Genomic DNA, 288,358 nt, shown 5'->3' on the forward strand with positions numbered 1-288,358 from the left:
GGTTTCTGAATTGAGAATTACAGCTTGAGAGTGCTCATCTTCTACTCATGAATGAATTGAACATAAAAAGTTCATACTTGATTAGAACATGAGCACGCACAAGCCAAATATCGAATTCAGAATCTAGGCTTTATACGTAGCTTGCAAGTCTCACGGTGTCAATTTTTGTGGGCTTAATAACTGTGTTTCCTGTAAAGTCTCTAGCAGACAGAGACTATATATTTTGATGCTTTGAATTTTTACATCACTATGTTACTTTTAATTTTAATATTTTATCCTTATTATAATAATTACATAGCTAATAAGTTTTCTACAAGGATTTTGTATTTATAAAATTAAAAACAAAACTTCATTAATTCATTAAATTTTGAACTTTATACGGCTAGCTATAGAATCCCAACTTAATATTATAAATGCGAAAGTAACTCTGTCTGTCTGTCTGTCTGTCTGTCTGTCTGTCTGTCTGTCTGTCTGTTACGCTTTCCCGCTTAAACCTCGCAACCGATTTTGATGAAATTTGGCATAGAGATAGTTTGAGTCCCGGGAAAGAACATAGGATAGTTTTTATCCCGGTTTTTGAAACAGGGACGCGCGCGATAAAGTTTTTCTGTGACAGACAAAATTCCACGCGGGCGAAGCCGCGGGCGGAAAGCTAGTAAGTTATAAATAAAATCTTGCTATACAAATACATTGCTTGTAGCACTGCGGGGACTCGACAGAAATAAATAAAGCCTTCAACTAAAAATAAAATGTTACAAACCTCACTATGTTTCCAACTGAGCCGGGGCACAAAAGAGAGCGAGACGGAGAGAGGTATTAGCTGGTGTGCGAGTGAGAAAAAAGACGTCGGACCACGTGACACCTGCCGGCCGCCAAATGAAGATATCGCAGCTGGATGTGAGAGGATCAAGCGCAGGTGTCGTCAACCTTAAGGTAAGGCTGATTTATTTCATTTAAGATATTTATTTTTACTTTATGAAAATTACTTCTAGGTAGGTGCTATTACCATGACACCATATAAATAAATAATATTTGTGGATACAAAAGTAACTCTATTCTATCATTGGTCACTATTTATTTATGTCTAACGAAACGGTTGATGATGCAGGTTTCATATTTTCTCCTTATTTAAAAACATCTACTAAAAGATTTGGATTTTGTTGTAAGTTATTCAAACAGTAGTGGTATATGTACTTTTTAAACTAAGTTTTTTTATTATAGAAATATACATTAGTCACTTTCAAAAACCTTGCCATGTTTTTTAAATGTGTAACATAACAGGCATAGTGTAGAAATAAGGACGTAAGTTGCCAAAGGTTGGCGATCTATAGATACGCATCAAAACGTCTGCAGATGCTACTAAAGCCTTTACAGCTCTGTAGAGAGGGTAGACCGAACACAATACGTCTTTCTCCACCAGGATATAGCTCCGTATAATGTCTACGGCCATTGTTAAGCTCGGAACTATAATTATACGAATTAGACGGGAAGTTGGTACTTTGGATTTGGTTTTTATAAGTGTCAGTTATTATGGGTCGAACTTAGGGGTTGCAAGTCCCGGTACTAAGGAGTGTTACTGAATTACCGGTACCAGGTCTAAGCCAGTACCGGGAAAACCGGGAAATTCGGGAATTTCGGTACCCACGTGAATGGTTATTAAAACAAATTACCTAATTTATATAAAAAGCAACAATCGTTTAATCAACCTATTTTAGTTAAAATAATATGTTTTCTCACTTTCTATCAATGTCAAATACTGGCAGCGACAAGAGTTAGGGACAAAACATAAATTAACTAAATTAGGTTTATAAAAAACACGCTATTATAAGAAATAATTTGTAGTACCCAAGTACAATCAGATAAAACAATCAGTCTTAAAAGGATAGTAATAAATTAGGAACAATATTAATATTTTTAGGGTTCCGTAGCCAAATGGCAAAAAACGGAACCCTTATAGATTCGTCATGTCTGTCTGTCTGTCCGTCCGTATGTCACAGCCATTTTTTTCCGAAACTATTAGAGCTATACTGTTGAACTTGGTAAGTAGATGTATTCTGTGAACCGCATTAAGATTTTGATGCAAAAATAAAAAAATAATAATAAATATTGGGGGCTCCCCATACTTAGAACTGAAACTCAAAAATTTTTTTTTCGTCAAACACATACGTGTGGGGTATCTATGGATAGGTCTTCAAAAATGATATCGAGGTTTCTAAAATACTTTTTTTCTAAACCGAATAGTTTGCGTGACAGAAGCGAAAAAAGTTGCCCCCCCCCCCCCTCTAACTTCTAAAATAAGAAAATTAAAAATCTAAAAAAACATATGATGTACATTACTATAAAAACTACCAACGAAAATTTTTTGAACGAGATCTAGTAAGTAGTTTTTTTTAATACCTCGTAAATCGTAAACCACTTATTACCGCGTAATCTTTCATACAAATAACTTAAATTAAAAAAAAAAAAAAATTCATAAATCAATGGCACGGAACCCTTTGTGCGTGAGTCCGACACGCACTTGGCCGGTTTTTCATTTGTTGATAGTGTGTACGTAAAAAGAGGATGGCATCTAGTCAAAAAATTGTCATTCAAAAATAAATTATTGAAGTCCCGAAAGTACCGAAAGTCCCGGGAATTGCATCGTCAGTACCGGAACTAGATAAAGGATTAGATTATCGGGAATTCCCGGGAAAAATGAGTACCGGGATTTCCCGGGAGCAAACCCTAGTCGAACTATGTTTAAACTAACACCAATCAAGGACAATGTAGAGTCAAAAAGCTGGTGAGGTTAATTAAAATCATAAGAACGATTATGTACTCGTCTTTCAAAAACAAAATATTTTTTTGAAATAAATATGTATAGGTAAATAAACAAAAGACCTAACACTATAATGACAGATTTGCAACTCTCTCAATAAAAAGAAAACTATCTAAACGGGAGCTAGCAATCACAGGTGGACAAACACTTCTACAAAATTATCTACACTCTTGAAGTTATCCTAGTATCAACCCTATTCCTTTAGAATTAGAGACGATAGAATGGAATATGTAAGTTGTTCAATCCTTAGTTTGCTGAGAGTATAGTTTACACAGAGGTACGTAAATATTTACTTAGTGTACACTCAACAGAAGGACCTGGCTAGCGGATTATCTTATTCACAAACGGGAAGGACTTTAGGCTATTTGCTTTTGTTACACACAATAAAATTTAGTAGTGTTACTTTGTTATTATACTCGCAAACTGAAACATTAAGAACCTAAAAACCATCAATTGTAACTAACTAGGTAGGTACCTACTAACTATTGAAAATCTTATTAACTGCTATTTACTAACCTGAGTTTTATTATGTAAGAGCTTTTTGTGTTAATTTTACATGCATAAAGAAGTGTAGAGTTCATCTCTATCATGATCATTTCTTAAAAATAAGAGACAACAGTCCGACAAATTATCGAAATCTGTCTTTGGTCCTTTTCTTAAACCAAGTAACAAATTGCTCTTTCGACAGTTGAGAGAGTCGACGGTCTTCAGCCTACGTACCAAATTTGGCCGCATTGGACAAAGTTCTTTTATAAATTATGCCATTATACTAGTTTTGTATAATCCACCCGAATAGAAGACGTGGCTGAGTTCAATGATTTATAGTGAAGATTTTTCAAGTGGTGATTAATCATGCCTTGACTGATCATCATTGTATCGGGAGAGGGGAACTTGTTTTTATTTCTTTTTGTTTTTTACCAGATGCGTTCGTCTATTCGGCCTACGCTTAGTAATTTGATTTATTTTAATTAAAACTTACATAATTGATGGCTCATATAAAGACGCGTCGTTCTCTACTGACGATACATACAGTTTTTTATACACATGCACAGATTTCTTAGTCCAATTAAATAATCAATAAAAATGAATAAAGATTGAATAGACCTACTCGAACAAGTGCATGTCATCGTGAAAAATGATGCCATGCACAAACCATGAATAGCGTTTTTTTGTCATGAATCCATTCCATATAAAGTTTAAGGCAAATGCATGGCCTAATCCTATAAAACAGGTAATAACAACAGATACAATCTTATACATGTAACTAGCTTAGAAAAATCTAGATCCTACCTAAGAGCAATTGTGAACTATTGCTGCGTGTATTGGTTTTTGGAAGAGTCGGCTCTATTATGGTAGGTAATATTTTTATTATCGGAAGAAAGTACCTACTTTCCTTCGAGTACCTACTAGTATATTGTTTTTTTCAACGATCATGACCACATAGACTAAGTACATCACTGAAAGTAATTAACTAATTCAGTTTCAGCTTTATCAAATTGAATAATCATCAAATGAATTTATTTACATATATTGTTACGATATTTTGCAGCAAAAACCTTGCCTGTATAACATGTGGCTATACATCATTTTCATACATTAATATTCCATTGATGTAAGAAACGTTTAGAAAATGTGTTTAAAATCTAAACTGGCAAAACATAAAAATAAGATTTATAGAACTGGCTTTGGTTACCATGATTTACATTCTAATACAAGTATGTTTATGTTAATTCTATTTTATTATTGACATCCCCGACAGTTCTGACTACCTACTGATATTTATTTGGGCTTGGATTCGCAGAAACGGGCTTAGTCAGAAACGTTTATGCTGTCAACGGATAGACAGGATGATTTATTTTATTGTACCTAATACGCGAAACTGATTACTGTGGCTACGGCATACTGTGGTTATACTTTAACACATTATTAATTTGGATCCAAAGTGCATACGAAATTCGTAACATAACATACAACGTGATAATACACAGTTTACTTACATCACAAAGTGTCGCCTCTTTTAAAACAGGCTTACTTTACTTACTAGATAGGTATCTATTTTTTATTTATAACTTGAACAGTACGCCTTGCCTTAACAATAATACCCTCAATCTGTAAGAAACAGTCAGGAACTTAAAGAGGAATACCTACGACTCTAAATTTCCAAGTAATAAACTAACTGCATCCTCACTGCTCGCCAAAAATGTTGTCCTACAAAATAATTTAAATAAAACGTTTCGATATTACACCATTAAGATTTCCTTTACACAGAGAACACGAAACATACAGGAAATAAAAACGTGAGAACAATATAAATCAAGAGAGGTAGGTACACGCTCGTCCCATGCCGATAATTGAGACGTCAATTTTTTTCGAAGTCGACTGCCCGACCGGCTTTTTGAATATTTATAACTTGAGCGCACCGTAATTTAACTTTACTCGCTTTATCTCGGGGACTTAATCTAACTCTGGCTCGGATGGAATGGCCTTTGCGTTCTAATAAAAAAAGAAGCTAGAACAAGGCTCCGGCAGGTATGCGAGGTGTGATCTTAGCAGTTAAAGTAAGGGTTAGTTATGGCCAGTAAAAAGCCAAAAGGGAACAACTCAATCTTAAAAATTAATTTGCAATAGTGAATTAAATGTTATAATTAGCAAATTAAATAACGCCATTTGATTTAACTATGTTTAACGATGTGGTTCAGAAAAAAGAGACATTTATCTATTCCATCTCTACATTCTGTGATTATTGTAATGGAAAAACGACTTACTAAAAAAGATTTGTTAGGCATTTCCAGAGCAATATTCATAAGTAAGACATTTCATTGATAAGGAAAGGGTTGGGCATTTAACATCGATAAAAGGATTGTATAATAAATAAAATATCATACATGAATAAAATCCTGCTGCCCGTAACGATCCACAATGGCACGTGCAACTTAAAGCGCAGGTATAGAACCTGCACGTCTCAATAGTATTTTTTTTTCTCATCTACATTATCCATCAGAGAATGATCGCATTGAAATCTTTGAAAAAATCTTTACAAGGCAGTACAATTTAGAACGTCAATCAGACTGTCTGCATGGCTTTGTGTGCAGTTGGGCATTGTTCAGTGCGCAGGCGACGCTTTCTTTACACTCCGGGCCGTTAAAATCCTCACATTGTGTCGCAAATGACGCGTAAAATTATGGCTTCTGACTTATGGAGCACAATTCGGACAATATATATAACTAAAACAATAACAAAACTTACAAGAATATTACTCGTAGGTACTTATCTACCTACCTAAATACGAGTACCTAGGCGAGTCCCGGTACTCCCGGTAGATATATTTTCTTACTTAATGGGACATGGTGGGATTTCATTAACATTGATTGAGATTATAAAAAAAATGTGTGTTGGACTTGAAGTCATTTTTGGAAACTAGGGGCATATTTATTTATCTTAGTACCACTGAATAGCCCTCATTTGATCTTGTGAAGTAAAGACAATAATATGTATCTATCTCTGATCAATAATACGCCCCTATTCACAAACATTACTATGAGGTCTCACAGTGCGCGTGGACGCACAGGGTGACACACGAACCGATCACAGAGCTCTATTCAACGCTGTGCGTTCGATTTGCTGCTTCACTTAAGCAAGTATCGTTTGTGAATACGGCCCATATTGTCTTAAGTATTTTGGTACAGTCGACAGCATATCAGACTAGGTATACATTTTTATAGCAAAATAGCCTGTATTACAACGGGATAAGACTCCTGAGAGTACTGAGTGCTTAGCTTGATTGAGGTGCTGTCATCCGTACAAGAAAGTATCTAACTACCATGTTTAAAGTAGAGATCTTGTTGCTACCTTCCATCCACTCGCTTCACGTTCTTCATGAACTCTAAATTAAATAAATTTAAGTTACGAGGGTCGCGTAAGAGATACCTTAGACTGACTGATCTAACTAAGATCAAAGATCACAATCATGTAAGTTTTGTAATCCATATTAAAAAGCTTTTGTACTTATAATGTAGTAGTGAGCAATAAACTTAGTAATAAAGGTAGATAGTCCGATGCGCGAATCACTTACACCAAACGCCCGTCAATAATTTTTACTATCATCGCCTGAAATTATGAGTAGATACATGCTGGACCTACTAATCTCAAAAGCTCTCAAAATCTGGTAAAGTCGGCAACTATTCTACAAATAACGATTCACAAATAACGTTAAGTTATGGTGTAATATTAGATTGCCAGCGCTGTGATAAAAGTCAAAAAAAAAAGTAAAAAGTCAAACTATTTTTTGACGTCGATGCGTGACGTTTCGGTTTGACAGTTTCAGTTTTATTATTATCTCTCGATTTTATTAATTGCTAGAAAGTAAATTAAAATCTTAGCTTAGTATTGATGTAATATTTAGGTTGTAGTTAGACGAATTATATTTTTGTGAATCAGCACCTTTGATTAAAGGTGTTCTGATTAAAATATTTTTGACATTTGGGTAAGATTTTTGCTTTCATGTCGACGATTGCGTTTAGCACTTTTACTCTTTGACCTAAGAAAAATATGATTTGCTTATTATCCCCTATCCTTGTACACTAATTAATAAACATAATCTTAATTTAAAGTAGCCATATTAATGTCTGTGATACGTGTATGTTTATTGTTTTATTTGCACGTAAGTAAACTTGTATTGTCAGTTTTAATTATTGGAGGTCGACGTCTATTTAGAAGGTTTCAGTGATCTTGAAAGTTAACCAAATACAATTAGTAGGCCTGCTAATTTGCGAACACTTATTTCGTAACTTTGCACTCGCGTCCTTTGGCTCTGTGACAGTTCTCAGAGGTTAAAGAGAAGAGGGTATGGATTTAATTTTTTATACTTTCTCTTTCAGATGTCGTGAGATGCTCATATGATATTAAAATCTATAATATTTAGATTAGTTCTATAGCGAAGTAAAGATGAGCGCAGGCGGAGGACAGGCTGTAAATAATGCACCACCCGGAGTAAACAATGAGAATAACGTTAATCATGTGCATGTTGGACCAATGCTCCAACCTCCACCAAATAATCGTAGGTTTCAGAATCAGAATCCATTATTCAGCGTGAGAGAGAGGTTGTTCCATGCACTGTTTTTCAAGTTTGCTGTAGCTTATGCTCGAACATTTCCGAGGCCTGTGCGGAGGTTCTTTGAATTCCTTGTGCTGTTAAAAGCGCTAGTCGCTTTCTTTGTTCTTGCATACATCCACATAGCATTCTCTAGAACGCCTACAACATGCTTGAATCATGTGAAAGACTCGTGGCCTAGAGATGGTATATTACGAGTGGAAATCTTGAGAAACCCCTCCGAGGACTATACCATTGAACAGAGCTATGCAAAGGAACGAAGGTTGAAAAAAGACAAAGAAGAAATTACTACTATGCTTGGAATGTTAACAACTGAAGGGTATGTTATTCTTGTTAAACCATTAATTTAATGTAACTGGTGAAAGATTTTTTAAAACTGATTCAGAAGTTCTAGAGATTACTTTCAACAGACTCAAAATATACAAAGTTTGTAAAAACTTTTGTAAATATTTTTTGCTCTTTACTACACATTTATTCATATTATTCATTTTATTTACAAAAGTAACCAGAAGTAGTTTATAAGTTACAAATGGTATGTTTAACTAACTATGTGTGTAAAACTAAAAGTAAAATTAAGCAATATAATGAATTTATATGTTTTGAAATAATTTACCTTTAATTTACTTATTTTTTAAAATATTATATCTCCAGATTCATCACGATTGAGTCGTCTGCTGATGAAGACACCAATGAAGATGAATACATAAGAGATGGCACAGATTACGGCAATATTACACGTGTTCACGATGAAGGTCAAGACGACACAGAAAGCAGACAAGTGATCGAAACTTCTTACATAAACACAGGCCCGGATCTCATATCGACTGATGATACTGTTGATTTGAACGCCACAATTGTTGCAACGGAAGACTTGGAGCAGCCATCTTCCTCCATATGGGAAGGCTTTATGAGCTTTGTTGATGAAATAGAAGGGAAAAAATATATGAAGGTGAGCATTAAATTAATAAAAATTTATTACAAAACACTTGAGTTCACAACCTATCAGATTTTAATGACAAGTGACTTGATGACTGAATTAAGGTGTGAGCTTGGAGGATAATTTAAAATTAATAATAATCACTGATCTGTTTACATTTTTATTTACAGACAAGTCTTGAAGTTGCTGCTGCAAATGAATCTTCAAAAGGTGAGTGTGATGATTTTTTGTACACTTTATTTAAGACAAGGTTACTATTGTTTGTAAGTTGTATTATGTCAGTCAGTTTTAAATAACTTGGCATTGTAAAAAACCTTCAAGCGTTGTCCTAGGTCCCTGACCCTCAGCAATATTCTTATGACGCTGTACCAGAGCATACGATTATGAACCTATTAACATCATGTTATCACACTTTTATGCAAACAATAGATAAGCATTGCCCATTTATTTAACATATTTATTGTTATAATGATAATGTTGCATACAGGGTGACATTGAATAATGGTGCCAAATTTTTATAAAGATCTATAGAATATTACGAATTTGCGTATTTTTCGAAATTAATGTCGCCTTAATGTCTAGGCTATCGCGTATTAAACTTTGCAGATAACCGTTACGAAAATATCGTGACGTGCGTGCGTATTTTCATGAAGTAAATTATTCACGCGTGCTTTAAATAGTGAATAGGAATAATTAAAATAATATACAAAAAAAACTTGTTCTTTACGTAAATCGATTATGTTACTGATTCTGAGTAGCTTCTAAAAATTTGGCATACCTACGTTGCAAAATCACTCTGTATATGATTTTGATAGATTGTATACTTAAGTCACGTTTTTAAGCCATATAGGTAAATGCAATAATGCAGATTTGATATTAGTTTGCTTGAAATTGAGAGGAAAATCACTAAAAATGATTTATTTTTTGTGACTAAAAGGTAAATAGTATTTAACAGTGCAATGCACGCTTCAGCAGTATCCTATGCCTACGTCATTATTTTGAGTCATATTGCTACAAAGTTGATAGACATAAGTTTAACAATATTTACACTATATTAGAAGCTAAATACATTGAAGATGACACTGAGATGGACAGGGTGTTTGACCTTTTGCTTCATGTATAGTATAAAGCATGAAAATCCTTTTGCACATTCCAACAAAATATATCAATATACAAACAAAATACCTGTTCTAAGAGCCTTTTATTATGTTTCAGATGAAGATTACATTCTGGAATATTCCCTGGAATACGGGTTCCTACGTCTATCGCCTAGTGCCAGACTAAGACTGAAGATCCCAGTGAAAATCGTTACGTTAGATCCTCAAGAGGACAAATGCTTCGGCGATACATTCTCGCGCTTCGTGCTTGATGAGTTTCTGGGATACGACGACTTGCTGATGGCTTCTATAAAGACTTTGGCTGAGAATGAGGATAACAAAGGGTATTTGAGGTAAGAGCAGGCCTGTTCATCTCCGCGAGTTTACATCGAAAACAAAACACGCACGATTGCCCCCTACAAGAGTACTATTCGACAAGGCCTCACATACGAGCGAACATTGACTCACGCACGCGTATTCTTGTGTATGATGGAAAAAAATAAAGAAAATGGTGTACTAAACACTGTGCAGTATTTAACTGCCTAAATAATAATAAAAACACAGAATGTACTTTTTTAAGTTGCCTGAAGACACTGAGAGGTAAATAAGTAGTTAATATTATTCATGATAATTCATGCTAAATCATGTATTTCCTCCGCCATTTTCTGCAGATTGGCACCTCACGTCACATCATTTTACCGAAGTCAGCCCTATAGCTTCGGCGCAGTACCGAACACTGACGTTTGTCAACAAAACTTCTGACAAACTTGCTTGACTCTTGAGACAAGCTAAATTACACCATATTGTTAATGACATTGAGCATACATTTTTTTAAATACCTTCGCGAAGTAAAACTTCTGTACGTAGTACTTATTATTATTCTGTGGTAAGAGTGTGAATGTAATGTTCGCTTTTCCTACTGTAAATGTCAAAGCTAAAAGAAGCCACGATAGCTGATAGACAGTGAAGGGGTCAGAAGGCGTAGTGTGAGTTTACATCAAACGTCGTTTCTAGCGAGCGCGTTAAAAAAATATATGAAGATTTTAGTTCTTGAAAGTTTACAATCGCGGCGCTGTACAATCCGTCATACATTTAATGCCACTTTACTACGCAGTCGACATCGAATGCGTTTGACGTAAACTCACACTGCGCCCCCAGACTGGCAACCCGTGATCCTAGGAACGCGAGTTCGAACCCTGCCACCGCTCGACTAATGTGATGAACCCACTCGCAACACAAGCTTAATTAGCTTACCACGAAGGGTTAAATTATTAGTAATTTGTATTTACAAATTGGTAATATTCTTTGAAAAAAGAATAGTTTCAAAAATGTTATGTTCTGGGTTCTTTCTTAGAGCATGACACTGTATGCTGATTGGTTGACTGGTAATCTTGATCAGTTGTAACTAATATCCAGCTTAAATAGCTACAAATAACAAATAATTAGATATTTATAACAGAAAATAAATAAATAAATAAATAAATAAATATCTTTGGACATTTGGATGGTTTAGTTACACAATTTAGACATCACAACGTTTAAAGTATCAATGTAAATAACATGCTTCATGTAATTTTTAAGTGTAGTTAGCATTTACTTACTATACGGGTCGCAGACGAGTGTCAAGATGTTTTTGAAGATGCACAAAAACTATGTGTGGGAAAGTCATTTGCAAATATTTGTGCAAAACTAATTTGAATGTTTTGCCCTTGACATTTGTGTGACAGTTTTGTGCATATGAAAAGATTATTTTTGCTCTTTATATTTTTATAAGCTTAATTTAAATTTTATTTAAAAGTCCAATAATCTATGCAAAAAGTATTCCAAAAATATTTACATACATGTGTGTACACATTTTTACACGTGTCTGTGCCAATTACAAATAGAATCAAAGTCAGCGCACACAAGGCTGGAAAGGGAGGCGAAGCGATCCCATAGCGCTGGGAGGCGTCCACTTTCTATGTGTTTGATTTTATACAAACTAAAATATTCCTAAAAATATCATCCCGGATCGCGACCACTTTCCAGCGCTTCTCGCCTCTGTGTGCGCTGACCTTTAGATGTCAAATTACCGGTCTATTCCACTTTGATCACCTGGATTTGATCACCCAGGTGATCAAAGTTGATTCCAGGCGTCACTTTGTTGTCCTTTGATCACCCATGGATAAGACCACCTACGTGATCAAGTGGACTTCTTATCCATGGGTGATCAAAAGACACCAATGTGTCGATTGGAGTCTCACTTTGATCACCTAGGTCAGGGGTCCTCAAGCTGTGAAGCCTCGGGGCCATAATAATTTTTTCGGTATGTTGCAAGGGCCATAACAATTTTAATTTTTCTGCCCATCCACACAAACAGGCTTTTATTGCATTTCTATTACTGTCGCTGGCCGGATTGATGCCAGAGGCGGGCTGGATATGGCCCGCGGGCCGTAGTTTGAAGACCCCTGACCTAGGTGATCAAAGTGGAATAGACCAATCTCAACATGGCTTCTCCTGTCGTAGGAACGTGATCACCGGGGAGCACTACCGCTTTGTGTCCATGCTGACCGCACGCAGCTCATACGTAGCAGCTTTCTTCATCATGCTCGTCTTTGTAAGTATGCCACGGATTTTAGACCTTAGGGACATAGTACGTCACAAACATTACAAACATTACTACGAGGTCTCACAGTGTACGCACATGGTGACACACGAACCAATCACAGAGCTCTATTCAATGCTGTGCGTTCGATTTACTGCTGCACTTAAGCAAGCATCGTTTGTGAATATAGGCGTTAGATACTATGGGTGTGGCTTTGTATAAACGCAATAATTGGGTAGACGTTTATGTAGGGATTAATAATATTTCTAGGCATAATTTGTTTAAAAATTACTTCATTCTAGCGCTATAAAATTCCAGTTAGTCTGATCCACCAATACACATGTGAAACTACAAAAAAAATACGCTGAATAGTTATTATTAGGACGTAGGCGTCCTCTAAGAAAGGATTTTATAAAATTCACCCTCTATGGAGAAGATTACTGGTAGATTATTATTTAAATTATTGTTATTCAAGAAAAAAGTGTTCAAAGTCCTCAGAATAATCTCTTCATTTGGCGACTTCAATTGAATTTCGTAATATTTAAAAAAATAAATGAAAAGATGAATAGACTTTGTTATGTCTTGTGACATCATTTTAATCGTGTTCTACCGCAATTTGGTTTTTGCGTGTCCATTTGAACATCTTTATGGTCATTCACCTTTGGACTGTGAACATTGAACACACTCATCATGTTAAAAACGGGATATAAAAACCAGTTTCTAGTGTCTGAATAAATTAAAGAACCGCTACTTTATGATTATTTATCGCTTTATTTGTGCAAATCGTAGACATGACAAAAACATGACTTTAGTAAGTAGAGGGCAGAGTATTGTTTAATATGATTACAAGCATTATGTTTTTGTATTTTTTTATGCTATTTGCATTATTTTTAAAATGGCTATTTACCGCCATCTAGCGCCGGGTAGAAAAAATACAAAACCTTTTCACCACAAACTCCGTTTTGATTAAGACTTTGCCCGCCATCTAGCGACGAGTAGTAGAACCTTCCGTATTACTTAAAAAAGCAACTTCTCAAGTTTGCTTTTGGAGATGGGTTCTTAAAATAACATAGAGATGGCGCTGATTAATTAATTATTCGAACCCATAAAATATTGAAAATAGTAGTGGAATTAGAAGATGATTATTTATTTTAACTACAAATAATAATTTCCTTAATAATACTATAATTTACTTATTTTATATGTACGACATACTTGTTAAAGTATCTGTTGTTTTTAAAAGATTTAACTAGAATGAGATTGATGTTTTTCCCGTCGCAACAACAGTTCCCAGAAGCCCCAAATTGGTAATGTTGACTTTTTCTACATGAAATAATTTTATATTATTAACTTTGTATGTAGTACAAAATATTATTATTTCACAGAATTTCGAGTACATAATTATTTACATATTATCTTGAGAACAACTCAAATCTTGAAGTTATTTTTATTAACATCGTCTTACTTGATTACGAAAGAAAACGGTCAGAATTAGTGTTGAAAATGACTAAAGCGGCTGAATTTGACCGTCATTTACGGTCAAATTGGTCAAAAGCTGTCAAAAAAGGTCATGTGAAGGCCCTCACTCTCAGGCAGGAGTCTGGCTGTATTAGCTCAGACTAATTAATAGATATTAGTAATTAATTCCTACAAATAACCTTGAAGATGCCTGCCTAAGCAGTCGTAGTGGTTTATCAAGTAGTTGGAAGCTCACAATGCCTAAGGCTTGATAGATGCCGGTTACTCACGTGTCCGTAAGTTTGTGTTGCCATAAATTAAATTTTAAATTTCACCAATACAAAATCTAGCTAATACCTATTTCCCAACATCTTGAAAGGTCCAAGTAAAAAAACCTGTTTTGTGAAAAACAATTCCAAGAGAAGAGAGAAACTACCTACGAAACTGTTCTTTGTTTCAATGTATAAATGAGTTATCAATTTCTTTGAATGCAGTAAGTTAGTGAATGATTGAAAGATTAGTGGCTAGGTAGAGTAAAATTACGATACACTAAAATACATAACGCTGCGTTACGCATTTTAGTGTGCGTTACTAACGCAGACTAAAATTGTTTATATGTGATTAATGCCCGTTTTCACCATCGATCCCTAATTTTTAAGTGACCCCTATGTAAACAAAATTCCTGTTATGTGTTACCATAGGACTCACTTAAAAATTAGGGATTGAAGGTGAAAACGGGCATAAGTACCATATAATTTTAAACGTTACTTATTTAGATAATTACTTTTTGCCTCTTAATCAATTGCATATTATGTTTCATGCCCCACTCAACCATGTAGGCACAGTTACAGATATCTGTTACAGAGCTAGTCCACCATTTTTATATCTTTAAATTGTCTCTCCAGTCTGTAAAAGTATCGCTAACATCGTCCAAAAACCATATTCAAACATATTGGCTCCGTGCACGATTACAGCGCCAACTAGCGTCCACAACTTTGTGGGTTCTGTCACATTGACATTTAGGTCGTATATTTGTGAAAAAATATCGAAATGAAAAAATAACAAATATTTTCAACTAATAAATTGTTGTGATACCACGATTTGGGTGGAAAAAAGGTTTTGAAATCATTTTGGTCATTCAAATCAAATGAGGTAAGTCCAAAAAGTGTGTTTATTTTTGATTGTGTCAGGGTTTGTTTACTTCATTTATAGTTGTAGTTTTACAGTAAAACAAAAAGAAAAAGCTACTTTAACGGTTTCATTATATAACAGCAAATATATTTAAATGTTTCTGTATCGCTAGTAATAAATTAAATATCGTTTTCAGATCGAAATGAGTATCGTTTTGAAGACCGGGTTTGTGAGAGTTACAATATCAAATTCCAACCACAAACCGTATTTAAAGGAAAGTTGTTGGTATTGGCTGGACAAGTCCGAGATGTAGAAGAATTAAGAACAAAACAAGGGCAGAGTTCAATAATTCACGCTCTCATCATAAGGCAAACATCTGTGCACAACAACTACTGTGACTCATTTTTGTACTACCACGTTGTATAGTTTAGTTATTTCCAAATTGTAAACGGCTATTAAAACAGCCCTATCGAAATACAGTCCACTCTTTTATTTAAGTTCCCAGTAGGACCCTTTTCATGCGATTAATTAATGATATTAAAATGTATTATGTAGAATCGCTTTGCCATTGACAGATACATCTGATGACAGAGCTTACATTATTTCTACTTTTGACCACCATGAGCGCTGCGATAGATTATGTCCCCCCCACCTAGTACTTCGCACCCAGCGAATAAGTTTGCTACCATCAAGCCCAAACTGTCAGGCAATCGAATTAGGCGACCTACACCTATAGCTAGAGCACATGAAATCGGAGATATGTGATCCGTTAGTAGTTTGACAATTGATTAATGCGATTCCTACAGCGACTGACACCGAGCTATGGGATTAGTCGGTGACATGTATCGGAGCTGAGCCTGCCACTATCAATATTCATGTACCCGTGTGTTGCAATTGTGTTCAGTGCTTCATCGACTGGGGAACAAAACCGCACCTGCACTCCATGTTTAAGCCATCCAAGAATCCCCACCTGACCAGATTGTCCTTACTACGGCCAACCTGCGTCCGAAGTCTATTTAAAGACTATAAATGTATATGGTTTACTGACTATAAATGAATAGTATACAAATCTTATAAGCATATTAATAAAACGCTACCTAAAATAAAAACCATTGCCATTAAAGCATTTAAAACACCGTACAAGCGCATTTCTTCCGCGCACTTTTCGTTCGTTTCGTAAAACAAACACAACGGTATGTCTGGCCCGTCAGAGGTGGTATTCGGTGCCGTAATAAAGTTTGAAAGGGCTGTAAAAGAGCAATAACTGTAACTCCGAGTCCTGATTTTAGTGGCTCGCCGAGGGACCGCTATGCGATACCTATTAATTGATATGTTCACGGAAGAATGCTTTTCGTTTTGTACAGGGATATATCTAGGTATTGTTTCTGTTTCTTATAATAATATAGCAATCGTGTTTAATTAATATTTGTAATGGTATGTTCATAGACGCAGTCAAAAATTATTTGAGCGGATTTTTGCTATAACTAGCATTTTGTTTCGATTTTAGTTTTTACCGTTCTACTTTAGGGGGTCCCATATAAAATAAATACACATTTTAATATGAGCTACACACGTCACAGCTACGTATAGGTATTGTTAAATATAGTTTGTGGGTAAGTACTTAGTCGCACAATATTCCAAAGTACTTACAAGTTTTGCTTAGTTTGGCACAAGATAAAACCCTCCACTATAGTGGAGGAGGCTCATAGTCCAGCAGTGGACTGTAAACGGCTGTTGATGACTAGGTACTTACGATTACGAGTACCATACTGGAAATGTAGTTGCCAATAATGAAATTTCCGATCACTGTGTGAGGCTTCGATTTTATTAATGCCTCTTCTACATCTATTCTCATAATGTACAATACGTGAAATGTTTTGTTCCGCAACACAAAGGAATTAATCCGGTGGTTTGACTAACATATTATTCCATTAGCATTAATTAAGGGGATTATTGGAAGTAGATAACGTAGCGCGGTGTATTATCTATACGAAATGTACAATCTCGAACTGTAGACTAATATATGCGACTGTTGTGCAGCACATATTTACTTATTTACGGGGAACCTCTTCACCTTTTTTTGACTGGAGAAAATGGCCTGTCCACCATACCTAATTAATTACCTACTGCCTCGGGACGGCAGGTTAGGTTAGTTTGCTAGTTTCATAATGTAAAAGCGGTTTTAATCGCGTGTAATAACGCATCGTTCGGCAGCCACGTTTTGGGTACGTTGGCGGAAAACCCATCGGCCACGGTATGTAAAGGTCGCCAAAGGAAAACTCATCGTTGAGTTAAGGCTAGTGTGATCGGGGTTTTAGATGAATACACACACAAGACACGAGACTGTCGTAATGTCTACGCCACTAGCATGTTTTTCATGACATGATATTTAGCGCAGGAAATATTCTATGAGTATCAAATTCTTTGTGATTCTGCATGGTATACAAAAACATAATAATGTACTACGAGACAACTGTCACGGCTGGAGGTGCTGCCGTGAACTTGGGATAGCAAATGATACACGTATTGGGAAACACTAGTTTACTGGCGCAGCGCCAAGTTATAAGCTGCGAAATATGCTACTTTCTTAAAAAGTACCTACTTAAGTTTATTGTAAAATCAATAGGATTTTGATACTGTTATCGTCGGTGTTTATAAACAATATTTCGCCTAATCCTGCAGTCCGATCGTTAGAATAGTACGCTGTTAAGCTATTATCTATTCTGCTCTACTATCGCCAGTTAAAAGCCAAAGCCGGCGTAAGCCCTTGAGCATCGGACTTAACTCTCCTTTCGCGCTGTTTGCAGTTCGCCCGAAATATGTGTAAACTATTAAGCTGCGTGTAACGGCGATCTGTAACTGTACCTGTACGTACAGTAACAAGATTCTAGGAATATGTAAAAAGAAAAAAAACAATATATAGGAAGAAGTTCAGAAGTTATGAAGGCTTTATAGAGGTCAAAGCAAACGCAACGCGCCTGCTTAAAAATATTATCATTTTTATTTGGATAGTATTTAACTGCAAGTCAAAAAATCTTCCGTAAGGTTAAGTACTAGAAAAAAACCTTCTTTTTTAAGGATAAAAAATCCTTAAAAAAAGAAGGTTTTTTTCTAGTACTAGTTTTGTTATATTACAAATAAGTATTACAATTTGTTAAATAATTTATTTGATGTAAAAGTAATTGAAATTGATGTGCGATAAGTTATTATTTGATGTGCATTTAATAATATCCCTTTTTATTTTGCCACAAGCGACAACTCAAATAAAATGGCTAGTTAAAATATCGATTAAATTTTAATTAGTGAAGATGTTTTAAATCCGCCACTGTACAGTTTTATGTGCAAAAAGTATCCTACTAATATTATATGCGAATAAATAAATAAATAAATAAATGTTTTGTCTCTCGACTTTTTACAAAATTCCGCCAACGCGACGTGGTGATTGTCATTTTTTTATGATGAGTAGGAGGAAAGATCTCAGTTTTTTTATATTAACAAAATGTTCCACGTCCACCTACTATTTCGGTCGAGCCGGACGGCACGCGACGCGACGGACCGTGCCCGGTCCGGACATCAATGGGCCGGACGTAATCCGGACGTTGGAAGCTGTTAGTTTTTACGGTGGCCGTAAACTAGAGCGGTGGCCATATCGATCGTTAATATTAAGGCGACTTGATCGCATAATGGGGTGGGAGGACCATATGACTATTTTATAAGTGAAAACGGTCGTTTAGACCGCCTCTGCGTAATTAATGAATCTATGGATAAAGTTGAATACTCTATAGATTCACCTACGTATCAATTCGTCGCCAACGCCGTAAAGGGGCGAACATCCTATAAACGGTCAAAAATTTAGTTAGAAGTATACAAAAATGCTCTATTCTTCGGGCACTATGTAGTTTTTTGCTCTTCTGTATAATTTTATAAAAAGAGGTTCGCTCCCTTTGCGGCTTTTACAAAGATTTCTAAATGTATCAGTGACATTTACTTTAAACAACAATTTTAGGTGTAGTCTTTCAGCAATATTATTTTAAAATTATATAAAATACAGCGTTTCCGATTTTTCATGAAATTCAAAATATTACCGCACCAGTAGCAGGCATGCATATATTTACTGACGAAAAATTGGCTAACAAAATCGGTTATTTGAAATTGTATATTGAATGTTGACAATTTGTGACTCTTTGAAGTGGTTCTCATGTATTTAGTGAAATTATTATATTATTGTAACTAAAATGCTTAAAGTAATTAATTTCATATAACTCACACAACCGTAGAAAACTAATATAAATCAGTGGCCGAAATGAATAGTGTTTTCAAGTTCCATACAATTTGAGCGGGGTGTAGGTACATAGGTGGCAGTCCCTCGCCTCTATCAATCTTTTCGCCACATCATTTGCTCCCCGCGGCCTCCTCCCTCGATTGAATTTCATTAACGGAGCGCTTAGTGCAGATTGAATCCATTTAAGTAAACTGCGATCGGCTGTAAGTACCCAACCTTATGCAGAAAGGTGAAGGAATTTCCAATTGGACGTTCGGTTTGTGGGTAATGCGTGTTGCTGAACGACTTGAATCGCGATATATGTCTATTTTATTAGGTATTCGTTCGTTGGTTACAACTAAAGACATCCACTCCACTGCTAGACAAATGCTGAGAATTATCTTTGTTCCAAAATGTACAGAATTTTAACGGCATAATTAGCAGTGAGATGTGGCATTAAAAATAACTTGTTTCTTAACATCTTTGGTTTGGATGAGGTTGCAATGTTAAAATCATTACAAAGACTAGTTTTAATTTACCGGCCGTAAATGTGTTAGTTATTATCATAATATTGTCTAACATCTACATCATTACGGCACGATTAGTTGAACCACTATAAAGACTGAGTCCTTTAAGGTGTTCATTGTCTCATCCAATCACGCTCGCGCTCAGTCTCGCAGACCACCGACTTTTAGTTGGCCGATAGTTGGGACCGATTCTATTTTGTATTTTCATACCAAATCGGTGTAATGTGCGCACTTTCATACATACTGATTAACAGCCCGATCCAGCTATCGGCTAACGGTGGTCTGCGCCTAGGCTCATACGTATAAAGCATATTCATTCTTTTCTATTTCTTTCAGTTAAATGAACCAACGTGTCAGTGAATTCTAAACTTAATTACTATTTTTGTTACAGACTGTCTCAATCTCTATGTTGCTGCGCTACGCCCATCACCAGATCTTCGTGTTCATTGGTGAGTGTTGCTTTGTTTCAATTGGTTTTATTTTTTTATTTTAGTTTACACCAATTTCGCGGCTTCCATTCCCCCGGTAATCCCTCACTTCCTATGAAGAGTGGAGCGCGGCAGATTGTTCTAATGCGGTGGTTCTCAATCTTTAGTTTGGGGGCTGTATTGTAAAGGGTTAATCTGGCCATAAAATAAATAAAAAAAATGATTTATTGTTAGTTCTGAAGAGAAAATATGGAAATATTCAATAATTATTTTAACAAACACGAATGTATTCAGAAAACTTTTGATCAAAGTTTTTGAGGAGATGTTCGCAAACGAGAAAAAATATACAAAACGATAACGACAACGATATTAAGATGATAGGTTTTGACCACATTTTAAAATTGAGTTAATACTCCGCGAGCTGCCTTATTTGGCTATTATGTTGTGACAATACATTGCGATTGTTGTCTTTTTGGCAGAGCCCTCGCGTTACAAAGCCCCACGAAACATTTGAGAATAGCATTCCCACCGTTTTCCACCACAAACCGTAAATATGGTGTAGCTACTGCAATTACTTGCTGTCGAAATGAATTCAGTGAAAAATTCTCGACTCTTGATCCGGCTCAGCGGCAATCTCTTTGTAATAACAATAATTGCGAGTAGCGCCCGCGGCCTCACCCCGCCTTACTCCCTGGCTGAAAATAAAAAAATTAAATAATATAAAAAACATAACGGGCGGGATTTGCCCATCGCTCCCCCACTTTGATCCGCCGACAATTAGTCCGATAGAGATAATTTGTTTCTTTCCCTATTTGCTCAGCGTCGGCACTTGGCTTGGCTTAGTTGCTTCAATACGATGATTGTTTTGAATTTTTTCTCCAATCCACTCTTCGCGGAAAAGATATCTCAATTTACTCTTGTAATGCTGTATTATAATTCCTTCGTTAGAGTTCGAACGGGCACGGATTAACTTGTTTTTGCTGTTTCTAGTAAATTTAATAGAAAAACAATTTTCACTCTTTGTGGAGGTATTTAAAGAGAAAATTTTATCTACAAATCGAATGCAGAAAATTATTTTTTGCATTTAGATTATGCTTCTTGTTTTCATTTTGTATTTCGTTCCTTTCTGATATTCTCAACTAGCAGTTTTCAATTGAATAAAGCAATAAGTTGAGAAAATCATTGAAAATTAGGATTTTTTTTACCTCCACAGCACAGGTAATGCCTAGTGTGGGGGTAAATCTTTTTGCCTTGTTAATCTGACAATTATTTTTTTTCATTTTCGTTTTTCCAATATTCTTTCAATACTTTAAACCAGCCAAGTTCACCTAATGTGTGATATGTGAGTGGTGTCACTAGGAACCACTAATGTTGACGTAGGTACCCTTAATTGTGTTGACAGTAAACTTATGTTAACGCTCTGCCGACCTAACATAGAATTCGGGGGATTTGTTATCAATAAAATTTGCGATAACATTCCCGACACATTTCTTGAGGTTTTTGTGTCACAGTAAATAATGTTAGAAGTGACCTTTAACATGTTTGTTGGCTGACACGGGTTTTAAGCATAAAATAAATGGTCGCCATATTAATTTATTTTTCTAGAATATTTTGGATATGAATAGGTAACAGGCTAGGCTTTGTAAAAAAAATAAGATATGTTTGAGAAAAATTATTTAGATAGATATTACGCCAAATTAATTTTGCTACCATAACCAACGATTTTTTGTTGCTTTGCATTAAAGCCATAGTGATAAGATAATATTGGATCACACCAACACCTTATCTTCACACCATACAACATATTATCTATATCCATACAGCTAATTATTTGCCCATTTCCCCTCATTATTTTTCCGATACAATAGCTTCATCATATTTTCTCGATTATTATTATGGAGAATAAGACACAAACATCCATTGTTTGTGTAACTCGATATCCAAGTGACCGTATTAATGATGTCGCGCCCATTAGAGCCAGAGCACACGTGCTACTTTAATATCAGCGATCGGAGATTTAGCCGCTTTTTAGAAGCTGAATGCAGCGACCATATATTCCTTACACATTTAAAAACGCCAAACGCGGCCATAAGTATAGTCGCTTTTTGGAAGCTCGACGCAGCGACAGAAATCACTAATAAGCGCGATTCCGATACCGGGTCCGAACGTATCAAGTTGCGAAATCGCGATGCTGCATCGATACAGTCGCAAAATTGCCGATCGCCGACGCGATGCTAAGTAGCTAGTCTGCTCTGGTCCTTAGTGATGCGGGTGTCGGATGTCGGGTGATTGTTTTCTCGTGTCGCGACGTATTGTTATAAATATAATAACGTCTCGATAAATGAGTAATAATCACTATTTTTTCCTTTGGGTGTCTCCTATGGCGACGGAAGGGTGGTGGCGGGCTAGCGGCCCACACGTTTAGCGTGGGCGTCGTTCTTAGCCCGATCGCGAATAATATACATAGAAAAACATTTTTATATATTAATTATTTTGTTTATATGAATCATTATTGCTAATGACATGGATGCCAAAAAAAAGAAAAGTCTGGACTATTCTTATTCACTCTCTTGGATTTTTTAGGAAGCTCAAATTTTTAGACAATGCGATGAAAAGCAATTTTTATTAGCAATTTTTGGAATGCTTTTGTGTGTGTAATTAACAAAACACTTTTTACATTTAAAAATATCTTTGAAGGGGCTAAAAGGGTAATAATAACGTTTGTATGGATTTACTTGAACTTTGGTTACTCATTGACGTACGTACAAGAAACGTACTTTTATAGTACTTTTAAAAATCAACCCTTCATTGGTGGAATGAGGACTCCCTTTTTGATCGCGGTATAAATGATATAATCTGAAACTGTGGTTTCATTGCTAGAATTAAAATAAAAAGAAACGTGTTTTGGTAATCTTAAAAACAACTTTTCTTTAGTGGAATGGGGTGCCTCAATGACTCCATGTTTTCCACGGCGGTAAGAACTATAAAAACTTTTTGTCGTAGGTAAATTAAAATTCATTTGAACTAAGTCGCAGGCTGAAACTAGTCTACACTAATATTATAAAGAGGAAAGATTTGATTGTTTGTTTGTATTAAATAGGTTCCAAACTACTGGACCGATTTAAAAAAAATAATTCATCATTAGAATCTTACATTCTTTCTGTAACACAAGTGGTGCAATGTTCGCCGGGTCAGCTAGTTCTCAATACTTTTGTTAATTATGTAGCATATAATTATCTGCAGATTTTTCGACGAGTAGGTATTACCTCGTTATTCATTATTATCGCAATAAAATCATTTATCTCAATCGGAGTGAAATACTAACCGGACATCGTGGGCGCTCGTTAACGCTCAATAATTGACCAGTTCGAGTTTCAACTAATTAGTAATGATATTATATTTTTCTTTCTGTTATTTTTGTTGGGCTTAATGGCTACTTGAGAAGTGTTTGTTTGTTGTGAAATATATTTACCTTGTCATCTTTATTTTCTGTTATGACTGTCATGATAGGACTAATATGAATACTTTAATTGCATATTTTTTCATGAATTTTTTTTCAATCTTTGAATCTTTGATCTTTGAAAATATTAATATTATTTTGATCAGTTGACTTCTTAGTTAATGTTTTGTTTCTTTTTGAAACATGAAAAAAATTCAGTTGATCAGAGTTCAGAAATAATTTGATAGATTAAAAAGTATTTTAGTTGATCAGTGGTTGGTGTCAACTTGAAATTAGATTTTACTGCTTATATTCAAGTAGGTAGGTAACTACGTAGTGCATAATCATAATGAAAATTTTTATAATTGGTGTGTAGTGTTTTCACAAATTACAGATCTTTTGTCAGAAATATTGTCTACTATAACCTCCTGCTTTTGTTGAAGTCGGTTAAAATCGAATGAATATTTTCAAAGAAATATTTCTTAAATAATATTCTCTGCGAATTTGTAACGCAATTTATGTTTGGTACGGATAGCACATTCCAATTGTACAGCAAAAGTGTGTATTGTACAGTCTGCTGCTTTTCAAAGGCACCTAAAAATAAAATAAGATTTCTATCAAAAGGGACCCGAGGCGAGTTTTCAGAATAAACTATTTAGCTCACAATATCGGATGAAGGTAAACCCGTTCAATGGGATCTAGTTGGTATCTATGACGACTCATCCCTGCCTACTTGTGTTCAGGGTTGGCGATTTTTTGTATTTTATAATGAAACAACTTCGATTTTTTATAAAATAAATGATTGACGAAAGGCCGTGCAGAACGGAGTGGAGATTTTACTTTCAGAAGCCAAGACTCACTTTTGGTCACTTCACCCTCTTAGTTAGTTTTTGTCTTTTGACACATGCAGCAATGCAACAAAATGTCGAAACATACCCACATGGTTAACCGCAACCCCAAGTCTTTCAAGACACAAGTGAATAGACATTGAAATTCTAGGAATCGGTCGAATCTCCACTTCCCAGGTGATATAAATTGTGACTAAGTCAGTGGACACTTTACTAATTAAAAAATGAAATGTAAAAGTGATCATAAAACTTATTAGAAGTTTATAGAGGCATTCCGAAATTCTATCCATTAAAACGATTAAGTACCTATAAGTTTACTTTTTTTCACTACTTTTTTCTATTTCTATTCGTTAGGTACCTTTTTTGCACGGCTTGTGTGTATAAGCCAACTCTTGCCAGCCCTGCTCGCCAAAAAATGAATACACCTACGGCCAGGTAAATGCTTGGAAAATTCTTTCATAATCTCTCTGTTGCGATTCCTACTCGTGCGGCACAAGGAGATCTATTGTAAACCGTTTAATATACCACACGTTCTTAATACGCATTGACAGATTTCTTTGCGAGAACCAGGGCATATTGCGTATAATTTTATTTAGGCAAAATATTGTACAGTTGTCGAGAAAAGTTGCTGGACTGTATTTGCTGGATTATATTTTGTTTTTGTCAGAACGAGACGCAAAAGTGAGATAGGTACGTTGAGTCGCACCGCCAGTACATTCTCAGTTGGAAGTCGATTTATTACTTAGGGTTAGGGGTAGGACTTACCGTATCAGCTAATTAGATTTCGCTTGCTGAAATACATCTACCATGGTCTGCAGTCTAACGCCCGTATTCACAAACATTACTATGAGATCTCAGTGTGCGTAAAGGCACAGTGTGACACACGAACCAATCACAGAGCTCTATTCAAAGCTGTGCGTTCGATTTGCTGCTTCACATAAGCAAGCATCGTTTGTGAATACGGGCGTAATAATACTACGTAAAATAGAGGTGAAAATGTTTGTTTATTCACACAATAAGGGACATTTGCTGAATATAATTTTTAACTAGTAAGTCTTCAGAGTTCCCTAGATAGGCTTTTGTGTAAACTCTACAGGAAAAAACTTGTCGTTAGTACAATGACGACTTCAGAAGTATATTTTTGAAACAAAACAGTTTCTATTGCGTCTCGTAAAGTCTAACAGCCGTTAGGGGCTTCAGTTCCTTGAAACAAAGTTAAAAATAGGACACCCAGGGTAGTGTAGCGATGTAAAAATCTGAATACTTATACATTCGAATTTGTGAGCGCACCACGCCCCTTAGACGAAAGTCCGTTGGTCCCGCCCACGGCAAAGGTTCTCAAGTCTGTAACACAAGAGTGTTGAGTGCATACGATGCAAAAGCACAGAACAGTGCAAACTAATCTGTCACATATCGGTTCTATAAGGCCTCTGTTCACTTTGTACGGCTCACCCTTTGAAGGATATGATACCACGAGCTCTCGCAGTATTATCTTTTGTGTAAAAATGCTTTATCTATTTCCATACAGAACCTTTTGAAAGATTATATCGGCTGGGATCGAATTAGGTCACGTCAGTTAGGCGTTGTATGTGGATCATATAGGCTGCTGAAGAATGCTATAAGCTTTTTGCTAAATCTTATAAAGAGGTGAATATTTTGTTTGTGTTTAAAAATTGTTGAAGCTAAATTGTATCAGTTTTAAAAAGATTAAATATCACTGATTGTATAGCGATAGTAAAATTCTAACGAACTGCTCTCCAAGTCAAAAGATTATGCTGTTCCACGAAGAGAAAACCTGTCATAGATGAGTTCTTTATTATAGCTTAGGGCTTCCCGGTAATACTTAAATTAATTTTTCAAATTACTAATTATCCGCTAAAAGTTGTAGTACACTGAACATTTTTAATAAAGTTTGATAAACAAATGTAGTATAATATAATTTTTCAAATGACTAATTATCCGCTAAAAGTTGTAGTACACTGAACATTTTTAATAAAGTTTGATAAACAAATGCAGTATAATATGATAACAAATGAATTATATCTTTCAGTGTAAATAAACTCGCGTTTTATACCATTAATAGTTGAAAAGTTTTTATCACGATTGTACAGAAAACATGTAGGTAGAGTAGTAAGATTTAATAAAAGTAATATTGTGTAATAAAGTTACGTGGAAAATTTAGGCAAGGGTAAAAATAAAACTTAATGTAGGTAGATGGCGGTGAAAAGATATGAACATTTATGGAACATGTCGCCAACGAACAAAGAGCGTACCCAACTCATTGTATGAATAAATATTGAAATGTCCTAGAACGCAAAAGCATTGGAGTAAAGTATTTATTAATCAGCTTAAATATATCAACTCACAATAAATTGAAGCTCTGAAACCCGTGGTTTTGTTCTGTGTCGGATCATTATGAGCTGTACAAAGGGCGTGCATACAGCCGCTAATGCCGACGATGCAATATCATTTCAATAGGAATCTGCGATAATTCGCGATACGCGTTTCATCGGGATTCAGGGCTAGTTCGAAAAACGTTATCCGAAGTTCCAAATGTTGCCATCCTTCTCACGCAAAGAAGATGCCAGCATGAGTGACGGTGACAAATAGAGTCGAATATACTTTAACAGCGTTTCGGAATAGTTCTACATATCCACATAGCGCTGCGCTCAAAAAGACCGCAAGCGTGGAATGCATGCGGCCATCGCCAGTGAAATGCTGTCCGCTGCTAATTTAATTGTTTTAATAAATTATATTTTATTTAATGATCGAAATGCACGAATCCGCGATGAAATTCAGTGCCAAATCAAAAATATGCTCCCGAAAATACTTATAACGCAGCTAGGCAGCTACCCTTGTAACAAATTATGGGCCATAGAGACATTACATCCATTTTCATATGAATCAAACTAATCGTATTGAAGTGAACTTGTATACTAACGAATTGTTAAACTTGACACGGAAAGACACTCCTGCAATTTCTAATTCCTAGTAGGTAATCATTCAACAAAAAAGTTTAAAACGTTAAAATATTCTTTTCGCACCGGATAATCCAAACGTTGTCAACTAACCACTCACCTAAATTAATTGTTAGAAATACCTTTTATAAAGCGCCCGTGGAAAAGTTAAAAAAATTTGCATAATTAAATATCGGAATTAACTTCTCGATCTTCGCGAGATAATTAACTGTTTCTACAAAGGAGTTCCAACAATTTTTTATCGAATCTTTTTTTGCCATTAACAGGTAATTCAGATGTTTGTAATTCTCGAAGCTGAAATATTTTCCTTCAGCCTTTTTGTCGCTAATGGATGCCAGCAAAAACAACCCTACTTTATAGAGCAAGGGCCCGTGAACCCCAGACCAGAGTTATACCGTAAAAGCAGATTTTTATATTCTCACCTCTCGTTCCCACCGCTGCAGCTCCTGTGTAGCCAGGATCTACAACTTGACCGCCAATAAAAATACAACCAGTGAAGGTCAAGTTTAGTTAGTCGCGGGGGAAAGTTAAACTGTCATTGGACCCACCACGAAATTAATCAGAAGAACATAGGATGAGTTCGAAGAATATTTTGGAAAAAATAAATTAGATATTGTTTCCTCATCAGCCAGATAATTCTGACCTCTTGCCAGACAAGCATTTTATAGCTGCCAAACCCACGATAACCAACACTTCATGATGGCCCAACGTTTTTACCTGAGTTGGGAACATGCGCTGTCAACTTTCAGCTTATATAAAATAACGAAGGTCTGGTGTTCACGGGCTCTTAGACCATTAAGATAATACAGCGAAATGTTTTCTCTGCTTTTAATGAGAAGATTGCTTTTATTCGGACCTTAAACATCGTCGCAAATTCAACACAAGTTTTTCTGATTTTAATGCCCAGACTGTCTGAAACAACACGGCTTTGGTTTTTTATGTTTTAGCCTGAATTCTGTTATCTTAGAATTACGTAAGTAGGTACTTAAGCAGAATTGTTTTGGGAAAACACATTTCTTAACCTACATTCCAGTTCGGCTCATTTTATTTATCTTGAACTGTAATGTATCATTTAGTTTACATAAGACTGATAATATTATTTCATCTTTATTTAATCAATCATTCGTGTACCTACACATTTACTGGTTTTTAAAACTTACTTAATTAAAAAAAACAAATTTGTTGTCTGCCTATCAGTGCCATTCTAAATAATGATAGTGTTACATTAACCATAGTTGCTAATCAATCAGAATCATGTTTAGGTACTTGCTTCCAAACTTAAAGTGTCCTGAAATTTTGGCCTGTTCGTGTCGAATTGGGAATAACAGAACACCTATGTACTATGTACAGGCTACCAGCCTTTATACAGTGTGTCCGGGCATGTAGTGATCAAACTTTAAGGGCGTAATCTATGGACAATTTTATCGGTGAAAATACTTTAAATTTGGGGCTTGACCCATTTCTCGCATATTTACAAGGATTTAAGTTTTTAATTTTAAGTTTTCACCTCTTCCTTCAAAAACAAGTAATAGCGTGGGTAGTTTAACATTAATAAGCAAAAATTTTATATCATGCGATAGCCAATAAAATTATCTATTAGTAGAAGTAGAAAACAGATACAAGTTTCATACATTTTAAGGGTGTAAGAATGGATTTAATTAGAAATAAACATAATTTTTTTTCACATCTTTTTCAGTTATTTCCCAACACAAGAAAAACCAGGTCGTTAAGGTATATTTTATTTGCATTTTATTATTAGTATTTGAGCTATTCTACAAAACGAATGTAAATTTATTAGTCTACGTCTATTAGTTTCGACGTAATTGTTGAACAAAGATACCCCTTCCCAGCGGTTTCCAGCGTACGCGACATGCGAAAATGCACTGCCTGAAAGAATCACACAACCTATTCCGATTACTATGGAAGCCGCTGGGAATGGGTATCTCAGTTCAACAATTACGTCGAAACTAATAGATGTAGACTAATAAATTTACATTCGTTTTGTAGAATGGCTCAAATACTAATAATACAATGCAAATAAAACATACCTTAACGACCTGGTTTTTCTTGTGTTGGGAAATAACTGAAAAAGATGTGAAAAAAATCATGTTTATTTCTAATAAAATCCATTCTTACTCCCATAAAATGTACGAAACTTGTGTCTGTTTTCTACTTCTACTAATAGATAATTTTATTGGCTATCGCATGATATAAAATATTTGCTTATTATTGTTAAGCTACCCACGCTTTCACTTGTTTTTTAAGGAAGAGGTGAAAACTAAAAATTAAAAACTTAAATCCTTGTAATTTTGCGATAAATGGGTCAAGCCCCAAATTTGAAGTATTTTTATCGATAAAATTGTCCCTAGATTTTGCCCTTAAAGTTTGATCACTACATGCCCGGACACACTGTATAACCGCCCTATTGAAAACAAACGTGAGCAGTTACGACAATTTCCCGACTTGTTTTGAGAACTCGGCGGAGTTGTCGCAGTGTTTCTTGGCTTCGCAATCGTGTTTCGTACTGGGAAACGGGCTCGCTCCGGCTTGATGTAATGCCGTTTACAGTAGTTGTAAGGCTTTATCCCAAGTAACATTTTACTCCATTTAAGAGTTCACATTTAGTTCCAATGTGTACTTAAAGCATTAGTACAGTTCACTCGTGATGTATAAGCTGTATTATTGCAATTAATTACACCTATACCTGTCTAAGGGACTTATAGGAGTGTAGACTAGTGTAGAGTTATACTTTTATACGATTGTTGGTGTTATAATACTCTAACAACTATCCTTTAGTCAGCCATCTGACTAAGAGCATTATAGGAGGGTAGAGATACGGCAACCGCTGTTTAACGGCCTACTTGTACGATGTTATAGAGCTAGCATTTTAATAGAACACACGTGGTCATTTATAAAGCCAAAGGCTGTTATGTTTACTTGTTTTAGACTGTTATACAGCTAGTAGCTGTAGTAGGACTTGTTTGTGATAATTAAAATAACCTTTTTTTACTATCTGTACAAAAGTGTTTCAATGGTTCGCATGTACACTGTAGGCTGTTAAAAGGACTATATGTGTTGTCCATTAACATCAATAGCAGTTTATTTGTCCACAAGTACTACTCTTATTTGCTTTAAGCTGAACACGAATGTGAATGTGATATTCTATTACACATTTCCCCAAGCCTGTTTTTAGTTGTTCATGGTGGTTCTGTACATGATGCAGAGGAAAATATTATGCCTGAACCTGAAATTTCCCTTCAAAATATACCAGATATCAGAGTGTGATGATTGCAGTTCTTGTGATAGTGAATACCATTTTGATTTGGACAATTATTTAACCTTTCGCAAAAAAAAAATAAGAACATGGGCTATTGAAAATCGTATTCCTCATTCCGCTTTGAATAAATTGTCAAGCATAATAAACGAATTTAAACCGGGAACACTACCGTCTGATGCTTTAGGTATTCATACTTGACTATTAGTACCTGGGCTAGGCGATTTAACGGACATTAATAATTTTTATTGCGGATCTCTAAAATTTCAGTATTTGAAAGAATTAAAGATACACAATTGACCTGAACTAGGTACATCTTAAAGCTGTACATAAGTTCACATTAGAATAAATTTATAGACATTAGCGCTGTAGTGGTACAAATGTGGAACTTCATATACAGGGTGTTAGGTAAATGGGTATATGAGCCGACACTAGCCTATGTTAACATGGTCATATAAATGGTATGGTGAAGTCAGAAATTTGATATCATCATTTTATTTTTTTAAATTTTCATACAAATAAATTTTATAAATTCCGATTTGTATGAAAATTTAAATAATTAAAATGAAGATATCAATTTTCTGACTTCACCATACCATTTATATGACCATGTTAACATGGGCTAGTGTCGGCTCATATACCCATTTACCTAACACCCTGTAGATAACAGCATTCTAACAGAACACATGTGAACCTAATATACGCTCACCGCATTAAATTGGAGTTATAACAGTTCACATAGCCGTATTTCATTTCCACCATTTTGTTCTACATAACCTAAAATATTTACCAAATAAATCTCCAAAATTAATGCAGATTTATCACAAAATTCGCAGATAGAGCGATTGAGTTTTGGTTTCATGTTATAATTAATTACCGTAATATAATTATAATGCCAATCCAATATCAAAAACTGAAAATTGTAGATTTCCTCTCAGCCAGTTTTAAATATTTTAAAATGAATATCGCGTTTTTACAGAGGCGCGTAAATATTTTAGCTGTAAATATGTATACATTTCACGATAAAGTTGCATTCCCAATGGCATTAACATTATTAAGTATTTAAAACCCGTGTTATTATTTGCATAAATGATTATCCGCCCGAGTTGTTTCCCTCTTGGCACTCACGTACAAATACCAAACTAATATTAAAATGTGGAAATAATTTAAGACACACGTGAACTTTAGGTAGCATTGAAGTACTTTTGTCGGACTTTATAACTTTGAAAGCTGTGCATTTAGCCACTTGTTACTCTTTATTGTCCTCACGTACGTTGTATGGTTCACACTGCGTCCCATATAGTGCCGTAAGTCAGCCTTAAGTACGATGTTACTACTTAAACTGCTATTATAATGCTATTATACTGCTAATGTATAGCCATAGTGAACTTAAAGCTGTCTAATTTGTGCCCAAACTGGTTCTATAAAAGCATTATAGCAAGCTATACAGCTCGTATACAGCTGACATACACAGCTTGTGGAGTACATGTGAACGACTATTGAACTCTTAAATGGAGTAAAATGTTACTTGGGATGTTTCAAGGTACGCGAAATTTCAGGCAAGGTTTAGGTAAGGTACCGAGCGGCGACAATTCAATTGAGGAGGTTGGGCTGTTAGTAAATACGTGTACTTACCTAAGTCTGGCCACAATTACTTGTTAGGCAGCTGAGATAGGACTAGTCCTAACAAATGTTGGGCCTTTTCAAGGCGAGAATGAATAGGCTCTTATAGGGCAGATTGTACCATCCTAGACTGCATCTCACTTAACACCAGGTGCAATTGTCAAATACCTGCCTTAAAAAATCAATTAAGAAAGAAGAAAAAGATAACTTTTAGCACTGATAACGACTAAGATTTATAAAACTGTTGAAACTAGTTTCCCTGCGGATGTCTATTCATGGTATTTAGTTTCCCAAAGCTCGCATCAAAATCATGCTACCTTTGCCAAATGTTTGTGAATATTATGTGTGCACAATTTTGTCCGGATCTGTTAATGATAAGCATTATTGTAAGAAGAAAGCATAATTTTACCTGTATTTATCTTTCAAATCATTTCAGTTAAAATATGTTCGCTCATTATTTTCAGATCCGCACTACCCACGTATGAATAATAACTTTAAGCACCAGTTAAGGGAAATTGCTCTTAGTTTATAATAAACTACTTACCAGCGTGGAGCATCTCATTAAGGCAATTATTACGAGTCTCTTCATCGAAGATTGCGTAGGTAGGTCGTAATCGCTTCAAAATATCGTAAGAAAAACAAAACACTTAGCGAAATAATAAAACGTTAAAACTTTACACGTGCCTTGCTCCTTGAATTTGTGCCTAATCAAATTGATTTTCGTACGAAATGTTTTGCAAAGATTGTGCAAAAAATTTAACCGGGAAAGCGAACATTAAAAATATAACCGATGTTCCGTATTATAAAAGACTAGCTTTCCGCCCGCGGCTTCGCCCGCGTGGAATTTTGTCTGTCACAGAAAAACTTTATCGCGCGCGTCCCTGTTTCAAAAACCGGGATAAAAACTATCCTATGTTCTTTCCCGGGACTCAAACTATCTCTATGCCAAATTTCATCAAAATCGGTTGCGAGGTTTAAGCGGGAAAGCGTAACAGACAGACAGACAGACAGAGTTACTTTCGCATTTATAATATTAGTTGGGATATTAGTTGGGATGATAAGTAGTATAGGCGAAATTATTGAAGATTTTTTGACTAAATTGATTATTGTGATTGATAATAATGTCGGAGTCGTACATTATCAGCATTATAATGATTGCACTGATTTTGTTTTCATTGAAATCTCAAGATACATAGTTTGATTTCTACAAAGGAACGCAAACAAGCCGAGCGCGAGGCAGAAAATCCTTTAAGTATTTAATTTGCAATTTTTTCTCGTCATAAGGCGATTTGCCTTGTAATTCGCCAATTATTTCGCTCTCAAATTGAGCGTAATTTTCAACGGCTGGGTATTAGACGGTATCGGCGCGAACGAAAATAAGCAGATAATGATGTGCTGGAGTCGATAAATCTGAAGACTTTTTGACTGGGGCTCGATTGTGAAGAGAGGGGAAGACGCAATGAAAAGTAGGGTGAATGGTATACGTTGTACACTAATTTGAATTTTTACGTTTTAGAGGCACATTATTGGAGTTAATGTCAATAGTTATACGTGAATAGTGGTAGATTCAAAAGCGATGATTTTTTAAATAAATTAAATATTCTTACATAATAAGACAATTAAGGAAGGACTTAACTTTGGTAGAGCTTACACTCTTTAGAATGACAAAGACTGGTGAAGGTTGCAAAAAGCGCCTAGGACAGCTATGAACCAATCATGCTGGAAATCCTTGGGAAAGGCCTTTGTCCAGCAGTGGACGTCCTTTGGTTGAAACGAAAGTGCACACCTACGTAGTCAAGCGAAATATTATAATTCAAACTAGCTAATTCTGACTTATGTTATGGAAATGTATATCGTATTGATTGATTTTAAAGTCTTACTTCAAATTCGTTTCAGCTAAACGACGTCCACTGCCGGACAAAGGCCTCCCCCAAGGTTTTCCATAATGAACGGTCCTGCGCTGCCCGCATCCAGGTTCTACCCGCGACCTTTACCAGATCGTCGGTCCACCTAGTAGGAGGCCTGCCCACGCTACGTCTTCCAGCCCGTGGTCGCCACTCGAGAACTTTCCTGCCCCAACGGCCATCATCTCTACGAGTTATGTGCCCCGCCCACTGCCACTTGAATTTAGCAATTCTGCGATTCATTCTTACTTCAAATTAGGTAGATACTAAATAGTAGGTTTCCTACCGATTATATTATTTGCACAAATTGCAATTCTAAAATGAGCATCTTTCCTGCTCTCAGCAGCTAACGTGTACGTTTCGAGTTCGAGGAGGTTTAGCGTCAATTAGACGGCTCTTCTCTCAACAGGCACGAAGTACAAGTATCGCCTCCGTTGATGTCGAGAGAGATTTAACTTAGCATCCGTATTATATTTTGAAAATACGTACCTAAGGTGTAATGATAAATCGATATTCCAATTATCGTATCAACTAACTTGACCCAAACGACGAACACGTTTTGTACAAGTAGATAGTGGACAAAAATAGGTGCAAATAATGGCGTGACAAGCTAAACATTGTGGCATTTTATCCAGTTGTGATATAGGCGATTTTACAGCAAAAACGTAAAGTCTGAAATACTGTATTCGGTAAAATCATACTACCATTTGCCCCTAGTGGGGTTTGAACCCACACCCGCGGCTGTAGTTTACAACCGTGGACTATTAGAGCAGGCAATTATCATAAAAATATCTAGATAATATTCTTCAAGCGTCTTAGATAGAGTTAAAATTAGTAGGTACTTGACAAAAAGATTTTTAGTGTCGAGTAAATTTACTACTGAAAATGCTCTCAATAATGTATATTTCATACTATTTGCAGAGAATAATAAATTGCAAACCAGTGAAATGTCGAATATTCCACGTAGAGATTTTCATATCGGAAACGAATGCTGTGGAAGCATACGGCCAAATGAAATTAAAATTGAAAATATTGGAATATTGGTATGTAATTCATTTCCCTAGAATATCCGTGAACTATTTTTGCAAATAGACGGTGGACCAATACTTGGTCATGTGATATATGAAAACGGCAGTAAATCGCAGGAAGCGCGCCGCGGACTGGCCGGGCGCGATATTAATATCGCGTGATGAATGATGAACGATGACGTCGTAATTTACAATTTTTCATTTGAAACAAATATTAAAATGTTCACCTGCAATTCTAAGTTAACGTGGGTGATGTTACATTTCGTTCTTTGAATTCACATGTTTGTAACCGCAGGAGTAGGGTGGGTAGTCGAACAGTGAACCAACCAGATACGCTGAACCACCGCCATATTTCAAAAAGTATGACATTGCCAGTTCCACCAAACGAGTCACTACGTGTCTCGTGGACGCCCTTCCCCTCTCCCGTAGTGCGCCGGCGACTGTGGCTAAGGTGTGACGTGTGGCTGCGAATTCTTTCTTTCTCGACGAAAAAAGATAGTTTTTTCAGAGAAGCCTTACGATTTTTGTATATTTTGCTATTTATATTAAGTACGAAATCTATTTGGTATCAAAATTATTGTAGTTTTATCTGTTTAATGAGCACATTCCATGATGACCATTCCGCGTACTTCTTATTGTTTGTGGACTCATAAGTTGAATAGTGTATGTTTTGAACAGTGAACCAGGTTTTCAAAGTACACAGTGAACCGGTTGACTGTTTTTTATTTAAGCACCAAACGGTTGATTAATTACCTAAAGGCTTTAAGAGGCAATTTTCAGTTATTTTTGTTTAAAGAAGGATTTTTCTTTTCAATTGTGTCTTGTGTTATTTTTGTTTTCTGTGATTTTTTAAATGAAGACTTTTTGTTTACCACCAAAAAGGTTGATTATTGATTACTTGAAGGCTTTATTAGACAATGTTTAGTTATTTTTGTTAAAAGAAGCATTTTTCTTTTAATTTGGGTTTTGTGTGAGTTTCGTTGTTATTTTTTGGTTTCTGTGATTTTTAAATGAAGACTGTTTGTTGAAATAAGCATTTTTATTTTCATTTGATTTTTGTGTTGTAAAAATAAAAGCTGATTATCTAAAATTATGTTGTTTATTTTCCAAAATTATAATTTTTACTCGTAATGAACTACATGGTTCACTGTTGAAATGTGGGTGGTTCAGTGAACACTACCCGTAGTACACAGTGAGCCAAATTTCATTTTTTTTTTAAACTTGAATTATGTTTCCGTTTTATTGCTGAGGCTAATTATAGCCTAAAAATTAGAAACCTTATTAAATTACCTGACTGATAAGACCATAACGACATTTTTAGCTTCATTTTCCAGCTAATTAGAGCATTTAGAAAAAAGGCCGGTTCACTGTTCAACGATGCACCCTACACAATTCAGCTTGTACCGTGTGAAAAGTCACTAACAATTACGTGAAAGAAAAAGCTAATTATTTCTATTTTGGTCTGAACATTTTATTTCTTCATTCTTGTGCTATTTTAAACGCAATAGGGTATCAACTGAAACCTTTTCACATCAAAACTCAACGTATCATCGACGTATACGCAACTCTTTCACGGGGCCTCAGACCGTATTCACTTACGTCAACATCAAAAGACGACACAAAACGGGGGTTCCCATATTCGATGCTGTAACTGTACGGGGATTATCCCACCGTGCGCAAACAACCGTCCGCAAAGCCGAGCCGAGCACGTGAACTATGCTAACGAAAAGACGATAAAACCTTTATCTTATTACGTATATGCTTTCGAAAAAACTCACGGCGCGACACATGGACCAAATCCGTTTCGGTGGAGTTTCGCTGACCCTTTTACTCGCTAATGTACTTCCAACTAAATATTGGTTTAATGCAGTTTCCCATCGGAAATGGATTTTCGAGTTTCTGTTATGCAGCTGGATTTTCGAGAGAATTCTGTGATGGCGCGTGACCTGCATTCGCAATCCTGTTACGTCAAAGCTCATTCGGCGTGTTTGATATTCCAGGAATGTGGATTACGTTATAGTGAAATTTGATGTGGAAATAATATCTTTATTCAATTAGGATTTGAATGTAGCGCGAACAGTTCACTTCTCCGTATTGCTTCAAAGAAAGCATACGAAATCCGAAGCTTTTCCGGCGATATTTTCAATTTCCACAAAGGACTCCTTATGCCAAGATATCGACTTTCAAGTAGCCGATAAACGTATATTTTAACCGGCCGTCGTCGGCTCGTAAAGAATGATCCGGCGTCTCCGCGCCACCATTACTCGTGGTCGTGAAACATTCATGCGGATGACCGCGAGCGTTCGCGCAGGCTCTAGGGATGCCTCATAATACTCGGTTTAGCACTCGTAACTTTAGTGTTGGTAACCTTTTAGGTGTTAACAAGTAACTTTATTTTTGAATTTTTTCCGCTTCGCACACGTGAATTTCGGTGTGTCCCCCTTTCAAAAACCGGAATACTACTAATGATCCGGCGTCTCCGCGCTACCATAACTCGTGGTCGTGAAACATTCATGCGGATGACCGCGAGCGTGCGCGCAGGCTCTAGGGATGCCTCATAATACTCGGTTTAGCACCTGCAACTTGCACCATCTTACTTTAACTTTGACAAACGTCAAAAATCGGTCAATCTCCATATAAATAACGCCGGTTATCGTTATAGTTAGGCCCTTTTCACATGTCCCGGTTGCCGGCTAACCGGCGCCGGATACCCGGTGGTGAAGTAGCCTTACGGTCTAAATAAGGTGGTGCAACTCAGCCTTAGTGTTGGTAACCTGTTAGGTGTTGTTAACAGGTAACTTTCAGCTAAACCTTCCTGGTAAACTTCCTGAATTTCGATCTGTACCAGAAAGAATATCATTCACAACTTTCATTAACTGGGTAAAAACTATTTCAAGTTTTACCAGGGTAAAGTTTTTTACAGTTTAAAACTCTCTTTTCAAACTATCAAGTATCCTCAACTAAATACATATCCCATCAAAAACAATACTTGTCAAAAAAACCAAGTCTCGCAACTCAGTTGTTCTACGGTAAAAAGTTGTGAGATCCATGTAATACCAAGTCCAGGCCAGGAAATCTTTAACGTTTTACATAAATATATTGACTTGGCCATCGCATGAAAACACGTGTAAATTAAATTATTTAGTGCGATGGCCAAGTCAATATATTTATGTAAAACGTTAAAGATTTCCTGGCCTGGACTTGGTATTACATGGATCTCACAACTTTTTACCGTAGAACAACTGAGTTGCGAGACTTGGTTTTTTTGACAAGTATTGTTTTTGATGGGATCTCATTTCTTTTTGTATTTTGTAGACAGCAGTTATGTATCTAGAAAACTGGACCGAAATTGAAAAATTTTACTCGACTTGGCGGTTGCACTACCGTGCCCCCAAATCTCATTTCTTTTTGTATTTTGTAGACAGCAGTTATGTATCTAGAAAACTGGACCGAAATTGAAAAATTTTACTCGACTTGGCGGTTGCACTACCGTGCCCCCAAATATTTTAGTTTTTCCTTGATTCATACACCAAACACTACTTATATTCCAAATTTGAAGCTTCTAGGTCTGCTAGAAGTGCCTTAGAGTTTTGATGATCGGTGAGTCAGTGAGTGACAAAATTAAGTAACTTTGACCCGTTATAATTCTTAAACTACTGGTTCAAATTGAATGAAATTTTAAATATACCGTGTCTTTACAATGCCTGCATAGCTAATGAAAATTCAGCCTTCTAGTTTTATCCACAACGAAGTTACAGGCAGTCGAAAATGGCCTGAATTGCTTCGAGAAAAGGATGGTACGGCCGTGCCGCTTTTTTGCTCGACTTGGTGGGGGCACTGCGTGCCCCCAGATGTTCTAGGTTTCATTCTGTTTGTTTCAAATGCTGTTTCCATTCATCCATTTCCATAGCTTGAAATTATTTATTATCACATACCTCTTACAATCTATCTACGTATGTAACCGTAGTGTTTTCATTAAACTAGGTTGATCATCATTTATGAACCAACTACTTATTTATTTATTTATTCATATTAGGAAGACCAGGGTTTACATAATTACTACTGTTTTCATTATAACCTTGTTCCATCCAGTAGCGCTTGGTCTAACATATATTTAAATAAGTATTTTCTTTCCAGTGGACTTGCTGCAAATGCTAGAGTTTAACGTCACCGTGACGTTCCCGGCGGCACCGCTGCTCACCGTCATACTGGCGCTCGTTGGTAAGTCACATTTTTGTAGTAACCACCCATTATTTCTTCATACATTTTACACGTACCTTGACAGCTATACATTTAGTAAGATTAGCTCTTATTACGTGTGGCAAAACGTCGATCTCACCGTCGACGTTATACATCTGCCCTCCTAGACAAGTTGCACTTTTTGACCGAACGATAGAAAATCAAATTCGTCATAATCATAACTCCATACAAAAAAAGGCCTTTCGACCATTTTTCGACTGGTTTGGCATTATAATGTGCACTTTATCTAGTCTAGACCCACTGATTGTTACCTACGTTGATGATACAATAGTTTTATAGTTGCGTTAGTTTGACAGGCGAGTGAAATTCTATCTAACTTATTTTATTTGATTTTAATACGCGTCTGTTCAGGTTCCTCAAAAGTGTTCCCATGTGATAACACTTCAGAGAGATGCACTTGAGAGTTTTGTCACAGATTCAGTTAAAAATTATTGGATGCATACGCGCCAATGTATACAGGGTGGAATTTTGTAATGCCACCTGGAGGGAAAGTACTCTTAATATTGTAGATAGAAAAAAAATCTCAAAGAAAACATTCCTTTATTTTTGAAAAGAAATAGAACCACATTCAAAGATTTCCAAAAATTTGCTTGCCACACCCGGGAATCGAACCAACTAAAATCTGTTAAAAATTACACCCTGTATTTTTATTGCATCGATCGTTAGGGTTAAGTATAAGGATGAAATATATCTAACAAACTTGATAAATCAAATGAAAGGAATACCATGAAATCTTACATTACTTTAATTATGTGCAGAAAATTGTATGGTATGGTAGTGAATTTTCGAAAATTTTTCGAAAATCTATGAATGCAGTTCTTTTTCTTTTCAAAAATAAAGGAATGTTTTCTTTCAGTAAAATTTTCTATCTACAGTATTAAGAGTACTTTCCCTGGAGGTGGCATTACAAAATTCCACCCTGTATGTCATCAGCAAATATACAACGAATGTAAACAGCCATCCTATTTATTTATACAAACCGGTGTTTTTAGAATTTACGTAGGACGTTAATTTGCTGGTTCCCGATTTTCCAGGTAACGAGCAAACCTATTTGAGTCTATAGTTCTGATTATTTATTTATTTTAGCTGGATTCAGTCAAGTCCGGTAATTCAATAGCTTTCAATTGAAGGTACTGCTTAAAGGGAATACTTGGAAGTCGCGTACAATAAGATATTTTGTTTCTATTGAATTTGATAATAATGTCAATCTTGGTTTTAATGATACTCAATAAAATTCCTTGTATTATTGTATAGGCCTTCCGGGTACCTACCCCTACTTATATGAATGAATTATTGATTAATTATTACGGAGATAAAATCTATGTGAAAACAAAAAAAAATTTTTCTTAAAAAAATCTAGGTACTGGTCTTTCCACTAGACCACAGAGGGGGCTAAAATGATCTTATATTAATTAAATCCTATCGTAAAAGATATCAGTTGCTGATGAGAAACTCGGCGAGGAATTTAGTCTCGTTACCTACGATAATATACCTCATGTAGTCTCACTATTCCAATGTATTTTTTTGTTACATAAATCTTATCTAATAACCAAGACAGTTTTTCTATTACAACACCTTCATTTCAGGCAAATAACAACAAAAATAATCTATCTAAACTAATACTCGTAATATGATGTGACAATCGTTCGTTTCAGCCAAATGACGTCCACCGCTGGACATAGGCCTCCCCCAAGGTTTTCCACAATGAACGGTCTTGCGCTGCCCGCATCCAGGCTCTTCCCGCGACCTTTACCAGATCGTCGGTCCACCTAGTAGGAGACCTGCCCACATTACATCTTCCAGCCCGATGTGACAATAAACACAAATTAATAAAGTAAAATATTATTCTGTCAGCAGCATTTTGCGTGCTGAATACAATTTATGAAATGACAGAAATCCTCTACGTTGATATTGATCGCGCTACCTGGAATTATCCTTTTATGCCTTTATTTCTGTTTTTGCATAAACATTTTCTCGTGCCGGATATTTCGCTTTTCATAACAGATGTAAAATTATTTCACGGAACTCGACTGAGTGTATTTCATCCGTGATGCTACAAAATAGTTCTGAAATTATTCGGTATTCATTCGCAAATGTTTATTAGGTATGCTCGCTGTATTGAATAAATTGTATTAATAAAGCAGTTTTACTTTATACAATTTGTGTATTTGTAGCAAATTATTATTTATTAATGTTTTAAAAGCTCATAAGCGGATTAACAAAAAGTATTAAAAACGATTTTATCAATACTGTTTGAAGTGAGATTGTCTTCCATGATGATTGTATGTCTTCATTCGAAATTGAAAATAGGTCGATTTAACCAAATAAATAATTTTGGATAACATCTGTGATCAAAAAATTTCATGAAACCAACTATTTTCAGTTTTCTAAACTTTATGTAACATACACTCCTCTTTCACTGCACCTCATGAAAATAACATTATACGCTTCTTTCTCATAAATAACAGAAAATTGCAGGATTTTGTTTCTTTAAATAATGTCTTTTACATAAACTGTGAAAACTACATAGAGTGCTGCCAATTAATATCGGCACCATGTATGTACCATAGCAGCAGTTTGTGTTCACTAGCTGTTTGTATAATATGCCGTGTCACATAATTTTCAACATAAGCTTGATGCGCGTTAACTTATGTAATACACGAGCTTGAAACTGAAAATTAATATGGTGTAGGATGTGACAAGTGCAGTGCTAGGGTGTCGGCGCGTTAACACCACGCGTACGCTCAAGCGACGCGCGACGCGATGGCGCCGAGACGCGTGCCAGTGTGGTGGTACGGTAGGCTCATTGAAATGTTACTAGGTTTTAAAGAGCTACTTTAAGGCGCGCGGTATCTTATGAAATACACGAGCTTGAAACTGAAAATTAACATGGTATAGGATGTAAGCATCAATGTAACAATTTCTGGTAAACCAAATAAAAAAATAAAATGTGACAAGGGCAGTGCTAGGGTGTCGGCGTGTTAACACCACGCGTACGCTCAAGCGACGCGCTCATGCAATTGGCTCATTGCAATGTTACTAGGTTTTAAAGAGCTACATTAAGGCTCTAGCTAGACAAATGGACTACATTTCTGCAGTTACACGAGCTTGAAACTGAAAATTATTATGGTGTAGGATGTGACAAGTGCAGTGCTAGGGTGTCGGCGCGTTAACACCACGCGTACGCTCAAGCGACGCGCGACGCGATGGCGCCGAGACGCGTACCAGTGTGGTGGTACAGTAGGCTCATTGTAATGGTACTAGGTTTTAAAGAGCTACACTAAGGCTCTAGACAAATGGACTACATACATTTCTGCAGTTACACGAGTTTGAAACTGAAAATTAATATGGTGTAGGATGTGACAAGTGCAGTGCTGGGGTTTTGGCGCGTTAACACCACGCGTAACGCTCAAGCGACGCGCGACGCGGTGGCGCCGAAACGCGTACCAGTGTGGTGGTGCAGTAGGCTCATTGACATGTTACTAGGTTTTAAAGAGTTACTTTAAGGCGCGCGGTATCTTATGAAATACACGAGCTTGAAACTGAAAATTAATATGGTGTAGGATGTGACAAGTGCAGTGCTGGGGTTTTGGCGCGTTAACACCACGCGTAACGCTCAAGCGACGCGACGCTGAGACGCGTACCAGCGTGCGTGGTGCAGTAGACTCATTGAAATGTTAGCAGGTTATAAGCTAGCTAGCTACATTAGCTACCTTAAGGCTCTAATCAGAAGAATTACATTTCAAGCAGTTAAATGCAGTTGCCAATGTAATACCAACCAACAGTGCACTTCGATTGCAAGACTTGCTGTAGAGGAAGTATTCGAATGGCAAAATATGTATGTGTCAAGGACAGAATTTAAAGGTAAATTAGAAAAATATGGTTTTTCATTTTGCTCTCTTCATAATATGTATTACAAAATATTATGCAGAGAATCAGTATGTGAGCTTTTCGACCGATTATGAACTCTGTAGAACGCAATAGTAGAGTCATACATATTTATTTTATAACATTGTCAAAGTATTACACCTGAAAATCAGGAGATTTATATTTAGAGTTTAATACGGAGGAATCGTCATCTACACCTACACAGTCGAGTTCTTTTGAGAATTTCGGCCAATATTAAATCTTAGGAGTGTAGGCGTTTCATATTAAATGGCTCTTTACTAAAATAGTCTCTTTGTAGGGTACAATTTAATAAAACATATTAGTTATATTAGGACTGAGCCTACTGCTCAATTCACACCGTCTTATTTAGACCTGCACGTTTTCACTTTGATATTCCGACGGCTGCCTCGCATAATAATGTGCCAAGTGCCACTTGACATTATTCACGATTGGTACTCTATTAATATTAAATGAGGATGATTGTTCACACTCCAATGGAAGTTACATGTTCAGATTTTTCGTGTGTCAGCAATGTTCGTCTCTAACACGGTTTCCGTGTAAGGTGTCATTTCTTAAAATACACACGATTTCAACTAAATACGTAAACGTGGGAAGGTGGAAGTGTATTTTTTTGTTACTACGTCAGGTCAATTGAGTGTACGATTATGTTGATTAAAGCAGAGCTTCCTTAAAGCCTTTAACAACAATCAGGTTACACGTGTAGCGTTAACATATTCTGGAATCCGAATAATCACTTTCCATTGGCACGTTACAAGAATACCACCCACCTGGAGATACGAGTACGAAGCTTTTGTGATAAACCCCTTTCTAGTTTTCTATTTGTGGGCGAGTGGATTTAATAAGTGATAAATTCGGTTCTCGCCGTTTTTTCCTCATGAAATATCTAGTATCTCGGTAACGTTTGGTTTGACCATTTTTCGCGGCGCGTCTTCATGGTAACGTTAGTAGGTCGGTCGATTCAACAAGTAAGTCGGGCGCGGCGCCTGTTGCGCGGTGGTGGGTAGTGGGTAGGGGGGAGTTAGGTAGTACCCACTACCCAACCCCCCCTTGCCTGTTGCGTCTCGGAGACGCCGCCGCCCACCGTAACGCCCGTGCTGCCATACTGGATACTTCTGACCCACTTATTTACGTTACAGCTCGTTACAGGAACTATCCAGTTATAACCGAGCACTCGCATGTCCAATTGAGTTCTGCAATAAAACGCTTTATTTAGCTCGAAGACTAACGCTCTGGTGTGCAGTGTACCGTAAGGTTTTGATTCCAACTATTCTTCTGCCTCTTTAACTCTGAAGGGAATCAGTATTGAACAGATACTGAGTCAGTCGTCCGCATATTACTTATAGTGACAAAATAGCTGTTGATGCATACTTTCGTACACTTTTCAACAATAACACATATGGGGTTATATGTTACTTCGATGAATCATGTAGAGCTTGAGATAAAAGCTTGACCCTTCTCTTCCACGCAGCTCCATCAAAATGAGAGTTCATGATCAATTGGAAAATGATAGAATCGTAAACAAGGCACTCGTTTATAAAATATTTACACGCATATGAAGTCGCAGGTACCATACATCTAGTTAGTACACAACCCTTATGTCTGAGAAATATCAAACGAAATGAGTGTACACGTTCACTTTGAAGTCACAATTTAACGACTCATTCTAAGTGCTCGCAGATTTGTTTGCGTTCCTACGATAACGATTTGTATCTCGCGTTTGATAAGAGCAAATATGGTGTTTGTAGACGTGGTGTGATTGTTCACTTTGTGGCTTGTGCACATCATTAGGCCCCGTCCTATTTATTTGAACTTCTTTTGAGCTGCCTCAAACTCAAAGGCTCCATTAGGTGAAATTATGAAACGATGAGAAAATGTATTGCGATATTTTTAGCTAGCCGAGTATCGTTACAAAAAATCGCTTGATACAACGTTATTGAGTTACTTTTAGTGAAAATATTTTAACATTATACGTAACTCGAGCAATTTAAAAACAATTTCTGATACAAACTTAGTTTTTATGTTTTAAACGGCTGCAGAATATAAATGGGCTAGTTATACAACTGTTTACAACAAAAATATTATTGAACACGGTTTGTACTTGTAAGCAATTTCAGGGGCAATTTACATTGAGTATAAGCAAGCAACAGCTCCAGTATTTCGGCGGGTAAACAATAACAGAGCAGAAGGTCGAGTCGCTGCCAACAAAAGGATTGAGTTGTGTAATTAGGCTGTTGGTATTATTATTAAAGTACCCACCTACAGCTAAAGCCGTAGCTATAAAATGTTATTAGTGTAAACATAAGTGTACACTGTAAATAAAAGTATCCGGTGAGCTACCGCTATTGTTTTGCGCAAAATGTTTCACGAGTAATAATACTGTTGCAGTACAAGTTGGATAAAACGAAGGAACTACCTAAAAAAAAACTACTGTAAAATGTTAACTTCATTTGTAAATTTAAAACCTTGTACATAAATAAACGTCTATAAAGTATGGAGACTACAAGTTTGCTCGTAGACATTCGCGAGAAACTAAAAAACTTGCTCTAAAAAATACATTATTGATTTAATATTCAAGAAATTGTTTTGTTTGAAACCGAACTCCGGCGATTTCAGCCGGAGATTTAAAAAAAACCTGTCACTCAGATTTCAATCTTCTTTCAAGTTTCTGCCTTTACCACACAATCCTGTATCAACATTGTGAATCGCCATTATTGAGATTAGTTCTCATAGATCTTTTTGAAAATCCTAAATCAACAATGAACCTCTCACAACACTGAAATATGTAGTGAAATCAATACGTAAATATGCTAAGAAAGATGACTCAATATTTAGGACCGTAAAAATAAAATTACAACGTCCAAAAAGCAATACGAAGGAGTCCGTTTCCGAAATTAATCGCAGGATATGCAGCGTCGTGCTAGAGGCGAGATTGGAAGGTCTGCTGCGACGATAATTGAGTCAGACGTACCGTACCGTACTGAGTCTGGGATACATCGTGTAATATCGCGGGACTCGTGCCGATATTGCATGCACGAAAGATGCGACATCTTGGTTGAGCTAGCGTGGAGGTTGAAAGTTACATGATGGAAGTATAGTAAATTAAAGTTTGTAGATTTAGGTACAGTCAGAACTATTTGACGCTAACTGTACATGTTTGAACTACTCCTGCGTTAAACCCTTTATGATAATAGAGGTGTAGAAGCATCTTCTACTGTTTGTAATAGAGTATCTTAGGTAATTTTACACACCACCATCCACCTAGCTCCATAATTTACTTAGTTCACTTATGCTGTGGGATGTAGAAAGTTAATTAGAGCATACTTTATAATTTTTGCTATAATGTGTCATATGAGTAAGTTTCTTAGCGGTCTAATTACGAAGTTACGATAGAAGAACAAGAATATCATCCGATAAATATGTTTTCTGTTATCTACCTACACTAATAAACATAAAGAATGAAGTACTAAGTGCATTTTGTACCACGAGAAAACAAGTGTTTCGTGTGTACAAAACATTTATAACGGCACATGAAAATAAGTACCTAATTGAAGCCCACTTCAACAATTCAAAACGTTAGACGGAACAAATTATAATACTCTACCGTCTCAAAGTTTTCAAAGAAAGGTTTATTTTTAGGCGGAAGAGATTTAATAATATGTCATCTTTTTAATTCGAAGTCCCCCCCAAGTTGTCTCCAGTCATTTCGGGTGGCTTACGAGTTTTAAATTTCAATCTGGTCTCGGAGATGTTATCGCCCCCGTTGCTTGGAACCCTGGAGGACCTGTCAAGTGTGAGAGGGTTTTTGTGACGTCCTATTCTGTATACCTAGTGGAAAAGACATAAAAAGACAAAGCACATGTGAGACCCAATCTAACTTCAAGAAAGTTTAAAATCTAGTATAGGCATACTTTTTTGTTAGCGGCCAAAATATACTTACTTAGGTACACAGCCATCTCTTGAAATGGTCATACTAGAAAGACATTGATCTTATCATAGCAAACGAAACACAATAATTAAGCAGTTCGAAGTCCCCCCCAAGTTGTCTCCAGTCATTTCGGGTGGCTTACGAGTTTTAAATTTCAATCTGGTCTCGGAGATGCTATCGCCCCCGTTGCTTGGAACCCTGGAGGACCTGTCAAGTGTGAGAGGGTTTTTGTGACGCCCTATTCTGTATAGTGGAAAAAGACATAAAAAGACAAAGCACATGTGAGACCCAATTTAACTTCAAGAAAGTTTAAAATCTAGTATAGGCATACTTTTTTGTTAGGGGCCAAAATATACTTACTTAGGTACACAGCCATCTCTTGAAATTGTCATACTAGAAAGACATTGGTTTTATCATAGCAAACGAAACACAATAATTAAGCAGTTCGAAGTCCCCCCCAAGTTGTCTCCAGTCATTTCGGGTGGCTTACGAGTTTTAAATTTCAATCTGGTCTCGGAGATGCTATCGCCCCCGTTGCTCGGAACCCTGGAGGACCTGTCAAGTGTGAGAGCTTTTTGGGACGCACTATTCTGTATACTGAAGAAAGTCACAGAAAACTGAGCACATCTAATATAACTTTTAAAAAGTCCAAAATCTAGTGTACGCACACTTTTTTCATCAAGGGCCAGAAAAAGGACAGATGAACAAATCACAGGTGGCCAAACACTATCTCCAAGTTATGTACTATGTACCTAGCTCCAGTTATTAGTTTTTAATGCAGAACAAAGAACGGTGTTATTTGCCTACAAACACACCTGATGTTAAGTGAGATGCTGTCTAGGATTATACATTTGCCTATTCACTCTCACCTTGAAGTTTTCGTCTTTATCTGCTGTTTGAAACAAGCTCCCTTTAAATAACTATTAAGTGCCGTTTGGTTGTCGCGTCGCTCTACACTGATTTAAAATAACCGGTGCTGAAAGTGCTCCCAATCTCATTTTACAATAACGACGGAACCCTAAATCGCGTCTGCTTAAAGGAGATTAAACCCAATCCGTTCGCTGAGAGGTTCGGCATATTTAATAAGGTCTATTATCTACGCCACTGTCACGATCTCCAGATGTTTCAATTACAAGTCTGGACTGCGGACCACCTGAATCTGGTATTTTAAAACTATTTGAGCTTGGCCTTAATTATTGTATTTTTGTCAAAGTAAATACTTAAATGACTAGGATTAGAAATAGTTCTGGATTCCTCAATAAACATAGATAACAGCTACACCGATCTTATGCTGGCTGGATTTTAGAGGCTATAGTAGGTATATGAAACGACAGTAACGAAGAAGTGCACTAATTAGTATCCTGATGATTGCGTAATTTTCAAAACAGGATTTCGAGTAACAAAAGCTCATGACATCTTGTTACGATTGACGAAGTACGAGGGGCGGCTGAAAAGTTTTGAGCCTAAGTATCTTCAAGTGCTATTATTGACTCGCTTTAAATTTATTTAATTTGCCAATAACCTCCTTAGTATATGTACAAAGTTTCATTTCATTAGCGTCATCACGCTTTTAGTAATTAATCAGTAAACATCATCATGTCTCAGTCATCCGCGCAATGTACGAAATCGAAGTACACAGTTGTCATAAAACTCCTCAAAAAGAGGAACAAAGCGCTGACGGTAACATTTGAAGAGATGTCTACAGTTTATGGGGAGTCTGGGCCTTCATTTGCCATCATGAAATATTGGATCCGATAGTTCAAGCATGGCAGGGAGTCTCTAAAAGATGACCGCAAGTCAGGGCGGCCAGATTTCGCCATTAACGAATAAAATAATGAAAACTTAAAAAATCTTGCTTTAGAGATCAGCGAATTAAGTTGTGACAGATAGCTGAAGCCATAGGCATTAACAAAGAACGTAACGGCGATATTTTTCATACTCATTTGCACATGAAATAGGGGTGCGCGCGATGGGTGCCAAAAATGCTCTCGCCGCTCGACAACCAGCGTCGAGTCACAACTTCGCAGGAGTTTTAGGACATCTTTGACAATAATCCTAACAATTTTTTTTTTCACATTATCACTATTGATACATAATAGATCCGGCAGTACGATCTAGAGTCAAAATAAGAGTCACTGCAATGGATTCAAAAGGGAAAACGCCGCCGCGGAAATTCAAAGTGGAGCGATCGACACCCAAGCTCATAGCCACTATTTTTGGGATTGTGGAGGAATTTTATTCATTGACTACCTACTTAAAAAAAACTACAATAAACGGGGATTATTATGCTGTACTGTTGATAGGAGTGCGTCAAGTGGTTGTTGAAATATTAAGAGGCAAACTGGCGAAAGGAAATCTGTTACTGCAAGACAATTCAACCGCGCACACGGCGCATGTTGCATGGCTTACCCCGGGTAAAACTGGATTTTAAGAAATTAATCACCCACCACACAGTTTAGTCCGATTCTCTAGCTATTTTGTCTAATTCTCAAATTGGAAAAAAGACCTCCAGGAACAAAGATTTTTGAGTGACAAAGAAAGGAAGGCGGCGTTAAAGGCTCATTTCGAAGGCAAAGATTGCGAATTTTTTTTCAGTGGGTTAAAAGCTCTTTTACACAAATGTAAGAAGTCCGTTGTAGTAGAGGGAGATTAAATAGAAAAATATATTTTTTGCACTTTTCTATCGGCATTTTTAATACCCTAGGCTCAAAACTTTTCAGCCTCCCCTCGTACCTATCAAAATTGTATTCAGTATCCACCTCTCAGCTTTCATACACGTGTCTTTTCCAGATATCGTATCGAACGTTGTAATAATTCCAAAACTGAATGAAGGGTGGCAGATATTTTCGTCCAAAACAATAGAGCCGTACTATTTCTGACGTAACGGAGCTATTCGGCCCCGAGCGTGTTTTGTTTCGGCCGCACCGCGCCGCATCGCTCCGCTCGCGAGCACGTACGCGATGCGTTGCGAATACTAATCGATTGGGTCGTCTTGCAACTGACGATACGATGATCATTGAAGCTCGTAGAAATGACTATGAGTCTGCGCGTTTTTTATACGAAAAGGCCTCCGCTAAAATTCGCATGGACACCTGCGTGGCCGCGTGGGCTGCTTATACAAATTTTCCACACTGAACCGCGTGCGGTGCCGGTTCAGTGCCGGCCCTAAGTTGCCACTGGAATGGTTTCTCCTGAAAGACCACATTCTTTAGTTTTTCCGGGTCAATATACTGAGTGACATCTTAAAGATATTCATATCACAATAGTTCTTTCGGAGTTAATGTAAGCTTTATTGTGAAAGAACTATTATACTTACAAGTACTGTGTTTTTAAGTAATTATTTTTCTTTCTTCCTATCGTGTCGTTCCCTAAAACAGACCTGCCGACTTTGGGCGTCCGAAAATTGGATTCGGAGTGCATACATCGGTGCAGTATTAACGTCGCAAAACAATGCCCAATCAAACGGAGTGCGCTCTCCGCTCCTGTATGAAATCTTGGATATTGGATCGTAAATCTGATTTAAAAGTATTGCATGAAATATCTCTCGATTCTGAAATAAAAATTAAAAGGCTTAATCAATTTCTGCCATCAGTTTGTTGATATGAAGTCATCCATTGTACAAGTTGAAAAATGTCATTATTAAAATGACTTCTTTTTCAGCCAAATGACGTCCACTGCTGGACAAAGGCCTCCCCCAAGGTTTTCCACAATGAACGGTCCTGCGCTGCCCGCATCCAGGCTCTTCCCGCGACGCGCGAAAAAAATCCATTCCAATACGTAATCCAGTATAATATTTTCAGTTTCAAGTGCTCTATTTGCAGGCTTTACTGCCCCAGTTTCCTGTTTTCCTACGCCCATACAAATATGCGTTGCATAATTATGCGTGTGCGCGCATTGACGAGTTATAATCCTGCGTTAGTGTTGTCGAATATCGATAAGATAACATAAGAATATCGATAACAGACCGATAATATGAACGTAAAAGTATAGTTTTGGACAATCGACAATTCGTATACTGTCAGTAGGTATTAAATACGTTACGTTTGTAGATGCTGTCAAAGTTAGGAAAATCGATTATCAGAATTTTTGCATTATGATGCGTAACTGATCATATCTCAAATGTATGTATTAAAAACTTGAAAGTTCGTGGGTGCAATTCCTACAGCTTTTTCTATTCGGAGCTATTCAGATTGATAGTATTGTCGCGGTTGCTGTCCAATATTATTGATACTACTTATTGATGCTTTTCTGCATTATGTATCGGACTTTAACTGCGCTAATAGAATCGATTCAATGGAGAGTATTATCGATGGAGTATCTGATTTTCGATTGAAACTATCGGTAGCCCAAACTATCGATTGTCCGTCAACACTAGTATGTGCTCGGTAATCCTAGCACTACGCCGGCAGACATGCACCTGCGATGTTTGGTTTGGACATCCGATGAATCGAACGCTCTCGATGCGTGGATGCGAGCGATTGCTTTTTGTTTGCGATTGCTTTTGGGATTTTAAAGTTTTTTGTAACACATTTACGTTTTTTCTTCTTTATTAGGTCAGTTATAGCACGGTGTTATAGATGACTCACGCTGAACTGTCCCACCAAACTCAATAGCAGGTGGGCGCTACCATCGTTCAACTATATGGTTTCTAACATGGCAAAAATCGGAATCAGGCGATCCGGTATTGACGGTGGCGCCCCGCTGACAATGTCATGGATAGACAGTTCAGTATATTGGAACTATAGCGTCAAAAGTTCAATCAAAGTTCCGTCATGTCTATGTTATAATGTGAATAAGATTATGTAGTCAACTTTTTGGCCACTTTGGGTGTCACTAACTATAGACACTAACTGTACGAGGTACATAAAAACTTCTGTTCCTTCTACAGAATAATAATTCCAATTATCATGCTTGTAATAATTATCTGAAATTTTCAGCATGTATAATTGGCAATATTATACGAGTATTTTGACTGACACAGTTCCAACAACTATCCATTAAAACTTTCTGCCTTATTACACTGCCACCACGAAGCTCGGTGTTAATTAATGTTTTCGAATTTAATTAATTGAAAGGCTCGCCGAATTTCATACGCTTAGCTGCATAATTTTCGCCACGGTATCTATTACTGCATCGTACGTACAGTCGTACAGTATTATAAAATCACCTTCGTTTAAGCTTTTATTAAAGGAAACAGGAGTTTAAAATTTAGTTAGAATAATAATGATAAATAATAATAATGATAAAGCATAAGTAGTGTATAGGTGCTTGTTCAATAAACGGTTACTGCTGTATTATTTCAAAAGCAATAGAAAAAAAAAAACCCATTTGACCCTTCAGTCATGCGATGTTACAATTTCATGGAACAACATGAGGATCATTACTAAGAAGTAGCGTAGCAGTAGTGATGACTTATACAAGTATCGTAAGCTCGCATTAAAAAACAGCTTCTAGAATAGAGCAGCCTATTTGTCTGCATATTAAGAGAGCTAGAGATGCGGTTTAAAAACAGTAACTTTTATTCCCAGCTTCAAACGTACCTCAACAAGCCCACCTGCACCTATTTTACACTGCCGAATGGTCTTATCCCCTCAATATGTATTTTTTTGCGAAATGTACCCAAAAGTATCGTAGCAGGGAGGTAGTCGCGCCACCTTTACCTAAGTATTTTTAGGCGGTTAAAATTTGTCTATTTAAGGTAGGTAGAGATGCGATTTTAAAAAAACAGTTTTAATAACTTCTATGTCCATCTTCAAACATAACTCTTCACCAAGCTCACCTATTTTACACCGCTGAATGGCCTTATCCCCTCAATATGTAGATGCGATCGGTTATTAATTTGCGAAATGTCCGCAGAACCGCTCGGAAGCCCTTAAGCCTGCCGACCGAATTCCGCCGACAATGGACTCGATGTCGTGGATTACCAGCCCCTCCCCCCCCTAGGTGTTCTGTGTAAATGGGGATTTAATTTCCCGTATCCGTAAACACAATGGGATACGTTTCGGTCGAGCGCGTGTCGGATGCAGGCCGTCGTAGTTCTTCCCGGTTTTCAGTTTTCGTGTTTTATTATGAGAGTAGTGAGCGTGTGCTCTACGTGTTGTGATTGGATTTGTTTGAGACGTGTTCGTTCATCGTATCATAGCTGTATGTATGAGAATAACTGAAATTGGTGCCTACCAGACACTATTGTCTTATAATTAGGTATCTGCTGATGCTAATGGTCGCGGGACTTTTTGTCAAGGCATAATAAGCCGTTTATGATGATCTGCTACATAATTTCACATTATAGATGGAAATTCAGGTATTGACGGCATACAACCAATGCCAATCGCTGTTTAAAACCATTATTGAAAACCCTTCTATGCAGGCTTTATACCTACATACGAAAATTACGACTAAATACCTATACGGTGAAATAGTAGAAGCGTCCATGTCTGTGCAGCCACGGCATAAGCTATGATATTTTAATGACTCGATTCCTATGTCTTAAAAATAAGAAAGTCGCAAATAGAAATTCCTAAAAGCGCAGGTTCATTATACACGCCCAAATATGCGGTGAAACAATAGAAGGGCGCATGACGTTGGGGCCACAGTGCCACACGAGACGCGATGACGGCGCATTAAACGAATCCATTCAGCTACTAACCATCCCATATAGCTGTGTCTAAAATGATCTGCGTGTGGGTAATCTATTACGAGACTATGGTAAAAAAAAAGTCGGAAATACACTGGACCGCAAAGAAAAAGAGTCGAGTCGAGATTTCAGTATGGGAAATATAATAACTATGTCAAAATGTCGAATAATTGACGATTTAATCTGAGATTAACATTTACATATACATACTCTCGTTTGGTCGAATCCACCCTAAGTTGAACTGTGTATCTGCTCTCATTACTAAACTTATAATTTTAAATGACTTGAAAAGTCGAATTGCCTAGGTGGGAATCGAACCCACGAATATTAAGTTTAAGGGTAGTATTACCCAACATTGATTAAACAAATGGATTATACACTTGAAAATTGACGAGTTCTCTCATGCCTAAGTAGCTCAGATGTTGGGAACAGTCGCCCGGGAAGCGAAAGGTCGTGGGTTCTATTCCCACACTAAGCAATTCTATTTTTTAAGCTATTTAAAATTTAGTTTGAGATGCATCTCTTAACACTATAAAATTTTAATAACTGACCTAAAAATAAAGAAGTCGCTAATACGAGTAGAAATTTCCGAAAACACAGGTTCATTATACCGTGAAACAATAGAAGGCCCATGACTGTGGGGCCACACGAGACGCCGATGACGGCGCATTAAACGAATCCATACAGGGTGATTGATGAACGACGCAAACACGCCGCGCGGCTTATTCAATTTGCTGTCACCGCGACAGAATGCACTTTTATTATTCAGCTTCGAGTTCTTTTCGGTGATGCGTTATGATATGCTATAGGTGCTGTAATGGAGTTTTAAAACAATTTTTAAGGAGATTACATATTTGAACGCACCTTTGAGGATAGCAGATTATTAAATATGCAAGGATATTCAAGAACTATCTTTGAAAATGTTCTTGCGCAATGAATAGTAGGTATCGAATTAATCGAAACCTGTTTTGAAAAAGTGAAATAAGTCCTCTATTTAAAGTTCATGTCATTCATAAAGTAAGAACGAAAAATGGTCAAACATACCTATTCTCGTAGACTGGTAGTCTCTTACATAGACAGACAGTAGCAATAATTAACAGTGGAGGACCTCCTTCGAAATAAAAACTACCATAAACTAGGGATGATAAATACCAGCTCATAAATGCACACACTGCGCATAAGACATATCGCTACAGCGTTACTCGAGCTGCCTTCATATGTCACCGTGACATATTCTAGAGTTGAATTTCGACCGGCTGGTACAGTCGACAGCACATCAGGCTATACATTTTCGCACCTATTGCAACTGAATAAGATACCTTAATCCGTGCGTAGTATCGTCACGGAGACGTCAACGGTACGATGACGATGCGTCAGTGTAAGGTGCAGTATCGTGTTTGTCCATTCCAGGTGACCGATCTACCAACGACAGTGACCGACCCAGATATATTGGAAAACTTGTCATTGCAAGGATGTACTAAGCTTTGGCTATTAAGAGTGCATTTCTGTGGGATTACATACATCGGCTCAATAACTTACGGCCGTATTCACAAACATTACTATGAGGTCTCATAGTGCGCGTGGACGCACAGCGTGTCGTGATAAGCTTGGCACACCATCTAGGTCCTAAACTAAGCAAAATCTTCCAAACGTACTTCTTACTTACGTAAGTCTTATCGATATTTTTTGATGCTGCAGCGTGATATTAATTGATGAGAGATTGATATGCATATCAATATTGTACCTTAGCTAACGTTTAACACAGGTTTTGGGTCTACTATTATTCAGAATTTACCGAAAGGTCGATTGTCTTTCTCTTTAATCCACACATGATGAAGAGTTGCTTATCAAGTAGGAATTAAATAATATTAAGTCCTAAACTAAGCAAAATCTTCCAAAGCTACCAAACAACGCATGTACCGAGAATAAATAGTACGAGAAAACACTACATGGAGTCTAGCACGTGAATCACTATGCCACGCAGCTGTCGAAAATGTCAGTTACTTTCATTGAAACGGATAAAAATTACGAAAGACATGATACAACGACATTAAAGCGTTGCAATAACTTTTTATAGTGTTACAAACTTGCGAATTACGACATGTTGAGAATTTAATTTGTCACCAGATCTCCTTGATGCGATTATCCCAGTGTGTGCTAGCTTGTCTCGCGCCTTTATGGCTCATCGCACTGCCGGACAGAGGCGAGTAGAATTAACCAGAGTGCATTTTTATTGCATTCAGGACGGCTGTGGTCGGTGAAATAGTAATTTTGTTTCACACGTGTTTCGGTTGAAAAGGATTAGAGATATCAGCGACTGTAGAAGATGTTATGATTGGAAATTATGAGTCAAATATGTTTTAATTTAAATAAAATAATCGGAAGTTAGAAGCTATTGAATGTCTCTACATTATCGTCGATAAAGATAATTTATTTTCTGCTTAAAAAACAGTCGATAGATTTTCTTAACTAAGATTGAAAGTTATCAGTTCTACCTAAGTTTAAGTTAAGCCCTGTAATAGGTACATTTTCGTAGGTACCCTAAACTTTACATAGCCGAAACCTAGTTTTCAGCTTAATTAGTGTTTTGAGTATCATGTATCTCAAACATTTGATCGTATGCTTATGAACCTACGCTTCAATCGTGAAGCAACTTTTAATAACTTAAAATTCAAGTACGAGTATTATACTTTGTACCGTTCATCCGGGCGCACCTTCGGTAATTGTAACTTGATATCTCGCGCTCCTTATAAGTTGTGTAGCGCTGGCCAAGTTTGTAATAAGAGTTAGTGTCTGGATTGGCAACGGCTTAGTGGTGGCTAGGGTTGCCTGGCCGGTAATTATTTGGGAAATAACGTCCATAGAGGCTAGCTAAATTTTTAAACCGGTAGACAGTGGTGACTGAGTTTGGACTTTCAGGACTTTCCAAATGTCTATTCTCAAATATCTGACAAATTAAAAAATACAAGACATGTGAAGGCGGTGTAAGTGCAAAAGTTGGCATTACAGATTGTCAACTAATTAATTTAGTTCGAACAAAAATAAAGATCTTTTTTATTTTGGCTTATACAACAAATAGTTTTAAGGCAAGTATGCACAATTCTAAACATCATTCAATGCTAGACAGCATCGTAACTTAATATGTGGGTGAAAATACCCGCTTCTAGTTGATTAGAAAAATTTAACGAAAACGCAGATAAAATAATAGAGCCAACCCTACACCGCCAGATGCTACTTTAAAGAACTTGGAGTCGTTTGTTTGATTCCTCCAGTGCTCAGATACTTGCGAGGGCCACTGATACTTTTATTATTTCCTTATGGACTTAGTAAGTTGGTAACTTGTTCCCGATAACTGGGAGTTATTGCTTCTGTTGCGCTACGAATGATTCCATTGAAAGCACCGTGAGATGTTCAAAGTTAAGTACAGTTTGTAAAACATTTAATACTGCTTTGATAAAATTGTTTGTTTGTCGTACTTTTTTCATTGTATTGCGTCAAGTTTTTCCGTAAGTAGTGACAAATGTTTATTTGAAATCGATTTCTGTAAGATATTCGTTAAGAAAAACGTTTGAAATCTAAGAACTTATCAATTAGTAATCAAAAACGTCGGTCACTTGTAATCTTTCATTAAAAATCACTCCTAAATAAATATGTCCTTATTCCAAAAAAAGCAGCCACGATCAGTAGCGGTCGGTTCTATATTGGCTCACATAAAATTCTAAGTCCTATTCTTTGTCTTACTACCGATTTGTGTTCATAATAATTTCTCTTCATAATTTTATTTTTCATACTTTTTTTATTCATACATTTTTATTACTACCATCGGAGCTCATAACAGTTAGTAATCATAATTTTTTTATCAATACTGTTACTACCAAGAACCATTTAAAATACATAATTTTTATTTTCAGATCTTTTTTCTTCATCACATTCATTGATCATATTGTTTTAATTAATAATGTTGTTACTAAGAACATACTTCAACTCATAATGTTGTTGTTCAAAATAATTTACTTTATAACAGACATACTCGTATCTTTAAAAAAATCATATATAAGATAAGCATGCAGAGCATGCAGCATGAAAGCAAGCATGCAGCATGCATTGGTATCTCCTCTTCTCCGGCGCTGCGGGATGTGCAGCCCTTCCGCCCTTGCGTAACGAGGCTCAGGCACCCACGCTTGCTTCCGCAGCTTCGGCTTTTTGGATCGCCATCGGCGCCTTCGGCGCCTCGGCGACCAGCCTCAGCCGCTCCAGCTCACCCGGGCGCCTGAGCCTCGTTACAGCGGGCGAGGGCTGCCCTCCCTCCGCGCCTCCGGCTTTTAAATTACACTCTAGGGGTAGGGCAGACAAGACTACGTGGAGTCGGTTTTGCAGCGATTCGTTTCTGTCACGTTAGTTTTGTGGCACAAAATATTGCCTGTTTTGGACCATTTCAAATTAATTTAATGTTAAAATACGATTTAATACGAATATAGACATCATGATTTTCAATAATATGGATAAATACACTTATGAGTAATAAATTTATGAAAATAAATATTAGGATACATCACATTTATGAATATTATAGTTATTTATTCGAATGATTATGAGTTTCGATCATTAGTATAGAAAAATATATGGAAACAAATATTAGTAAAAACTAAGTGTGTGATTAGTGATATTATGAATATCAATGATTATGTTTTTAAATATGTAGGTTTTAAATTTTTTATGAAGAATGATCATTATGGTATCAAATTGTATGAGAAATATTTTCGGACCTCCAATGATAGGAATTGAAAAGTTATGTAAGAAAATGCGCTACCGTAGCGGTCATTTCCCGGTAAGCAGTAGGTACCATACTTTTCAAACTACTAAACTTTCATAAAACTCTTGACTACCAGGAAGACACCGACTAATGTTATCTAAGCATACCGCATGTGCCTACTTAATCACAATGTTGCCCCAATAATTATACTTATTTTGGTCAAATTATCGAAGTCATATATTGTAAGACGTTTAAAGTAGACACGGAACGTAAAATCTCAGCTCTGTCGGAAATTCGACACCAACTTTTCAGACTTTACTCTGATAAATTCCTCTTGCGGTTCTTTGTCGATAATCATATTTCTCTTCCGATATCTATCTAATGTCTGGCTAAAGTCTGAAATCCGCGCTGGTTCTTTCCTTTATTATTAATCCACACTCGATAGCCTCCGTCAGACGGCCCGCTTTATCGGGGATGATGAAAGTATGAACTTTTCTAGAAAGTTCTTTCCGCGAATTTAATTGAGAAAACTTAATTTTACTACGAATAGTTTGAGATTAGATTGCAAGTGATGTAGAGAGATAGAGCGGCTAAAAGATTAGAACTGACCTGTCAGTAAAAAGTTTGAATTGCTATGAATTGAAAAAGGAAGCTGTAAAAAATAGATTGTTACTGGCGACAAAAGAATTTATTTATAGTCAATAATTCGGGACGCTAAAATTAATATAAGGGGAAAAGATATTACAAATAACACAATTTTGGCTTACGAGCTTCCATTCTAATATTATTCGTAAAGTAATTAATTAATATGTACTTTAGTTATAAGCAAATGTTTGACGCAACCTGCCATCATAAACAAGTAGGCCAACTCTTAAATTTATAAAAGCATAAACCTTTGTTCATTAGAATTTATTACGTGGCGCGAACGCCATTAACTCCTGTTTTAGTATTTATAAATTTAGTGTGAAGTGGAATTAAAAGCGTTTTGTTGGCGTCAAACAAATTTATTACACAGTAACACTTCCTGTTCAGTTTATGATTTGAGAGGTTTGTGCGTGCTATTAGAAATACTGTATGTAGGTATACGCAATTAAATGCTGTGACTCTTCTTTGAGAAGAAATGAGTTAAATCTTGAGGTAAAAGTAGAGGTTGCATTCAAAAATTACCTTCTTTAAAATTTCGGTAATTTTCTGGCAAAATTTGGCGTTTCAGTTGTCAAAGTAGTATTTGGTAATTCAGTTGTCAAAGTGGCGGTAACTGGCCACTTTACGGCTGCGGGTTACGAGCGCATCATCGGGCCCGCGATAATCATGTCGAGCGCTAACGCTGCTAATCCAGTTTTCACTATGAACGAAGTATTAAAGCAAATTTAGAGTTAGGTGTTATTAAGACAAAATAAAATACACCTGTTGTTATCTGAAGTATACCCGCAGCAACTTGGCATATTTGGTAATTCAGTAGTCAAAGTGGCGGCAACTGGCCACTTTACGGCTGCGAGTTACGAGCGCATCATTGGGCCCGCGGTAATCATGTCAAGGGATGTGCGACTTTGATATAAAATATACCTAATGTTACCTGAAATTTACCCGCAGAATCTGGCGTATTTGGTAATTCAGTTGTCAAAGTGGCGGCAACTGGCCACTTTACGGCTGCGGGTTACGAGCGCATCATCGGGCCCGCGATAATCATGTCAAGGGTCGTGCGGCTTTGATTAGCGCTAACGCTGCCAATCCAGTTTTCACTAACGAAGTATAGGCATTTTAGGGTTAGGTGGTAATTAATACAATATTAGATTTCATCGTTCGTAACGTTACGTCACGAATTCACGATACTGATTTGGCACATTAATTTATTTGGTTTATCAAGGAACGTTTATGCTGTTCAATATTTTATTTAATATGCTTTAAAGTTGATGCACTTACTTAGAAAATATAAGTATAACAAGATTTAAAAGTGAATCGCACACACGTTAAAGTAAGTCCATAGTACCTAATCTTACAAATCCTTTCGATTCCGCTCTATGGCTTGAGATTCAAGGATTAATATTAATAATGAGGATATTATGTTTTAATAAAGGATTTCGTCCGTAACCAATAACATTTGACGGTAAAAAGGCTTTCAAAATGATAACGTTAATATAATTAATGACATTAACAAACCAGATTTGTGGTCTGAATCCATTTCATGTTAATGCACCTGTTCATTAATATTTTAAAAACCCTTTGTGACTGGCGATGTTTTTATTATTCCGTGTAAGTACATAAAATGATTTAAAAGATAAAATGGTAGTCTGAAACTGTGCAGATATTGCATGCAGGTTGAACAAAGTAGCGTAGCGTAGTTTAATCCGGTAACGAAAAATCTCACGGCATAATATCGGGGCGAGTTTCCGATTAAACCGTTCCAAGCCGACAAGGCAATAACCGGCGCTTTATGATAAAGTTAATTAGATAGAACATTCGTTCCCCCGAGCTAGTACACAGATGAGTCGGCCGGTCTCCTTTGAAAAACGCTAAGAAATGAAACGAAAATCAACAGCGAGGCGCGTGTAGTGCTGTACCGGCTAATAGACTTGGTACTTTAGGTTTTGCAGTTTTTATTACTAATAATTTTATATCGAACACAAAATATTATCTGACATTAACTATGGTATTCGCAGTGCAGCAAAATTCAATTGGGAACACGTATGCCACTGGTTATACGTTATCTCTGTGCATTTTTTCTTGATACAGTGACTTAGAGATTTGCATACGTACCTAGGACGGTTCAGCAGATGTACCTATACTTATTGAAAAAGCTTATGAAATTGCACAACTCTTAATACTTTCAGTCTATTATGCGCACATTTTAGTGTGAAACGGAATTCGAATATTCCTAAAATAAGAAACCTTTGTGTTGATTAACAGATGTGGCAACAAAGATGATTAAAGTCTACAACTTAAACTGTCTTAGCGATTTAAAGGCGTTATAAACGATATTAAGGATCACGCAAATAAATAAAGTTAAATATTAATTTTGTTTTGACACGCTTCTGTTAGCCAGAAGTTAAATTAGGCAACGAACACAAATTCCTGACACTTGAAATTCGTTAAAAGTTGTTCCATTAATTGTATATCTTTCCAGATTAAAATTTGTTTTGTAACGCGAGTCATGTTTGTATAATGTACTCAACAAATCTCATAAGGATTCAGGACTTGAAATACTTATATTTAGACTCGGATTTCTTTGAAATTATCATTTTTTATTCAGTCAGCGGGTATATAAAGCCGAAGTAGATAAGAATATGTAGTTCTGCAATTAGATTTATTCAACCTTGCAAAATCTTATCTAGGAAACTCAAGTTCGAAAGATGCGTAAAAGTTTTATCCTATTTGTTTGTATTGTTGCCTATTTCTTCACCAACCGTAAAACCCCAGAGGTGGAATTGTGTAAAGCAATCGTAATCATTTGACAGTTCATAACGTACGATAAAGTCAGTTAAACAAAGCGTTTGACAGAATAATCGTACGTTATGAACTGTCAAATGATTACGATTGCTTTACACAATTCCACCTCAGGTTATAACGTATATTGAAGGACCGTCTCAACTTCAAGTTCAAAAATAGCAATTACACAGTTACCCGATTTGGAATCGCTTACCAAGAACACTGAAAATTAGTTTCACTAAGTATTGTACCCTTTGCGGCTGGACAAATCGCGTTGGAGCTAAGGCCGAGGCCACAATGGAGCTGGTGCACTAGGCGATAAAGTGGTGGTAGGGCAAGCTATATTTGAGACATGTAATAAGTGCCCTGAAAAGAGCTTTCATACGATTAAAATTTCAAATTTTCTATGCGTGGGGGTAACGCTGCGTCCTAAAGAAAGTAGAGTCAATCGTCTTCGTCTCTACTGTTATATTTGTGCGATGCTCATCATGTATGCGGGGTTTTTGTCCCTTAGTATTGGTAGTCTAATTACAGCTTGTAAATTATTTATGGAACATTATTGGTAGTGGTAACATCGTAGCTAGCGTGGGCTACTATGCGTGCAACGTCTCTCAAGTTTGGTCACTGTCTAATAAAATTAAGGATAAATAAATTGCCTGTACAAATAGCTGCAAGATGGACATAAAAAGTTACTTATGCAATGTCATGTCGAGACGTAAGTAACATGAGAAAAACATGGATTTACTCATGGAGCAGACCAACAACTATTATAAAGCAGTGCCGTCAATGTGTCTTGGCCCCAATGATTTTACCCTTTGCGGGCGGCACAAACCGCTGTGCGGAGTTGAGCGATTCATTTCAAAGTTGGCCAAGAACGAAGCGGCCGCCCGGAGGTATAATTAGTTGCCGAGACCGGTGCGTCCGAACTCAAACAGACACCGGACACTGTATGAGCCGGACACGCGTGCCACTGCAGTTAGGGGTGGCGATTCTTTGCTAATAAGATATTTTCTCTATTTGATTCTCAAAAAAAAATTGAAGAACAAAGGATCGATTTTCTAAAAAAAACTTTTACTCTTCAAGTTCGTAGGTATTTTATTTCATGATACATTCGTACGTTGTCTCTAATTAAAATTAAAGCTCTTATTAAAATAGGCTAAATCCAACCTAAGTCCATAGGGCTGAAATATCGATGACTGGATCCATAAAGCGATTATCATTTTTTATAACCAGATTCCTTGATTAATTGATCTTAGATCGCCATCCCTAACTGCAGTTTGTTATCATTCCCCGAGCCAGTACGTCGGTTGCGGATTGATTTGCTTTTATTTGGAGATGCTGACCGCGCTAAGTACATACGAATATATTGCGGTATTTTCTCTCTGTATAAAGAAGTTATAACCTATATCTTTCTCCTATAAATTTTCACGTCGCATTCTGTCGTATTCAGGTTACGTTTTTGTTACATTAATTTATTGTTTTTTTTTTTTTGGAAAATATGGAAATAGATATCGCTTGTGCTCCATTTTGTTTTAAATGCTACATATGACCACAATAATTATAAAACAGTATTGAGATAACAAATTAGGTTTTTATCTCATCAAATACATTGAAATAAAATATCACCAAGAGACAGATGGGGGCAAAATACAAGACCAAAAGACCAAGCCTTGTATCTAGGTCAGTACCTACATCTCGTAGCATCAGCACCTTTCACCGCTAAGAATTAAATCAGTGTATAAATTGACAACATCCGCCTCCACCGGAAGTAAGCGACAGCCTTCAGAGCAGCGGCACTGTATAGATTTTCTCACGAAGTTTACAAAGTAAAAATAGTGTTGAATATGACATTATTAAGCTTGTAGAAAAATGCAGAAATAGTGAAGGAAAAAACAAATGCAAATCGTTAAAAAACTCTCGATCATATTATTGTCTTTTTCCGTACACCATGCAGCTTTGGACTGCATAAATAACCATGCAAATCTAAAGTTCTGAAGGCTTCATCTGTTGTCTAATCCGTATTCATAATTTTTATTGCAGACTCCTTGGTATTTCGCCCGTGTTGAAACCTATCATAGTTTAAATCGAATTCAGCAATATTGCTCTTTGCGTCCCTCAGGTATCGTCCTGGTTTTTCATTTCGAAATGCATACAGTTTCCTTTATAAAACTAATATAGGAGTTTATTTGTGACATTTGCTTTACTGGAACGCGGTCAGTTATAACATGTGCAGTATGGTTTTACAAAATGGAATTATCGTGTTATTGTGGTGAAGGGAGTTTGTTATTTACACCGAAGAAAATGTTCTTTGTACCTACACGAGTAAAGGTCAATCAATTCTTCTCAGCACTTGCCAAATGTTGGTCTCGAAACGCTGGTAGGGTAAAAAGATTATGAGACATGTAGGTAGAGGCTCCTTAAGAGCAAAATATTTGACGATTTGTAAGTACTATTTATTAGTCTATACAAATAAAGAAATTTTGACTTTAATTGATATTAATACAATGAAATGAAATAAAATCGCATGAATGTAATAGTTAGGTACCTACAAAGCCTAGTTCAGTGATAAGTTGTTCTTTGGGGCTTTGTATTATAGAACTATTTTTGGGCACAATTGAATTTCATCTATCAGTTCTAGTTTATTGATTCCTATTGAAATAGTTTTGTTTCACTCTACTTCACACTACTACTAGTATGTGATTACTATGTGTATGACACAGAAGCATCTCTTTGTCGCGACTTCGAATCTTTTTTTTAACGACATGTTGATACCATTTTAAATGCTGACTTAACACCTTATGTACACATGTTTGAACAAATAAATGTATCTTTATCTTTATCTTTATCTTTAAATTCTCACTGATGTTACTGTAAATATCCAGGAATACTATAAGTTCCAATGCCGCGCTGTCTGCGATGCGTTAGCAACATGCACTGCTTCGTTCGATCCGTCTCGATGTCTGAATATTCTCATTTCTCGATACAAATGCACGTCTCGGTATGAAAACGGTCTCGCGCGTATCTGTTTCCACGTCGCATGGCGTTCAATTGCACGTGAGTTGCGCACGGGCCGCATCCCGATGTGTTCTAGGTTTTATTTAGCGTGTACGAATGTTACGTGCTGCTTAATGTTGACTATAGAAGTGGATTATTCATATTAGCTTGGATGTGAAGCGCGGTGAAAGGTAGAAGACAGTCTGATCCTGATCGAAAATTTTCTAGTAAGGACGCTACATGATCGCCCGTATTCACAAACGATGCTTTCTTAAGTGAAACAGCAATTCGAACGCACAACGTTGAATAGAGCTCTGTGATTGGTTATGTCAACCTGTGCGTCCACGCGCACTGTGAGACCTCATAGTAATGTTTGTGCCAAAACATACTTCGTCGGTATAAAGTTTGTTATTTAACATCGTACTAGCCAAGTAACTAAAGTCTAAAGCAAAATAAACCATGACATAGTATGATTATGATGCAACGCTAAAAAATGAGAAGCTACGAGCTACGAAAAAAGTAAAGTTGAAAGCTACGATGCTACGAGCTACGAAAAAAGTAAAGTGGAAGCACACGCGCAACCCGTAAACTTCACCGCCGTGTAAACACCGTTATGCTTAAGTGTATCAATCACGCCCGCTCCCGGGGCCCAAAGCGCAGCGTACTGAGAATATCGAATTAGCGATGATGGATTTAAAATTTTTGCCGGGCCAGAGACAAAAAGGCCGGCCAGACGCTGAATCAATTACGTTACGGTGACGCGCGGCGGTAATTCGATCCGTCGGCAAATGTTGATTCGACCGGCCACGGTGCCACCTGGATAGCGCCTGCTGACTCGATTCTGATCGATCTTTCATCGATTTCAGCTATCGGTTTGTTAAATCGTGTCTGAGAGTCCTTGCCTTTTTTGGAACTTGAAATCAAAAATGACTCATCTTTCAGGTCATGAAAGAGCAAATCGATACTAATAAAGATTATACCAACTGAATTGAGAACCTCCTTCTTTTGTTGAAGTTGGTTAAAAATGTCCATTGCTATTGACCCCTCTATTAATAAAAGTTACACGCTCGTGGAACACATGTGTAAAAATTAAGTGTAGTTTTAAATGGAAACGTTATTTTAAACTATTGCTCATCAAGTGTGTAACTTTTTATTAGGTTATTCGTTTTATGACAATGTTAAGTTTCTGAAATCGTTAATAGAATACTGATATTATAGTCGATTACATCACTAGCCACTACCAACCTTGTTCGGCCCTAGCCATAGGTATATAGGCTGGCCTCGCTGATCCACTTTTGCCATTAGTGCCTGCTGAAACGCTGGCCCAATTTAGGGCTCACCCGTTATTTTCACCGTGCGCTACGTTCGATTCGTCCGAATATGACCCGTATTCGCCAAAGCTGTTCCCATTCGGAGTATTGGGAATTTGGTTGATTTTATTGTTGAAGGATTTGTGACCATGCAATATCACTAACTAGATTGTGATGGCGTACCGTGGGATATTAATATTGCTTAGATTTGAAGCACTGAATAAATTTTAAACTTCACTCTATGTACCTACTTCTTTTCTACTTTGCCTGTTTCTTATATGTTTGTACATATTTATGATCATTCATCCGTCTGCCATATTCTTTGTACCAAAAAACTCATGCAACATTCATTACATTGTGTTCTGTTAAATAAATTAACTTACTTCGCTCAAAACGCCACTTAAAAGAACGAAATCGTTTTAATACTTATACATTTCATGGAAAAAAATGCTGTTTTAACACAGACTGCAACATTGTGCTGTATAAACGAATAACCCATCATTGCCACCAAAGCGAGGCATTGTGCGCGCACTGTAATCTGCTCGACAGAGGGCAGAGAGCAGATTTTAGGCGAGTGCCAAAGCGGATTACCGAAATTAACCTCCTCGGCGGGTAATGATTGACTCTTCCACCCGGCAGCCAGGGGTTGGCACGCCAATAAGCTGAATTACACGATTCGCTTGTTTCCAGGTGTTTTTTGAATGTTTGACTTTGAAATGGTGAGATGCTGAGTCGATAAAATACTCTTTGCTTTTTTATAGCTACTTGTTTCGTTGTTTTTGTGACCTAATCTGGTTTTGTGATAATTAATTATTGTCTTTTCAGCATTAGAATTATGTTTTATTTACAATGGCTTTAGTTTTATTCATTGGCCCGTTTTCTCGGTTCAATAGGTAATAAATGAGCGTTGCTAATTACCGGCCACTTTATCTGTCAGATATATCTATCCAACCGTAACGTGTGTAACTAAAAGTTATATTTTGTTTGATAAGCAAATTGACGCTTTCATCCATTTAATTTGATCTAAATGAGGCAATATTTAAAAAGGAATTACGTAAGCTTATTCGTTTTAAAATTCAACTCTTGTAAAATGGAGGTCTTATATCTTTATGGAAATTGAGATGTATGGCAAGGTACAGATTGGCCATCTCGGCCGCGGCTAATCTCGTGCACGGGGCGGCACAATGGGCTCTATTAACATGCATCGACCTTAGGCCGGGCTAGCTGGTTACCGAGTTTGTAGGCGCCTAAACTGGGTGCAGGATTAGGCTTATTGTAGTGTATTATGCGAATAATGGTGGAAAATACAGCTCTGTTTCTTCATGTTGAACTGTAATAAGCTTTGTCCGTCTTCAGCTGTTATTTATAGTGTAATGAAGATAAGCATCTCATGCACAAAGCGGCACATGGGTTCTATTAACATGCGTTAACCTTAGGCCGGGCTAGCTGGTTACAGAGTTTGCACCGCCTAAACTGGGTGCAGGATTAGGCTTATTGTTGGTCTATTATTTAATATAATAGCGGAAGATAGCCTAGAGTGAATAGACATTGGCGATTGCGGCAAACACTTGTCTTGAGAAACACAAAAAAGCCGTTAAAAACTCTTAAAAAAGTCAATCTCGCACAACTTCTATCTTTTGGTCCATAAGTTACCCCATCTTATAATGTAGAGTTGTAAGACTGTAGACTGTTCTAGCTATAAAAAGTTTGTCGTCTGCCTAACTTAATCCCTTACTTGATTATGAAGATTACTGGCATAGACAAATTACGTGCATTTTTTAATTCAGATTATTTATTTTACAATTAACCCGAACTTCATTGACCTGCATTCGCCCTACAAATTGATTCTGATACAAAATAAGCATATTTAATTATCGTTGTTTCGCTCTCGGCTCGGTAACACCTGACAGTGTAACGTTTTATCGATATTGTAGCCATATCAATCCACTTTTCAGTATTAATTTGGTACATGTTACATTCAGAGGTATGCAATGAAATACATCCCAAAAATGTTTTTTATTCAGTTGAATAATTCCTAGCATTCATTTATTGAAAATAGTGCTGTACATTTTTAAACCGGTATTTTAATTATGTAAAATTCTAAATAAGTTGAACTTAATATTTTTAGTTGAACATAGGTAATATGAAGCCATCTCCGTAACGTCATTTTTATTGCACACCCAAATTGAAATCAATAAAATAAACCCCCTTTTCGAATTCGAGTGACATAAAATAACTACGCTCTTAAATTAGTGTCTCGTCTTTCACCCAAGAGCAAATAAATTAAGCAAAATCTCAGCACGTCAATCGATTGTACTTGTACAGGTCACGCTAAGGTTTAATTTTATGGGTTCAAGTCATTGAATCACTCCCTTAGGATCCGGATCATTAAGTGGGTAAATGGTTAATGAAAATAGAATGAGCACTAAACATCGGAGCGGAATTTCGCCAGTCACCTAGCCGTCGTTAAATGTTGTTATCGTCGCGATTAAGTAACAAAACAACTGGGCTGAGGGCCGCGGGGGGTTTGGGGAAGCGGGCGGGGGCGTCGCGAATAATAATCTCAGTTTACGACGGCAGCCGAGTGAATCAATAAAAACACTAATAATGCACAGGCGTAATCCGGATCGTGCAGCGTCGCGATTACGCGCTAACGAGGTCGTAAACGCGGATCACCGATGCACGGCTTAGCCGAAACTCGCCGCGGGGCGCGCTAGTCCGCGCTAGTTCGCGCTAGTTCGTCACGCCTTTGTAACATGCTTATGTAACATACAATTTCAACAGTGTGCTGGCATTATTTCCTTACGCGTTAACGTTGTAAACGCAGGCACATGCCACGGCTTAGCCGATACTCGCCGCCCGCGTTAGTCTTTGCTAGTTCGTTACGGTTGTCTAGTTTACATGCTTATGTAACGTATGCACAACTGCACAATTTAACTGTCACCAGTAGCATTTCCTTGCTTGCTAACGAAATTGTAAAGGCGGATCACCGATGCACGGCTTAGCCGAAACTGGCCACGGGGTGCGCTAGTCTTAGTTTAGTTCGTCACGCTTTTGTAACATGCTTATGTAAGATACGCACAACTGTTACCAGAGTTGCATTTCCTGCAAAATTTAAACCCTTTATGAATATACGGAAAAGTATGTAATTAGCGGCCAAATCTCTGCAAGAGGAAAATATAACAGATGAGTTTTGATAACGAAATAAAAAGCTCTACTTATTACTAAATATTAGGTATATCAGGCTTATCTCTTTTATGATAAGTTTTAAGTTTAAAAAAATGTATCTTCTGATATTTCAGTGTCTATAGGAAGATGATAACTTACCATCAAATGCCCTACGCTTTGACTACATTTCTTCTCTATAAAAACATGTCGGAAAACATCGCTTCTGCTGTCATTTCCTGTGGCATGTTGCGTTGTAATCTTATCTCCCATCACAGGAGTTATCACTGCTCTAACGAGCTGTCCATGTCCAACGGTAGTGTAGTGACTAGTGTCTGAAGGTTATTTTTGTTTTATAAATGCTCGAAAAAAATATATCCCCTCGCAGCCTTTTCATAGTGAATATTGAGTCGTATTTTCTATATCATATTCTTTCGGGATAGACTACAAAGAAGCAAAGAATTCACCTTTGTGTATCAATGCATATTTCATTTACCTAAGTAATTCACGTCGTTACTTACATGCTAAGCAAAGCATAAACACAATCGTCTGGTAAAAACTCCAAATAAATACAAAAGCAAAAGCGTCATTAGATATCCCTTAATATTAAACAGGTTAAAGTCTAACCTTTAAATAATGAAAGTTCATAGCTGAAAAAAGTACTAAAGCCAAAATAACACTTTCGTGGGAAGACTAACATGCAACAATAAACACAATCAACCGCCGAAAAGTTGATCCCTTTAGATAAGAAAGAGCAATCGCGCTATCAGATCTGCCACTACCCTTAACCCAGGGGTTCCCAACCAGTAGTCCGCAGGACACCCCTCCGCGTGGCATGACAGAGTTTGAGTAATAAGAAATTTTACTTTTAGGATAAGCTAAGCAGCAGCCAGCTCGCACTAAGCGTATCTATCGATGACTCTGAAAAAAAATAACCATAGTTGTACATTTTTCTGTAAAATCACATTCATACATAACTCGATTGGGTATTTGATTTTCTAAATAAATATGTCTTGCTTATTTTTTATATGGCATGGTCTCTGTGAACATTAAAGAAATCAAGTGGTCTTTGGTCCAGAAAAGGAGGTATTCTTTGAAGCGCACCTATTTTAAGGCGCTTCTAATTAAACGCACTTAAACTATTCATAAAAGCGCACCTGTTTACTAATTTAAAATATTTTAAACTTTATGTTTACTAAGATGAATATGATATACCTGGGCAACGGGGAGAGTCCAACATAACCCACTAACTGACTGTCCCTATCAGCCAGTGGGTATGCGCAAAGCATTTCCCGACGCAAAAAAAGGTAAGGTACGCTTCGAGCAATAGTTCACGTGCGCCTCAAAATGGGTGCGCTTCGAGGAATACCCCCAGATAGAAAAGGTTGGGTGCCACTGCCTTAACCGGTGGCGTCCATTATTCTCAATTTGCACCGTCCGCGCACCGACGCGGCGGGTGTCCCCCTTGATTAAACCTAGCAAGTGGAAGTAACAATTTGTGTGCGTCTTACAGGCCCGGCTTATGCACTGGGATTGCACTGCACTGCTATAAATGTACAGCACGTCCAGCTGAACACTGCATCTTGTGTAGTTGGGATAAGTACTGTTTTGAAAATTATAAATAACTTGAAAAAATCGAACTGCCTAAGGCGGGAATTGAACCCACGACCTTCCGCTTGCCGGGCGACTGCTCTTCCAACTGAGCTACTTAGACACTGGATGAACCCGTCGAAATTTTCAAGTGTAATACGCTGTTACAGCCAGCGTTTGTTTCATCAATGTTAAGTATACCTACCCTACATCTAACAGAAATATTGTTGCAAATATTTAACTGTCAGTTAAGATGAAACAGCTCTTTTACATAGTTATTAAATTTTTGAGATGCGACTCTAAACGCTAAAAATTTAATAACTAAGTACTGTTTTGCTTCAAAAATGCATAGTCTGATGTGCTGTCGGCTGTATACTCTACCTGGACAAAGAACAAAGTACCTTAACCTTACTCGTATTCGTTGCCAGTTTCGTTGGTGACTTCTAAAAGTTGTTGATGATGTTTTGTTTGCTATTAGAAGAAAATATTTTATGTATATTTTTGAATATCAATTGCTTGCACTCTTACAGAGATTCAGGAAGCAAAGACCAAGTAAACACGAAAATAAGAACATAGTGTCAAAGCAACGCTGCAGACTCAAAATTCATTTGCACACAGGCCATTATTTTTTGCTTAAAATATCTAGTACTTTATTCATAAATATTTCAAAAATATTGCGTGTTGAATTTACATTGTAACGCACACAAAAGTTGATTTATTCAGGCATATCTTATAAACATTGGCAACATGTTCCCCCGTCGGACACGCGTCGGACGCAGCGGCCCGCGACCACCTGCAGCCTCGCCTGTTCCTGACTGATGAAATGTATTCCGTTTTCCAATTACCTCAGAGATGTCGGATATCCTGGTATTACCTTATGTTTGGGATAAACGATAGCTCATATTACTTCACCAAAGTAGGCAGATAATGGATATTGTGATTGTATTTAGTTGGTGCCTGAAAATTTAGGGAGCCTATTAATTTAACTTAGTTACTTAAATTCAAAGTGACTTGCGTGTTGCTTAATACTATGATAAAACTGGTACTTAGCAAATATTATAAATGAACAAAAAAGCTCACAATATTTTTCTATTTAAGTAATGACAAAAGATAACACTTAACCAAATTGGATTTGTTTTTGAAATACTAAAATAGGTCAGTCATCAATTTTTCCAGTGTGATGTTATAAAACTGCCTGATGGACGAATGTTTCTAGTTTTAGTATTATATTTTCAGTACAATAATAGGTACGTGTATAAAGTATAAACTAAGTAAAACATCTTTAAATAGATAGAATTAACAATTGGAAGCCTAGTATTAATTATCTTTTGACATCTTGTAGACACAATTTTGCTCAAAATAAACTACATAGTTCAAGCAGCTTCTAAAGCCGTTTCTCGAACATAAGTCCAGGCGTTCCCGATCGGCATAAACTGGGCCGATGCCCTCAATTTGAATATAGTCCTTAACAGTTTCGCGCGTGCCTCCCGCCCATCTTCGGCGATCTTCGTCTAGCGCCGGTATCAAAATTATTGGCACAGACATACCAATAATTTTTTACTCATTTGTACATACTATATTATAACAGCAGCCACTTTATACTGACCAATTTGACGTAAGGTGCATTTACATCGGAGCTTTCGCATCAACAGTAACATTGCAAGATTTGATTCTGAGCTTTGTCTAAGGTTTTCAAAAATCTAAATTTCAGTCACCTGTAGGATTTCATTCCGGTCTTTTCTGAACTAACAGACTTATGTTGACTCTCGACGATTATCATAGAGCTTAAATGATGCCACGTATGCCCCTAATTCCCTATAAAATATGTATTTTCTAATCCTCGCTCAGCATAACTTTTCCGAGCGTGTGTCATGCACTAAAGTCTATATAGCTCATTTTAAAGATACCTTAGGTAATGGTGATTGCATTACCTATGCAATAAATTTTTCCCACTGCAATCTGACACGTAAAAACGTTAAAATAAATACTACCAAATAAGTCCAAGTAGCCCCCGATTGCTGCAAACTGTGCCGATGACCTCTGCTCAATTTGAATACACTCCTTAACAGTTTCGCGCGTGCCTCCCGCCCATCTTCGGCGATCTCCGTCTAGCGGCGGAATTAAAATTAATAGCGCACGGTTGTCGGCACGTCGCTGGTCCGACCCGCCGGTAATTTGTTTACTCGACTCACTCTGGATTACGTCGCATGCTCCGCTGAATAGGTAACGGTGACTTCTGTACCTCTAGCATGAACAACTTTCGTCTTCGATACGTTTGCGTACCTATTCGATAAAATTCGATACTCAATCTTCGAATTAAACGATAACGTGAAAATTTTGATTCTCAAAATAAGTTTCGTGCAACCACATCTCATACTAAGTTCACTTTACGACACGTTCACAAGGGCGCTGTTGTAGTTTTCTTACTAAATCTTTTGATGGCGATTCGAGTACGCAAACGATTTGAACTCGAAAGTTTTTCGTGCTAGCCGTACTGGACGTCAATGTTGTTGACTTTTCGTCGAACACAGTTTGAGGGAAGTAAAGTTTAGTGACGGGGTTGAATGTGGAATGTTGAAATTAAATAGGCCAACTAAAAACGTATCGTGCACACATTGTACATACCTTACAAGTTTAACATTTAAAACTACATAAATTAAGTAGGTATCTCACAAAAAAGATTTGACGTAGAAAAACCATGGTTCTTATGAGAATAGGTCTAGTAACATGATATAGAAATCACGCTTATTATACCTCTAGTTGTCAAAGCAGGTAGAAAACAATATCTTTGTTATGTTGGAAAGTTGATTATTTATGTTTTGTCAGATATATTCAATCCAATCACAACCATATTACGCATTCGAGTTCTAATCACCGCCCGGATTGCATTGGGCATTCGGCCCGCAAGTTGTCTCGATTTCATTCAAAATTTAGGCGTTGAAATTTCGGAACACGAATATCGTGCGGGGTATAACTCAATACGGGCTGTCCGGCGCCGCGGCCGGCCTCATTTGCATTTTGATGAGGACAGCGACACTGATACAATAAACACGTTACCCGATCGGAAGTCCGACTCGGTTCCGACTCCGGCCCGGCGACGTTTAGTCGTGTCCGCTCTCCTACACTCAATTAATTCCTGCTTTTGAATTATGACCAGACAGCTGCGCCGAGAATATGTAATTTGCTGCGCTTGACACTTAATACGGCCGGGTTGTACGGAGTTTGAGACAAACTTACTGTTGGATAGCGCTATTCTGTGTCCTTTGCGCCCTAAAAGTTTTTGAGTTGTCCATTCAAATTCTTAGGATGTAGACAGAGAGAATGAAGTTTTAGCTGTGCATGTACAAATTGCGATTTTCAATAAGTCTATTGGACCTATGGGACCCACTAAAAATATGAAAAAACAACAATTAAACGAAAAGCTTAGAAAAAGCTTTTATTAATAAAAAATAGAGCTCAAAATTCGATCATAGGTTTATTAATAATATGACTTGAGACTACGATTGTTACTTAAGTATCATCTAAAACTGGAAAGAATTAAAAAACATAAGATATATCACCGGCCGCGGAAGCCGACGAGTTAAAACCAACGGGTCATGTGTGAGAGCGACACCGCACCGGATCCGGCTCCGGGCTCCGGGCTAATTAGGTGTCGACAATTACGCGCTAACGACCGAAACCTGAACCGACCCGGTAGGAGCTTATTATCGCCCGCCGAGCGACCCGACCGATTCATTCCGCTCGGTCGCGATGTGAGATACGATTTATAAGGTCTGCTTTAATGCAGTCTGGAAATAGATTTAACCATCTATTTTAGACTTGTTTTAGATCTTTTTGACTTTAAATTTTGCAGATGAAGAAAATAGTCTCAGTTGTAAATACCACTTTAAATTTAACCGTAACTATAACTATGACTGGTGTTTTTGTATGGAGTTTGAGAGACTTTTTGAAGTTTTTTTTTTGTAATTTAAGTAAGACGGTGCAACCCAGCCTAAGTGTCGACAATGCTTTCGTTAAAACAATATAACGGACCTGAAACCAGAATTCTTGCTTTCATTTCATTCGTTTACAAAAGTAATGAATAAAGTATTTGTTTTGCAATCTTCAAATAGCTATTTAGAGCTAAACATCAGTAATATCGTTTTAATAGAATATTTAACAAAGCCCGAAATATTACTACCGCTGCTCTCAACCGAACAGCGAAATGATACACACCAGAGATTCACCAGATATGTATCTTGAGTGAAGCTAATTAGGTGTCGACACTGCCAACGCTAGATCCTGAACCGATGCGAGCTTATTACCGCGACGACCCGACCGATTCATTCCGGAGATGTAGCGCTTATTCGCTCGAGTACCGTTATCGCGTAATGTGATACGTCTGCACCTTGTCTCAGACGAAATCGTGTCTCATTTTCGGGTGCAGGGTGTTAGCTGCAAGATTATAAGCAAAGGTGGATTGTATGCAAGATTGTATGTTCAGAAAGATTAATTAGTTATTTCAAAATATTCTCAACACAAAATTCGTAGAAGTATGATATTTTTAAAGCAAAAATTTTCCTTGTTTCACATTAACATACCAAAATTTTCTGAATAAATTCTTAAAAATCACAGCAATTAGGTTGATGCTAGTCAATTGAGTTCGCGTTCGGATGATGTCATAGTCTCCATTGTCATATAGAATCTATCGGAGCAGCATTTTGACAGCACTAAGGTGTCTACATAATTCTGAACGGTAATTCTGTTTGTCCGCAGGTATGGAAGCCATCATGTCGGAGTTTTTCAACGACACCACGACGGCCTTCTACATCATCCTCATCGTGTGGATCGCGGACCAGTACGACGCGATCTGCTGTCACACTGCAATTGCTAAGAGACATTGGCTGAGGTAAGTCTTTAGCATAAAATACGAACATAACCATGACCATAATGAGTCTCCACTGCCGGACATAGGCCGTTTGCGTATAGCGGCTTCCCGCTATCTTAACTAGGTCAGTGGTTTTTAACCATTTACCATTCTTCCACACCCACCTCGTACTTTGCGTTTGCCCTACCGGTAGCACTACTAACTAGTGAGTGGTAGCACGGTCAATCTTTATTTTACCGTTGTATTACTAATTAAATATCGGTAGTGCTGTGAGCAAAGTGCTATGAGCAAAGCGGGCTTCCAATGGAAATACCATTTCAACTTAGCTAAAAACTGTGTAAAAAATCTGTAGCTTCGAAAAACGTTTTCGTCGCATTATTTTTATGAGTAAACTAGCTGTGCCCGCGACTTCGTCCGCGTGGAATAATGACTTTGGGTAGGCACTTTTAATAATTTAGTCTAATTATTTTACAAATAGCTTTCGCCCGCGACTTCGTCCGCGGAGAAGTCGAAAACGTTCTCATACGATTTTTAAATGTTTTTAACGTTATTATCTAAATGTTTGAATACTTATAAAATATAAAAATCTTAAAGGTTAAATAAACATGAAAATATTTTTTTCTTGTATTTTATGAATATGCAGCTCGGCCTTTGATCGGTGGTATTATCTTTTTACAACGAAATCGAAAACTACACCTACCGCAGTATTATTGGTAAACTTTTTTTTTCCTACGGGTGCTAGAATCACCAAGCTTCTAGCATGCCACTGGCCGTGGGAGAAGGAGCTTTTCCTCAAGACTACTCCCACTACCTCAAGGGCCTCCGCCAAAACTCTCGCGCGAAAATGAGTTTATGTATGTATATACATACAGCGCAAGCAGGTGCCCGCGGCATGATCGTCATGCATTACTATGCATTGTTAGGCGAGCGCACGCAGCGGGCACCCACTCCGAGGTTAAGTGGAGGCCCCTAGAGTATGATAGTCTTTAAAATGACATGATTGTAAAAAAAATGAACTAACGGGCTATCCAACACAAAAAGAATTTTTCAAATCGGTCCAGTAGTTCCTGAGATTAGCGCGTTCAACCAAACAAACAAACAAACTCTTCAGCTTTATAATATTAGTATAGATACGGCAATACTTAATTGAAAGCGCGTATACGCTTACATAAAGTAGTAAGTATCGGTTAATTCCGGCGTTATTAAATGTTGCCGTCCCATACCGTGTAATTCTTTTCATATTCGCCATGAATGACTTTATTTCAATAACCTCTGATTATCATTTTGTCCGCCGTAGGTACACAGTTAATTACACATCAAAAAGCTTTTAAATTCCGAAGGATAAATTGCAGTTTCAGACTGGAAAACAAAATGGCTTCCCAATTAGTGGGAAACTGTGATAGGCCTTCAGTTTATTGAAAAGCACACCGATATTTGGCACGTGAAAATTAATTTGCTTATTAAAATGATATGGCGCCAACGTTGGACAATCTTGTTTGGCCAACATTCGTTATAATATATTTCGTGGCCTTTTAAGTCGTCATTTATTTTCTTTAAATTCTGATGTCAACTTCCGAGTAATACTTAACCGCTACTTGGGTTTAAACCATAGCTTATCTGGAGGATTTATGAGATGTTTTAATAAGTAAAAATTACATTCTGACGACCACTTCGCATTTAAGTGGCACATAAACACTTTATCGGCGTACTTTGGCAAAAGTTAGTATTCATTATTTTCTTTGAAGTTTACTAAGCTGCTCAAATATTAAAATGTAGTCCATCCAAATGGAAAATAAAAATATTGTAAGTAGGTAAGTATGTAGTCAAAGGTTAATATTATTTGTGATAAGCATCAACAGTTCGAAAGAGATTTTTAGATAAGTATCTAAAAATCTTTTTGCCGAATGTTGTGGCTAGACTTGTTCTTGGGAAATCGCACATTGTCTACAGACGACTTGTTGTGACAAAACAATTATATTTATCTACATATACGCTTTTAATTAAATCATGTACCTATGCTTCATTTTCAATTGTCAGTTAGCATTTATTCTAAACGTCCGTTTTATTTAAGAGAAAAGTTTTTTGGAGATTATAAATGAGCTTTTGGTTGAAATATCTATTTAGCTATTAGTTCTAGCCATTGACAAAACCGCTGCGCGTATTTCACGTCACAGACAAACCGATAGGGACAAAAACCTTTGTCCCACAGCCCCTAACAGCCATAATTAAATTAATCGATTTGTCACCGTGACACAATGATCGCCGACAGACCAGCAGTGTTGACACATGCGGTAACACTGAAGGCTCGGTCATAGCAACGCGTGCAGTCTGCTTGCATGATGGCGATGCAGGCCTAGCCGCCCAGGATGCGCGCCACGATAAGCTTTTATCACGCCATTTTATCGATTTTACACGATAAGTCTAAAATCATCGATAAGATTTTATCACGGCGCGCATCCTAGCCCGGCAGATGTCGTGTATGAATTTGTAGCGATGAGTTCACATCAACGCGTCCTTTCATTGTCGCAGCGGTCTATGGCGCAGTGGTCGTCATCGCCATCGCCGACGCGTTGGTTTGGCCGAAGCTTGAATGAGCCGTGCACCACAAATTGTACCTGTACTTGTACCTTTGCTTGTTTACATAATATCTTCTACCATGTTTGCGCTCAGCTCATTATTTCATGTGACGTGGATATTTGTTTACAAGCGCCGGCTGTGTGCCACTCGTTTGTTTACTGTTTGATCGGTTATATGTGAAATATTTGGACAATAAAATCGATAATACTGGGGCAAAGCTTTATTGAGTATTAATCAAATGACGCGTTTTGTGCGGGCACGTTTTGACTTTGGATATTTGATTTAATTCTGTAGGTACTGCGTGTTGATAATAATGTCCGTGGTATTACATACCTACGTCGATAGAAGCACATAACAGAATGTGTTTCGGTTCGGTACGTAATGATCAAAATATTATGTCGTGTTTACCTTGGAAGGTAGGTACTTGTGTTCATAACAAAAACCCAACGCCAATCGTACAATGACATATAATTATGCAAATATGTCCAACGCACCTATGTAATTTTAAGTGCCTTCTTCGTATTTAAGAAACAATAATGAAATCGATCAGCAAAAACGGCGACCCATCGGGATGTCTCACTCCAGCAAACACCGGGCACTTTGTTTTTACGCCTAGTTCCGTGCGGCTTCTTAATCAAAAGGCGTCCAGGCACGAAGCAATTTGGCTGGTCGCCCGTACGGGCAATAAGGAGTGAGCGCTATTAAAACAAGCGCAAATAAAGCAAATTGAAAACGGCACCGTTTTACCCCCGTCGCCTTGAGGGGGCTCCCGCCCCGGCCCGACCCCGCAAAAACAACGTCGTCTAGAGACCTTTGCTGCGTCTAAACACCACATAGTTTCTAGAGTTGGATACACAAGACTCGAGTGTGTCGATGCCGATATACCTATACGTATTGGGTATTTTTGCTGCGGCACTAGTGTGACGAGTTCGATTTGGCTTAAGTAGTAGGTAATATACAATATCCGTTACCTACAATAAATTCTAAGTTGTCATTGAAGAGTGATATAATTATCATTCTAACATTATTAGTTTTGAAGTCGTAACTTGTCCTTGATTGCTGTATTACCAGCTACTCCATGCCGTGTCACATTTCTAATTGTCATTGGGGCTTGGCGACATCTGATAGCAGATTTTAATCTATAAAACTTTTGTGCTATAGTTAAACGTTTAATGTATAAAACCTTTTTAAAACATACCCGTTCAAATATGTATAACTATTGAGCTCGCTTTGAGAGCTTTTTATGTGCCCCACAAGAAATACAATTTATATGCATCTAATAATGTGGGCTAGAAAAGCAAGAACATGCACCCTTGTCTTTAAAAACCAAATTAGATAGGAAGGAGACCTAGTTCCTTACAATTTACTTAGTTCCCTGTGAACTTTCTCTTTGTGGAAAACATACTCTTTTCCTACCTTCTCATGTGACATAAAAATATGATGTAATAAGAACACTAAAGGATCCAATATTGTATGCATAAGACAACGGCGAAACGATTAAATTATGTACTAAGAGGCTCATATAGGCTTGGAGACATTATAAAGACTCTATATACCTTTTATACTTTAAATATCTTTGCATAACTCTATTTCAGCAACGAAGCTTAAGTGTATTTATGTAGGCTGCTACACTAAACTCTTCTTAGCTATTATCGCTTAGACCCTAAGCCTTAGAGTACTAAATAAATATAGGAGTCATTAAGATATAGAAAAGTAATTAAAAAATTAAAGCAATGAAGAAAAAGATCCATTTTCTCAGTTAACAAATCCAAACCTGTATAAGAGTATTCAATGTCTTTTACTGCTTTTAATGGCTGCGTTGACATACAGGAAGAGTGACCAGTCTTTTAATTTTTATTGCAAAATAGCATGTATCACAATTATAGACATAATATGTAGGCACATCATGGTAAACGTCTACCTAATTGAATTCTTTACCTACTTGTAATGTGTGTGGTAAATTGTTGAATGTGCATGGAATGGGCGCCATGTGCCATCCTCTGTGCAACAGCATCTTAGTCATTATCGACGTTAAAATCAGATGATTATAGGTCCTTAACCTTAACTGATTCAATGCCTGGGGTATGGGAGTGGCATGGCAGGGGTGACAATGAAACAGTATGACGTGACAGAGTATACACATCTGAAGGAGATCTGAAGGCTCACTGACGTTTAACCGTCACAAAAACACCCTCCCGTGCCGCTCCATAAAGGCACTTACTCAGTGAAGCGCTTGACCTACCTATAGTGACACATTCTGGTGGACTGTCACATTGTCGTAATCAAGTACTCGTGCATGGCCATACCTATCTGATGCCCTTGCCCAGCATTGCCCAAAAATGATCCCAGCACCTTATTTAATCTGACCGAGACCACGATGTTTGCGGTCTGTATAGGTGATCCCGCAACACTTTTCGGGATGTGTTAATAAGTGCCGGGGCGTTGTTTGCGGAGGGCCCGATCGCGGGTCGGTCGTGCGGTCGGGAGATCGCCGCGTGACGACCGGCGCCCCGCATAAATCTCGGCGACCGCCAATTAAGGCCCACCCCGACAGTTTGTCTACGACGCCGCCCTGATTGCTTTCACTCTGCGACGGCTGATCGGTGATACATGGATGGGAATAAGAGACGTGATGGTGGAGATGAGACGGGAATAAGATTCAAATAGACCTCGAACAAATATCTCTAGAACTTTTGGCCATCGCCAAATATGAAAAAAAAAATGACCCAGCTTAATTAGAAAGAAAGAAAGAAAGAAAAAAATATTTATTACGATGAACATCACATAGAGAATAAAGAAAATATACGGAAAAAAGACGGAAAATAGCACATAAATATTACAAGGAAATAAAAAGTGAACTGAGCAATGCCACCCTGTTACAACAGCGATGCCCATCGCAATGGGAATCTACTCAGCATATGCCGTGGTCCATGGTGGGGAAGGCCACGACGCTGGTTTTCAGTGTGCGCCATGCCGAGTGGAAGTCACGGACAGTACGGACACCAACCTAAAAAATTAAAGGATCTTCAACGGTCCTAGCACATGACTCCAAAAGGCTATGCATTATACTTCTGGCTAACACATTCGCTGTCCAAGATGACGGCCAGCCTATTGATCACCAGTAGCCTGTTAGTAAAAACCTAACAAAGCTCTCGTCCTAAGAACCCGTGGTGTCTACAAAAAGCGCGTTAACAAAAAGCTCCTATATTGAGAGCTTGATTAAATAAAGAAGATAAGTTATAAATATTATAAGTAACAACGCCAGAGTAAATAAATCGATTGATATTATCGAAATCAAATTGAAACATGGTTAATTTACTAATAGACTGGCCTACCCCGAAGAGTTTGCATTCAATTAACTAAACCAACTGCTAAAGACGGCGGGTGTCTCCAACTTTATTACTTTAAAAATGCTAATCCAAAGTAATACGTGCGTGTTTTATTTATAAGAAAGCATCGAAGTGTTGACGGGGCGTCGTTAGAGCGCTACTCGTGTGTCATTTTAAGGATGTGCCAAATTGAAGGCTCCGCGGGGCGTCATCGCTAGGGGAGCCTGATTTATGCCCCGGGCCCCTCGCCGCGAGTTCGATTAGAGGGTATATTCACTCCGAGGTCAGTTTTCTTATGTGCGTGCCCTAATGTCAATGTTCTTATTATAGCTGAAAGTAGTTCGCTGATGTTCTGGGTTGTCGTACCCTTAATTAGGATGATGGGGGAATGATACGGCGTATCAAATTGCATATTACCGTATAATTTGCTAATTGGATTAATTAGGAGTTGTATTATGAGTTATGATATTACTTAATGGCCGTTAAGGTATCTTTAAGGTGCCTACAATAGCAATTATGGAACCATCGTCTTTGAATTACGGTAGATTTTGTTTATACGGTCAAGTACATTAAAATAGCAATTCAAATAAGTGCAGAATTCGAAACGACTTTTCCAGACACAAACATATACTAAGACTGGATTGCACCATTTTCCTTTGACTTAAACAAAATTCTGTTAAACTCCATACGAAAAACACTGGTTATAATTATAGTTAATGTTAAAGTAAGATGGTGCAAGTCAGCCTAAATCTATAGTCAAATAGCACAGAATACTTGATAGGTGTAACTAACAGTTCATAAGGTTCAGCCAAATGCCGTCCACTATGGACAAAGGCCCCCCAAAAATTTCCACAACTAGCAGTTGCCAATGGCTAAAAATGATCTTTTTCCATGTCATATTATGTGTGTTTGTTCATTCAACCGTAATAACTCGCAGTGACAAATTTCAAACGCGAAATTATTACACAAAATTAACATTTCACCACCTTCAATAACTTTATCACGTGTGGTTGCTCATAAACAACGTCATGTTCAATGGACCGTGTGAATGTGCTTTGACGTTTGTCGCGAGCACTTGTTATTCAGTGTTTGTTTAACCTTAGTAGAGTTCATTTGTTAATCCTTGGATAATTACAAAAAGTAATCGCACGCGCGTAGCGGTAGGCGTGTCGGGCGCACTCGAGCGTGACGATGCGCGGTGACGGCTGCTAGCGAGCGTTACTCACGGATGACCGAGCGGCGTACCTGCGTCTTCGTTCGCAAAGATAAATAAATTGATATTTTATTGGATACACTCTTGGGTGTTTGGTGGAGAAATAAGATCAATAAGATGGTTTTAATAATAAGAATAAGGGGTGAATTTTTTGAGCCTAAACTGGTAGAGCACAAAGGAAGAAGGATTTGTGACTTATATTAGCGCTTAAATTTGTAAAAAATCTCTTTCTTAGCAAATGTTTGGCTGATTATAATTGTGAATTGATTTTAAAAGATTTCACATTCTTTCCTTCTTACAAAAATAATAACTTCAGTCATTAAAGCAATTATTATAGATCATTTTGAGGAAATAAATTAGGAAATTGTATGGAAAATTACTTGTTTAGCAAAACAACTTTGAAGGAAATATTTTTAAGTTTCCATTCCTCGAATCTTTAAGAAAAGCCAGTGTAGATCGTGGGCGTTATTAGCACTGCACGTCTTTTCACATCCCAGTGTATTCTCGTCGAAGACAGCTGATATTCCAACAGCGCAGATTGGGCGGTGTTCGACGCCAGAAGACGTGGCCCGCCCACTTTAGCGACCTGTAGTGCGACTGTTGGTCTCGTTTCTTTCACTCACTTCTAGTTTTAAAATATCTCGGGTCTCACTTACTTGGCTATTAAAGTAGAAAAGGGGAAATTACGAGCAAGTTACCCTGATTGGTCATATTCATCATCGAGATTAGATTCGTGGCCTGTGATTACATTTCGGATAAGCATACACTTCTTTTCTTAATCAAGCTGCCGAAAAATCAAATAATTACAAAGTATAAAGTACCTATCTAAAATAAATTTACAGTCCACGTTATGACAAACTACGTACTCTTGAGGCAAGTAATGATATTTATACGTTACAAAAACTTTTCAAAATTGTTTTGCAAAACAGTTGCTGTTTAATTTTTGATGACGCCTTTACCTGTAGCCAGCCATCCTGATCATCTTAATTCTAATCTGAATTAATATGACGCCAAATATTAACATATTGTTTACGCGCCTAAGACACCTTGTGCTGTCTCAATTCATTATGTTAGTTCGTTCAGCGCTTCGAAAGCCATTGAATTTGTAAAGCCTCGGTTGACTCGCGCCGTGACGCGTGACGGCGAGATGCAAATGATGGCAGGCGCCGGGGCGCCGCGGCGGCGTCGGCGCCGTCTAATCGCTGCTAAGAGCCCGCGCACACGGACCTTTGATCGGATGATGCTGGGCTAGATCTTGATTAGTACCTACATGTGTGACGGTGGAACTGAATAAATTGGCAGCCCATTGACAGTCTTGTGCGAGGACTCTAAGTTCCCTTTTTCAGTCATAGACTCAGTCCCAAGTTTGGTATCAATATTGCAATACAAACAATAGGAGCCTCGCTCTACCTATACATACTTATTAGAATCTAGTTTTGTGCTTTGTTCTTGAAATTCAAGAAGTTATTATACTACTATGCTTTAGATAGAATCGAGCTTTAAGCTTTGTTGTAATAATGAGTCGTCATAGCTTTTTCACACAAAGCCTTTCCGTTTTTCAGTCGGCCATAATAGCTGAAAATATCCGGGAAAGAACCATAGTAACCAGTGTATGGTATAAATTATTATTTAATGACTAATTGTAGTAGAATACTTCCAAGTAATCTTGTCACGCCCAACAGCATACTAGGGAACATCTGGATGAGAAGTGGTCAGAAAATTTAAGTTAACCTAAAATACCTGGAAGTCAAGACTCAAGATAATCACAAAGGTCGTTGTTAAGGGCACCGCTTAGGGCCGCCGAACATGCCGGCGGATTGTTTAACAGCACAATTACATTAGGTAACGTAATCGCCCGCGGGCTGATGAAGTTAACCGTGTTACCGTATCTGTCGACGGATCAGCGCGCCACGCCCTCAATTAAAATCTCATTATGGGTCCGCCACACTATACAGGCTATGTCTCCCGATGTTGCTGAGAAAAACATGGGACTTTTCCGCTGTTAAAAGTGACGTCATTTGAAATTAATTATTAATTAATTATTGAGTCCCAATACTTTTTTATTTTTTTTGGTCTTACGGTCCATAAACTATTCCAAAATGCTAATCTTCTTTATGTAGTTCAAATTAGTTTTGAATGAGTACAGAAAAGGCATTTTCACTTCAACAGTTTCCTTTTTTTTCGCAACATTAGCATATTCCGTTGTTTAGTTTCGAGAGAGTATTGACATAGTTATAATAATACCGCATTATTATTATGTTAGATAATTTTAATAGTCTACTGACAGACCTTATGAGCCGTCACCTATTGAATGATCTCGGTAGTAGTAGAATAAAATAATACCTTTGAATTCACAAAAAGAGTTTTTTTGCGTCTCACAAATAACTGATGCCGAAAAAGCCTGGAAAATGGGTACCCATTCTTAACGCCCTTAATTCCCAAATAAAGCAAGAAATATGCTTTCGTTCCATAGAGGATGATCGCTGGAGTGTTTGTAAGGCGCGGCACCACGCCTGTGTTTGCGGCTAGTGTTTGGCCGCCTTCTTTATGGCGACCGGACAGACGGCTCGCGAGTTACGGCGGGGTACGTGCCCTTAGTTAGAGCTTGTTGCAAAGAAAGGTGGTTTATGCTGTTCGCTTAGCTGTGGAAATGCTATAGCTGCAGCGCTTAACTGAGTGTATTTTTTATTACGTCAAATGATTTGTGTGCTCTGTCTCATAATATGTCAAAATCACCCCTCCCGTGCCGCTCCCATACCTCAGGACGTGTTTCTGTTAAGCGCTAGATCTATTACTCTATTATTTCTGTTTTGTCAGCTTCTGTACTGTCAATAGCAGTAGTAAGTATACAGTGTAGACTACTACACTAATATTATAAAGAAGAAAGATTCAATTGTTTGTATCGAATAAGCTCTGAAACTACTGGACTGATTTCCAAAAAATATGTCACCATTTGAATCTTACATTATATCTGATGAGCGCAGGAATATTTTAGACGGTACGAAGTTCGCCGGATCAGCTAGAGCTAGAGCTAAAAACGTACATAAGTATTTACTGCTTTATGTCTTTGAACACTACCTTTCGAAAGATACATAACTTTAAGTGCCTTAAGCACAAATCTTGTCTCATTTTCTCGGAAAAGCGTCTCTCTAATTTTAGTTCCTATAGGTTAATTACTCTCCAGACACTTTAATTGTAAGTTTGTAAATTCCGAGATATCATTACTCTTCCCGTACTAATTTAGATTATGAGATGCCTTTACAAATTCTAGGAAATCCGTCGAGTTGGCAATTAGGAATTTACAGTTCTTGATTGCTAGTGAATACAGCTTGTTAACTATGGTACATAATGCAATTAATGTCACCAGAACTTGATATTCCGTGTGACTGTTCATGAAAATATAGCCCCTGCGTTCACTTGCATTTCAATAGGTCACGTTTCATATTGGCGTGAAACAATATTCAATTGAGATGTATGTTAAAAAGATATAAATGAAATTGAATTAAAGTTTCCGAAATCTTTATTACTTGCATATTTACTTTTTTCAGAGCATATCTGTATGTATGATCACATTAATCGCTCAAAATCATCAATCCCTAAAAAAGTGAGTTGTTAAAGTTTCACAAAAAATCTTTATTATCTAAGTAGGCCTTTAAACGCCACTACGATTTCTTTTGTCACTCCGATAACTTTATGCCTCTTTGCACACAGAACTAAAAACATAATATTTTGCTCTTAGTTGTAAGCTTATTATATTCGAAGAAAAAATGTTTAGCTCTGCCAAAATAAGTATTTGAAATATTGTTCACTAATGTATGTTCCAGAAAGAGACATGAAGCGAAATTAGTAAAGTAGGTCTTCGACTTATATTAAAAACCAGCTGTTTAATGTCCATATAAGTCGCTCGAGGAAGATGTTATTCATTGTAAACGAATAAGTACTGAAAGTAATCAGCAAATGAACTAACAATTAATACTCTACATTCGTTAAGAGTTAAGAGGAAATCAATTTGTATAAAATAGGAAACTACTTATTGCCCGTTTTCACCATCAATCCCTAATTTTTAAGTGACCTCTATGGTAACACATAACAGGAATTTTGTTTTCATAGGGGTCACTTAAAAATTAGGGATTAATGGTGAAAACGGGCATTATGTGTAACTATGAGCTTAAAAAAACTTTTTTAGTCAATATCTATTTCGGTTGTGTTATACAGTATAGGTACTTACGAGTATCATTTAGTTCGCCAGTCACTTTTTCTGTAAAAAGTGAAATTTATTTAGCTCTCCTCATAATTAAAAATTTAAGATTTTTATCGATTATTTTTAAAGTTATTATACTGATCTGTTTCTAGCACAATATTTAACACCCATCTACTTACTTTAAATTCACAGTAATATAATTTTGATTTCGAATATTTTATGAGCTGTCTTACATCATAAATGTGTAATACTCTCATTATTTAATACTACACGATATAAGCTGCTTTAATTTTCGGGCAATGAATAATAAGATACTTGTATTCATTTTGTTCGGCTTAATTCCCTTTTAATTGTTAGTCCAGGAGAAACGAAACAATGTTCATATATTGTGCTTGAAGTTTTTATGTTACGGTAAAATATGTGATAAATTGAAAATTATTCTAAATTACCGGTCATTATGAATAGTCGAGGTAAAAGTAATTAATTAATCACATTTATCAGTGATAATTTAATAATGTAACTTTAGTACTAACAAATATCATAAAAGATAAGATAAGATAAGATAAGATAAGCATTTATTGTTAATTGTGTTGATACAGTGGTGTTACATAAAAGGCACATAATGCTAAAGTACACAATTTATCCATTTCGGACGTACAATATAAATTGTCAAAAACATAATTAATTATTAATTGGATTATTATTTTGCAATGTCAGTTATTATAAAATTATTCATTACATTACATTAAAATATTCATTTAAATTATAAAAAGATTTGTCAAATAACCAGTCTTTGAGCGTTCGTTTAAATTTGATTCCCTCTAATTGTTTTATAGTATTTGGCAATCGATTGAATATTTTTATTCCAGTTACGTATGTACTTTTTTCATAAATGTAACTAGAGGGTTTTACAACACACATATTATATTTATGTTGCGATCGTAGATTGTGCTTAGTATCACTTTTTTTACAAAACAAATATTTATGGTCTTTGACAAAAACACATATTTCTAGTATATATATACACGTCACAGTTAAGAATTTATAGTCTTTGAATACATTTCTTAATGATACATATTTATTTATATTATACATAATACGCAGACATTTTTTTTGGAGTATAAAAGTGGACTCAACATTTACAGAGTTACCCCAAAAAATTATGCCATAAGTCAAGAGGGGGTACACATATCCATAGTAAGCGTTTTTCGCAACGTCAATTGATGATATATTTGTCAATATTGAGATAGCATAACAACTACTAGAGATTCTTTTATTAATGGATTCGATATGTGCTTTCCAATTTAAATTTGTAACAACAGTGACTCCCAAAAATCGTGTATCACTAACTTGTTCAATTTTCGTTCCGTTTATATTAACATTAAATTGTAGTGGTTATTTTTTGTAGTTCTTAAATTCAACAAATTTGGTCTTTCCTAAATTTACTTTCAAATTTATAGATGCTAACCAATTTATAACCCTATTTAGCGTATTGTATATTTCATCAACAAAACCACCATTATCCAATCCCTCCTTAGATATAAACTAGCTGTGCCCGCGACTTCGTCCGCGTGGAATAATGACTTTGGGTAGGCACTTTTAATAATTTAGTCTAATTATTTTACAAATAGCTTTCGCCCGCGACTTCGTCCGCGGAGAAGTCGAAAACGTTCTCATACGATTTTTAAATGTTTTTAACGTTATTATCTAAATGTTTGAATAATTATAAAATATAAAAATCTTAAAGGTTAAATAAACATGAAAATAAATTTTTCTTATATTTTATGAATATGCAGCTCGGCCTTTGATCGGTGGTATTATCTTTTTACAACGAAATCGAAAACTACACCTACCGCAGTATTATTGGTAAACTTTTTTTTTCCTATGGGTGCTAGAATCACCAAGCTTCTAGCATGCCACTGGCCGTGGGAGAAGGAGCTTTTCCTCAAGACTACTCCCACTACCTCAAGGGCCTCCGATAAAAATCTCGCGCGAAAATGAGTTTATGTATATACAGCGCAAGCAGGTGCCCGCGGCATGACCGTCATGCATTACTATGCATTGTTAGGCGAGCGCACGCAGCGGACACCCACTCCGAGGTTAAATGGAGGCCCCTAGAGTATGATAGTCTTTAAAATGACATGATTGTAAAAAAAATGCACTAATGAGTAATTAATATCAACTTTGAAGCAAATCACCACTAAAATAACTTTCTACCCCTTTTTAACATAGTTAGGGGGTGCATTTCACTAAAATACGAAACACACCTTCCATTAATTCTGTTATAGAATGCTTATGCGAAATTTGAAGTAGATTGAATGAAGGAATCTCGTTATCCCATACAAACTTTGCCCCCCCTTTTTACCTCCTTAGGGGTAGAATTTTGGAAAATCCTTTCTTATCAGATGCTTACGTCTTACAAAGAACACACCGCCCAAGTTTCAGGTCTCTACGATCAGCGGTTTAGGCTGTGCATTGATCCATCAGTGGCGCGCGCAGTAGGTACTTGATAATTATTTTGCTGCGATGATATTTTAAAACTGCGATATCTCCTAAGATATTTATTGAAATCGAATGGTGTAAAGGCCAAGTATGTTTAAAATTAAATACTTGTGATGAATAACTTATTTATTTGGATAAGGATTAATATCATGTTTATGAAAAAACCTCCGCAAATAATGCATTAATATAAAACAGATTTCTTTTTGCATAAAAAGGGTTACTATGAGCCAACCTTAAAAGATAGACATATACTATCGCGGACTTTTTTTTAGAACTTTTAAAGGGGAACAATCCTGTCATACATGATTTTTGCGAAACTTTAACCGTTTACGCAGCGTCAGCTCTCAAAAGGAAAAAAATCACTGATTTGAAACATTCTTCATTGGTGCTCCGCTCCTATTGGTCTTAGCGTGATGATATATAGCCTAAAGCCTTCAGGAACTAACGGGCTATCCAACACAAAAAGAATTTTTCAAATCGGTCTAGTAGTTCCTGAGATTAGCGCGTTCAACCAAACAAACAAACAAACAAACAAACAAACAAACAAACAAACAAACAAACTCTTCAGTTTTATAATATTAGTATAGATATTGAGGCATCATCAGCATACATGACGCACAGGTGACTGGCTATTAAGGGAAGCTCATTGATATACAGTGTGAGTCACGTTAAAGTGTACATATGAAAATAGATGAAACTAGACCTATTTTTATCGACAAAAAAGAGGTCAAAAAATTTTTGAGATTTTTTTTTTAATTTTTTATAGAATTTTTTTTCTTCCAATTACTTATTGTAAAGAAAACGTAATAACTTTTAAACTAAGCGGTATATCCTGATAAAATAAAAACAGTAATAATGCTAAATAACAGGCGATACTAAAAAAATACATAAAATACCTACACAAAAAGGCCAACAAATAATAAAAAATGATACTTTTTGAAAAAAATCTGCTTTTAAATTCGTGTTTTTTTGGTTATTTGATAAATTTCTCCAAAAAATGCCCCTATAACCGGTGGTTTTTATTACTTTTTATTATTCTCTATCGTATTACCTTCGTAAAACCAAAAATCGAATGTCTCTATCCCTATCACAACGTTTGCAATGATCGTTTGAACTAAGCCTCTCCGGGCGCGCCATTCAAAGCTTCGTTAACAACGAAACTGAAAATGGCTCTAGATTTGTAATTTTGAAAAAGACAAGTTAGATTTCAAATAAAAACAAAAGATTTCGAAGTAAAATAAACATTTTAGTTAAAATTAAAATTGTCTCTACCTGTAGCGGAGAATAATGTTGTGGCAGGCCTTTGTTCAAACGATCATAGCAAATGTTGTGATAGGGATAGAGACATGCGATTTTTGGTTTTAGAAAGATAATACGATAGAGAATAATAGAAAGTAATAAAAACTATCTGTTATAGGGGCATTTTTTTGAGAAATTTATCAAATAACCAAAAAAACACGAATTTAGAAGCAGATTTTTTTCAAAAAGTATCATTTTTTATTATTTGTTGGCCTTTTTTGTGCATTTTATGTATTTTTTTGGTATTGCCTGTTATTTAGCATTATTACTGTTTTTATTTTATCAGGATATACCGCTTAGTTTAAAAGTTATTACGTTTTCTTTACAATAAGTAATTGAAAGAAAAAAAATTCTATAAAAAATTAAAATTAAAAATCTCCAAAAATTTTTGACCTCTTTTTTGTCGATAAAAATAGGTCTAGTTTCATCTATTTTCATATGTACACTTTAACGTGACTCACACTGTATATCAGAAATAGGAGAGGTCCCAAATACACTGCCTTGCGGTACGCCTAGAATTATTTTTTCAAAATTAGACTGCACCTGCTTGATTGTCTTAGTATTTTCATCATATGTGTCTAAGATTGTCGCTTGAAATCTGTTTGTCAGATAAGATTCCAAAAGATTAAGGGCATTCCCTCGTATACCTATATGATTGAGTTGTTTTAATAATATGTCATGTACCTACCACACAGTCAAAGGCTTTAGACAAGTCTAGGAACAATCCAATGCAGGTTTTTTTATTGTCAATGTCTGTCCATATTTTCTGTAAAATGTTATATATAGCTATTGTTGTATTTTTTCCTTTTTGGAATCCAAATTGGTTAGTACTTAAGATATTATTTTTATTTAAATATGCTGTTAACCTTTTTGCTATTATCTTCTCGAATAATTTAGAAAAGTTAGGTAATAATGCTATAGGTCTATAAAGAAAACACTGGCTCGTGTACAGCCACACATTTTTAATGTTTTGATATCATATACAGTGTGAGTCACGTTAAAGTGTACATATGAAAATAGATGAAACTAGACCTATTTTTATCGACAAAAAAGAGGTCAAAAAATTTTTGAGATTTTTTTTAAATGTTTTATCGAATTTTTTTTCTTCCAATTACCTATTGTAAAGAAAACGTAATAACTTTTAAACTAAGCGGTATATCCTGATAAAATAAAAACAATAATAATGCTAAATAACAGTCGATACTAAAAAAATACATAAAATACACAAAAAAGGCCATGAAATAATAAAAAATGATACTTTTTGAAAAAGATCTGCTTAAAAATTCGTGTTTTTTTTGGTTATTTGATAAATTTCTCCAAAAAATGCCCCTATAACCGATGGTTTTTATTACTTTGTATTATTCTCCATCGTATTACCTTCGTAAAACCAAAAATCGCATGTCCCTATACCTATCACAACGTTTGCAATTATTGTTTGAACTAAGCCTCTCCGGGCGCGCCATTCAACGCTTCGTTAACAACGAAAATGAAAATGGCTCTAGATTTGAAATTTTGATAAAGACAAGTTAGATTTCAAATAAAAACAAAATATTTCGAAGTAAAATAAGCATTTTAGTTAAAATTAAAATTGTCTCTACCTGTAGCGGAGAATAATGTTGTGGCAGGCCTTTGTTCAAACGATCATAGCAAATGTTGTGATAGGGATAGAGACATGCGATTTTTGGTTTTACAAAGATAATACGATAGAGAATAATACAAAGTAATAAAAACCACCTGTTATAGGGGCATTTTTTTGAGAAATTAATAAAATAACCAAAAAAATACGAATTTTTAAGCAGATTTTTTTCAAAAAGTCTCATTTTTTATTATTTGTTAGCATTTTCTGGGTATTTTATGTATTTTTTCAGTATCGCCTGTTATTTAGCATTATTACTGTTTTTATTTTATCAGGATATACCGCTTAGTTTAAAAGTTATTACGTTTTCTTTACAATAAGTAATTGGAAGAAAAAAAATTCTATAAAAAATTAAAAAAAAATCTCAAAAAAATTTTGACCTCTTTTTTGTCGATAAAAATAGGTCTAGTTTTATCTATTTTCATATGTACACTTTAACGTGACTCACACTGTATTTGATATATTAATATAATTTGGTATAATCAGTTTGAAATGTTTCTTGCATAATATTACTTTGTGTCAAATAGGTTAAGGTGCGGCGGGGGTGGCCACCCCTAAACCGCCTATTTAGTTTTATACGTACATAAATGATTTCATATTAATCACTTTTACCAAATAAATTAATAAATAAATATCCTTGGACATTATTTAGTTTTATACATACATAAATGATTTCATATTAATCACATTTACCAAATCATGAGATAATTACTCATAATAACCGCTTTATTAATAATTTTCACATTTATCACATTTACCGTAACATTTACACGTGGAAAGTATTAACGTGTTCGGATTCGTTATGATTTCAAATATTTTGTTATTTCGAGAAATACACGGCTCATTTTACCCGGCTCTTTGCGAAGGTAAATTATTGAAGAATTTTCTCACGCTCTTTCCAAAGGTACAGTACAGTCAGCGTCAAATAGTTCGTGCCATCCAAAGTAGCCAAAAAGTTCGCATCATGTCTTTGTTACAATTGGAATATGGTAGTGTTGTCAACTTTTTGGCTACTTTTGGTGTCACCAACTAATTCACGCTGACTGTACATAGTTAGACATCCGACTTTACGTGTTTGTTGAAAAACAGCGCTTAAAAAAGTATATTTTCCATACTTACATAATTTCATCATTAATTAAAATAAACGAAAATGTCATAATTTTTTGCGTTTCGTATCTGAAGTAATATTACTACAAACACTATTCTATACTTACAATTCTATACTTCTGATGCAATTCCACTTCCAATTGAAAAAATGGAAAGAACTGGAATTGTTTCAATAGATCACCAGTGCCTGCTGAGGCTTTTCCTCGAAAGCCTTCTATAGTGAACAGTGTTGGTATTTGGTATTTGGCCGGCTCTCTCATATTGTATTTCGTGCATTCATTGTTTTGCCAGAGCGAGTGCAATTTTTCACAGTATTTGCGGGCGAGGCCGAGCTCCGCTATGATTTCATTATTTGCTTTCAATCAGCATCGTGAGTAGGGTGACCATCATTTGAATATTGCTCGGACATATCCAGACTTTTTACTGTACGTTCGGATTCTTTCAGGCTTTTGAATATGTCACTTAATGGCTTAGCTACAAACATTTCATTGACGCCTGAAATAACGAACGTGACTAATTTGTCCAAATATCTACATGAAATGTCCGGTATTTTGTAAAGACTTGGCATTTCTTGATGGTCACCCTAATCGGGAGCAGCACTGGCACACTGGAACACTCCGAGCGACCCCCGCCACTTCATCCCGAGCAAATTTTTGTTTGGTTTCGTTTTCGGATACTGTTTGTTGTTGAGTTTCGAAGATTTTTTCGGTATTAAAATTGCTTTAAATTTATGCGTAAAACAACTTTTTGTTCAACAAAAAACATCCGTTCTGTGTACCCATCGAATTTCCCATCATAACGTTTTTAAACGTCGCAGCAGAGAGCGTTTCGACGAATCGAGTGCTAGTATAAAACCTCTTGAATATTCAACGGTATCTTGTGATTTCAAACGCGATATTACGTGAAATTTTATTGCAGATTTTATGTTACTAGTTCTTCAAGGAACTCCTAGCATTTCTCAAATACACTCGAAGCAAACGGTGTATGGGAATATCAGATAATATTAGCGGATGTGCGTGTGCAGTGAGGCGTGTCGCGCTTTTCGTTAATATCGCCTGCGAACGCAATAACTCACATCCAGGTACAGTCGACGGCACATCAGACTATCTATTTTTGTTGCAATATAGCTCCTATTACAAATAAGTAAGATGCTCGGTAATTGCCTTGATGTGCTGTCGTCAGGTACATATCCACCATATTCCTCTCCGCCATTGTTGAACTATACTCATATCGTGTAATTCTTCACAATATTCCCACTTTAATATGTCCCGAGGAGATTCTTGAGATGTCTTGATACGATATTTATTTGAATACTAAGATATTTTCAAATGATTCAATATACTAACTTGTTTCAAAAGAATTTTATAATAAGATTATATCGTCTACTTACTTAGTGCGTATATTTCGAGGTACACCAAAATACTGATTTTCATTAATAAATCTATATTTGCGTTTTGCGAGCTGAAGCTTCTCATACTCTCGAGGTTACTGAAAAAAAAAACAATTCTTTATACATCATTATCATAAAATAAACACTTGTTTATTTTATACATCAATTATACCTAATTAAGCTAAAAACAAAACAATATTTCCTGCTACGCTTCTACGAAATGTTCGTAGCAGGTCTTACGCAGCGATGCTTTCATTTTTATATCCTCGAAGAGCATCTTTCTTTCTTCTCGCTTCAAATAAGAAAACATCTCAATTAACAAGATCACGATCGTTATACACAGGATGCTTGCACTGGAGCGTATTACCGGCTGTCTCCAATTATCTACGGATGATGCTAGTTGTAGCTCATATCCCATATCTCGATTATGATTTGCTTGAGGAAATAGCAAACTAACAATGTTTCTGAGTGTTTCTTTGAGATGTTCATATAGAATTTTTATTTTACTAAGGTTTATAAAGCCTTGAGCCTTATCGAAAAAAAAAATAAGCTGTCAATACGACTAATGACTGATAATGCCAAAATAAATCCTTATTATTAACACACTTTTTTCAAATGTGCAGTCAATCTTCTTTTTTATTTATTTAATTTGTACCAAAACTTGAAAATTGTCTAAAGTTATTATTGAAATATGCTACGGTTTTTTAAAAGTTTAGCTATGAAATATTTTCCTTTAACGGAAAATTTCACCACGACAAATTGTGTAGCTCAGTGGGATTTCAATTTCCAATACGGCTAAATTTAAAGTGGCCAACTAAAATGTCACCTTCGCCATAATTTCCCACTACTCCGAAACTTGGCGAATATTGAGTTATTGTAAGGTCGGAAATGTTTGATATTGTTGTGCCATGGCAAAGGGGAATCCGTACTCATGCCCGATTGGTATGAAACCGTGCAAAGTGCGCTTTTTTACCGCCTTTTGTACATTAAACGTTTAATTCTGCGGCGGAGTGCAGGTATGATTGAAAGGATGATGGGCACAAATGTATGGAAAGTGGTACCCGCTCCAATAGCCATAACCAATATATATTTTAAAAGGCCTTTAGATGTAGGAAAATGTCTGCTATGGGGCCAGTTCTAATTCACGTTTTGAAAGCAGTAATTCCACTAAGTATTATAATGAAAGTATAACACAATCATCCATGTATACGAGTATGTATTATGACTACAATCTATTAATATAACTAAAAGAAGCATTGAAAAGGAAAGGATTATACCTACGATGAACTACCCAAGCTATTAGCCCTTTATTCGCTTTCATCATCATCATCATGATCATTTTAGCCATAGGACGTCCAGTTGAACATAGGCCTCCCCCAATGATTTCCACAATGGCCGGTTGGTGGCGGCCTGCATCCAGCGCCTTTCCGCTACCTTTATGAGGTCGTCGGCTCATATTGTGGGTGGACTTATTGGGTCTTGTGGGTTTATTCGCTTTAGCAATTCATAATAAAACCCTTAAGAAGTAATAAAACTTTAACCCCTTTATTAATAAAAGTTACACCCTAGTTGAACTCTGGCTTAAATTGTCATTTGGTATGGAAATGTCATTTTAATCCAAGGTTCTTCCTAGGTGTAACTTTTTATTAATAAGGGGGTAGTACTTCTTTAAATAAAAATATTTATTTCACAATTATCCCCATCAATAATTATACAGTTAAGGAAGGATGCTGGAGCAGTAAACCCTTCCTGCCTCGCATAACCTAAGTACCATACGATGGACACGTATGATACTTCTTCTTCTTCTTCCTCGGTCCCTCACTGATGAGGATCGCGACCACAGATAGTGTTCCTCCACAGACTGCGGTCATAAGCTGTGTGGACCGCACGATGCAAACTCCCGCCCACCGTCTTCCTCACCGCGTCCGACCATCTCGTCGGTGCCCTGCCCCGAGCGCGTCCCTCTTCATACTGTATGATACTTAGGTTACACAAAAAGTATCTTTATCTTCGAACGCAACCAGATCTGAGGCTGGTGGCCATAGTAAATGTTGTTCGTCTTGGTAAGACCTTTCAAATGACACTACAAACATAACTATTGGAGCCGGGTACCATTCTGCAAAAAAGTATGTATATCTTCGTACACAACCAGATCTGAGGCTGGTGGTCATAGTAAAAGTTGTTCATCTTGGTAAGACCTTTCAAACGATACTAGACACATATCTATTGGAGCAGGGTACCATTTTGCCCATTGTCCTTTCGCAACGTGTATTTCGGGCTTTTCACTGCTACATATTTTGTGCTTCATTCGAATGTATAAAAATTTTGAAAGTTTATTACTAACCACATGTATTATCATCATCATCATAGGCGCCAAGCGCCAAGTCAAGAAGCGTTTTAAAACATTATCTATTTACACGTGTAAAGATTAGTTAAAGTGTTAAAGATATTCAAAATCGTTCAGTTCAGCCAAAAGACATCCAAACTAACCAAACAATGTAGGGTAAACCACCCAATCATTGGCACTCTACCAATTTATTGGCATGCTCCAGTTTTTTAAGAAAATTAAGGTTTTTTGTAGCCAAACCTTATATTTTTTAGTAGAAATTGTACAGTAATATCATTTATTACTCAACTGGCTACACACGTTTTTAATTTTTTCAAACATCGCGTCGCATCAACCATTTGTTTGACAAACCGCGACCAGTGCGATAAAAACAATCGAAATATTCGTTTTTTACTAAGGTAAGAGCTATCATAATCTTTTAAAAAAATGCAAATCTATTTTGTTGTCCCTATACATAATCATTTTGTCTTATTATTGAATATATTAACTGCCTTTTTAAAACATTATTTTATAATTTAACCGCCAACTTTTAATTATTTGTGGTGTGCCAACATTTGGTATGCGTAAAATCTGTTTATCCATTTTATTGGCACACATGCCAATAAAAGGGTATTTAAAATAATTTGAGTTTATTAAAAATTATACCTTGTTTGTCTCAAAATTGAGTTTAAATTGCATTTAAAATATTTTTTAACGTTTTGGATACACCAATCCAAATGTTGGCCCACTGCCAATTATATAAAATCCATTTATTGGCACGGGTGTCAAACATTGGTTAAAAAGGTGCCAATAAAAAATATTATCTTTTCAGCCACTTTCAAAGCCTTTCAAAGTCTTATTCCACTAATCCCCGTTGACAATCCCCGTCAACGGGGATTAGTGAACTTTTTGTTCATTAATTCCCGTTAACGCCAATGGAGTTTACGATGGGGATTAATGAACTAAAAAGTTAATTAATCCCCAGTGCGTTAAAAGTAAAATACTCATGTAAGAATCAGGTACCTTCTATTTATTACTGGATAAGAACTTACTTATTATTTTTATTATCAAATTAAATTAAGTTTAAGACTGATTACAATACTTAAAAAAATTAACACTTACTTGATTAACCAAAAGCACTATGGATATTGAATCGTTATTCCCCATTCATCATTTAAAAGAAGATGGAAACGAATACATACAAATTTGGGCCAAGATGTAACAAGATAAAAATGGTGTAAATTAATAGTTTTGTAATCAGGCTTAAATTTAATTTAATTTGATTATAAAAATAATAATTAGCGGGGATTAATGAATAAAAAGGTCACTAATCCCCGGGATTAGTGGAATAAGGCTTTGAAAGTGGTACCACGGTCTACTATACAATTCAGATTGAAACATCCCGATCATCGCTCTAAGCCCGGTCTGTTTACAATTTTAACTGACGAGGAAGAACAGCTTTTTGTTGACTGGATAAAATAAAAATCAGTAGCAAAAAAGTATTTCCGAAGAGAAAAGAAGATTTAAAGTGTTTATGGAAAGTTTAAAACCATATTTAAATATAAGCGTTTGAACTGATATGGTATGTTCCTATACAAATAAATGTTACTCTTCTTATAACAAAGGATTTTATTTTGTTTATTTCTATCATGAATCTCTTTAAAACCTCTACATAAGACCTAGCAGCTATTTTTCAGTCTTGTAAGAACAGTGCCAATAATAGGTAATTATCACTGCCAATAAAAGGTTTGGCTATGCCAACAACTGGTATTTTGAGGTATTTTTTTAAAAGGTACACTATATTGAATAAATGATTTAATTTATTAATGATAAGTACTTTATAATATTCTGCAAAGATTAAAAGACCAATATAAATGTTTTTTTCTTTGATAAAACATATTTTTATATGCAAATTTTACCGGTTTTGTGAAGTAGCTGCTTAAAGTGCCAATAATTGGGTGGTTTACCCTAGTTACCCTAAAAATTATGCTGAAACAATCTCAAAGCGCACTGAAACTAAATTGGCGCTCGTGCCCGTAATCCAAACTCTATTATCCGTCGATTTTATACCGTCTGCTGTTAACCTGGCCGTATTCATAAAATGCGCTTCCATTAACGGCATACAAGGATTGTTGCCGGTTAAGGACCACTGCCATATCGGTGTTATCGTTTAGCGTTATGCGCCGACAAGGAAAAGCTCTAAGCGCGCCCCCTAGTGGCGTTACTGCCCGCCTTCGGTGTTCGATGCCGATGCACTTGAGATTTTTCAACTGTTATGTATTGGCTTGGCGGTTATTGTAACGATATTGGGTGCGCTTTTTGAATATGGAATTTAGTCATGAAGTGAGAGCCGTGTTTGACCAAAATTGACATGTGATGCTGCAAGAATTATTATTGATAGTCAAAAAATTAATATTACGTTTTTAATTCTATCAGCTCTCAGGCGAGCAGTTCATTGAGAATTAAGGCTTTCTTTTAGTTTGTCTTGTTGTTTTTCCTAATAAATAATATTAAGAAACTGGTGCCTTTTCTGAAGTTGAAAAACCAGTCCTCCTAATCTGAGCATTTTTGATTTGTATAAATGCTATGTTTCTTATGGTTTTGAAATATTCACCTCGTTTGAAAGCTGAACCCGGCACATAAATCTCTATTCCTTACTCAAGCCGCGCCGCATTTTTCCAAACTACAACCCCTCTATTTGCAAAGAAACCGGTGCGAAACGTAATACGCGTGTTTGCCGAAATGATCAAACCGAAGGCGGAGCAGACACCCGGTCTAGCCGGCGACAAAGCGTTCGCAGACTGCCTGCAGCTAGCTACGACTCGTGAATGCCTAATTACGACGTTGAGTAAATAACTTTTCTATTTGCCCGGAGCGGGTCGCGTTCGGTGGAACATTAATCATGATTGAGCTAAGTGGCTTAATACAGAGGGGTAATGAAGGCCGATGATGGCCGGCGGGGGGCGTCGGCGCGGCGCCTCGCTGTTGGACGCCATGACGCATGCAGAGTCTGTTCCAATATATCCGATCGCTCGACGATTGAGTTCAATCGAAAACTATTGAGAGGCGATGTGGTGTTTTGGCTTTGGAGGATATTTTCGCGTTATTTTTTACATTATAAAGGTGCAACAATTTTTGAGTTCAGCGCGTCTTGAGACAGCAAACAGTCTACTTATGTTATGAGTGAAATGATACGTAACCATATCTAAAGTCGTAGCGAATTGGGTACGAAACAGATTTTGTATGCTGACTTTGCGAAGGGATCACGAATTTGAATCTTGTCACAAATGTTACATACACTCGGCACCAAATAAATCGCACCTCCCGCGACAAGCACTTATCAAACGTATGCATCCCCACTTCCCACCAACATTGGTACCATTTGAAAGCCTAGTTCTAAACTTCATTTCATTAAAGGAATGGTTTTTACCCCAAAAATGTGTCTTTACAAGGATCCAGAGTCACTTCTTCAAAAAATAGGTAGTTACGCTGTAGCCATTTTTTATGACTATTAAACTGTTAAGTTGGGATTAATCGCTATCCATCTGTTAAAGAGGACACGTGAGATCTTTATTTGGTTTTATAACCATAAAAATTGGTCTAATTGATCCCAGAGGTGAGCCCAAAGTGAGGTCTATTTTCAAGTCACATTTTGGTATATGTTAATCATTTATTTAGAAATTAAATGTATTTTTCTTTAAGGATATTTATTGGGCTTTCAAATAACACCAATATTGTTGGGGTACCATGATTGTGTAGTGCGGTTTATTTGATGTTGAGTGTAGTTTTACAGTTATTTATTTTTAAGGGCTGAATTTCTGTGTTTTCTTGCAACTCGTTTAAAAAAAATTTGTAGGTACTTAGATTTTGTGCAGATGACATATTTTTGCTGCACACTTTTAAAGTTGAACAAAGCAAATAGTTTCAGGACCTCAACTCACGTCGCGAACACTCGCGGCAACTTTAAAATCTTGCGGTATCTTTTTAAAGTTGATCTTAGTTTGGGGCAAACAACAGCGAGCCGCGGGCGTCTCCTGTTTGTGTTTTCATTTAGCGGTTGCACTCGGCTTCCTATGCCCGGATGGGGTTTGGCCGTTCTTGGGATCAGAAATCGCTATTACGAGTATATGTCTATCGTTAGTTTGCCAATAGATAGATAGGTATGGGTAGGGTTTCCAAGCGTCAAGATAAAGCTGGATGAGGATGGACTTTAAAATTTAAATTGTACATTAGTTACACATACAGATTTTTCAATCAACCCTCTGGTAAACTGGTTAAACGTGGGTTCAGGCTCGGGGTATTCAGTTACTCTGAAATTCTGATATTATACCCGATATCTATGGACAAGTCATTTTAATTCTGAAATCACTTCACTTCAGCTTTTTTCACGATACTACTTCGCTCCATGAAGCGATTGCGAAATTGAATCTGTCACTAATGTTACATTGGGATTGGTAACCCTAGTTATGGGTAGGTATAGTACTACATCGCCTACGGGTCGCTAATATTCTGATTCAGTTTAGTGGCAGCAACTTTGGCTGCACTTGACTTAATGGTTTGGCAAGACCAGTTGAGACGAGAATCGATGGTTAGATGTCTATCGCGTTAGTTTGAGTAGAGAGTTTGGAAGTAAATTGGCAAATCATTGTAGCCTTCGGACATTAGTTACATTTCTGTTTTGGTTTAAAATGTATATTTCAGTTTTTCACAGCTCATTATTCTTGAATGTCTGTAATTAACATAAATAATAATGAAGTCTATCCAAAATAGTACTGTTTCTGACTTTTTTTTAACCTCCGGCTGAAATTGCTAGAGTTCGGTTTCTCGCTAATGTCTACGAGCAAAGTTGTAGCCTCCATGTTAATAACATTATTAATTAAGTACTTATTGTGTTTTATCACAGCTATGCGACATCAATGCTTGCAACAATGCAAGTCCAATAACTCCCAAACCAAGTTACCCGAGTAACACTGCACACTTGAGGCTCCGACGCCCGGATAAGGCCAACCACCAATCTCCGCTAGCTTACTGTTATGGTATACTTCAATGCTTCTATGGTCACGTTTGGTTACTCGATTGTAGTGCCTCTATTTCCGATTGAGGTTTGGCCATCTCCTTACATCTAAGATGCGATCTAAGAGCAGTGCATGTTCTATTTATTTTTATGTATAACCCGATACACCGAGTGTTTGCAGTGGCGGGCACTTAAAAATTCAGACTATTGGATTTCATTGATTGAACACAGTTTGCCGGGCAGGTAACATCTTGTTACATGTTAATTTTTCATATTTTGAAATATTCTGTCTTCCTTATTCTCGCAAAAGCTGTGTACTATATCGAATAAGCTTCTTAATATTACGGTGGTTACGTTTAGTAAGTCCCAATCAAATATAGTACATAAAAACTATGGGGTTTTAAGGCAGCAGAAATGTGCTTTATTTAATTACCATCAATAAGTATTGTAAACAATGAAGTGTGCAACTCGAACTGCCATTAGTGATTAGGACTGAGAGAAATGCACTCATTTACTGAGACGTACGTAACAACAATCCTTAAAGGGTGTCGCATGTCGGCTAATTAAGAGGATTATGGCGAATGCTCCAGGTAACATCTCGATGTCGCTCCCGGCTGCAGCGGGCTATGTAATAGGGATGTTTCCCGGGTTAAAAAGCAAGAGTTTGAATTAGTGCGTTGATTAATTTATCTAAAAATACTCGACACATATTTTTCACTTTTTCAAACTAATGAAAATTGAAACAGATAAAGCGTGCCAAAGATCAAAGGTAGAGGCCCGTGACGTTAAGGCCTGCTTAAAAGTGTAACACTTTGTGACGTCACACGGAACTTCAATGCATCATAATTTCGTAATTACTTGTTTGATTGACAAATAAAAATATATGTGTCCAATATTTTTGATAGTGTTATTGACGGATTAAAAGTTTTTTTTAGGAAACTAGCCTATTGTGTCTCTTAGAATAAACTCCGCTGTTGAAGTAAACAATTCATAGTATTGTTTGTAAAGATAATGTATTTCTAGAGTATCAGTAAGTAATCGCTGAAAGGAGTCGCGTCGCATATCGGCTAATTAAAGGCTATGTAATTGTGTCTGCTAGAATAAACTCCGCTGTTGAAGTAAACAATTCATAATGTCCTTTGTAAAGAGATGTCTTTGGTAACTTTAATTCAATTAGTGTTTGTATTGATAGGTATAAACTTAATTACAATTTGTCTTCTGCTTTACTTTTGTTTTTCGCGGGTCATATAAAGTATTGTTCCTAGTGTCTTATTTTTATCGTTAAGGCGTCTGGATTGGTACCAATATTGAAGACTCTACCTATTATGTACTAATTATAAGAACAACTTGTTGTTTTTCGTCCTATTAAATTCATCCTACACTTATTCAGGAATTATTGTTTCCTTGAAAATCTTTTAATGAGCTTAATACAGCCTTTACCTTGTTTACGAACGGTGTATCAATTAGTTTGTTTTTTACCTGTTTATTATCGGATTGATCCTTAAGCTAATTAGTCCGAAGATGGGAAAGAAAAACAATATCTTATTTTGTCTTAGTATCCATTATCGGAAATGGGATTAATTAGGAAAAAAAATAAAAAAGGGAAAAAGGGTCGTTTGTTTTTTGTTGCAAAGTAAACATGATTGCGTAAATAGCTACTATTTATTAGCGCTCTAAGGCTGCTTGTACACGCTAAGAAAAGTCGTCGGGCCTACGCAAGAATTCGTGTCGTTTCTACATACGAACCGTGTACATGCTCCGGCTCTGACCAAGAAATAATTCCTGTCTGTCGCTAGATACGACACTCCTCGGCGGACGCACACTGTGTGACGAAATTTCGTAGTTACGAGTCGGTACGGTCCGACAAAATTCTTGTCTTGTCTGCGGCAGACACGGTGAATTTAAGACACAAGTTTACAAGAAGCCTTAGGGTATCAACAACAGCACTTTGACGGCAAGAAAGTTGGCGGGTGTTGGGGGGGTTCGCCAGTTTGGTTATTCAGCTGTGTCACGTGTCCCGCGGACGGCCAATTGAGTCTGGATAATTTAATTAATCGTGTACCTTTCGCGCAATCTTGGCTGTTACAAGCGACAAGCGGGGAATTTGGCTTTAAAAACCTTGAAATCAAGAACAAAACGGGAACAAGGGTGTCGCATGCCTGGCCAAATGCCATACGAATGACAAGATGTCGGAGTGCGAGGACAATCAACTTTTATCCAGATTTAGTTAATCGAAAATCATCACTGATAGATGTAACTGGAGGATTTTTTCTTTAAATATGTCATTAACCTACTGAATGAATGTAACTTTAGCCTCGGCCGTCGGCCGATAGTTTAGTCGGGAAGTTGATCAGTATGGGCATGTATGGAAGTGCGCATATTACACCGATTTAATTAGGCCGATTCTTCATACAATTTAAAATCGGGCGCAACTATCGGCCAACTAAAAATCGATGGTCTGCGCCTAGTCTTAAACTTTTCTAGCGTTAGTCTCAATTGACAATGGATGTATGAAATATCGAACAGGATCCAAGACACCCGTCACGCCTAGAGCCCACGAGAAATCCTCAAAATCATCAGCTCGCGCGCAAATTGATTTAAACGATCCCAAAATCCGCTGGCGCCGGAGCAGTGAGCGGACCGTGGCACGTACAGGACGGTTCATTCACGTCACGAACACGCTCGTTTTGTTTGCATTCCACTCGCTTAATAGGTAATTTGTTATGAATGCCACGAAATTGGCACACGGGCCGCGCCGCTGCAATTGAAAACGTATCAAGTGAGCCACTACAACGTTGCCGCATCGTGCGACGGCTCAATGATATGCCTCATTTTGGACGTTCATTTGTTTTGCGTATAGGTTTTCTTTTGTTTTTTGGGGCTCGGCACTTACTTTTCAATTGGTGTTCTTCGGCGATTGAAGATTCTACGAAAAATATTCATGTCGTGACGTTATCGTTATACAAATTGACAATTCAATATTCAAGAAATCAAACAAGTAACGTATTTAATCAATTTAATTTAATCAAATAACTTATTCGTACATCATAGGTATTTTTGTTGTACAAAATAAATAATTTACTCTCAATTAAGTAGCATGTTTAAGTAATTACTGCGTAGGCGGGGTTTCTTTGGAATGATAAGAAATATTCATTTCTTGAGACTTATTTTTCTCTTTGAGAGTGGTTGTGTTACCCTTTTCAGCGTAATTAGTCTAATTCATAGCAGACGTTAGTTAATTGCGAGATATTTTTAAAGATCAATTTGCTTTGACGAAACTACTTGGAAATACTAAGGTAAACATTCTAGTGATTTAAACTGGAAATAGAATGATAGGTACTATTTGTTAAAATTTAAATAATGAGATAAAACTCTGTTAATAAAACAATGCGCAATCAATCGCCAATCTGATTCACGCGCGCCGCGCTCGTTGTGCTTAAAGGGCTTGAAATATTTTTAAAGACCGCTCGTAATAGTGTACCGGAGGTTTCTACACTACATTCGATTTAATATCGCAGATGGCCAATCGGTGGCCTGCAGGCTGGGAAGTAGCAATTACAAATAAAACAATCGACTGTAGAAAAAACAAACATTATTATTATGCAACCAACACGGGTTCATAAACAAAACACAATCGCCAATCTGTGCCGCGTAGCGCCTGACATATTTTTGATAGAGCCCATAACAGTGCATCGGAGGTCACTACACTCTATAATAATATCGCAGACGGCCCCTCAGTGGCCCGGCTCGGAAGTAGCAATTTTTCCACGACATCCGGCCCCCGCTGCGATGTCCGTGCCATGCGACCCTCTCGGATCTCGCTAGAGTCGCTACTTGTGAGAACTAAGTGTACGGTACTTTTAGTAATGCTGTTGGTGATTTGATTACTAAATTACGATGGAATTCTCTATAATAGTAAAGGTGTCTTATAAGTTCGTACTTTTTCTACAAGGCACATACCTAATCTTAATGGGGAACGTCTCTACTAACGTCTAATAAAATCGTGCTTACCTATTTATTGTAAGTGAACGAAAGTTATCGTAGGTATTCAAAAAAGCGTATTAATAACATTTTTCTTTGTTCATTGACAACTGAAAATAGTACCTATTTGAAGAAAGTTCGTTACTCGATGAAAAGTTTTTCTTTGCAATGTTACATGCCATGCAAAAGGGAAATGTAGGGTTGAGAAATTCGTGGAAATTCATTTGCCCACAAAACGAATGCTACCGTTTCAAATTCTATGAGAATACTTTCGATTAATTTCGCTTGTTCGACAGCTCGCTTTAATAATTTACCCCAAATTGTGTTGACTTTGCATCGGTAAACGGTGCATTCACCTATTTAATGTCGGCTCTAAATTGACGAGTTAAGGTCTATTATTCTTTGTCATTCTGCGTTTCCTTTTAGTTAGTTTTTGCGAGGGTACGCAGTGGTGTAAATAAACAAGCGTACTACTGACTGTTAAGTAACTCTCAATGGACAAATTATTTTCAGTACCGGCATTAGTAACGGCTTCCGAAAGCGATTCAATAAAGGCCTCCCGGCGAATATCCACTTAATTCACTGTAATGGGTATTAATTTGCTCGTTAAATTATTATTTTCATCAATATTATTTTGTAGTGGCTTTGTTAATTTATCAAGGGCCAAGCTCATGGATCAATGTTCCAATTAGGACGATTTTTCAACGTAAAAGCTGAAGCCAAGTTGATCAGCTTATCATCAATTTAACATTGGTAAGAGGTTCTAAAGCTGTTCTATAATTTTGTTAAGAGGTTGTTACAAAAATAATATTTTAATTGGAGGAGAATTATTCTGGGGCTTCGTTCGAATCGATCCTGGAATTTCCCCAAATGATAAAAAAATCCACAGATAATGAAATCAAAACGAGACGAATCTATAGATAATATATCATCCACAGGTTTCCAATTGCCTGATTTAAACATATTTACAAAGAAACGATAATTTTTACCTTTTCATGATGTTAGTGTAGATAAAAGACATATTTTCCTTTAACAAGCAGTATGTAAGTGGAAACTTGGGTGGGATATGGTTGCGGCTGGCGCGGATCAAGGGTAGCCATGGCGATGGCGCACGACCTCTCGCCTCTGTTATTAAGCTCCTCTCAAACAATATGCCGCAAATTGAGTTAACTCACTAATAATGGTATCGCGACTGCAGAGGGCCCGCCATTGAGGGCGAAGGCAATCTTCCCTCTCTCTCCCCCGAGCCTCTATTACCTTTTATTCGATTTGCCGAGATTAATAGCCAGGACATGTGTATGTAACCGCAAACGCGACGTTATTTGCCGACGATCGCTGATTGCGTTTTTTGTGCGAGCTCGTTTGAGATCCCGGGAAGGGGTTTGAAGAAGTGCGCAAAGGAAGCTCGCATAAAAGTTTAGCGCCGAGGGCGGGCATATCTGCGGCTTCTGCATTACTTTCGTTCCCCGAGCGAGCTATGATTTCAATTATTGTTTGATGTCGTTATTTCTCCTGTGTTTGCTCGGGCCGCGTTCCTCCATTTTTTACTTCACCCTTCCTCCGTATTTGCTCGCAAACAGCGGCGAAGGTGCGTCGCGACTCCGTAACTGATATGTTGGCGCTTCGCTGAGGTGTTTGAACAGCGGCTGCCATCCGAATTGGATTGAGTGCAGTTACTTTGAGGACCGCCCCGTATGTCTCGATCCTTGGAGATTCTTGGGAGATGCTTTTTGCGAGTTCAAAAGTAACTCTTAGGGTGACTAGTACTTACAGATATCAAAATATAATTAGTTGATATGAAATTGAGAAAATGACAACCAATAAAGTGTACCAATGTTTATAAAGGGTATGTTTGCAAAGCCTGGATTTCTTCTGGTGGTCATACCTTGATTTACCAAATACCTAGAGGTAATGAATAATACTTTAGAGTATCTTTATTTTGTGGTAAACTATCCTACGTGAAAGGGAAAACGAAAAGAGCTGATCTAAACTTCTGTATCGATATAACTTAGCATATTGCACTTTTAAAATATGTATGTATAGTAAAGAAAATCTTTTTCCCAATACAAGCAAGGCTTCGGCAATTTGCGTACATTTCCCATACTAATCGAACGCGCAGCAGTGGAGCCGTCGTCTTCTTTGCATACATTTCTTTTGAAAAGTCTTACACGTTTTCTTTTTTCTTATGTCTGCCGTGCTGAATCAGTTAGGAATATCTGTTAAAGATTATTTTTTATTTTCCTAGCATATTAGGTAAAATGAAGAAATGTCTCGAAAAAATCACATGCTAGCTAAATTTTTGTGTGGGCGAGTTCAGAGATTTTAATATTGCTTTGATATTGAAATATGTTTTGGAATGAATCATAATTCAAATGGGAAAATCTTTTTAGCATAAGTTAAAGTAAATATCGTTCTTGCTTAGATGAAATAATTGTAGTTGTTTTTTTGGATATGAAGACTGACCATTAGTGACCATGGAGACCACATATTTCTTTTGTTATACGCAATATGAAAAGAAACCTGATTCAGGTTCCATTAGCGTCGGGGTTAAGTTTCACCATAACACCTTTTATTAGAGTCTTTGATTATTACTCGGATAAAAGAGAACAACAAAAGATTGGCGTCGTCGCGGCGCTCACGCATAGCCTATTTGTCGCGTATTGTTCTAGCCCAAGAACGGTATCCATTAGTGTATCCAACAAAGACATCCAGTAATCCGGGTGCTCATGTTACGACAGGCGTCAGTCGCGCCCATTGTCCGCCATCGAGAACTTAATGGGGCCCGCACTCGGCCTTACCTGGAAACATGTCACCGCGACCGGGGTGACCACACTGTATTAATAGAAAAATAGCACGAATTGAGTGAGACTACCCAATGGTAAAGCAGCGGACATCTGAATAATATTAATTCATTTATTTCCGATCGTAATGAATACATATTAGTGTTAGTATTAATTAGGGGCTTCGCTATTTTGATCCCCGTCGATCGTGAATACATATTAGCAATTTGTCAACTTTTTTGTTTTTATGCAGAACAAGGCAGGTATTTGACCGCAATCGCACCTGGTGTTAAATGAGATGCAGTCTAGAATGGTACACTTACTGTCCTGTAAGTGCCTATTAACTCTCGCCTTGAAAAAGCCCGGATTACTAATTAATTAATATCACAAACATTTTTCACGCAAGTGGATAATTAGGCACACTGACATTTCTATATTAGTTAATACGTTCAAAAGATTGTCTTATCCTCAAGATCAAACTAATTAATTTTGCATCGATCCGTAGCTACGGGACTCAAGTTACTCAGCTAAATTGCTCCCACAACATGACTTAAAACTTATTAGCAGCTTTGCTCAATATAGTTTACGTCTTCAGTGCATATTCGCACCTCCCGTTGGAATGCTTCACACATAAGACCAACTGTGTAATATAATAATATGGTAGTGTAACTTCCACAAATGTGATACTACGAAATTAGCTACGAAACCAAAGTGCTACGAAATCTACAGCGCTACGATGGCTACGAGCTACGAAATCTTTGGTGTTACGAACTACGAAATGTATAGTTACGTAGAGAATGCGAGTGATTGGCTTGCCTCTTTAAATACTCGAACTTATACTGTGTTATGGGAGCCCAAAATCGAGACAAAAGAAAATACTTTATTAGGGCTTAAACTGTCCTAACCGACCCGTTTAGTTCCACGAAATAGCTCTTAATGCCTGACAGACAAAAGAGTCTAAACATTTGTGTTAAATATAAACTAAGTCTAGACTTTTCTGGGATTGATAATAAAAAGTGTTCCACTAAATTTAAATGAGAAGGTAGTTTAAAAAATGCTTTCTTTTAGTCGAAAGTGATATTTCAAAGCACCAGTGCAGTCTTTTGTAACCATGATGCAGTGAGATCTATTCTTTTATACAAGGCACTAAGTGTACAAAATAAGTAACAAGATATGACAAGCTGAGTGAGCCAAGATATATGCGGCGCGTTGCAACTGCAACAGGCGTGATTCAAACCACGGGTTTGCCGACACCTGTGTCTCGAATCTATTGCATTCAAAATCAGCTTTCAGTTACGAACACACGGTGCATTTTAGCTTGGCGTTATTACACTCAGTCAAAAACGAATCCCTAAATGGACAATTTCGCTTTCCTTAAGTGGTCGCCGTAAGGACTATTTTCGCGCTCTATGCACTTGAAATGCAGCACAATATTTCAGAAGTTGTAAGAAATAACCGTGCGACGCGACGAAAGCATTGTGGTGCAAACTAACGTGGCGTGAGCAGCGCTTTATCATGGCATGGGGTTGAGAGGAGCGAGTGTACTGACGCCGTACTTCATAATACGTCTTCTTTAAATTGCGTTCAGAGGTTGTGTCGGCTGGGTGGTGTAAGATAATTTTGAATTCATTAGAATTGGGGTAGACTAAACATAGAAGACGATTTAGCCGCCGTCTCAGTTGTCGCTCCAGCAACTGGGGGGTGGGGGTATAGTGTTTGAATTCAATACAACATCAAGGTTAACTAGTGTCTGGCAGTTGTGCAGTTAGAACACTCCCAAATCAACACACATGATGCTACGACACATGTTGAGTGGCGCACCTTTTCAGTATCTTGTGTATTTTACTATTTCCAAAATTTTCTAAATGATGTTGTACCTATGTGTGATAATGAATAAACATGTTATCTTTCTTTCAAAAAATCAAGATTTGGAAATAAAATCAGTAATATTTTTTATTGTGGCGTGTCGAAACAAGCTCTAACATAAGGACCCCTAAGCCCGGCTGGTTTCCTTTCACAACTTTTACGATATTCCCACATTTTTCTATTTAAACGCCTTTGTGTTTGACAAACTTAGAAATACTTATCGAAGTTCAATCAAAGCTCTTTCATAGGAAGCGTCTCTGAATCGAACTTCAATGCGGACACGTCTTGATACTTTGGAATTTAAAAATGAAACAGCTAAGTACCACACAATGGCCGGGGGTGAAGTTTTGTAGAAATTTTCAAAGTTGGAACACAATGGGACGGTACTGATACGTAAGCTCTCGCAGGTGTCGCCTTAACACGAGCTGATGTGGACCGTGAGAAAATGAACCTGGAAAAGTACTGGAACGTTTTTGTTGAGACAACTCAAAGTAACCCCACACTGACCCGATGATAACGCTCAAACTGTTTTGAATGCGTAATTTAAGCGGTTTTTGAAGATTGTTTTATACAATACATTCTCATGGAGAGACTTTTAGACGGAAATATCATACATTTTCTATAATACCTGTATAATATAAGTATCTACGTACCTAATGGGTGTTTTGACCAAAATTCCATTATCATACTCCTATTTTTTAATGTAATCTCAATGTGATATAGAAAGACGAGTTCCAAGAATAAAATTAAAGTATATTAAGAAAAAAAACACATATGTGATTTTACCAATATATCGTATCAAACGTTATTAGTCCTACACCGAACCGTTTTCGGATCGTTATTTGATTTGTTTTATATGGATTGGTTATATCTGATATTCAGTTATCCAAAATACCGTAGGCAAACGAAAATATTATGATAACCGTCAGAGGAATATGAACCTTCCACCGAGCGATGCCTGGTTCATTGGTTAAAACATTGGTTCCCAAAGTGAGGGGCACACCTTTAAAGGGGGGCGCGGGCCATCTGTGTACTTAAGTATAAAAAACCTGCGACCGCTGAGAGAATGCATTCCAGACTGCCTGATACGACCAATAAATAATCTTGACTGGAGGAGGGGGGGCGCGGAATTTTTTGTATGATCGAAAGGGGGCGCGGCTCAAATATGTTTGGGAACCAATGGGCTAAAGTAAACATGGATTGCGTTCCATTTCATTAGTGGTCGACTTACATACATCTGTTCACTTCATTAGCGCTCCCGTAATAAGATTAAATTGTTTGCATTTCATCATCACAGCCCATTTTAGGTATTTCATTATTATGCGATTAACAACGCGTTGGTTTTACCGTATTATGTTCTGTTCTACCGTAATTCTCTTTTGTTTTTGGGAATGTTGTAAAATAATCTTCTTGTTAATTCAATTTACGTTTACGGTATTTTGACGGTCTTTATTCGCAGTATTGTTCACGTACCTACTTAAGTAAAATTTCGGCATGATTAAAAATACACAAATTGATTTTTCCACCTGGAAATCGAAACCAAAATCCTAGGATCGAGTGGGTCCATAACCACTAGATCATGAAGACATTTTTCTGTATCACTATTATTGATCATTGCAATTACTAAACAAAAAAACCAAAGCAATTCCTCTCCAACATCGGCCAAGCCACTCAACAGCGTGGGATATCCGGTGGCCTCTGTAGGGCGCCCCGCCCGGGAAATAATACTATTTCCGATGGGGCCCCGCGGGACAAGCAACGAGGTTAGGGCGCCCCAGAAACGCGGCGCAAGGCCAGGGCACGCGGCATGTGCCACCGCAATTAGACGGTGGTCTAATTGTATTACTTGTGGATTTAATCAAACCACCAAAGCAAAAAATCTGCTTTTAAAAATTGGTAATAAAAATAAAAGAAACCCTAAATCCTGAAAGAACTACTCAACGGGTTAAAATTTGTTAAAATTTATTACACGAAAGTTACAGTAACAAAACAAAAAAACAAAATAGTACAGCTTTTAGGTAAGGAAGGTTGTCCAACTGCAATAAAAGATTTATACAATTCTACTGAAACAAAATAGTATGTCTGCATCTCAAAACTTTCCTTTTTCATTTCATGAAATTTAAAAGCACAGTTTAATGTAGTCATTATTCAGATTCAAAAATCATAGAGCGCGTTTTGAATTTCACGAATCCGCGCGGGCACGTGAGCCGGCGCCGGAAATACGCTAAAAACGTTCCCTGATAGCTGGCACGTGACCGCTGAATAACCGCCACAGCCTAATGAAAGCAAACAGTAAAATGCAGAGTCTGATACCTAAGTCTGTCGCCGTAACATCAATGTTAACAGCATTGTTGTGTACCGGCACTCGGGAGCACAGTGTTTTTTTTTGACCCGAAAAAGTGACATTCTGTTTTTATCACTAATATCCAAAGTTTAACTTATTATTAATGTTAGACTAAAACACCCAGGTGACAAATAGCTATAGATTATTTTTAAAAAAATATTTTAGAAAATTTATTTTGTACTGGGTGAAACTACAATTTTATTATTATTTAAAGAAACGTACACACTAAGCTTCTCTTTGCATTGCAGGTAGGTAGGTTGGTGTATGGCGAATATTATTGCACCTATAATTATTTAAAAGTAGTTATAGGAACGACAGTATGATTATTTTTTAAATTTAAGAAATTATTATTTTTCTCTTTTTCTACGCCGAAGTAGAATCTCTGCTTAGGTCAGATACATTTCTTAAAATAAGCTCTATCACCTATAATTTTTCTATATTCTAACTCGGCCGCAATTTCGAGAAAAAGTATTTTTTCCAAAATGTTAGGATTGTCACAAAAAATGACCTTACGTAGTTCCACTTTCTTTAGGGTTCCGTGGCCAAAGGATGCTAATCGGTCCTAATTATGTGTTTAATTTGTCTTAGGTAGGTTATCAGTTAAATTACTATCAGTGCTCAAGAATACGTTTCTTCATCATCTTTTAAGATATATGAAGACTCTTGATCATCAGGTGTGGTATTTATATTTTTGCATAATATTAATTATGTCCCGTTAGCATCCTTTGACCACGGAACCCTAAAGAAAGTGGAACTACGTAAGGTCATTTTTTGTGACAATCCTAACATTTCGGAAAAAATACTTTTTCTCGAAATTGCGGCCGAGTTAGAATATAGAAAAATTAAAGGTGATAGAGCTTATTTTAAGAAATGTATCTGACCTAAGCAGAGATTCTACTTCGGCTTAGAAAAAGAGAAAAATAATAATTTCTTAAATTTAAAAAATAATCATACTGTCGTTCCTATAACTACTTTTAAATAATTATAGGTGCAATAATATTCGCCATACACCAACCTACCTACCTGCAATGCAAAGAGAAGCTTAGTGTGTACGTTTCTTTAAATAATAATAAAATTGTAGTTTGACCCAGTACAAAATAAATTTTCTAAAATATTTTTTTTTAAATAATCTATAGCTATTTGTCACCTGGGTGTTTTAGTCTAACATTAATAATAAGTTAAACTTTGGATATTAGTGATAAAAACAGAATGTCACTTTTTCGGGTCAAAAAAAACACTGTGGGGAGGTAAGATAACCAGTTCCTCTGTGGTCCAAGATTCCAAGTAAAACTCGCTTCCACCTTCGGTCTGATCATCACTTGTGAGATGCGCCTGCAGTTTTTTTTTGTACACAACGAGGAAGCTCTTAGCATTAAGAGCTTCCTCGTTGTGTACAAAAAAAAAACTACAAGTAGCATATCGATGAATCAAACGTTTATTTAGAAAGATAGCAACGAGATCTCAAGTGGCGACTAGCATAAATAATACGCACTGGAAAACGTAATACAGGCAGGCCTCTTACTTGGTGGACCAAAGACAAAGCGTGAGCGGTCTCGCAAGAGAGTCAAGTTCCAGACATGCAGATTTGAAGGTTGTGAAAAGCACTTGCAGGCTGGCAGCGTAGGACTGATCATTATAGAAATACGAGGTGACCTATTCATGTCCAGTGAAGAGAGGTCTTTAGGTTGTAAGAAGATGATTCGCAGCGAGTAGACACTACACACAATAAAAAGTCCGTTACACTTAGGGATTGCAATTGCTGGATCCAGCATACAGCAATCCAGCTGGATCCAGCGCCTTTTTAAACATGCTGGATCCAGCATACAGTGCTGGATCCAGCGATGCGGATCCGCAAACGTATAATTTTCTATTGCTTAGTTTCGAATTGCCGCCATTTTCAAAACGGCGCGGTGACGTTGCCGTTCTGTTGTTTTGTGCGTTGAACGGCGCCTCCGAAGTAACTAGTACGTTAGTGTGATTGAAAAATCCAAAAAAGTATGAAGAAGCAGTAAAAAAAACTGTCTATTTTCCTTTGCCAAAAAAGAATGCGATGCGGCAGGAGATAAAAACTTTGTTAAAACGAGTAAATAAAAATATTGTAGAGCCGGTGCAAGAAGATAATAAAATAAAGTGATCATGGAGTTAGAAGAGAATGGTCTAAAATGTCTAAATGATGTCGCAGAACTCGTTAAAATGACTTTAGGGCAAGAGCTTGAGATGGAACTTAAAAGAGAGAAGGAGAACTTTAATAAACAAAAGCCAAAGCCATGTGGTCAATTAGATTACGAAAAGGTACTGAAAATAGAAATGAGCGTATATGAGACCGAACGAGTGCGAGGTGAGGAGGCCGAAAGGGCATTCTCAGTTCATATTATGCAGTTCTGTGCGATTGGGAGTGTAGACTATAGATAAAATTTGTTTCCTAAGGTCTTACTTCCAGAGGATTAAAAAAAAGACATGGTCAGTCTCTTGTCGTCAGATTTTAAACTGCCTCATTATCGCAGAAGATTATTTCGGATTCGTAACTTCTATTGATACAAAAAATTTATTGCAGATTAAATTACGGTCCTTTTCGTAGTTAATTTTATAAGAATTTGTAAGACTGTTTGTCCTACTGATTAGCCGTATTTCGTAGATTATCGTAAGAAGTAAAATAAATATAAAAATGAATCGCAAAATGTGTTGGTAAGCGCAGACCTCAACAACGCCTGGACCATTTTTTTTAAATGTTCGTTGAAGTCCAAGGATGGTTTTTACGGCTAAAAAAATTCGAACAATGTCTGGGAAAACCCTAAAAACAGCCCTTTTTTCACGCGGGCAAAGCCGTGGGCGAAAAGATAGTTACTTAATAAAAAAAAAGTCTTAAAAATGTCGTCTTTTTATTTACGTTCCACATTTTGCTGGATCCGCGCTGGATCCAGCTGGATTCAGGTCAATCCAGCAAGAATCCAGCTGGATTGAAAACGCCGCTGGATTGCAATCCCTAGTTACACTGTTGCGTTGTCTCTAAAATTTTGCTTTTTATCTCGAATGAATTCAGCTTTCTGAATTATTCTAAGTTGAAAAATTGTTTAACGTTGACTGTTTGCGCTGTTGCGTTGTGCTATGCACGATCGACATCAAAAATATCATCACAATGAAAGTGCACAATTGATATCTGAATATTTGATAATTTCTATCCTAGATAGAATCATAAAAAAATCTTGTATTTTTCATTTAATTTATGTAAGTACGTTACATAAATATGAAACCTACACTAAAACAAATATTTTTCCTTGTTATTCCTTTCAGCTTTGTCCCGCGTAAACCTTACAAAGTCCAAGGAGTCCAAGAAAAGAAATTTCACAATCAACCGTCCAGTTTAAAAAATTGAAAACTTAACGGGGAGTGTGGCAACATTTCCCCAACTCTTGCCAAGTTTGCCCCTCGAACTCACCAGAATAGAATGGGCCCCGAAGTTGCTTCTTTGTCCCGCCGGCGGTTGGCTTCCTCGTGGAAGACCGCCAGAGTCTATTCACGCTTTGGGTATTTGCCGACGCTTGTTTTGCAACTGTGAATATTTTTAACCCTGTAGTGAAACAAAGAACACGTTTGTAGGGTATTGTACTGCTTTTTTAAACAGTTGCCCAACACTTTCCTTGCCCGAAAGGTTGTTAGGCTTCGTTAACTTTCTTTATGGCTAGTATATTTTTTTAAATTATAAAGCATAATATTTTTACACTTTTTACAAATTGTTCCTCTGTTACAAAACTTATTCCAAACTGCAAAAATAGTAAAATTTTTCAAAAATCTGTACAAAAATATTTAGACATAGTTTGAATCTGTGTATCAAGACATCTTACGGTACCAATTAATACTCTACCTTCTCTATAGTTTACAGAGCAAGTGAATATACCCACAGGAAAATTGTACGACACTCATTGCCCATCTTTTTATAAAGTTACTTGCACATTAATAGAAAATGGAAGTGTGCCTTGTTTTGTACAAAAAAGTCGTACCTCGGGGAAATTATGTAGCTTGTTTCGGATCTCCTTCCACTCAACCGTCATCACTCTTGACTTGTGGTATTAGTACATCTAATCCTGTAATGTATTTTGGTGACATGTAGAATATTAAAATAATATCTGAACTAAAATTAGAGTAAAAAGACGAAACTTCTAAAACTGTGATAAAACTAAAAATGGTACTAAATAACAAGAGTGTATGGAGTCTAGATGCCTAGTGATGTTATCACGAAGTAGAGCTCTACATACCTATTTGAAAAGTGTATAAGTGCTTAGAAGAGCCTGTCTATTCACGTGTGTACTATTGAATAAGTACTTAATTTGAATTTGTGACGACGTCAAAGCATCTTTACATTTTATCACATAGCTGCGTGCATATTTGCTCTCCAAAGACTCCTCTGCTCCTATTTTCTTTAATTATATAGTTACGTTATCAGACAGACGGTAGGCGGCACTTATTAGAGCTTATTCAAGACTCAAAATGGCTAATGACGTACTTTCCTCCACGGGGCACTTCAACGTCCAATCAAGATATTTATATTTCATATTTTCCGATACAAAATTATAGTTAAATCACGTAAACACTTATCGCCCACATATTGTGTCTCGCTTCGTTAGAAAGCACTTGTGAAGAAAATGAAATACAAAATGGAAAATGAATTTTCTATCTACAGGTTCATTAGTAAGCCACTCAAACATAACAAGCGTATTACAATATAAATTCTGATATTATTATATGAGAACAATTTTGTACTTACTCGCTCTTGTGATTCTTAACATTTTATACTCTTCATCTTCAACAAGTATTTTTTCATGGAGCCTTTATAAATATTTTTGTTGAAATTGTTTTGTACTTCAACTATACTGTTTTAAGATCTCAGCTTTTTTGTAGAGTAAATAAATAACAACAAGTTTCGCAATTATGTAACCTTCATAAAAAATTCTATCTGGTTGGTCGAATAGAATATGTCAGATGCTTAGAGCTCCTTATCCAATTGTTACTATACAAGACAGAAAAAGTATTTAATTTTATTGATTAAAAAAAAATACTAATAGACATTACACCAATAAACTCAATTCCGTGTTCAAATAAAGACCAGTATGATCTGGCACAAGTGTAAAGGCTTGTAAAAATTCAGTGTCACCGAGCCCCGGTCGGAGCCAATCGTATCCAATCGTATCGTGCGTTACATCCTAGAGTGTCCATTAGGTTCGTTATCTCCTTATTTCGGTGGATAAATTCCCGCGTTAGAGGGCTGGCGGCGACAAACATGCCCGGAAAAGGGGGAATGTCACCTCGTTATCGGGATTGTTGCAATTTTATTTGAAATCGATATTCACTGAGCCACACATTTTTCTTCGCCGTGTGTGTAAGAGGACGCCGTTTGTGAAGCGACGGTTGCACTCGTTTGTGACGTTTGTGTTGTGGTGCTTCTGTGTCTTTTGTTACCGATATACTATTCAGGGTTCAATTTAACCGTGTCCTATAAAAATACTTAGGAATATACTTAGTTTTCTTTCCATGAGTAAATCTTGTTATTTTAAAGTAGGTACTTAGTAGCAAAATATGATTTCCTATACGCTATTAAAAATGTTTCTAAGTAACATTACTTCAAAGTAAAATGAAATACGTTAAACAGCATACACTTACATTAAATAATGAAAAGGGTAGATGGAATGAAATAATTAGATAAAATCAAAGCGGGGGGCGCTTTCTTTGCTTGTATTCTTTTTAATCAAATGAAAAGGGTGAATTTAAAAATTAAAATCCATGTTAGCATCAATAAGTTGGTCTTTACAAGTATTACGTATTCTTTGAAATTTTATTTCAGTAAAAGTAAAGCAAGAAATAAAGGTTTGTATACCTACAGGTATTATAGGTTCGCGTGCATATTAAAACGAATACTTAGTAGTAATCTGTAACAAAAAGTCCAAGACTAATCATAATTCATTAATCATTGATTTGGCAAAAATAATTTAATTTACTTCTCACGACGTATCAAACAGCGAATAGGTATAAAAATCATTAGAAAAGCATTCGCATAAAAGATTCGATTTATAAAAAACACTTCTTCAAAAGAGGGTGCGCCTCTGTCCAGTAAAGCGGCTTCCGAGGCGTTGAGCCTTTGAGCGACATCAAACGACGCGAGATTACTTACGCATTAAACATACACGCGGAAAACAGCTAAGTGGGAGCTGGTGCTGATGGAAGTTCCTTACACAGAAGTTCTTGAAGTTTTCGTTAGAAAATCAGTTCGTTCGTTCGTTTCAGCCAAATGACGTCCACTGCTGGACAAGGGCCTCCTCCAAGGTTTTCCACAATGAACAAAGTATCCCTCTTGTAGAGTAGAAAATCAGTAATCAGTATCCCTCTTGATTATATTCGGAGCAATAATGCTGGAACAATGTTGTTGATTACTTGCGCATTAAACATACACGCGGAAAACAGCTAAGTGAGTGCTGGTGCTGATGGGAGTTCCTTACACAGCAGTTCTTGAAGCTTTCTTTAGAAAATCAGTATCCCTCTTGATTGTACTCGGAGCAATAATGCTGGAATAATGTTGTTAATTTTCTAATGTGATCAATGTGTAGCAAACTTTACTGACGCAATAAACATACACGCGGAAAACAGCTAAGTGAGAGCTGGTGCTGATGGGAGTTCCTTACTCAGAAATTATTGAAGCTTTCCTTAGAAAACAGTTTACTCGGAGCAATAATGCTGGAATAATGTTGTTAATTTTCTAATGTGATCAATGTGTAGCAAACTTTACTTACGCATTAAACAAACACGCGGAAAACAGCTAAGTGTGAGCTGGTGCTGATGGGAGTTCCTTACACAGAAGTTCTTGAAGCTTTCGGTATAAAATCAGTATCCTTCTTGATTATACTCGGAGCAATAATGCTGGAACTGGAATAATGTTGTTAATTTTCTAATGTGATCAATGTTTAGCAAACTTTACTTACGCATTAAATATACACGTGGAAAACAGCTAAGTGGGAGCTGGTGTTGAAAGGAGTTCCTTACACAGAAGTTCTTGAAGCTTTCTTTAGAAAATCAGTATCCCTCTTGATTATACTCGGAGAAATAATGCTGGAATAATGTTGTTAATGTTCTAATGTGATCAATGTGTAGCAAACTTTACTTACGCATTAAATATACACGTGGAAAACAGCTAAGTGGGAGCTGGTGCTGATGGGAGTTCCTTACTCAGAAGTTCTTGAAGCTTTCGGTAGAAAATCAGTATCCCTCTTGATTATACTCGGAGCAATAATGCTGGAATAATGTTGTTAATTTTGTAATGTGATCAATTTGTAGCAAACTTTACTTGCGCATTAAACATAGGTAAGTTAAACACACGCGGAAAACAGCTAAGTGAAAGCTGGTGTTGATGGAAGTTCCTTATAAAAAAGTTCTTCAAGCATGTATCATCAGTGTCCTACTTATTGCCTGAATATTCAGGAAAAGCCGACATTTTGGCGTCAAGTTTATTTATTACGAGATCCGTGAAATTATTGCTTTCAGAAAGGTGTAAGAAACGAAAACTATTTTGTCTACTAATTCTTACGTCTTGTTATCAATTTTTTTGTAAATATGATTAACCACTCTTTCTTACTACTCTGTTTTAGACAAATAAATTAATTACCGGGCCAACGAGATGTAGGCATTCCTATGGCTAAGAGATTCAATTAATTTAGAATATTAGTTATTCTTAGAACCATTTATTACTAACGTAATTGAAAATCTTAAATAATTTGCTATCCCAGCGTTTTTATTCGAAACAACAGTATCCTAAAGCGGAAGCGGCATTTTGTTAATGTTATTTCGTCCATAAATATTTTATCACAGTAATGGGAAAATGTTAATGACGTCACAATTGTCGGCGTCCGGTCTCTGTAAATTCGAAACTAAAGAAAATACGGGTGTTGTTGCCTCAACACACGCGTATTATGACAAAAACGGAGGCTCCAATTCGATAGAATAGGGTGAGAACAAAGATATGTGGTTTGTTAAAGGAGAGCGCGTGTGGGACATGGGACCATAATCTCCATTCAGGGTATTTCATAATGAAACAACTTACTTTTTTATTTATGCTTCGGTTTTTGTTTAGGTGTAAATTAGTTCATTCATAACGTTTTTAACAAATAGGTTCTTATTAAAAAAATGGGAGGCTTATTAAACTCCCGTTTTTTTCTTGTCATTTAGTATGGAAATGACATTTTAAACCAATGTTCAACGTGTGTGTAACTTTTTTGTAATAAGGCCCTTGATTGGTTGTTCAATATTTCCGTGCCTGTATCAAATTGAGTTGGCTAACAGTTTGTCATAAGAAGCAGTACATTTTACGCTTAAAGGAGTTTATTGAATCTCTTAGTTTAGTCACGTGCAATAATTCCCATCATTATAATAACGTGTAAACACAAAACTGGAGCAGCTCGTATAAATTATAAAGAGTCGAAATGCCCATTTACAAATTCGGCTTATTACATCAAAATTATTCAGCAGCCGGATAGGTGGGGGACGAAACTGAATCCTGTTGAACTAACTCAGTGCGAAATCACTTTTGCCTTGCCCTTTGATCTCGAGTGCGCAAAGGAATGTTATTCAGTAAAAACATGCAAATTCGATAAAGTATAACGCAATATTACGGAGACCGGCTGCCGGCGCCGACAATACCGAGCATCGGAAATGCCATGAATATTATTTGCCGGTGTCGGAACCTGGACCCTCCAATACAAGACACAGATTCCGTGTTCAAATAGACAAGTTATTTTTGACGGTTAGGCTATTGGTTAAAGTACTACTTTTATTATGACGTAAAATCTAAGGCTAGGTTGCACCATCTCACTTTAACTTTGACAAACGTCAAAAATCTGTCAAACTCCATACAAAAAACACCGGTTATCGTTATAGGTACGGTCAAAGTTAGGTGATATGCAACTCAGCCTAAGTAATCTCTACGTAAAATTGTTAGTCAAATGATCGATTTTCATTTCAAAGAAAACGATTGATTGATATCTTATTAGAAAGAAATGTTAATTTCCCGCGGTACCAATTCACCGAAAACCAACTTACCGATGCTATTTCGTAGAATGTATGTTCACTGATAAATACTCTACTAAGAAAAGTTACCATAAAACTGAATCTCATATTTTATTATTTCTCAAGCGTTTCAGAACTTCAACTACTTAATAAGCGTAGTAGATATTCTAAATGTTACAAAAAACGTTTTTCTCAGTTATACAAGATTATTAATAATGTAATTTCTTAGATGTGACGTTAAAAGACGGTCCGCTTTAAGTATATTTTCATACATTTTCGTATTTAATATGTATTATTCCGTTTTGTGAATATTTTATGATCTCTTCTTAGCATGTGATGGGTTGGAATATAAAAGGATGAACGCAATTACCTTACAAGCTTGCTTTCAACATAAATTGAGTTAAGTTTAATAGCTTAATCCTAAATAAGTATCGCAGAATAGAGAAGCTCCATCAAAATGATGAGACAAGGTCACCTTAAGAGCCTTACGTTATCCCACGAGAATGTAAATATAATGTAAAGTACATAATGCTGAGATGATTAAGTAAATATTGTTTTATCTCATGTTAACCGATATTTTACATAATATCTTTGCTTTGATTTAGGTTTTCTAATTTATGTGATACATTCACGCCTCGATTCTTATTATTCTCATTTTAATACTTGAGATGACTCTAACATCCTACTCATACTATAAAATACCGTTTTAATGCTTTTTCACATTCTGCCAAATGTTAATTAAACAGTGTTTTAGTTAAAACGGTTTTGTTAAGTCTTTAGATTAAATATGTGAATAAAGTATAATGGTTTATCTAAGTCTACACAGTTACTTTAACCAGACATTAGACGCTTACGCTTAAGCCAGCTTCATTCACTTAGAAAAAAAATCTGGATTATCATCTATCATTTTAAATCTACAATATCAAAATGTGCACATAAACATCGATGCTTTACCAACTACCGCCCGAGTCCGAAACAGCTGGAATCCGCAACCCGGGCGAGTCGCTAACGAAATGAAATTCCGCGGACATACCGTCGCGGTTTCACACGCGAGTATAACAATTTGTACTGACAAATGGCCCTGGGAATCACGGTAGTAGTTCAATGTACTAGCACAATAATTTCAATTCTATCACATTATAATTTTACGCACTGTGCGTGCTAGGTAGTTGATGATGTGTGATAATGTGAGAACTAATTGAGAGTACATTTTAATCTTATGTTCACGATAAGTATTTCGTACTGCCTTTTAAAATTCAGTAATAATGATAGATATCAGTTAATTAAATTTGTTGGGCGTGTGTGAATCTGACTAGATTTATTTCGGAAGTAGGTAGGTACTATTGCGATGGAATTAGATGTAAACTACACTGGCAAAGGCTAAGCTGTTCAAGACAGAAGTTACACTGAGCTAATCGTGGTGATGAGTTACCTCCTGAGTGCGGTCAAGAGATCCGACTCGGTTCTTAAGTCTTAACTTTACGAAACCCGTTATTACGGGTACAGTATTCTGTGCTAATTTCACAATAGTCGATATAATAGTTATATTGGCTAAGGTTACGAGTCCATAAGTGTACATGGTGACACCACATTGCACTTTATTTACGTATGAGGTTAAAAAAAATTGGTGAAAATAGCAAAATCTCAAAATATTTTTTCTTTGTTCACAGATTCTTTTACCTCTACCACTTCTCGTTCTACGCGTACCACTACCGCTTCAACGGGCAGTACAGCAGCCTGGCGCTGGTCACCTCATGGCTGTTTATACAGGTAACACCCATTTATGTATATTTTAACCGACTTCAAAAAAGAAGGAAGTTTTCAATTCGCATTTTCATGTCCACCACGTCTGAACTGATTGGAACCTTCTGGAAAATGCTTTTTTTAAAGGGTTTAAAAAAAGGTAAAAAGGTATGTCCTTGTCGAGTGGTCCAAAAACACACTAGTTACCACGACTGAGTTGTACCACTTAACTTTAACCATAACTTTAACGATAACCGGTGTTTTTGTATTGAATTTGACAAATTTTTGACTTTGTCAAAGTTAAAGATGGTGCAACCCAGCTATCTGATATGCGACCAAAAATACTGTCCATAAACGTCGCTAGTTCCGCCCAAAACTCATTACCCTTGCATATGCAGCCGTATCAAAACCGTAATATCGTATTAGCTCTCAGCTTGTGTGTTTAACAACACACATTTTGGTTTTCATCTGACCCCAGCATATGGTCCAAACAGACACTCTTTGATATCCCGCGTCCATTTCGTTACTAACTTAACCATAACTTTAACGATAACCGGTGTTTTTTGTATTGAATTTGACAAATTTTTGACTTTGTCAAAGTTAAAGATGGTGCAACCCAGCTATCTGATATGCGACCAAAAATACTGTCCATAAACGTCGCTAGTTCCGCCCAAAACTCATTACCCTTGCATATGCAGCCGTATCAAAACCGTAATATCGTATTAGCTCTCAGCTTGTGTGTTTAACAACACACATTTTGGTTTTCATCTGACCCCAGCATATGGTCCAAACAGACACTCTTTGATATCCCGCGTCCATTTCGTTATGGGAACTTATTACAGGCGTATTTAATGTTTAAACGGGCGCGGACTCTGGCATTTTGACGGTAGGCCCCGGGCGGGCGAGCGCAGTGCAAGTGTAGGGTAGTAAGTCTACTGCGCAAAAGGTGCACTTGTTGTGCTTTGATGTTAAGATAAAATATGGAGGGAGAAGTTTTATGCTTGTTATGAGACATAATTATTGTAAAGGGACTACCTTTGAATGGTTTTCACGTTTACGTTATTTAGAGAAAATTACTTGAGCATCTTATGGTGCTGAGAAGAAATTATGTAAAAGTTACGCATTCAAATAAAAATAAGTTCCTATACGAGGCGTCCAGTACATGCCTATTCTGCATACTAAAAGAAATGGCCCTACTGCATTGTGCTTCTGTTGTAGTGCGTATTCGCGTATAATTTGTATAAACATTTTGTCCCGGTTCACATTAATGAGAGGACGCGAAATATCAAACAAAGAATAGTCAAAATTGGGAATAAAGTCTAAACAAAAATCAGTCTTTAAATAGATCAAAAGCTCTAATTTATAATTATAAAATTTTATTTTGTCATTTGTGCTTACTATTTTGTTATCATAATACCTTTTTTCTACTTTTATCTCAACTGGAGCTTGGAATGAGTAACACAGACTCACATTTTCTTGAAAGTTAAACTTAATTGAATAAATGTACAGCCGTGCACTCAAAAAACATGTCATCCAATTAAAAAGCCAGGAAATGTTCCCGCTTCAAAGTTTATTCTTTAATTTGTGTGCCTTGTATCTTGGTAAAAATTATTTATATTCCATATTGTTTTATTGACAAAAATGTTTATAATATTGCTCTCGAGTTTTTTACCAATAAAGATCATTTAATAACTGAAAATAGAATATTTACGTCTCATTAACTTTTATAACTAAGTACCAATATCTCGCTTCTGCACTGTAATAAGACCGGCAGCGGGTGAAAGCCTAGTTTTCTTACATTGCTTTGTAGGTATCGCTCCATATTGCTCATTCTGTGATTTGACAAAATTGCCATGCGATTTTAATAGACTCTTCAAGCGATCCTCAAACTAGCATAAATAGATAAATACATCCGTGCTTGCCGAATCAATTTAAAAGTTGGGTGATAGTTATATTTTAAATAAATGTCTTCAATAAATTATATTTTTATCGTGATTCACAGAAGTGTTATTATTATTTTTAAACTTATAAAGCTCCTTACCGTAGAAAGAGGGCTACCCCGCGAACATTTGTCAACGAATCACGTTCCCATACGTTATTGTGACGGAGTCGCGCTGACAGTAAGCACCCCGCAAAACTCAACTTTGCCTTCTCTGGTATAAAATAAAATACAGGCTGTTCATGAAGCTTGAGTTAAAAACAATTATAGGGGGCATTTAGTCTCTATCAGGTGGCCTTTAGTTTTAAATGTCTTGAAATCAGCGCAACATTTAACACAACACAACAACAACATTGCGTTGGAATAGAAACTGTCAATTTTAGTACATAACAAATAAAACGGAATAAGATATCAAGCTGTCTATGTGATTGCAAACTAAAGTTTGATTTCTATTTGAGTCGATTTTTCGTTTCTGCCGAATGACGTCCACTGCTGGACAAAGGCCTCGTCAAAGGATTTGCTCCTGGGTCGCCCGATTTTTATTATACTAAATTAACAGTACTCAGACTAGTCAGTTTCTGTTGGCGCGGACTATACTATGTCTCATATTCATAAACAAACATTTAATTGCACACCCTATATAACGTATGCGATACAAACTAGTGTGGGTGGCAATTTGATACTTCTCCACGTGGACACCGCAACAGCGCCAAAGTTTGTCAAATGTTTTCCGGGGCAATTCAAACAGCATTCGCGTGCGTAATATTAAATCCTCATAGCCTGTAGCGAATGCACAAGCACATGCCTAGTTCAAAAGTCAAGTTAATTTCACTACTACTACTACTTATCCTATCCTAATATTATTATAAATGTGAAAATTTGTGAGGATTGATGTATGTTACTCTTTCACATAAAAACCACTGAACGAATTTTGATAAAACTTCACAACGCTACAATTTATAAAGATCTCAACTAAATTTCACACGGGTGAAGCATTCGATAATTTAATTCAATTGTTACTTAAGTTACATCTCGTTAATTAGACAGCTACACTAATGAGCTGACTCGTTTATTAAAAGAGAAAATAACCCATAACGGATGCAGGATATCCGACAAAAGTCAATTAGTATTTTTACACTTACGATATTTTACGTTAGGCAAGAGCTCCAAGTTCGTTTAATTGATTTAAAGAGATATTATTATTTAGGAAAAAAATACTGGTATGTATATTTTATTTTAACGTTTATATCGAAATACTAAAATGTCTCTCTCAGACGTTGCCATACTCCATTGATAAAGTTCCCAATGTTGTACTACAATTATGTAATAATAACCATCGGAAATCAATATGTCTCCCAATACCTATCTTTGTACAAGCACGGTACCCAGTGATGCCCGAATGTTTATCGAAGTTACGATATTATAAGCCCGGAAAACTCATCGACATTATTTATTCGATCTTCATCTTCTTTCTATACTTATAATAAATCTGTAGAGAGGTCAATTCTGTACATGAAATATATTTCCAAAATAACTATCAGGGGGTGATTAGTGATCGATACTGATGCCAAAAATGCAATCAGTAAAATTTTTGTCTGTCTGTCTGTCTGTCTGTCTGTCTGTATGTTCCTTATAGAAACAAAAACTCGATACTGATGCCAAAAATGCAATCAGTAAAATTTTTGTCTGTCTGTCTGTCTGTATGTTCCTTATAGAAACAAAAACTACTCGACGGATTTTAACGAAACTTGGTACAATTATTCTTCATACTCCTGGGCAGGTTATAGGATACTTAGGAATTCCCACGTGAACGGGAATTAGCGGGAAAACCCTTTTGTATGAAAAATCTAAACCGCTTAAGTTAGACGCTTGAAATTTGGCATGCAGGTACCTTAGTAAACTTAAAGCTTAGTTACAACAGGATATTTCAAAATTCCCACGGGAACGGGAGTTAGCGGGAAAAAACATTTGTATGAAAAATCTAAACCGCTTAAGTTAGACGCTTGAAATTTGGCATGCAGGTACCTTAGTAAACCTAAAGCTTAGTTACAACAGGATATTGCAAAATTCCCATGGGAACGGGAGTTAGCGGGAAAAAACATTTGTATGAAAAAATCTAAACCGCGTAAGATAGACGCTTGAAATTTGGCATGCAGGTACCTTAGTAAACTTAAAGCTTAGTTACAACAGGATATTGCAAAATTCCCACGGGAACGGGAGTTAGCGGGAAAAAACATTTTTATGAAAAAATCTGAACCGCGTAAGATAGATGAAGGGGGGGTGAAACGAGATCCACGCGTACGAAGTCGCGGGCGGCCGCTAGAAATAAATATAATAATTAATTGCATACCATTGTTTAAATGCGTTTACGCATTAGATAAAAATGTCTAATTAACTCATCTCCAAATCAAAATTCACTCACGTGAATATCGGTCTATTACAAAATGCAAAGATATCTCACAAATTAAAACACGGCTTTAAAAATTTAAACTATATTTGACTGTGAACTTTGTCATAAATGAATGAAAGACTACGAGGCACAAGTCCCAGAAATGTTTTTCAGGAACAGGTTTCATTTGAAACAGAAAATAGAAAAATAATGCTCCTGAAAAATGAAAATATTTGTAATTACAAGATATGTGCTGCTCTCGTAAAACCACGGGTAACCACCCTGTGTTACGACAGTCAAGCTTCTTCTCAAAAACATAGACTAAAGTATTTTTGCTGTTAATCGTTTCATCTTGTCAACTTTCAATTCATTAATACAAGTTGTGTCAAAAACTAACATTAGCGTAATTAGGTTATTGGTGCATATTGCTTGACCCTGTAGTTAATTCTATAATTTAATATTGTTTTTTCGGTCGTTTCAGCCAAATGACGTCCTATGCCTCCCAAAGATTTCTTCAACGATCGGCCCTGCACTGCCCATTTTTAAATATCTTATCTTTTAATTGTAACCGGCAACTATCGATAGTTGACTGCCATCTAGCGTCACTAATAGATGTATTTCGCCGGTTCGCGAACCCCCCGGAATGTTTGGCCTCTTAGTTTATTCTATAGCTAACAGAATTCGTATGCCCGCCCGCGGCGGTGCCCGCCTTATTATTACCAACGGATATTTTTCTTCGATCTGTCCCCATGATCGCATGTAATTCTGTGAATTGTTGTGACATTTTATATTATTTATTTAAGGTGGCTGAAGAGAGTATAATAATAGTGAGCAGATATTTAGTTCGCAGTTAAAACAAACATTTTACCCATGACGGGACGGAGGTGTATGCGTTTAGGGTTTTGTTTGTGTATGTCCAACCCATTTGCTTACAAAACTTTAAAGTTAAGTACTGTTAGTTAGAATTTGAATACGGATTTAACATGCATTCAAAAAACTCTGACTATTCTATGACTCTCAGCTCTAACGGAAGGTTTTATGCTTTTCTCTGCTTTATCAATGCCCAATTAACTATTAAATAAAGAATAGTCACTTTTAAAAGCATTACATATAGCAGGTGCCACAATGCTGCCACAGAACGAATTCAACAAAGTAAAAGTATTCCCATCAGCAAGCCGCTGCAAATTCAAATTGTCGCGAACATATTTCTATGCATTTAAAACTAAGTTCGTAAACAGGGGCACAGTAACATAATAATGGAAACGCGCTTGTTAGATTAAAATACGGCGAGCATTCTGCGTCGGGAGCGAGCGCCCCGAGCGACTGTAGGCCTTCGGATTACAGGCGACGTTGAAAAACAAGGGGCCCCTCCGGAATGCAAAGTGGAGGCTTATCTTATAATCATCGAGCGTGTCAAGTTATTAATAAAAATCATATTTCATGAGGTGGTCCCGCTGAAGACGCGCTCCGCATAATACAGCGCCGCCTTTCAGCAGTTTCAACACTCGTCACGTTAATTTTAAAGCTCGAAACTTGTTTGCAACTCGCAAATTGAGCTGATAAATTAATTTATATTATGTATGTAATCATGGTCTCATTTTCACGCCGTATGTATGACATGTAGTAGTTTTTTTTTATTTCTTCAATAAATATCTTCTTTAAGAGATAGCCTGGTGGCTCATGTACTGGAGCTCTGTGCCAGCTGTAGTTTTTTTTTTTTTTTTTTTTTTATTTTATTTAACAACTTAAAGAAAGTTACATTGAGACAATTACATTTAGATAGCTTTAAAAACCACTAGGGTTTGATGTAAAGCTAACGAGTTTGCAGTGGGTACATTCACAATTTCACATACAATTACATAAATACAGCATAAAAACATTTTAATATTGTTACAATAGCTTTAGGAAATAGTCCTTCAGCTTATATTTAATATTTTTGACAGTGATTTCTTTCACAAATTCGGGTGGCATGCTATTTATAATCCGGGGCAGTAGGTATTCGACTGTGCGTGCGCCGTACGCGTTGTTGGCGCGCGGCTGCCACAGCCGGTTTTTAGATATCGCTCGAGTGCATACAGGGTGGTCGACCCGAGTTTTAAAAGACTCATTAAAAAAGTGCTCTTTTAATAAGGTGCATTGTATTTGTGTATGGATCGGTAATATCTTACAGTATTTAAAGAGGCCAGAGACGTTGTCTTGGAATTTAATTTTAATTTTGTTGGGCACTATGGTTTTAAGTATTTTAAGTTGTAAGTTAAAAATCTGGTCAAGATATGATTTGTAACTTCGCCCGTAACTACTAAGTCCGTATTGAATATATGACTCGGCAAGCGCGTTGTACAGCATTAACTTAACCTTGAATGGAATGCGATTATTCAGAATGGTGATGTTTGCTAAAAATTGCCTAAGCTTAGTACAGACACGTTCAATGTGGGTACTCCAGTGGAATTTATGGTTAATAACTAGACCAAGATATGTTTGGTTATCGACCTTGTCTATTTGTGGGCAGCTGCAAATAGTTGTGTTTGTGCTCATAGTATGTAGGCAATTATGATTATGAGCCACCAATTCTATGGTCGGTGTACTATGTCTTATGTAAGGAGATTTGATTATAAGAAGCTTTGTTTTATTTGCATTAAGGACAAGTCCAGCGTCATGACACCATCGAATTAAAGCATCAAGGTCCATTTGCAAGAGTTTACCGGCTATTTGTGGGTCTTTATTAGCTATTACTAGGCAAGTGTCGTCAGCAAACTGGTAGCACGTGCTGTTTATAATACAGCCGCTCATGTCGTTGACGTAAGACAAGAAATGCAGGGGCCCTAGCACAGAACCCTGGGCCGTGCCCTCCGTCACCGGCAAGGGCGTACTGTAGTTGTTATCCAGCTTCACAGAAAAGGATCGGTTCCTTAAGTATGCTTGACACCATTTTAGCAATGGGCCACGAACTCCGCACCTGTCCAATTTGTCCACTAGCTGGTCGTGCTTGAGCGTGTCAAAAGCACGTGAGAAGTCAATAAATAAGGCCAGTACTTGTCTTTGCTCATTTAGGTGACTATTTACTTCGTCAGTAAACTTTGATAAGAGGCTATGAGTACCTTTACCTGACTGGAAACCAAATTGGCACGAGCTAATTACTTCATGTTTCCTATAGAAATCGTGTATCTGTTCACACATGTATTTTTCTATTATTTTGTCGATTGACGAAAGCAAGGTGATAGGCCGATAATTAGTGTAATCATCACGCTTACCTTTTTTATATACTGGCCTTACACAACCTTCCTTCAGTTTGTCGGGATAAGCGCCAGTCTTGACGCTGTTATTAATTAAGTTAGTTATAGTCTGCGAGATGGGTTCTCCTATTACCTTAATATCTGAGATCGTGACGTTATCGCGTCCTGGTGCCTTATTGGAGTTTAAGTCTTTTATAATTTTATGGACATTTATAGGCGTCGCTTTTTTGAAAAGAATACTTGAATTTAATGATTGAGATGTAGTGTTTTTAACTAATTTAATTTTACAGTTTGGGATAATGCTTTTTACTGCATAATCAAAGCTATTCGCAAAATTTTCTGCAATAGTCTTAGAATTAAGTCCCTGAGCATTAAAAGCTTTGTGTATAGCATTATCAATCGATAAATTAACTCTGCCCAACATTTGGTTAACAATACCATATACTTATTTTTGTAGTAGTAGTAGTAGTTGCAGATTTGAATCTGATAGAAGCTATAAATTCAAATAATTAGGTACTTTTTTATACTTGTAAACCAAGTACTCGTACCTGTTTAAATACAGGGTGTCCCAAAAACAATGGATAACCCTGTAACCATCGATAGGCCTCGCCATGGTCTCCCTAACGTCCAATTTTGACCCCAGTAAAAATATCACCGTTTTCAAGATTTTTAAGTTTTTGTGCATTTTTAGAAAATTGCCACCTGCAATTACTTTTTCTCATGCCATTTCTACAAATGAGGATACTTTTCAATCTAGTTTTTTTCCTTATCACAAGGGATAGTTGGGCTATCAAAAGAAAAGATTAAAGTTCAACAAACTAGTTTAAAAGTATGAAAATTTTAAGAAATTGCAGAGAAGAAGGAGAAATTAATTCATTGTCTTGCACTTTTGATACGCCATCGTGTAAAAAAAATGTAGGAAGACTATCGTGCCCATTACCTTAAAAACTTCCTTGGTTAATTGAGATTCTAAAAAGGTATCACAAGCCTATGTATTCTGTATTATTTTTATCTTATGGCTACTTGAATAGCAACTAGTATGAAAACTGCAAAAATGAGTTATTCTCGTAATAGTTAAACTAGGACTGCATAGTGGCATTAAATACAAATGGATAATTTTTAGCGTAGGAATTTTAATAAAGCAACATTTAATCATCATCATTATCATCATTTCAGCCATAGGACGTCCACTGCTGAACATAGGCCTGTACCCCAATAATTTTCATAATGACCGCTTGGTAGCGGCCTGCATCCAGCACCTTCCTGCTTACCTTTATGAGGTCGTCGCACAGTAGTTTGATTTTAAAAAAAGGTGGACATACGATCGAAAGTCATAATTTCACCAAAACAAAAATTGTTTTGGATAGCATTTTGAATGCTGATCAACATTTGTCATTATGCATTTTTCGATAAAACGAGCCTTTCATGCTTAAAAAAAATATGACAAGAAAATTTGTATGGAGAAAAATCTTTTTTATTTTTTTTCTGGCTACTGTTGCAAACTGTAGCAGTCAAACCTTATGTAGTCGTAAGTACCTATGGTGCCTAACATTACTACATAAATACTTTTTGCGGGCACGCGCGGCCAAGCGAGTAATGGACATGCAAAATTTGAAATATTTTTATTTATTCATTATTGATTTTAATGCACTTAAAGCAATTATTAATAGATAAATATACTTAGTCTAACTTACTACAGCCCCCTATTACCTCATTTCACGCTAAAACCTTTCAAACTAGAACCTAAGTTTGTAGGTACTAGGTAGTCTAAGTTGTTTTTATTGTCATTATAATATTCACTACTGGTCTACTGGTTATCGTGTAAGATAGATTAGGTAGATATCAACCCTTTACCTAGGTATATACCTACTTCTTGGCACTTATAATACCGACATACTGATTAAAAAAAGTCTTCCAGCAAGAACCCTTGACTTCAATGGTTATGAAAGATTTTTTAACTTTCTAGAGTAGTCCTGAATAGATCCTTAAATCATTTTGACTGTCATAATCGATTACAGTAGGTAGTGGGATAGTTTCAATTTTGATAGAACTGTAATTTCCAGTTCTTCTGTTGAATAGTCTTATACTTTCGCAAAAATATTCTTTTTTTTGGCTCCTTTAAAGAGGTGTAAGTTTCTTACCCTTCGTCTAAAAAGATAACGTACATAACACCTTTATAAGTAGCCTCAAACATAAAGCATACCTTTACCCAATCATCGAACTGAGAAAAATCTGAAATTCGACATTTATCACCTTCTTCCATTCATGTCTTCAATTATTATCTTCGTTCAAAAAACAATCAAAAAAAGATATTTTAGCCTATTCACTTATCTTGATCAGTGTCCAAAATAATCAAAGTCACTCACATACTTACTTTTTCCGAAAGAATCCAATAGGCAGGTTTGCAGTAGGTAGGTACACCAAAATGTTATCATATTATCTGCACCATGTATCAGCAGTTTTTGTGTACGTTAGCTGGCATATAAAACTATAGGTAGAGGCGTACATAATGGATCTGCAATAATGTGTGTATTGTAATGTGTGCAATACGGCTCAGAAACGTGGCCTCTCAATATAGGGCTTATAAAATATAAGCTCAAAATTGCACAACGTGCTATGGAGATGGCTATGCTCGGTGTTTCTTTACAAGATCGAATCAGAAATGAGGAGATCCGTAAACGAACCAAAGTCGTTGACATAGCCCAACGGACTAGCAAGCTAAAGTGACAATGGGCAGGGTACATAGTACGCAGAACTAATGGCCGATGGGGCAGCAAGGTTCTGGAATGGAGGCCACGTACCGGAAAGCGCAGCGTAGGACGTCCACCCACAAGGTGGACCGACGACCTCATAAAGGTAGCAGGAAGGCGCTGGATGCAGGGCACCACCAAGCGGCCATTGTGGAAATCATTGGGGGAGGCCTATGTTCAGCAGTGGACGTTCTATAGTTGAAATGATGATGGATGATGAATAATGAATAATGTGTAGAAGAGGGTTACGGATATTTCCATTTATGATGGAATTATTTGACTAACTGAATGGAGAGCCATAAAAATGTATTGTTTACTATATGGGTTGCAACCCTTACTGAACCCACTACCTACTGTAATCGATTATGACAGTCAAAATGATTTAAGGATCTATTCAGGACTACTCTAGAAAGTTAAAAAATCTTTCATAACCATTGAAGTCAAGGGTTCTTGCTGGAAGACTTTTTTTAATCAGTATGTCGGTATTATAAGTGCCAAGAAGTAGGTATATACCTAGGTAAAGGGTTGATATCTACCTAATCTATCTTACACGATAACCAGTAGACCAGTAGTGAATATTATAATGACAATAAAAACAACTTAGACTACCTAGTACCTACAAACTTAGGTTCTAGTTTGAAAGGTTTTAGCGTGAAATGAGGTAATAGGGGGCTGTAGTAAGTTAGACTAAGTATATTTATCTATTAATAATTGCTTTAAGTGCATTAAAATCAATAATGAATAAATAAAAATATTTCAAATTTTGCATGTCCATTACTCGCTTGGCCGCGCGTGCCCGCAAAAAGTATTTATGTAGTAATGTTAGGCACCATAGGTACTTACGACTACATAAGGTTTGACTGCTACAGTTTGCAACAGTAGCCAGAAAAAAAATAAAAAAGATTTTTCTCCATACAAATTTTCTTGTCATATTTTTTTTAAGCATGAAAGGCTCGTTTTATCGAAAAATGCATAAAGACAAATGTTGATCAGCATTCAAAATGCTATCCAAAACAATTTTTGTTTCGGTGAAATTATGACTTTCGATCGTATGTCCACCTATTTTTAATATCAAACTACTGTGCGTCGGTCCACTTTGTAGGTGGACGTCCTGCGATGCGCTTTCCGGTACGTAGCCTCCACTTGAACCCTGTTGCCCCATTGGCCGTCCGTTCTGCGTTTTTGTGATTACTTAATTTTTGTTTTAAACCTTATAAATGTGCCTATAGACAGATACCCGTGATAATACACGGCTCGGAAACGTGGATTTTTTGGACAGCGTGCTATGGAAGGGGCTATGCTCGGGTTTCTTTACGAAATCGTATCAGAAATTAGGAGATCCGTAGCTGAAGTGGCAATGGGCAGGGCACAGTAGTTTGCAGAACTAGGCAGCAGGGTTAAAGTGGAGGCTATGTACCGGAAAGCGCATCGTAGGACGTCCACCTACAAAGTGGACCGACGACCTCATAAAGGTAAGCAACAAGGTGCTGGATGCAGGCCGCTACCAAGCGGTCATTATGAAAATCATTGGGGTACAGGCCTATGTTCAGCAGTGGACGTTCTATGGCTGAAATGATTTATTAAAATTCCTACGCTAAAAATTATCCATTTGTATTTAATGCCACTATGCAGTCCTAGTTTAACTATTACGAGAAAAACTATTTTTTGCAGTTTTCATACTAGTTGCTATTCAAGTAGCCATAAGATAAAAATAATACAGAATACATAGGCTTGTGATACCTTTTTAGAATCTCAATTAACCAAGAAAGTTTTTAAGGTAATGGGCACGATGGTCTTCCTACATTTTTTTTACACGATGGCTGATCAAAGGTGCAAGACAATGAATTAATTTTTCCTTCTTCTCTGCAATTTCTTAAAATTTTCATACTTTTAAACTAGTTTGTTGAACTTTAATCTTTTCTTTTGATAGCCCAACTGTCCCTTATGATAAGGAAAAAAACTAGATAGAAAAGTATCCTCATTTGTAGAAATGGCATGAGAAAAAGTAATCGCAGGTGGCAATTTTATAAAAATGCACAAAAACTTGAAAATCTTGAAAACGGTGATATTTTTACTGGGGTCAAAATTGGATGTTAGGGAGACCATGGCGAGGCCTATCGATGGTTACAGGGTTATCCATTGTTTTTGGGACACCCTGTATAAGCTCTGATTAGTTTGAAGTAAAATTGGTATGATTTTTGAAACATTTTTTTTTATTATTTGCACATTATTTTTCTAAGTCAGCTATATGTTTTCTATTAGTAGGTACTTATCAGAATTCTTAGTTACCCGGTAATTTGAAATTATCAATAGCACCTTTTTATACAATAGAGTAATTTTCACCAGTGCAAAGACAATAGCAATTTCTGTCCTATCGCCGAAAGGGCGTCCCTAATAGCCGTGCCCTAGCTAATTTCTGTCAAGCCCTAAATCAACAAGAAAAGGGCCCCATCACGGCGCAAAGTGCTGTAATCTTGCAGATCTCTTGCAAATTATAGTTGGGCAAGTCAAACATACTCAGTGTAACCGTTACTCTAACCCGTAGTCTTGTTTGTGGTTAACTGTATACTGTGTGTGGAGTTTTCATTGAATATTTAATTGAGGAACTTGCGTGAAAGCTACTGTTTTTGCATCTCGTAAACTTGACACACAATCCACTCAACATAATACAACATATTATATAGTTTATATAGGCATTAAGAAATGAACTTGATTACGCATCGTATGTATGTAAACTTGTGATTTCTGGGGCTACTAATGTGTGCTGGCAAGTTTTGGTTTTTGTTTGGTAGAAAAATAATTTTGATCAGAAAAACGCCTCCTGCCAGTCTAGTGGCTAGGTACTGAAAATGCCATGTTTCATTCCTATTACACATATGGTGTAAGATCACATGTTTTTTTTCCAGTGTGTGGTTAGTAAGGTCATTGCAAAAGAAGAGGAATAACTCAAAGTAAAAAAGACGCCACTTTTTAAAACTTTAGATGTAAGTAAAGCTCTATCTATTAAATAATGTCGTATGAGCAACATGGATTGTATGTAGTAAGGTATTTAATGCTAACTCTTTATGCAATGCTGCAACGTTACATATTTGCACAAACGGATCTTTGATAAAAAGTGTGCAGCAAACGTTCTTTGTCAACCGCCTCTTTCAATTCATTCAAAATTAATTCCAAATTCATTTTAACTTCACTGTTTTAGCATCTAATTCGTAAACGAAGCACCTCTGCTTGTCTACACCGGGATTAGTTAAATGAAAAGGGACTCACTTTTTGAGTAAAAACATCCCTCGTCCGGCGGGGTGGACCGACTTCGAATGTTTTTAGGGTTCCGTGCCCGAAGGGTAAAAACGGGACCTATTAGTTATTAAGACTTCGCTGTCTTTTCTGTCACCAGGCTAGTACCTATCTCATGGGCTCATCCGGGATAGCTAGACAGTTGAAATTCTCAAAGATGATGTATTTATGTTGCCGCTATAACAACAAAATCTAAATTCTACAGAATGTTTATTTGATTGTGTATTCACTTTAAAACAAATAGGTCGATTAAAATAAAATAAATATTAAAGGTTCGGAACCCATCGTGCGTGAGTCCGACTCGCACTTGGCCGGGTTTTTCCTTGCATTTTAAATCATAATAAGTTCACTTTCGGCGCCGCTCTCAGCATAATCAACGCGTAAAATGTTTAAGACGTTTTTGTGGCGAAACTTATCATCACAAAGTTTCCGTGGCCTTTGAAATGTTAAGTCTGCTTCTGGCCGTTGTTTTAGCTGCAGTTGTTTTATAAAACGACGCGTTTAGTGCTCGCTCGGAGACTGCAAGTCGTTGCACTCCGTGAAAATATATTGTGCTACTACAATATCTCACAAAATGAACGAATAATTTTACGAAGTGCACTCATGTTGGAGTTTTCTTTCAACTCACTTTCAAACAGCTAAAAGACACAAAAAATATATCTTTGTGTAAACCCTGACAACATTTATTTTAATCCTGATATTTAATTTCACTTTGAGAGGTTCGTCCTTTTATAAATCAGAATTTTGTTATCAAACACCAAAAATCTGCGGATAGGTATCACAGCACAAACGCCGGCGACGTCCTTTGAATGGCGATTCCCACGTCGAGCCTAACAGTATCTGGCTTGTAATCTGCTACAAACGATCTGAAAATTGATAAAAAAGCCCTCCCGTTTTTTATTCGTATCTAACCGTTCGGGTCAAAGCGGCGGATTTTAATGGAAGTATAAAAGGGCATCATTTCTGTCCATTAAATGCCTTTTTTATATTTTAAACGTTTGATCCTTTTTTATATTTGCCGTGGCGATGATCCGCGCAGATTGGCCGCTCGTGTTAATTACGACTGTCGGTGCGTCGAGTCCCGGTGGCCCACATTTACAGCGAAATTAACTCATATCGATTGCGATTTCGGTTGTAACAAAGATTTTATGTTAACAAATTTTCATATGAAACGAGTTCGAGTCTACTCGTATACACGGTGAATGAATTTTATGTTACATCAATGGTTATATCAATTATTTGTCGAATAAATCGTTACTGAAATATTGAATTTACAGTTTCTGTTTAGAAGTAGTACCTATTGATTTATTATTTATAACTAAGACATATAAAGGTCCATAAAGAGAACATAATGCCACATGCAATTCTCTCCTAGTCAACCTTTAGATGAAATAGAGAAGAGATTGATCACCTTATCTATAAGCATATAGCTTTAAAATATGTAGTCGATGCTGACGGTTATAACGTGAAGCAAAAATGAAAGGGATTGATACAAAATTCTTTCAATTATCTCAGCGGCGGCGGCGCCCTCAATAATAAATCACGGAGGTGTCGCCAGTCGCAACCCGTTACACGGCGACACTCGGAAAAAATCAAAACGAGGGGATCACAAAATATAATTTCAAATAAAAGTTCAGTCGGCAGCGGTCACAAGTTTCTTAATTAAAACTTACGTCGGACGTCGCAAGGGGAGCGAACTCTGACCCAGAAATAAATAAATAAAGGCGACGAGCACGAGTCGCTCATTTATTTGTCTAAAGGAGTTTCGCTCAGTTATCGACGACGGACGTGTCTCATAACCTCGCCGCTGCAGCCACTTCCCGCCGCACCTCCGATACCCGACTTATCTCTTTAGCGTTTATTTATTGCTACGTGCTACCCCCACAATGTGTAATCATTCTCACAGGTGTTCGTGCGGAACGAGAATCAACATATCGTTTTTGTTTCAGCACTCCATGCTGTACTTCTTCCATCACTACGAACTCCCGGTGATACTACAGCAGGCCCAACTACAGCACCTGTTACTGAGGACGCATCGAGGCATGGGTATGATGGGTCTCGCCAATATTGCCGCTCTCGCCAGCGGAGCGGCATACCACGACGCACCGGGTGGCACGGGCACTGGCACGCAAGCCACACCCCCCACAACCCAGTCCACTACCCAAACTGTTCAAAACACCGTCCAGTCTACTACGCAAACGTCACCATCTGTCTCCACAGCTCAAACTAACACCACTCATACAGGTGACGTCATATCATCCAGATCAACCTCGACTGAAACTGTCGCAGCAGGCACAAACACAATTTCGTCCGTCGAAAGCGATGACGCGCCTGCTGCTCCTACGATAGATAGCAGAAGCGACAAACACGTTGCAGCAGTCGGTCAAGTTATCAGAATCGAAGAAATCGCAACGTTAACAAACCCGAAGGCGATCAGAGAGGGTTCTACCGGCCATTCCACTAGTGTCGGCCTTGAGAATGAGCAGGTCCACTCCTCAAGTGCTGCTCAGGCCGTGAATGTAAGTCCAGTTGAGACCCTGGACCGCAGACGGAACAAAGGCGTCGGCACAGACCAGGGTGACCCCCCCTTACTGCCAGAGCCATCGGACTCTAGCAGAATCGCTCCTAGAGCCTCGCCCGAGGCCGACGACTTAGATTAACATACAGTACTTGTAATCAATAGTTGCATTCAATATCTATGTATTTTCGAACTTTTGCAGCTTATGTGAAAAGTTATGACGCGTTAGAGTGAAATATTCTATAATAAATACTTAAAACATGGACTTATCTAGTTAAGGAAGATTTGTCGTTAACGTAAGATGGTGGAATCGTCACAATGAAGAATTATACAAAGTGATTTATGTTCCGTACGAGTTATTTTGTAGATAACTTATTTCTGAAAGGTGATTGTAGTGTTTAAGACTATAACTATGCTGCCATTGTAACAGCAATATGTAAATATTTATGTAACAATAAATAAATAATAGAATCTTAAATTGTGTTACATAGAGTTTGTAATATGTTATTTTCATATGCTTTGAGCGCAGACGTGGCAGACTCTTCAGTGATTTAGTTTATTGCAATAAAATAGTTTTGTTCATTAATAAGTTTCATTTTTTACCATTTTTTTCTATATTGTGTAGGAACAGGTTGTTAAGAAGAATTTAAGAGAGATTCTTGCTTTCAATATTAAATTCGAGTTTTCCGAAATTAATTTCATGTGTTTTTCTTTGTACTCCTCTGAAAATTTTCTTCTAATGTCAGATAAATCACAATTACTCAGAGTTCGTTAGTTGTTGCATAATATGATATTATGGTACATTTCTCATGACTGTAGGATTTTTACGTGCATTTAGATTTAGACTTCTTTCGTCCCTTAGGGACGTAGCAATGCGATATCGAAATCGCATCTACTATTATTATCTAGCTAGAGTAGAAGTGTTCACAGCTATAATTCTTTCAACCTGAGCTTTACACCTTGTACTTATAAGTTCACATCTACATAATATCATATCATGGGTTTGAGTCCCATCTGATCTCTGAAGTATAGATTTTCTTCAAGATAAAATCATTTTCTTGTCACTACAATATATCAGATACTAGATCATTTTAGCCGCATGATGTCCACTGCTGAACATAAGCCTTCGGGACAATGATTTTCAGATTGGCCGGTTTTAGGAAGCGGCCTATCATATGTGGTGAGTATTGATTCCAAATATATTTTTAAGACAAACATGCTTTATTATGATTTTGTCATTTTAATATTTCTGTTCTCTTTATAATTTCTCAAATAATAAAGAAATTGGTGGCATCCAGTAAATTATTTCAGGAAAAGAAGGATTGAAATTTCTCAAATAGCTAACATTCCGCTCAGTGTTGCTTCGGGGCTGAAGAAAAATGAAAGAGGTTTTTCTTTTAAATATTTATTACATTTTGTTTTTATACATTTTATAAATGCCAGACGTAGCAGTTTTGCTTGATATAAATCTAGGCAGGTATTTTTTATAAGATTAATCGTCAAACAGTGAAAAAAATTCTGCTACTTAATTTTTCTGACAAAAACATTTCATATATAAACAATCAAAAATTTAGTGATCTATACAGTTTAGTTTATACATTTATAAGTGTTTATAAAAAGAATATTTATTTCTTTTAGAAACTTTACTTTTCAAAAACGCGAAATCAAAAGTAAAAGAAAATGTTGATTGATGGGGCTGATTGGTAGTGGCTTGAAGGCTGCTATCCAGACTGCTGCAATTGATGTCACCACCACAGCAAGACTGCACCTGGAAGTAAAAAGGTATTAGTATGCAATCAAAACCATCAGGACTCGGGTTCAGTTAATTTTCATTTCACAAAATAGGATTGGAAAGTTAATAACAGTTTAAAAAGATTTTCTCATAGCATCAATATTATAATCACAAATTTTTATTACAAAAAAATATATAATATTTTAGTTTTAAAATTATTATTATTTTATAAATAAATCACATATTAAATCAACTGATTGTCCGAGCCCCGATTTAATAGAATGAGTCAATTCATATCATCATTATTACTTATATGAGCCTCTAAGGCTTGTAATCTGAATGATAATTAAGTAAGTATAATCGTCAGTGGAAAGGAAAAAAGACTAAAGCGCCAAAACCGTACTTGTGGGAAATGAGGATCAAAGTTTTTTTTTTACGAAAAAAATTCGTATCTCTTTTGGTATTAATGTTAAACAGTTCTTTTAAAATGCAATCGTGTTCTTGATTTTTTGCCTATATTTTAATGAAAACACCAGGTTTGTAGCTCTTTTAGATCGTAAAATAGGTGTCGCTTTAGAAAAAGAGTTATGAAAATTCATTAAATGTTAGTCAGGGTAAAACTGCTAACCTCCATTTATATTCAAATATCCAGCAACCAATAAGTGCTAAATAGTTTGAACAACCTTTTTGATAAAAGAGAAAAAATACTTAGTGAGATACAGCTTAATAAGTAAGTCGAAGATAAATTACTAAACTACAAAATAAGATAGTAGCATGCGCCAGCGAAAAAATGCGTAAGAAGCGATATTATCCATGGAGCCTACATGAATATTTGCTTACTTACGCAGACCCTATAGAACGAATATAAGCAAATGTTACTAAACTCTAACTGCATTAAACGTTTTAAGCAAAAGTAATGCTTAAAGATTGAATAGGTATTATGTTTTATGACAAAAAATGCTTAATTTATCCTGACATCATGCATAATTGATTGTCATTACTTCTAACCGGGTACGGGAGTGGTAGGTAATTACTATATTTTGAATTATAGTGAACAAACGTAGGGACACTTAACAATTTTAATGACCACCACCAACCACTGGTGGGAACCTTTGGTGGGATGGACATGGTGGGTGGTGACTTACGCGGCCACCACCATGTCCATCCCACCAAAAAAGCCAAACCACACACTGATAGTCTCATCGACGGACTCGTGCATAACCGGCGACGCGTCTTTCCATTCTATACATAGCCAGAACGCAAGGGTGTGAAACTAATCGAGTATAGTTTGGATGTGACTTTTTTTACTAAGCTCCTCCAAACTATACACGACTAGTAAGCATACGCTGCGTACTGCTCGCGTATAGTTTGTAGTGACTGAGGTCAATTATCTTACTCCAAAATATACATCGTCAGTACGCATACGGACTAATCATGTATGTATTGTAATATGTTCGCGATTACAATAATAATAATAATAAATTTTTATTTCAGGAAAAATATTTTCCATAGTGGGTTAGTAGTTACAGATGTACTTATAAACTTATAAGCTAGTGTTAGTAATTAAAACAAAGAGAATGGATAAAGAAAACCTAACCTACTTTACATTTACAATGTATACGCGAGTACTTAGTTGCATGCTCGTCATTTTGACTTATTTACCTCTCTTTCTATTAATATTAATTCATAACTGCGTGTCTACTTTAAACATTGAATCAATTTCGACACGTGCCATTGTTTTGATAAAGAGTTTTTTGGTGTTTCATATTCTGCCATAGAAAAGATATTTGTTTTGGGGCTGAATAACTCTTAAATTAAGAATTATGTATGTCAAAATGATTTTTGTTCTTGAGATAAAAGCTTATAAATAAAAATAAATATCCCTGGACATTTTACACTGCGCTTCTAGTCCCAAACTAAGCAAAGCTTGTACTATGGGCACTAGATAACGGATATAAACATACATAAATACTTTTTTTGTAAATATGTACAATTGTACATACTTATTATACATAGAAGACACCCAGTCCAATACAAACAAATATGTTCATGCACACAAATTAATGTTTGTACTGTGCGGGAATCGAACCCGCTACCTCCGGAACAGTTATCCGTTTCGAACCACTACACCAAACGGTCGATAATTTTAGTTAATAATGCACGTTTAACTTTCTTCATTCACTCTCACTAATAAAAAAAAAGAAATCTACCTAATCAATTTAATTTCAGAAACCACTTACTTACATTAGTGTTATAAATCTAGATTTATTATAATAATAACTATGTAGATTCAGTAAAATAATAATATTTTATGTAATAATTAATGAATTTAAAAATGGCATCACCGTACGTGATCTACATAGGTAGTTCTTATTTCTAATCTCGAGGACAAAGCAAGAGCATAATATCTAATAAATGTAATAATTTTAAATATAATTCCATATTTTATTAAATCAAATCAACTAAACACACTCTAGTCAACTGTAAGTGGTGTAGTATAGTTTGGAGCGAAGACGGAATCCATCCACGAATCAAACTATACACGATCAGTACGCAAAATTCGTGTATAGTTTGTAGTGACCGATTTACAAAGAGACACTCCAAATTGTACACGAGCAGTTTCCTATGGGTGCGTTCTGGCCATGTATAGAACGGAAAGACGCACCGGCGACAATGTCATAAGACCGTCAGAACCACTTTTGACTTCAAAATCAAAGGTCTAAAGGTGGAAAAGGATGACAATCTAAAGGCCCAAAATAAGAAACTCTACAATGCTATGGATGGAAGTGTCGCCCATTCTGTACAAACGCTTGTTCGAGGCGGGGGCAGTCCACATAGGTCTGGAGATAAAACCGGTAGAAGACCCCACTAGTGAAATGCGCCAAATGCCTCTGTTTTGGACATACAAAAGCCCTATGCAAAGAGGAAGAGGAACTGCGGAGGAACTTACTCATGGCTAAACTGTCCAGCCTGAAAATAAGGCACACCACTATCGTGGAAAAAATGCGAGGGCGAGAACTGTCACATCCAACATCCACCACTACATGGCATTCAGTGATAAAGTGATGAATGCCCAGAAAAACAAAAGTAGGACTACTTAGCGCTTTCCAGAACAGCATACTGCTAAGAGCATCCTAAACATGCAGAGTTCAAATCTCCTAAAAGACCGTGTCCGTGGTCTTTTGGGAGATTTGATTTGATTTGTGAAAGCTCAACATCATCTGAGCTAACCTGAGACGCTCCAAGCAAGCCACTGCCGAACTGCTGCAAGCAGCCGAGGACAAGGACATAACCATAGCACTCGTTCAAGAACCCTACATAGGATCCAGTGGAGGGTTAAGCAATTTCCTGGTTCAAAAGTCATTAAGTGCACCCTCAATCGGCAGAAACCAGTCAAAGCCGCGATTATAGTCTTTGGTGACCGATTGAGTCATTCACGACCCCTAACTAGTCACGGAGACGGAGGCCGCGGTAACACTGGAGGCAGGCAGGCTAAAACTAGGAATTGTGTCCGTGTATTATGAGGGAGACAATCCAATTTGAGCTTTAGATATAACGCACAAAGCGGTATGAAAAAGCTAAACACCCAAAAAATCATTATAGGGGGAGACGTGAACGCCTACAACCAATGGTGGGGCAGCGTTTCCGAAAGCTTAGGTGAAGCTTACAGTTCCTTCTTTCAAAAAATATCGACAGGGCAGATTGCGCACAAGCAAAGTGAATGTGTTAGCGTGCAGTAAGCCACTACTGGGTAGGATTAAAGAGAAAGTGGACAGAACGCTAGTCACTTCAGACCACAACGCCATAACCTATTCTCTCTGTCTGGGTGAAAGTGCGGCAACAAGAATACGCACAGAAGACCAGCGAGGCGCAAACAAAGTTCTGCTCGACACATGAGAGAGAAAACATGTGGGATAGAATCTATGGAGTCATCGGGAAAGCTCCAGAGACAAGAGGACATGCTCCTGAATGGTTTTAACGGCAAGACTGGGCAGAGTGCCCAGAACAATCAGCTGATCCAGATGATTCCATGACAATAGATAAACCACACCACACGCGTCACCGACAACTGATAGAGAGCGAAACTTAAGAAGAGCAAACAGCAAACGATCCCCCTTTACCGAGGCAGGAGTGGAGGCCGTGCTTAACGTGCAAAATCCAAAGAAAGCCCCGGGACCGGATGGTTTCCCGCCGATATTTATGTACCAGAGCTATTCGTAGCGAAAGGGAGATATTCATGGAAATTACAAACAAATGCCTATCTATAGCGTATTTCCCCAAACAATGGAAGACGGCTCACTTCATCCTCAAGAAGCCAGGGAAAGACTTATCTTGCCATTAGTTTGGGAACTTTTCTTGATAGAGCAGCATATACTGCAGGCAGGCCAATTAGACGGCGCGGCGCCCATACAATAGTGTTTGTTACCCTTTTTTCTTGGCTTGTGGATCTGAGACGTGGTCGCTTATATAGGCCTCATAAGAAGGGTCAAGGTCGCCCAAAGAGCGATGGAGCGTGCTATGCTCGGAGTTTCCCTGCGTGATCGAATCAGAAATGAGGAGATCCGCAGGGGAACTAAAGTGACTGACATAGCCCGCAGAATCGCTAAAATCTAGTGGCAGTGGGCGGGGCACGTAGCTTGCAGAGCTGATGGCTGCAGGGGTAGAAAATTTCTGGAAAAAGAGTAGCAACCACGAGCCGGAAGTCGTGATGAGGGCAGGCCTCCCACTAGGTGGACCGACGATCTGGAGGTGGTGGTTGCAGGAGGTGCCTGGATGCGAGCGGGGCGGGCCCGGTCTTTGTGAAAATCCTTGGGGGAGGCCTGGCCTTGGGGAACCCACAGTGGATATCGTTCGGGCTGAAACGAACGAACACTTTTTTTCAATGACTGAGTGCATTGAATCCACCGGCATAAATGTGTGCCCAGGGAGCAAATTATTTATTTGGATAGTTGCAATATTCTTGCATCTTTGCAGGCACTTGTGAGTGACCCGAGTGCGTAGTGTGTGCTTATAGTCACAAGTGTGTTTGAGATGTCTTTGTTAATAATACTTAACTACTATAGTTTTTGCTTTGATTAATGCTCTCATTTTCGCTAAAATACTTTAAAGCTTATTAAAAAATGGCTACTTTTTGCTAAAGCGCCAAAATTAATCGAATCTTGTTCACTTACTTTTGCTTACACGCCAAATCATTTTGAACTACAACCATGAATAACTACTAATATACCAATGAACTATAAAACTCAAAAAGCTCGAATTGCTAAAGTAACAGGTCATTCGAGTTCTTAAATAACAAAAAAATACTTAATGTTGTGAAAGCAAAAATATTTTGCCAGCAAAAAAACCCTTACGCGACACTTGTTGCAAAAACACTGAAAACACGTCGTTTTAGCAGCGACGAGGGCGGTGATTTTAGAAATACTTAAAATTTTCAAAGTGCTAAAGCGCCAAAAAAGTCATCGGATTGAGTTGAAACCTAGATAGATCGACGCAGAAAAAAAAATCCTATCCAACAATGTATATAACTCATTTTGGCCAAAATGGCGCTTTAGCATTTTTTCCTTTCCACTGACGAATGATTGAGTTTGAATAACTTTTAAATGTTGTTTCAGAATACAAGCCTTACTGCTACACGTAGCTTTCATAGAACCTAAACACTTTATTAAGTACGTATCATGCAGAGTAATTATTGGTTACATTTCTAAAATAATGACACTACCTTTTAAATATTTAGGCTGGGTTACACCATCTTCCTTTAACTTTAACAAACGTCAAAAATCTGTCAAACTCCTTACAAAAAACACCGGTTATAGTTACTGTTAAAGTTAGAAGGTGCAACTCGGCCTAGTATTGTTAATTTCCAAGATACACTTCTGCAACTGCTAGCAGCATACACTGGAACCCTATCATTCTTTTAAAGGTACAGCAAAAAAGTATTACAATATCGCACAATATTAGGTAGATAGGTAGGTACACTTTTCAGGCTATGTGTTTCATAATCTTATTACTTTCAGGCAATCAGTGTAGAACATTTATAGGTACTGTTTCCAAATACGTATGATCATCTACTTACTAGTAACATCAATATTACATACATTTAAATACATGTAACTGTCACATTTGGTGTTGACCTGTGAAATTGTCGTCTTGTAGGTAAAATGTGAAAAACGCTATTTTAACCGACTTCGACAAAAAGGAGGAGGTTCTCAATTCGGTTGGTATATTTTTTTTCAGTAAAATAAAAATGACTGGAGGAGTTATTGAACAAGGTTCGTTCATAATAATTTGCAACATTTCGACAATTTCACAAGCAAGCACATTTTATACAGATCTAATTCTACATTAGCTCTAGGAGCTACTGTTGTTTTCTCCTCTATCAGGATACGTGTACCTCACAGATCGTGATAGAAGACAATCGCCACATCCTCCTGACTTGATTGAAGATACTGATGCTTTTTTCCTTGTCAGCTACGTGTATTCTCAAGCAATAACATCTCACAATGTGTGTTAATTCCCCAAGAATACGCGTGACCTTCAAGTAATGGTTATCTTCTTTCTTCTCCATCTTCTTTCTTCTAGAGCGTTCCCAATTCGAGAGGTGTACTGAGAGGCGATGTACCTTACAGGTCGTCCGATAGCGCGTCGCGGATTCGCTTGCTACTGAACAAACTGTCGTACATTACCTTCCAAATAACCTCTCGAATAAGGAAGCACAGATCTGGCAAACAACACTCAATTGTTGAACTGGAGAACCGTTTATTATAAACGATCCACTTTGGAAATCAAGTGTGTTCAATAATCGCACGCTGTTTCGACACAGATCTGGATACACCACATACGTGCAACAGTTCATACAAATACTATATCCAGTCACATGATCAGGTTATTGGTTTTGATCCTTGCCGCATTACCCAAAGCCATGTGTATCAACATTCAACACACCGCTTTGATGTCGACCCAAATTAAAAGCTATTTGCACTGATAAATTTATCGCATTTGCGGCAAGGATTTAAATCATACAGATAGTACCTACATTCAATTACACATTTTTCATTCATAACATGTCAAAATAAAAATAAATCATAATTAAAACATAAATAAAAAATCTAAATAATACAGCAACATAACCAACACAAATGACAGCACATTCATAAAGGAAAGCACTCAATCAATATTTGTTTCTACTTAACTATTTCCGTAGTCGAACTCGCAAGAAGGGCACTGGACTAATCGCAGGGTCTGTTGCGGGGGCACGAACCGGTAATCCGGACAACCGGGCCGTCCGGTAATCCGGCAACCGGGTCCGGACGCCGGACATCGCTGGATTACTGCAACGAAACAAGCACTGATTGTCGAGACTAAACGATGCTACGGGATTTGTTGTTTGATGCACCTGGGTGTTTGTGCGGATTTCAGTGATATCCGTTCGCGCTTTTGTAGCGCTATTATGCAATCATAAGCGTCTAAATGGGGTTATTAAATTAACTGAATTGTTATACCAATAAATTTGAGAATTCAGTGAGAATATGAACCTTGATTTAACCTATTTAAAATATTGTTACTTTGATGTTAGTTCATATCAACATAGGAACTTATTACACGACTGTGTGATCATAATTTGAAAGAATATTCATTATTTAAATCCATTCAGGTGTTGAGCGACAAACAAATCCATACCTAGCTAGCAGCATAATCATAAAAGTATTTTGTCCCCAAAAAAAACGTATCATAAATATATAATAACCAACACTTCGCTCTTAAGAAGTAGCGATAAAATCGTATCAGTAGCAGTATTTTCTGATCCAAAATCGATAAAACTAAATCCCACTTTACATTAACCTATCACGTGCCGATTTCCACAAAGCGGCACTAACAAAAGACAATACTTTAACAGCTTGTAAAGGTGTTAGACCTTTTAGGGTTGCCAACAATCGGATATCAAACGGTCCCCGATAGGGTTTATCCGGTTATCTGGCCTTTGATCCGGGCCTTTGATGTGCCGCCTTTGTGCACCCCTAACCTGAGAGGGAAGATACTCCAAGACACTATTAGTAGCCTGTTAAAGGTTTTGTCAAGCTTTTGCTACATGGATAGTATAATATCGAGTACGTTTTTAATAATGTTATTTTCTTGTCTGTTAGAGACAAAGATAAATAAATAAAGATTGCAATGCAGATGCAAATATTGGAATTTAACTTGTACTTGTAGAGGCTTGCTTATTTAACAGCAATTATTTAGAAACGTAGTTTGTGAAGATCATTAGGCTCTATGAAAGATGTGACCATAGACTCAATTTGTAGAGTCATTAGCAATGTGGGTAGTTTGAAAAGTTTTCTAAGTCCTTCTAATAAAATTGTGTATCAATTTAAATTCAAAGTGCAAAGAAGCTTCTGGCGAAAAGTTACCAAAACTGCAAATAGCTGTTGCGAATAGGTAGCTACCAACTGTATCTGTGAAATATTTAAACATATTCCTATATTCGATAATAATCTTGTGAAAATTGTAGTGTGTGCCTTCAGCAGTGAACATGAAATGTGATGTGTGCCTTCAGCAGTGAACATGAAGTGTGATGTGTGGTGGTGTGCAAGAAGAAAATGCATAACGAAGGAGTTACGGAGGCTCGGGTATACTGCACATTGTCATAGTAAGGTAAGTGATTTTATTATACTGTTTAAGATTTGATTGCAAAGAGACCATTGAAGTTACTTCGCTAGTAGCAAGACTTTTATACCCAGAAATAACTAAAAGCACCAGCATTTATTACATCTCCAAGTTGAACGGTGGATACTACCACCTCAGTAAATATCTGAAACGTTACATAAGTAGCCTTAAATAGTTTAGCTGTTACACCTAGGCTAAAATAATTTTTAACAAGCTTATTGTTATTGAAATTATTTTTTAGTATAAAGGAGAATTTATTAGAATTTCAAGATCACAATAAAAATCTGGTTGTATCCACTCTACACAGGTCCTATCAGCCACCACATACGTTCAATGGACCATTTACATAATGCTACTCGCGGTAACATTCACTTACAATACAACCCGGATCCGCCATTCAATCCCCCTGCATCTGAATTCAGATCGAAAACCAAAAGCAAAAGGTCGAAAGTAGATTACTAGAGAACACAACAGACACCCGGTATGCCATTGTAGCAGTAGACCGAAAATAAAGGTATAGTTCCAAAATACTGGACTGTCCTATCGATGACATTGACAGTGGGGCGCCACCGTCAATACCGGATCGCTGGTTCCGATTTTTGCCATGTTGGAAACCATATAGTTCAACGATGGTAGCGCCCCCCTGTCATTGAGTTTGGTGGGACAGTTCAGCGTGGGTCAACTATACACTGAAAATGGAATGGAGATTTTTAGAATTACTTAGTACGAGTTTTATGAAAAATGTGTAATGAGTTTGATTTGAAAACGAATTTCGAATTCTAAATTCGAATTTGAATAGTTTTGAAGATGGTCCGTTTCTAAAAAACCAAAAAAAGTATAAATTAAATACTGGCTGGAAAATGCATAATTATGACAGAGAAGACTTCTACCAAAAAGGTAGGACCTAAAAAACAATGAAATAATTTGGTGCACGGATGCAGGGTTTAACTTTTCGGATACGAATCATCGAAATCTCTTTCCAATCGATTGTGGAACATCGGAACATTTGTTCCAGACCCCGTGTGTTGGTAATCGTGATTGTTTATTGTTTTCACTGTCAAAGTAAAATGCAAGTTATTCGCGTCGCAACGATAAAAATAAACTATGGCCATCGTTTTCGTGTTACGTTCAACGTTTACAAATGCTCCGTTTTTCTGTAAAAAAAATTGGTTTATTTTGTAAAGTTTTTGAAACATTACGGCTTAGTAAATACCGTGTATTTGAGGGGGGTATTAAATAAGTAGGTACCTTAGTCCCAATTGAGTTCAATGAGAAACTATTTTAAGACCGTTAATCTACAACGACGCCGAAATTTCGATTAAACGCGAGGATTGACTTAATACCTATTTAAATATTTAGATTGACTACAAACTTCAGTTTCTTCTTCAGTGAGGAATTCTTTATTTTTATCACTTATTATTAAGACTCTAAAACTCAATATGCAATACGTACCTAGCATATTATAACAGCATCATGAAGCATAGTATACAATGAAAAACCCTGTCAAACGGTATTTATAACAAAACGCCCTACATATTAATTAACCGCAAAATCGCCTACATTTCGTAACATTGCATGCCTCAAACAATTGTTCAGGGGTATTAATATTTCCAAAGGGCCCCTATTTTTCCGCGCTATTATATCTGAAAGCTTCGTTTGCCCGCTTACAATTCGTCCTGGGGCGTGCGGTCGCCACAAAGCAAAATTAATTTTAAAATACACCGAAAGAAATTAACTTTAGCGAGGGAAGGTGGAAGTTCCGAGGGCACTTGGAGACTTGGAAATAATAAAAAGAGCCGCCCGGGGACAAACGTAGTTCCGCTGTGACCACAATCGTCGGTAATGGTCTGTCTCAAACTTATATGGGACTTTTGATGGGTCTTGTGGAATTGAAACTGTGATGTATGATTTTAGTCAGTTTCTGCTAACGAATTCACGTGTGGCTTGTGATTGTCTAAATGATGGATTCTTCTTTCCTCATTCGCCAGAAGATTCTTCTTTCATATCCAAACCGCTGAACCATTTTTTTATTATTTTTGCTTCAGCAGTTCAAGGATTGCCTATCATAAGTCTCAATTAAAACATATTTGTATAGACTAAAGATACTGCAGTATTTTAGATGATAATGCTATGCTTTTAGCATTCCTCTCTCTCTAGTTATGATAGATAGAAATGTGTACTGTTCTCAATCTTAAACGTTCATTATCCTTTAACCAAACAATCCAGTCTAGCACTTTTTAATTGCTATGCTAATAAATTTCAAGTGCTCGTCAATTTAAAAGTGAACGATAAAGTCGAGTCTTAAATAAAAGACACTTCCAATATTAATAACTGCCCGACCCCTGGTAATGCTAGCTCGCCAAAACAAACAAAATTGGCTCAGTTTAACATCTTAATTAGTGCCGTCTCGGGTACTTGAATACCTGATCATTTTCTGAGAGCAGCTGCTCACATTTCTTCGTCGCGATTGTGCCCCGCCGAGCTTAAGGTTGGTTTTCGTTGGAGCTGAGACGGCGACGATTTCTGCTGCGTCGAAGCGGAGCCCAGACGGAGATGATCTTTCTTTAAAATAAAAATTTATCAATTACTTAGTACTAGTGGAACAGGTTGTGCAAGATATCAGAGCGGTCTATGGAATAATGTGATATTATTTCAAGGACTGCTCTGTTCTCTTGTACAACCTACGTATATACCTGTACGTGTGAAGATGATTGGCTGTGGATGTAAATTGAAATAATAAATTAAGTAAAGCGGTAACGACTGATTAAACTACATTTTTAATTTTAAAATTGAGAAAACAGACGCTAAAATCAGCGTAAGTATTTTGATAATTTAATAACGTCAAGCCTATTTCAAATTCGGTAGTTCATGTTATCCTCAACACGAGAGATTTTTATTTCTCTCTCTCTTAATATGAATTGCATTACAGCAATAAGAATACATCTTTTCCACCTTCTCCGCTTCCACGAAACCGTAGCTTGTGAGCTAAGACATTACAGACAAAATGTTGTATTCCTTTTTACTGGAGACGGGGATAATCGAACTGCCAATCCAGACGAGGACAAAGCAGCGGCGGAACTACTCGGTGACTAATAGATCATCCTGCTCTTTAGAACGTTACAACGTCGCTGCGGGATCGCTTGTTGCGGTATAACGTCAATTTGAAAGACATGACGTGAACGCGATTTTGTTGCAATTTTAGATTAATAAAGCGTTGCGGTCGTGGCGTGTTAACATGTTAGTGTAACATGATAAATGTGTCACTTAAATCATTGAACTAACGGATTACATAAGATGCACGGATAGCTGCCTCAGCGTACATTTTTCAATATTCAAAAATTTGGCCAAAAAAGTTTGGAATATTGACAATTTTGTTTGTCAGTTAAAATTATTTATCTATTAAAAATAGCCCTTACAAATAAATAACTAGCTCTATGAAGAATAACCATGTATAAAATAAAAAGAAGGGCAGAAGTAAAGAGAGAAGAGAGAAGATCCAAAATAAAATTGATGACTAAAATAAATATTTGCTGTGCTGGAGGCTTGTGTCAGTTATTTTCTAACTTAAAGCCCTAGCCTTCGTATAAATATGAAGACTATGACTTTAAGTGGCTCCTAGTATATTCTCCGGTCGCCTTTAGTGTTTCATCCATGACAGACTTCGGAAATGAGGCTTCAAAACAATCTCTTTAATATCCTTTAGGAGTATTATATGGCGTCTTCATTACTTTAGACGAAATTAACTTTTAGTTGGAGGTCTGGGTAATATAATCCAAAAGCATTTTCTAGAGACTGCGTTGGACGGATTCTTGTGTACTTCTTCTTCGAGTAATATTACGTTGCGAGTATATTTATCTTCATTTTACGTAAGTACTGGGAGCTTAATTTTTCTGCGAATATTGGTCTATATTCCAATGTTCCCCTTACTATCTATTAGGAGGATTTCAATTTTAATATTCGTTTTCAGTTTCACAACCATAGATGATTTCTTCCTATCTTGTGTGCATTAATTTTCATGTTCGTATCGTTTATGTTTTTTATTCTCAAGTTGGTTGAACTTGGCGTTTATTTTGCTTGAAGTTTCCTTTCGTCTTCTTTTCGACGTCGTATCTTGTAATATGAAATCTGTAACAAAAAGATAAAATTCTATTAAGATTAATCCATTATTCATTTATTTAGTAAAGTAAGTAACTTATAGGAACTTATAAGAAAACGGTCTGGAAACAACCTGTGATGTAATATTACATTTTTTTATATCTTAGAACTGTAGGTACCGATCAAATAATTGACGAAACTAAAATTTTATCACAAAAAACTTTAGCAACAGTCTATGAAAATCAAGTATCTGCAATAAACAAATCGGGGAACAAAATCTGTTGTCGCGTTATTCATGATTCATGCCGGTGACTTTCAAAGTCTGCCTGAAAATATGCAGGCGGTCGGGGCAGGCGGCAGACAGGGCTGGCCAATCTTTATGTAACTTGGAAATTTTAATCTAAGTAGTTGCTGAAAACTTGACTTAGGTACAGACTAGTTTTGGAGGAATTTTCATATTGCTTCTGAATAAAATTGTGTGACTTTTTAAGTAAAATGTTTTTCAAGCTATGAACATTAAATAATGCATGTAAAACGCAGACTAGGTCAACCAACATGTCTCCCCATCTGCACCCGCAAAGAATTTCTCGACGCAAAAAAGGTGAATAACCATTTTCCTATCAAGCCACTAGTTAGCCAATAATCTGCCTGGAAAAATTCTAAAAAGGTGTCATCTGGGGATCAGTAAGCCAAGATAAGCCAGAAACGACAATAATCTGCCTGTAAAGGTTTTTAAAAGTCAGCACCTGAAATCTAGATGAGCCAGGAACGATCAGCGTTTTCCCCATCTAGTCTCTAGTACGCCAATATTCTGAAGATCTGTATACCAGGGTGAGCCAAGATCTACCATTTTCCCACTTGTTGGCCAACTCTGGCTCTGGCGGGGCGCAGGTGGCTGCGTCGGGCCCTCGACAGATAATTAAAATGCTAATGAGCCGAGAGACTTGATCGTTTCGGCGGTTCGGCGTGGCTTTTGTTTTAGGAAACCAGTGTACAAGTTTCGTGGCTGAATCACGGTAATAATTGAACGCGAACATTGTGTAGGTTGTAAGACTTGTAAGGTTATATTTAATTTGGAAATGATGTTACGGGACTTTTACTTTTACTTCAGACTGTGGTGTGTGACATTGCTTCTAAATCTATTTCAACGTGGTACAGCAAAAGTGAGTAAAATAAGTGAATATTAGGTGCAATGGGCGCAATGAGCAGATATAACTTTTAAGAAGCTGTAATTTCTGGGCTCCCATTCTAACATTGGGCACAAACTGAAACGAATTGTCCTTAGTCTATTTTTAGGGTTCCGTACCTCAAAAGGAAAAAACGGAACCCTTATAGGATCACTTTGTTGTCCGTCCGTCCTTCTGTCAAGACCCTTTATCTCAAGAACGCGTGAACGTATCAAGCTGAAATTCACATGAAATACTCAGGTCTATTGTCCCTTTAAGCTGTGAAAATATCAAACTTCTAAGCCAAGCCAATCAAAAGATACAGCCGATTATGTCGATATTTTCAACAAATTTTCGACACTCGCAAAGGAATCAAAACCTACAGGATACTTCCCGTAAACTCAGAATCTTGAAATTTGGCATAAAGCATTGTCATATAATGCAAATATAGGAAAAATTGCGAAAATTACATTTTTTTAGTTATATAATATAATAAAAATATTTTAATAAAATGAAACTTACTACCTTATTTCTCACGAACGAATAAAGGTATCAAATTGAAATTTATACCAAATACCTAGATCTATTGTCCCTTTAAGAAGTAAAAAAATCAAACTTCTAAGTTAACGCGATCAAAAGATACAGCAGTTTATACCGACACCTTAGACGAATTTCCGTCACACGCTAGGGAATCAAAACCTACAAGGTACTTCCTGTGAACTCAGAATCTTGAAATTCGGCACGAAGCAACGTTATATAGTACAGATAAAGGAAAAATTGCGAAAATGATAAATTTGAAGTTATATAAAATTTAAAATATTATTTTTGCTTACATGACATAAAATATTTTTTTAATAATTATAAACTTACTACCTACCCTTTTTCACATGAACGCGTAGAGATATTAAAGTTGAAATTCATATCAAACACTTCTTAAATCTAATTGCCTCTAAACTGTGAGAAATTCTAAATCAACGCAAAAATTCAAAACGCTGAGGTAGGTACCTACCTATAATGCAAATATAGGAAAAATAAATAAATAAAAAATAATCATACCGCATATTTTTTTTTTATAAAACTCCGGACTTTGACGTAATTTTGGTTTAAGTGAAATGAATGGTGTCCATTGGCATAGCTACAGGTTTTACCTTAGAATACTTGTTTTATATTTGTAGGTAGTTACCCTGCCTAAAAAAAAACCCTAGCTACGCCAAAGCTAGCGTTATTTGATAAGGATCAGATATAAACACAAAATAATCTTGCGTGCATACCAAATATACCAATGTTATTTATACCATTTTGCAAGGGGAAAGGGATTTGTGGTTAGCCCTGACTACTTAAGGACAGGAAAAAATCAAATGATACCGCGAGCTAACTACGAACAGCGCCATCTATTGACAACCGTGCGAACTACGTAGTGTCGTTGCTCGGTGATAGGTGTTGCTGATTGCAGCTCATTGTTACAATACTTTTTATTAAAATCGGATTTTATTCCGGAGGTTTTACAATTTCTTACTACTTTCGCAAATCATTACAAATGAAGAAAGGAATTTACGGTGTGGTACCCTCAATGTACAATTAGATTTCGAGCGATACCACTTTTGGGCATTCTCCTTTTAAGTAGTTACTTTCCCCATTGTAATGTTATGAATTTCATTTTGCAATAAAAATACCATTGTTATGACTCGATTGTCGTAATGAACGAACTTTGTAAACCTTGCAGGTTTGTACGGAACCCTCGGTGCGCGAGTCCGACTCGCACTTGGCCGGTTTTTTATTTAATAGTTCGTCGCAGATTATAATTTAGCCAGAGCCAAGAAAATATAAAAAGTAGTACAGGCGAGCTTGTCAAATTTTCCATCATAATGTAAATAAGTCTGTTCACAATCTTACACCTCTTCACTCAAACACAAACAGACAAAGATTAACCGCGTATTTGTTACACATTAATCTGTTATCTCTATTTTCCTTCAGTTGCTGCTTAATTATGGAGCAGCCAACCCAGAGCACATCAAAGAGGCGAGGGGCGCCCAAATAATCCCTTAATAACTTTAAATGAATTCGTTAATTAGACTAGTGTTGATTCGCTAAGAAACACGCCCTGGGGAGCGCTCCTCAATTACCTATCAACCAAACTACAAATTAAACTAGTAAGGCATCGCTGTTTGAGAGACGCGTTCATAGAACACGGGCGAGCGGAACGGGCTCGAAAACAGTAACTAGCTAGCAGTTATGCCTGGTTTCCACCAAAGCGGAGCAGAGCGGAGAAGTGTTTTGAATAACCAATCAGATTTCATTATTTCCACTATTGCGCTCTAAAAAATTCTATAAAAAAATTTGACAGCCCGTCACCTCTCCGCTCTGCTCCGCTCCGCGTCGCTTGATGAAAACCGGGCCTTATTCTGTAGAAATATATCTTGTTTATCGTTATAGAACAGCTGTTAAATATTTTTCTTTAATGCTTATGTACTAACAACACTCCCGTGAAATCAACTATGATAATTCCGGTGACACTTTTGACATTGAACTTTTGTAAGAATCAGCCTAATGTACTCCGTATTACCCGACTAAACCAGATTCTACCTACTTCAGATTAAAGCTGGCATAGCTGCTTCTAATTTAAAATAGAAGTTTTAAATGGAAAATTATTCTTAATATCAGATTTTCACTATGCAAACTAGACATGGCTGTGTAATCCCCTTACGTAACAGATACAGAACTTACAGTGCACTATTATTATTTTATAATTCCATTTCACTCCTAAATGAAAACGCTCACGCTAAGTCCGCAGTCTCTCCGCGTCGCGTTGCAGTGTGTAATGTAGCTATATTTTATAATGCCCATACGTGATTAGCGCGAGGCTCGTGTAACGCGCTTAATTCCATGTTTATCGCGTATCATGGCTTCTAAAACATTAAATATAAATAGAACTTGCGAAAATATGGTATTTGGTTATGCTGGTTTTATGATTACATGAATTATGTTACGGGAAAACATACTTGGATTTCAGAATTTCAGATGCTTATGGATCTAAGATGTTCTTCAATCATCCGTAGTTAAAAATGCAGAATATGTGTTATAATATTGTCAATTAGGTTTTGAAAATCAATGATCCCTATTTTTAGTAGCACCCCATTGTATTTATATTATTAATTGATTTTAGAAACGTAACTTTGGTTTCTGTTTATTCAACAACCTCCCACTTAATTAATTATGAAAGTAACCACAGAAGTATTACACGCAATTTAATCATAAATCCCTATTTAATCCATGTGCAAACTCTAGATAAAATATTTGGACACAAGTAAAAATAGCAACTGGCACATTTTCAACATATTTCCACGAAGAGCGTGACAATGACAAAACTTATTACATATTTGTGTTAATAACCGCCTAAATAAGTTACACCCCGGACTAATCTCCAGCGTGTTGACACTCAATACTATCTTCAAACATAATTATCCTGCCGATTTCCCCCAAAATTGGCGATACGCGGGGGATTGCGATATTGCCGGGGATGGGAGAGGCATTACGTGTACGTGATAGCGACTGGAAGGGACAATCTCCTTCATTGGGAAGGCGATTGAGAGAACATTATTTAAACATATGACAAACCCAAGGGAAATGGTAGCCTTTTAATGGTTAAGTAAATTAAAAATTAAAGCTTCAAGGTTTGTGAGAAAAATATGAGTCAATTAGTAGTAAATCTCTACTGATTAACAATTTAATAAAACGAAAAACATACATTTGAAAGCAAACTGTAGGTCAGTTTGAAGAGTGACCGGATTCACTTTACGAGTATAATATTATTTCAAATCCCGTATTTTCTTACAACAATGTCTCACGTCGTGAATAAGATTCGAAACATAAAATTTAAAAGTCCAACTAAAAAAATGGCTAGGCCTACTAAAATGACATTATCTGTTAATTAATATAATTTCAATGAGCTTCAAATCGCCATGACTATCAATAGTAACCAGCGCACTTCCCTTACCGAATACGTACGCTGATATTGGCAAATTTCTTAAGCCAACATCGCCGGTATTGGCCGGGTCATTGTTTGGCCAGTTCATTATAACGTGATTGATTCCATCAGACTTCGTTACGAGACGTGACTTTGGCATAATCTGGACTACTTCGAGTCTTTTGGTTCGATACGTCGTTGGTTACGTCGGTGACAATGTGGCTGTCACTAGTGATCTAGTGTGTTATTTATAAGTTACGCCCGTATTCACAAACATTACTATGAGGTCTCACAGTGCGCGTGGACGCTCAGGGTCACGAACCAATCACAGAGCTCTATTCAACCCTGGGCGTTCGATTTGTTGCTTCACTTAAGCAAGCATCATTTTTGAATATGTGTGTTAGTCATCGAATTTGTGACTAGCAAAGGCATTCAACCCTTAACTCCAACCATAAGCTTTACTTTCTTTGTCAAAATATGTCTTTGACTATACGAGTATCTATTCTAAAGGCGTCAAAATGCAAGCTTCTGCTCTATTTGAGGGTCAAAATTATATTTCCACTGCCTAACAGCCGTTGTCTTTCTCTTTTTATTTTGCCTTCATCTCTACAATTGTCTCGGTGATAAAACTAACCGCCTTTTAACTCCAATTGCTTCCCAGCATATTTTACAAAAACCCATAATAACCACGGCATTCTTATTCAAAGGCTCTCCTAGTCTGTCCCGCTGCAGATCGACGTCGTGCGCGCATATAAGACTGCAATTTCGCAGGCCGCAGCGTCGTTAACGTCGTAAATATAAAATATGCGTGTCACGCCCCTGCTGCATGCCAAGTGGGCCGACGTCTTTATAGACCGGGGGTAGGCGAAGAAAGTATTACCCTATCTGTAATACGTTTGCCCAGTAATTATGTTAGAGGTGCTTGACGGTTATGAGAGTGATTGCAAGGTTGTAATTTCTTTTTCTTCTTTCTTCGAAGCTTCTAATCTACAGAATATAACCTACCCTAGAGACCTTGAGACATAATGAATGAGAGAGAGTAAAAAAAATACTGCAACTATAACTAACGAAACTATTTCTGTTTCATCTTTCTTTCTTTCTAAATACTTAATTCGTGTGAGTATGTAGAGCTATCATTATTTTATTAATAGTGTTGCTTATTTATAGTCTTCTTTTAGTAAAGTGAACGAGCTTGATTATTATCAAAATTTTAAGTCTAATAATTGTCAGGAACTTTTATCTATATTCCCTGCGTCAAAGCTTCAACGTTTATTAAATTTTGATCATCATTTAATTTGGAACGTAATCCAAACTTTATATTTTAATTACATTATCCTCGATTCTTTCCTCGAAACCTGACTCGTATGAGATAAAACTCAAGTTGTTTTTGAGTGAACGCTGCTATGACGCGCCTAATTTGGAGGGCTCGCAAATTAAACAACGGAGGCAAGAAGCCTGTAATCCATCAAGGCGTCACGGAGGACGAGGCAAATTTTAATTCCGAATGAGCCCTTAAAGGGCACAGTTTATTGCAGGATGAACTTAATGTATACCGTGACTTGAATGCCATATTAATTTAGCCTGCTATCTACCACCGCGCACCCGACTTTACATATTTTTTGAGTTCAAGATGGAATAAATCTCGTTTGATGTACAAAGAATTTCGACGTAAACACAGCCGGTTAATGGATTTTTTTAGTATTCAAAGGTGAATCAAGGGCGATCAAGGTGTGGATCAAAATAATTTTCCTTGTAACACTGTTTTCTTATTCATTCATTTTCGTTAGCGTATAACTTATATTATTTTTCATACTTCTTATTCAAAATAATTTACATTGAGGATACCAAAACAGGTTTTTGTAGATTTTTTTATCACGAATGGGAAGTGAATTTACCTAAGTAATATGATTTCGTAAAATTTTCCCATCAGCTTTTATTTAAAGAGGAATTTCACGTTAAAAGCGTATGAGGCTTCACTGTCCTCCATCAAAATTTGTTCGAACCCGGAAAAATCTGTGACGATATTATTCAATTATGGCAATATGCTGCTCGAAAATGGCACCCGGACACGGTTGAACCGGATCACGGCTAAACCGGATCACGCCGGACACAGCCAGGGATGACGCAAAAAACGAATTGAATTAAAAATGGCACAACCAAATAGATTCATAATTTGAAATCGATTAGGTAACGTAATAGAGTCAAGTTAAATCTAGGTTATCGATGTTTATATTAAAACTTCCAAATAACTTATTTCAATGAAGAGTTTACTTTAATTTTACTTCAATCTAATGGCGTAAGGTGTATGATACACTAGGTGTTTAATAAGCAAGTTGTGATCTTATTTCAAGATTAATTAATTACATTTGTAAGAATATACGATCGAAGTAGGCAGTATCTACTAAACTCGCTCGCTACTGTTTCAGTAGATGTGCTGTTTCAGTCTATACCATTGTTCTCGTATCAAGTTGCTAGAATACAAATTATTACATAAAATCATACAAAATCTAGCACAACCCTGATATAATTATTATCCCCACACCACGTCTGAGATTACCACACGCTAAACTTGCTCGCGATGAAGCACAACAAACGTGGCAGCCCTAATTAAATTTGGATGCCTCAAGTTTGGCCAACTTGGTGCATCTTCACACTACACCAATTTTATGGTAATTTGCCAGCAAGTTCATGGTAACTCGGTTTATAAAGCTCAGTGTGCGGTTGCGAATATTGTTCGGTAATTTTATTTATCACTGCCGAGTTTGGAGTAAATTTTCGGTTGATACAAATTCATGTGTCAATCTTAGCGCTCAGCAAGGTATTTAATATCTCTCATGTCAGATTAATTGTTTTATTTTGTGCTGCCAAGAAACAAAAGAAAGCAAAACAAGAAACCTGTCTGTGATATTTTATCACATCTAGTAGCGTAAAAACTTCGTTTCTATAAAATTTTGCCCTAAATAGTGTCAAACTACCTAAATGGAGCAAACTATTCCTGAGCTAACTCTTAAAAATACTCCTTCGCATTTCAATCAAATCTACACTCACTCTTCTCAACAACATAAGAAACCACTTCCTTAAACGCGTCATTTCCAAAGCGGTTGCATACCTTCAATAGCAGTGGCCATAGTATGCTACCCTGCGGGACTCCAAACGTTACCAGACGAGCACCTACCGGCTGGCCGCTAAGTGGATTGGAGTGGGACCTCATCTGTTCCCCGTCAGTGGGGGCAGGGAGAGACACCCCCCTGAATTGCGTTAAATAAAGTCAAATTGAGCAATAAAGGCTGGGAAACCAGTAATGCAATAGAATCCCGCGACACTGGAACTATAACCACTAATTTACACCGTATTTCGGTATCAAGTTCTTGAGCCTTTCGAGTTTATGAACAAGATGCTTTAGTGGGAACGGTTATTTTGTCTCGGTTGGAATGGATTGCTTTTTATTTTAGTAGATCTTTGCTTATACATTCAACTTTTAGTGCAGACAGATATTCTTGTCAGTCTCAGAATATTTTATATTTTTTCATAATTTTTAGATTTCTGAATGTTGTCTTAAAAGTAAAGCAAATCAAGGTTGTACAATGTCAACAATGACTCGTCACATTTTCATTTTTGAAATCAGGACGTTAAAAAAATTGCTAGATTCGACTCAAAAATAACCACACACTAACGGTATATTAAAAGGTTCTTTCCCTTCTACGGAGAATTTAGCAAAACGTAAAACATCAGAGGCAACTGCAATAAACGGTTTGCTTATAAACGGGAACAAAGTGAGCGGAGTGACGAGGGTAGCGCAAACTTTGTGTTATGAAACAGCCGATTTAAGCCAAGAAATCATCGCGTCCATTACAGAGTTACTTTAGGGCTGCGACTTTGGGAACTCGAATTGTTTATTCACCTTAACCAGAGCTCTTAAGGTTAATCTGAGAAAAATATGATGCGTTGAGACTTGAGAAGAGAGTTGGAAAAACCATAGAGTATTCAACTTATAGTATGTAAACTAGTTACTTCCGTAACATACAGGATTAATCTGATGATTCAGCGATAATAATAAATCAGCGGTAAAGATATGTGTCAACTTTACTTACTTATTTTGACGCAGTAGCGTGATAGCGTCATTTAAATACAGTTGAGAACATAGAGTGAAATAAATGGTTAATACTTCCCAAAAGAAAATTGAAATCACTTTTTTTTCTACCGAGACACCCCTACCAAGATACAAATAACCCGTCCTTGGCTTCTTCGCGGTTTCGGCTGCTAGGTTTAAAATTCAATTTATATCAATTTCTGTGTAATCACTGGGGGAAGTTAACGCAAAAATACGTCGAAAGCGCTTTATATTGCGATCTAACGCAATCACTTACACTGTTCTGTGCAAAATGAGATTTGCACCTACTTATAGGAGTTATAGGTTTACAGATCGTATGCGAATATGAATTTATGGGGTTGTTGTATCTACATAATGCGTTCCAGTCTTATCACATTTTTGGAAACGGTTATCTCAGACGATTAAGTATTGGATTTCGAATTAACAATAAAGAAATAATATTGTTTCATTACAAACAAAAAAATTATATACTCCTATAATATTTATGTAAGAAATAGTTAAATGAATAAAGCAGGGGTCGATATTGATAAAGATGAAAATTTTAATCATCATCATCATTAAGAAAGATCAAAAACTAATGATATTCTACAAGCTCTTGGTCAGTAAAATAATACAATAAATGGGACAGTAACACTAGTTCAATAAATCGGCGTATCGTGCCCAAACGGCGCCCACTCAACTTGTCACAATACAATTTCAAATAAACCTGCGTTCACGCTCACTGTTGTCCTTTTTAAAACGTTTTTAATATTCCCCGGCCGTCTTTGCCCGGTCTACGGCAATTCCTTGTTTTAAGGCAGGCGAATTGAGCTTTTTTGTTTATACAAGTTGAGAGCAGTTGGAGCGTAGGTAATCTCTTTTACGTTCGTTGGATTTGCGAGTGGAGTATTCTTTTTCATTTCGTCAACTGTGTTTGCGCGTTATTTCGCAGCTGAAAGAAATTCTGTCGGGCGGCCGAGTGCTCAGTATGCGTGTAAATTTTAAGCTTAATGTTTCTTGCGTTTTATTTCTTGTCTGCGCTCCCTCTGATTGTTATTTGCAGCAGGCTGACAGTCTCGCGTTTCTGTGATTCGATTGTCTTCTGCCTTCTTTTGTTACGGTATAAACTTGGCTTCATATTTTGCTTCGAATGTGTTATTGTTTTGTTGAAAATTTTAAAGATACCTACTCGTATTTATTTTATTCTATACACGTGCGTTTCGTGGTTGGAAAGATCTACGTCGGCAAAGTAATGTTACTATTATGAGGCTTGACACTTAATTACCGAATAAATTACCTAATTGCCCGAGAATCAAGCCATAGCTCCTAATTAACCAATGGCTGTAACTACACACTCCAATTTCAGTCTACGCTTTAAGGGCCCTACGTAAGACGGTGTATAAAACCTAGGTATAAGAAAATGTGCGAGTAATCTATTATTTAATTTAATTTGAAAATTTTCTTTGACGTAGACATGAAAACAATTACTAAAATTGCAAACAAGGAAATTGATTGATCAGTTTTAATGCCTGAAACCCAAAAGGCCTTACATCTTTCATGTCTTGAATATCAGCTCTATTTGAAACGCTGGGTAATTTAAGCCTCCTGCGTGTGCTAAAGCCCTCTTCCGGCAGCCTCTTAAGCGGGGCTTGACGAGGCATTAGCATGACAAGGCGGCTAACAAGCCGCGAGACAAACATACGACCAATTAGCTTCAGTAGTAGTTATTCCAGTGTATAATAAGATAAGATAAGATAAGATAATGGCGGTGTATTGAGTTAATTAGTTCTCTTGAGTGCTTTGGCAGGTGCTTTGGGCAAGTGAACCTTAGTAGCTAGTGCTTAGAGTTTAATCTTGTCATCTTAGAGGTTCAAAATTTGGTTCCAATTTTGGAAACAATGTAAAATAATTTTGTGTTTATTCAAACTTTGGTTAGGACGTGTTTGGTTTGAATTAACCAGTTTAATATTATATTGAGCTTTGGTCACGTTAGAATCATTTGGAATATAATAAACCCAAATGGACGGTTCATATGGGACAAATTTTGCTGTCGACGCCATATTTGAACTTAATTCTTCAATCATAGCAAAAGAAAATATGTGACTTGAGAGACACATTTTATAGAGCACTAATATTCTTAATTTTAAAAGACAGAGGTTATGACCTTCTCAATTAAATTCACGCTACGACCTTTGCTATTACAGTGAAGCCTGAACCTCATTTTAAGAAAATTACTTCATTCCAAATTAATGTTCTTACATCGTAATTGTCTTAGTAATAACAACGAAAAGCAGCTTAAAAATACAAGATTGTAATTGTTGGATTCGGACCCCTACTTGATTCACGAAAACATCTGAAATTCATAAAACTGAGCGAAATAAAAGTTGGGAATAGCAAAGACAAACGGGCCCGGGGCGGTCCGAATTATCTTTTTGTCGACTCCTCTATCTTAAGAATTCTCTTTTAAATTGTGTTTGGTTTTGGTCTTTTTGTGGCGCGTGTCCTTTGGCCGCCGTCTGCATTAATAACGGCTAATATCGTCTTAGAGGCATTTCTGCTGCGGAAAACGTTCAGTGTTTCGACATTTTCTATAAATTCTGGTTTAAATATGGCTCAAATTTTAGGAAAAACTTTGATTCTTCACATTTTTCAGGAACAGTATAAGAATTTAGTTAGTACTGTTTTATATAACTTTTATTTGACTTGTATTTTTTTTGCGCAATTATGAAAAATTAGATTTCAACAAGAATGTTTGTCAATGTGAACTTTGACATAAAGTACTGTTTGCACATCTCACCTCCAAAAACACTTTATAAACCCTTTTCCCATACTAAAACCGGTAATAGTCAAACATACCCATGTGTAACGACGTTTCCCAACCCTATCTAAAGGCGCGAACCGGCGAATCGTCTTAACGAATGCGAGTAATACAACTCTTTTCTTAGCTCCTATACCAAAATTAGTCCATTATTAAACGTAAAACGTGACAACCCTTCTTTTTCTAAAGACTATCAGCCAAGTCTAACTCCCAGCGTTTCCCAACCCTATCTGAAACGCGAAGCATCACCGCCTTAACGCGTATCGTCTTATCAAATGCAAACACTCGCGGGTCGTTCCGGCCATTGGTTGTGAACGCCTATTATTTTTATTCCCCCACGAAGGGCTTGCCTTGTATCAGCAAACGTCTATCGATCAATCACGTTAAGACGAAATGAAATAAGTCGAGTAAGAACGCTACTGACTTAAGTAGCTAGAGACACAGAATACATAACAGTAGCAACAGAAATTGCACTCCTTTGTGTAGGATCAGATGCCGACATTTTAACGGTAATAATAATAATGCAAAATATCCAACGCACATGGTGCATTCGAAATCGCACCTTACTACTACGCCCACAAGAGCGCATTTTTTTTGTGTTTAGAATTGATCTACGTCACCGCTCAAGCGTCAGGGTTGTATGAGCAAAGTAAAATAAATAAAAACTTAATTTTAAGAAGCATTTATTGTATTTACGATTAGAAAACTTTAATCTAGTGGAGTTTGTATAATCGTACCATCTCTAAAGTACCTATTAATAAACTTCAGTGTTGCGATAATTCGAAATTAAACAAACAGTTTTAAAAGGTGTAGTGTCGGAAAATAGACACGGTGAAGTAAAGTTAATGTTTTTATTAGCTAAAATAATTTTTTTGCTATAGTTTTTTGTCATAAGTATTTCAAAATAATTTGTTATTTATAAAGTGTAGTTTTTTTTATTATTTAAATCACTACAGTTAATTATTATTCCTAAATATTACAATTTTTCATTAAATAAGAATAACAGTGCTGTTGGAACAATAAACCTTGATTGCGACTATGATCGACCGAGCGTGTTTAAATACGCGTGTGCAAACAGGCGCGTGGCGGCCCGGACTGATTTGCAACTTGAAGTTGTCGCGCGCTGTAGGTAATTATCTCGGCCGGCATAGGCGAGTGACGGAGGCCTGCTAGAGAGCTAATATAATATTGAATGGAAAAACTGACTAACTTTTGCCCGCGGCTTCGCTAGTGTTTCATTCAGCGACAGACTTACTCACTTAACGCAATTATGGCTGGAATTCAGCCAATTAAACCAATATTTGTAGCCTATTTGATGGGTACTCTAAAATATGTAAGTACTATTTAGTACCTAAAGAGTACAAATCCCTACTGTTAGTTTTTGCGAGAAATACTAACAAACATCTATCCATCTAACTTTCATATTTATAAATGTAGAATTAGACAATATAAAATAATTTAATTGTAACCGTTTCTTACGAGTAGTTGTATAATACACATTTTTATGAGTATAAAACTTCTTTGAGTGACAGCTCGGGTCAGAAAAAGTTATATGATACTTGAGTAATAAAGTTATCCCTAAGAACTCCTGAGTATGTGTGTGCAGCATATTATACGTAGGTCGTAACGTCGCATAACGTGCTATTAGTGGCCCTTGCCACCATCTCACATGTCAGGGTTGACATCAAATTCCACATCGAAAATCTGTAATCTTACGTCATGTAGAGATATATTTTTTATAATTTACGAGTTTTTTAACGGTTTGAAGTATAAGACGTCGTATCTTTGGATACCATATTATTCTTGTGTGGGATTTTCCGCCATAAGTAGGTACAAACCATGTACTCGTAGGTTGTCACGTACTCAATCATGAGCGAATATTATTGTTTATTTCATTGTGAAAAACTTATACTTATTATTACTTTACTTCTTGTGGACTCTTCCACTGACTTCAAATATTATTGTTTAAAAATACATATTTCTGTGCAATTTTTTCACACAACCTTCACGCCCGCCGAATAACGTGTCATCCCTGCAAATTCCCGTAAAAAAGTAATAAAAACCAAATAAATCCGGAGCCCTACAGTTCCCCCGTGTCTCCATTATGCTGTTATGAACACCAAAATATTGCCGCGGCCCTCCACGTGTTGAACTAATTCCGAAATTATATAGAGGTGTCTATTTGAGGGGACATAAAAATTTGACGAACAATTTTTTGAGAAAATAGGTAATTTTGATTAATATAACTTTTAAACATTTTCATTTGTTTAAAATTACAAACTAGAGACTTTAATACCTACTGCGTACTGCATGCGTTACAGAAACAAATTACTATTTTAATTTTATGATCTTAATGACACATAAAACTTGATTTAACTCACACTATTAGAACTTGATTGCTAGGTACTAAATGTACCCAAAGATATTAACTTAGAATTTTAATAATGTAGCCTTACATTTCACTTATCTTCCACAGAATAACGCAACTTATAAACATTCAACTTCATAGTTGCAAATTCCCTCTAAGTTGCCCAGGAAAATTAATTAACCTGTCCATTCCAATTATTGTACCGCGCTCAGCTGCATAATACATGATTAGGTTTAAAATCCTTAAAGTGAGCGAATCTGTTATCGGGTCTATTTAAATTTGCTCGTTAATAAATAATGCGGCAGTGGAAGGGTTGAGAAATGAGAACGGCCTATTCTGCAAAGAGGTACCGTATTTTCGGCTGTAACCAAATTGTGTCTATCACTTTCGCACTTGATGGAACATCTAAGTGAGTAAAAGAGAGGAACGAGTCGAAAATAAGGATCCGTCGTGTTTAGTAGGTAGGGGCTTCGGTTCGCGGTGAGACAAGATGTTTGGTAGAGTTTAGACGCCGAGTTTAACGTTTCGGCACGTTTAGGATTTTGGCGTAAGGCTCGATAAAATCAAGTGTAATTTTAGACAGACAGTCTGGCATCGTCTTGGATTTATCTGTGATTATATAAAACGATCTTAAGTATCTGTCGGTCTCTGTTTGATTGCTTTTTATGGAGACGGAGTTATGTTTCAATTGAAACGTAGTAGTTTATGGCCAATTACGATACAGGTACAAACATTAAAAAAAGTTGAAAGTAAAATAGAAAAATTTCATTCTGTCTTAGACGGAAATTCACACGGGTGGTTCACCCGCGTTCAAAAGCGATTTTTAAATGATCGTTTACATTTCACACAAAACTAAACTGTTACAGCTTCGACATTGAAGCAACGAACTTTTGCGCGAATTCCTCCCCATCTCGGTTGCCCTACCAACCTAAACAGCACCCAAAACGATTGATAAACTGAAATATGACGTTAAAATTCCACAAGAGGCTGAGATTTAATTCACTTAAGTGAGGATCGGGCCGCGGTGTAGTGTTCGGGCTGAGGTAGACAATTTTATTTTCCGCTTTTTGGGTAATCAATAGGGGAAACTCGACGCCCCTAAACAACTGAACGACATGACAGGGAAGCTGTGGAGTCGCTGCAATATTTGCAGCGACTCCAGCAATATTTTTTTTTTAATCCTAAATCTAGCTTTAACACACAAAAAAATAAGGCTCGAAGTAATTTTCTAAAGAAGAGAAGAGAAATCGCCTTTTCCAAAATTAGTGTTTTTTTATTATTACGGTAAAAAGCTAACTTGTCTTTAATCTTTCTCTTGAGTTGAAATCTGTAATTGAAAATTGCGTTGAAAATACAAAGAAAGAAAGAAAGAGACATTTTCATACTTGCACAATACTATCATCCTAGCAAGTGATCCCTAGGCATCCTTCCAAAACCAACCCAAGTGATCCTAAGTAAAGGTCTTCAATTTTTTACCTACAACAAGTGACATCGCTTTATTATAGATCTGAAGTTTAATTCAATCTTTAAAACAAATCTAATATCAGCTAGAGAAGCCACCAATGTTTGCATTACGAAGTTATCAATAAACCAAAAACAAATGAGACATACCAAAGTTAATAATCTGTGCTGATTTCTCACGGCACAAAAAACTAATGAAAAGTCTAGAAATTATTACCGGCTCTTCATTTCTCGCTGTTCCCAGTGAAATCTAATATTCATTCCCGTAATAGATAGATATTTATATTGAGAGCTATCCTCGTGCAAATCCGACTAGTTTTCATTTCGAAATGAACGCAGAACTCATTTTATTCAGCAGGGCTGTTGTATACTCGTAACCGAAACCGATAATACCTAAGTACAAAAAAAAACCGATACCGACTTTGTTCGGATACTGCGAATGTTGATTAAATGAAATAACTTAAAAACTTTTTAAGCTTAGATCGTTAATCTGTGAAGTACAAAACCAAGTTGATTATGTTACGTAGTTGGAAGTTAAATGTAATCAAAAATTATCGATAGTCAATCAATGTCAGTGAAAACAATTGAATTATGTCAAGAACAATATTTGCAGAATTTTGGCGGTTCCATAGAATACCATCATTTCATAAAAATAACTGTCGTTAAAATATTTTTGCTTTTTAAACACAAGGTTATCGTGGTAGTATCTAATTCCGGGACGTTTTATCGTTTAAAGCATAGGAAAAAATATCTGTATCCAAATAAGTATCGTACAAGAGGCAACCCTAATCATAGCAAACTGAAATTAACAGTTCAATTAGCCGTAATTGCATTCCCGCTTAAATGAACTTTTCAATGTACAGCTGCTTTTTATATTAAAATTAGCTTTCTGTAATTGAATCCAATGAAAATTGGCACTGGATTTTACAATAAAGGGAATTTTAAAATTGTGTTCAACGATTTCGTTGAGCGTTATGAGTACCCATTTTTTTTCTTGGCTATACGCACGTACAGTCACGGAATGAAAAGGTTCGTCAGTTTTCAAATTGATTCCTTCAACGAATCGCGAGCACATATTACCTTTTGAAACTATGTTACAGAATAATCTCGAGTTAGAGAAAATAATCTTTAACTGTTTGTCAGTAAAGTTCAAAATTATTCAGATCAAAATTGTTTGACAATTTAACTTGTCAAGAAGATTATTATGATTGATAAACTAAAACCTTCTTGTTGGTTCAACCTGCCATTATCTATTAAATAAAAAAACTACATTTTGTAACATTGCACTGATGGGATAGAAAAATAATCAAGCAAAACCTTATTCGTTAGCAAACGTCATATTTATTTAAATGTTAGCAGCACTGTTTCTTGCACGGTTATGTTGGCAGGTTTGACTCTTACAGTACCTAATGCAAGCGAAAACCGACACTAAGGTGACGAACCTTTTCATTCCGCGACTGTACATTGTCATTTATAGGACAGGACATATTATGAAAAATCAAATGTGCAATATACTATCATACATCATAAAATCTTACTCTGTATGTAACTATATCTTGCTGTCAAAAAAAGTATTTTTATTTTCTATTCTATTCTATACACAGGAGCACACTATCTCCTCACGTTTTGTATTAGGTTAAAAATAAGTTACATCCATAATAGTATGTGTACCAAAGATCCATGACACACATAAAACTGTCGTCTAAAGAAGACATTTCAATAAAAGAGATTTCGCCAACTGCGTCGTACGTGAGTAGTTCGTCACCCTTCGATGTAAACTTTAATATAACATTTATACCCCATTTTTGTCGTGGCACGTTTCCGCAGGCTCGACGGGACAAAGTGCGATCAGGGTTATCACACTAACATAATAATATTTGCTATTGTTTTGAAAATTATTTTTGGTATCTAGCTGTTTAAGATATCAATTTGGATGCCATGGATCGGAAGACGTATTAAGATGACGTCCCACTATTACTGTAGCATTGAACAAGATGTTGCAATGAAGTATCAACAACGTAGCTTTTTTCTTCGATTTCGATTTCATACTTCTAAGCTACCAATCGATCAACGTGGAAAGCATTAGGGGAGGCCTATGTTCAGCAGTGGACGTCCTATGGCTGAAATGATGATGATGATGATGATACTTCTGAGACTCATTTTTATCAATAAACCCATTCTATTTATTCTAGAATGTGGAGCTCTAAAATAGGAAGCTCCCACTGTTTATGTATAGAACTGAAGCTCTTCTAATTTTATCTCCCAAATACTTACTCCCTTTTTTTTAATAAAAAACAGACTGTGTGCCAACCCTAGCACCGATGGGTCCCGATCGAGGCAGACAACGGAAACGTCTCGAGTGGATGATTGCGGAAAATAGGCCTCACCCTTGGACACTCGTCTGAGGCTCTGACTTATGGCGCTATAACTATACCCTTTATGGTACGAACGTCTAACAGCTCGGTTTTATATGAGTATTATTTGCGCAGGGCAACATACGGTTAACAACTAAATTCACGTCGCAAAAGTACTGCATACATTACTTCCAAAGTAAAGAAACTTCTAAAGAAAAAACTGTTAAAAAGCGAATTTTGAAAATAATCGCCATACAATAATGAAAATCGCCGCAATAATCGAGAAAATAAATGTCTTTAACCGTAACATGCAACAAAACAGCGTTAGTCAACTTTATTCAGCATTTTTTATGTATTTTAAAACAGTACCTACTCTTGAGAACTTCATAACTATATATAAAAACTGATAAGCTTGGCTCTAATGGAATGCATAGCTGGTTAAAATGTCTGATGAATTTCGTGAACCACCAAAAATGTGCCAAGGTGTCTCAATTGTTATTTCCTGAATAACTAAGACCAATTACAAAATACCCAAAAAACAAGAACAACACGACACATAAATATTCCTGCTGAAAACTAATTAATCCAAAAGAACACCAATCCATTGATCCCTATCTCTAATTATAAACGTTGATAGCCACTTGGCCCATTATCACGTGACCAGAATGGTGTGATGTGCCCATTGTTAAAGCAATGAGTGCTCTAATGTGTGTTGTGCAAGGTGTAAATTACACTTAGGGCTGGATAGGGATGGACGATGAGTGAGCCATGTCGATATCGACAAGCCAGACCGCCCATTTGGATTAGTGGTTAGAGGAGAAGCCACCTTATACGATGGCTGTGGGTAAGACCCGGTTGTTATTAAATCCTGGGAGAGAGAACATCTTATACACCTTCATTCAGTTTATTACTGACCTATGAGTATATTGCTTAAAATAGGATTCATGTCTCGATGCGGCCTGCATTTAAATTTTCATGATTTTATTCCTATCCAAACCTCGTGCTGAATCTCAAAAACCTAACGAAAAAAACCTCTTTTATCTCAAAAACTGTCTTTTCCTTAAAAAAAAGGTTTCTGAGTTAACAAAATTATCGATATTTTTTTGAAATACATTACAAGTTGCAACTCTAGTAACTAATGAATAGAGTGGTAAATGGGCGGGCGCGGCCGGAATCGAAGCGCAAAGTGGATTAGCCACAAAACTTATGATGCATGGATAAACAAAGCCACAGAATATTTTTTTGTATTTGCTATTTATGCAATTTGCAAATAATCTAAATACATGTTGCATTTTTTTATTGTAAAATCTCTACTTTTTATTTTTTTAAGTATATTATTACAAAATTTATATCAAAGACAATTTCGAATTCTATATCGACACATCAGCAACAGTCGAAATGTCACAATATTTTTGAAAGGCGATTTTAAAAAGTTGCCTTTACTTGTACTAAGTTATTGATGTAATTGCGAATTTTGCACGTTAAACTGTGTTTTTACGATGTTACGTTTTATTTAAAAAACATCTACTTGTCACAAAAACTAACAAAAAAGCGACTGTCTTAATATCAACGATATTCTGAATTAATAAAAAAACTAAAATTCCAATGTACCAAAGCAAACAGTGGATGTTAAAATATCACTGCACGTATTTTCAGTTTAAACAGTACCTATTTTCTGAGCGAGTAGCATTTTATTAATTTTCCTCGAATTCCATATTGAATTCATTCTCGATATCGAATTAATTACCATGAAATATGTTTTCTGAAAAGTACCGATAAAATGAGCAAAAAGTTCCATTGAAATGATGTTTCAGAATAAAATATTCTGATAAAGCAGTTATTATCTGACTATTTATTAAGCGTTGTAATTTTAATACTCATTTATTAAAGTAAACGTATACCTACTTTACGTTTAATAAACTTCCAATTTTATTGACTCTAAAAGTATTAATGTTAGTAAAACAAATCAAGGTGAGTTGAGTAAATTGAAAATGTAATCTCCATTCTTCGTAGAACTGTTTAAACGATTTAAACATAATTGTTCTAATTAAAACATGCTACAACCAACGCAACGCTAATTTTGAAAAAGTTGTTTTTGATCCTAGCGCACATTTTTAAAGAGTAATAGTTTAATAAAAGTGGTCGCGGCGCGCCTGTATGTAAACCATACGCTTAAGTGCTAATTTAATTAATGCCCCATTTCCCCACATACGGCCCGCGTGCATCCCCACTTTCCCCACCCCCACGCAACACCCAGCAGCAATATTTTTCACTTATACACAAACCCCCAACAAATTGACTCCCCGCGTAAGCTTCATGAAGAAAAAAAGCTCGAATCACAGACGAAGTTACTACGTAACGATCCCGTAAACTAATTTATTCCAAGAAAATAATTTTAAAGAATCGTAATGGATGTCACCTGTATCGGGACAACTTTGCCAATTTAACTTTATTTGTATCGGGCAATATTCGGGACTTTAATAAGTTTCACTTTATCGCTTATATTATGTGCAGGAAATGAAAAAAACAAGATGACTGATTACGTAAGAATGGTGTCGGATTCGAGTCGGGGGGGGGGGGCTCCGGGGAAAGGGACCCGGAGGGCGGATTATTGAATCATCAACAAAACATCGCACGCCCGAAAGCCTACGAGCCTCTAATTACTTTCTACTCGTCGGTATCATCTCAAAATCGGATGAGATTTGATGAGTAATCGATTGAGACTCGATTTGTTGGTGGTGTAAACAAAAAGAATTTACACACGGCCCGAAAATAGGTCTGTTCGGAATGGAAGGTTGGGAGATTTTCCGAGTGTTTTTAAGCGATGCCAGCCGGGCCGGCCTGGGCAAATTAAAAGCAGGCCATGCGTGCGGGCATTGTGAGGAGGGCACGTTTTATTGTTGCCGATTTGTCTGGTTGGAAAAACACAAATGGCCCGGAGAGGGTTAGCTCTTTGTTAATCGAACGACCGATGTAAGCGATAACAGTCTCGCGCCCATCTCATTGACTGGCGTGTCCGCATACTAACTAGGTACTTAGTATCAGTTAAACGAAAAGTTTCAAGCATATTTCAGAACAAATATTAACAGAATGCGTGTAAACCGGCCCGCGAGGGGATATCGTTATCATTCGCTATCACGAAAATCAATACAGCCGTGGCAACTCGCACTCATTTCACTTTGTTGATAAAATATCGTTGTCACTAATTTAGGAAGCTTTCCTTATTGCATTTATAATACTGATGTAAAAGGCGTGTTGTATTATGACATCCGAAAAAGCTCATTAAAAAATTATGCAGAAAAGAAGAAAATCTTTTTTTTTCGTTTGTATGTTCGTAAATCCGATTCTAGTGATAACCCGACTTATGCGAGAAGGTAACAAGAACACGCGTTTTCACTTTTTACACGTTCAAATATTTAGAGTGTGAAGTCGGTCGGGGTGCCGTGAAGAATGGCTGCGAATATCTCACGACTTTCCTACGGATTCCTGTCCTTATTTTCATGGGCTAGTGTGGCCGAAAATCGATTGCTTGTTGATAGTATCGATATGAAATTCAAGATTATCATTAGTGTTAGACATTCAAAATAAGTATCTCAGATAATAATTATTGAGCTTATTGAACAGCATTTTCTAATAATATAATATATTGAATTATTGAACAGCTTTTACTTTAGGGCTTTTCATTCAGTTTCATTCGTTACCTATAATTTTCCTTCATAGACACGTGGCTAGCAGATTATTACTGTAATGATGCGGACCATGATCTAAGCGCCAAAATTTAGTCTAAGCACGTTATACTTCTCTACGAGCTATGTGCCCCGCCCACTGCCACTTGATTTTAGCAATTCTGCGAGCTATGTCGGTTACTTTGGTTCTCCTACGGATCTCCTCATTTCTGATTCGATCACGCAGGGAAACTCCGAGCATAGCCCGCTCCATCGCCCTTTGGGTGACCTTGAGCCTTCTTATGAGGCCCATAGTAAGCGACCACGTTTCGGATCCATATGTCAACACTGGCAACACACACTGCCCGAAGACTTTCGTCTTGAGACACTGCGGTATTTCGGACATGAGTATCTGGCGAAGCTGGAAGTTCTCGAGTGGCAACCACGGGCTGGAAAACGTAGCGTGGGCAGGCCTCCTACTAGGTGGACCGACGATCTGGTAAAGGTCGCGGGAAGAGCCTGGATGCGGACAGCGCAGGACCGTTCATTGTGGAAAACCTTGGGGGAGGCCTTTGTCCAGCAGTGGACGTCATTTGGCTGAAACAACAACAACAACGTTATACTTATTGTGCTCGTACATAAAATGATGTGATAATAGGGTATGATAACTAGGGTACGATAGAAGAAAATATGCAGTACCTACCTAAGTATTCAACGCTAAACACGACACACCGTGTCGTGCTGTCAGCTTTCATAAACTAAAGTTTCGGCTATTTATATTGATGCTATAACGTGATAGTTATCGATACATCGTACATGATTTATCTCAACACTACACGGGACGGCCCAAATGACAACAGATTTAGGGAAAGCGCCAAGCCGGGTGTGAAATGTAGCCAACCGTGTCACGCCTTATATGACATTCTTGGCATCTACTATAAATGTAAGCGATACCCTAATCTTGCTTTTATTAAAAAGTTGTCGACTTGAACTGAGTGTATGTGCATGTAAGTTAAAGGTACATCTCCATTTTGGATGTCTTTATACGTTTTGTGGCCAAAAAGTGGTATTTATTGGATTTGGACGCCATGACTGCATATGTAAGGGACCGCGTTATTCGATTTTACTATTGGTGGGACACAAAAGATTTTAATTTTTGAGGAGCTCGGGTCCAAATGCACTTCTGCTGATTTAAAGGTTCTTGAATTTTGAAGATTCAGTGTTCAGTTTGTAGTTATATGAACATAACAATTTAAAATCCTATTACCGGGTACAACAACAACCTATACCTAGTCAGATTTCGGGAGCGGGGTGGAAGCTTTTTAAAAAGGATTATATTTAATTAAACTAAGTGATCACGTCCTCGCCGAGTTGGAGGCGATTTAATAATGATTTAATATTGTGGCCGATCGCAGTCGTCCAGTACGGTGTTTACAATTTAGTTCTGCTGACACATCTCTTATGTGAATAACAATTCTACGAATGCTTACACTGTAGAGTGGAAAGTGATGACTTATCTTGTTTAGTCTAGAGCAGAGGGAGCTGACGGATGCATAACTCCTCCCTCCCTAAGTGAGAAATTATCGGAAGTTTCATTTTTATGAGTATTCCGATAATTTCGTTTACATAAAATTTTTACATGTTTGCGGAAGGCAATTAACACAATTATCATAAAAAGAATCAAAACTAATACAAATGTAAAGTATGTAAAATAAGAAGTGTCTGTTTCATTTTCACTAGCACTGATTGCTGCACTGTGTTTCAGGGCGTACGACATGTATTTGATTTCATCCAAATTGATTCCATGCATATTGAGTGCGCGTGCACCGGATAGCGTTGCGTTTACAGGTAGCTCGGGTAGGTGAATCACCGGTACGTGTTCTACGATGTCTGATGAAATGTAGAGTCGATGGTGGATCTGCAGGCCATGGATTTCCAGGTCACAGGGCTCATCGATGGTGATGATGTACGTGCCGAAGACTGACTGCTTACTGACTTCGCTGTCGCAGTGTTTGGTCAGCGTGGCTTTCAGTCTGCTGTACAGAATCCAGTTGTTCGCGTTGAGCTGCTGGAGTTTTACTTCTTCCAGCTGGATCTGGTGCTGCTTGCAGGAGGTAAGGTCCTTACTGAACCTCATCAGCTGTTCCACGCAGGTAGGCTCGTTATGTAGAGCCTGGTTGTCCGTAGAGCACAGGAAGCGATCGCCGGCGGCAAGCGGGCGACACGGTGTTACGATCGGTAAGTATTTCAAACCCTTCGCCAAAAGGTAAGGAAATTTGGGGAAAATGGAAAGCGTAACGTTTTGGGATTCTTGGAATATAGGAAGTGAGTATATCTTATAATAATTGTAAGTATAATTATCTATCAATGGTATTTCTAAAATAAATGTTATCTGATCCTGTTTCATATAAGATTTTACACAAATAGTTTCTTCTAAATTTAACAAATTACTTTCCGTAGGCTGGTAAACTAAATTGGCAGAGTTTGAAATTAACTTTAAATGATACAATAATTCTGTAGAGTTTACAATTGCTTGGTGTAAAATGGATACTCTACTTAATGCTAATGCTGTTTCTATTTCACTTAATCTTATAAATATTGTACGGAAACTACTTATGAATATGTTATACACTCCTAGTATGTATGTAGAAAAAGTCCAATCGTTTTGTGTGGACGTTATGTTTTGCAATAGGCTTTCAACTCGTTTCAAGCGTTCATCAATAATAATAGAGTTGTTATTTATTTGCTCTGAAATATTTATGAAACTGTCGAACATTTTTGAGACCAGGGTAATTTTCTTAGATATTATCTTTAGTTGAAGGGCCAGCGCCTGCGTCCCTATCATTAGCAGAAAGCATCACCTGCGGAGGGCGTTTTATGTTTTTAATAGGCACTTTGGTAGTCCTATCACCTACTTTAATTGGTAAGATGTTTCGCTTGGCTTTGCCTACAACCTTTGCTTTTACATAACGTGGTTTGTCTTTGCTTTTACGCTTATTTACGTCTTTTGCAAATATTATGTTTCCTTCGGAAAACTCTATATCTGTTTCACCACCTTTCTTTTCCCTAATGGTTTCCTTTTTGGCTGTCGTTTTCTGAGCTATGTATTTATATAAGTGCTTTGTACGTTTCGCATGATCTTGAACTAATTGCTGATAATATTGCTTTTCGAAATTGATTCTAAATGGACTGTCTGAATCTGTATGACCAAAAACTACCTCAAATGGTGTTAACTCAGTTACAGAGTGGATGGTGTGGTTATATGCCATTACTGAATATGTCATAACTGATGCGGCATCTGTACATCGTCTTTCGTATTTAGCCAATCTATAGATCTCTATAATTGTCGAGTGAAAGCGTTCGATAAGTCCCATAGAATTAGGGTTATTTGGGGTTCCGATGTGAAGTTCAACTTTATGTAAATTTAGAAATTCTTTCATGAGTTCGTTATTAAATTCGGTTCCTGGATCTGAGCTTATACGTTTTGGAATTCCGTAGAATGAGAAATATTTCATAAGTGCTCTAGTAACGTCTGATGTTGATTTGCTAGGTATCTCTATTGCTTGTCCTAATTTGCTGAAGGCGTCAATTAGGGTTAAATATGTGATTCCTTCAATACTGAAGAGATCAATGAAAATTTCCTGAAATGGGGAATCTTGAGTTTTAGTTAATTGTAAAAATGGTTTTATGGGTTTCCTATCGTATTTCATTTTACGGCAGGCTTCGCAAGCGTTAATGATTGCGGAAACTGTTTGTTGCATGTTAGGCCAAAAATGATTTCTACGAATTCTAATCAATGTTTCCTTAATACCACGGTGGCATGTTTTTCCTTCATGGTATTGGATAACTATTGCTTTTTGTTCACCCTCGTCTTCTATGTAATTTACCCGTTCTGTACACTCGTAAAACTGAACTACATCTTTCTTAAAAAGTTTAATAATTACGTCTGTGAAAATTCGTCTAAGTTGATCTGATTCAAAATAAATGAAATACTTTGTTTTAGGTTTGATATATTCTTTTAAAAACTGTTTTACTAATTCTGCATTATTATCAGGTAAATGTACTTCAAGAACTTTTTGTTTATCGCGCGAAAGGTTTTTGACTGAAAGTTCATTATCGAATCGTTCAAAGACTAATATTTGATTAGGTTTGTTATCGATTGCTTCGTTTAAGATTGGGATGCCTTGTGATTCGGTATCCTTTGCGGAATGAATAGTTTGTGAGTTATTTGATTGTTCATCGACACAGTCTGAATTATTTGACGACGGAATTGGATATTCTGAACCTAATTGTCTACTTCCTTCTGAGGATGTAGAGTCGGAAATTACTATTGTACTTCCTGATGATAATTTTTCTATTTTCTTTACTACTTTATCAACATGTTTTTGAATACGTTTTTCCTTTTTGCTAACATTTACTTTCATGGACTGATTATCTGAATCGAGAGCATTTACTTTTATGCGGGATAACGCGTCTGCGTTTGCGTTTTGTTTATTGATTGATTCATTACGGTAATTAGCGGTTGCACTAGGCATTCTAACGTTGTCTGTGAATTTTTTGTAATTTAAAATGATTGGAATGCATGCAGTTTTAGTTCTGAGGACTCTATTTTTAATGTCGATTAATGCTTCCAATTGTTCTAATAAATCTTGTCCAATTACACCATCGTACCATTTGTGTACGTCATATAAATAAAATTTGTGGTATTTTCTGCATTTAAAAGTTGGCAAAAGAGGGATTTCTATGGTTTTGTTGTGCGTACTTGACGCGTGTGTACTCACAACTTGGAATGGTTCATTTTTTATGAATTTACTGAAATACTGATAGCCAATACGCGGACTGAAGAACGAACGCATGCTGCCAGTGTCGATCATCATGCGAGCATCCAGTTCCGGTAGGTAAATATATGGTAATGTTAATTCCGGATCGCAATTAATGTTTATCTGTTCTGTTCTTTGATGGAGGCTGTTTCGTGAAAATCCTGTTGGAATTCAGTTTCCTGGGTTTCCTCGGGAGTTTCCTCGAAATCAGGGTAATACTGTTCGCTGTACATGTTATTATATTCATCTATAGGGTATTCACAATAATATTGATCGTAATAGGACTGTTCTGATTCATCGTAGTTCAGATCATTTAAGTTTGTTTCATTTACATTGTTTGGTTTTGTAGCCGTACGCATAGACACGTCGGTCAGCTGCATACGTGGCGGCTGGACTTGTTGGGCTTGCTGAGCACCGAACTGTGGCTTATAGCCGAATTGAGGCGGCTTGTAACCGAATTGCTGAGGAGGATGTCTATAGCCAAACTTCTGGGGCGGTCTATATCCGAACTGCTGTGGAGGCCTGTAGCCGAACTGCTGCGGCGGCCTGAAACCTGGTTGATGCGGAGGCTTGAAATAGCCGAATTGTTGTAAAGGTTTATTTCCATATTGCTGGAAGGGTTTGTAGCCTTGATTAGGCGGAAGGCCAAATTTAAATTGTGGAGGAATTATCGGTTTGAAAGCATTAGAGCTGACAAAATGAGGCTGATTGCCTGAAAATTTCTGTTGAGTTGGCGTAAACGAATTGTTAGGTTTGGGTTGCGAATGCATTTTGCTTCGCATGTTATATTGGTCCATAAAGTTTACTTCCTCGAGCACAATCGAGAGGGCGGCTTCCAAAGTGGACGGTGCCTTTAGTCTCACAATGCGCACAAGGTTTTCTGGTAAATTATAGAGAAACACGTTTAACGCGGTGTTGTTGTATATGGTGATTTTGGCGTGACGGATTGACTCGTCTGCTATGGTGTTTACTTTGGATATAAGCATTGACCTGGTTGATTGCACGCGGTTGCAAAAGTCTGTGTACGATTCATTCGATCTGATTTTTAGTGATTCTAATTCGATATTAATACATGCCTCACTACGCGGGTCTCCAAAATGTTGTGTCAGAATTTCCTTAAGTTCCGACCAGTTTGTTAAATTTTCTTGTTCTGATAACAGTGCTGCTGCATTTTCTGTAAGGCGGCTAGTGATAGCGTGGTACACGTATAAATCTTGCTCAACCCCACCTCTATATCTCGATATAACATACTCACATTTTTTAAGGAACAAATTTAGGTGTTTTTTGTCACCATTAAAAAATGGAATTAATCTGAGCATCTCGTTGGGTATTGGCGTGATTTGTACGGATTCGATTTGTGGTGAAGCCATTTTTACTGAATTTAAATTTATTTAATTAATATGCGCCAGTCAGAATTTGTAACAGTACTTTACACAATATTCACAATTAAAATACACGTAGTGATTACCGTGTAAAACACACAATAAAATACACAATAAAATACACAGTAAAAATAAGAGTGGTTCTTAATTTAATTGTTCAATTTCGAGAGACAATTAACTTAACAACTTTAATAATTTTTACTTTACACAATAAACTTATTTAATTCAATACAATTTATTTACTTTATTTCACTTTATTTCACTTTATTTCACTTTATTTCAATTTATTTACTTTATTTCAATTTATTTACTTTATTTCAATTAATTTCTTTACTTTGTTTCAATATTTAATTCACTTAAATCTAAACGAAAAGTGTTAACGATAAAGTTTTATGACGAAAACACAAAATGCGATACCCTGGGAGAAGTTCTATCCCGGAGTAGCAATATTTCCCTACGATTTAAAAAGCATGAAAAATACACAGAGGATAAGGAGTGGAAGGATTGGCGAAAAGTTCTACTCACCAACCGACCGTTCTCTGCATACTCGTTCCACCCGTACTTCGATGACAAATTTATTTGGTTCGGCGGATTTATTAGTTTCCCGTAGTATCACGAATTTAAACGGCGGATTTTGACACCAATCGCGTAAACTTTAGGAAAACTTGCAGCAATAAATCCGAACGGCTGCGCCAGTCAGATTTCGGGAGCGGGGTGGAAGCTTTTTTAAAAAGGATTATATTTAATTAAACTAAGTGATCACGTCCTCGCCGAGTTGGAGGCGATTTAATAATGATTTAATATTGTGGCCGATCGCAGTCGTCCAGTACGGTGTTTACAATTTAGTTCTGCTGACACATCTCTTATGTGAATAACAATTCTACGAATGCTTACACTGTAGAGTGGAAAGTGATGACTTATCTTGTTTAGTCTAGAGCAGAGGGAGCTGACGGATGCATAACTACCTACCTAAGTAAATTTTAACAAAATGAAAACTTTTTTTTTAATCTTATAGGCCACACACAAACAAATAAAACTGAGTTGCTTACTTTGCAATTGTATCGTCCAAATAAAATGTAACTGAATTGAAACGAGACGAGAGCTTATTACAAAGTTATCCGACATTGCCGTTATCCCGTAACAGCTGTCTAAAGAGCTGCTAAATTCAAATTCAAATTCGAACATCGAACAAATCGTTCCTTCTGTTGAAGAAAATCGGAAAATCCGAGCGCTTCGCATTCATTCCCTACCGGAAGTTGACTGCTGTTTGAATATGTGATTTCGGTTTCCGGGCAATCTGACTGCGCTCTTCGTTGGGACAATTGTTCTTTTTTCCGTCTGAATGGGAATCGATGAGGTTTTACTGTTGCAATTATGTTATTTGAATGAAAATTAAAGTATTACTTTAGATGAGACCTATAGACATAGTTACGCACCTAATTAGCTATTATAAAGTTTTTTTTTTAAAGATTTTTCCTCTGCTAGTACGTAACGAACTCATGTAGAATAATTACATAATTAATCAGGACAAGCATATTTATTATTATCTATCTATAGCTATCTATCTTTCCATCAATTTTTATCATTGTGTAATCTAAAATCTTTCACTTTACCATTTGACTTTCAAAAGTCACCCCAAAATTCGAGTCGAAGTATTTCACAGTCAAGACATCAATAGCTGCTCGGGAGCTCAGAAATGAATACTGATACATTCGAAACTGAACCTTATGCCATCAGCTTAGGAGTTTCCCAGTTTATTTGTCGAGCAAGGGGAAGAAAACCCGAAGGAAACGGAACACTTGTAATTATCTTAGTAACCGGATCCTCTGGTACCATAATTAAAAATTAGCGATACCGTTGTTACCTCGCTCAAATAAATAGGCCGTTAATTTTATAATAGGATATTTTACGGTTGTGCTCTTTATTTTTTGGTCGAATTGGACGGTTCTGGTTTTATGGAATCTGGTGTTGTTTGAGGAAACAAAAGATTAATTAATTTGTAGATGGTAAAGGAATGGTTGTTCTCTTGTTTTAGATATACCTTTTTTATTTTAACTCTTTAGTATCGCAGTGACTTTCTTTTCTCTATTTTGTGTTTATTTCTTTCCTTCATTGTTTTATGTGGTGTGCAATAAAGTTTTAATCTATCTATCTTTAAATTAAATACCTACATAACTCGACTTAGGTTAAGGATAATTGTTTGCAATTAGCTCAATACTTATTACTAAGTTTTAATTTCTGTTTTCGAATTTGTTTCAGGTATGTAAATACTTATGTAGCTGCCACTCTTAATGTAAGTAAATAGTACCTACATAAATAATTAGCTACAAAACTTTTTTTAGATACCTATAAGTACTTATTGTGTGTGTTCCATAAAATGTTTTTTTGCAAATTAATTACACACACAATCTTGTTTATACTGGAATGACATTTATTTATTTTAATTCGAAAACTATGCTTTTAATTGACGTTAACCGCAAGTCATGTAGCCATTATTCCAAAATGCGCAAAATGATTAATATTCCCGGAATAAAGTTCGGGCATATCATAGCATACCGTGTCATAGGGTCCCCCGATATCCCGCAGTGGGACCTTCCAGGGCTACCATCAATTTCGAACTCGACTACCGTGAAATAAAGGTGTTCTTGAAAAATGAAGGCGATAAGAAGGTGTTTGAAAACTATGGGTATAGAAATCATGTTTTTTTCACTTTGAAGGGTATGTTCAGCTATCGACCTATAAGCTGCTTCAGATGCATCTAGATGCTTTATTGGATTCTAAATTTCTGACATCATTTGTCACAAGGTAAAAGGAATTAATACTTTGGTAATTTCAGGTCTATTCGTTCTTCTTCTTTTCGTGTCGACAACAAACCTACACAGTGTCAGCCCAAAACTCCGTTTATTCGTTAATTTGGTAATTTATTTTAGTAGACCCAAAATCTTAACGCACAGTGAAACTTAAAGTTATTGAAATATGTACGAATAGATAGACTGTGACTTGTGTGTTAAGAGAAACAGAAATGAAAATAAGAAAAATTAATAGATTGGATAATACCTACCTACTAACATAAGGTTTCGTAAAATTAATAACATTCCTCTACACATTTGATCGTAATTGCAGTAGGTATTATTTCAAAAACACTAGGTACCAATTAAACACTGAATGAATACCACTTGTGAGCGTTAATTTCCAGAATACTGTTGAGTTGAGGTTGAGGTTAATTCGTGTTGTTGTTCAGTGTTACAACAACAGAAAGTATTTTTGTCAGCCCTGGGAGGCTGAATAGCTACAATCAAGCTTCGACCCTCATTTAAATATCAAAACAGTGCTCACGGTCGGTTGCTCCGTGACCCTACAACATGTATAGAGGTAGTAGATCCTTTGCTATTGTTCCAATGAGGGCTATCGTTTTCATACTTAACAGTTGGCACCCCTGGCGATTGACAGGACCTTACTCTACAGTGGCGCCATCTTGATGAGTGCAAATACGATAGTCTTCCTACCACTTTAGCGCTCACCAGTTGGTGCCACTGTCTTCGCTACTAGCAAGTGACAGGACCTTACTCTACAGTGGCGCTAACTGGTGAGCGCTAAAACGATAGCCCTCATTATAAGTTTTCAATTATTGCACTTCCAGAGCCCAGTGGACAGACTTAAAACCTTTTTTCAACACATTTTTTATTTTTTGATGTTACTCTTTAACAATTCGCGGACCGCATTAAATTAGAAACAGTCACTACTGCTCGCAGATTATCAAAAAACAGGGGATTTTGCCAAAGAAAAAATATCATGTTCTAAATATCTCGTGGTCTTGATCTTACGAATTCATAAAGAATTTATGGTCCTAGAGTCATTCAGACAAGAACATAGAATAATTTATTAATGCTTTGTAATGCAATTTCTAAAATCAGGTATACCTGTAAATACAACTTGTACAGAGACTCTCCGTACGTGGCGATCAAGTTCCAGTTTTTTAGGTCTATAGGAGACAATTTATTTATTCATTCAAATTACAATTTAACAACTTAGGTAGGGAGTGAGACTACTGATCCCACCTGCATTACTGCGGCCCGCCCACAGTATAACATAAACAAATTAATTCTCATAATGAACCCTAATAAATACGGATCTGTTTATCCCATAAAGAATAACGTTGTAATAATTGGGCCAAGAGGCTACTTTACAGTTTTGAATACAAAATTTCGGAAGGGTGAATTAATTTTAACAAGTCTCTAATAATAATACAATGGAAAGTTCGCAACTCCTGATTCGATAGGTTTTACGGACCTATTCAGTCGGTTATTAAATATCCATTGATGGAGCCCCATTTCGATATTAGGTATACTTCGGAATATACCTTTAGACAGTTCTTTATTAGGTAAAATTTAGTTAGAGCACAGAATAAAAGAGCCTTTGTCCAGCAGTGGACATCATTTGGCTGAAACGACGACGACGACAGAATAAAAACTAGTTAAAGTAAGTTATAGTTTTATAACGTTAAGTTACAGTATTCTTAAGTAATTTACTTATTAAAGGACAACCAACAACAGTACACTCGTAGTAATAGAAGTATAGATAGATGTCTCACAGACGGAAAACCAATGAACTAAGGGAAAAAAATACGAAACAAAAAATTCTAAAATTAATTTCTCTCAAGCACTATCCAATATTTACTGTTACCTTATTTAGAGGCTTATAATGACTGTTTTATTGATTAAAATAAAGAAAATAGCCCCTATAAAGCAGTAGCCGCATCTTATTTAAAACCGAAGGTGTGAAACACGCTCTAAAATTGTCTCCTATAAAACTGCACAAAGCCTTTTCAATTAAAACTTTCAATGGCGTGCTGGCGATCATTATGGCGGGTGCAGGACATCTATTACAATAAAATAGCATAAAATGAGGAGACTACGCCATAACGTAGCTTAGTAAGAACGGCTAGGCAAGAAGACTAGGCTGTGGGTAGAACAAAAATTAAAGAGTTCGTACTGTCTTCAAAGTAGGTAGCTTTTAGCTTTGAAAATGGCAATATAATTTTGAGGCTGGTATCTAAACGATCCTGTGGTCTATCAGATGAAGTGATTCGCTTAGAATATTTTGTTGACCAACCAAAACCGTTATCCGTTTACAACAACGAACACATTCTCGCGTAAAATTAAATAAAAATACTAAAACAAAGCATTAAAAAGAGGATGCCCTGGCCGTACTATCCCCGGCCGTCGCCCCGCCTCGGCTAAGTGAATTCCGTTAATTAAACCATAAAAACTTCAATAAATTAAGAGCCCAGCCAATTCCCCCTCTAATACGGTCGCCTCGCAAGATTTCAGATGCAAACGACATCGATAGGGGAGACCGAGGAGAGTTGTAACAGAGAGTTGTGACGCGTATAACTCGCAACAGCGCGTATTTGTTAGCTTGAGACTTGAACTAAAAAACGGGCACTGTTATGAACTCGCTAGTGATACAATATAAAAGCGAAAAGTTACTCACTAAGTCACTCATCACGAAATCTCAGAAACTACAAGTGCTAGGAGTCTCAAATTTTGCATGGGGGTTCCTTTTAGAACGTAAGTGATCCCTAAGAGGGGATTTTACAAAGTTTAACCCTTAAGGGGGTAAATAGGATCCACACGTACGAAGTCGCTGGCGGCCGCTAGTACTTAGTAGCCAAAAAATTGACAGTGTGACAACTCTCCTCTGTTACAACTCACCTCGGTCTCCCCTACAGGGCACGCGGCATAAATTGTTTCGCCGCCCCTACATCTGTTTGCGGCTTCACTTAATTTTAGTTATTGTGTCCGGAATGAGTTTGGTAAACATGACTTAAATGTCAAGGTAAATTAATTGGAAGGTTGATTACATCGGTGCTGGAAATGGATGCTGAGAATTTAGTATTGGTGTTTTAACCGCCTGAAAACCAATGAAAGTGATTTTTTAATTTTTTTCTTTCTTTAAAAAACATTAGATTTAACTATTTTCTGTATTTATAAAAGCATGATGACAACCAACTCATTTAATTCATTATTACTTGCTAAACACTAAACTCTATGTAGGTACAAGTAGGTACATTTTACATGAGTAATTATAAAATATTATTAGTATTTGATCTAATATCAGCAAAATCATATGAGCATACTAAGTAGCTTAACTAACATGCCAAATTGATTTATAATAATTATAATAATATCAAAACAAAATTAACTAGATTTGTTGTCGACACGTCAAGAAGACCTAGATACGGGTTAAAACTTCCTGAGTTATTCCCATTGGAAAATATCCCATGTAAATTAACTCTTGAAACGACAGAGTCTAACTTTCAATGCCTTAATTGATTTTGTAAATGAACCCTTGAAATCCATCGGATTTTTTATTTCTATTTACGCGGCCAGACCTCACCCAACATTAAAACAACCGACAGCACACGGAAACGCCACACGTTAATGAACGGGCAATAAGCCGTAGATAGGCGATAAGGCGCACCCAAACTCAGTTTTCATTACAAATTCGAACTAAGTGGTGTGTGCTTGCCCTAATTGGACCGTGTGTGCCGCCCCAGCCCGCGGCTTTACTCGACTTTTTGTACACATATCAATTTACGACGTTATGAGTTTTCGGCTTAATAACAATAAAAGTTTTAATTAGTGTTTTTCGTGGGTTGTAAATTTTGCCGTGAATACGTGGGAGTAGATTGGTTTTGTAATTGTTTAAATGTTTGCACTTATGTAAGTGTTACGTAAGTGATTGCTGAAATGTAGAGCCATATATCATACACGCGGCAAACTCACGCAATCTCTACATACTTACTTTATTGTTCTTGTGTATTTTTCTTTTAACTTTATTTTTTACCCTTTGCGTTCTATCACTGTGAGTTTAAAAAGAATTTTTATGTTTAGTATGCAATCTCAATAATAGAGTCTCAAATGCATCACTCTCTTCTTCTCACTTCACTCTTCTCAATTCACTTCTCTCCAACCTCACTCCTCCTGAACGAAACACTTTTTCCATTTCAAATAATAACCCCAGTTTAGATCTGTTAACACGTCACAGAGCCCTCTCACTGCCTTAACCGTGAAATGGTTAATAAAATCGCTTTACACTCGCAAATATTCACAAATCAGTGCTAAACGCGTTACAAATCTGTACACATTTGTATGTACCCCTCCGTGTTGAACTTAAATGTCAATCCCTTATTTCCGCTTCTTTTAACCTCTGTCTGCAAATGTAAAATCAACTTTAACTCTACAAAAATAAGGAGCAGAGTTGTTTTACAGTTACTCATTATTCTGTATTTCATTCTTTTTAACTCTTTTTTAAACTGTCACATGAATTGCAGGCATCGACATTCGACACACAGTGGGATCATGTACCTAACATTTGAGATTAAGATATACCTAAGGCCCAGTTTTTTGATTCATAGTTAAAATAACTAATTGTTAAATTTTGCTACTGATGGTTAAATATTAACAAAACGTAAACAAAAAGTTAAAAAATGTACTAAAAGTCAAGCTAACCATTGTTTGAAAAACATTTTTTTCTGATATTTAACCACTTGTCATTTGAAATCTGTCAAATTTGACTATTGGTTATTTTAACTACGAATCAAAAAACTGGGCCTAAGTAGACAAAACTAAGCAATGCCACATCTTATGTTATTGTAGGTACAAACCTTCAAATTGTTAGGTTAAGTGGGCTATAAAACAGGAACTTTACCTACCTACCTATATGTACCTAACAGAATGAATAAAGTATTGCTTGAGAATACACGTAGAGTTGCAACGAAACGATATCAATTGTAAGAAGAATCATGCGGCCAGTGTTAACTGTCTTTCACACCTTTCATATTTAATCTGAAAACCAAATCATATAACCTACTCAAAATACTTTTCTCATTTCACAAAACTGCATATTCTGTACAAAAAAGTACTAGGTAAACATCCAACAGTCGTCCCGGTACAAATACCAAAAAAGTTCGTATCAACAGCAAGAAGTTACTCCGTAAAACGTTGCCATATTCCTTTAAAAGCCGTTTAAGTGAAAGTTTAACGTCCACAGAAAATAATCCCGGTCTCATAGACTATAAAACAGTATTCAGCAGAAGTTAAAAAGCGTTCTCAAACAGAACTTTTGTGGACAAGGGTTCCCAAAGTTTGCGAAAAAAACCTCATTTAACGAAATATGCATTACTTTTTATCGTCGGATTCATCATAAAGTCAGTTTCATTTAACTTTTTCAATTTATAATTATTTTCGGAATACAGAGGATAATACAGAGTTTTGTAAAAAAAAGTCTTATATTGTTATGCTCGATAACAACTTGCAAAAATTGTAAGTAAAAATCTAGGTAAGGTGTCCAGATAGACTCCAGATCCATCTATCAAAATGGCATCTAATTAAAGTTGAAAAAAGTCCTCAAATAGAGACCTCTGCAATGTTCAAATCTAATGAAATAATTTATTCAGTACGTAGGCCCTTTCCAGGGCACTTATACACGTCCTAAATATAGGTTTCCTTACCATCACTTCGGGACAACATATGGGCTGGTGCTGAGAAGAAGTGGCGAAAGAAACTCAGTCACCTTTGTCAGCCTCTTAGTCAATCAAACACAGAATTTTTTACTTATATGATCAAACCAATGTTACCAAATTAGGAGTATTTATAAAAGCACCAAAAATTGAGAACCACTGGCACAGACGAAAGCAAATCTCCCACAGAACATCTGTCGGGGAAAGCCAACATTTTCCACCAATAAAACCTTTTTCAGGAGCATTCCTTTGAACAGAACCAACAGGTGGGTCCTTTTATCAATTTAAATGTAATTGCTGTATAGTAGCTTTATAGAAGCAGTCCGCGGTACCAACCCGTGGACTTTAGCGCTGAATTCTCTCTTGTATAATGAAATGACCTTTTGAGAGATAATTTTGTGAAATTTCATTTGGCGCGCGCTTTGTGACTTTGTTTTGCTGAATGCAGAAATGTTAGTTATAATTTATGTTTCAAAGAAATCTTGTGCAGAAACCTACGTTTACTTCAGGATTTTACTATATTTATGCAATCACTCTTTTGTTTACACATGCGGAACGACTATTTATTTAAATCACGCTTTAAATAAATAGTCGTTCCGCTTGGCGTTCGAACTATTCCTGCAATCTGCATTTCGACTTAATCGGGCATAGATAATAACTGCACGGCGAAGACAACGTGTATTTTGTTCATTGCAATGCATAAACCTTTATAGTTGAAGCAATTTAGCTCATTGTGGACTATCATTGGAGTAGATTTAACTGACATTATTATCTAGCCTACATTTCACCGTAACGTTTAACTCGAAGTCACTTAATAATCTGTGACCAATTTTAAGATTCAACTTCATTAGCGTGAAAGAATTTTTTTTACACCAATTCAATTGTTTTTTTAAAAGAAACAATTTTACTAACCTGCTGCATCATCTAAGTATTACAATAGACAGAGATTTTTACTATGGCAAAAAATTACAACAAAAGCTCAATTGAGAAGCTTTTAAAGTCCGCTCTGTTAAAAGCTGCGGTGAGCCGTGTCCATAAACAACTGTAAAGCTAGGCCTGATACATGTGTATCGGTACGTAAGCCTATTATTGTACAGCTTGCATATCACGTTGCATATTCATTGTCAATGAAAGAAAAACAATGTATTTTTTGGAAAGTTCCTATAAAATATCTACAATCATATCGACTTTTATAGTTTAACTAGCTTTCCGCCCGCGGCTTCGCCCGCGTGGAATTTCGTTTGTTAAATTTTCCTGAATTTTCTTTGCTATAAACCTCACGGAGCCCGAGATCTTTCCAACGAATGCAAAACCGTGGAAATCGGTTCGTGCGTTCTGGAGTTGAAGGTGAAGGAAAACCCGATTTATTTTTATATAGAAGATTTTAATCATCAACGGTAGAGATGTAAATAGTTGTCATTCTTCACCAACTCTACCCGCAATATCCTTTTATTTAATCGTCTTTTCGAATCCAAAAGCAACTAAAAAACTCTTATTAAATCCAGTGAACATGCACAGTGCAGTCAGAGAGCACTCGCAGCCACAAAACAAAGATTTCAGAGCGGAACACGAAACAAAAGACATCCGAAAAGCTGAGAATACCAACTTGTTGCTGCAGAAAACTAATAAATGTTCCGCGACAAGTTGGCGCTATCGAGTTAGCAGTTCCGCGTCCAAACACTGCCCGTAAACTACTTAAATCTTGACACGTCTCGGGCACTGCTTCGAGCTACGGAACTTGGAGCCACTTTGCGCTGGATTTGAGGCTGGCGATACGAGTGCTTTCGCTGGCACTGGCATTACACTTAACTTGATAATGATACCATTTTAGAGAGGTGGCTGAGATTTTTGCTAACAATTGTGGGAAATGATAATTGATTCTATCGATTGAAACTTAACGTACTGACGACTTGACGTTTGCTGCTATGCTGCAGCCGTGGTCACAAGCAGACTGCTTGTAACGTCGCGTTAAAACCCGTGTCTTGCTATTTTATTTGAAATGAACCGCGAAAGTTTAAGATCTTTACTTATCTATTCGTCACCTTATTTGATCTTGATTCCTGACCATTAACTTAAAAGAAAAGCTATTTGGCAGGTAGAGCAGTTCACCAAACTACCAAAGCATTACCAGACAGAACAGAAACAAATCCTGAACGAATACTGACCGCGTTTACGATGCAAGTGCATAGCCATCAATGTAAAGCGAAGAGCATTAAAACGAGTGCATCTGAATCGAGTGCGTTGCTTGAGCTGGCTCAACCGGGACAAGCGTAAAACTGGCATTAAGCCGTCTGCGGCGGACGGTCCAAGGGAGGGTAGGTGGCGGGTGAAATGCTATACCCTCGGATCGTCTATCACTTTTGATTTGATAGAGGGTAAGTGGAGAGTAAAGAGTGACCGCCACCACATATCCTACCCAGAAAATACCTCTTGGAACCAGAAAATGTGCCGACTTTTAGAAAATAAATAAACGAGTGGCTTGAACATTATTTGGCAGTATCTTAACATTCTAGTTGGCCCAAATAGAAGCTCCATAATGGCATTAAGTTCGTATTTTGTACCCTGTTCTATGTGCAATAAAGTTTTAAATAATTATAATAAGTTTAACTTCAATCTAAGCATACCAAAGAGCCGTACTCTGGGAGAGTAAGTCAGTAAGGAAAGTAACTGTAAGTCTTCAGGAAATCTACGCGTATATCTTAGAAATATAACTTATCGATTTATGGTAGAGCAAAAACTAATGTCGCATTTATATCGCCGTCTTTTTCAAACCATACCCGACCGTACGAGACAACCGTTATGTATAATATCCCAATAATATCACGGCCCGGTCGGTTAGCATAATGGCATCCTGACACCCGCCGTGAGGCGATATCGAAAACGCGCAAAGTTGCAAAGCCGGATTCATATCTGTCTGGGGTGTTGTGCTTTGGTGAAGACCTTGTCACGTGTTTAAAAATAAAATGTGACTTCTATTCAACATTTTTCGGATTTGTCCACAACGGGAAACCTCTTGGTCTGCCGAAAATGGAAAAATAATTTGAAGATATGTACCATAGTAGACAGCATATCACTTAACATCAGATGCCATTGCGGTCAAATACCTGCCTGCTCTGCATTAAAAGCAGCTGCAAGCTGCAGACTTCTTTATTACAGGTGACAGCAAAACAAGCGACTGTGGATCCAATATGTATGATTTATAGTAGGTGCTTTTTGCAACAAACAATAATTAGTCTCTTGCAGCATGTAGTCTAAATTCAAGTTAATTTTTTTTTTGCAAGTACGCTTTTCTAAAAAATCTCTTTTACTGTCGATATGGATTCTAGATATGAAGTCTAGATTTGAAGTCTGATTTGATATATTATACTTAATATGTCGACTCTAAATTAATATCTGTTTAGATCCTATGGTGTTGACGCCACGCCACATCACGGTATATTATCCCTATCTTAATTCTGCCTACCGAGCTGCATCAATAGCGTAACTTAAAGTTCGTCGGCGTCGCTGTAATTATGGAAAGATTAGAATAGTTTAAAATTTGCGGTTTGGCGGTTAAGGGACAAACTTTCTCCATCGAGGGGGTGAAAAAGGAAGGCCGATAGTCTGGCTCTGTTTATAAATAACGGCTCGGCTTTTCCTTTACATACAAAGCTTTTATGTTTTGATTGCTTCTAAGTCGACTTTCTTGAAGTAAAGTTGTTGATTGGATGGATTCCCTGTTTTTGTGAGAAGATAATATTTTGATGTCTAAAGTCATTTGCATTATTTTTGAGTCATTTAAACGAACTGAAACTGAACTGTCCTGAACTGAACTGTTGTACTGAACGTTTATAATTTGCAATTTTGTCAGTTTAGTGTGAAGTGCAATAAAGAGTACCAATCTCTATTTAAAATCCTACATTAAGGTTGAATAGCACCATCTTACTTTAACTTTAACAAACGTCAAAAATCTGTTTAACTCCATAAAAAGAGCACTGGTTATTGTAATACTTACGATTCAGTCTTTGTGATCAACTTTTAATTATTTTAAAACTACCAACAGCCAGTTTGAGTGTAGTGGAGCAATTGTCACGTAAACGAGACGTGCAAATAAATAGAGCAGTGGCGCCGACAGCAGTTGTCTTGCGAGCGGGCACGTGCCATTGTCTGCGCTAGACCTAATATCAGGGATGTCCAATAGTGGGAATTGTTTTTAAATATAGGTTTTGAAATGTCTGCTGCCATTATGTACAAATTTAATTTGCCATTAAAATTTTAAATAAATAAAAATTATGGTGAGTCAAGTAATTTGATTCCGATTTCAAAGTGTAGGAGGTACAAGTGTATAAAATTTGTAGAGTGGCTTCTAGTCTGACGGTAAAGTCCGCTTCAACCGCCTTTAATGCTAGGAATTGCAAGATCGAAGAAAATTTCAATAACCAAAATATTCACATAAAATATACAAAATACCCTCTGTGAATGCAATTGTTTTAATTTACCATTGCCTCTTTTGAATTTCAAATAATGAATAAGACTATCTTTCATATTTCAGAATTTCCTTTCCTTCACAAAAGATCATGAGATCTTACTGAATATCGCAGCAAAATCCGACTGTATTCTCACACAAATCTTCTGCCCCTGCGAAGCATGTGTGCCCTAAATCAGGTTTACCGTAAGTTGCACTATTGTCACCCCTGCGGCAGATGCCAGACAAATATTTTTCCATTTTCCATTTCCACTCGCCCCTGCAAATGGAGGATTAAGAGCAATGTGCCCAAAGCCCTGGAAGGTTTTTTGATGGTTATTGGTACGGTTTAGTTCGGTTACGAATGGACTTATGGCAATTTGTACGTCTGGGTGAACGTTTTTTGCGATGTATCGGTGTACGATAAGTAGTGATATTTATATATAGATATTTATTTCTGTATGCCAATAATACTGAGGACCTTTTTATTTGTTAGTTCTTACAGTTTATTTTTTGTTTTTTAATGTATTTGTTCTAAAGCTGTGATATTAATAGAAACTGCATAAGTACTTTTTGAGCCTAATTGCAATAAACACATTAATTACTTAAGATACGATTACTAATTTTTTTGGGAAGTCTTCTCCATTAACACATGATTGCTTCTGAAAATGACTATCCCATTGTCTAATAATAAAATATCCTGTCATCTAAATCTTTATTGGCTAGTGCACATTTCATTTTCTTTTCATTTCCCATTTGTCCCACAAAAATAGGAGTGTATCGATCAGCAAACAGCTCAGAGCCCCTAAAACCTGTCAGGTGTCCACTCGATACGGTAGGGACACCTCTATTTTCTTTCAAGTGGGACTACTACACTACTGTTAATTGACTTTTCTTGCTCGCCTAATAGCTAATTGATTTTGAGACCTCTGGGACATGTTCTCATTCATTTTCAAAATTTTATAGTTACCCTGCCTTTTTCGCAGTTCGACCGAATACGAATCGAATTTGTCATTATTGTGGAATAAAATATATCTTAGAAAGTGTTAAATTTTACACAATGTTCATGTCAAAATTTTGTTTATTACAATCATAAAAGATGCCATAGTTATTAAGTTGAGCGTCCAATCTTTTTTTGTAAACACTGCGGTAACTGAAAGGACAAAACTAACTTTTTGATAAGTGTCTACATTTTTAAATTCAGTCATACATTAAAAATCTTATGCTCAAATCTGGAACATAAAGCAGTACCTACAATGCCGTACATACTTGTTGACCGAACAACGCGAAAGTTTCACCTCATCCAGTCCGGAATTCCCGTTAATACTGGAGTCCCTACCTGGGCAAACAGTTCTCATCCGGGGATGCCCAGCCCGGGGCCTACATCAAAATGACGGAAATGCCATATTGCCTCGTAGGGGACCAACATTTTATAAGTTAAGGGATTTGTGTCAATATTTTAGTAGGATAGCTGATGGGTACGCGACGGCTTCGCGTCCTCAAACTGTTATAAACTTTATTAATTTTACACTTGATGCCTTTTCAAATAGTCTTTGCTACCTATATCTACACTTTTTTCTTTAGCACAGCCTTCTACTAATGATACTAGGTGGGAATAAATATTTCGCTACATAAACTAGGCTACCAAATTGGATTTATTATTATTCTGTGCTATTAGCATTATTAGTGTGTCCGTTTCTTATATTGAATTGAATTCTATTCGATACTCAATGCTTTGCATTTGTACCTAGTCTGGTAATTAATCAGCGTCTCGAATTTAAAAGATCGTATTAACCTCTTAAAGTTTTTGACTCTGCCGCAGAATTCTTCAACTAATTTGCATAATTCAAAGCGTTTTGGATGTTCTTTATAACATAATGAGTACGTGAACCGTCTTCTTCAGCAAGTTTCTTAAGTAAGTATTATTGTTCTCCTTTTACCCGTTTTTGGTGAAATTTTGTAAGTGTATCGTGATTTATGGAATACATTTCTCGGTACGTAGCACGCGCCTCACTTGTTCTCTTAGAAAAATATGAAAATACGATCCGAGGAAAAGTTTCCAAGACAGAGTTTCGCCTGTGTTTGAATGTTTAGACAGTGTCGATGCGGGATTGTGTACCTATCTCTTGGTTTTGTTATGATATTGTTTTAACGCGTTCGTCTAAGGCGTTCTGATTCAGTGCCGTGGTATTAAGTATTTTTAAACAGTAGTATTTGTTTTTAGATGTGCAAATATTGTTATGAAGAGTTAAAATCATAACCCTCCTTTTGCTTTGCCGTAGTCGGGTAAAAATTAGTTGCTCTATCACACGTAGTTATCTCGTTACTAATGATAAGATCTGCTTAGTTTGGGGTATATGTATAAGTATATGACATACATAAATATTTGCATAAGCAATCGAGCCTTCGATCATCTCCGTAAATTCTCTTGATACTCAACTACCGTTACTGGACGCCCGTGATGACATTAAGGAAAAAATTAAATACGTTGGAAAAGTTTTAAAGTTACGGCGAGCTGAAAATCATTTTGTAATATCCGATGGACTTGCTCTTAATTTCAATTTCAGCCGAAATTGTGAGGTGCAAATGAGATTGTTCATTCACTCGAGCCTTGTTGATTAAACTTTTTTTTTTTTTTTTTTTTTTTTTTCGTCAGGAAATGCATGAAATTGCATACCCACTGGCCCGGGGGAACCAGTGGGTTATGTAAGGCTCTCCCTACCAGATGGGCAGGGCCTACTTACTAAAACCTGACGGTGTCCTCCCGAAGTCTTTGGGACGGAGCTGCGAGTTATTGTCCGAGCTAGACGGCCTAGACATTCTTTCGCGGCTCCGCCCCGGACTGTGGCTCGCTCTGTTTGAGCAAGCAACGACTGGCTTCAGGGGAGTAGTCCACCCTGGTCTTCGCTAACGGTGCGCGTGAACACATGCGCGCGCCGCCGCCACGGGTCCTCCTTTAGCGGCCACCAAACACCCCCGTGTCTAGTAGCCGAGGACCCTTAAGAGGGGGCATGGAGATGGTAGTGTCTCCTGCGGTGTCCTGGACGTCGGCGACGGTTCGGTGGAGCGTCAGGCGAGGCCTCTCGCTCCCTCTCCGCCGCTTCTTTCTGCGACATGACCTCCTCACAGAAGTGGAGCACCGCATGCCATGCATCTGGGCTCTCTAGCATACGAGGCAGGATGGCCCGTAAGGAGAGATCTTGTCCTACCTGTTCCACGAGGATTTCGCGCTCTGCCACCCAAGCTTGGCACACTTCGAGTGTGTGCTGCGCGGAATCCTCGATGCCCTCTCGACAATGCCAGCAAGTGGCACTTTGCTCCCGTCCTATCCGAAATAGATAGTCGCCGAAACAGCCGTGGCCAGTTAGTATTTGGGTCGCTCTATAAGAGAGACGACCGTGTTGCCGCCGTACCCACTCCTCCAACACCGGATGTATGGCGTTTATGGTACGACGGCCTGTTGTTGATTAAACTTGCACCAACCTAATTATTGACATTATCTAGGTGCGGGTAGTTTGATAACATCAGTATCAAACTAAGCTATGTTTGGACTAAGTAAGTATGTCTAGATATTACTGCAGCTTGGTTAACGGGAGATTAAGTGCTAGAAATTTAACATGGTTTTCTCTTCATTGTTATGAAGAAAGGTGACATAGAACAGTTTTTTCCTATTCACCTTATCATTATCTATATTCTTTTTTTGATCCTAGACAAAATCTTCCTAAATGACTTCTTAATCATACCTAACATACATTTTTATCTGTTCGTTTTAACAGTTATTTATAAGCAAAATACAACTGTGTTAAAAAATAATCACAAATGACATTTGTTCAATTAGTAATTTGCTTCCAATCCCGAAGACGTTTCAGCAATTAAAATCTCAGTCCCCTGCACCTGAACACGGTGTTTACATGTTCCGGAGTGTGCGTTCAGCAGGGACTGAGGTTAATTAAATATGTTAAGGGTGTTTTGTAAGACAAAGAAATTGGGGCCGACACACGCCCCAGGCGCAGGTGCACAGGATGTTTCTGAAACGCATTGATAATTTGAAACTTTGAAACATGTGCATATGAAGATCGTACTTGTTTTAAATAGAGAATTTTGTGGGATTGTAAACTACATGTCTCTGGCTTGCAAAATGGTAACAGTTTAAAATGTTTAAAATGAATAAGGTCGTGAGTGATATTAGGTGACGTAAATTATCGTCTATGTATGCAGTGCTTGGTATATCATTTACTATTCTTTATTATACAACACATCAAAATAGTTATTGTTGCAAAAATATCCTACTAGTAAAACAACTGCAAAAGACGCCGCAGTGCTTAACTTAATGAGCTGTCATCTGAACAAAGTTAAAAATGCAGTTAAATGTGTGGTAAAAATCCCAAGGCCCCAAACCACAAAGTTCACGAATACCTGACCTTAAACCGAAACCGCCGGCAAACTTCTAACTCCTGTCAATTTGCAACGCGACTGCACCCGCAAATTACAGAGGAATGAGCATTTAGCAGACTTTGATCGCCCTATACAGTCAGTCCCCTGGAACAAAGTTAACTCCGCGTCTTAAATTATTCGCCGAAAGATTTTCTAATTTGCTCGCTCGCTCCGCTCCGCTCTCCGAACCGCAGCGTGGGTACAACGTTAAGTGGGATACTGAGGTTAGGTATGCGTGCCTTTTGAAGTTTTTTCCGTGTTTTAAAAGATACATTGGAGTGTTTGATATGCGAGTGTGAGGTGTGAAAATTTTTGGGGAAGAGACTAAAATTGCGCATTTTTTATCGTCTAGAAGTAGACTATTCTTCTTCTTTTATGAATTTACTTTTTTACATAATAATATGACGAACATTCAAAGCAAATTAAATAGGTATAGTGACATTTTGTGAAAATTGTATTTTTTGGTGTAATTTTCGTACGTTGTTTAGCGACAGTAGGTAGTACTTAAGTATTTTTTATAATCTTTACAATAAATTACTTAGATCGTTAGTCATGAATAAAAATAATGTTTTAAATTTGAAGATTTTGACAGGTGTTTGCAACAAACCCAAGATTATTGGAATACATGCGTCAACTGACAAATATTCGCCGTATCTTTTCAGTCTCCCTTTAACGGAGGGCCCATTATAGGCCTAACGTCATTCCCCCGGAGTGCCTTATGAATCGTCTTAGCCGCGTGCCTCTTGCTGCCCCATCGGCACTCGAAAATGTACTTTAGCACATATTAATATGATTCAAAACCCACAAAAGTGACACGACACATGTTTAGGGTATTCGCGCCGCGTGCGTCCTTTGGGTAATGTTACGTAATAGGCAGCCGGGAAGCGTGATTTTGTCAAAGGTAAGAAAATTGGTTATGTAAGGGTAATTTTGGATACAGAGATAAATGTGAATTACATTGGATTAGTCCGGACACGTTTTATTTTTGGATGTAATTAAGAAAGTTTTAGGTGTTTAGGGTGGGGTGAGAATTTGATGTCAGAGGTTAAGTAGAAGTAATATAAACGCTTCAAAAATATATTACTTACTACGAACTTATCTGAAAATGGAGCCGAGTTTGCCTGTCTAAAATTAACTTTAGTTGTATTTAGGAGCAAGATTAGGTGTTATGCTTTCCTACCGGGAAGAGCTTAATCTAGTCCTCTATTGAATTAATTTTCTATTTATAGATAAGCTTTAAGTTATAACTTAATGAACATCTCTGACTAAAACTTTTCCCCATACTACATAGTTCACAGCGACTCCAATTTTACATCACAAAATGTCCCTATAAAGTCAACCTTCCACTCCATTATATCACTATGCGGAACCCGCAAAATTAGTAAAATTAAAACTTCTCCGCGATAATTAAGATGCGTCTCGCCGGCGCATTTCGGCGAAAGCCGAAAAACGTTCACAAAGGGACCCTAAATGAGTTACGCTCTTAACAAGTAACAAAAGTCAACCGCAAAATTTAAAAATTCAAAATTTAATTACATTACGCGGCCCGTGATAGGCACATTCTCCCTGCAGACGTTCTTGTTGCAAAATCAACCTTATTCCAATAACAAAAGACTTCACAGTGTAAAGCTTGAAGTGCCATCTGTACTTCAAGATGCAAGGGCCCTTGCCTCGCACTTTGGTTGCGTGACCTAATTTAAGGGAACCTTATTTTGCCCACTTAATTTACCTCATTCGTGTTTGTTCTACGAATGAGGTACTTGTGCGAGAGTTTTTTATTTTTCTTCGCCGAAACTTAATTGAGTGGCTGCAGTGGAATTTCTTGGGTGAATCGAACATGTTGAATCATGGGAAGCGGACAATTACTTAGTGTTTGTTTTCTGATTTGTCGCATTATGGATTCATTATAGTTAATCTCATTTATGTAAGTAAGTATGTCTAATTTATAAGAAATAAGACAAAAATATTAAATATTTCATGGTATGAAAGTCTCAATACAAAATTACTTGTATCAGCCAGAGTAGACCACCACATTGCTAAAATCATTCAACAACATTTTAGCTATAAGTTATAGATCAAGTCAAGTTAAATAACGCCTTGAGATTTCAACCGTCCATACAATCGCTGATGTATTTGGAAGTTAAAGAGTTGTAAGAGTGAGTTCAATCATTTGATGAAAAGAATTATATACCAAACTCCCTGATCCAGAAACCTCTACTCAGCTTGTGTACAAGATTGTACGACTATCTCCACAATTAAGAAGACAAAAATCAGAGCAGCTGCAACAATGCTGCAAATTACCAGTCCCGCAACCTCAGGCCCTCAGCTATCAGCAACTCCCGCTATAAACATTTATTGCGCTGTACATCTCGCTAAGTTCACTTTTACAGAGTTTTACGTCCGAAAAATATACGGGAGGAACGCAAACCGCCTTTATAGCCGCGGAGGAATGCCGCGGGCGCCTCCACATAATTGAATGTAATTTCGTTACGTCCGTCCTTTACAGCTGTAAAATAAAACTTTACGTCTTATTTATTGTCGCGAACACAATATCGGCACGTAAGCCAATAAGTGCGCAATAAAAATCATTCTTACAAACTCAGAAATGTATTTTTCAAGATGCGCTGTCAACGGCACAGCGTTCTGGTTTACAACCTATAAAGAAGAATAAAACGAGTTATGCTTGTTTAATTAATCGTTCTGCTGTGGGACCTCCTGAGAATGAATAAGAAATATGTTTTTATTTTATTTTCCTTCTACCTCTTTTGAAGTGCCTGTGTAAAACTCTACAATGAATAAGTACGACTCATTTTCAAAACCTAGGTAGGATATACAAATACGTATTATTTCATTCCATTATTGTTATTTGAAACACAAAAATCGATTCCAGCCGAGAACTCGATCACGCATTATCATAAAGTGCCCGTCCGATATTTATAGCAAATAATGCTGTCACAGATAAAACATCCCTCAGCAAAATGTAAATCGATGACACAGGGAAGTAGGTCTGTACAGTCCGAGTACAAAAAATCGATGCAACATCGATTTTGGACGTCAATTCGTATCACCGAGTTATTTGAGTGGAGTGCACTACTTGGAACCCTTCGTTGGAGTGGAGTGGCAAATACGCAAAGTGCCAAGCGGTTGCCAAGTATGAGACAAATTGAACTCAGACCTCTATGGTAGAGTGTCCTTTAACATATCCCGGGTGAATTTTCCAGGTCGAAATCAGTTATTGCGCAAAATCTTTTAAGTCTTTTAAGACCAATTTTGGTCTAATAACTAAAATAGCATTATTATATTTTTGAATCGTCGATTTTTGCTACGAAACGAACTAGAAACTTTATCAGTCAATACAATCAATTTCAAGATCAAATGCAAAGTACTCAAACTCATACATTAATGTACGGCAAAATAAGAATTATTTGACTCCTCCTCTCATTAAATGGGCTACAAACAACCATAAAGCCAAACTTTATGTGCTACCACCTGAATCATTTGGAATCAATCTAATCGATACGGATTAACTTTCCCTCTGAATCACAGAATCAGCTTTCTTATCGAATAATCAGATTATAGCTAGAGACGTGAGAGAAAAGGAAAAAAAGAACAACGTTTTCGAGTTGACCCGATCCCAATATTTTCTACCTAAAATACTGTAAAACATATCCAAAAGTAATAAATAAAAGTTTTGAAAGTCATTCTTAACCAATGATATTTGGATGAGACTGTACTATCTCGTTTATCACCGTTGACACCTGTAATAAGGCTTTTAAAATGCGCAATTCTTTATGAAAATGTATGAAAACCGAATATTTATCTACTCGTTATAAGTAATCGAGTCCTTTTTAAAATAATGTATTATGTAATTTCATAAGCAAATAACTTTATCCGTTAAAATATTTTAGTGCACTAAAATCATTAGATTCAAATAGTCCAATGATTTTTATTAGGCCATTCTTTTCTAAAAATATTGTATTGTAGGGTTAAAGACTTTAAAACAAATAAGTATAACCCACATCCCAAAGTATAGCTTAAATCGTCGTGTAGTTATATTAATTAATATCTGTTAGGTATAATTATCTGATTGGCAAGTTCGCCTGGAATGTGCGAAATGTGTCACAAATCTATTCGAATCTCTGATATTAACTAAGTATTCCATACTGGAAATACTGGAATACATACCATTGAAATTCGGCATATCAATAGGCCGATTAGACATGAATATTATAGTCATAATAACTTTTAGGAAGTTCTCTATATAGGATCTATGGAGGTTCCTAAGTAGGTAGGTTCTATATTATTTCTAACCAAAAGTTCCGAAAAAATGTCAAATGCAATCCATAGATAAGTAGGTTAAACTTGCCGGCTAACAGGGTCGATTCTAATACACTTAACCCCAAACTCGACAATAACACAGCCTCAAGACCGAAGAAAGAAACTTAAGCTCCCAAAAAATAGTTTTTATTACGCCAAGACACCCCCGTATATTTCACCTTGTCATTATTTCGTTGAGAGGGTTGTCATGGCAACGCCGGCTTGCTGGGATTTGGCGGGAATGCGTCGGAGCACAGATTATCCTGTATTTTAATGTAGGGAACACGCTCGCGGCATTTGAGGCACGTGAAACTTGTACACTAGGTAAATAGTTGGAGTTTGCTACTTGTGGGCCAGGGCTGCCAGAAATACAGAAAGAACTGGATCTGGATCTTACAGATTCTATTTTAAAATCTTTATAGTCACTTTTCAAGGCACTTCATTAAGGAACAGTTAGTAGGTCTGCTCATTTTGTTAAATATAAACTCAGCTAGATTTATTACCTAATTCAAGCTTGAATTTAGTTGAGTTCCAATAATAAGATCAATCACGGACTTAAATCTATTCTCAATAGATAATCATCATACCTACTTGCCTCATTAATAGCAATAATTTATTACAAAAATGTACTCATACCTCCTGAAAATAGTATGGCATTATAAGTTATTTCATATAAAGCAAAATCTCTACAACGATTGCATTTCACACTCTTTATTAAGTATTTAGTTTACTTGTTTTGATTAATATTTCATAGAGTAGCAACCCTGCCGCGGTATATTGCGTTATAAAGTGATTTTGTAACGTCAGCAAGAGTTCACAACTTGATTTAAACCGAGATGCTTCCAAAACTTGTTATTACTTACTGTATTACGTAAACACTCTAATTTGTTTTGCAATTATTGTATTGGTACAAATTGTATTTTCTGCTATATTTAATAACTCCAAAAGAAATATTATGATTTGGTTTTTATTATTCGCAAACAAAGCAATTTTATTATAAAAATAAAAGCTTGAGTAAGTAAAGATCATAAGTCCGTTTCCTATTTTTAAGCTACAGCTAAAAAGCTTATTAAGTAGTACGTACGTAAGTGCATTTATAGATTTTACTTGCACTTGAGTTGCATCTCTTATTAAGTGCATGGTTTTAGTCTTTTAGTTAATGAACTTTTCAATTCGAACCCACGTTTATCCCTCGCTTAAAAACCAAGTCACAATCCGCATCCATCTTCATTGCAGCCAGCACGTAATAGACATCTACAAATGTATCGCTAAGCCCGCAATGCATAATGATTACAGAAGCAATTCTGCCGCCTCTAAATAAATAAACGCACTAAAACATTTAACCTGAACAAGAGAAAGACCGAAAAAGAACTAATTAATCTGGGGACGAGCCCGCAATATGTGGTCCCATTAATTTAATTTAGTAAGCCCCGAGACAGTGTTTTAACCTTAATAGAGATTTAAGAACATCGTGGGGTAGTTGTTTTTGCGGCGCTGCCTCGGGCGAGACGGTATCAGTAATTGAGCAAGCCTCTTTATAATTCAGATGTTTTTTTTTTTTTTTTTTTTTTTTTATGGCAACCAAACCTCTCTGGGAGGTTTATTTCTGCCAATGTCGAGTGAAAAATAATTGACAAAGTTATCAATAGAACGTGGGTGTTTCAGTTCTATTGATTTTTCATGGATTCCGTGAAGTTAAGTATGCCCGTAAGCAGGTTTCGAGACGCCACCGGGTCCAAAGCGGGTTGTTCATACGACAACCCACTCGACACTCGATGCGCGCTCAAATTCGAAGTATTTCAATGTTTTTTATAATTTATCACTTCACTGCACTTTAGAACACAAAATAACACCAAATTTGTACACTAAAGTCCATTAAATAATAAATTGAAACCATTAAAACAGATCGACCATGCTTCCCGTTCAACTACCCTCCACGGAATCCATTCAGATGTTTAATGCTTTATGAAGCGAGGTCTGTGTGTCAGTAGGTTATATATCTCGCAAGTCTCAAATGAACCAAATTTGACACGTTTATGTAGAATAGTTTTGAGTTATGAGGGGTCAAAAGCGGCTCCAAATGGTTCATGTAATATTACACACGGTGCTGTTCGCCAGTTCTGTTACTTGAACTTGGCTTCACATGCTACCATGTGTCTAGACACAGAAACATGAAGATCCAATAAATTGATAACTATTGCGATCTGTCAAAAGAAAATAGAAAATGTAGTTAGGTACCTACCTATCGAAAACTCACATGGTCAGTTGAAGGTTTTAGATTTTAGATCATAAATGTTAGTTTATTTCTAGAAACTTTACGTCGAAATATTGGACAGTTAAATATACCCATGTCGGATCCGACGTCATATTGTATTGTTTCTATGTCAAGTCACAAATAACTTTTATGAGCGATATTTTCAGGAAGTAGAGAAAACATTGTTCACAGTTTGGGGCTAGACGCGTAGTCTAAAAATGTCCAAAGATATATTTTTATTTATTTGATTGACCCTGACACTTGGATGCCGTTAAAAAAACTACAGTTACTTATTGCCTACAGTACAAAGGTCATGGCTCAACTCACGATAAAAACGTCGTAATTGTTTTCAAGAAACATTTTTGGGGTTTCTTTCCCACCGCCTCAGGTACGAGCCAAACAACTTTCAGCTACATCGCTTTGTTTCACAAGCCCTTCGTGGAACGCGAACCGTAAACAATTTCTATGTTATATTTAAAAGAACACTTTTGTAGGCTTGTTTTTATTTGAAAGTATGTAAAATAATAAAGTTTGTTGTTCAACCTATTAATAAAAATGAGGAGATACAGCCAGCATAGTTTGGCTTATAGTTAAGCTTGTGCTGATGCCTACTTAGCGAACTGCTTAACCCAAAAGAAGCAAAGCTGTAGAGCGTAGAGACTTAGACTGCACATAATTAATAAGATACAAATTACTATTCATAATACAATTGTACTGATCTCTCTTCTCTCTCTCACACTCTATATGAACTTAGTAGTAGTAGTAGTACTTATTTATAGGGCATGTACGCAAAGCACTAGGCTGAGCGGGTGAAAAATCAAGTAATGTCTATTGTTTCAAAAACATTTTAAAATCATATTAGTTTGTTTTTTATTTAAGAATTTTTTTATTTTATTTTATTATCTCATTTAAGAGCCATTTTACATTTTCGTGCGAATTTCTAAGATTTTGGAAGCATGAATTACTATCTTAAGCAACACCCAGAGATTATTTAATAACTGCGAAAGATAGTTCAATCCTTGGTGTTGACCATTAATGAAACGGATTTACTAAAACTCTTTTGCTTAATTCACAGTGCCCCATCTCCCACAACCATTTTACGGAAAAATTGCCGCAGACTCATTTTCAAAGTCCTGTATCTATTATTTATGCTCATATAATAAGCTCAAAAATATATAGTAATCATCGGACATATATTCTTGTAGTCCATTAATGAAATATATTCTTGAATTTCATTACCATTATTGAGTAAAATATAAAAATAATTTGGCAAATTTGAAGATTAACGTCACATTTAGATCGTGGTTTTTGGTTTAAAAACACAGCAATAACTGCAATAAAAGTATCCCAAAATAAAGAATATTCATTGTAGAATTGATTTCTACAGTTATTGTTTAAATGTTAGTAACCACTTTGTCAAAATATTGATGTGAATATCAGTATAAATTACAATGCGCAAGCCGACATCGATTAGTATGGCGCGAGCGCCCGTCAAGGCAGGACCTGTGTCATTTTTCCCGCCGTGACGTTTACGTGCGTTCGTATCGTAAAGCGGTGATTTGTACGGCGACCAAATACATTTGATACTATGCCGAGAGGCTGTTTCGAGTCGGCCGGCCGAGCAGAAATTGAAATGATGAATTTTAATTTCTTTGACGGATCTGGGTGTAACTATGTATAATATGTAGGTACCATGTATTTAATTTAATAAATGAATTATAAAAAAGAATATCCATTATGCGAGCACCACACAAGCATATTAGTTGCCTACTTTTGGACTAGATGGCGCTGTGAAATTGTCCAAAGATTTGTTTATTGATTTATCCGCTTTGAGTTTTGTTTCGTGAAGAAGAAAAAGAAGCGTTTTGTTTCGAGAGGGAAGCTTTGTTGTTAAATCTATACTAATAAAAGAGGAAAGATTTAATTGTTTGTTTGTTTGGAGGCAATAGGCTCCGAAAAAAAATTCACGATTCAGAATCCTAATTTTTTTCTATGTAGGCTATAAAATATTTTCAAAAACTTAAGACCAAAATCTTTGATAAAATTCGACGTTTAATAAATAAATTAGATAACATATTAATACTTTTTTTTCAGTTCGATTTTAGTACTTGTTTTTCAGAAATTCTACGATTTAACTAAACTTCTAGTGTTTATATTTTATGCATAATTTATTAACTTCTAAAATATACATTTATCCTATTGATAGATGACGTGCTTCGTATTTTATTAAAATTATTACCTGACTAGGTTAAAAAGGTGTGTAATGCTATTTTGAAGATAACTTGGTTCCATAGAAATATATGTAGAGAGATGCTAAGCTTGCAAATAAATGATTTAATTATTATTTATATTATTATTATAAGTAATGCGCTGAGTTCGAAACTCAGTGTCGTATTAGAAATTCACACACACAAAAAAATCAAATTATGTGCTCATTATCCACTGCGGTATCAGTATTCAACGTTCGAATAATCTTTAGTACTATGCAAGCAATATAAACTGTTTACATAATGACGTCGCTACTGTCATCATTGCTTTCACAAGCAATATGTTCCAATTTGTCCCTTGTCACATTTCCCTTTAGTTTCTGTGATCTGTGCTTGTTTCTAAGTTGATATCAATGAAATATTCCTTAGTACTTTTGATTTAATTTTTTTTTGACACGTGTTTGAAAAATCAAGGTCAGATTACAATAAAATAACAAGTGAAAACGTAACATTGCATTGCAACTCGCAATTTCGCAATATTGATGAGGAGATTCCATTGGAAAGTCTGTATTCATTCCTAGGATTCCCCTAACACCATCAAATTCAAGAGAATTCAAGAGAGTGCAGTTTCCCATCTAATGCTTAGGGACCACGGTTTAAAATAGTTTGGTTGCATTCAGTGTCTCGGTGCATGTTTGCACCAATTTTGACGTGTATTCGAAGGATTTTAAGGCCAGCAGTGCTGCTTGGCTGTCTGAGTTGATGTAGATGTGTTGATCCCGGAGCCTCCTTTCCAAGTTTATCTCTGCACATTTGTTTATGGCAAAGACCTCGGCTTGGAAGATTGAGGCTTCAGTCCCCATGTTTAGGCTAACTTTGAGCTTAGGCCTCTCTTCGTAGATCCCGCAACCTACATCATTTTCCTTTTTGGATCCGTCCGTGTACCAGACGTGACTACCTTCCTTAAATGACATTTGGCCTTCTAGCCATTTGTCTCTAGGAGGTATGTTTACGGAATATAGTTTGGTGAAGTTACATTCCGTATGCATGTCGTCACTGGGCATGCACAGAAGTTTGTTTTCAAGTACTGATTCCTTGAGTCTTATCAGGTTTTGAGAAGCCCATCTGACTTTCGTGCGGGTGCAGATTCTATATGTGCTCTGCTTGGCTTCTTTTTGCATATGCATATGCAGTGGTATAAGATCAAGCAGAGCATTTAATGCAGCCCCTGGTGTCGTTGATAGTGCTCCGGTTGCAGTGATGCAGGCTAGCCGTTGTAGGCTGCTCAGTTTCTGTATTGTTGTCATTTGGTTGACCTTGCTGCACCAGACGGCAGAGGCATAGGTTATTATCGGTCTCACGACCGCTGTGTACAGCCATAGGGCGATTGTGGGTTTTAGTCCCCATCTTGACCCTGCCATTCGACAACAACTCCACAGAGCCATTTTGGCTTTTTGAATGATGTTGTTTAGGTGCGAATTCCAAGTAAGCTTTTGGTCAAAAGTTACCCCTAGATACTTGGTTTTGCTTGAGAAAGGAATAGTTTTTCCGTTTAACTGCAGATTTGCCAATTTTTCCAGTTTTCTCTTCCTCGTGAATGGTATTATCACTGTTTTATCCGCATGAATAGATAATTCGTTTTCTCTACACCACCTACTTATGGTGTTGAGAGCGCCTTGCATTAGACTTGAAATTGTGCTCAGGCAGGGACCTCTGATGATCACCTCCGTAACAAAACAATAGAACCCTATGGAGTTAGGGCTTGTGTGATTCGCCTTGACGAATATTTCGTATCCAGGGTCCGATGATGAAGCTGTAAGGGGGCAGATTTTTTTTTCACTATGTGACTGTCTTTATTTTGTACTTAATATACACTTGCGAGCAAAAGTATGGAATCACTTACATGAAGTTGTTTCCACGCGATCTTGTGTACTAACCAATTTGTTAGTAACAAAAAAAAGTAGCACCATTTTAAAGATTAAACTTTTAACTTTAAATTGATACCAAATTCATTTAAATCACACCAGTATTTAAAAAGATATCCCGGCTGATGTGAAGAAGTGAGGAAAAAGACATGTATCAACTGTTTGATACGTCGCGAGTTGCGGCCTATTTACCCCCCATAAAAGCAAGTGTTTTCGGATTTTTGCTTTCACACGTTGATCCATACACATCTCTGCTTCTTTTGACACTTTACCTGGGATTCTACACCTTCAGAAGCAGCACAAATCGTTGCACTATTGCAAGAAGGGCTCAGCCAGCGGGCTGTCGCACGTCAGCTCCACATAAGCCAGTCCTGGGTTTCAAAAGTTTGAAGACGCTTTCGGGATACCGGTGGCTTTATCCCGAGACCAAGTTCTGAACATTGCCGGTGCACATCGCAGAGGGAAAACCGTTTTTTCATGTCAACTTCTCTACGAAATCGTCATTTGACTGGTATCGACGTCCAGCAAGAGCTCAGAAATGTTCGTAGGATAGCTGTTAGCAAGTGGACAGTTTGTCTAAGATATAAACAATAGAATTTGACTCCAAAAAGGCCTGCCACAGTATTGAAACTGACGGCAGGTCACCGATAAGCACGCTTTCAATTTGCTCCTACACATCTCGATGGGAAGTCGAGCAAGCCACCCCCATAAGCCAATGTTTTAGCGAACCAGCACTACACAAATCGCTCCCCAGGCCGTCTTTAGACCCGACCTCTTCGACTGCTGCACTGCAAAAACAGTCTGCATTCATCGGAGAACAAAACTCGCCTCCATTACTCGCCTTCCGAGTGCGACCTAATTGAAAGCGTGCTTGTCGGTGACCTGCCGTCAGTTTCCAGCCTGTGGCAGGCCTTTTTGGAGTCAAATTTTATTGCTCATATCTTAGACGAACTGTCCACTCGCTAACAGCTATCCTACGAACATTTCTGAGCTCTTGCTGGACGTCGATACCAGTCAAATGACGATTTCATAGAGAGGTTGACATGAAAAAACGGTCATCCCTCTGCGATATGCACCGGCGCTGTTGAGAACTTGGTCTCGGGATAAAGCCACCAGTCTCCCAAAAGCGTCTTAAAACTTTCGAAACCCAGGACTGGCTTATGTGGAGCTGACGTGCGACAGCCCGCTGGCTGAGCCCTTCTTGCAACAGTGCAACGATTTGTACTGCTTCTGTAGGTGTAGAATCCCAGGTAAAGTGTCAAAAGAAGCCGAGATGTGTATGGATCAACGTGTGAACGCAAAAATCCGAAAACACGTGCTTTTATAGGGGGTAAATAGGCCGCAACTCGCGACGTATCAAACAGTTGGTACATGTCTTTTTTGTTACTTCTTCACATCAGCCGGGATATCTTTTTAAATACTGGTGTGATTTAAATGAATTTGGTATCAATTTAAAGTTAAAAGTTTAATCTTTAAAATGGTGCTACTTTTTTTGTTACTAACTAATTCGTTAGTACACAAGATCGCGTGGAAACAACTTCATGTAAGTGATTCCATACTTTTGCTCGCGAGTGTATATTTTACATATTATACCTATTCGTGTTTCATTATTCGTATCCAGGGTCCGATGATGGAGCCGGAAGGGGGCAGATTTTTTTTCGCTATGTGACTGTCTTTATTTTGTACTTAATATATATTTTACATATTATTATACCTATTCGTGTTTCATTATGAATCGAAATATAAAAGACTTAATGAACTCTATTAACCCATATATGCCCAGAACTATTTAGGTCCCAGATTTTTATGTAATTTGGCATATTTACTCTATATAGGCCCATAATCAAAAACCACGATGAGTTTTTGGATTTCAGGATTTGGAACTATTTTTTTTTCAGTCGGTCGAAAACGACCGCCTGGGCATATATGGGACTAGAATGTAGGTGTTCATAGAATAAAGTATTTTCAAATAATAGTCGTATTTATTATATAATTAGTTTACAAATTTGAACAGAATATAACAAATAGTGTATAATAATCTTAGTTGGTTTATTTAGGAACTTTAATAATAATACAGTTAGTACAATTTAGGCTGCAAAACATTTGTCATGAAGATTTACACCGCACTTGCTTCATTTCTTCACAGTTATGTTTTTGCATACTGCACAATTTCTACGAATCTGACCGGTGAGGATCAATCAAATGCTCAGAACCATATCGCCTTACACTTAGTGGTATATTAGACGGCACTGGGCGTGTTGAAGGTAGACTGAGTTCAAGGAGATCCATATTTTGGAAGCAAATTTCTAGCAATTAACCTTCGAAACTCCAGAGTTATTATTGACGGTGACAATAATCAACCATGTCAAAAACATTAGAACCATTTTTTTCCTTCCCATCAATAACTCTGCTATAATAGCGAGATCACTTGGAGCATCTGTAGACACTTTAGAGTTTCGAAGGTAAATTGCTAGAAATTCACTTCTTACAAATGGATCTCCTCGAACTCAGCCTGGACCTTCAACACGCCCAATGCCCTCTAATATACCTCTAAAAGGCTGTATGGTGCTGAGCATTTGATCCTCACCAGTCAGAATCGTAGAAATTGTGCTTTATGCAGAAACAAACAAGTGTTTTGCAAAAATTCGTGCCTAAATTGTACTAACTGTGTAATTATTCAAGGTCCTTAATTAACCAAATAACATTATTTTACACTATTTGCTATAATTTGATGAAATTATAAACTAATTATATAATAAACACGACTTTTATTTGAAATATTTTATACTATGAAAATCTACATTCTGGTCTCATATATGCCCATGCGGTCGTTTTCGACCAACAGAACTTTTGCAAAAAATAACAACGCACATATTTATATTTTCACAACACTTCTTAGTTATTTACTTTGGAAACATATTCATTTCAATATTTTAATCGCAATAATCGTTCAAAACAGAATACATAACAGAATATTTACATTTTTGTAAGACTGGGTGCACTAATTTCATCAACAAAAAAATCTGTGAAATTCAACTTCAAATTCGAAAAAAAGTGGCGGCGAACGAACTTAGTAACTGTTATATTTGATTAGGAAGTTCTTTCCACATTATATTTATAGCGCTAAAACAGAAAACAAACGTACAGTTTTTTTGTAATTGGCATCGCAAGAGAACATGTACCATTGGGTCGTTTTCGTGCCTCTGGGCATATATGGGTTAAAAATTTAAATTAATTTATCAAGTTTGAATACCTCATTCTACCTTAAAATTAATAACTTAAATCAAGTCTTAATACGGTCACGGCTCAAGATTTTTTTGTCCATTTCAGCGTTCTTTTTACTCTTTTGACGTTGCGTTGACAGCTTTTACCTAAATTCGCGCGGAATATTTTTGTGAAATGGCTCTTAAGAACAATAAATAAACCTATAAAATTATCACTTCACGGGATTTATTGCAACAATTAAATAATTAAATAATTAAATAATTTATTTACCGTTAAAATAGATATTGTTGCAATAAATCCCGTGAAGTGATAATTTTAATAAATAAACCTTTCAGAAGATGTAAAACACACCTTATATTATATTCTGAAAGCAAAGATTCTACGCTTAATATCTTTAGAACTTCATACAAAATTCGTTGTTTCTAATTCGGGGCTTATCTTGCCATCTGTAATCTCCTCCTTGAGAGATACCTCGGATCCCTCCCCCCTCGGCCCTCGAGGACCCTTGAGTTCTTACCAGAACTTCATAATACCCTATTACGACGCACACAACTGCCGAACGAGACGAATTGTGTATTTTGACTTATGAATTTAGGACGTTTACGCTAAATCGGTTTGAATTTTAATGAACGTTATGCTTGTAAGACATGAATGATTTGAGAATTGAGACACAAGTAGACGTAAGGAATTTCGTAGGAGCTAAATAGAATGAAAAATCTATAAAATTTTAATTGAGATATTATTTTTAAAGGAATGTAGAGACCATTGATTTAAAATTTATTGATAGAGGTAAACTCTTTTGTGTCACTGTTTATTTCCATAGGATTTTTAACGTTACTTCGATTTTAAACTGTTAAAAAGTACTATACTTACTCGTATAGAACATTCATTAAGTAGGATCCTTTAATTGAATTTAATCATTTAGGTATCAAACTTATAGGAATTTTCACCTCAACTGCTTACGCGTCAGAGTGCCGTACTAAACAATTCCAAACAGTCCTTCAAACACACAAGAATACCATTGCTTAATAAGCAGGGTTCCCTCGGGAACCCGGCTGCGGGTTCACTGGAGCGAGTAATAAATCTGTTGACAATCTTTAATTCCCTCCGTCTGATAGAGGCCGCCTCTTAATAAAAATGACGTCTCCCTCCAGGCCACCCCTTGTTTTGATGCGTCGAGAAATGAAATAAATAAGTTTCCAGAAAGTAAGTAAAATTCTTATTACGTGATTGCCTAACGCCTACTTAACCAATAGACGCCCTACATAAGGCTGCATGTGTACTTACACATGCCTAAATGCATTGCCTAATTTTGGATGAAACTAACAATAAAATGCACACTGCAACCCCTGTCCAGCCCATTAAAATAAAGACTGACCAAACGCTACAGACGAGCCAGCTATTAAGCATAAAACGCACGACGCTAAAGTACACGTGTTGCCAGGCCAACCGCTCGTTCACGACTGCGCAAATTGTAGGCCGCTGAATGCGGGTAGTCGGACAAAACCCAAATTACGAGCAAATGGTCCGACGGACGTAATTTGCACATTTCTGAGAGCCTTGGGTGTTTTGTAGAGTTATGTAGGGACGTGGAAGATTTTGTACAAGTTTCGTGGTTAAAGTACGAAGATTTGAGCATTGTGAAAATTATTTGTGTGTATCAAATATTTAACATGATTTCAGATTGAAGTACAGTATAACATGATTAATCGGTCAAATTAAAAAAAAATCTAATGTACCTAAATGTATTTGAATTACAGCCTAGTTCTAATGCATTTCACTATGTCTTGACGACGTTACAATTGAAAGTACGATCATTAAATCTGCAACAAGAGTATTTTAACCGTGAATCCATGCAGTCAGCCATTATTTTCAGGAGATTCGAATTCAATGCATGGTCAAATCACCGTAGACGATTGCTTGTCTCGTCCTTACGGTAGATTGGTAATGATGCAATCAAATCCAATAGAGCAATGGTAACTCTACTTAATGGAATTTTATTTTAATTACTAATTTTTTGTAAAGCTATGCCTTGATATTATTTTACTATTTGTTTCAAGCGTTAGTCCATGAAAATGTTAAACAATTTTATAGGATAAAAAGAAAATTCTTATAGTTACTAAGCCCCATGGTTAAAATATACTTTTAACTAAAGCTCCAGGGTCGAAATTATTTCGATACACAATACCACGGAACCCGTACAACTCAAAGCGCACAATGACCATTAGTCGGGATTTATTCGACTTAGCGGCCCATTCAGGGAGGCTTTGTATACAGGTCATTGTGACTAACATTTGAAATATAACAACGGTTGTGATGCTGGATGTGATAGTTTTAGTATGACTTTTAAAATAGACCTAGAGTTAGCAGTTGTGGAGTAAAGTTATCAATTTATTTTTGCGTTAACCTCAAATAGTAGTTAACAATTCAAAAGACATTCCGATGTTTAAGCTACATAAGGTATTAAGGTCCCCATAGAACATGAGACGATCTCATAAAGTTTTTAATTATTGCCATTTTAACTCAATGGATTTGGCTCATATTTGGGGAATACAAGACATTCTTAGTAGTCTTATTTGAAAAGAATGCCAATATTTTCACTTAAGCCATGTATGATTTCCTAAATTGGGTCATATTGTTTTATCAACGCTATCTTCTAAATATACGAGTATTCTAAATAATTGGCATGACGTAGGCATCTGCTAAGAAAGGATTTTACTCCACCCCTGAGAAGGTAAAACGGGTGGATCCCGCGTACGAAGCCGCGGGCGGCCGCTAGTTAAAATACAAAATTCATTCTGTTCAAAATGCAGGCAAATATAGCTTAATTTTCAATGGTGTTGGATGAACTGACCTGACTCTAGATCACGTGACCGGACTAAACACGCAGCAAAACATTTCGCAGAATACCCGCTAGGTTTAATTAAATGCTCGCGCGTGAAATTTTGCCCGCTATTTTGGGTCATATGAATGCCAAACTATTCCTTTTGTTAGAACAGTCTGTCGTATGAGGCATCATACTCATAATAGTATAGATATTATAGTTAGTTTGCAGATTATAAAACAGAATCGAATAGTAAAAGAGGAATTTTTGGGTTATTTATAATTTTAATTAACTTCTCTATTATTGATATAGATATAAACAGACTCTCTAGATGTCACCATAAACCAATCATTCAAAAAGCTTCACTAACTGAAAACCCACTGGTAGCAATGAAATGTAAAAAGTGAAGAAATTTGCCGAAAAAGTGACGTCTTAAGTTGGATTTTCTATACAATATCAATCGTTAACGGCTCATAAAAAGTATTCTGACTGGTCGTATCAACTACCCTATTAACTTGTGCCAGTAATAATAATGACGTGTTTTTCATAAAGCTTCCGTGACAAAACATAGTCCCTTTCGTGAACAAATTACAAACTTTCAAACCCAAAACCAATACTTTCCCACGTAATATTTTACCAGCACGTACCCGACACGTCAGTGCATTCAACGCTGCTCTATTATTAAACGTTGTTTGAGTTCGTTCGGAAATTTAATAATTTACAGACGTCCGCCGTGGGGTTCGCGGCGAAACTAAAGTGTCTTAAAATGTGGAAGTTCCCGAACGCACCGCGGTCCCGGTAGACGCGCCGATCAGACTGGATCCTCGTCCAAACTTTTCGAAATCCCTCGTGCTTATAATATACAGGTGACATTCAAAATTGGGAAATATACGGGTAATGTTGTCATTTGTTTTCTTGGTCTTAAAAGTCAACGACAGTTTAAGATCTAGTTGAAATAAGTACCTACACAATAGAACTATGAGTATGTCAAAATCTTGAACTTCCCAAAATCCGAGTTGATTAGTCCCGTCATTATTATTTTCATTATACTTTTGGTGTACTAATTAAAACAGAAACTCTAGTTAATTACTAAACATTATAGGTGTGCATGGTACCAAACTATCACGGCAAATATTAAACCTTCTACTTTGAAACTGCTACTTTAATCGTGAATTTTCGCAGCATAATTTTAATAAAACTGAACGCTGTTGAAACACATCATACTCTTCAAAACTAGAGAAATGAAAGCCTCACTGTAGTCAACTTTAGCTGCCGAAGCGACGTATATTTATTATTTATTTGGGAATTCCGCACGCTCCCAGAATTATGGAAAATAACTCATCTCCTGCGACGTATTGACTCGCCACAGACGGGGATATAGCGGCACGCATCCTACAGGGAATTTCAGCCAGTTTGAATTTCTCTCCAACAGAAACCAACCATATTTTTCTAAGAGGATTTTAGGTTGTTATGTTGATTCTGTTTCTGCATTTGCTTTCCACTTTTGTGAATTTTTCATTCATTTTAGCAATCTTGTACAGACTGAAGTAGTAGAGCCAATAATAGCTTTCTTTTAGTTACCTACTTGGCATTTATTTTGCTCATTAATTAGGTTCTTATTAAATTAGCTTATCTTTTAAAACATATCCTCCAGTTAACATTTCAATAATATTTCATTTGTGGGCTAAATTTGAAATGAATACCTAAATATTTAAGGTCGCCCCGAAAAATGTATGATAAGGGTAATCGCGCATTGTGGTTCCAAAGAAATCGGAGGAAGCAATCAGAGGGCAATAAAGGATTCGATACAGGCGCAACCCCCGCTGTTTATTATTCCCGGTTTCACAAGAAAGGCTACTTTAACCGAAACGCCGATTTCAATAACAGACGAGTTCATTGAAAAGAGTTACCTCATAACATTTTTATTGTACAATAAGAGTTTCTCCAGCGACAGGGGAGCGTTTACGTCGACGATATTGCTTATATCGAACGTTTATTCGGTATCGTTCGAATCTGATGGAGCAAGTCTAGTGTCGCGCACCGCAACATCCGAGACTTTCACGTTAAGTGACTTAGAAACTGCGATTATTGAGTTCCGAGGGCGAACCAACTCTTACCTGCGATATTGCTTCTTCGCAATTCAACTCATGTGAGCTCGCAACGGGTACTTATTTCCAGTTCATTATAGCCATAAGTAGCATTAACTTCGCAATACTGTCTAGATAAGCAACACTTTAAATTTTATTGAGAACTGGTCCAATTATCGACCCCTGAGGTACCCCCGATAATTCGTAAACATTGTACAATTTCGTACGCATTATTAATTTACGACTAACATGTTTTAAGCTTATTAATTGACTCGGAGGGCAATGGCGCCGTCCCAAAAAGATCTTAAAACTTTTAATCGCAGCTTTCACAAACAACTCATTAACCATTTAAAGTTTAATTCTACAAACTGTTAACCGTAAAACGCCCCCTAAAAATGGGATATAAACTTTTATTTGCCAGATTAGAGGAGACGGGTGCTATCTTGCAGTAAAGTGGGGATAAACAGTGTCTGTAACGTGCATAGAGTGTCTGTAAACTATTTTCCATGTCAGCAAAAGTGCGCGTTTATGAATGCGAATTTTACGACGCCGGCGCATCTCGTGGATCTGCCATAAACCAGCTGAGTTCAGGTGATAAAGCTTGCGGTTAAATTCTGTCTGTTTTAACGCTCTTTTGAATTATTTCACGGCTGTTAAACTCCTGTAAGGGCGTGCAGATTGCCGTTTGCTCTTTTATGAGCTGCAAGCGTGTATTTTTAAGTAAGTCTCAATCGAAGCTCTCTGTTACTGATGTTCAGCTTTTGCCTTAGGGATTTGGATTGTTCGTTTAGGCTTTTCCGTTAGTAAAAGTTTGCTGTATGTTCTTTACAACGATACTTTAGTGTCGTTGTTGCTTTATTTGTCATGTTACATGTTTGGAAAAATGTTTGTGTTTAAAATTTGTCTTCACTTGTATTATCCCAAATACACGTAATTTATATACTCTTATTCCAGGAATGGTCGGTCATATTTGACTTAAACTTTAAGTTTTGATTTAGCTATTTATTCAATACATTTTATAGGTGTAACAAAATGCATCCTTATTTCTTCGCTAAAATCTGTTTTCCGTAGAAAATCCGTGGAATATTGAAACTCAAACACTTGTCCTGAGTTGGGAACAGCTTCCGATTTCCGCCCGCCCGAACCCTATTTCCCGTTGTCCCTTATACAGTCAACATCCTAAGTTGCTTGTTATATTTCCTTTACGGCTTTGATATAAAGATCAAAATGGTTTAATATTCATTCTTTTTTTGGTTGTTCACCAACAAGCTCTCTCATTTGTCAAACAAGCGTCATGGTTATTGAAATCGTCTTTTAATACTTCCGGAGAGGACGAATAATAACATTCGGAAATTGTTAATGTTATTCACATTTGTGGAAGCCTTATATTACTTGTTAGTAACGTAATATTACCATAATAGGTGCTATCATTTTGATCTTTTAGATATTTTCTTCCATTTCTTCTATTTTCTCTTATTCCATTGTATGGGTTATTAATATTACCAAAGACAATTGAACATCTGTTAATTGTATCCTTATAGGTGTACCAGAATCTCATGGCAAACAAAAATATTGGAAAAGTGTGTTTTTCATATGGCAATTGTCTATGGTTTAATTGTTGTCACCTGTCAAAGAAAATTATGAAATCTGTCAGCCGCTGCAAAAATTTTGTAATCTCTTCATGTCTATTTGTTATTTTTGTGAAAAAGTAGTAAAAGCTCGAGCAAGTCATATTGTTTTCAATGTGTATTGTAAAATAAGGCATAATTCAAAGTCAATCTTTGATTTTAAAGCGCGTCGTTGAGTTGACAGTAAGTTGGAGTGAAATGTTTTGATACATTTAGTTTATTACTTAACTGCGTCAGAAGGAGGGTTGTTTTTTTTATATTATTCTTACATAATAGCTGCTTATCGGGGGTTTCAGGTGTACCTCATAAATTGGTGCAGAGGAATGGTGAAAATGTTATGACCATGTAAATAAAATTGAAAAAGATTTCATCAAGCAAGATTAAATAATTGAAATGCTTGAAGAGCAATTTATAAATACCTCTTTATCTTGATCATCTATTGAAGAAAAGTGGAATTCTTCGAATCGTTTTCTAGTTCTGATACAAGTGATTAGTTAAAAGTATGATACATAATAAAATTAGTCCTACATAAAGTAATATACGATTTACTTATTTTTCAAGACATTTTTCTATTATTATTTCTGACGGGATTGTACCATAGTTTTGAGTTTCCGATATTTCGGCACTGTTGCAAGCGCCATAGTCTCGGAGTAACTGAAGAAACTCCGAGACCATGGCGGTAATGGCAAACGTAATAACTACGAAAGAGGCTAGACCGACATGTCTACCCATAACATCTCACAGCAAGTTTCTTCAGTTACTCCGTGACCATGGCGCTTGCAACAGTGCCGAAATATCGGAACCTCAAAACTAGGATACATGGTAGCAATCCCGTCAGTAATAATAATTATGTTAGTGACCATGAAAGTTTAAAATAATACATTTTCCTATGTTATGAAATATGATGTATAACAACATTCTTCATACACATAGGTACCTAAAATGTACGAAGGGTGTTCAGAAAGTAATGAAAATGGGATAGCCATCACAAAAATCTGACAAAAAATTGGGCAGGTAGTTCTTCACTAGAAATTTCTTCACTAGAAACTGGTAATAAATTCATTTAACTTCACCATTGCGTTTAAAAATTATATTTACTTGACCAGGACCAGTCGGATTATTTTCCTGACTCTCCAAAAAGGCATAAAAAGGACACTGCCTCGACAATTCCTCAAATATCAGGTGCCGGAACTACTTTTTAAATCGGAAAAAGCGCTGTTGGCGTAGCTGAGAGCCAGAGCCCCGATTATGGTAATTTTTAACGTCAACAATCCAGACACGCTTCTCGATTCTGCGATACGATTGGTCGTTCAACAGCGTACGTCAGCTGTTTTGACCAATCGTATCGCAGAATCAGAAACGCGTCTGGATTGTAGACGTTAAAAGTTACCGTAATCGGGGCTCTGATCTAGAGAATATGATGGGTTTTTGAGAATTATGTATGAAACACAAATTTCTTTTGACTGCTACCGCAACTTCAGGGCTGTGAACGGGTGCGTTGGCCACAGAAAACAAGGTCTTCCCGACTGGTCGCGTTCAGATGAATGTAATTCTTCATTATTATTATTTATTAACTATTGCTAGTGAAGAGTTAAGCTACCTGCCCAATTTTTTTCAGATTTTTGTGATGGCTATAAATATCCCATTCTCATTACTTATCGAACACCCCTTGTATATTCGTACTTCATGTTCATTATTACTCAAGTTATAAAAAAAAATTAACAGTATCAAGATCGTTTAATCCAATTTCCCCAGTATGGCACTCAACAAAGTTTATTTTCCCCATTTGCCATGAGATTCTGGTACACCTATAGTGTACTAAGGTAAGGTCTTCATAAGAATTTGATGTTTCAAGAAAAATACTTCTAAAATCTGTAGCGCCTATCGCAAACTCCCCGCAATGTTAACGATACGTCGTCTACGTATAAGATCATCTATTCTTGTCCTCAAAACGCGACCCGTATACGTCACGTACACAAAACCACAAAGGGCCACGGAACACACGAAATAGATTTTTATGCTTGTTGACTTTGCTTTCGAGTAGTTCGCGAATATAGCTGGAGAGGTCAGAGCCAGGTCGCGTACTTCAACTAGTTTTACCCTACTTTAACGCAACATTTTTCCCAGCCTTTATTGGAATCATCCCATTCATAAGTCTTAGGGATACGCTGATCATTATTCAAGTAATTGGGTCGGCACTCGTATTACAATAAAGAAAAAACAACGGAATAAAGAAATGTGGTTCAGTAAAAAAAATCATCTTTACTACAACTATTGTGTGTACGACATATTAGGTTATTTGGATAGAACATGAAAATAATTGGCTAGTTTTCTTCGGGAACTTGTAAAAATGCTTTTTGCAACTCGTATTTTTATTCGCTTCTACAAAGTCGCTAAATGAAAAAAACATCTATTTAGAAATATTTGCTTCATCATCAGTCCAGTCATTTATTGAATAGGTACAGTTTTATTAACCTTATCTACATAATACGGGCTCCTAAGGAAATTCACCTACAGTACTCATTCGTAATGTAAGAATTGACCCTAATATGGTACCATGTTGAGTGGAGTTCATATCCAGTAAGGGACAAACCCTCAGGTACCTTCAGCCTGAGGGCAGTAGGGAAGTAGGTAATTTGACATGAAGCACAATTCGGGCCCGTACCTAAACGTAAACACAAAAAGGGACAAATATGAATATGTCATGATGTTTTCAGGAAGTTGGCCATGTTTTTTCAAAGGGTCGATCTATAAATTGGATGTCATATTATTATAGACAATGTTGATATTCGAATAGCTGAAATATCGACAGCTCATGAATACTAATATTGTTTAATTCTTTTCTTGTAATAGATAATAATAAAAAACATGAACTCAAATCATCCGGAAGCGTACATAGATTTATTAATTTATTAGCTTCCTTAACTAAATTATATAGGCAAAGTCAAAAATAATTTTAAAAACTCAACATGGCGTTGTATACGAAAATGATCGTCAATATCGATCCGTTTTATTATAAGATCTTCATCGCCTTTAAGAGTTTAACAATATCTGTCCCGTAATATAAACCTATCACGCGAATTTCCCGTTCATGAAATCGGAAAACGTCGGCAATCCAACGTGACACGCCACTCCACGGCACTCCTTACCTAATTTATTACGATCGGTGATATCGCGTCGCAACTCAAACACACTCGACTTAAGAGACTAAATGGGTAATTCGACACTCCTGTGCGATATTTTCTTATGAGCAACTTCCCCCCGGTGTCGGAGACGATCAATCATCCTCGCCGGACAGACGCCCGCGAACCGATCATGTTTTGTGAACTCTTTCATTTATCTAATGAGTTTGCTTCGAACACGCCCCAGCTTATGTTTGCAAGGTGGGGTCCGATACTTCGACAGCTCTTGATGACTTAATCGGGTGGAACCGAGTGAAATATTACGGCGAGCTGTTTTCCTTTAATACCTACATTTTGATCCTTACGTGTTGAACTCCGGCTGGCTTTACTTTATTAATTATTGACATGCTTAGACATCCGTTGGCTTGTTAAAGTAAGGGTGACACGCAAGGCATGTTACTTGCTCCTACTTTTTAAATTGTAAATAAACAATCCATTATCTTACTTATCCAAAGCAATCTCAAGACGGTCCAATTGAGGTTACAAAGTGCAACCACCTCCCGTAAGCTTTCTGTCAGACTTAATGTTGAATTCAGGCTTAACCAGATCTGAAATGCGCTGGCCTTAATCCACTTAGAATAACAACAGGGCTAATGTCTACCGCGGGTGAACCTCCGTTTCTTATTGTCTTGTGTCGTGGGGATTTTATACCAATTTATACCTACTGAGGGGAAAGTAATGCCAGTTTTTGGTAAACTTTATGAACGCAATTTTGCGGTGCTCAAGTTTTGCGTATATTGGGATTTAAAGCTACTTTGTTTTATGATTAGTTTATTCTCAGTTTATTGTAAAAGTTGTTTAACTGCTAAGAATATTTTCCTACTCATACCTATGATCAATTCGCTAAGATGAATTTTCTTAGATAATGTTTGAATTGAAGTTATCACAGGCTCTTATTTCTCATCGTAAATAACAGTTACAATATTTTGATGATCTCACAAAGAGTTGGAAGTGTTATTACTGGATTAAGGTTCGAACATCTGCTCTTGAATTTACACCCCAACTTTCCTCTCACTTAATCATTTTTGCGATAGTAACTCTATCTTAAACTTTGAAGTTTTCATTGAAATGTTTGCCGAAAACGAAATCTCCCCAGGATTTTGAGTGAAATTAGTTTTGAGTGGTTCCGAGTTGGCAAGTTGTCCCGTGGGTGCTAGACGTTTTGGAGCGAGCACACATCCCACAGTCGATTCAGAACTTTTCGTGGAGTCTGAAAAGACTTTAATTGGATTTAAATTCGTCATCCAAAGCGTGTTGTTTTCTTGGAAACTTATCATAGCTCTGTTCTGTTTGGCACGTATGAATGAAGCTGAAGACAAATGTGCGTTTTGTTTTATTTTTGGTTGCTAGTCTTTTGCTGTCATTAGATACTTGTTTATAACTTTGGGTTTAAGGTGCCAGTATAGGTGTACCAGAATCTCATGGCAAATAGGGAAAATAAACTTTGTTGAGAGCAATACTGGGGAAATTGGAATAAACGATCTTGATACTGTTTAATTTTTTACTTTTATGACTAATATTAATGAACATGAAGTACGAATATACATTTTAGGTAGGTATGTCTTGGAAATTAAATAAATCGTCTGTGAGAAAAGAAATGTCTGAGAAATTAATTATTTAAATTACCTACATATTTCCGCGTGGAACTGAAACATAGGCGGTGCCGTTCTTTTTGTATATGGCCAGGTCTGGGTTATTTAAATAAAAGGTTACAAAATTTTACTAAGAAAGAATCTTGAGTGACCCTAGCTGAAAAATTAAAAACTGCTAGATTTAAAAAAAATGAACTGGCTGGATCAGGGGTGATTTACTGTTTGTACTCCGAATGACTGTGTGAATACACCGATCAAAATGGCGTGAATAGTTATGCGCAACTTTAGGGCCCTGTAACGTATTTATTTGTAGAGATATTTTCATGATTATTTCACAATTATTATTAGTTCTACTTATATTTATTTCAAGTTTATTTCAAAGAAAAAAATTGGAAACTTCTCCATTATTCAATCTTGCTTTATGAAATCTTTTTCAATTTTCTTTACATGGTCATAACATCTGCACCAATTTGTGAGATATACCTGAAAACCCCGATAAAGCAGCTATTAACTAAGAATAATATAAAAAAACACAACCCTCCTTCTGACACAGTTGGGTAATAAACTAAATGTATCAAAACATTTCAGTCCAACTTACTGTCAACTCGACGACGCGCTTTAGAATCAAAGATCGACTTTGAATTATGCCTTATTTTACAATTCACATTGAAAACAATATGCCTTGCTTGAACTTTTTCGACTTTTTCCCAAAAATAACAAATAGTCAAGAAGAGATTACAAAAATTTTGCAGCGGCTGACAGATTTCATAATTTTCTTTGACAGGTGACAAATAAACCATAGACAATTGCCATATGAAAAACACACTTTTCCAATATTTTTGTTTGCCATGAGATTCTGGTACACCTATAATAACGCTGTGTGTAGTTTGAGTAGTTCTAATTTAATGTTTCAATAAATACCGTTATAATTAAGGAACTTCAAGGGGGCATTCTTTCGAAGTCAATCGTTAGGCAAGATACATTTTGTGGTAAGAGAATCAAAATAAGTATAGAATAACCTAAAACTTAATCTTGATAAAGTGTAGGTAATTGATTGGATTCATAAAAGAAACCAAGTTCTATATTCTAACTTATTTTCTTAGTAATTGTTAAATCTGAAAGTCTATCTTTTTAACTGTTATGAAGTTAGTAGACGTGCTTATCCAAAACAGCAACTGCGTCAAAACGCCAAAAGCGCAAATTTTAAAATTCTTAACCGCTCCACAGAAAACAAAGCGGGCGCAAAAAGACGCGCGCGCCCGTAAGCGATCGCTACTCGCTACACCGTCCAACTTTACGTGTTCATTAGAACTTGGACTTGTATGAATTTTCGCCAACTTTCCACCATAATGAACACTAAAAGGAGGCAAGTTGAACGCTTCAAATTTTAATACCCCCGCACGGTTCGCCGCGGACCAGCTTTATACTAAATTGGCCGTATGGAATTCGTAGGTGAGGAGTTAGAAATCCAATATCCTCTCTAACTTCATTTTAAATGAACTCCGTGTTTGTCTGGCTTTTGAACTGTTTTCATATTAAGTCTGTTGTAGGTTTGCGTTATTGATGTAGGGTCGATGATATATTTGAGGAGTAAAGTGTTTAGTCCCTATGTGATTTTTAGAAATTTCTTATAAAGCTTTAAAACTTAATTAAGTACTTATTTATGATTTTAATTTTATTGTTAAAAGAGGCTATAAATCTGATTAAGTGCTGTGAAGAAATACTACTATTGCTGAGTCTTGTTGAGCATTGTTAAGTGGGATTGATTTTTTAGCTCATTCAGTTTTGCAGTTTATCTTTTTGAGAGTTGTGATCTATCATCAATCAATACATTCTATTGTGAGACTTTAAATAGTGTTAAATATTATAAATGCGAAAGTAACTCTGTCTGTCTGTTTGTCTCTCTTTCACGCCTAAACCACTGAACAGATTTTGATGAAATTTGGACAAAATAGAGATAGTTTGAGTCCCGGTAAAGGACATAGGATAGTTTTTATCCCGGTTTTTGAAACAGGGACGCGCGCGATAAAGTTTTTCTGTGACAGACAAAATCCACGCGGGCGAATCCGCGGGCGGAAAGCTAGTGTGAAATATTTTTAAAACGTAATTTATAATAACATGCGCACACGCATATCGAAATTAAATAATATAAATAGATTATTAAAATATTATTGCGTTACGCATGAAATTGATTATTTTCTAATTATGTGTTATGAAAGTATTATTTTTACGTATATAATTTCTTGTTCAAATATTACTCATTAAGTACAACAAACTAACTAAATTTTGGTCACAAGTAAATGACGTATAGACTTTCGAATTTTTTAAACGGTCTAGGATTGTCCTTCCCATGGTCCTTCCAGACACATAAGTTTGCCAGTTCTATTAATGTCTAAAAGTGTGAACTGAAATGTTAAGTATCTACCTTCAAACCCGAAAATTAACTAATGTCCACCACTGAAAGGACCACTGAATAAAATATACAAATTTTAATACCTTTGTGAGAGGAATCTAAACTAAAGTTACCTTTGACCTAATTTGTTTTAAAACTTTGCTCGTTCATTAGTAATCAGATATTTTGCGTATCAATCTGCGGCCATATCTATCAAGCGACCCTATATTGAAAATACCAAACCCTTTGAAGTACCTGGAGAAGGGATCGGAAATTAACCATTCATTGTAAGTTGTGGAAATTAATTACCAACATTTAACATTGGGTTAGTATTAATTTGGGCTCTTTCTAGGCTCATATTTTATAAATGTTCAGTTAATTTAAGGCAGAATTCTGCAGTAAATCTCAGGTATCTCTGCTATTAGGATAATTTTTATCATTTCCTTGATTATTAGTACCATGTTGGGCGCCAACTAAATTATGTCTTCATTTCTATTCATAAATAGAACAGCTAAAAGTCTTCCAGAAAGTCTCGCTTAATCTTTAGCTTAATTTCAAGATGATAAGCTAGATTGGTTGGTTATCTCCAGGACTAGATAGGTTGGTCTCTGATCCGTAGTCTACTAAAATTTCTTCAACGCCAACAGTCTACCTGAAAAAGTCCCTCTTGATCACGATGTGATCTCAAGATGACTAAATAAGATATTCCAAGTCTCATTAATGAGCAGGTCTACTTGAGTGGTCCACGGTCTACTGGAACCCTGCCAACTCTATTACAGTCTTTTAAGAAGTTCCACTTGGACACTATGACAAAATGTCTGACTAAGATGTTGTTTAACTGTCTTCAGAATTAGGTAACTTGGTATTTGGTCTGAAGTCTATTCTTAACCTTTCCGCATGATGAGTCTACCTGGAAAAGACTATTGGGCAATAGTCTTCAGAAGTAGATAAGTTAATTTCTTGTCTACTGGTAACCTGTAGTCCCGATGACTTTCCGTAAATATATGACAGACACGACGTGAAGACCCTGATCAAATTGTTCAATAGCCTCCAGAATTAGGTAGGCTGGTGCCTCATCCAGTCTTTTTGGAACCTTCCAGACCAATAGGTCCCTCGGAATTCTGCTTATAGACGATGTATTAAATAAATGGCTAAGATGTTCTTCTGTTAGGTATTTTAAAATCACTACCAGTCTACATAATAACCTCTCATGGTCTGATCTGATGGTCTTCCTCAAAAGACTGACTCAAATGTTCTTTAATAGTCTTCAGAAAGAATGTAGGTTGGTCTTAGGCCGGTGCGTCGAAATTTTAAATAGCAAGTCCTAGTAATTTTAAGAATCATAGATTTAAGGATAGTCATACTCTACTTTGCCCATCCCTTGTCTGAGTAGTCACCGAAAAGTTCTACTGAAGTTAGAGCGCATTTTTGATTCGTCATCATTACCACGTATCGCTTATCAATTAATTGTCCGATCCAAATACCGCAAATGCCGCATCAGTCACACTGACTCAAACCTTTACTATTCATTAGTATTCAAAAATACTAAGTGCAAGAACCATCCGCATGGGGGCGCCCGCATGTTGTTATCACCGACACGCGTCCCGACTCCATAATGCGAGCGGTCGATACCGTTATCACCACTCGAAAACTTAGTTATGAGAATTACGAGTGTCCCCCAGATTAACGGAATCGGACCGCGGGTGATACGCGAACTTGGTATCTGTCAATCGATATGATGTACTAGGTCCGGGAACGTAACCCCTTGATTTTGATGTCTTTTTCAGTGCCGTTATTTTGGAAAATTTTTGGGGACAATAAGGAATACATCTCAGCATAACAGTCTTCTTCTTCCACATCGAAAGAAGAAGTATGGCGTTATTTTTTTATGACTTACTAAGTCAAATATCGTTGGGATTTATAAAACCGTAGGTTCTTATTACTCATCCTGTGTCTTCGAAAGCACGGAATCTTTTTCTTGTCGTATGTATCATACATGCAACACATGGTCAAACTAATGTCGCAAATCAAACTTCGAATAGTGTGGAAGAATTAAATGCAGAAAATTAAAGAACAATTTTTCGAAACTGAAATTGATCAATGAGACAATCTGGCAGCAACTCTTTTCGATTCAATTCTGTCCAGAATAATCTTTCTCATTTCGTATTTTTGAACGAAATATGGAAAGAGGAATATTAAACTAAACTTCAAGATAACCAACGACTAGCAAAACAAGAAAGGCTTTTAGAATAATTAAAATTTTCCGAACTTAGTCCGCGACTGGACATTTTGCGAGTATTTATCGGGCTCAGAAACTTCACCTAATTGCGTTTTCCAGAAACAACAAGATAAGTAAAATTACTTCATTATTTCACTTATTTTTATTTTCATGCTGATTTAATTGAACATTATTTATTATAGCATTATTATTAATAATTACGTTTCAATTTACGTGATTAAACTTGCAGAAAACCATTTTCCTAAGGAGATTTTTTTAAAACTTTTAGGCTGCGGATTTATTTCATTTAGTGCCGTGCGTTGTCGTGTATAATACATACAAGTGAAATTACAAGAAAAATATCGTCGATTCCTAAAACATGAAACATATTTATGCAAAATAAGGTATTTTCCTGTAGATAAAACTCATTTTCACGGAGCGCCGTCGAAGTTTGTGCTGATTGGCCGACGAACTGTGCGGTGATGACGGTTGTAACTGTCTATACACTATATTTTACAAACTTGGAATTGTAGCTATTTATTCATTTGAAATGCTTAAAAAAGTACAAAGAATTTAATAACTTTCCGTATTCATAATTTTCCATGTTCTTAATTTAATAATTTTCCATATTCCGTAGGTGTTTCAACACGTGACTTGATCATTACGACTTTTAAAAGTAATATTTACGTAATCAGTATAACATTATTCTAGACATTGAACTATATTTTAATTATCTTTGTTTCAAATACTAACATTTTACGAATAATCCAGTGAAATTAATTATATGTGCAATTTTTTTATGATACTTATTAAACTGATCACACAACAGCAAAATAATTGTTCAGTTTATTTCCTAAACCTAATAATATAATAGTGTTTTACCAGAAGCTATCATTATTAACTTAATTTTTTGTGCTTTGGAAATGTTTTCCTATTCATTATAACAACATTCTTTTAATATTCTTTAAAACAATATTCTTGTAATATTCTTTAATTGGGAAAAAGCAACCGTCATTATTTTATAGTTTTCAGCAGTTGCATTTTCATTTAGATTTGAGTAGACAATATTATCTTACTTTTTTAACAATGTAGATCAAATATTTAAAGTTTCTATTTACTTTACTCGTGCTAAAATCAGATTTTAACACTAAAAATTATTCATTCTTGATTTGTTTGCAAAAATGATTTATTCCTGTTTATTTTCTGAACTTCATCGTTTTATTTAGTTAGTTCTTCAGGAAATTATATTATTTTGGTATCATAAAGAACTTAATATGAGTAATTAACATAGTTTTCCCATAAATTGATGGTTTTCTACATTACTTGTTCTTTTGGTAGAGATTTATTAACAGCAACAGTATTATTATAAATACCTCTGAGGTTCCCATTACAAGATACAAACATTTTTCCAGAAAAGAGTTAGAAAATTTATTTTCTTACGAGAAAATCACTTATTTTTGTTTTTGGTGATTTCGCTCACAAGATAATCAAGTTTTAATAAGAAATAAATGTTTAACTAGAAAATAGAGAGAAAATAAGAGTTCTACGACTCAATTTCTTCTTCGTAATAAGTACGGGTCAATTGTAAACGCAATTTTGAGGTTTTTACTGTTCAAAGTATCATTATTTTCATAGCCCATGATGCAATAAAGATTACCTTCATCCGATTTCGTTAATAATAATGAATTTACGGGTTTTTAGCGAGTTTAAATACCCGTCTCGTACAATTTACACCGCGCTCGTTTCGTGGTGAATAAATTACGTGTTTTAAGCTGAATTTTCGCTGAACAAAGCGAAAATTAAATTTCATAAGACCCTGGTTGGTAATTAGAGCGAAAGCTGCTCGGTTTATTAGCAATTAATAGAATGAGGTCGGCGGGCGGATCGCAGACAGCGCCCAGCAACCTGTTGCCCTAGCACCGCCTTCCGCCCATCACCGCACAGCCTGGCCAAAGTACTGCTATCCCAACTTTAAATACTCCTGAAAAAAATACTACGGAACGTACCTTTGATCGATGATCGCCCCCAGCAAACAGCAGCATTTTTTACCACAAAAGTAATTACGGAAAACAATCAAAATATTATTTTATCATTTTTTTATATTTTTCAAAAAATACAACGAATAAAATCAGAACACTCCAAATAAAGTTCTACTGTAAATCATATTTTCAAACGGAAATAAAAGAACTTAAATGAAAATCGAGTTTGTGCGCGAGCGGCGGCAGAGTTCGAGAGCTAGAGTTTAGTTCTTGAGCCAGTGAGGTCGGGAGAGCTAGTCGGGAAGACGCGAGCCCGCTGCCGCGGCTGACTACAGAATGATAGCGGGCCGACCGACCACCGGCCCCACCCCTAGCGCACGCGCGGTACACGGCCAGCTCCGCGCATGACCGAATCCTACCGAAAAGTGGAAAAGTGACTCCTCCAACGTAGATATACCATTATATACTAAATAAATATTGTAACGTAATAGATGCTGCCTCGAGTACATAATTTGACTTCGGCGAAGATTTTTCATGCACGATTTGAAGCATAACATTGTTAGGAGTCAAACGGAAGAGCCTCGAAACGATAGACCCCCACCCTGAGATAAACTTCTCTAATGGTTAATGTTACTTGGAATCGTTACGTAAACTCAGAGAAGTACTTTTAATAACTGAGTTGTATTGCGTCGTTTTATTGGAGAGGAATAACTTTTGAAGAAACAAATCTAGTAAAATCTGTGAGTTTTCTCCTTAGTTATAATGTTGTAAAGTTCTTTGATTCCGCTGTAATACCCGCTTCGCAATGTAGCCTCATAGCCGCGGGGTAGGTTCTGGAATTTGGCCATTATACGGGTGTTGGATCCTAGGAACACCCGCATCTCGAAAGAGTACAATATTGTCAAGAGCTGGTGAGCGTAGTCGACGCTGTGACCGCATCGAGCCTTTCCATTGAGTTCGAAAATGCTTTGGTTCTTGAAGAGGTGAACGCCTCCAGCTCTTTGGTTGACCCTTGCGGTTATGGCAGCGGCTGCTTTTTCTAGCTGCGGTGTGGCCGGTGGTCCCGCGACGTCGTAACCGTACGAGTAACTTATCGAGTGGCCGTCTCTCCGAATCGACAAGTACCCTTTTATCTCCTTTCTGTATTTGCTTAGAACGCCCTGTACAAATGCCGTCTCGTTTTCGGAACCCGCCGCCGGCCCGGGGTATATGGATGAGAAGCCTGTTGAAACTATTGGACATGACTTCCAATCTCCTTCAAAGTTTCTGCTAATGTCCACTCCGTAGCTAAGGTTGTCGTCAGATGGTCTTAAGTTTTTCCGCCATTGGAGACGATTCTGAAAATTTTAAGTAACATGCATTTAACTTCCTACTTCCATTAGAATGACGTTGTGCTTCACAAATCATATAGTTCATGTAAGAGTATTTTATATTAAACGTTGATAAATAGCTAGAGATTATAACCCATTAACCTAATATTAATTTGTAACAATATCTCATTCATAAATTCTCAGAACACATTTCTATTACAATAATACGCAAGGGATAGGACAAAGGATATAAATACACCTATTGAAATCCAAAATGTGTTTAACATACGAGCATTATTATAGATCTTAAATAATTTAGTTAAATATTTAAATTAGATCACACCGATTAACCTAATTGACATTATCATTAAGTACATTGTTGTGACTGTAAGGTTTCCACATTAATGAAACTATTTTTTTTAAATAAAATAATGAGTAAATCGATTTGATATCTAGGTCAAGTTGCAATAAAGGTCACATAGATTCATCAACATAAAAACTTACAAATCTGGAATACTCCTGGCCATCTGGGTTTGTGCACGGGAGTATCACCCATCGGGCCTTCTGGATCATTTCATGGTTCTCCTGGCATGACACCAGCTGCTCTATCAAATAGAGAGCGAGTGAGATCGGCTCTGTGCCCGCCTCTTGACCTGCCTCTATTAAGATTATTGGCTTCTCTTCTTCCTTGTATTCTTCACTAGGTTCACTTATATGCACCTGCGAATGTTTAGGATATTTTGCTTCGTTGCGAATGTTTAATATACTCTAAAATTGTCTTTAGAAATAATTGAACGTTAGGCAGACCAAAAAAAACAATGATCATAGCAATGAACAAAAAACTTACTTCATACAGATGTCGTCCTTCATACGTTACTTTGTCATTGAAAACTTGAGTTAAATTCCCACAAAATTGTTTGATTGCTTTCAAAAATATTGTTACCTAAAGAATATTTAGAATTACGTTACTTTTGTCAACTTTAAAATTATACTAGAGAAGTCCTAATTTTAGGCACGTACAGTACTAGCTCCGATGGATGCATCTTCTATACAAGCAGCTTCATCACCATCCCTCAATGTTTCTACCATTTCTTTGTAGCAAGGCCTTAGGACTTTGCATCTGCAAGTACATGTTTTTCTTCAATAACTGTACATTGATGGTTACATGTCTAATTTTTCATCAAATAAACTTACCCACAATTTGATGCATTACTTTGGTTGATATACACTGGAATTTTAAATTAATCGAAACGTATAAAGTAACGACTTATTGGAAAATAATTTATATTGATGTTTTATGTATTAACCTTGACATACCATGAAATACTGAAACTAATATGAATGTTTTTAATAAATATAAATCCATCATTATTAAATATAAATTCAATTTCAGCTACATTTAGGTCGAGCCTATTGCATACAATTATCGAAAAGTGTACGCTATGTTTTATAGGTTATTGTATTGTAAGTCATAAAATCAGCGATATGCTGACTAGAAATAAAACTGAAAATGCACTTGTAGAGTTAAGAAAAGTTTATTTTAAATTACATATTACCAAGTTTGTCAAAACTCACTGAAGTCTTAGGTTTAGTCAGTCTTCTTCAGAAGAATTTTCTGCTGAACTACTAGTGTAAGTCTTTGCTTTATATTCGAGTGGCCTGAATTCCTTTCTGATTTGGGCTCCAAAAACTTTGAATCCCTCGTAGAACTGTGGTAGGACTGTGCGTAGAAGATCTTTTGGGAAAATGAATTCGTATCCGTTTGTGAGCTCCATCGTGTATGAGTAAGGAACACCGACAGCTCCAAAGGCGTAATCGTCGCTGCCACCAGCAGCAGGGTACCACTTTCCAGCACTCATGACCTTGAATGGTTTCCCTCCTGCTCGCTGAACTGCATCTGATACTGATCTAGCTAAGCTATCCAACTTTTTCCAGGTCTTGGGCAAGAAATCTCCAGTAAATCCCCACGGGTACACCAGGTACTGCCCGTATGAGTGAACAGATACGTACAGCTTCAGGCGTTTCGCGTTTTCCATCATCACATTCCTGACCATCAGCGTTTCTGGTTCTGAGAATGGCTTGGGACCTGCGTAAGTCTCTTTATCGCATGGGTTACTTGACACTCCACTGACAGCCCACTTGAAACCGTAGTTCCTATTTCCATCGACACCATAGCAATTGCTCACACTCTTTGATCTTGTTTTCCTCCAGAGTCGATTCTGAAAATCATCTTTGTTACAGTTTTGTATCCCTATTTTTTTTTAATTGCAGTCATTTCTCAAGAATAATTTACTTATGACATTAATGTTTTTTAACGTTTGAGATAGGTTTTAAAAAAGGTACTTACAGCTTTACTAGAGCGGGTGTATTCATATCCATCGGGGTTGACCACTGGGAGGATGTACCAGTCGACACCGTTGAGTTCGTTGCGTCTAGCATCGGGGTCGTTGGTCAAACGGTGAATGAGGTACAAAGCCATTGCAGGGGCCACCCATTCTCTAGCATGGATACCTGGTGAAAAAGTTTTAATTTTAAGAGATAATGATGGTATTATTTTTATAATCACTCACGTTACAATTCTGCTTTAAATAAAACCAGTAAAACATAGCACCAAGTGATATTTATTTAATGATTATTTTGGAATTTCAGGAGATTCTTCTGGCTCTTCTTTTCCAAGGTCAAACCTATCTTACAACTAATATTTTATTTAGCAGTTTAAGCCAGGTGTGAAAATGCAATTAGACAGAGTCACATATTACATATTTAAAATAAATTTGAGGTAGTGATAATATTTTTACAACTACCACTAGACCACCACTCTAATGGTTCTTTTACACCCCATTTTTTGGAATCTAGCGTGGAAATAACGCAAGATTCATTATGACTAAATAGTAATACAGTATGTAAACATCACAATATACCTGCATCAATGAAAATGATAGGGTTGCCGGCGTTAGGATCTGCGGAGATCTTGACCAGCTTCATCCGGCGACCCTGGTAGCTGCTGCCTAAGTTTTGGAGGGTGACCAGGTCGGGATGCCTCGTAGCCACGGTGTCTAGGTATTCTTGGATCTGGGTATCGAAAAGTAAATTAATTGAGTTATAATTTTAAAGACAGTGTAAAAATTAGTTTTATGTTTCCGAAATATTTACAGACTTGTTTCTTCCAGTGTAATAGGGTACTTTAAGTGGAATAATCACAAGGGTTTCCTACTTGTTACTCATATAACAGTTGTAAAATGAAGAATAAATTCATACTAACCGAACCAAAGGAATTGTAGTCGTAGACATTGAAAGGCCGCAGCACTCTACGCCTCGGCACTCGTTCCACAAACTCGAATTTCCTGATAAAAAAATTTGGAGTTAGTAAATATAAGGATCTTGGGAAAAAATATATTCATTTAAACGGGTTAACAAAATATTAGTAAGCCACAGTAGGGATGTTGAAAATTTTCATTCGTTTTCGACCTTATTAATACGAATGAGGTCCACGTTTTGGTAGCAATAATAATAATCGCCATAATAATATTTTGTATTGTTGTCGCTGTTGCAGTTTTGATACAATTTCCCAAAGAATTTGAGAAACTTTTTTATGCATAACAAGGCAGGTATTTAACCGCAATCTCACCTGGTGTTAAATGAGATGCAGTCTAGGATTGTTTTAAACCAAAGATTTTTAGGTTTTTCTTTCCTAATGTTAATTGAAAACAATCACCATCGCAATTAGTCACAAAATGTCATTTAATTAACCGTACCGATCGGTTGCAACGCTAATTTATATTCATGCTCTTTATGACTTACGCACGTGACTGTGTATACTCGTATCGTATCGTACAAGTAAACGAAGTTATATCTAAACATATGATATGATCGATTATTGAATACTAAAACCACTAATTTGAAACAGTTTTAAAATATTCTGAAAGTCGCCAGAAAGGGAAAGAACTCTAAAAACTATTTTTTTTTTCATTTGTAGTATAACAAAACTATCCATTATGAAAAAATCCCGACACCATGCTGAGTTGCCATCCATACCATAGTAGATCTAAACCTACTTATATTCACCTGAAGTCCATAGTATTATACAATGTAACGAAATATTTTCTTCTACGAGTATGTAAACATTATGTTTAACCTAATCTTAATACATATTCAAGTGGCTTTTGCCTAAGACTAACGCCTGTATTCACAAACGATGCTTGCTTAAGTGAAGCAGCAAATCGAACACACAGCGTTGAATAGAGCTCTGTGATTGGTTCGTGTGTCACCCTGTGCGTCCACACGCTCTGTGAGATGAATGTTTGTGAATAAGGGCGTTAGGGTATCTATCTGATAAATATTCCCTATCCTGTACCTATCATAAAAATACGATATCATTTCACAATTTGCGTTCATAAAATTTAAATTGATGATAAGGGTATAATGAGGAATAACCCTATAATGAAGACAAAGAAAATTCCTAACTTAATTAAAGAGAAAAACCTCTTCATAGCAAAGATTCCTTAGTTTTTATAAAATAAAATTCAACGAGAAATATCTCAAACCTGCAATCTTAGTTAATTACGAGTAAACTATGAAGAGAAAATGTTCTCAAAAATCTTTAAGAGGTCCTTCAAGCACTTAAGAATGCTATTTAACACTGGTAACAAAAGTTTGCCTTTTCTAATGACCTAAGACCTACCAAAAACTAGGTTTTACTATTCAGGGTGTCCCAAGAATAGTGTCAAGCCGAAGCCCAAAGGTAGAGTATCACTAGGGCTATCCGAAACACCCCCATGTCCCCCATGTATGTTCCTATCAAAAGTCGCGGTGATTCGGGTACCCCTAATGATGCTCTACCTCCGGGATTCGGTTTGACTCTATTTTGTGGGACATCCTGTATATTATGATGTCCCAAAATTATCTCGCCACACTAACGCCGGATAGGCTTAAGACGCATCGACTAAAGTCTAATATGTCCATTTAAATACATACCTATAACTAAAATTGAAACTGAAAACTGTTCTAAAGACATTATTAATCTTATTCGATGCGTCCTAGGCCCATCTACCTCCGTGTTAGTATGACCAGTATGACATGCAAATTTTATGACACCTGTATATTACAACTACACAAAATATACGACTTGTTCGATACCCATACCTTATTTAACATATATGGCTGCTCCTACCTTCCATACTCGGTCTCCTTAACCTGGAATTGCAGTTCATTGGACCGTGCGTACTTCTGCAAGATGGCCACTCTATCTGGTGGCACCAGTACATCCAGGCTATCATTCACTCCACGAGAACTCTTCAGAATTTCGACTCTATTTTCAGGGTCATAGAAGTGCCTGGCCGCTTCTACTTGCTGGGGGTTGGTGGGGTAGAGGCTTATGAGGGTGTATCTGTAACAATTATTACAAAATTAATATTGTAATAGGAAATCTTATGATATTAGTTCGCGTTTCAGTGGCTTCTAGTTTGAATCCCATGGGGATAAAACAATTTACTTCTCCGAAATACACATAGGTATTTTGATTTTAATTTGAAATGATAGTAATGATAATTAAATATAATTAACAGAGTACACACACACTTTTACATTTATTCTATAAGTATGGTTTCAGGAACTCTCTTTTCCGTGTTTTGTTCATTGTTTGAGGTTAAACATACGCTTAATTAATGTAATTATCACATTTTTCCGTAGAAAACTATCAACTCAGTTAGATGGTACTTACTCGTCATATTTATTGTGTTCCCCACATCCAACTTGTAGTAGTAATGTGGTTATACCTGTAACAAGAAAAAAATACTTTAGTAATTTGTAACTAACACGATTATTCATTTATTTTTAAGTAGATCCTTCAGATGTAATAGAAATTCTTATCTCAGAGATTTCGGGTTTATAAAATCACATCGTGTATGAAGGTAGGTATCTATACCTAAATGTTTAAAAACCTGATAAAATCGACTTGCCTCAGATGGGAATCGAACCCACAACCTTTCGCTTGCAGGGTGACAGCTCTATAGCTTCTACGAACTACGAACATTCGTTTTTTTGAGGTAACCACTGAAAAATCTCATACATCTAACAGTTGTCTACAATATTGTAATTTATACAAAAAGAAAAAACCATAACTATTAGTGGTATACCATAATAACACACTTTCGCTTTGTTCGTCGAGTCAGAGGTGGAAAATGCCGCTACGACTGAATCATCGCACTTTTACTTGATCATCAACTAGCTTTTACCGTTGTTTATATGTTTTCGTACTTTAACCGGATTTATTGGTTACACACATTGTCATGTAACCACACCTGTTTATTACATATAATATATCAGATAATATAGGCAGTAGATATATCCCACATGTCTGTCATGCTTTATTGTTGAATTTAAATATTTAGACCAAACTCACTTGACTTTAGTTAGTGTAACTAAGTTTCGTCTTTTAAAGGACCTTAATTTCTATAAAAATAGATAAAATATGTCACACTGTTTAATACATACACTTGATGTTACATGACCAATTTAATAAGATTAAATGATTGCTGAAAACGCCCTAAGCTCACAAAGTGGAAAAATGATCGAAATTAATTGAATTTTTCTAGAATTTTCCATTGCTATCTCATTTTCATTTCAATAAAATATAAGAAGTTATATTTTATGGTATCTTACGCAAATTATTCTTAACATAAAAGAAGGACTCAATTGAAAATATTCCTTCCCTTTGATGAGCTCAGACTGGCGGTTATTAGTGATTGAAAATGATTATTCATCTGATGAGTTACAGATTTCAGACTAAGATTCCCCCGCAGACTGTAGACTTTTAGTCGGCCGATAGTTGGGTCGGCTTCCAATGTGTATGAAGAATCGGCCGATACCAAATCGGGGTAATGTGCGCACTTCACAGGTTCATCTAATACTTTTCTATTTTCTTGTGTTCATACTAATTAACAGCTCGACGCAACTATCGACCGACTAATAGTTTGTACTCTGCGAGGCGTCTAACCGAAAAACTACTTATTTGCCAATAAACTCTATACTGAGAAATTAAAAATTACTTTTTCATAATGAGTGTGCCTTGAAAATTGTATTGTATTAAGTACCTTTATATAGTACTTATACATGGACACTGAACAAAGTAAAACCTAATTATTAAGCCCCAAACGATAAGGGATTCAATAGAGAGTCAAGTAAAACAAGTACAATTTCTAATTATCTTGTAACGCCACTTATCGAAAATTTTACTCAAGATCGACCCCTGCTTCCAAGGTCCTAGTTCTCTGAATTAGTTATTTTAGTCTTGAACACCCAATTAGTTTTGAATTAAGTGTAATAATATAATGTTTCAAATCCCCTTGAAATAATTAGCGAACAAGGAATTTAATATGATAGAGTCGTACTCGTATTCCTTTACAAAAACTATAGCAAAATAGGTATAAAGTTGTGTCGACTACTTTGAAATAAAGCTAATTTTATTCATTTAATTCATTCGAAATAATTGATTGTTTCTGATTTGTATTGTATATTAATTAAACTGTAAAAGTTGACACACGATTCGTAACTAAAAGCATGTGCTTTTAGCTTGCGATTATTTAATTGCAATCAAATAATAGTTCAAAATGTCAAATCGTCCGTCTGCGTCCGAACTAACCATTTATTATTTATTTGCTGTACATTTCTTTAATTTGTAACATGATGTATCTGGCTTCACCTAATTGAGCTTTGGAAGGCTTCATCGGACCAATATCGAGCAATTGATGTCATTGGGCGCCTTTGATAATTTTAATTTAATAAAATCAGAATGTTTTCTGCCTAAATTGCTGCATATTACGCTCTTTGATCGGATATTCTTTGAGTGCTTCATTTGATGATGGCCCGTTCAAAACGCCTTGATTGTCTGCATTTGTACTGCGTCTAAGCCGAGAAATTTGGCAATTACTCAAATTGGATTCTATACTCAGAATTAGGTAATAAATTAATTGCTGATTTGGCCAAATGATGATATAAGCCTACTGAAACGTATTTTTCAGAATTTTTTGATTAATGAGATTGCGTATTGCCTTGGCCTTTATGGCTTCTTGACTATAGCATACCAGTTACAAGCAAAATCCTTCGAGCATGTGCTGAAATTTAAGTTGTCACTCTTAAAATTAATATATTAGATATGTATTATTAATTAGATAGTGTAACAAATATACTACTCAGAATCAATTACCTTTAGGTATAATCGCATCTCACTTAACATCAGGTGCGATTGCGGTCAAATACCTGCCTTGTTCTGCATTAAAAAAAATTAAAAATACCCTTACCTTTAAGTTTATTGCTCTTTATCTATGTAGTTGCCATAGTACAATCTCTACTTAGTTCCTAAATTGTATTTAAATTGCTTGTAGGAGTTATTTTATCTACTACCACCCAATTTATACATAAATCATAATACTTACTGGTAAGCCTTTATTAACTTTACAATCACAGTATTGATGCTATCGTGATTGTATTGAATGTCGATAGAAACACAAGTTTAATTAAAATTCTATCACTAACTCAAGCCTAAGAAGAAATGCGTATAATAGAAAACGCTTTTCCCACTCACTAATTGTTACAAGGAAATTATCGCAGAAAATCATAAGAGTTACACAATATTTATTAACCACGGAAGATAAAACCAAGTATTTCCTCCATTTTCTCATGACAAACAAACAGGGTGTAAGGAAAAAAGTGGATTTAACACTATCTACCTCTCATCATTAGTAACTTAAGTAAATCTTGTAAAAAAATGAAAAGGAAGCTGACAACAGTGATGAGAATTTCTGACATTACTTTTTCTCAGCGCTGGTCCACATAAATGTCCCGAAGCTGTGGTTTATGTTAAAAAATTAGTTTGGAACTAATTAGCATTATTGTTCCCTGAAAATTTAAGTCAAAAGTTGAAATCATTCTCAATCTCTTCACGAATGGACGACCGCGACGGCACATCAAGTTGAAAAACGACGTGCTCTATGTAATTGTAATAAATGCTATTTTTAAACAAAAATATTTTCTGATACATAACATTCTGCTACCGTTCGGTTCCGTTTCCGTGTAGATTGATTGATGTGTGTACTAGTTTATAATGCTGCTATTATGGTCTTACACAAATTGGAGAGTATTTTTCCAGATGTACCAATATTCAGTTAAACTACAAAAAAGTTTTTTTTCCACTTATTAACCTTTAATTCCAGATGTTTTTGGGAAAATCTGCCACAGGTATCCCGGTATTTTTATATTTTTTATCACTGTTCTAATAATGTTAGAATATTTTTAAAGTTATTTCTATTATACTTTTTTCTTATTAACATTTGTTTTAATTATTTTTATAATAATAATTTTCATAGAAATATAAATTATTAATAAGTACAAAGAATTTATTATTTTTAGAAATATTTGAAAGTTATATCATGCAGTAAACTCACCAGTCACATCACTGATGAATAATTTTCTGGTTGGTTATACTTAAAATAACATTTTAACAGTAAAATACGTCTACACCGTAGTAGCTGTGGTAGTAGTAACATTATTCATTCATTCACAGTATTTCACAGTATATTGACTACACGTGTCATTTGTAATCAATCACAATTTCTTATCAACATTCTAAGATTTTTGTTAGTCCTCTCTAAAGTTTTTTCAGGCATTTCATTAAATGGGAAATTCACAACCGATTAAACATTTTCCGTGTTTTGCTAAGCTATTTAATATTAACATGACAACCAAGAAAAACTTATAGCAAATCGTTAATGGCTCGATAAGTATTGATTTTTAATCAATTAATAAAATAATGACTAGAGAATTATTGAAAAGCTTTTAATAAAAGCATGTTGCATGAATAAAATAATAAAGTATTAAATTTAATTAAACAATAATGGTGTCAATTATTTTTTAAACTTCTGACCCATTAAAAAAAACTTAAGATTTCCAGATCCAGAGGATTTTTGACGAATAAATTATTACCCAAAAAAAAGAAAAGAAGCCTAAAAAATCCTAACACCTAAGTATAAAAAAAAACAACAATAAATCCTTACCAAAAACGAGTAACTGCAGTGACACCATTTTTAAATCACGAAACTTAACACGTTCACAAGATGCGCGCGCGCAGTGGTGCGCGCTCGGTAGTCGTTCGCGCACTGAGCGACCACCAGCCGCGGGAGAGTAACGGTGGACCTAAATCCGTGATATTGTGCCTAAAAGGACTACGCATCTCGAACTCGTCTTAGGCCCGATCCGACCAGACTTTTATCCGAGAATAACTCCTGGTATAACTGGCACATTGACAGTTTCAGTATGGGAAATATATAGTCGAAATGACAAGTTTATTCTGAGATTAATATTTACTCTTGTTTGGTCGAATACACCCTTAGGCGGTGAGAAATTAAGATCTTATGTTAATGGTATAAGGACAATATTTAAAATTAAGTGCACATGTCCGAAAATATTTTTAACACTAACTGACGCACCACTCTTTCGGGAGAAAATGTGGGCTGAGATGAAACAACGCAAGAATTTTAGGCTGAGTTGCACCACCTAACTTTGACCGTAACTTTAACGATAACCGGTGTTTTTTGTATAGAGTTTGATAGATTTTTGACGTTTGCCAAAGTTAAAGTAAGATGGTGCATCCCAGCCTTAGAATATTTTTAATTATTTCCAATAATAATTTATCGCTGTTGAGTTATGGGTAAAGCAGAAAATAAGGACGGTTGATCAAAAAGGACTAGTGCATCTGACAACCAGGTAGTCTTAATTGGCAGTAAGATGAAATATCTACTCATATAAAAGTTTTACGAAAAAAATTAGAACAGTTTTTCCAACTTCATTCTCTAAAGTGAGCGATGTTTATTATTATTCTGTGGCGATATTTTAAAGCAAACATCTGTTGGTATAGGTACACACCTAAATTAATTTAGAAGAAGATTTTGTATTAAATTAACATCCCATTGTCCAACATTAGAAGCAGAATTCATTTCTGTGTTGAATTTCTAAGTTGCATATTCTAGAATAGAAACTCTAGTTTTAAACTGATTGTATCATATCCAGCACTGCTTTAGGCAATTCAAAAGCCCTATTTCCACCTCAATTTGTATGCGTCTCGAGCTTTCTCTCATTTAGGGCAGATACAATCTTATTCACGCCCGTATTCACAAACGATGCTTGCTTAAGTGAAGCAGCAAATCGAACGCACAGCGTTCAATACTCTGTGATTGGTTCGTGTGTGACCCTGTGCGTCCACGCGCACTGTGAGACCTCATATAACGTTTGTGAATACGGGCGTCGGACTTGTTTCTGCGTAAGACCTAGCAAAATTAAATTCTGATAGCTTTTTTTATTCGTTTTAAAATTCATAACAGTCGACTTGGTTGGTCGGCGGAGCGTATAATGCGTCCCGTTAATGCAATGATCGGATATTACGAGTACTACTGATCGCTTAATCATTATGGAACACCAGTAATTACAGAAGATTGGATATCCTCTTTCTCTCCTTACTTATAAGAAAGACAAGGTTTTAGTGATTACTTCTGATACTTTAAATTACTATGGTGGAAAGTATTGTTGGCTATGTAGTCCCTAGAATGTATAAAAGATACAATCGATTCATTACGAACTTCGGGCAATACGAACGTGCTTCTTATTTAATATCAAAACTTTATCGTACACCACAGAAGAGAAGAAAAGTAGAGAGAGTAGTAATAGTTAGTAAATAGAGGCATTTTGTTGCTTAAATTAGTACATAATTAAACACCACACATTAACCTGACATGGTATGGTGTCTTTTTGTTTGTATCTAGGATATTACATGCAATAAACGATGTGAATTTAAAATGAATTGCACTTTTAAAAGATTGTATTTATCCAACAAAGAATGGTCACGAGAGTCACTGCAATGGCCTTTTATACCATAGCTTTGAGCATGACAATTGATAAAAAATAATACATGTCTCTCACAATACACACAATCGAAAGTGGCTGACAAATGCAGCGTATCCATATGTAGTTCATCCCATTGATATACTCGTAAGTACCGTACAGGTATCAAAGGTGATCTGAGTACAATCAAAAACGGTTCAGGTTAACGAACTTGGTGACATTGATGGAGAAGGGGATCAATTTGTGAATCAATAGATATTGTTAGCTCTGTTATTATCATTCATCTCGATTGGAATAGTATCTCAGCTTATCTAAAGTAATCACACTTAACTATAACTTAACTATTAAGACAGTACGGTTCCATAATAATATGGTGCTTTGCGCCTGTAAATAAGACATTTAATTTGAGATCAAGATGGCTTCGCTATGTACTCAATTATCGTAGGCACTTACTATGCCTATTAGCTATAGATTTAAGCAACACTTTCAAACCGAAATCTATGTACCTACCTACGTAGATAGTGTTAAATTGTTTAGTAAAGGCTCTGACACGAGCACATCAAATTGATCATGTCTTCTCTAATTACACGCGAAATTAAAGCTTCTTTTCAATATAATTGCTTGAAATCGTTGAGGAGGTATCTAATTTCTTATTTCTCGAAATCACGTTCCAATTGAGCCATCTTAGACGCCCACAGTGGGCCACAGTGATTCATAGAAGTCTGATCGGCTTTACATACTTAAGACCCACGATTGAAGAAGCCCTAGCTCAAAGAGCAACATGAAATAATTTTTACCAATGTAAAAATTTCCACAAATGCCCACTCGTATTCCTTGATTGGTAAATCGGCTTTACATACTTAAAACCCATGATTGAAGAAACCTTAGCTCAAAGAGCAACATGAAATTAATTTCACCTGAGTAAAAATTTCCACAAATGCCCACTCGTGTTTCTTGATTGGTAGATTTAAATCTCTGCTCTTTGAAATAAATCACGTAGGATACTTAATATTCTTCTTAGATGTTGTGACCAATTACTTTTAGGATGGCTTCATTTTCCAATTATATTTAAAACCAATAAATATGAAGCAGTGGAAACTTATCGAGTGGTTCTCTCATAAGCCACAGATGCGCTGGCGCCACCCACGCGCCATAACGGACTGTTTGCCATTGTCATTATGGTAACGAACGGCTAAGCTGCCGGCTAATCTAGATTCCTTTACGGGACATTTTGGGGTCAGAACATCCATAATTTTATTTCGTCATACGAACAATATTCGATGCTGGAGTCACTTTCACACTAAACTTACGGAAACTTAAACTTTTGTTCACCCTGACTTACGCCCGTATTCACAAACATTACTTGAGGTCTCACAGTGCGCGTGGTCGCACATGGTGTCACACGAACCAATCACTTAGCTGTATTCAACGCTGTGCGTTCGATTTGCTGCTTCACTTAATAAGCAAGCATCGTTTGTGAGCACGGGCGTTATATTATTCTCTGAATCAATAAAGATTAAAAAAGATTAAAAGATCATTTATTCAAGAAAGTAAATATCAATATTGAATGTGCAGCAAATATGAAAGGGTCTGTTCCGAATACTTCAGAGAAATCAGGATAACCCAAAATGCGTCTGGAAATTTAAAACAAACCACAAAAACGTTCACTTTCTTCGCTCCTAATAACTTCCTTTGTATGCGCGGTCGTTACTGGAGGCACGGGGCTGACACACTTAGGAGCCACTCTTGCGCAGCTGCGATATCGAATTTATTTGCATACATTGCCGCTTATGAATAGGCTACTGCTCTGTGGACTTTGATCAATGAGTAATCGACTGCGAGCTAAGGAAAATAAACGCATGTAGCGTCAAGGAATATCATACGGTAGCTTGTGACGCATATGTCATAAATAAACCTGGTGAAAGTGACCATAATATTTGTTTGTTATTTTGATCTTTCATTGGAATGTATTGCGTATTTGCGTCTAATATTGGTTATGAAGACCCATTTTTTGAACAAAAACAAATATTACTAAAACTTAAAATATTTCAAGTGACATGCAATGCATGTGACGCAGTGAAGAAAAAATTGAAGGAATTTATAATAATTATGCTGGTAAATACCTTCAACCGATTCATGCATTGGTTCATTCGCATAAGTTTCAAAAAGAAAAAGTGTTCACTGTTCACATACAATTATTTTATATTTTGAAGTAACAATAACTTTGTATGATTTGCGTTTACAGTACCTCTAGCATGAACAACTTTCTTCTTCGAATCGTTTGCGTACTCGATAAAATTCGATAATCAATCTTCGAATTAAACAATAACGTGACAATTTTGATTCTCAAAATACATCTCATATTAAGTTCACTTTACGACACGTTCACAAGGGCGCTGTTATAGTTTTCTTACTAAATCTTTTGATGGCGATTCGAGTACGCAAACGATTTGAACTCGAAAGATTTTCGTGCTATCCGAACAGTTCATTTCAAATCTTTGATATTTTTGACAAAAAATCTTTCTGAACTTGATTTTGACGAAGTAAAAAAATAATCAAAGTTAAACTCGAGGGTTAGTAGTCTGTTTCGCACATTCGTGCGAACGAATTTCGTGCGAATCGACTACTAACCCAAAGTCGAGAGATACTCTTAGGCATAGCTGGGCATTAACTCGTTAATCCGTTAATCGTTAATTAACGAAGTTAACATTTCTATTAACGGATTAACTTTTAAGTTAACTTTAAAAAATGTTAACGGATTCGTTAACTGCCGTTAAATTATCCTAAGTCCGTTAATCGTTAATCCAGTACCTACTATTTACCAAAAAGATACAGCAGGCACGCTGAAAAACGATAGAAAAACGCGTTCTGACAAGTACGTTCGGGCTTCCACCCGATCACTAACGACACAAATGTTAGTATGTGTGTGTGGCACACTCTTACAAGTTACAACTGAATTTAGACCAGTTTTCCTCAACCGATTGAGCTGAAATTTGGTATACTTATGTAAGTACGATGACAATGCAATGTTGACCATTGAGCTGGTCTGATGATGGAGTCATAAGGTGGCCAAAGGAACTCCTAAATGAAACGGCGGCATCGCATCGAATTTGGGTTCGTTGGATTTGTCTTTTCGAGCACTTTAGAACTACACTTGCGAGCAAAACTATGGAATCACTTACATGAAGTTGTTTCCACGCGATCTTGTGTACTAACGAATTCGTTAGTAACAAAAAAAGTGGCACCATTTTAAAGATTAAACTTTTAACTTTAAATTGATACCAAATTTATTTAAATCACATCAGTATTTAAAAAGATATCCCGGTTAATGTGAAAAAGTAAGGAAAAAGTCATGTATCAACTCTTTGATACGTCGCGAGTTGCGGCCTATTTACCCCCTATAAAAGCACGTGTTTTCGGATTTTGCTTTTACACGCGGATCCTTACACATTTCCGCTTCTTTTGACACTTTACCTGGGATTCTACACCTTCAGAAGCAGCACAAATCGTTGCACTATTGCAAGAAGAGCTCAGCCAGCAGGCTGTCGCACGTCAGCTCCACATAAGCCAGTCCTGGGTTTCGAAAGTTTTAAGACGCTTTCGGGAGACTGGTGGCTTTATCCCAAGACCAAGTTCTCGATCTTTCAAATGGTGCCACTTTTTTTGTTACTAACAAATTCGTTAGTTCACAAGATCGCGTGGAAACAACTTCATGTAAGTGATTCCATACTTTTGCTCGCAAGTGTAGATGATGTCCAGGGTCCTGATGATGGAGTCAGGAGGTGGCCATAGGAATTCCTAATCGAAACGGTGGAAACTTATCGAGTTTGGGTTTGCTGGATTTGTCTTTTCGAGCACTTTGGTGCTAAATTGTATTGTAATTGAACCAAGGCTCTGAGATTGAGATACCTACTACTAAAAAGTGTAAAATAAACTTATAATAATTAAAAAACTTTTTTAAAACAAGCTTTTATTCTGAAATGCAGTTGTACTAAAACTAAAAAAAAATGGCCAAGTGCGTGTCGTTCCACGCGCAGTGTAGGGTTATTTCAGGAGCAAGCAATTACTTCACCTAAAGTCACTTTTAATATTTTCTTCTTAGGAATTTTTATTAGGTATGAAATTTTATAACACATGAGTAAAACGACTAATTACTCTTCAACTAATTGATCTATCTTAACCGCTATAGTTTTCCTTGAAAGTTCATAAAGAGCCCTATTATCATGTTTTTTTTTTCTGATTTTTCAAACCAACTGTTTAGTTTTTAGTTTTAACTCGAACAATAATTTTGACTTTAAACTTTAACATTTTCGAACTTAAATCAAAAAATGGTTTTAGAAACCCCTAAGCCATTTTAAAAGACCTATCCAACGATACCCCACACGATGAGGTAGAAGATGAAAAAAAAAATCATCCCCACTACATGTAGGGGAGCTACCCTAAAAAATTTTTTTTTCCTTATTTTATCGTTTTGTCGGCGTGATTAATATACATATCTCCACAAAATTGCAGCTCTCTAGTGCCAATGGTTTCCAAGCAAAACAGACATATCGAAACTATAAGGGTTCCTTGTCAGGACTACGGAACCCTAAAAATAATTGTACTTATGCAAGGTTCAAATAATTTCGAAAGCTTGTAGCGCAAACATAAAAGAGGAATAAATTACATGCGCGATACAAGCTTTCGAAATTATTTGAACCTTGCATACAATTATTTTTTTCGTTTTATTATCATGTGTTAACGGATTAACGATTAACGTTAACTTGCGTTAAATCTTGCGAAATGTAACGTTTTAACGTTTAACGAAGTTAATTTTTTTATTAACGGTTTAACGATTAACGAAGTTAACTATTTGATTAACGGTGCCCAGCTATGCTCTTAGGAATGATTTCATCAGAACTGTTGCAATTTACCTACATTGTTACAGAATGAACATAAATAAACAATGTCTAAAATTACACGTCTTTCAATTCCATCCAATTCGAGGCTTGATGGCATCATCGAGCAACCGTTAAATTAAGAAGCACTTGAAGTTATATTGCTGCCTCCTGCGGAGCACCAATAGCGTTTGATTGGTTTCACAATCAATTACTCATCTTCATAGAAGAAAATTACCCTTAGTATGTCAATTTGTATAGACTTTGGATTTTTATCATAGCATATTTTCTCATTGGATTATTTTGAAAGTTTCATCTTTCACTTACATGATCATATTCTATCACGACGACGACATCATGATCCACAGATGCTATGCATGCACTCTTGTATTGATACACATTTGTATCATAAATGATTTTCACAGATTTTTAAAATAGTACATTTTATCAAACCAGAAGTAATGCAAATCAAAGTAAAAGTATTGTTGTTATATTGTTTCTTTCTTTGGAATACTTTTAATCAAACCGACTTAAGAAAACATTAGTAAATTTAAGTTAAAGTTAAGTATCGCTGTTCTTGGTATTCCGCCAGATATTGTTGAAGATGACGTCAATGACCCTCCTCCAGATTTCGTTTAGTGCATTCCAGCTGTAGTTTTCCTTCGAGCCCATATCCTGAAAAGGCTGCATTACCAGCTCCATGGCGTATGGAATTCCGTATATCTGAAAATAATATCAATTCATAATTTTAACAATGTATACAATCAGCGTCAAATAGTTCGTAACACTACTTATTAATATTCTGTGGTAACACACAAAGTACCCAAAAACTTCCCAACACGCTGACTGTAAGTATCTAAGGCCCTGGCTCCGAAGAAAATTAAAAAGACGTGGAGCCATATTCGTAGACACCTTTTTAAAGTAATAATATTCTTGTAACTTATGCAAGCAATATTCTTGCTAAGTCCTATAGCTGAGCTAAATATCTATTTTATCTTAAGTCAGGAGTGGGATTTTGGGAGTTCGACAGGGTTCGAACTAGCGATGCCTGCTAAAAACGACATCGCTCCCATTATCAAATACATGTGTACTTAGGATATACATAACGTGCTTTACTTATCTTATGTAGTCATTGTTAAACTGACATTATCTATGGCTGGGTTGCACCATCTTACTTTAACTTTGACAACGTCAAAAATCTGTGAAACTCTATTCAAAATACACCGGTTATCTTTATAGTTACGGTCAAAGTTAGGTGGTGCAGCTCAGCCTATGTTCTTTGTTTAAATAACTCACTGTAGATGCGTAGTCCACGCTAGAACCGGAGATTTTCCCATACCAATTGTGGAGGGTGTCCACTGTGACAGATATGACCTGGAAACTGGCGTTCTTCATCGCTTCGTCGATCTCCCCCCTTAAGTCTATGTATTTGTCGTCGTCTGATTGGACGTCAGTGTAGCCTTTTGGGTAGAGAATTGCGTCACCCTGTACCAAAAAAAAATATTAAGTCAAGAAGAAGAAGAATCATAAATTCCTCCTCAACCTTTCTGGCCAGCATGTGCATTTCCAAATCCTCAATTTGCCTCTGGTGAGGGCCGCAAAATTAAGAGGGACATGCTCTTGCAGTGGAAACTAACTGACCTGATGAAATACTAATCACTTGATTATAAAATATTCTGATAATTTAAAGTTGTTAAAAGTTTTAAGCAGAACTGACGGCCGATGGGGCAGCAAGGTTCTGGAGTAGAGGCCGCGTACCGGAAAAAGCAGAGTGGGATGTCCACCTACAAGGTGGACCGACGACATCATAAAGGTAGCAGGAAGGCGCTGGACGACATGGAAAGCATTAGGGGAGGCCTATGTTCAGCAGTGGACGTCCTATGGCTGAGATGATGATGATTATGATGATGAAATATCTGTTCTTACGCCTTTTTTATTCCATCACCTTAAAACTTTGATAGTCATAAGATCCAGAATGCACATGCATATAGCCATTGATCTTATGGCTGTAGTGGTGTAGCACGTCCCGGATTGCCCTCGTTTCTGCCTCGGAGAACGGGGATAGTCCTGGGAAATGCTGGCTGCAGGAACTGACGGATGCAGTGGAGTTCCAGGAGACGTCGAAGTTGCGGTCCAGGGCTACTCCGGGACAAGCTCCTTGTGGTGACATGTTCTTGTTCCACAGGTTTTTCTGAATTGGGAATTTTAAACGTTTTAGGTTCTGGTTATTTATTAATTTAGAAAGATTATTGGAAATTAAAAAAAAAAGCTAGTGCGGCATAATTTTGGATTCTAATGGTGAAATATATTTTCAAATCGATCCATTAGTTTAGGAGCTTTTCTCTTTATAATATTAGAGATATTTATGTAATGCAATATGAATGATAACAAAATGAATTTGTAACATATTTATATTACTTGAATCGTCACGCACCCTTCCCCCCTTTTCCCTCAAGACGAAGCCGTCAGGATTGGCCATAGGAATCAAAAATATGTCAAACTTGTCCAAATGGGCAAAATAAAAGGAGAGCAAAACTTTCAAATCGGCAATCGAGTATAAACATGGAATGTTCGAGATTCCCATAACACTTAGGCCGTGCACAATAAAGATGATTTTCTTCTCTGGAACTTCGTCCACGTATTTGCTCTCGTCGGCTCGGAAATATTTTCCGAGTTCACTTTTCCGTTCTGTCACTTTCAGCATGACGATGTCGTTGTATTCTACAGTGCGACCGATTACTTCGACTGTTATATTTGCTTCCTGAAAGTTACTGGCGAAGTCAGTCAATTGTTGCTTTATCTGGAATTTAATGTACCCCAAATTTATTATGTTTTTATCCGCGCTAACAAGCAGTAAAATTATTTGTATTTTAACTTTAGACTTACACTATAGGGACTTAAGACAGTGTCTTTATCGTTTTCTTCCAGCTTCTGATATTTGGAGGTACTATCTCTGTGAATAATACAAGACTCTCTTACTGCAGCACAAAAAACCTAATATTATCTTTGTTTCTTAAATTACATTAACTTACTCTTCTGGTTGTTGCAGCAAATGCAACTCCGAGATTCTTGTTGAGCTAAAATAATGAAACAACTTTTTGTTACTCTGTTCCTAAAAAAGACTAAAACATGGACGTAATATCACTTGTGTAATAAAATAAAGATTTTGGTGTATCTTTATTGTACAGTCAGCGTCAAATAGTTAGTGATACCCAAAGTAGCCAAAAAGTTCGCAAACACGTTTTTGTTACAATTGGAATAGGGTTGTGTTATCAACTTTTTGGCCACTTTGGGTGTCACCAACTGTCTACTTACGGACATTGCCCGCGGGTGGCGTCACCGGAGGGAGCGGCGAGCGTTCGGCGAACGAACGAGCAATGTTCGGTTCGCGAGCGAACATAGAAGAAGACGATCCTGACGCACTCTCTTCAACGACTTTGCACTAAACGGTCTCGATAATCTTGTAAATTTATACCGAATAGACAATTAATTTTATACAGTCCACTCTTTTCATTTATTAACTTCGACTACACACACTATCGAAGCAACACCAACTATTTGAGGCTGACTGTACCATGCTTAGGTATATAATTATGAATAGTTTATAGATATACCGAAGTTCGTCCTTTCTCTGTTTCTGTTTGTACCGATGCTGCTGTAGTTTCGGCCATTTTGTGGTCTCTTCGCTGCGGCCTCGATTGCGACTCCTCGCGACTGTGGGAGCTGGCTTCTTCTCTTTTTCAGAAGTAATGTAGTCCGTCGTCGTCCTTATAACATAGTTTAATCATCAATACACTAATATTCATTCGTTCGTTCGTTTCAGCCGAAAGACGTCCACTGCTGGACAAAGGCTTCTCCCAAGGTTTTCCACAAAGACCGGCCCTGCGCCGAAGGTCGCGGGAGGTGCTTGGATGCGGTCCAAGCACCTCCCGCGACCTTCACCAGATCGTCGGTCTACCTAGTGGGAGACCTGCCCACATTACGTCTTCCGGGTCGTGGTCACACTAACATTATAAAGAGACATTTTATTGTTTGTTTGTATTAAAAAAGCTCCCAAACTACTTACTGGACTGATTATTTTTATTATTAGATTATTTTCTAATGAACATAGGCGCTACAAAGTTCGCCAGGTCAGTTAGTATTAAAATAAACTTAGATAGTCGCTCAGTGGCAACGCTAAACTAAGTATAGTTCCAAAATACTGGACTGTCCTATCGATGACATTGACAGTGGGGCGCCACCGTCAATACCGGATCGCTGGTTCCAATTTTTGCCATGTTGGAAACCATATAGTTGAACGATGGTAGCGCCCCCCTGTCATTGAGTTTGGTGGGACAGTTCAGCGTGGGTCATCTATATAATCATTACCTGATGGTAATGATGACAGTGATCTGTCATCTTTGTTTTTTTTTTAATGATGGTAAGTGATTACCGTCGCCCATAGACACCATAGTGATTACTTAATTTATAGCCCGACCAGGAACATAAAAACCCTCGCCATATTGCGGAAAACTAATGGTACTAATTTCTTTTAATGGCAACAGTAACTGATAACTTCATTGACATGTCACCTTGCATGTCAGTCTATTGCTGTCAAAGTGTAAACAAACTTTATTTTAAATGTGTGCAATTGATTTTGTAAATTAAATTGCTAAAATATTTTTATAGTCGTGAAAGAAAAGTGGTTCACAATGTGTTAAAGTATTTGTTGAAGAGAAATACTAAGGGTTCGGACAATATTTTCATTGAATAATATTTCCGACAAAGGTTGTCAAATTGACTGACATGTTTATCGCATAGTACAGTCCACTATGAAAACTAGCTGTGGTTTGTTTCAACTACCTATTTTAAAAATTTTTGTCACTTTGTAAGTGTTGAATTTTATGGAATTGGGAAAGAAGTACCGAGTTTGAAGCGTTCATGAGCAAACATTGCAGTTGAATATTCAAGTTCTGAATTTGATTATTGATGAATAATAAAATAAATCCTACTAGCTCGATTGATGGTTTCATTTAATTTATTTAAACCAGGTTACCTATAATAATATTTTTTCGTTAATATATGAAAATATCAAATTAGCCCGTAATCCTGAATCCTGATTTTTTTTTTATTTTATTTATTTATTTATTTTAGGAATTACAAACAAATGTGTTACAAAAATTAACTTATCTACTAGACTTATGTATTATTTATGTGGTAACACATCCCACTACGTAATCCACATATTGATAATGAAACCATGTAATATAGAGCGAGGCAATTACAATTAAGGTACACCTTATAAACGCGGTGTAGCTCAACACCAAGAAGTAATTAATATTATGTTCAGACTTTTAATTATTAATTTTATTCTGTTTTTTTTTTTTTTTTTTTTTTTTTTTTTTTTTTTTTTTTTTTTTTTTTTTTTTTTTGATACATAAAGTTAGCCTATTAATTTAACACAGGTACGACTGTACTCAGTGTTGCACTATCAAATGCAATTGACGCGCCTCTATGCCAGGGTTTTTATGTTCCTGGTCAGGCTATAGTATCTACTGCATATACATGACCCTCTTTAATCAACCACCGGCAATGGCAAAATGGAAGATTTTACATACACTCCCCATTCTGCCCAGATCTGGTTAGAGACAAATAGTATATTTTAAGTCAAAGTTATGTAAGATAAGAAGTATTTTAAGTTAGATAAGGTAAAGAAAAACCTTTATTTTTAAATAAAAATTATGATCGGAACTCGTATTACTGCATGGTGTCTCTACATTATTTCTGGGGTTTTCTGGGACAACCTCAACTTTCTCGAAGAAAGAAATGCGTAAAGATCAGTCCATTAAAATGTTCAGTTATTTCGAAAGAGCATTTATTTTTACCTTTTTATTGGAGCTTTATCTTTCGATTTCACTTTAGTAAATCGATTTGGTGGTTTGCTACTGTCGTGGTTCGGATGATTCTTGTACTTTGGGTCTTCGATTGCTCGTCTTGCATCGAACTGAGGATCTCGTTCCCTGAAAATAAGAAAGTTTATATAATTTTTAATCAAAAAGCAAAAAGATCCTAAGATGAACTTTACGTAGAGCCTGATTTAAATTATAAAAAAATCACTTTTGATAAAATAATGTATAACAAATAATTTGTTGATTGATTGGCTATAATGTTCTAAAATAGTTTATGTGTAATTTTTCAAGCAGGTATCAAAATTTAACTTACCAAAACTCCAATTTATCTGCTGATTTCACTGAAAATATTAAAAATACCTGTCAGTAACATATCCCTTTATGACTGACTAAATAAAAAAAAATGAAAAATATTTGTTTATCAAAATAAATGATTAACCACAATATTAAAATAATTTCTGCCAATTACAGTACAAAGTTACAAAATTTTAATAAGCAACATAGGAAACTGTGACCCATTGTTTTTAATTAACAGCACACGGTTTAGTACCTAATTCTATTTCACGGCAAAACACATAAATCACAAGCAAAATGTGTACAAACATTATTTGTTATTTGTTTCGAAATGTGATTTGCAAATACGTCAGCCTCTTATCGGACCCGTATCAAAGAACCGACATAAATCGTATTTATTTTAATGACAATGTACATATTATTATTGCGAAATAATGGCCACAGCTATATAAATCAATCATCAAATTCTTTTCAAAACTGGACATTCATCAGTCAATCTTACGCACCTAGTAAGGTACATCTAAAAAAATGACAGAGTACAACCTTCCCACACTCAGTAAAATTTTGAATGTTAGAAACATATCGACTGGTGAAACCTAAGAACAAGTCGTGGCAGAAACTCTAGGAAGGAACCTTTATCGGCCACTTATTTATTACAGGAAAATATTATTTTATGTGAGAGCTAGGCAGGTAAAGTCCAAACTCCATGCACTCTTTGTGATTTAAACTTTTTTTTGGAAAATCAATAAAGTGATTTCGATGGCTCCTACGTATAAAGGCGAAACTGCCGCTTACGCCTTTTTCCAATTATTTAAGCAATGATTTCATTTTGCTCTAATCTATAACGTCAGTAAGAAAAAAAAATTTTTTTTCCATTAGATACAAAATAAAATTTTAGGCAAATAGGCGTATGTGCAAAACTACGCCACGTATAAAGCCCAATCATACGATTCGTCAATCTATACGAGTAGTTGCTTACATAAATATATATTTTTTATAATCCAAATCTTAAATAAAGCCATGAAAATATTTAGCAAATTGTTTTATTTATAAATTATGACACATTATATAGTTATTTAATTTTTAGCGTTAAGAGTCGCATCTCAAACTAATTTGAAAATTATAAATAACTTGAAAAAATCGAACTGCCTAAGGCAACGTGGGTTCAATTCCCGAATTAGGCAGTTCGATTTTTTCAAGTTATTTATAATTTTTAAAAATATGACACATTATGTTAAAAGACCTAACTAAATCTCGAGCACAGTATATGGGCGTATTTGCGTTAAAACGTAATAACGATACATTAAACAACTTTTTCTAACTGATTTATTATTGATATAGCACATGATAACAATTAAAATAATTACATGCATAAATAAAGAGAGTAATCGCTTAAAATATTATATTTATGTTGTCATTTAAGTCTCTTTACGTTGAACAATATACATGAAATTATAGAAATGTGACGACGTAAAAGGGCAATGCGTAAAATCTCAAAATATATAAGAAAAATATAAACATTGATAACAGCAGTAGCAAAAGCATTACATGTTAAGGCTAGATGTGAAATTTCATTAAATTCGTTTTAGTCGGTCAGAAGATATGACCCAAAAATATGGTTCTGGCCACTAAAATGGCTCTCCTGTAAAATTTACTTTTTTCACTTACGCCAGTATACGTAGGAGCCATCGATTTGTCGCTATCAAAATAATTGGTTCAGCAGTAGACGCGTTCTGTAGCTGAAATATTAATGATAGTGACGGTGATTTGCCATCGTCCATACCTATTTAAGGTTCTAAGTAGTCCTGGACCCACTTTATGACTATTCGCTTATTTAACTAGAATGTAATTTATTAAAATTTATTTATTTAAAAATTAATAAACAAACAAGAAAGAACGTCGCCGAACTGACCCTTAAATCTTGACCGTGTGGACATTAAAAATTTCACGACCCCTTAAAAGTGTTGTTTTACTGTTCATGGCTGTTATGGCAAAGGTCTGGCTTTGGCGGGGAGTGACTTGGTGCAAGATGTAGGATCTAAGCTTAATCAAAAACAAAAAAATCTAGGTAAGAATATAAATCCAAAAATAAACAACAAAAGCCATCCTTGAAGTACCTCCTGAGAAAACTTCGCGCCAATACGTGGAGTGCCAAGAATAAAAAAAAGTTATGGATTAAAATATATTCAGTGTAATTAAATTAGATTATAAGTTCCAGCAGAGTAAAAGAACCACCACCACTCTTCCCGTGGATGTACAAAGCGACTAAGGGACAAATATACAAATATCAGGCTTCCCCAACCAATCCATCCAGAGTGTAAGTGTGTGCTCTTTGCAGTGGAAACTAAATGAGTTGATCATGATGATGACATAAAAATTGCATTGTTTCTTTTTATTTCACCTCAAACATGAAGTTTCAAAGGGATAACTTACCAAAATGACAGTTTTTACCGCTTTATCTTGTGTTTTATACCAAACAGAACACCCTCGTAAAGGCGCCTCAAGATTTACACCTACACAAAAAAACTGTTAGGGCCCGACTCAATCTCTATCCGAAGGCAGGCTGTAAATCGGCCTGGCCTTTAAAACGCCGTATTAAACTTACCATTTAGAACATGGCATTATCCTTAACTGTTTAGTGTGCTGGAAAATAAAAAGAAAACAAACATTTTCGTACGAATAACGGCAAACAAGTTATAAAGACTCTACATTTAGTTGTAATAACAAAAATCAATTGGGAGTTGTTCTCCAATAAAGCTATCGAAAAATTGCTAAAATAGATAAACTAAATTACCATATTTTAAAAGATCCCCTGTTCTCATGTCTGAAAACTGTAATTCATTAATTTCACACATTGCAACAAGAGGCTAATTCCAAATAAAACAAATTGTACACCAATAAAATGTTCGTTCCGTAACGAAACAAAAGTGCAATAGTGTAAACACCGGCTGTCCGAAGTGTGGCAACACTGTTGCTTTATGACGTTATTTACAAGGTGTTAAGCCCGACCACGGCCTGGCAGTCACGGAATCATATTTGGACTAGTTTTAAAACACTTTTATAACACTGTTTTGATAGCGGTTTAATTAATTTTCGTAATTTTTGGGAAAAGGTTGCTAGATTTATGGTATAGGGCAGGTATGGCTCTAGACTGAATTTGTTGACATCGGGTGCAAGCAATAGTTAGAGATAATAAAATAACATCCACCGTAATACGAGTCAATTTGCAATTATAGCATGCTTAAAACAAGTGTGCTCGAAAACTCGAAATGAGCATGCTTATTATTAGCAATGTTTCGATACACATGCGCTCAATAGTTGCATGCTTTCGTGCTAGTAATGATGAGCATGTGTATCTGTACATTTAGGCCCTAACGGTACTTATTTGGAAAACAGAATCATGAAGTGACGTCAATGATGTTACTATGATATTGCTTTGTAGGAACGAAATAGAACCTAAAAGTTCATAACAGAAGCGTAAAAGAAGATGACATCATTTAAAACGAATTAATGTACAGTCACCAGCACACTAAAAATATTTTTTGTTGCAAAATTACACCTATTTCAACGTCATAAGACGCCAGTGTTTAGCATAAAATGACGTCGTCAGTATGACGTAATAGTGACGCTTCCCTATATCTAATAGGGCAGTAGATTAAGACCTCTATAGCCAGAGGAGTACATTAACATCAAATTGTTCCACAATAAAACAAATCGTTAAGCTCAAAGGGCCCTGCAAACGAGGGCGTTGACACAAATTATTATCATAAAACTGCAACAAAACGTTGGACTTTAGTCCGACTGCCTACAGGGTAAATAAAGCTTTTTATAGTGCAGATGCGTCTATAATGAAACGATCCCTTAAGAAGCTTTTAATTCACTCATACCTTGAAGTATTTCAAGTGAATTTATGATTTTTGGGGTGTTAAGAAGATATGATACAGTTGACAGCATCAACACATACTTGTTTGTTGAATTAACTACGGATAAAAAACACCGGGCCTCACCATCACTTAGAAAAAAGTTTGACTATTAGGTATTGACTGTGGATAAAAAAACTGGCCCTTAAAGATGAAACATTTACCTACAGCATCTATGTACCAACCACAAGACAAGAAACCAACAATACGTTAATCCCAAAGTCTCTAATTAAGTGAGTACTATAATACGGTCAAACCACTTTTGACTGATGTTTGCAGTCAAATCAGCTACTACTACTTTATAGCTTAGAATAGTAAGACATGATAGAGGAAGTTCCTAACTTTGAATACATCACGCAATTAAGTGTTAAACGCGTCCCTTTTCGGTCGACTCGGCTTAATTCATTTTTTCCCTTTATTTCACGAGGAAGAATTTATTTTCATAACTGATAATAAATGTCGACTCATTGTAATAATAAAGTAAGTGAGGGTGAGTTCACCCTTTTGCGCATTCCAGTACGTTTTGGATGATTTTGTTGGATGTTTTCATCTCGTAATGAACGTTTTAGTTTTTTGATTAACGAAAGAAGTTTAAAAAATACTTACATTGAACAAAATGAATTGATATCATACATTAGTAACTCTACTTTGATTCTTTTGTTGTAAGCTCAACACTTGAGTTTGATCTCTGTTGTACCTACCAGTGATGTCATATAGTTATAGCTGACAGTTACTATCTGACAGACAAGGTATTTTAAACAAACAAACAAGGTGTTATTTACAAGGTTCGCGGTAATTCAGGAATTAATATTGGGACCATAGATGAATGATAAGACAAAATAATCCTATATTATTATTAGCCACACACCGGGCCTAGCAGCTATCATTTAAGCAATTCTAGGGTAAATCCATATTACCTAGAATTGGTTAAATGATAGCTGCTAGCTTTAAAACAATCAAAGCTTGCTGATAGCTACGACTCTACACTTCGTAGCAAACTGTCGTAGACGTATAGTAACTAAAATTACACCCGTTTTCACAAACGATGCTTGCTTAAGTGAAGCAGCAAATCGAACGCACAGCGTTGAATAGAGCTCTGTTATTGGTTCATGTGTCACCCTGTGTGTCCACGCGCACTGTGAGACCTCATAGTAATGTTTGGGAATACGGGCGTTAGTAATCTAGGATTGTAGTAAGATAGATAGAAGTAAAAACAATCGATTCAGTACATTAATCCTACTAATATTATAGATGCTAAAGTTTGTATGGATGTTTCGATGTCTGGATGTTAACAAGTTTGTTTCTCTTTCGCGCAAAAATTACTGAACGGATTTTGATGAAACTTTGAAGAATTATTGTTTATAACCTCTAGGTTTGCGTCATAAATTATAGCCTATAATATGTTAGTCTGATATCATATTATATGCTATAATTTATGGCGATATGTGACAAACTAAATTTCACGCGGGTAAAATCGCAGGCAAAAGTTAGTAGTGTAATAGTTACATTTTTGTCCGTTTCTTAAAGTTATTAATGAACACGTTTACATTCCTATTCATTAATTACAGTTTGGGCCACGATCAGAATGCGCCGATAAGGCACGTGTCGTTTGTTTTTATTACACTGCCCGGCCCAGTTTATTGTCCGACACTACAATAATTAGCCCGAATTGCTCGTTTACTAATTACGAATGTTTATTCAGTTCAAGATCACTGTTAAAGCGGAATTTAGATGATTCACGAACACGGAACTCGTAAGTAGGTACTAAAATTCGAAAATTACTTGCATTTGATAGTAGCACCTCTGACCAAATCATTGGGCCTTGTCATGGCTACTTAAAAGAAATTACTAATGAATCTAGTACCTTCTAGACCTATCTGTCACGCTGCCCTCATTTGTGTGATTTTTTTCATTTATAAATACTAAACGAATAGCAATTCTTAACTTGATCCGCAGTCTATGAGTAAGTAACTGGTATGAGGTACCTATTTGATCAAGTGATGTTAAAAATCAAATAAAGTGATATTTTAATACATAATTTCCTTCCTTTTGTCCTACTAATATCCTACTATATAATATTATAAATGCGAAAGTTTGGATGTCTGAATGTCTGGACTCTGGATGTGTAGTAGCCTAAATCCTACATCTCTTTTGATTTGAAATCAGATGGCGGTTAAATTTATAAATTTTGGTTCATGACCTATTAGGCTAGGTTTTCGATGTATTAGTGGACTGTATTTCTGCGGATGCTTAAACAGCTGCCTAAAGAACGCAGTTGTAAGCTTGCAAATAATAACTGGGACGAAGAGACTGAAGAAAAATGGCGACAGGAAATTTGGAAAGGAAACATGCGCACTTACCAATAATATCTCCGTCGGGAACTCTTCAGGTTTCACAAGCCACACACGATGGTTCCGAGCCGAACACTTGGCAATTATTGTTCTTTAGAGCTGTCTTGCACAAAATCGATATAAAATGTAGGTCACGCACAAATTAATAAAGACACGTCTGTCTCAGCGTAGGCGCAAATTAGGAAGGGGCGATGTCCACCGTATGCGTTGCACATTCGTAGATCGCGGTGACAGACGAAGACGGCAACAGCAAAAGTGCACATGTTGGAAAGGGATGGGAGATGATGGGATTTAAAATATTTGCAAGCTTACCCTACAATAATTTTATTTTTACAAACCGCAAAAATACGAAATCCAACATCCCCCCGGCCTTGAAGAAACCCTTCAAAACAAAGAGAAAATCGCCCCATGTAATACAATAGAGCGTAGCACATAAGGTGCAGAAGTTAATTGATAAGTGAATAAACAAAAAAAAAATAAAAATAAAACTAAATATAAAAGACAATGCCGGAAATTGGCGTCTTTTTTTTTTCGCGCGGCCATCGACCAAACTTTGTTTTTTGATTACAAAATAGTGTAATAAACCAAACTTACTATGACATGTATACCTCTAAACTCAGTCTGAACTGAGTTACGAGCATTAGAAGTTTGATGATTTTCATACTAAGATTTGCTTTTTGCGCGAAAAGTTTTGTAAGAAATTGCAACAAAATAGTGAGATTGTATGTGTAAACAAACAATATCATCCATTAAAGGCTCCAGACATCAGTATGGAGCAGAATCAGCGCAATAAAAAAATAGCGCAATATTTTGTTGCAATTTCTTACAAAACTTGCGCACAAAAAGCAAATCTAGTATGAAAATAATCAAACTTCTATTGCTCGTAACTCAGTTCAGACTGAGTTTAGAGGTATACATGCCATAGTAAGTTTGGTTTATTACACTATTTTGTAATCAAAAAACAAAGTTTGGTCGATGGCCGCGCGAAAAAAAAAAGACGCCACTTTCCATACAAAATCTGGCATTGCCATTTGCTACGTAAACAAAAGTAGAGAAGACTATTGAGTCGGAAGCGGGCATAGCCGCACCACTGGGCGTTTATAAGTGCCAGTTTTTGTTTTTATTTCCGCAACGCGCGTTACTCCATCCTTGCCAGGAAAAATACTTGTAATTATTCCTAAAGGCCACTGTAAAGGTGGAGAGTTTTCTACAATTAGTAGAACTACGGTACCTACTTTTATTGGATTAGAAGGTGTATTCCATTTTTCACGCAATTGCAAATTATGTAAATACTCAGATCTAAATCTTTTCCAGAAGGACTGAACAAGCGAATCCATCAATGAGAAACGAGACAGTAAATTAGTTCGTTGTTCAGCTAAATCAGCCGCAGGTAGGCACTCGAGTGGAGCGGTAGATAAAAAATGCGACGGTGTAAGCGCGAGCGGTTCCGATGGGTCAGAACTTAAAACATAAAGAGGTCGACTATTGAGCACTGCTTCAATCTGAGCAAGAACAGTCGACATCTCCTCAAAAGTGAGAATTTGATTCCCGATGACGCGGAACAATAGCGATTTAGCGCTCTTAACGTTCGCTTCCCATAGGCCACCAAAATGGCTCGAAGTGGGAGGATTCATTCGCCACGTGATGCGATTCTTCGCGAGTTCATGACTAAAAGTTTGATAATAATCGTCAGTTTTTAAAAACTCGTGAAGTTCATTAAAATAAGATTTACTTGCAACAAAATTGGTGCCATTGTCGCTATATAAAAACGTGCAAGGGCCACGTCGCGACAAGAAACGCTTAAATGCGTCAATAAAAGAAGCCGAAGTTAAATTAGAAACGAGTTCCAAGTGAACTGCTTTAGTCACAAGACAAATAAATAAGCATAAGTATGCTTTTACGCTGCGAACGCCGCGCTTGCGATATGGCGTAATATAAAGAGGGCCTGCGTAATCTACGCCCGTGTGTAGAAACGCTTTGCATTGCTCCAATCTACATTTAGGCAAATCAGCCATTGGCGGGAAAGTAGACTTCGGATGAAGCCGAAAACAAATGTTACATTTATGGATGAGCTGTCTAACAACACGTCTAGCGGAAATAATCCAATATTTAGACTTTAAAAGAGCAATTAATAACTGCGGTCCGGCGTGGCAGTTGTCACGGTGATAAGATTCAATTAGAAGTTCGACTATACGTCCCTGTTTAGGCAGTAGTATAGGATGCTTAGATGAATAATCTAGTGTCGAGTTCGATAAGCGACCTCCGACGCGTAATATTCCATCACATAAAAACGGATATAATTTTAATAATTTTGATGAACATGGTTGTTTGTTAGACACCCTTTTAATATCCTCTGAAAAATATACAGATTGTACAGCCTGAATTACTTTTAGTTCGGCGGCATTTAAATCGTCAGCGGTAATGACATTATTTTGCGGTAGCCTCTTCATAAATCTGAGCATATAAACAGTGACGCGTAAAAGCTTGTCCCACGAGGAACAGCGAGATGCAAGAGACAAAATAGGATTTTCAGCTTCAGTTACCTTTTTAGTAGCAACATGAGAAACTGTTTTTTCTTCAGGCAAAGATAATTTGTTAGGTACAAATTGTTGTATAGGCCAATTATCAATAGGCAGTGAAAGCCAAAACGGTCCTTTAAACCAAAGTTCGTGCTGAATTAACTGCGCGGGCGTAAGTCCGCGAGATACACAATCTGCGGGGTTTTGTACGCCGGGAATGAAGTATAACTTATCAGGCGAGATATTTGTTTGAATTTGTGAAATGCGGTTGGCAACATAAGTATCAAATCTATGTGGGGAAGCGACCGACCAACATAGTGCGACTTCTGAATCCGAGAAAGCGTAAATGTTATCAATTTCATATCTATTTGACATGCTGTCGTAAACGATTTTAAGAAAACGAGACATTAATAATATTCCATTGAGCTCTAAGCGCGCGAGCGTGATCTTAGGTTTAGCAGACGCGACGCGCGATTTTGAACATAAAAGCGTGACAATAGGGGGCATATTGCCATTTACGACGTGTAAATAAATAACACAACCATATGCGGATTCACTAGCGTCTGAAAAACCAATCAAAGAAACTTTAGAGCCGCATTTAATGCCTACATGGCGCGGGAACGACAAGCGGGATATTTGCGGTAATTCAAACAAATATTGTTGCCATACATTAATAATGCGGGAGGGGGGCACATCGTCCCAATCAAGATTGAGAAGCCAAAGCTCTTTAATTAATAATTTAGCGAAAAGAATAATAGGTCCAACGAGTCCTAAAACGTCGTACAGACGAGCGGTGGCGGATAAAATGGCGCGCTTTGTACTAGTGGCGGACTAGAAGTCTCAAAAACAAAAGTGTTTTGGGCGGGTAACCAGCGCAAGCCTAAAATCTTAAATATATTTCCGTCATCAAAGGAAATAAATTCAGATTGGCGGTGCGACTCGGGTATTTGCTCGAGTAACTCAAGCGAATTGGAAGTCCACTTGACCAAATCGAAACCACCGGCTTTGAACAGCTGAATTAATTCTCTGGCTATCTTAACTGCTTCTGGAAGAGAAGAAGCAGAAGAAGCCAGGTCATCCATATAGATGTCTCTTTCTACGACGGAGGCTGCGTCTGGCCAATTGTGACGTTCGTCACTAGCAAGTTGGCGCAGAGTGCGGAGTGCCAAGAATGGCGAAGATCTGAGCCCAAATGTGACTCGAGTAAACTCAAAAGTTTCTAGCGGGTCTGTATCAGAAAATCTATATAAAATACGTTGATATTTGCGGTGCGGAGGATTAGTATGAATACACAAATACATTTGTTTAACATCTGCAAAAAATGCAATACTGAATAAACGAACGTTCAAAAGAATATGAAAAATATCAGCCTGTAGATTGCAACCGGAGTGTAAGACATCGTTAAGTGACAGGCCGGTGTCAGTCTTGGCACTGCCATCCAAAACAGGGCGAACTTTAGTAGTCGACTTGTCGTCGCGAACCACAGGATGATGCGGTAAATAAAAACCCGGAGACTCACAGGCCTCGGGCGCGGTGCGGGAAAGAATACCCTTATTTAGGTATTCCTGAAAAATATCGTCATATTTAATTTTCAAAGTAGGATTATTAGCGAACTTCTTTTCGAGAAGTAAAAAGCGTTTTTTAGCGGTATTATAAGAATTTCCTAATTTCTGAGGGTCATCATTAAAAGGAAGATCAACAGAATAACTGCCGTCAGAGCAACGAACAGTTGTAGATGTATAAATAGTTTCACAAAGTTGGTCTTCAGGGCTTAAAAAGGTGCGCGAGGGAAGTTCCTCGACCTCCCAAAATTTTTCAACGACTTGATGAAGCGGGTCAGAAGTAAAAGCACACAGTGTGCGAGTAGCGGGTTGCGGAGAAATAATAGGAGCGTCACCCATAATTAGGTAACCTAAGGTCGTTTCAAAGGCAGAGGCATGAAATCATTAGTGTTTTGAATTTTGTTAGCGAGTAAAATTTTACAATAAAGTTTAACTCCTAAAAGCATGTCTATAGGTCCAGGTTGTGAAAACTCGTCATCAGCGAGCGGTAAGTTTTTTATAAAAGGTATGGCCGTCACGTCTACGCGCGAGTCGGGAAGCTGGGACGTAATTTTTTCAACTATCATGGGCTGTATAGCATATTCATAATTGTTATTGAAACGAGAAGTAAACTTAAGTTTAGTAAAGCCTAGAATTTTTTGTGTGGCTCCTCCTATGCCTTGAACTTCCGTATAGCGGGTTTGTTTATGTATAGGAAGCGATAAACGCTTGCAGCAATCAGCGGAAATATAATCACTCTGAGAGCCAGGGTCTACTAGACATCTCAAAAGGTGAGTGCGGTTATTACAATCAATAACTTTTATTTTAGCGGTTCCTAATAAAGTTGTCGTTTGAAAACGTTTACTACGATCGCACGAAACTGTACAAACCGATGCATTATTTTCAAACGTGTGCGGGTAGACGTGCGCGCCGGTCGAAAAAAATCGGGCGGCGGCGCGCCCCAAAAAAATCCACGGCGGCGGCGTAACGCCGGCGGCGTGGGATTTTTCAACTTTGCATATTAAGACGTATAATGAAAAACCACCCTTAAACGAAAGAACTTTATTAAGTAAACTAATAAGATGACTCAATCACTTTTCTTGACAGAAATATTTTGTTTGCAACTTTTATGTTGTCGTGCACAAAATTTATTTTATTCACCCTAAATGCACTCAGCCGGGACCTTTTGGCTCTTAAAAGCAATCCAGCAACCGAAAACACTATTTCGCTCGGAGTGCTGGTTGCTGGAATGCATAACAGAGCCTGTGCTAATGACGATAAACGCGGGTAGGCAGATTGTCTGGTTTGCCAGTAGGACAAGATGTCAGTCTTCAAGTTTCGCAGGATCAGCAGTAGCTAGGTATTTCCAAGCTTCCTGGTCAACAGCATCATCTAAGCCGGAACCATGAGAACTGTGTTGCATGCTGTATTTGCGCGAGAGTTGGGAAAGTATTGAAACTTTACTTGTACTCTGGCTCGGCTGGGCAGCGTTCGGGAAGCTTTACAATATTCTAACGTCCGAAATACCGCAGTGTCTCAAGTCAAAAGACTGACCAGTGTGTGTTGCCAGTGATGGTATACAGATCTGAGACGTGGTCGCTTACTATGGGCCTCATAAGAAAGCTCAAGGTCACCCAAAGAGCGATGGAGCGTGCTATGCTCGGAGTTTCCCTGCGTGATCGAATCAGATATGAGGAGATCCGTAGGAGAACCAGAGTGACTGACATAGCCCGCAGAATTGCTAAAGTCAAGTGGCAGTGGGCGGGGCACATAGCTCGAAGAGCTGATGGCCGCTGGGGCAGGAAAGTTCTTGAGTGGCGAGTACGAGCCGGAAGACGTAGCGTGGGCAGGCCTCCCACTAAGTGGACCGACGATCTGGTGAAGGTCGCGGGAAGTTCCTGGATGCGAGCGGCGCAAGACCGGTCTTTTTGGAAATCCTTGGGGGAGGCCTTTGTCCTGCTGTGGACGTCTTTCGGCTGAAACGAACGAACGACCGAACTTGTACTAGCTTCTTCCTGGTGACCCTCCTGGTGTAATAATGGTTGATTATGTTCGTAGTAATGGATTAATTCTTTGGTATTCTGGCAAGAAACCAGCTGGAGTTAAATCGTTAGCAGTCAGATAGAGGTCAACTTCTCCAAGATTCATAAACCTACAGTCGAACAATGCAACCATGATCGTTTTCATCTTCCTCTATCACTTGAGAAACAGTCTCCAAAGAGCTTAAAAACTTTATTTCATTTTCTGCCTCTTTCTCCAATTCTGGCAAACGATACCTGACTGTTTTTACTATTTTCTTGCATTTCGTCACAAGACTTAAAACTTCGGGTGTTTTCTTTATTCCATAAACCGTAACTAAGTTATGGAGACCGTGCCCTAGGCAAAGATGGTTGTCAATATCTGCCCGCTTCACATTAGATTGATTTTAAACTTGTACGAGAGTACGCGGGTTTTGTCTCGGCGCGAATTTTAAACTACCGGCGGCGGCGGCGGCGCGCTGACTCCTTATGGCGGCGGCGCGCCGCGGCGGCGCGCACGTCTAAGTGCGGTGATTGAATAGCGGGAGAATGAGTTAGGCTTGGGTAAAAAATATCGATATATCAAAATATCGATATTTTTTCAGAAAAATATCGATATAAATCAGCGATATTTTTTCTCGCGATATATCGATTTTCGATATTTATTTTCAGATATCAAAATCGATATATTTTTAAAGCTCTGCTGTCTGCTCATGCGTCACAACATGTATTCGACCAATCCGATTTCGATTTAGAAAAAGAGTAGGTATGTAGTAGGCTGTTTTTTTAATAATAAAACTGATGTAAAAACAGCCAGATGTGTGTTTGCTTTAAAATTTCGAATATTTTGGCATTTTTTATAAATAATTGCAAATTGCGCAAAAAATATCGATATATCGAAATATCGATATTTCTTGGGAGATATATATCGATATATTTGAAAAATATCGATACGATAAATATCGTTTTTTTTTTCCATTTGCCCATCCCTAGAATGAGTCATAATATTCGACTCGGCATGACCGGCCGCCGTAGTGCGGGCGGGGTCATGAGCGGTAGCGGAAATATTAGCGGGGTCGGACATCGCTGCTGCACCAATATTACAGTTACTAGATTTAACATTTGTATTGAAATGCAATAATGAGTGATGTCGCATAGAACAATGAGAACAATTATGTTTTGAAGTACATGAAAAGGTTTTATGTCGTACACTTAAACAGTTGTTACAAAAAGAGTTATTTTTAATCAAATTATAACGTTCAAATGGCGTTAATTTCATAAAAGAAGGACATGAATACATGTGTTCGTGCGGTTTATTATTACACAAGCTGCACTTCTCGCTTCCGCTTGTGTTGTTTGCACTAGACCCTTCCGTATTCACAAAAGATTTCGTAGGCGTAGGGGTGTGCTTAGCGGATGATTTATTTTGCGGTTGAGAAAAATTATTAACCGGTTTAATATTAGTTACAGAACTTACAGAGCGAGATAAGACTTTACTGTGTTCTTTAATGAACTCAATTAAATTATGATAGGTTGGTATCTTTTCTTTGCGATATGTTATTTCAAATAATTTAATTGTTTCTGTATCTAACTTTTGAAGTGCTAAATGTAAGAAAATAAAATCAGTTAAATCGCCAAGTTTTAATTGTTTGAGCGCTTCCACAGAGGAATTAAAAGTGTTTATAAATGAATCTAGTCCGGTTGAACTTGTATTAGTTAGCGGTTTAAAGTGTAACAACTGGTTAAAATATGCGCATGCGAGTGAACGAGGATCGTCATATTTTTGCACGAGTGCTTCCCAAATAACAATATAATTTTCAGCGGTGGGAGCCAGCCCTGCGCACACGCACGACGCCTGTCCAGTTAGTTTACCAACCAAGTAAAATACCTTTTCGCTGTCGGTAAGAGATGCGTTATCATGAATCATGTTTTTAAATTGTTGATAAAACAACGGCCAGTTCTTGACGTCACCGTTGAATGACATCAAATCAATAGGAGGGAGGCGAGGCTTCGAGTTCGTAGGCGTTTGCGGTTGCGAATAAGAACTACAATGATCTTTCTCGATATCGAGCAAAAGCAGGCCTGGCTCACTCCGCGCGGTACATCCGATAATTACCTACAGCGAAGCGCCCCGCCGCGCCGGCGGGTATTATATCAGTCGAGTGTCACGCGCGCGCTCGTCAGGACGCTGGCGTGCGTTGTAGTATGATTATAATTCTATGATCGAAGTATTATTTAAAAATGGACATAAAGAGAAAGAAATATTGTGCGGCGTTCGGGTGTTTAAATTCGAAAAGTAATCTACCGGATTTATCTTTTTTTTTCGCTTCCCAAAGATGCTGAAAGGTATGTTGGCCATGTAGGTAATCAATAATTCTTAGGATAGTATAGGAACCTAACCTACTATGAAGGTTTTCCATAATGAATGCATAATTACCTACATACGTACCTCATTACAAATAAGTAGATTAATTATTTTTTCACTAGACAGCAACCCTAACAGCGTAAGAAGAGTTCAGAGGCACGCGATAGAAAGAGACAAAACTTGTAGGTGAATAAAATTGTAGGTACGTAGTGCTGTGCGAGCTGAATTCCACTGTATCGCGTCGTAGCAAGACTCGCATTTATTTAAATCGTCTTGCGGAGTAATCCTTCTGTACCTGTACTATTACTTATTCTGTGGCAAAAGTTGCTTAATATAACAGTACATTTCCTCAAATGAAGTCCACAAATCATAATCTACGTCTGAGTCGGGATTCAATTGTAAATTCAATATGTTATAAGAATCTAAAACGTCTTGAAAATCACTACGTAGTTTATCTATATTTGTGGCACTTGCACGAAATACCTTAAAGTTTTGTGTGTTTTGTTCGGTTTTCTGTGCAAGGTCGTAAATATTTTCCATGCGTTTAAAAATAACATCGCGTTTAACAATAAAAATAGTGAGTTGATTTTTATTAGTATCGCCATTCTCGTCCACGAAAGCATCGCTTCCTCGTTTCTTAGATTTAACCATTGTAAATAGTTGTAAATATCTTTAGTTATAAAAAGTAAAAGCGGGTAAAAATGTATATAAGAATATTATGCGGTTACGAAAATAAAATAATGGCGAGCGGGTGATGTATAGAAAAATAATGGCGGGTAGCGAACGCTGAGACGCTGTGTTGTGCGTGATCGAATTTAACTGAACAACGAAATGAATAATAGAATGCAAATACGTTATTATGTAATTATGAAATCTAAAATTCAATTATTAGAATTGAGAGTGAATTAGCGGTGATGTGATATAGGTAACCAGAAGTAACTTGAAGTCACGCAAATGCGGTGCGGAAATAAAATAAACAAAAATAAAATAGTTGTCAACGCGGTTAAATAATTATAATGTCAACAATCTACTTTTATCTGCGTGATACAAATACTTGTACGTTATATCCAAAATGGCGGGTTAAATAAAATAAAATTTGCGGGTTAAAGATATGTGTTGTAAAGTAAAATTTAAATAAAAATATGCGGTTAAATAACGTAAAAATCGTATTTTAGATGCGAATATCCGGCTCGAAGGACCAAAAAAAAAGGTGTAGTAGCCTAAATCCTACATCTCTTTTGATTTGAAATCAGATGGCGGTTAAATTTATAAATTTTGGTTCATGACCTATTAGGCTAGGTTTTCGATGTATTAGTGGACTGTATTTCTGCGGATGCTTAAACAGCTGCCTAAAGAACGCAGTTGTAAGCTTGCAAATAATAACTGGGACGAAGAGACTGAAGAAAAATGGCGACAGGAAATTTGGAAAGGAAACATGCGCACTTACCAATAATATCTCCGTCGGGCACTCTTCAGGTTTCACAAGCCACACACGATGGTTCCGAGCCGAACACTTGGCAATTATTGTTCTTTAGAGCTGTCTTGCACAAAATCGATATAAAATATAGGTCACGCACAAATTAATAAAGACACGTCTGTCTCAGCGTAGGCGCAAATTAGGAAGGGGCGATGTCCACCGTATGCGTTGCACATTCGTAGATCGCGGTGACAGACGAAGACGGCAACAGCAAAAGTGCACATGTTGGAAAGGGATGGGAGATGATGGGATTTAAAATATTTGCAAGCTTACCCTACAATAATTTTATTTATACAAACCGCAAAAATACGAAATCCAACAGGATATTTGTTACTCTTTCACGCAAAAACTACTGAACGGATTTTGATGAAACTTTACAGTATTATTGTTTATAACCCAGAATAACATATAGGCTATAATTTATGACGATCTGTGACAAACTCAATTTCACGCGGGTGAAGCCGCGGGCAAAAGCTAGTACTTAATAAAATGTTAACGTGGTTATTTCTCATCGCCAAGTAAAGAATCAAAAACTTAATTCCAATTCCGAAACTCTATCGAAAACGTCCTCAGGAGATTTAGTTCGACCGTATTAGTAGATTGGATGGCAGGCAGACCATAAAAACCGACTCCGCGAACCATTCGCCATCACTTCATTGAGCAGCGTTTATAGTGCGGCCGGCTTTTGTCTCTGGACATGGAGTGATTGACTTTTGATTCAAGTGGGCTGGAAAAAGGGAATGAATCGTGTACTTTTTGTATGCAGGCTTGTACAGAGGTAGTGTCACGTCATAAATGGTAGGTACCTACTTCCAAATACGAATGCTATGTGAGTAGGTAAGTAAATCAATTTTTGCGCTTACATCTAACCTGTCATGTCATGCATCATGATTGGAAAAACTGACCCCGCGCAATAGGATTAGGCGATGCAGAAGAAGAATATTCAATCTGTCATGCTTACGGTTCAGTAAAGTTTTCTAGGACGCTACTGTATCGCATTATCTGCCATAAGTCAAGTGAAATTTCATGGTGAGGCGGATCGCCAATGCGTTCGATAGATCAATTGAAAACCACACTTAGTGTTTCACTCCACGTAAATATTTTCATAGGTTAGTAAGATCTAAGGGCTAAAGAATCCATTACATTCCATCAGTATCCTCAAAGGAGGACTTATACAACCTTTCTCTAAACACGCGGAGTGCATTTCCCAACGTTACCTCGTGCTGTGAGGGCGAGGGCCTGCACAGGACCTCCTCTGAGTAATCAGCCGAGTGCCAATGTAATCTCATTGTTACACGCTTATCGCCAATGGTATATAGGTACGATACAAGTATCTGTGAGAATAGTGATGTTGAAAGGCTTTTGAATCAAATTGTAATCGATTTGATGTTTTTGGGATTTAAAAATCGACTTTTAATCGAATTACCTACTCGATTAGTTCGGTGAATTTAATTCAGAAACGAGCTTACGAGCTTGTTTATTATGTGCCACTAAACTTTAGTTTTGTAACCTTAACTAGAAAGCTAGTCATCATCAATCCAAATCAACCTAGTTAAATAGTTCTGTTCACTTGTCCACTCCTTTGAATCCCCACAGTGCTACAGTGCACAAGTCTGACTCACATCACACCGGATTCTTGGACCATATGACTTATTTTACGAGTATCCTAAATACTATCCTCTCTGCTTCTTCTCAGCTCTTGCCAAATGTTGGTCTCGAAGCGCTGGTAGGGTAAAAAATTAAGAGACATGAGGCTCCTTAAGAGCAAATTAGTTGCGATTATGTAAGTAGGACTTAAATAGTCTTTACAAATAAATAAATTTTGACTTTGACTTCAAACAAACGAGCATCTCTTTCGTTCCATTCGCACTCATCACGATTTTGCATCACCATTTCACTCGATTGCAACGGAACCAACTCTACAACGAGTAGGTATGTAAATGTATCTCCCGCAGGAGTTAGATTTCTAATGTAATTGACAGCTAAAATAAAACCCCTTCGACCACGATGGACCGAGGGATGGAGCCCTCGCTTATGATAATGACAGCGATTGTAAAGTCTCGCCCCATCGACTCCGTTTAGTCTTAGACCAGCGAGTTCTCGATTATGATTTGATTAAGTTCAGCATACACAATTAAAAGGTTGACAATAAACATCCATAATCAAAATACTCAAATTGAAAAGGCTTTGGCCCTTGTTCCTGATTGTTAGGTTGATAATACTTATTTCTATTTTTTATTTAGTAGGTACCTATTTCAAGATGACACAAGAGTCTTCCGTCGAGATCCCACTATGCTATTAATTTAAACCAACCAAGGTCAAGGACAAGGCATAGATCTATTGTTTCAAACGAATTCAATACTATTTATTGCAAATTACCAAACTGAACTTTATCTAAACTTCTTTACAATTTTGCGTCAATTTATTTCAAACTTCTTTTCACCGGCCAGTAACCCCACCCTCCATTATGTGAATAAACCCTCGTTAAATTCATTTAGTAACGCAGTGCCAGAGGGATGACCTCCCTGTGAGAGCCGTGACGTCACTCGTCACGTGGGCCTCACACGTGATGGCCTCAGCGGTCACATGATCAAGTAGGGAAACCAGGATTTGGGAAAATCCAGGTCAAGTTTCTGTTAAATTAAAATTTTAAGTTTTTTTGTTAGAAATAACACTTGGTGATAACTTAGGTAAGTAGACTTGTCACCTTTATTCAAATTAGGTTGCTTTAGCTTCAAAAAAATCTGTAGTCATAAATCATAATAACTTAGAGAACTTCAGTAAAACAATTTTAGAGGCTGAAAATTAGCTCGAACGTCATCATAACCCACTTTAGTCTAATTTTAAACATTAATCCTTTTCCAATACAAACAGCAAATGCTTTGTTTCTATAAAACCGAATGAACCGAGCGCAAAAATAGCAAATGGTAAAAACTAAAAATACTTCGCTTATTCCCATAGTTCATAGCGCTGGATGGGGATAGAAAGTTTACAATCTATTCAATGGGATAAGTGACAGAGCATAATGTCCATTTCCATCCATCCAAATCTGATTGCTATATAAATACAGGCTTGTTATTTATATATAACGCTGTAATATCTTCAGGATTTTTCAATAATTTATCAACTGTCCTTGTATCATGTACTTCATCTGTAATAAAATTTTCCCCTCTGCTTTTCATGCTGACTGTACTAAGTAGGTGCTTAAAACGGTAATACCTACGCCTACAGTTTATAGCAGACTCTAAGCCCTTCTTCAGAAAGATTTTCCATCCTACATACTTTTCTATTTCCATCTAGCCTTCTTACATCCATCCCACCTGCCACTTTTAACTGCTAAATTGGGAAAATCCCTAATAATTTGCACGCGTGGACTATCAGCGACCCCACCCACCGAACAAAGCCCACTCGTTTTCACAATTTTCCCTCGGAACCCCCATTCAAAGCTATCCAAAGCAAACTTTACGCAAGAGACCGGAGTTTATGTAAAACAATACACTTTACAAGGATTCACGACTATTTTATAAGGGAAATTGCGCGAGGTACCTACCGACCGAACCACCCATTTTCTCTAAACGTTTTGACAAGCTGTACATTTGAATTTGTCGCCTGTCCACCGGAGCGGAAAACTTACAATTAATATTAAAACATGCGCAATAAAATAAACGCAAGCAGTCGGAAAGTATACGCGTCAGTCCAGCGGGCGCCATCTAGCGTGCTTTTGACAAGTCTATTATGCCATAGCAGGACCAGACGAGCCTAAAATTGCGTTTTAAACACAAACAAAACTAAGCTGTATTTTAAAGTAGATAAAAATCTTATTTCAAGAAACAACAAGCATAATCGTGTGTTGGTTAAGGATGTGTTACTGTACGTGCAAATGATCCTTGTGATTATTGTTAACAAAATGTAATGGGACAACACTGTTACTAAAGTCGTTTTGCATACTTTATAGTATTACTCTAGGTCCCAATCCCAACCTTGGATAGAAACCTTGTAATTACTTAATTTATCTTTTGAAGGACCATATTTTATTTCACATTTGGGCAATTATACCTACTGATTTATAGAATCTGCTGGTTTTTCAATGTCTATCTATAGCCCCACTAGAGATTCGAACCCATGTCCATTAAAGATTCAGTCAGCTACTAAGTCACAGAAGCATTGAATTTAAATGTAAAGAAGACATTCATCAAGATAAGTTTGTATGTAATTTTCTAAAATAATCCAAAGCATTTATTCAACTACAATCTACTGTCATAGCAATATGTGTTATTCTCAGTTGTCACCCGTGACAGGCGGCATATGCACGCGGCTGTTCCCACTGGCCCCGTAACGACCTGTCAGACCTGTCACTACTGTGATACTGTCACGGCGCGGCGAGGTCCCGTCGTCCGCCATCGCAATGATGACAGTATCTCTGCTTTCATCAGGACCCTTCGGTTGTTTCATTATTTTTATATCAGTCGATCTGTTAGGTTTTTGAGCGGTGTAAGTTGCTAATGTTTTTTAAAACGTATTGTTTTTAGTACCTAACTCAGAATACGGAACAAACCAGAAACCGTCAACGGGCGTAAATGTGTATTCATATAAATTACTCCAAATCGCACTAATTTGACTTTAGAGCAATTAGTCAATGGCCGGCGCGCGCATTGTTTACATATCCGTCAGATTGACACTTTATAATTAAATTAAGCCGTCTTGTGCCGTTCCAACATGTAAGAATGCTACTGGAATTACGAAGAAAGTGCATGGGATCATGTTTTATCCGTAAGTAGCACATTTCCAATTCATTTTAATTATAGCCTGACCAGGAACATAAAAACCCTCGCCATGTTGCGGAAAACTAATGGTACTAATTTCTTTTAATGGCAACAGTAACTGAAAACTTCATTGACATGTCACCTTGCATGTCAGCCTATTGCTGTCAAAGTGTAAACAAACTTTATTTTAAATGTGCGCAATTGATTTTGTGAATTAAATTGCTAAAATCTTTTTATAGTCGTGAAAGAAAAGTGGTTCACAATGTGTTAAAGTATTTGTCGAAGGGAAATACTAAGGGTTCGGACAATATTTTCATTGAATAATGTTTCCGACAAAGGTTGTCAAATTGACTGTCATGTTTATCGTATAGTACAGTCCACTATGAAAATTAGCTGTGGTTTGTTTCAACTACCTATTTTAAAATTTTCTGTCACTTTCTAAGTGTTGAATTTTATGGAATTGGGAAAGAAGTACCGAGTTTGAAGCGTATTCAAGTTCTGAATTTGATTATTGATGAATAATAAAATAAATCCTACTAGCTCGATTGATGGTTTCATTTAATTTATTTAAACCAGGTTACCTATAATAATATTTTTTGGTTAATTTATGAAAATATCAAATTAGCCCGTAATCCTGAATCCTGATGATACATAAAGTTAGCCTATTAATTTAACACAGGTACGACTGTACTCAGTGTTGCACTATCAAATGCGATTGACGCGCCTCTATGCCAGGGTTTTTATGTTCCTGGTCAGGCTATAAATAATAATTTTCAAAAAAAATCACGGTTGTATTTTGTAAGTGTTGCCACAGGTCAACGGAATATTTTACCCTACTTTTTTATATTGAATTACATTTGTCTATAAAAAATTCACGCGTTAATTTTGTTAGCGTTACCACAGAATAATGGAATATTTTCCCCATCCTTTTTGTTTTAATTAGTTTTTAGTGTAATTTCATCCATGACATGACAAGCTGATTAATTAAATTATAAGTGCCACTTGTGGTCTAAACTGAATAAATATTTTTGATTTTGATTTGATTTTAATATATTTAATTAATTTATAATATTACTCCGTAAATAATGAGGAGATAATAAATTACTATCGTGAATTTCATACTTTCCCATTTATTCAAAAGTAAGGCATTGGTATCAACAGATCAGCAGCAGCAATATTTGTATATTTAATAATAATTTTAAGTAATTAATTATTGCTTACATACTTACTCTGATTTTCTTTCAGGATACACAGCCAGAGTTGCCTCGCAATCAAATTCAAGTAGGTAACTATTGGTGATGTTTTTGATTTGGATTCTGTTTTTGACTCCAAGAAAAGTTAAACTAAAAGCACTAACTGCGCCATAAACAAATGTTTTGTTGTCGATATGTTTACATAATAAAAAATCTTAAGTTTCTTTTTTGTTTTACTTGGCATTCTAAAATTTATATTCTACTTTTGTAATTGACTTTTAAATAACATATCGCACGTTCATAATCAAACCGTCACTATACAAAAAAGTCGATTGTTCAGGAAAAGCATTTGAAATACTCAAATTTTAAAACCTTTGCAAAGTGTGCAAAATGTTCTTAAATGTTTTGTTTTTTGTTGAATACCAGTAGTGGCTTGTTTGGCTTTTACGGGAATATAATTATCTTTCAAATTATCATAATGGTTTATTTAATATTTAATTTTTTCTCTAAAAATAGTGTCATTTTTCCACTAAAATTGAGACAGTGACAGTTTTCAATTAAAAACATGTTAATGTTGTATTATTAATTCCGGTAGAAATGTCACTATTTTCATATAAATTTGACGATGAAAGATTAAAAAATGATTATTATAAAATAAAACTAACATAGAAAAATCAGTAATTTTAATGAACTTAAAACTTTATAATTTGGATTAAGTGGTACCTATGGTAACAGTAATAAATGTAAATTATCGATCAGAAATAAATACGTTACACACATGAAATTACTATAAAATTACATCATATAAATCAACTTCTTAGAAAATAAGGTACTCTTTTGTTCAGGCAGCCTTTAAACAACAAGAACTTGATGACCTCGATGAACTTGACGAACTAGATAGTGATTTTTCATGGGAAAAGGGCTCAGAGAAGTAGGTTTAAATTCTGGATCATTATCCAGCGGCCATTACCTCTGCGAGCTATGTGCCCCGCCCACTGCCACTTGATTTTAGCGATTCTGCGGGCTATGTCGGTCACTTTGGTTCTCCTGTGGATCTCCTCATTTCTGATTCAATCACGTAGGGAAACTAACTGAGCATCGCACGCTCCATCACCTTTTGGGTGACCTCTCAGATCCATAAAATATCACTGGCAACACACTGATAAAAGACTTTTGTCTTGAGGCACTACGGTATTTCGGACGTGAGAATATCACTAAGCTTCCCGAACGCTGCCCAGCCGAGTTGGATTGACGATTGACCTTTTTCTCGAAGTTGGACCTACGTAACTGGACTGTTTGTCCCAGGTATACATAAATTGTCAACAAACTTTCGAGTGTAGTCTCCAGATGAGTGGATACTACATGGACATTTGACATGTTTTTTGTCTTGTCCGTATTCATTTTCAGGCCCACTTGTTGAAGAGGCTCTACTTAGGCCATCGAGCATTATGCCTAGATCTTCCACAGTCTCAGCCATGATTACGACATCGTCAACAAATCGAAGGTGGATGATGTACTCGTTGATATTTATGCTGAATCCACTCCAGTCCAGAAGCTTGAAAACATCTTCCAGGGCGGTGTTGAACAGTATCGGAGATATTATGACGTCTCCCTGTCTTACCCCTTGCTGCAACTGGATGAGTTTCGAGTCCTGATCCTGGAGACGAACCGACATTGTGGCGTTTTCGTACAAGCCTTTCAACACTTCGATGTATCTATAGTAAATTTGGCACCGTTGGAGAGACTGTAGCACTGCTCAGATCTCGATCGAATCCAAGGAATTTTCATTTCTTTATAGTTACTTTTGTGAAGCCTCAATGTAACGTTGTTGGTGATCGAATAAATAAATAAATAATCCACAAACGCTAGATAAAGTTGTAATTGATAATTTCTTTGATTTTACTAGTGTTTGGATTGACTGGTGGCATTTTTGTTAGCTGTTAAAAAAAATTATAACTACCTACTTAATCATTTAAAAATCTTTCTTGTTGTTTTAATATTACACAATTTGGATAAACACAATATTCTACGAAGTGATGGAACAATCTTCTTAAAAATGTAAGAGAAATATTGTCACTTTTTGTTTTAAGGCGTTTTTCGTATTACTTTATTGTGACTTATCTTAATGATTTGTAGTAAAAGCGTCTTTATGCTAAAAATGACGTTTTTCAACACAGAGTCCACATAACTATCACGGCGTGCCCGTCCAGTTCCCGTCACTACTAAAAACGTGTCACTGTTACTCACAACATATTCCGGTTTCCCCATTAAACTCCATAACGACACTAGTCATATCTGCCGAACTATTTGAGTTTTAAGCGATTTTTACAGCATGCACTTTTCGCGGAGCTCTGATAGATGGCGTTGTTAACTCAATTTCTCCCAATTTCGTATAGTGACGGTTTGATTATGAACGTGCGATATTATACCTACATGTAGTATATTACACTATTTAATAGAAATAAATAATCATCTATAGCCTGACCAGGAACATAAAAACCCTCGCCATGTTGCGGAAAACTAATGGTACTAATTTCTTTTAATGGCAACAGTAACTGAAAACTTCATTGACATGTCACCTTGCACGTCAGTCTATTGCTGTCAAAGTGTAAACAAACTTTATTTTAAATGTGCGCAATTGATTTTGTGAATGAAATTCCTAAAATCTTTTTATAGTCGTGAAAGAAAAGTGGTTCACAATGTGTTAAAGTATTTGTCGAAGAGAAATACCAAGGGTTCGGACAATATTTTCATTGAATAATGTTTCCAACAAAGGTTGTCAAATTGACTGACATGTTTATCGTATAGTACAGTCCACTATGAAAATTAGCTGTAGTTTGTTTCAACTACCTATTTTAAAGTTTTTGTCACTTTCTAAGTGTTGAATTTTATGGAATTGGGAAAGAAGTACCGAGTTTGAGGCGTTCATGAGCAGACATTGCAGTTGAATATTCAAGTTCTGAATTTGATTATTGATGAATAATAAAGTAAATCCGTCTAGCTCGATTGATGGTTTCATTTAATTTATTTAAACCAGGTTACCTATAATAACAGTTTTTCGTTAATTTATGAAAATATCAAATTAGCCCGTAATCCTGAATCCTGATACATAAAGTTAGCCTATTAATTTAACACAGGTACGACTGTACTCAGTGTTGCACTATCAAATGCAATTGACACGCCTCTATGCCAGGGTTTTTATGTTCCTGGTCAGGCTATACACTTAGTTACTTCGGAGTAAAAATTAAATTCATAGGTAGGTAGGTACTATCTATGCCTATGGCCAGTCATGTCGTCTCGTTCTATCGCAAAGAATCACCATTTGATGAGAGCGAGAGCAAAAACGGAAATGGATAGTTAACACTGTGGCCGTGTGTACTTATTTCACTTACTTATTTTTTACTTGTTTAACATCTCTTTAAAAAATTACATAATTTTACCCCAAAAATGGGGGTGTCACACGGCGCTAGTAACACTAAAGGGGGTAGAGGGGCGCGGGAGGGGAAGTATTTTGGACACAAGTTGCCGCGTAGAAATGTTATCGAACACTCCTTCTGGTTTGTTCTGTATTCTGAGGTACCTAAGTAGTACTTACACACTGTTTTGAATTAATTATGGATAACGGCATGCATGTCCATAATTAATTCCATCCATTTATAAACTATGAATATAGATCCTAGAATTACTTAATATTTCGACTTAACATACCAAAATGCCAAAGCATAATTTCTTAAAAGATACCTATAATAACACAAACGATGCTTGCTAAAGTGACGCAGCAAATCGAACGCACAGCGTTAAATAGAGCTCTGTGATTGGTTCATGTGTAACCCTGTGCGTCCACACGAACTGAGAGACTTCATAGTAATGTTTGTGAATACGGGCGTAAGTAAGGTAATAACTTGTGTCAAGAAGCAGTTGATTAAATCGAATTCATAATGTATTTATATTTATTTTATATTTATTCATATAGAATTCATATTTTATGTATTCATAAGGGGCCATCCATAAAGTACGTCACATGAATTTCATGATTTTTTAACCCCCCTCCGTCCTTGTCACAGGTGGTCACATTTCTGAGACCCCCCCCCTCCCTAGTGTGACGTCACATGTTTTGCAATTTCACATCGAAAAATTATTAAATTAACAGCAGTTCCGAAATTAGTTTTATTTCCATTTAAGTACTTTTTTATGAAATCAACATTATATCAAATATTTGAAACAATTGAAATGTGATGTCACGAAACTTAGGACCCCTCCCACCCCTTGTCACACCATGTCACACTTTGTCGACCCCCTCCCCCCCTCTTTACGTGTGACGTACTTTATGGATGACCCCTAATATACTTAACAATTGCGCAATATTTTTGTGTCATTTATTTTAACACATTAAAGATTATATAAATATTATGATTAGAAAAAATAAAACATTCACAAACACCCATTAAGGGTGTTCAATATTCCATTTATTGTGATAGTACGGGGAACCCTATTTTTATTTGATTTACATTTACATTAAAAACTTGTAAAAAAACGCCATCTATTATTTATAACAATTGGCACCTACTAACCAGTCAGGCTGTATGTAACTATTCTACTCACCACTAGATGTCACTAAATTTCGACCTTCTTATTTGCATTTAAAACTTGCAAAAAGCGCCATCTATTATTTCTAAAAGTTAACACTTACTAAGCAGTCAGGCTGTTTGTAACTATTCTACTCACCACTAGATGTCGCTAAACTTCGACTTCCGTATTTGCATTTAAAACTTTCAAAAAGCGACATCTATTATTTCTAAATGTTAACACCTACTAAACAGTTAGGTTGTAAGTAACTATTCTACTCACCACTAGATGTCGCTATCTTTCAACCTCCTTATTTGCATTTAAAACTTGTAAAAAACGCCATCTATTATTTCTAAAAGTTAACACTTACTAAGCAGTCAGGCTATTTGTAACTATTCTACTAACCTCTAGATGTCGCTAAAACTGTTATGAAAAATGTTCAACTACTCATCAATAGATGTCACTACTCAACAAAATTCAGAGCCCCGATTTCGGTAATTTTTAACGTCAACAATCCAGACACGCTTCTCGATTCTGCGATACGATTGGTCGTTCAACAGCGTACGTCAGCTGTTTTGACCAATCGTATCGCAGAATCAGAAACGCGTCTGGATTGTAGACGTTATAAAAGTTACCGTAATCGGGGCTCAGAACTCAGACAATGCTTTGACCACAGACAAAACTTAATGTGTTGCCATATCAATTAATACGTCAGGGAGTGGCTCGCTCAAGTTTCAGATTTTTTTGGTTAGAGGCGCCTCCATCGCGCTCGCTTATACACATTTTGGCTCGACCGGCCTTCGCCTCGCTTCGCAGGGTTCGCGGTGAGGAGTGGACTGTGGATTCAGGGAATGAATAGTGTTGTGTGTGTTAAAGTGTAGTGTTTTGTTTATAAATTAAAACTCATTTAATTTCTTATTATTTATCTTCTAAGTTAGAGCTGATAAGAAGTTTGGGGTAAGTTCTCATTTCACTTCATTAATGTCATAACTTTACATCGTGCGAATCTTTCAAGCCAGATGAACACAAACGTGATGAGTGTTCAAGTGAAATTATCTATCTTATAACTTGCTAACTTGGAAACTATTTTAGAAATCACTGTAATTATACGTATTCTTGATAAACTCCTAAAAGAAACGTGTTTTCTTCGATCTGATTGAACATGTTTAATAACAGTTCTGTGTAAACACACGTAAACGTAGCATTTTGAAGCCATGATTTGAGGCATCAGCTGACTTTTCATAATGACATAGTTTGGTTTTAGAACATGATACAATTTTTTTAGAGCAATCTAGGTAAAAATAAACTTTATTTATACATCCCCACCATTCTCAGTTCAAGAGAAATCTTATTGAAAAAATTAGATGCTTATTGCAAAAGCTTAACAAATGCCTGCACTTCTTATCCAATGGTTCTAACACTTAACCCTGGGGCAGTGTTTACCTAGGTACTCATTAATAAGTATAACTTTTTATAATTACAGTAAACTCTATTTCATTATTACAGGTACTAAGATATTGTTTTACTTTAAAAAAATTAATAAAATCCATGTAGTAGCCCCTGACTACTGATAAGCTGCGGTCAAAAGATACCAGGACCTCTAGCTCTTATCTACAAGGCAAGGATTACTATTTTTATATTATTCGATTCCACTTAATTTTAGTCTTATTTTTCCTACTTCATGATTAGATTAAAATAATTATGGTCATGCATCCTAAGCGGAGTCAATAGAAAAAAATTTGTGTAATTAATTTACATATTACTATTTATTTTGATTATGAATTATGAACTTTATTTATTTACTAGCTTTCCGCCCGCGGCTTCGCCCGCGTGGAATTTTGTCTGTCACAGAAAAACTTTATCGCGCGCGTCCCTGTTTCAAAAACCGGGATAAAAACTATCCTATGTTCTTTCCCGGGACTCAAACTATCTCTATGCCAAATTTCATCAAAATCGGTTGCGAGGTTTAAGCGGGAAAGCGTAACAGACAGACAGACAGACAGAGTTACTTTCGCATTTATAATATTAGTTGGGATATTAGTTGGGATTTGAGTGCTTTATTTGTAGCTTATAGAACCCTAGCTTTTTTTATATTTGACTTGCTTTCCGCCCGCGGCTTCGCCCGCGTGGAATTTTGTCTGTCACAGAAAAACTTTATCGCGCGCGTCCCTGTTTCAAAAACCGGGATAAAAACTATCCTATGTTCTTTCCCGGGACTCAAACTATCTCTATGCCAAATTTCATCAAAATCGGTTGCGAGGTTTAAGCGGGAAAGCGTAACAGACAGACAGACAGACAGAGTTACTTTCGCATTTATAATATTAGTTGGGATTATTTTAATGTTGCTTTGTGATTTAATGTTAAGGGTTATAAAATAATACATAAAATATAAGACCTTTAACATATTCAATAGTAGATACATTAACAGACACCTTTTTAGGGTTCCGTAGCCAAATGGCAAAAACCGGAACCCTTTAAATAGATTCATCATGTCTGTCTGTCTGTCTGTCCGTCCGTATGTCACAGCCATTTTTTTCCGAAACCATAAGAGCTATACTGTTGAAACTTGGTAGGTAGATGTATTCTGTGAACCGCATTAAGAATTTGATGCAAAAATAAAAAAATAATAATAAATATTGGGGGCTCCCCATACTTAGTAGAACTGAAACTCAATTTTTTATCAAACATATGTGTGGGGTATCTATGGATGGGTCATTCCATGAAAATCTGTATATTTTCGACGTCATTTTGTCCCAAACTTTTTTAAGATGCTTTTGAATACTTTATTAGTGTAAGTTATAGTTTATTTATTAATTATGTTATGTCTAAAAGGGCCAGTCACTTTATGCTTTATTTTAGGAGAAATTATAATTTTCAATTTTTTCATACTAAATTACTGCTATATGACTTTCAATAAAGTATAAAACTTATAACCTTAACATTTATAGATAAGTTAATATACTTCATGTAGTTGTTTTGTTATTATCACTATATAAAAAACGTCATTCCCTAACTGGTAACTTAGTCCCTAGCGCCGTTTAAAGCTAGGGCCTGACGGTCTAGGGACTGACGATTTGGAGTAAAACTTAACACAAATGCAAATTAACTTTATAATGTAAGATGCTTAATACGATGTGCCGAAAATAGCCGAAAAACCACACGTAAATACTATTAAATTATATACAATTTCCTATTGTAATCAATAAAGCTACTCAACTAGGGACTGACGAAGTGACTGGATTAACACATGTTTCCGCAACAACTGGCACGTTTGCACTAATTCAAAAAACCGCTGCCGCAAAGCCAGTATGGTCTGAGGATAACTTCGTATCGTACTATAAACTCAACTAAATGTCATTCACTCTAAATAAATATTAAAGCGCAAAATTGTAAAATCAGTGCGTGGCGAGGGAATGACGCTAAAAGCTGTGGACTCTTTTTCAACTAAAGAAAATAAAATTATTGTTTATTGAAACCGCAAAATATTAATAGAATTTGGTGTAATATACGTTTAAATAGATTATTCGTTACTTAAAACAAAGGATGAAGTGATGTTTCTATCAATATGGGTTCCAAAACACAAACTTTTGGACATACTGACATGCCTAGGGAATGACGATTTGGGTCATTTAAAAGGAATTTAAGATGTTTGAAAAATAGTTTTAAAAAATATAAATGGGTGATGAATAAAACACATTGCGAGCTGTTATTTAACAATTTTGGAATAAAATATTAACAAATATTAATTATTCCATGTGAAATGTGGCGCGGACTAAGAGTTGACATATTTTTGTGGAATGACCCGGATAGGTCTTCAAAAATGATATCGCGGTTTCTAAAATATTTTTTTCCTAAAGCGAATAGTTTGCGTGACAGACGCTTCCAAAGTGGAAAAAAGTTGGTCCCCCCCCTTCCACTTCTAAAATAAAAAAAAGAAAAATCTAAAAAAAACATGATCCTACATTACTATAAAAACTACCAACGAAAATTGTTTTGAACGAGATCTAGTAAGTAGTTTTTTTTTAATACCTCGTAAATCGTAAACCGCTTATTACCGCGTAATTTTTCATACAAATAACTTAAATTAAAAAAAAAAACATAAATCAATGGTACGGAACCCTTTGTGCGTGAGTCCGACACGCACTTGGCCGGTTTTTTTTACTAAGATTAAGATCATTTCCTTTATTTTTTATTTGTACTTAAGATTGTATTTTTTAAAAAGAAAAAAAAATAGTTTGGTCTTTTTTTTAAATTATATTTAGGTATAGCATTGGTTACTACATAATTATTGATAGTTAATAATAGGTAGGCAGTTAACTATCGTGCAATCTGACTTAACAGGTAAAGGTAAGTAGGTATGCTATCACTTCCATACATGTAGTTCCTATGCCAGTGTCATATAAAGGATGGTGTTATGCAGCAATAGCGTAACTGTAAGCTATTATTGTATCCATGATTCATTCGAGGTCGACGACACCACCTGAAATAAACGATTCCGAGGAGAATTTATTATTTGCCATGTGTTGGCACAAATGTATAAATGTCAGTGCACGAAAATGGGTCGCACCTAGAGATGTGCCGCTGAGAAAGTTCTCGTTCCCGGCAATATTCCCAGTGAGAATATTCTCGAGAACCGAGAACGCTCCCGGGAATATTCTCAGTGTTCTCGACAGAATACATTTAGTTTTAATTTTAATTTTGTTGTTTATATGTGATATTATTTGTAATGTTTCGATGATTTATTAACTGGGCGTTAAGACTAGTCGTTATAAACAAAGCATGAAACGTGTGAGTGAGATATTGCTGTCTTGCTCACTCTTTTCGT

General features: G+C 36.6%; 6 protein-coding genes and 1 long non-coding RNA gene across 7 annotated transcripts; 2 read left to right on the forward strand and 5 right to left on the reverse strand.

The window, feature by feature from the left end:
- The first annotated feature begins 7,113 nt into the window (after positions 1-7,113).
- Positions 7,114-141,450, forward strand: LOC135079960 (uncharacterized). The gene is made up of 11 exons (XM_063974605.1): positions 7,114-7,301; positions 7,696-8,247; positions 8,580-8,877; positions 9,036-9,075; positions 10,081-10,315; positions 12,468-12,558; positions 20,315-20,372; positions 39,583-39,666; positions 76,167-76,299; positions 124,559-124,658; positions 140,186-141,450. The coding sequence occupies exons 2-11, from the start codon at positions 7,763-7,765 to the stop codon at positions 140,894-140,896; spliced, it is 2,235 nt and encodes a 744-aa protein (XP_063830675.1). The 5' UTR covers positions 7,114-7,301; positions 7,696-7,762; the 3' UTR covers positions 140,897-141,450.
- On the forward strand, positions 14,958-15,614 carry LOC135079691 (uncharacterized). Its single transcript, XR_010258869.1, has 2 exons — positions 14,958-15,156; positions 15,332-15,614. It is a non-coding gene; the product is annotated as an uncharacterized LOC135079691 (long non-coding RNA).
- A 57,847-nt stretch (positions 141,451-199,297) lies between the features above and the next one.
- Positions 199,298-202,766, reverse strand: LOC135080231 (uncharacterized). The gene is made up of 2 exons (XM_063974913.1): positions 202,739-202,766; positions 199,298-199,755 (listed from the first exon to the last, which is right to left on the reverse strand). Exons 1-2 carry the CDS (start codon positions 202,764-202,766, stop codon positions 199,298-199,300), a joined length of 486 nt encoding a protein of 161 aa, XP_063830983.1.
- A 7,400-nt stretch (positions 202,767-210,166) lies between these two features.
- LOC135080232 (uncharacterized) lies at positions 210,167-210,955 on the reverse strand. The gene has a single exon (XM_063974914.1). The coding sequence runs from the start codon at positions 210,953-210,955 to the stop codon at positions 210,167-210,169; it is 789 nt and encodes a 262-aa protein (XP_063830984.1).
- A 22,269-nt stretch (positions 210,956-233,224) lies between these two features.
- Positions 233,225-235,313, reverse strand: LOC135079692 (carboxypeptidase B-like). Its single transcript, XM_063974303.1, has 6 exons — positions 235,190-235,313; positions 235,067-235,100; positions 234,893-234,992; positions 234,720-234,815; positions 234,377-234,592; positions 233,225-233,899 (listed from the first exon to the last, which is right to left on the reverse strand). The coding sequence occupies exons 1-6, from the start codon at positions 235,239-235,241 to the stop codon at positions 233,291-233,293; spliced, it is 1,107 nt and encodes a 368-aa protein (XP_063830373.1). The 5' UTR covers positions 235,242-235,313; the 3' UTR covers positions 233,225-233,290.
- A 75-nt stretch (positions 235,314-235,388) lies between these two features.
- Positions 235,389-244,018, reverse strand: LOC135079693 (carboxypeptidase B-like). The gene is made up of 7 exons (XM_063974304.1): positions 243,922-244,018; positions 239,592-239,646; positions 239,043-239,258; positions 237,135-237,216; positions 236,794-236,944; positions 236,220-236,383; positions 235,389-236,091 (listed from the first exon to the last, which is right to left on the reverse strand). Exons 1-7 carry the CDS (start codon positions 243,947-243,949, stop codon positions 235,465-235,467), a joined length of 1,323 nt encoding a protein of 440 aa, XP_063830374.1. The 5' UTR covers positions 243,950-244,018; the 3' UTR covers positions 235,389-235,464.
- Positions 244,019-251,140: 7,122 nt separating this feature from the next.
- LOC135079694 (carboxypeptidase B-like) lies at positions 251,141-257,175 on the reverse strand. Its single transcript, XM_063974305.1, has 10 exons — positions 257,077-257,175; positions 256,840-256,867; positions 256,503-256,637; positions 254,253-254,405; positions 253,671-253,715; positions 253,525-253,591; positions 253,073-253,438; positions 252,584-252,829; positions 251,935-252,123; positions 251,141-251,361 (listed from the first exon to the last, which is right to left on the reverse strand). Exons 1-10 carry the CDS (start codon positions 257,129-257,131, stop codon positions 251,200-251,202), a joined length of 1,446 nt encoding a protein of 481 aa, XP_063830375.1. The 5' UTR covers positions 257,132-257,175; the 3' UTR covers positions 251,141-251,199.
- Positions 257,176-288,358: the final 31,183 nt, after the last annotated feature.

The sequence above is a fragment of the Ostrinia nubilalis genome, chromosome 17 (genome assembly GCF_963855985.1).
Source record: "Ostrinia nubilalis chromosome 17, ilOstNubi1.1, whole genome shotgun sequence".
NCBI classification, from domain to species: domain Eukaryota; kingdom Metazoa; phylum Arthropoda; class Insecta; order Lepidoptera; family Crambidae; genus Ostrinia; species Ostrinia nubilalis.

What these genes read in the sequence shown, in the direction of transcription:
- LOC135079693 (XM_063974304.1), bottom strand. Translation starts at nt 243,949, where the DNA reads ATGGTGTCACTGCAGTTACTCGTTTTTG. An exon ending in ACTGCAGTTACTCGTTTTTG is followed by an intron (nt 239,647 to 243,921) that starts GTAAGGATTTAT and finishes TTCTTGTTACAG; the next exon opens with GTATAACCACATTACTACTA. An exon ending in TATCATTTTCATTGATGCAG is followed by an intron (nt 236,384 to 236,793) that starts GTATATTGTGAT and finishes CTTTTTCACCAG; the next exon opens with GTATCCATGCTAGAGAATGG.
- LOC135080231 (XM_063974913.1), bottom strand. Translation starts at nt 202,766, where the DNA reads ATGTGGTGGTCTACTCTGGCTGATACAA. An exon ending in GTCTACTCTGGCTGATACAA is followed by an intron (nt 199,756 to 202,738) that starts GTAATTTTGTAT and finishes AATCAACAACAG; the next exon opens with GCCGTCGTACCATAAACGCC.
- LOC135080232 (XM_063974914.1), bottom strand. Translation starts at nt 210,955, where the DNA reads ATGGCTCTGTGGAGTTGTTGTCGAATGGCAGGGTCAAGATGGGGACTA.
- LOC135079692 (XM_063974303.1), bottom strand. Translation starts at nt 235,241, where the DNA reads ATGATGGATTTATATTTATTAAAAACATTCATATTAGTTTCAGTATTT. An exon ending in ATTAGTTTCAGTATTTCATG is followed by an intron (nt 235,101 to 235,189) that starts GTATGTCAAGGT and finishes TTAAAATTCCAG; the next exon opens with TGTATATCAACCAAAGTAAT. An exon ending in GCCAGGAGTATTCCAGATTT is followed by an intron (nt 233,900 to 234,376) that starts GTAAGTTTTTAT and finishes TAAAATTTTCAG; the next exon opens with AATCGTCTCCAATGGCGGAA.
- LOC135079960 (XM_063974605.1), top strand. Translation starts at nt 7,763, where the DNA reads ATGAGCGCAGGCGGAGGACAGGCTGTAAATAATGCACCACCCGGAGTA. An exon ending in TGCAAATGAATCTTCAAAAG is followed by an intron (nt 9,076 to 10,080) that starts GTGAGTGTGATG and finishes ATTATGTTTCAG; the next exon opens with ATGAAGATTACATTCTGGAA. An exon ending in CCAGATCTTCGTGTTCATTG is followed by an intron (nt 20,373 to 39,582) that starts GTGAGTGTTGCT and finishes TTTTCTTTCCAG; the next exon opens with TGGACTTGCTGCAAATGCTA.
- LOC135079694 (XM_063974305.1), bottom strand. Translation starts at nt 257,131, where the DNA reads ATGTTTGTACACATTTTGCTTGTGATTTATGTGTTTTGCCGTGAAATA. An exon ending in TGAGGGAAAAGGGGGGAAGG is followed by an intron (nt 252,830 to 253,072) that starts GTGCGTGACGAT and finishes TTCCCAATTCAG; the next exon opens with AAAAACCTGTGGAACAAGAA. An exon ending in GCGTGGACTACGCATCTACA is followed by an intron (nt 251,362 to 251,934) that starts GTGAGTTATTTA and finishes TATTATTTTCAG; the next exon opens with ATATACGGAATTCCATACGC.